Here is a 263,881-nt window from a genome sequence, read left to right as displayed (position 1 = left end):
TCCAGAAGTAAGACTCTTGTGGTGCTAGGTTTGTTTCCCTTATCAACTCGGAGAAAGGAGTGAAGGCTTATGCTTCATAGTACTCCCAGCAGGATGCAGCAGCTGTTGGTCTTGGCTCTGAAATGGCAGCAGTAGGACCAGGTGAAGTGATTTTTCTAATTGGCACCTGGTTGCAGAGCACCTTGGGATTGCTGATCAATCTGCTGCAGAAGTGCTGATGGGTACACAGTGATCGACTCATTGAGATGATTCTGGAAGGCAAGCTGAGAAGCAGGCATTTCAGCTCTATCAGTTCTCCTCAGCAGGTGAGTATTAAGGTTAATCTTTTAGGGATATGCAGGGAAATCTCATCAGATCGGTCAGAGTTCCCTTTGTCTCCTATTTACATAGGCAATGGACTGTGAACATTTCTCCAAGCTCAGTGTTGTAGGCAGTCATTTGGCTGTGCTGCTTCCTACAATCCCTTGTTGTCTTCTGGTGGTTGTTTCAAATGGCTTTTCCAGCTAAGAAAGGGATTAAAATACTGTCTCTGAATCCTGTAACTTGAGATGCTGAGTTGGTTTTTAGCTTTACTCTTGGTTTCTTTAAGCGTGTACAAAATCTCTGAAAACCTTGTGCTGTTAATAGTCACTGCAGTTGGTCTACTTTTAGACTCTGTGAGATGCTGCAGCGTTAACCAGATCCATGCTTTCCCAGTAAGGTCCGATGGGGTGCCTGCCTCTTGGGACACAACTACACTCCTAAGAGCCAGGCACGCTTTCCTGTGCTTGCTGGGCTTTGTAGTTGCACAGAAGAGCAACTCGGGGGTGGAACTGACTTCTTTCTTACTGCCTGCAAACTGTGACCTGAGGGAAGATTTTCCTGGGATGAGGGACAGCAGTCTGTTCCCTACCATCTGTAAGGACAGAGAGAGTACTGTGTCTCCCCTGGAAACTCCCCAGCATGGGAGAGACTCTTGCTGAGGAAAGGAACAGGAAGGCATTGCTCACATGCTTGGGGAACAGGTTAGGAGGGAGTAGCTGGGACTGGGCCAGGTGGGCAGTAATTCAAGGAAGAGTTGGGCAAGGCACATGAGATGGAGATAAACGTTTTTGCATGAGAATGAAAAATGGCTGCTGCTGGTGGTCTTGCCCTTTGTGCCTGCCTGTGAGGGAGGACAGGAAAATCTCAAAGGTTCCTGAGAGCTGCAGAAGTAATGAGGAGCAGCTGTGCACCAGCTGCTTCTGAGATCAAAGGGCTGAGTGCTTGCTAAGAAGTTTTGCCTCTGGGGAGTGTTTTATCTACCATGGGGAAGGAGAGCCAAATATCTGAATGCAGAGACAAGCCTGGGGCAAGCTGGTTGCATGAGAAGTAGAGGTTGTTGTCCTGGTATTCGGACAGCCAGTGATAAGATACTTCTTGAGATCTAGGGAACTGCTCTGCTTTTACCTCAGCCCTTCTACTGAGCTGTGCGTTCTCTCTGCTGCCTCTCAGCTGGTGTATGGAAAGGGAATTTTGTTGGGAGGTAGCAGAACCAGCTGGGAATGGGCCACAAAGATCGTGTGCATTTGCAGTCGTGTTTTGAGTAAGTGGTTAAGTGTATTCAGAAATTGGTGGGTGTGGAACAAATAGAGAACAAACCTTTGTGTTAACAACGGGGAGATAAAAGCTGAGGCAGTTGGATAGCGCATGTTATGCAAAATCCCTCTAAATAGAACATATTTGCAAATGCTGACTGAGTCGGGAACCTGTCTGGAGAAATAAAGGTATGTGTCCCATAATGCCAAGAACAGGAACCTAACGGTGGTGGTGGTGGTAGTTTGTGTTTACTAGTGTCTGTTAGCATGGGGGACTCCGAGAAAGTTAGAGATAAGGATGTGAAAAAGAACTTTCACTATCAGGATAGATTCTAGAGATGCTGTGGATGCAGAGGGAAAGCAGCAATATTTGGCACAGCATAGATCTGGGGAATGCAGGAGAGACAAGAATGAGTGCTAATAATCTAAGGCTACTTGAGGTGATGGGGCTTAATGGAAGGAGAAGCATAAACTTTGGTTGCATCATGCTGTCATTTACTGGGGAGTATCCGTTTTGGAGAGGCTAGCCAAGATGTAAAGTTGGATGTCTGGAAAGAAGCCAGCAAGAAAACAGGTTCATATGTCATCAGCCTGGGGATTGCATAGCAATCGTGGGAGTGAGGGAGATTGCTCCAAGATGGGGTATAATGTTTTTGTTGGAAATAATTTGTATGCTTTCGTTATTCCATGCCACAAGCTGCCTCCTTTTGGTTTATCTGTAAGGTTTCTGAGAGCATTACAGAAACACCAAAGATTTAAGGCTGCCTTGAGATAGGTCAGATGATGTTGATATTGCTGTTAATTGCAATTAGCACTTGGGCTGCTTACCCAGTGCTGCAGAGCGAGCGTGGGGTTTTGCACATGCAGAGAGTGCCCCTGCTACAACTACTGCAAAAGTAAATGGTAAGGCAGACAAAAGGTAAAAAGGAAAATGAGAACTTACAGGAGTATTTCTTTTCCTCCTGTCGTGGGAGGTGCATAAGAAATCAGTGGCTCATCTGGGATTAGAATGAAGGCTTTTTGTAGCTAGTCCAGACTCTACCTACTAGATTATAGTTCCTCTGATGCTGTTAATCAAAGATTAATGCATGCAATTGACTCTTGTCTTTAGTATTTCTTGATGTGGTAGCTATACTAGAACATGCTTGAAGTGTTTTTCTTAATCATTTTTATTCATAGAATAGAGCTTAAAGAGCAAAACCAGGGACTAATTAAATTAGTGGGCTGTTAAATAACTGCCTTTTAAATATTAACAAGAATTTCAGAATTATCTACTACAAACTAAGGCAGCTCTTCGTAAATGAGCAGCCTCTGTTTCATCCTTGGAAATAGCTTCCAGCACTGCTTAAAAAAAATGTGTTTTAATGCAGCCACATACAGGAGCGAAAAGAGGGAGCGCAAGTGACCTGTAGCAGTTTTCAGCTTTCCAGAGAGCCAGGTGCAGGGTGCCTTGGCTATGCCAAGTTTCTTTTAGCTAGCTTTGTTAGGACAGTTTAGTAGGCTTTAGTTATTAAAATATGGGTATGTTTTACTTGGGTAATTGAGGAATAGCCTAAGCAGTGGTATGTGCTGTCCTGTCCACCCACTGTAAAATACAGAGAACCATCGATACTAATATTGTTGTTGTTAATGTCTAAGCCAGATGTCCAGCTTCACTAGATACCACCAATCTTTCTGCCAGTAGGGTTGCAGAGAATGCCAAGGGACTGAGGTTTATTATGTGATTGCTGATGAAAAATAGCATATTTATTGATCTGTCATGAAGACAGGTATTTCTAATACTTGTCACTGTTGAAGTTTGTACCTTTCTTCAGTGCTACCAAATCGGGGATGCGTTTTTAAAAGGACATGGCTTAAGGCTCTTGAGGAAGCTAGTGCTATTACACAGTAATTTTCAAAAGTTTTTGTAATTTGGCACTGAAATAAAAGCCTTATGGAACTAGGCACTGCTCTGCCATTAGGACAACTCCAATTTCAATTTATGAAGAGGTTTCTTCTTTGCTATTGAAGCAAATTAAGAGTTTAAATGGTCAGCTTTTGAAGTGCAGGCACAAAACCAAGCAGTGGTACATTGGTTCTTGAGTCTGATTTTCAGTTAGATACTAAATTCAACTTTAGAGCTCCTGGTGTCTGAACAAGATGTTGTAGTCCCATAAACTTATTGAAATGTTCTCAAATATTTTGATAAGCTTTATGACAGTTGGGTATCATTTGTTTTCCCGTAGTTGGCATAAATACCATATCGTGTACTTGTGGCTGGTTTGACAGAAAGGTGGTGGTGTGTTCCAGATGTCGCCGAAATTCGTGCTACTGTAGAGGATGCCATGACTTTCATCTCTCAAGTTAAATAGTGTGGAATCAGAATCTGAGATACATGGAACCTCTGTACCTGCACTGATCGTAAAGGCCAGGAGGAATAGTGGGCATTTAGCAGTGCAGAGTCATGGATGCCTTGTCCAGATGATTAAAAGTATCCATATGACCAGCATGGGTTTGCAAGGTCCGTGAATTAAGTCTTCAAAATTACGTAGCCACCCTCAGGTTAGCTCTGTAAAAGCAGTGATACCTACATAATTTTGAAGACTTGTAAAAGACTTTTGAAGATCTGTAAGAGCAGAGAGAGTCCAGCGCAGGGCCACAAAGATGATTAAGGAAGTAGAGCATCTCCCTTATGAGGAAAGGCTGAGGGAGCTGGGTCTCTTTAGCTTGGAGAAGAGGAGACTGAGGGGGGACCTCATTAATGTTTATAAATATGGAAAGGGTGACTGTCATGAGGATGGAGCCAGGTTCTTCTCACTGGCATCCAATGATAGGACAAGGGGAAATGGATATAAGCTGGAACACAGGAGGTTCTGCTTAAACATGAGGAAGAACTTCTTCCCGGTAAGGGTAACAGAACACACTGGAACAGGCTGCCCAGAGAGGTTGTGGAGTCTCCTTCTCTGGAGATGTTCCAAACCCGCCTGGACGCGTTCTTGTGTGATCTGATCTAGGTGGTCCTGCTCTGGCAGTGGGATTGGACTAGATGATCCTTTGAGGTCCCTTCCAATCCCTAACATTCTGTGATTCTGTGTGGTTCTGTGATTGTGGTGCCTACTTGTAGGTGCTCAATTCCCCAATGGCATTAGGGACCTTCAGGCTGGATACCTGGTCCTGCAAAGGGCATTTACTCTTGTGCTCAGAACAGACATCCAGAAAAGTCAGCATGCTGAGTAGTGAGCTACCTACACATTGACAGTGTGATGGACTACAGGTGCCTGAAGAACCGTGGTAGAGACATCTGGGTTTTAGTTGTAACTGGTAACAAATTGCTGGGTGACCTTCTACGAATAACTTTGCGGTTGCGTACTGCTCTGATGCCTTCCTATTCAATGCAACAGACTGAGGGGTGCTACTTGCTTTGTAGAGCACTTTGAGAGAGCCATAAGTTGTCTTTTAGTGTTCACAGAGTTTACTTCAGAACCTAGAATCAGCTCTTGCCACGTCCATTTTTCTCTGAAGGCTGCCGATCAGAGAGGGGTGGTTTTGACCAGGGCTCCAGGGCAAAACAAAGCCTATATTTCCTCTACCTGCCTGGAGGATGATTGAAGTGAAGGAAGTGGTATGGAGTTTAGTGTGCTCAAGGCAAGACTGTAATGTGCTGGAAAACACGACTCCGTTTAGTCTGCAGCTTTGTAGAGAACGGAGGGATGAAGGGTAACTAAGCGTGAAGCGTTTGGGATATTTATAAAAACGTGAAATGGCTTTTCTTGTTAAAAGATTGGTGGTGCATCATTAAAGGCTACAAAAGCGAAGTGGGAACATGCTTTCCAAATCGAGAGGAGAGCAATCCTTAGCAGTTGCTAATCTATTTATGTTCCAGTCATGCTCTGAGTGTGGCTTTCAGGTCTGAAGCTCTTGTAATTGCCTGGAATATGTCGCCCTGCAGCAAGATTCATTGTTCTGCTCTCCCCGAGAGGAAGACTGAGATTTTTAGCTGTAGGACTTTCCTTTCAATCGAGCAGAGAGATGTGGCTAAATTCCCATGTATTGTGTTGTTGAAACACTATTAATTATGGCTTCCATTATAAGCATGTCAGTTCAATGTGATCTAGGCAGAAATTGGTGGGAAGCAGCCAGAGCTTTATTTTGGGGATTATACATGAGTTCTGGGAGCCAGGTTTTGATCCCTGTTGACAGAAGTCCCTTAAACTTTGCAGGATCAGTAGGATGCTTGTTTGGTGTCCTGATTTCTCAAAGGGTCAGAGACTTAATTATTTTCTTTCCTTTTTCTCAGCTTCTTGCTGCCAGGTTTCCTTTGCTATTCCCCAAGCAATGCTCAAAACATTTAGACATTAAGCTCAATTAAATGAGAGTGAAGTCAAAGCTTCATGCCTTGCGTGAAGAGTTGGAGGGGCAAGATTCAGCAGGGATTGAACACAGTTTCAGGAAGCTATGTAAGATGTGGCTTCAAAAGGGCTTCCAGCCCAACCTCACTTTGCATGGGAATCTCTCTCCTTTATGTGTTCACTTGAAGAGAAGTGAGTGCATGTTTAAATAGTGAAGAATTCCTGTAGTTTCCTTTCAAGTCCCCAAGGTATTGTTGGCCGTGGGAACCTCTCTATGTAGCTCCTATGGAACCGACAGCTTGGAGTGCAGCCATGACACTTCCATGGAAAGCACATATGCAAAACTCTTCACTGGTGTTGATAGACTGGGTGGAAAAGCCAATTTTTATTCTGTAAATTCGTTTCTTTTGTGAATAACCGTCTATGCTGACTTTTCCTCCCTGGGAGCTAAAAGTGGAGTTGCTGCTAAGTTTCAACTAAATATGAGACTTCTTTAGATCCAGGTGCTATTCTCCCTGCTCCTGCTTTCATGAGTGGCTCAATCAAATGAATTATATGCTGAGGACCCCTGGGAGGAGAGCTGTGAAGAAAACATCTTTCTTCATGCCTGTCAGATGGTAGGTGGGTCTGCCCCCTCCGGGACTACTTTGTAGCCTGGAGCAGCTCACTCTTTCTTCTTAGTTCAGTATGCATTGGTGGGTTGGTTCAGAAAGTTCAAGTACTCCAGGATTTACAGGCATCTGTTTCTAAAATGGTGCACTGTGCTGAAACTGAGAAATCAACCAGGGAGATGGGGCCTGCTCAGTGTCCTGCTTGTCCAGCCTGACCCTGCCCTTGACCAGCAGTTGCCTGTGTAGATGGGCAAGCAGGATTTGCTTCCACGAAATATGAACTCTGGAATTCTTGGCCTCTCTTCTAGAAGAGTAGTCTGACAGCCATCATCCGCACAGAAAGGCTTCAGCACTGAGAGCTCACTCTCCTCTTTTAACTCATAAATGGTATATGTCCAAGATGGTGGTGTGGTTTGGTTTGTTTTTTTTTCCCTCAGAGATCCGTCCGTCATTTCAGAAATACCTGCCGTTTTCTGAAAGACTCAAAAAATGTGGTTTGGAAACAAGTTAAGGGGTCAAAAACTGCAGTGGTAAAAGGGACAAACGTTTGGCTGAGGCTTTTTCAATAGCGTAGGAATTGCCTAACGAACAGGTTTTGTCCAAAATGTCATAGGTGCTTGTCGCCGTAAATTGTGAGGACGTGGTAGAAACACCTCGGGTTCTTAAAACAGTGTGCCAGCTCATTCGGTTCCTGCTCTAAAATGGCTGTGGTGCCTCCCTTCTTCCCCTGAATTCAATTTCAAATAAAAAAAGCCCAAGTGGGTTGTGCTGGTTTTGGCTGGGATAGAGTTGTCTTCACAGTAGCTACTATGGGGCTGTGTTTTGGATTTGTGCTGGCAGCACAGGGATGGTTTCGTTACTGCTGAGCAGTGCTTACACACAGTCAAGGTCTTTTCTGCTTCTCACCCCACCAGCAGTAGGCTGGTGGGGCACAAGGAGTTGGGAGGGGGCACAGCTGGGACAGCTGACCCCAACTGACCAAAGGGATATTCCACACCATATGACGTCATGCTCAGCTTATAAAGCTGGGGGAAGACATTCGGAGTGAAGGTGTTTGTCTTCCCAAGTGCTGTTAGGCATGATGGAGCCCGGCTTTGCTGGAGATGACTGAACATCCGCCTGCTGATGGGAAGTAGTGAAGGAATTCCTTGTTTTGTCTTGCCTGGGTGCATGGCGCTTGCTTTCCCTATTAAACTGTCTTTATCTCAACCTGTGAGTTTTCTTGCTTTTACCCTTCCAATTCTCTCCCCCATCCTACGGAGGGGGAGTGAGTGAGCGGCTGTCTGGGGCTGAGTTGCCATCTGGGGTTAAAACTGGACATGGAGAAAGAAGAAAACTAGAATTGAGAAATGGGTCTTGGACTGAGACTGAACACAAGAAATGTTGCCTTGGATCTTTTAGATAGTAATATAGGAAAAGATACAGTATTTTAACACCAAATTGAGACTCCGATGGTTTTCTCCAAACTCAGTAAGAGTCTTGAGGGCCAAAAGAGGACAGAATGTGTTAAGATGGTTGATTTTGATGCAAATAGAGAACTCCCAGGTTCTTCCATAGTGTCCCGAATTTGGTAAAAACATGTTTTTTCTTCTTCCTGATGAGCAAATGACTTACTAAGCCAAATACCTCTGAGCGTGTTTAGATTTCTTCCATTCGCACTCAAACAAGATGAAATACCGCCCTGTTCTAAGAGCAGATCTACAAATACCAGAATCTGTGCAAAAATCAAGGTGGTGATTGGCATTGTCAATAAACCCTCTTGGTTTCTTGCCCGTGTGCAACTATGGCAAGGAAAAACCTGTCTTGATAAATGCCTCTGAAAGGCATTTACATTTTTTCGTTGAACTGCCTGCAAGTATGCTGGCTTGTAAGTGACTACTGTTGTGAACATGTAACCGACTACATCATCTGGTGATGGTGGCCTCTAGAGCTGTGTCCTCTGAGCTGTTCTGTGTGACCCCGAGTCGGGGTGTAATGAGTCAGATTTTTCAAAAAATCCTGTTTCCCTTTAGAAGTAGAAATAAGTAGCAGCCGCCTTGTGGACTTGTTTCTCTTGACTTCGCTGATCTTTAGCGTGCTTTTTTTATTATTATTTTTTATTTAAACCACAAACATGTTTCACTGTGTCTGTAATTTGAAGATTATTGCAGTCAGTTTTATTACGGAGGGGATACACTTGATTCTTGCTGTCTCAAACCTTCCTGCATGAACTTCCTGGATGTTCTCAGTGAAGGACTCACGCACAGTAGTAGCAGTTTAGAAGGAAGCAGTGCAAGGCCTGGGTACTTCACTGAGCTTCTAACCAGTCTCATACTGAACATGAAATGCTGCAGCCTCCTAGCAGCATTATGTCAAGGGCTGTACTAATGAGGAAAAGAGATGTCTCTGCCTTCCAGTGCTTCCAGTCTGTTTTTTTTTGTGTGTGTTTTTTTGTTGTTTTTTTTTTTTTTTTTTTTTTAAATATGGAGAACAGTGGTTAAGTTGCACAAAAAGATTTTGCTGTTACTAGAGAAGAGGGAAATGCACTTTGGAGTGTTTCACCCAAGCCAATGCTTTCAAACTGAGCTGGTTGTTCTTAAACAAGGTTCAGAAAGTTTGTCCTTGCCTCATGGTACTGTGGTTAGATGTGTAGCCTGTGGAGTTGTGTCCCTCTAGCTGTTCTGAGGGTGTTACTGCCAGCAGAATAATGTCCTATTTATCAGGTTTAAGAGATACTGGGGAATTACCAAAAGGATCTGTCTCACCTTGTTTTTTCTTCTCTCCCGATAGCATCTGGCTTGCCTTCATGATGGAAAAGGTTGGTACATGGAAAATCCCGAGACAGACTGTAAGAACAGTAACAGTTTGAGATAGTGAAAACCAGTTTCAAGATATTGTAAAGAGCTAGGGGAAACTTTCTGGGAAGAGAATTGAAGCCAACCAAAGAGCAGTCTGGACTATTAAATTAATTATCCTGTCATGAGGTTTTTGAAAGCAAAGACAGAGCCCTATTAGCATGTTGGCTTCATGGCAAGTGAAAGCTGGCTGGAGCCTCCTCATCTGTGTGTAGTTTTGGGATGAATTAAAGTCTTAAAGCCTGTGGGTTTTGTTGAAAAATGACATTTTGAAAGAGGCAACTTGGCTGCTAGGAGTCGGAATCCCAACAGAGCCAAAATAAGCTTCATAATTCTTAACCCCCGTGTCACTGTGAAGCCCAGATTTTCCCAGATGATGTGCGAATGCACAAGGACCGAGCATTGCGAGCTGCCAGGTTTTAGTGAGAGGGTGGGAAAAGGAAAACAAACTACAGTTGTCCATTATGTAAATACGTGGCAGGTATGAAAAAGACTGAGTTATTCAAACCTGATAATGTTTGAAGAAAGGGAGGAGGCAGCTCTAGAATAGGAAAAAGAGCCAGGGATGTGATTAAACTGAGAACTGAGACTGTGACTTCAGTGTTTGGCACAAGTCGGGAGAATAAATAAAGCACTGAGATGGCAGGGGGCAGGGAAGAGAGAAGTGTCAAGAGCAGCGTAAACAGCGAGTCTTGGGCCAGCGTGCTGTGCATTGTGTTGGTAGGCATCAAGTTGGATTTGTGGGAAAGATGGATAACAACAAGAGACTAAAGTTTGAATGAAGGCAATCAAAAGATTGCTGTGCTCCAGTCATTTTTGTACTCTGGTATGAATTGGATGCAGCTCCATGGGACTTCAAAAGGGAGTACTGACATAATGCTAGAAGAGAAATGGGCTTTCTTTTTATTAGAAAAGATGCAGATTAGATGAAATTGCGATTTATGTGATTCCGAGTATGTGGGGAGGATACAGGCATCCCTTGTGGCATCAAGGGCTGAGAAACTGGCAAGTTAAAAAGGTCCAAGGAGAAATAAACTGGATCCCATGGGACTACTTGTTCTCTCCTGATACAGAATTATCATGAAGAAAGATAAACTTCTTAAAATTAGGTAGTAAATGTAATTTTGGGCAGATTGTAGCTGACAGTGCTCATGGCCTAATTCATGTATGTGTGAACAGGAGATCAGGAGCCTACATGCCTTAGGATCTTTAACGCTGCGTAGTAGCAGCTCCGGGTAGGTCAAGCTAGAAGGGAGCCAGGCTTTCAGCAGCACCCCTGCGTTCCTTTGCAGGCATTGCTGGCCTCTTCAGATGGCGAATGGTTTTACATGTCCCTGTCAAAAGCTGTTCTGAGCGTCGATAAAGTTCTGCTTCAAGGTTGCTGTTGGATAAAGGCAGCACAGCAGAGAGGGATGAAGGATGTTCAGTATGTGGCTGGATACAGTAATGATCCAGAAGACAGGGCAGGATATAGTGCGCAGCTTTTCAGGGGCTCCTGTTTCACGCGGCTCCTGTCCCATGCCTCAGGAAACCTGAGGGACACCGTTTTTTATAATTTTGTATTTCCATACAATTTGATCAGGGGATGCATAATTCCTGCTAAAAAAAGAGAACTGCTATTCAGACTAACCCTTTCTAGGCAGGAAAAGCCTATGGAGATCAAATAGCAGTGCAAAATCGTTGCTGTGTTCCATCTTCTGTTTAAAAAAAATAATTTTTTTTTTTTTACAACAGAGGACATCAAGGATGATGACTGATATTTACCTCCAGAGTTCTTAGAATTGCTCGTGAAAGTTTTCCCCATCGTATACAGTGTTGGACTGAGAATCTTTAAAGTGAAGCTCCTGAAGCCGTGCCAGCAGGCCCTGTTTGAAGTTTTATGAGCACTTCTGATCGTTTCAAGTGTTGAATTCAGAAATTCTGCTGGAACAATATTAGGTCAGTGTGACAAGGGGATAAAATTGAGTTTAAAGTCTTGATACAAAAGTAATTTTGACTTATTAGTAAAACATATTTAAAAACAGAAGAAGAAAAGGTGCTGAAAAAATGTTACAACTCTGACAATGGGTAAAATCTTGTTTAAAACTTATTGGGTAAATTGTCCATGCAGAATACACATGTGAAGACTGTGCATTATGCACTGTGGGCGTACAATCAACTGTTTATGTATCGTAAATATATTTTAAATAAGGGATTTTTAAAAATTTAGATCTAAGCAAAACTTATTTCCCATTTGCTTTTCCTGACAGCTATGTGTCTAAACCTTGTGGTTACTGTCAGAAATATCAAACTTCACTACTATCTTGGAGCGTAGGTTTATTAATTTACACAAATAAAAAAGCAGGGAAAAGGGAAAATCTATAGCTAAGATTTTTGAAAAGTTGGAGGTCATTTTTTTTTTTTGCTTCAGGGACATGCAAACTGTAATATGCTTGTCAGTTAAACTGGTTTGGGGTTGTTTACCCATTCTGGGCACCTAGCCAGCCTAACTTACAAAACTGCAATTATCATGATTGTTAGGAATAGTTCCACTTCTTCCCTCGGATTTCTTCTGCCTTGCTTCTTTTCTTCTTCGAGGAAGTCTTAAATTTCCCTGTCAGTTCTGAGAAGACCCTAATTTTCTCCTTAGGGGTTCCCACAGATACATTGAGTCACAGAGGCTCTCTGACAAATGTAGTCCTTCCAAAGGCAGCAACAAGCAAGAGTGTCGCCCCTCGGGATCAAATCCCTGTTGGCCCCAACCAACAAAGCAAGGTCTTGCTGCCAGGAGATCCACAGTGTTGGAGGTTTTTTAATTTCATGTTTTAACACAGAATTTCTAAATATATGTCTGTAACTTGAAGGCTGCAAGGCATTGGCGTTTGCACCGCTCCTCGTTTACGGCCACACCGTTTCTGTGGCAGTTGCCAGTGGTTGGTCAGTGAATGCTTTGGAATATTTTGATGCCCCTCCACAAAACATGAATCAAAAAGAAAGAACTGGTACGAGGCGTTGGCCAGCTGGCAGCTTTGGGATTTCAAGTACCGTGAGGTACCCATGGTTTGAAAGCCCTCAGGTAGTACAGTGTTCACTGTTCCAGGAGGAATAAGCCACTGCTTCCGGCGGGCTCCTAGATAACTCCTTTCCACCTCTTCCCAGTCTGCTGCTTTGGCCAGACATAAACGTGGATGGCTTTAGTTATCAGGGAGAGCAGGCTGGAAGGTGCAGTTTCATGTTGCTGGTGTGAGCTGGGATGGCAGGTAGCTTCCTTCGTGAGAAAGCCTGCAACGTGGTGCTAGTGTGTTGATCCAGTGGGGAAACTGGGCAAGTCTGTAACCTTAGCAACATTGTACTCTGCTGTTAAGTCATCAGTGATTTGCAGGGTTGAGTGTGGCAGCAGTCCAGGCACGGCGCATGGACACTTTTGCACAGCCCTTGGAACAGAGCTCCTGCTGTGCACGATAGGAAAAACAGATGCAAACGATACTTAATCTCCGCTGCCGTCCTCGCAGAGGAGCTGCGCCTCTCCCGCGTTTCATGTCGGTTCCGGGTGGGATGCTCCGAGTCTCCTTTGTGCAGGCCGCTCCAGTTTGTGATGAGGCAGTGGTCTGAGAGGGACAATCCAGCACTTATCTCGCTTGCGCCTTGTGCCGCTGGGACTGCGGTGATAACCCGTGTCCGGGGAACGTGCCGTGGGTCCTCACTGTTAGCGCTGCAGCTCTTCTCAGGTTACCGTTGCTCTTCATCAGGGTGAACTCAGAGGAGCACCAGGAACATCAGAGACAGGGAAATAATGATGACGTGTCAGGTTATTGTGAATTGCTGGCCAGAAATTTTCCATCAGGGAATTTCCTGGATTCAAAAACTTTGTGGGGTACAAAACTCTGCTGAGGATTTCTGAAGTCTCTGAATGGGAAGTCAGGGACTCTCTGCGTGTCTTTTTCTAGCCACTGGCAAAATTACCTTTATTTTCAGCCAACCAACCTGATTTTTTTATACGGTTGATTTGTATAATTATAAAATACATACATATATATATTAGTGCTACAGAGTACTGTATGTATGAGTTGTTCATTTGGCTGTGAAAGTTCCATATTCAAAACCAATTTACCAAAGGGAGAACTGAAAAGGAGAGACCTTGAGTAACCTGCTGAGGGTCAGTGATAACCGGTTTGTTGGAAAACTTCCAGTTTTAATGCCTCTGTATCAAGAACTGTCTAGAGGCAGATGTGCCACAGCTCTTGTTCAGCAAGTTTTGCCCCCGAAGGGTTAACTATCCACGTGAGCATTGGATGGATCTATTCTGCTCTTAGGCAGCATAGTGGGGGACCTGAGTGGCAGATAATATAGGCTAACCAGAGATTTCCAGAAACTCCTCACGTATTTTCAGGTTTTGAGGTATCTCATTAATAGCGCTCTTGTGTGCTTACCACTGTTGTTTTTTCATTGAAAACTACATTTTCAACCAATTGTGTTTAAACTGTTTAATGTCTGGGAAAAATCTATTTGCTGAGCCAGAATGCCTAAATCTGTAGCAGAATATAAAAGAATTGAGTAAATACGAAAAACTAAGGTTGCTCTCATCCGAGTGGTTGGCAGAGATGCTGGGGGTATCCCTTGTAGGGGCACCTGAACTGTAGTCCTTAGGGCTGCATCTTCTTAAGGATTAAGTGCAATAGCCTATCTTTTTATACCAGGACCTTTCAGAAGCACCAAGGATCTGAATTATTTTTTAAGTGTTTATACTACTTCAGAGCTGTTACGTAAGGTCTCCAAATATCCTGCTTTACATCATTAGGACTAACGATTTGCAGAGATCTTCTGTTGAAGGAATTAGAAATAATTCTTCTGCTCCACAGACTGATATAAATAATTTCAGATGCTTACAATTCTAGGGGAAAATAAATCTGTTTTCATGAGCTGAAATAAGTTGTCCAAAACATCTAAAAGATTGTGGAGTTGTTACCCCTGATTTCTCCATCTGACTGACTGTTGTGGTTTATTTTGCTTCAAGAAAATTGATGTCAAGACCTGACTTTTTTCTCTCCCTTCTCTTGGATGCACGGACTTGTTTCATTTCTATCCAGAATACAATTTTCTGTCAGCGTGAAGGAACATGTAATTCCTTCAGGAACATTAAAAAATGAAAGTGTGACTTCAATTATTCTTAGACGCAATATAATGCTGGCTTCACAGATACTTCTGTGGGTGCTACAGCCCAGCTCTTGAGATCACAAAGTTAAGTTTGCAGACTCCTGTTTTGTCAGGATTGGTCTTGAGAAGCCTACCAAGAAGCAAGCAGCAAGACTTTTGGTGGAAGAAAAAGATGGCTTCCCTTTGCTTTCTTATTTTGATCCCTTTGATTCAAGGGATCATCCAGTTTAAAAACTCCTAGCTTTGCATTGTTTTAATTTTATTAACTGTTGTTTAGCATCGCAAATAATTCTTCCAGCATATAATTTTAGGATTTATTACGTTTCCCCACCACTCTTTCTGAGCATAAAGTTTAGGGGGTGGGGGAGCAGGGGCATGGTGGAGAGGAGAAAGGGAAGGAAGATGGGATGTGTCTGTCTCTTACCATTTGAATATGGAAAGAAAATGATGTTATTTAGTCATTTTTACTTCATGTAGAGCAATCCTGATTTCTATACATGTGTGCGTCTCAGTTATTCCTGGTTTAGCAGGTGGTTTTGGGTTTTAGTTTAATACCGTTTGACCAAAGATCCCAGCCCAACCTGACAAGCTCAGTGGATTCCAAAACCATTATATTTGTAAAGAGCATCATCTGCATTTCACAAAAGTTGCTGTTGGCAGCAGCCAGTTTGCCCAGCACGTGACTGGGGTGATTTGAACGGTGGTCTCAGTGAATGCCTTTTCCTACTAAAAGAGAGATGGTACAGTGAATTCAGTGAAAATTGATAAGGAGGAGGAAATACATAGGAAATACTGGTTTATTACTGCCTTATGAGTTGACTTCTCACTCTGCAGAGTTACATAGTTGCTCTATAGTGTATGTTTTTAGTAAGTTATCTTTACTGTGTCCTCTGGATACGTTGTGTTGGACCTAAAGGCTCCTGCTATGTGCTGTCTTCTTGAGTAGCCCATGTGGTTACACTTCAGTATGACTGCCAGTGGCTGAATTACTGCTTAGCTTGATTATTGAGGCAGACCTTGGAAAAACTGAAAAATTTCAAGGAGCTGCTGAGGCCGAAGTAGTGTTTCAGGTACTGTAAAAGGCGTGTATTTGTATTTACATGTATCTTTCTCTTTGAATAAAGAGCTTTTTCTTTATGCTGTTTAACAGATGGGGTAAAGGACGATTCCTGTCTTACCTGAAACATGCAAGTTGATCTGTACTTCTCTCTGTCCTTGGTCATTTGGTATCATCCAGCACAAGACATTGGGTTCTCAAAGACTAAAGCACGTTGTGTTGCAGGGCCTAATGAGCCTGCAGCTCTGGCCATAGCGGTTGTTTGGTGGATGAGGACTGGACAGTTGGAAAGCGAACACAAGTGATTGTCTTGACAGAATGTTAGTAGCTGGAAGGGACGTCTGGATATCATCTGGTCCTTCATCTGTCCCCCTTGTGTCTGTGTGTGTCCTGCTGCTCCCCCCCCTGTCCCCAGCTCAAGCAGGGCTGCCTAGAGCTGGTTGCCCATGGACCATGTTCTGAAGTTTTTTGACAGTCTCCAAGGATGGAGACTCTGCAGCCTTCCCGGGCAACCTGTTCCAGTGCTTGGTCACCCTTGCAGTAAGGGAGTATTTCCTGATGTTCAGAGGAAACCTCTGTGTTTCTCTTTGTGGCCACTGCCTCTGGTCCTGTCACTGGGCACTGCAGAAAACTGCCTAGCTCTGTTCTCTTTGTGCCCTTCCTCCAGGTATTTATGTATGTTGATGAGATCCTCCCAAGCCTATCTGTTATCCCTCCAGGAGATATCAGGGTGCTTCAAGTCCCCCATGAGGACTACGCAAAGATGAAGCTCGTAGTCTGCCTGAGTTTAGGTGTAGCTGCTGATAATGCATTGTATGGAACAGGTATATATCCACCTGGTGTTCTGTCAATTGTATCTCTTCCAATAGAGGGTGATAAGAATGAAGATTTAAGGGAGAAGAACTGCTATTTCTTTATTTCCTCCCCAGCTCCTTTACCTGCTGTTTCTTGATGGTTTCTAATTTCCCTTATTTGCTGTATTTTCCCCTATGCAGGAGAGATGAGGAGGACCAAAAGAATTCCATCGCCATCTTCTCATTTTGTATTGCACTTCAAAATCTTTGCGCACCAAACCACTCTTCATCCTGTGAGTACCTTATGATATAATTAATTTGTTTTTTGTTTGTTAGTAAGTCTAGTGCATGACTTAATGTGCCAGTTGTGTCTCCACCAAGAAACCTAGGTAGAGTGTAGGCTCCACTTGCTGAAGGAAGCCTCTCCTGTTCACTTGGCCAGGAATGTTTTGCTTCTTGCCTCATTCCCTAGACATTTGCAGTCCTGTTTTAGCCACTGTTTGGGTAAAGTATGAAATACAGCAGTGTAAAGTTAAGCAGTTTATAGCTGAGCATTATGTGTTTTTTCTATTCTTTTCAAATATGCTTGACTTCAAGAGTTGAATTTCACCAAAAAGATGACTGACTTAATTCCCCGGAACCTTGTTCTCCAAATGATAATGGTGCAGCTTCTGAAGCACAGAGAAGCAATGTCAGCAATCCAGTGGAGGACTCACTGAAGGAAACTGCTTCTAATCCTGGATTCATGCAAAGTAGGAAGTTTGAATAAGGGAAAAGACCTATAGGTGAGTTCAGATCTTCAGATTACCCTAAAATACCTTTTGTGGTAGATTACCTTACCCAGAGCTAAAAACCTTGCTCTGCTTCCCATTTTTCTTCAAAGTAACATATCAGCAGAAAGTGTGGGTAAGTGTACACAGGAGGCTTTCAAACAGCTCCAAGTACATTCAACCCGTGGCTCTTTGGTAGTTTCCTGACTAGGAGGAAAGTTCTCTTACTTCCAAAACCAAACTTGAACATGATGGAACTTTTGTGGGGTAATAGTACTCTATGGCCTCAATGCAGTCCAGTTTGCTGTTGCTTGTCAGTTTGCTGTTTGCCATGCCTGAGATGTTACCTATTTCAGGAGAATTATTATGTCGTACAGCGATCCCTACACTGCATTATCAAGGCTCTTGTACTACTTTAAGTTCGGCACCAACATATGGTGTGTCCTTATGCTCCGTAAGGAATTGAGCAGTGCATGTAGTACAGTGATGCATCAAGATAGCAGAGAGTCTTGACAGCAGACCTGGGGCTAAAGCTAGCTGGAATTTATATTCCGATACCATTATTCCTAATTCTACTAGCCACTGACTAGACTTCTGACACTCAAACGAGTGTTGTGATTTGCCTTCATGCTTGAAGGAGGAAAAACTTAAGGAAAACTTATTCCTTGTTTGAAAAAAAAAAAAAAAACAAAAAACAAAGCCACATGGAAGTTCTCTCGGGCATCATTCAGAAAGGTACCGTATCTGTGTTCGTACATTGCAGCACCTGGGTCCAACAACTTGTGATGCTCCAGAATTCTCCAAGTACAATCGTTCATACATCAGGACTAGATTTTTCTAGATGTAGAAAAGCCATTTTGAAGTACCAGTGGTTCTGTGAGGCTGTGAATCCAAAGGAGGTGCCTTAGAAGTAATGCTGTCTTCAGCAGCCTCCCCATTTTGTTAATAAATGTAGTTTACTGCTTTTAATACACAGGTGGGGCAATTGCACAGTGACACTGACAACGTATTTGAACTGGTTTGACCTAATGACTTTTCCAGTCAAGGACAGGAATGTACATGGTCACCAACTTGTTCACATCTTAATATGCAAACTGCAGGCAGCACAAGAGCCTGACTGATAATAACACAAAAATGAAGCAATTAGAATTATTTTCCATTTGAATTGCCTGCACCTTCAACTCATTTAATTCTTCCTAAATATCTCTAGATACAGTAAATTCTTTGTTTGAGGAAAGCATAAATAATCCTGCAGCTGAAACAGATGCAATGCATGCCCAGATGCTTCTGATAGTTGCCAAAAAAATGGATCTTCATATAAACTTGAGTCAAATCCAAAAGGTTTAACATTATGGAACTGCAGGTAAGGTGTCTTTTTCCCTTTCAATCAAATGAAATTCAACTAAGGAATTCTCACTTTACCACAGAATAATATGGAAAATGGCCCATTTTGAGAGATTGCAAAGAAACATTTACTGAATGTTCTTTTAGAACTGTAACAAAATAATGAAGAGTAGAATGACTTCCTACATGTCTTCTTCCCCCATCCACATCCTCCAAGAGAAAACTTCAGTATAATTTACAACAATAAATTGATTTCAACTTTTTGTTTGAGGGAAACGAAGAGCTTATATGTTTAACAAAATAAAACATAAATTAAAGACTTCAATATTTGAAAGATTTGCTTCAGCAACTCTTACTTTAAAATGGGAACTGAAATGTCTTTGAAAAAGACAACTTTATGAGAGAGCCACATTTAAAATGTGTTAAGAAATATTAGTTTATTTAACCAGTTTTCACAGCTGAATATTTATTCTATAAAAACTTTACAGATTGTACAGTTTATATATAGTTCAAACTACTAGAACAAAAAAGTAGGGTCCCACAGATGCAAAAATACTGTACCAATCCAGGTAAAGGCAGATTTACACACTGTACAGCTCTCCACTGGGAAGGGGAGGTGGGTCAGTTCCAAGTAAAAACTTCAAAACTGTACAAAAATAAGGTTTGATTTCTTTTCATTCTTCATAATACATTCAATAAGATTGCAAGCACAGATACCCAAGTAATAATAGATATCTGCAGTCAGGAATCATAACCACTCCTGAAAGGAATGCAAAATAGGTCTATTTACACAGGGCACTCTTTTACACCATACTGTATATAGTGTATATTTAAAATAATAAAAAGCATAGACAAAGAACATTAAACATCTAATATAGGTAGTTGTTTTTTTTTTTAAAGGAGTTTTTTTTGTACTTAATAGTGTGCCAAAAGAATTTAACTTATTAAATAATATATTCTAAGTGAACCTAAAATTTATGACATAAAATGCATTTTTGGTGTAATACATCAATTAAACCAGCAAATAGGAAAAAAAAGGAACCAAAAACAAACCCCAAACTGTATATAAAGTAGTATTCTCACCAGCAACAGAAGCACTTATGTAGTTATTTAAAAATAAAACAAACCAAAACAAACAAAAAAAACAAACCCAGAGACACTATTTAAAAACCCACTAAAACTAACTTATAACTTAGGATATTCATACAGAAGATATTCAGTGATTCACTCAATACTGCAAAACAAGCTTTTTTTGTTGTTTTCTTTTTTCTTCTCCCTTTCCTTTTCCCTCCCACTTCCCCTCATTCCTCTTCCCCAAGAGACAGTGGTTTTCTTCATACTATCTGGGTAAGAATTAAACATATTCCTGCCCCTTCCTCCCACGCCTCTATAAGCCTCCCCCCAAAAAAAGACAGAGTGTTTTCTTAGCATTAATCCTGAGCACACTCTCTTTTTGGGGATATACGTGATTTAATCTTAACAGGGTTTAATTCCCCAAATTTTTAGAATGTTCAGTTATTTGAGGTATTTTAACCTTCTTCTGAGAACAACGCCTTGGATGGTAGCTGACTCGTTGGGCAGTGAAAGTAAGGGCTGGCTAATACCCGTTTCGACTCTGTACTCCAATGAGAAAGAAAAGCATTATTCCAGACTTCCTGCCACAGAAAATTATGCAACACCACTCACTTTTTAATCCGTTCTCTATTTGATACAGTACTAGCCAAGATAACAAAAACTAGAGCCTTTAAAGAGATGTTTGGTAGTGCACTCTATCATTTTTTTAGCTTGTGTGTGTGTGTCTACATACACACACTCACACACATATTACATTTTTTATATATATATTTATATATAAAAACCAGACATATACACACACACACGTGTATGTCTGTGCATATATATCTATATGTAACAATCAGGGAGAAGGAGTTTTGTTCAAATTTAAGTGATACAGTACTTATAACCCCCCTGACAATAAAAGGGGAAGGGGGTGTCCCACTCCTGTTCCCAAGCTGAGCAAGGGGTGAGTTTATATAGTTTTTTAAAGGCTTTTTTTTTTTTTGCCCTCATGTCCAAGAAATACAATTCCAGTGTCAATGGGTATCTCATCAGAACTCATCAATTTTCTTTCTGCAGATATTTTAACATTGAGTCCAGCCCTTGTGCTGAGCCCCAGATTTTCTTCAAAACTTCACACTCCTTTTCATTTGCTTGTTCCAAGTCCACCTTCATGATAATTACGTACTAAAGCTTTGGATTCTTCAAGTACCTAAGGCCAAAAAAAAAAAAAAAAAAGGGAGTTGGGTTAGAGAACTGAGTGACATGCACTACAGGTTCATATGGATGAATCCTGAAGCTCATTATGAACTTAAGCTTATCAAGTCAAGGACATACCATGGCCCTAAGAAACATCTCTGCTCTAATAACCAGGCAGACCTTGACTCTCTTGAGCATTTAAAATAGACTGAGAAGTCGCATTTGCTTGTCTGTTTAGAAAACACTTAATCTGTTTCAAAATCCAAACTTCCTATTCCCAGAACAGTTAACTCCTACTGCATCACTCTCTTTTGTAAGAAAGCATCAAATATTGGTAGTTCTAGCTGTCTCGTGCGACTGCCAGTAAGCACACACAACCACAAACGCACCAAGTGTTACTCGTAAAACTCCAAGTTCAACATAACATCAAAGACTGCCTTTGTTTTCCTTGGTAATTTAATTACAACTCAAGACATTAATTACAATCAGATAATTCAAGATTTCTGTGTTTCTGCGCAGTTCTTTGGGCAACTGTTTACACTGTTAATTAGAATAAGTTGGACTTATGCAACTATGTTAAAACCAAAATATATTGTAAAGAGTCCAATGCTGTTTTAATGTTCTTAACCACAATGTTTTATGGCTTATGATAAAGGAGGAGTCAGATGCAAACTTAAAAAAAAAAAAAAAAAAAAAAATCCTCAAAGCCCCAGAAACAAAAAAAAGATACAGAAGAATGCGTTAAAAGACATTACTAAATACAGCCCTTGTTTCATGAAAATGGTCTTTTTAGAAGGACATAATGATGTGGGCTAATATACTTTGATTAATTCTTCTTAATCTAATCATAAAAATATGTTGTAAGAAAAATAAAGGAAACTTACAACTGAATTACATGTGACAAGTTCCTTAATTCGAACCATTACTTCTTGTGTGAATGTTCCCGGCCAAAACACTTGCGAGACGAGTCCTTTGGCACAAGCTTCCTGCGCAGTCAACTTCCTTCCACTGAACAACATTTCATTGGCCTGAAGGGATAAAAAGTTACTTCTGGTATGAAATGTAATGAGACAAAACTCATTAAAGGAAAAAATGTTCAAAACAAATAAGGAAAATGCCTGCGCTATTTGAAATAGTTTTATTGCAGCTCTTCCAACATTTGATTATTAACAAAAAGACTTGCCTAGAGATAGCTGGTCCGGTCATTGGCTATGCTACATCCATAGGTATAAAAATATGGATGTCTAGGATTACAGGTTAGATGTGAAAACACCTTCTGCCATTTCCCAGTCACAAGTGTTCCTTAGCTCTAGATTTCTTCCACTATTGCTGACTTGATTAACTGGCTATGTGGCAATAGGTTATAAGGCCTGACAGAGCTGTAAACAGCAAGGAAGACATCAGCTTGCCTGTGGCGATACTGTTAGTTGCAGCAAAATCTTCGCTAAAAATCTACGTTATCTGTAAATTATGAAGATAATCCAGTTTGGTAGCAGACCTCCTGGGAACTGCCAGTCTTGGTCGAAAAGCACAACTAAAAATGTTTTTTTAGTACTGAAAAGTGTTTGAAATCTAAATATATGGTTAATTTTCAGCACATCTCAAAAGTCTTCAGCAGTATAGTATTTCATTTATGATGCAACACTTAAAATAGCTAGATAACTCGGAGTTTGACCTCCCAAACCCCTGAAGTGAACAGGATATATTCCGATTTCTGATGGGATTAATAGAAAATAAACATTCCCATTTTATTCAGAAGTTCAATATTGAACGGATAAATCCTTTCAAAAGCTGATTTAGCAGTCTTATTTAAAACCCCCAACCCACTCTTTAAAAGATCTCGTACATAATTTAAAAATATGAATTAATGAAGGTACAGACCAGAGTACTGCAGTCTATGCAATAAGGCGATCTCTAGTTCCGTAATATTTCGGATTTGTAATTATCATACACTTCACTATTTATCAGCTTCCCCATTAAACTTCATCCTCCAACTGTTTACGATTATGCTTTAACTCTACCTTTACTGGAGTTTCTTGCATAGCTAAACGTTTTGTTTGCAGTGCCACTGGCACAGAAACAGCCAGTGAATATTAAAAAGTCAGAGTACTTGTTAACCTCAAAAATTCCCCATTTTAACTGTTTCTTAGTGACTATCTACAGTGAAAATACGACAAAGGCACCACCGAACTCTTGGAACGTGGGGAATTAAGGGCTGTTACAAAAAATTTTAAACGGAACTCAAACCTGACAGGTGTAGCATTCTGAGGACAAAGTTCTGAGTTTTTAATGTTTCTAATGCTGGAAATTTTGGCACTTATGGCAGTAACTTTCAGTTAAGGATCTAATTACTGTAGGTAGCGTTCCTAGTGTTGCCATTTTACACGTGAAGAATTTGAAAACTCAGAGGTGTATTAATTGTCCCCTTTGTAATGAATACAAAGTCTGGGGTCTACTGGCAGTTTTGGTTTGCTGACTCCCAGTCCATTAGAGGCATGGAAAAGAGAGATGTTCCTAGGATCTTTTACATAAAATTTATCATCAGCACATCTCTCATAAGTTAATATGGAAAGTTGTGATTCACATGTTATTAGTTTAAAATAACCAACCATCCACCAACTCAACTAAAGGTACAAATTAGATACCCCTATAGTTCTACCTTTTGTGAAAGCAATATCAAATATACAAGGTTCTTAACTATCACGACTAGACATTCTAATTTTGTAGATTAACGTGAATGATGCTAACCTGAAACACTAGCCAAAAATCAGTGATATATACAATTTGACTAAAACAGGAAATAATTTTCCTAAGGAGCTATGGAAAAAAAATATTATTCCAAAATAATTAAAAAAAAGATACTTAACTTTGATATCAAAGATCAAAACATGAAGTCAGTCTAGCTGGGAAAGTCAGGAATTAAGTCAGTCAGTTGGTCGGGTCTACATATCTTCGTGTGTATCTTTGATTATGGGAATCAAAACAAATGCTAGAAAACCTCAGCTTTTTATCTCAAACTCAGTAGTAACTGCTGAGTTCTGAACGTGAAAAACCCAAAACAATAACGTGCAGAGAAAACACTCGCTTGAAATGAGCTCTCCCATTAGTGGTGTCAGGTTCGAAGGGGAACGTTTTGCTCTGGCACCTTCACTTTGGATCTGTGCACAACATCTGCTGGAGACCCACTGCTAAACGAGTTTGATCATGTCATCACGCCTGTAATCTGCTGTGAGCTATGATACAGTCTAGAAATGAAGATGATAAAAAGATTTCATTAATACCAGATTCTTAGTAACGGCTCATTTTCAGCTTGCTCTGTCTTTCTCCTCCACAGAGGAACTTCACCTTGGCTCTCCTGCACTATGACCAGAAGGCAGCTGGTGTCTGTGACACCCGAGAACCTGCCTGTGAATGCGGACCACAGGCACTACGGAACACGTGTCCCTCGTGACCTGACAGAAAAGCGTACGGAGCACTGCCGAGGCGTGCTGGAGGCTGAACAGGGAAACCCAGCGTGGTGCGCTCGACCGTGTGGCCCCTATGCTTGATATCCAGGACCAGAAAACTCCATGGCAGGCACACAAGAACAGATCTTCCCAAACAGACATCGGCCTTAATCTCTATTACAGATTATTTCAAAACTCAAAATCCTTTCTAAAATTCTTGGTATTGCCAATAGAGTTTCAAATCCTAAGGACTGTGCTTCAGATGTTCCTCTAATAATGAACTCAGTTTGAAACATGTTCTGTGAAAAAAAAAAAAAACAAACACCAAAACACCTCCATGACAGACCTGCTCACCAGCCAAGACTGACCCATTAGGGAAGATATTCAAACAATCTTGTGATTGAAGATTTTTACCCTAAAAAGAACGCACTGAATCTGACTTACAAGAGTTGAGAGTGGGAGCTAATATTGCTGATTAATACACTTGGTAGCAAATTTTATGATGCGTACAGAGGCCTCATTCTTTCTTTTGTATGGTATTATATGTTTTCCCCCCTGAATGTTTCTCATCTCCGCAATAACCTCTCTTCTTTCTAGCTGACTTCTCTCTCGCTTTATAGACAGCAAGCGTGCTACTTCATCAAAATCTCAGCATGTATTCTGATAAATCTGCTGATTAAAGTCCAAGCTTGTCCCATGCAGCATTGACATTGCTACACTGCAGTGGGGTCGAGGATAGCATGAAAACAATGGACTTTTTTTTCCCTTTGCACTGAATATTATGGAGTTGTTATCACTGGAAGCTTTCACTTGAAAATCTTTGTATTTAAAAATGTGAGCATTCACAACACACATGAAGAGTATACTAGCGGAAGAGCTTCTGTGTTTTTTTGTACACTTCTAAAGAAAGGAAAGTACAATCACAAGTCTCTAAAGGAGGGGGAGGTGGATGGATGGATTGAATGGATGGATGGCCAAATAAAAAGGGAAAGGAACATCAGTAGTTTGAAACATGCTAAGATATTAAAAATACTCTTATAATTGTTAATCTTTTCAGTTACCTTTCTGTTCTCTTCTATAACTAATCCAGACATCACACAATTAGTCTTAGATCTGTTCAAACTGATGCTTTTAAAATAGCAAAATCTGTATTTTTAAAATCAACAAATACCTACAGGGAAAAATTGGCTTTTATAATAAACAGTAATTTAGGAAAAATGAGTGTAGCTACAAGCACTGGTTTCATACTGTTACTATTCAACTTCAAATTGGAACAGGACGTAGGTCTAAGTTTTCGAAGAACACAGCATAAAAAATAGTAAGCAACATGAAACTAATGCAGGTAAGAGATTTTTAAATAGCTTTTTGTTACATTTGATTTTTTCACCTAACTGGAAAGCAAGAAAAGGGATACTAAGTAACATGTGGCTTATGTTTTCAGCAACAACTCAAAGCATTACTTTTTTTTTTTTTTTTTCCTCTCTCCAATCCAGCAATACTGCAAATAGAGCGCAAGACTGAAGAAAGACACATCCTTCATAAAGGTCATTTGGACCAAGCATTTCTTGCGCAACACACTGGTGTTAAACACCAGTGGAGATCTACAAAGCAAAGAAGTTCGACATGACTTCTCGAGAACGAGTGCATGAAAGCTGAATTACTTCTGGTGCGTACCAGCAGGAGTGCTCATCGCTAGTGACACAGTGCTCTGCTGTGCAATGCCACCGGTGAAGACCAGCCCATTCTCTGCCACGCTCTGATGCTGTGCTGAACACCAGACACTGGTGGCTGGTCCTCACCAGGCAGCAGGGACGGTGTGTCCTGGGATGCAGGACATGACCCTTCTGCCACCGTCAGGGTTAAGGGTGCCCGTGACATGGGATTAGGTCCCGTGCCTGCTTTCTGTTTCACACACGCAGGTGAAGACTAGGTCGTCACAGCATGGAGCAGAGAAGCAATAAATACTAGTTTCTCACGAAAGGCTTTCATGAGAGAAAAAATAATAATAAAAAAAAAGACAACACAGCAAAGGTAAAAAAATCTTGAAATCACTCTGGATAAATTATCACAACTGCATTGTGAAGCTATCAGCCCCTACACCCTGCAAGCTACTTACAGAAGCCAGGCCCATTATCCGGGGGAATGTAAGGGATGAACATCCATCTGGACTTTGTCCAAAAGTAGTGTATGGTGTCTGAAACCAAGCCTTCTCGTTAGCCCAGACCACGTCACACAGAGGCAGTATAGATGCTCCAAGTCCAATGGCTGGGCCATTTACTGCTACAATGATAGGCTTCTTAAACTGAATAAAAGTATTCACAAAATTCCTGAAGAGAAACAGAAACATGCACTCACTACATATATAGAGAGTAAAACATACCAGGCCTTGAAAACTCAGTAATAATTCATGTCCACAGTAACATCACTTTGAAAACCAACTTGATAACCTTCCACGATGAGGTGGTTAGCTTGGTGGATGAGGGGAGAGCGGCGGATATTGTCTACTTAAACTTCAGAGTGAGTCTTCCAGCACTGTGTCGTGTAAGACTCACAGACAAGCTGTTAATGTATGAGCTGGATGAGCAGATAGTGAGGTGGACTGACAAATGTTTGAATGGCTGGCCCAGTCGGTGATGATCAGTGGCACAAAGTCTAGTCAGAGGCCAGTTAATTAGTGTCGCACCCCAGTCCGGATGATGGGGCAGTGTCCCCTCAGGAAGTTTGCTGATGATACAAAACTCAGCTGATACGCCAGAGGGCCGTGCTGCCATCCAGAGGGCCCTCGACAGACTGGAGAAATAGACTGACAGGAACCTCATGAAGTTCAACAAGGGGAAGTGCAAAAGTGCTGTACCTGGGGAAGAACCACTCCAGGCACCAATATGTGCTGGAAGCCAACTAGCTGGAAAGCAGATTGAGAGAAATGGCCCTAGGAGTCCTGGTGGACACCAAGTTGAACTTGAGCCAGCAACATGCTCTTGTGGCAAAGAAAGTTAATGGTATCTTGGGCTGTGTTAGGAGGAGTGTTGCCAGCAGGTTGTGGAGGTGATCTTTCCCCTCTGCTCAGCACTGGTGTCCAGTTATGGGCTCCCCAGTAAAAGAGAGATGTGGAGCTACTGTAGATGGTCTAGCAAAGGGCCACCAAGATGACTAAGAGATTGGAGCATCTCCCATATAAAGAAAGGCTGAGAGAGCTGGGACTATTCAGCCTAGAGAAGAGAAGGCTCAAGTGGGATCTCATGAATGTGTATAAATACCTGAAGGAGGAGCATGGACCCAGGCTCTTTTCAGTGGTGTCCAATGACAAGACCGGAGGCAGTGGGCGCAAACTGAAACACTGGAGATTCCCTCTGAACATCAGGAAACATTTTCTTACTGGCAGGGTGACTGAACAGGCAGCCAGCAAGGTTGTGGACTCTCCATCCTTGGAGATATTAAAAGCCTTGCCTGGACATAGTCCTGGGCAGCCTCCTTTAGGTGACCGTGCTTGAGGAGAGGCAGGTTGAACAAGATGCCCTCCAAAGGTCCCTTCCAGCTTCAACCATTCTGTGATTCTGTGAAAGCCTAGCATTTCTCCCAGCCCAACAGAGCGCAATAATTGGGCAGATGCAGATTTAGCACCCCTCCTACAAGCACCCACTGGTCCTTGTGGCATATTCACATGCCTCACAGCCCTCTCAGAGGAAGCTGTAGTCACACCTCACCTCTGGGCACCAAAACCATGCTTACAGCCCTGCTTGGTCTTCACTGGGTTGTGTATGACACTGGTATAAGGTACCTATCCACCTACATTTTTAAGTGAAGGCATATAGGTATTAGTGAAGATGGGCAAAGCATTAATGAGTTTCTTTAAAGAGGATTTCTGGACTTCTGGGAGACATCTGCTCTTAATAAACAAACCTGCCTTTTAAAGTGATGAACAAGCCGTAAATATTAGGGCTCCGGTATCACATATCACACACCTGTAAACTTCCTCTCCTCACCTCCCTCTCTGGGTTGGTCATGATGCTGTGGGTGCTGTGCTAGTAAGTTACAAACGTATGTTCTCATCCTCATTATCAACACAAATGACAATTCATCCCAGTACCCACACAGCGTGGATGCTTACGTGCTTCTCTGTTCTCAAACATTAAGTGCCTTCAAGAGCTTCTTAGGAAAAAGTCAGTGCGTACACATGCATTAGAACAAGTAGAGACTTCTACAACCTCAAAGTGGAGGTGCAGACGTTCCTCAGTTAACAGCCACCTCATATAATAAAGAAATTGTCCATATTTACTTCAACTACATGACAAATTCTGATTAGAATACAATGCACAACATCCAGCTGTCAGCACCTGTAAAGCACTCCTTTGCTCTGACAGATGATTTTTCATTTCAGTATGATAAATGAATACAAGATTTGTCAAAATTTTAAAAAGGAGATTTAGTGTAATTTTGAAGTTTGCTCTTTATCTGTGTTACGTGTTTTTGTGTTTCTGTGAAACAGAACATTTTTACTATATTGCATCCATCACTAGAAGTTATCATGCTGTTCTTAACTCATTCTACTGAGCAGAAATAGATGAATGCAAAAAAAAATTTCTACTGAACCATCTTATGAAAGCCATCATACAACATCCCATCCAGAGACTTAAGATAAATTTTAATCATGTCTCCAAGATAAGAAGGACATGAAGCTGGAACGAGTCCAGAGGAGGCCACGAAGATGATCAGAGGCTGGAGCACCTCTGCTATGAAGACAGGCTGAGAGAGTTGGGGGCTGTCAGCCTGGAGAAGAGAAGGCTCCAGGGAGATTTATTGCAGCCTTCCAGTACTAAAGGGGGCTTTACAGAAAGTGGAGAGGGACTTTTTCCAAGGGCTGTAGTGATAGGACAAGGGGCAATGGATTTAAACTGAAACGAGGGGAGAGTTAGATTAGATAAGGAAGAAAAATTCTCACTCTGAGGGTGATGAAGCATGGCACAGGTTGCCCAGAGAAGTTGTGGCTGCCCCATCCCTGGAAGTGTTCAAGGCCAAGTTGGATGAGGCTTGAGCAACCTGGTGTAGTGGAGGTTTCCCTGCCCATGGCGGGGGGTTGGAACCAGACTGTCATGAGGATGGAGCCAGGCTCTTCTCAGTGGCATCCATAATAGGACAAGGGGAAATGGATATAAGCTGGAACCAGGAGGTTCCACTAAACATGAGGAAGAACTTCTTCCCAGTAAGGGTAACAGAACACACTGGACAGGCTGCCCAAGAGGTTGCGGAGTCTCCTTCTCTGGAGATGTTCCAAACCCGCCTGGACGCGTTCTTCTGTGATGTGATCTAGGTGGTCCTGCTCAGCAGGGGATTGGACTAGATGATCCTTTGAGGTCCCTTCCAATCCTAACATTCTGTGATTCTGTGATCTTTAAGGTCCCTTCCAACCCTAACCATTCTATGATTCATATGATTGTATGAATATTCCAGACAGGACCATCTCTAGCATATGGTGCATATAACCATATACATTCTATGATTCTATATATATAAAATACGTACATTGCGGGGGCGGGGAGTTCATAGGCGTTTTAACTTACCTTTATCCATTTAATTAACAATGAATAATAGATGAGAAATCAGGCTTCTGGAAGGGCCTGAACTGAACTAATGGCAGAAGCTCAGTGTTAAGAGCCTCTGTCCCCTGGCCATCGAAGTCACTGCATGAGCAACTTTACATGGAATGATCAAAATTTTCCTTTGTAAAAAACAAAACTATTATCATCTCCATGATCCAACTGTGCCTCCAATGAAAGAGGCTTCACATGTTACAAGTCTTTTTTAGGGACGTGAATATTGATAACAACAACAGAACACAGGCCCTGAAGGAGATAGATATCTGGAGCATACGGCAGCTAATCCAGAGCCCAAGCCCTCAAACCAGTGTTCAAATGGTAAGCTACTTGTTCGTACTGTTAAAATATGTCTCTCTAAGATCCATACTTTTTTCCATACATTTCTTCTAGTTTAGTAGTTCAGCTCATTTTGTTTAAAGTTAGTGTTGGTACCTAGCCTTGGGATGATGTTCGCTAGTGTAATCTGCTCCTCTAAAAATCCATCATTTCACTGCTCTGAATGTGCTATACTGTTGCTCATTCAATGCGCATCTTGTATTTGTGTGCGTTAAATTTCTTTTCCTGAAACCCTATGACTGCTTAAAGTCTTTTAAAATTGGTTTCAACCGGAGCAGTATTACCACATTACCAGTTTTTCACAGTTAAATTTTAGTAGTGAATAGTGCTGCACACTGTATCACGTAACAGGTGAATGCCTGACACCTTGAATTAGAGGATTTTGATATAAAACAGATAAAACAAGCCAGACCACATATGAAGAACACCACTCAGATGACTGAAGATAATCTTACTTACCTATAAGCTTCTGCCATCTTAGTGCTTTCCTTTTTTCTATCGTCTGTTAAACGTCGTATAAAATAAATAAAATCAAGCCCACAGCAGAATGCTACAACTGCACTGAACAACACGAGTTTACTGTCGTCTGCCGCCGCTGTGTTCAGTGCACTCTGGACTTCCTTCATTACCTGAAAAATCAAAAATGCATTAGAATCTTTTTGTTACATCATTAAAAAGTAGCGTGATGTTCTCCTCCCTCCTCCCCCCAAGAGATCTTCAACATCTTTAATTTTTCTCTCAACCATCATATTAGAAAAGTTTACTTTTTCATTAGCCAAAATTAAGAAATTTTAAAAAAGGATTAGAGGCTTTGCATTAAAAAAAAAAGTTAATTAGACCAATGTAATGAAATCATTAAGAAAGACCTTTAGATATTATCTGTAACGAAAGCACTCATTCAGCATTTCTGTAATTCGGACAGCAGATGGCATATGCAACCAGTCTGGGCAAAAAAAAACCTTAATTCCGGCTAAAGCTTGTTTCAAGTAGCACTTGGTAAATCGCCACGTCTTATAAAAGACAGTACATCTACATGTTCAGATAACAGTTCTTGAAGTCAATTGTACGTGTAGCATCTTGCAAGCAAGAACCTGAGTCTTGTTTTATGCAAGTTTGTGCCTGAATAACAGACAAATGAGGCAAGGACTTAGATTTCCTTCCCCCAACGCCCTTCCCTCCCCCCAAAATCAGAATTGTGCCGACCTCTGGATTTAGTGAATTATTTTCCGATGATTTTGTTGACAGCAAAATGTGTGTGAATCCATCTTGTTTCCTGACAACAATGTCTCGTACCGGTACGCGTCTCCGTCTGTCTCACGCTGAAACGTAGCCTTTTATCAAAAGGTTGATCCCTCTGTCGTCAATAAACCTCCGCTTGTTGGCTGGCATCCTGTACAGACGTCTGTATGTTGGTTGTACCATTGGCTGCTAATGCTTCCATAAAGGTGGATGTACCTGGAAACGGTTTGTTTAAATAAACAATGTCGTTTAATTGCATTTTATTGGCTTGGCAGTTTCAAAATCCCTGTTGGCATGAAGACACGCTAGTCATGTCAAGAACGCACTGAATATGAAACTCAGTCTCCTAGAAGTTACTGAATTTTACAGAAACAGACCCTGTGTCACAGAGCCAAGTTAAGGATAAAGGGATCCAACAAATTCATTTTACAGTTGTGAGAAAACACATTTTAACAAGCCAACAGACCAATCATCGTATAATTATTTTCAGAAGGGAAAGGTTTATTAACATCCTAATACTGATCCACTTCAGCAGGTTCATGCTCTGCTTGCTCACTTTCCAACATCTTTAAGTTTGTCTAACAGCATCAAGATTGCAAAGAGAAAGCACAGTCTTTTGTTTCAGTGCCACGAGACAGTTAATATACGGGAAGAAAATGACACCTACAATAAGCCAAATAAAGAACTTGATGACAACATCATATAAAGCATAAAGTCTTAAAGGAAAATGGAATGAAGAAATACCTACTTCTGTGAGAGGGAAACAAGACCCATGCAGTGATGGATATTTTGATGGATTCATAGACATGAAATATTTTCTCAAGTCTAACAATTTTTGCTATTAGATCGCAAATAGAAGATTATGTCCTCTGGTCTTTCCCCAGTCACTTAAATAGCAGAATTTTGAAGCATGCAAGTGAGCAGACCATTCCTCACGACACAGAGGGGACCAGTTTTCCTGTACTCAACATTAGAAACATAATACCAAATAATTCATAACAGGAAATAAATTCTGCATGTTTAATTCTCCATATAAAATCTCTGTAAAATTTGTCAGATTAAAATAACAGAGGTATGTGGGGCGGAGGGGACAGTAGGGTTAAAAATGTTGGGAAAATGTTTACAGGCCAAGATAGGAAAGTTTGAAAGCCTTTTTCTGAAAACTGAAGTCTGAGTCTTTGCTAAATGTACTGGAAACCCACAAACCTTATCTCACAAACAGGTACTTCAGAACATCACGCTTATGACGTATTAAAAAGTACAGTTAAACGTGTAAAATAAGTTGTTAATTAAATGCCATTAATGGATCTTGCTTAATTCATCATTATCCTGAAGAAGTTGTATTTTTACATTCTAATAATATGCAATTTTTTTTTCACTATCAAACATACTCGAGTCCAGTGAAGACATTAAACAGGCTCACCTAAATAACTGGAATATCCTATATATCTCACATTTTACCTCTATTGAACATTGCTACTTTGCCTATATGAAGTATGAAAGAGGTATTAAGAGCAAGACTAATGAAATTAAAATTTAGAACATTATACATTTTTCTATTTGTATTGCAGAAACTGCCTTCGGATAATAAATTAAGTCTTTGTATCAAATGTTTTATTAAAATAATTTTTATTAGAAATTGATTATTATATGATAATTAGGACAAGTTGTCTGTCAAAGGAGCTATACAATAATAAGGTTTTATTTTACTTTTTAAAGTCTTTCTTGTTGTATTAGTGATTTAATTGCTCTTTACCATGTCACTTTTGTGAGTTTAAACAACTGAAAAATCTGGAGTTGTCTTTAAGTGTAGATAAGAAACTGAATTCAGTTTGTGATCAGTCTCAGAGAAAACAGAGGTGAGGAAAATGAAATGAAAAATTAATGTTTTGTTTTGTCATAGACGTTCACACTTATTCCTTTCCACGTTTATTATCAAATTCCTTTTTTCTTTAATTTCAGTAGAATAAATCAAAATTTGATGCATACCAAATACAAAATGAATGAGGGATGCTTTCGATACTTTTCCCTTGTAAACACCATGTTGATTACATCCCTTTAAAAGAATTCCCTTCAAAGGGAATTTGCGGGGAACAACCCACTGTTGCCCCGTAATTTCATTAGGAACACAAGATGAAATGGTATCACTGACCGCAATGGTTTGGTTTTCCCATAGGAAATTAAAACAACAGAAATCACCTCTTATTTCTAAACCCTAATGTAAGATTTTTATGGCTTCTGTCCTAGCCATAGTGAAAAGGTGGAGAACGAGGAAAAGCACAATAGACTAGATGAAGCCAAAGAAGTCAGGAAACTTGTGTAAGAGCTTTGAGTAGATCTTTCCCACGACTCATACTTCCACAGACATACTCAAATACCAGAAAATTGCTTTTGAGATGTAAGAGGCAATGATTACACACTTTGAGAGACAAAACTTTTGGCAAGACCCACCAAGATTGTAAACACCACACACCACTTTTCCTGCTTATTGAATTGGCAAGAGACCTTCTGAGATTTTATATAAACTCTGTCTGCACTTGTCAAAATTGCAGTTTCAAACCACAAACAAGGGACAGCTGCAGTTCAGTGAAGAAGACTCCTACATCCCATCTTGTAAACACACTCTTAGGATACTTAGACTGGAATCAAAAACCGGTCGGCTTTAGAGACCGCGCTTCTTCACCGGAGATTTGGCCAGTTGGTATGGATTAGAAATGGCATGGACAGAGTTAAAATTTGCTCATTAGTGTTTGTCATTATCACTGTAAGCTTGTGACCTTCCACATCTTAAAGTGTAGAGGGCTTCTTTGGCATTTGGACATCAAAAACGAAGAGACACCACAGATGTAATGCAGGTACTTCATGCTATAGATAAACAGGCAAGGTGGCATCATACGGGACAGTCTTGGACACGTGTGGCAGCAAACGAGGATGAAAGGAAAAAAAAAGGTGCCAGACAGAGGTAACTGTATTGCCATAGATTTCCTCACATGAAAATTTTGCATTGAGGTTACTTATTTTCAGGTTAATTACAACTATATTTTACAATTTTAAAACATAGATTCCAGAACAAACCAAAAGCAGTTCTGCATTTGAATACGTAAACGGAGATAGCGTATCAAAAATATAAAAAAAACACCATAGCCCTCTCCTTCAAACTGAGCCTTCGGAAAAAGGTAAGGCTTTGCAAAAAAAAAAAAAAAAAAAAACCATTTACCCTAGAGATCGTCTACTAATGCAGAACTATGTTTAGGAGGTAAACCAACAGCTCTACAGTTACAAAAAAAACCAAACTTCCAAGTGTTAATTATGTAATGTGATCTTCTTGAAGGTGAAGACATACTACTGGGAAAAGCTTCACTGTACAGATGCAAAATGAAATTAAGAGGACTACCTGGTTTTGCAGCTGCTGATCAAAACCTGATAACAGTCACCATTTTCATGCAGCTGCTCTTAGAGAAAAAAAAAGAGCTATGGGCAACAGATAAGAAAGGAATCTGTCTTATTCAGAAGGAAGAAAGATGCATATATAGAAGTTGGAAAAAGAGGCAAAACCGCACAGGTATCGTCATGCGTTCCACTGGCAGAGGCAGAAAAAAAGCCATCTCTCCAAAATACAAGGGGGATACCAATTAAAATGCTCAATGTCAGGCATCTAGATAAACTGAGCTAAAACCAAAACAAATAACTCACTAGTTCACAACAATCCAAAAGTTGCAATCCCGAACTCCCCTCTAAGCTATTTGTGCCTCCCTCTTACAGTCTCCCAAGTTCTTGAGAAGTTCAGTTTAGCTTACATAGCCAGCCTCGAGCACAAACCCTCCCCTCTCTGCAGCAATACTGGGGACACATCCAAACGGGTGTTCCAACAACAGCCAAGCCTCTTTCACACGTGTCTTTTTGAGTCCACGTGCACTAGTGCCCGTACTCCGAATCCAAAGGTTTGTCTGGCACAGGACGCTGTCCTCTGACAGGCTTCGCACAGACGTCTCAGAACGAGCATTAGAAGATGCAGGCATGAACGATGCTGTCTGAGTCTATTCCCCAACTCCAGCCACCAGAAATTTAGTGATTCTTAAAATTTGCATGCCCAGAACCACAGGCTGCACCCAAACCCATGTAGTTAAATCCTTATTCCCCATGGGATTGTCCAATTTACTTTTGGAACCACTACGATTTTGTCTTTCAAAGTATCTTTGGGCAGTAAGTTCTGCAACCACACATCTCTGCTTTCTTCATCGCTTCTCCAGATGGATTAGTCCCAATCTTATTTACCCTTTTCTCTTCCACAAGCCCGTCCAAACCTGTCATTCCTCTCCAAGCCTCTTGCTTTCTACTAAACTTCGGAACAGGGTCTAAAACGGCATACAATATTCAAGATGGGGATTTCTACTGTGGCATACATATTCAAGCCTTCTCTTCTGCCCTCTACTCCTTTTCCATAATAATTTCTAACAACTTATATGTTGTCTTTTTAAAAACAAACAAACAAACAAAAAAACCCACTTGTACCAAGCAGGCGTTTACGGAAAACTACCCAAAACAAACCCAATGCCCTTTCAGTGAGCAGTAATGCAGTCAGGAACAGGTCATTGTCCAGGCAGGGTTTATGTTTTGCTGTAGGCAGTTTTGCACAGAAGTCTGGTTTGTGCCCTCCTCATCACGTGGCCTTCATCCGCACGGCAAGTAGCCTCTCCTTCGAATGACGAAATCACTCGGTATTTTCAGATGTCTGCAGTGCTCTCAAGGAGCCTCAGGGAGCCTCGTGCCTTCCCTGCACCCTCATGCACCCACCTCATCCTCTCCTGCCCTAAGTGACAAAGCGGGCAATAAGCAGCGTCCCACTTGAATAAGCAAATGAACAAACACCAGCACCAACAATTTCCCAATGTGTTAACTGCAAAAGTAACACTGTAATTGTAACTGAGAGGGAAAAATACCATCTGCAAATGACACATGCCCTTGGTAATATTTCTCCACTAAATTAAAAAGTTTTTCTATTCTACACCAGTTTTCATCTTGGTTGCCATGTCACATTTAGAATAATCTGGTTTATAGTAATCATTTTTTTCCTTTTTCTAGATAGTTTTCTCCATTTCTTGATTACTTACAGCATCAAACATATTCATATGTTACACTTATACTGTTAGGAACAGGGCAGCATTACTGGTCATATGGGACTTTAGTAGGTTATAGGCTATTTAATTATTTTTGCTTCTGAATGTCTTTCCTTCTCAAAGCATAAGCCTTTGTGTAAAGGTGAATTTGTAATGACAACCAAAAACGCAACTAATCAGAACACAAAATCCCACTACTGAAAGTGGATAATCAATACAAGATAAAATGACATTTCCCCACCCTCAAGTTAAATAGGTTTACTTAGTATGACTATTTCAAGTCATGTAAGTAGAAATAAAAGTTTACATACTAAAAAAAAAAAAGGGAAAAAATAAAACAAAATACTAGACCTAACACTTGTTAAGACCATGCCCATAAAAACAAGAAGGATAACATTAATAACACGTAATTTGGCAACAAATGTCTTTAAAAGTCTGATTAAGTTCTACTGCCTTCAAAAAGGAACCGTGCATTTTTATGCATAAGGTACTAAGTAAACTTTCCACAGTCTTACAGTGGAAAAAGAGTCCACCTCCTAACGACTGCAAAAGGCTTTCCAAATACATCTCCATTCTTCTTATTTCACCAGAAATATGTAAACAAACACTCCTCAGAGGAGCAAATTCTTTTTCTCCTTCATCATGGCATCAGGATAAATTAGGATTGCTCTCTTCTCCCCTTTCACTGCAGTTTTAGGCTCATTTGGAGTGATTTTTCTTCCATTGAATCTATAGTCAGGATGCTACTGACAAGAGTACATGATCATTCTCATCATTTAGCTGTATTCAAGGTGGGTGTACAGAGGAAAAAAAAAATTCCTAAGCACCTCTGATACTACTCCAGTAAAAAAAATCCCAGCCATGTTTCACAGTAAAATGCATGAAAGTTTTGATGGTGGAAGCAAAGAGTTTGTTGCGTTTCTTTCTCACAAATAAGTACAAAATAGAAAAACCTTCCCTGGGCTACAGACTCCTTTTTGAGGCCTTTTAATACTGGGAACATTGCATAAGGAGGAGCCCTCCTATCTTGATATTCTTGGAGCTGCAGGTCATGATACCGCAGGGTTCTTTGGAAATGCTCTCAAATTTGAGAGTTAAGTAAGGACATCTCTCGGGGCTCATCTGCAGAGGAAAGCTATTGCAAAATAGGCTGAGGTTTAAGCTTGAAGTACACCCAGCTATTCCACAGTAACTGCTAAGGTGAACACGTTCGACATTAATAGCACTTCATTGCAATTTAATCCAATCCCCAAAGTAATCTAAAAAATGATTCTTTCTGTGGAATAAGAGTGCCCTAATGTAAGGCTAGCCTAGAACAGATACTGCCAAGAGACATCCCAGGCAGTTTCCTGGATAGACATGAACATATACGTGCCACGTACACAACATAATTCTTGTAAGGACATCAAAATTTTCTAAAACATTTTAGCCAAATTATTAACGAGGCTTAGATAGATGCGTATAGCACCACTATGCCGGCAGAGTACTTTCATTTACCTTCTTTTTGAAAACAACATGTCAATAAGTATTTGAGCAACCTGGTGTAGTGGAAGGTGTCCCTGCCCACGGCAAGGGGGTTGCAACTAGATGATCTTTGAGGTCCCTTCCAACCCAAACCGTTCTATGATTCACATTTCATTCTTATGACATAGACCAACGGGATACCAGAGTGTGCAAGAGCTCCATCCACAATTGCCCACAAAACCATGTGGCATTTCAATGCAGAAAAGTAGTAGACAAAGAGGGCTAGAGGACTTTCAGAGGTCAGGACACTGATGCGTATGTCTTAGGCTTTACAGAAGAACCCAAGCTCTGAGTATTCAGAGTATCTGGAGTGAGCATCCCTGCTGGGGAGCACCACCTCTGTTTTTATATATCTTCCTCAAGATGTGTCTTTCCAGCTACTTTCTAATGTTGGCTATTAATAGAAGATGTCTCAACCTCCTGTGGGATATTCACAGATTCGTTAAGAGGTGGCCAATGAACAGACTACCTGAAGCCATGCTACCTTGCAGCTGAGAAGCCATCTTCCAGTACTCAAGTGCACACAGCTGTGCCTTAACACGGCCAGCCATACCCTACACTTCGGTAACCTCCAAGATATAGTGTTGCTGGCTGCTACCAACACTGGCAATCTGTTCTGCAGCAGCACCCTCTCAGCAGAAATTACTGACCTTGACAGAAATAACTGGCTGGAGTGGGAAAAGGAAGTATAAAAGAGGAGTCTCTTGAGTCTTCACTTGAGGCTTTTGGGTACCTCTTAGAAAAACCTAAATAATACAGTACTGGGTGTGTAGTTCTGAGCCTTGCCCTTCAGCAAGAAGGCTGCTAGCTCTTTGGGTACTTCTGCTTCCTGAAGGGCTGTGAAGCAAGAAATCAGCAGAACTGGACATTGACACCATGGGGGGAAAGCACGGGTGAAAAGAACATTAGAGGTCTTGGGGAAGTGTAAGCACAGGTCTAGAGTCCTCTGATGAAGGGCACATTCAGAAATGCATGTGCCAAGCAGGTTCTTACTTTTGATTCAGAGGTACTCAGTGGAAAGTAGTCTCTGCTAGAGAGACAAGGATTTGAGCCAGGAAGAGTTCTGAAAGACCCTGCTTTTAGGCAAGGCACACAACTGCTATTTACACCATGTCTGAAGAGGCATTCACGAATTGTTCTTGAGGAAGTCTCTCCACCAGTTTTCCCAATATTCTGGGAAAATAATCCCCCATTGATAGCAGGATGATGAAAAGTATCTTTGGGTATCCCATTATAAGGCACTGGACAGTTACGTGATCTGAAAAGTAATTCAGAACAGTGTATCACCTTGCCAATTTTGTCTTTTTATATTGTTGGAGAGCAATAAATCCCAAATATGATCTACTGGCAACATTTGAAATGAGGGATGATATAAAGGAGTAAGTAAATACAACCTGTGTTCCCAGGCTGAATCTGATCTCTCCTGTTTGGGTTTTTTGGCATTACTAGCTAAGGTCAGGGAGTATGTGAGGACATGACTGAATTGGAGAACTCACAGAGAATATCCAGAATTCTTTACTCTTCTTATATTAAATAATTAAAAAAACCCACAAACAAATCCCAGAAAAAGTCCTGAAGGCCACAGCAGGAGACGACTGAGAGTAAAAGACTTGGATCAGGTGCTATATATGAGGAAGACTTATATAATATCCTCTCTCAATTAGGCTTTGTCCTGTATCACTCCAGGCAACTGCTAGAAAACACAGGAGGCATTTATCTTCACATCATCTTGCCCCACAGCTTGACCCCAGTACAAATGGTATCCCACGTTGTGGGAGTCGCAGAGGTAGCAAAGATCTTGAACATGGCCATGAGTCTTGGGAAAGCACCCATCCTAAGAACAAGTTTTCCTCAAATTTTGAAATCAAGAATATAGTGGTAAAGAAGCAAATCAAAAAACCATGCCCAGGGTAAATCACAATAAAATAACCACAGCCAAAAATCAATGAACAGAGTAGGCAACGCCCCAATCTCAGCCAGCAGCTGGGAGGAACTGGGAGCAGCGAGCTGCCCTTGGATGGCAGGATGGGTTGCACATGCAGGGGTAGTGTTGGGGTGCGTCCTCTTCATACTGCTGAGAAAAGCAGTCAGGCTCTCTTTAATAATCATAGAATCATAGAATGGTTAGGGCTGGAAGGGACCTTCAAAGGTCATCTAGTCCAACCCCCCTGCAAGGAACAGGGATATCTCCAACTAGATCAGGTTGCTCAGGGCCTCGTCCAACCAGGCCTTGAACGTCTCCAGGGATGGAGCATCCACCACCTCTCTGGGCAACCTGTTCCAGTGTTCTACAACTCTCATGGTAAAAAATTTTTCCCTAATATCCAATCTGAATCTACCTCCCTCTATTTTAAAACCATTACCCCTTGTCCTATCACAACTGGCCCTCCTGAACAGCCTCTCCCCATCTTTCCTGTAGGCCCCCTTGAGGTACTGGAAGACCGCTATAAGGTCACCCCGGAGCCTCCTCTTCTCCAGGCTGAAGAGCCCCAACTCTTTCAGCCTGTCCTCATAGGAAAGGTGCTCCAGCCCTCTTATCATCTTCGTGGCCCTCCTCTGGACCCTCTCCAACTGGTCCATGTCCTTCTTATGTTGGGGGCTCCAGAACTGGACGCAGTACTCCAAGTGAGGTCTCACGAGGGCAGAGTAGAGGGGAAGAATCACCTCTCTCGACCTGCTGGCCACGCTCCTCTTGATGCAGCCCAGGACGCGGTTGGCCTTCTGGGCCGCAAGAGCACATTGCCGGCTCATATTGAGCTTCTCGTCCACCAGTACTCCCAAGTCCTTCTCCTCAGGGCTGCTCTTGATCCATTCACCACCCAGTCTGTATTTGTGCCTGGGATTGCCACGACCCAGATGTAGGACCTTGCATTTGGCCTGGTTGAACTTCATGAGGTTGACACGGGCCCACCTCTCCAGCCTGTCGAGGTCCCTCTGGATGGCATCCCTCCCTTCCAGTGTGTCGACAGCACCACACAGCATGGTGTCATCGGCGAACTTGCTGAGGGTGCACTCCATGCCACTGTCCACGTCACCGACAAAGATGTTGAAGAGGGCTGGGCCCAACACGGACCCCTGAGGGACGCCACTCGTGACCAGTCTCCACTTGGACATTGAGCCGTTGACCACTACTCTCTGAGTGCGGCCATTGAGCCAATTCCTTATCCACCGAGTGGTCCATCCATCAAACCCATGCCTCTCTAGTTTAGAGAGAAGAATGTCGTGCGGGACAGTGAATAAATAAAGACCTTAGGCTTTCTGCTTCATTGACTGTTGTCATATTTATGAACAGTCTTATCAAAGGGAAAACCTCTCAGACAAAACCCCGAAACTGGTAACTTCATAAAGCCCTAATTAAGTAGTTAACACATGATGCTATACGAAGAAAATGGTGCAGGGCTGTGAGAATGGCTTCCCTCAGGCTACAGAGCAAGTCAGTATAGCAGCCTGGATTATTAGTTACAGGTGGTCCCAATCCCCAAAAGCTACTTTCCTCTGTAAATATCTGCTTTCATAAAGTACTGTTTTTTTTTTTTTCTTTACAGAAATTATATGTACCTAGATTAAAGCACAAGTAGTAATATTGATCCTACTGCTAGACAGAAGAGACAGCTAAGGAAGGAACAGAATAAGCACTGTGATATGTAAGTGGGACATACTGTTTCAGCAGCAACAATATATTAATATGAAACCACAGCCTCTAAAAGATTACAAAGACTAATACAAGGAGGCTGAAATTTTGTGGAAAAAAAAAATAAAATTAGGACGTTATAGATGTGGCAGAGAAAAAAAAAAAAAACCAACCAACAGAAAAACCAATGTGGTTTAAAGCAAATTTCAGAACAAGTTTAAAAAAGACAAACAAGTTAAGGTCTATCTCAGAGAGTAGGACTTAACAACTACTATCAACCACACCAAAAACAAGGGAGGCTTAGTTAGGTACCATGATGCCTGTTGCTACACAAAACCAAGAATAAAATGTATCATATCTGATACTATAAATCAAAATGCGCAATGGCCTCAGAGAGAATTTCATAGCTTGTGTAGCTGGAAACAGGAAAGTAAGGTTTATTTGACTATTTGGAGATGGAGGTAGGAGCACATCTTTTCACAGGAGTCATACTGGTGTGATTGTAGTTTAAGAGTCAATTTGTAGATTTTTAAAAATATTATCATAGAATCACAGAATGGTTTGGGTTGGAAGGGACCTCAAAGATCATCCAGCTCCAACCCCCCTGCCATGGGCAGGGACACCCTCCACCACACCAGGTTGCCCAAAGCCTCATCCAACCTGTCCTTGAACAGCTCCAGAGATGGGGCATCCACAACTTCTCTGGGAAAACAGTTCCAGCGCCTCACCACCCTCAGAGTGAAGAATTTCTTCCTTATATCCAATCAAAATCTCCCCTCTCTCAGTTTAAATCCATTGCCCCTTGTCCTGTCACTACACACCCTTGTCAAAAGTCCCTCTCCAGCTTTCCTGTAGGCCCCCTTTAGGTACTGGAAGACTGCTTCAGGGTGCCCCCAGAGCCTTCTCTTCTCACTCTCTCAGCCTGTCTGCATAGGCGAGGTGCTGCAGCCCTTCGATCATCTGTGTAGCCCACCTCCAGACCTACTCCAACAGGTCTATGTCCTTCTTTTATTGGGGGCTCAATCAATGCAAGTGTATAGAAGGACTTGGGTCCACAACCTGGTAACTTAAGAAAGTGGGAGGGCGAATAATAAAAACAAAAAAATCCACCTCCATTTAAATTTCAGCTTGGGAATTGTTGTAACTCCAATTTCTGCAATTCCAAAGTCCCTCACTGGAGCCTCGGATGTTCAGCAGGAAGTTCACAAAGCTGTGTTCGGACTTATATTTACTAAGAGGTGGTTCATGGGTGGCAGGCTCTGAGCATCTTTAGACACTAAATCTGAGCATCTTTAGATGCCTAAAATCCTGAATCTTGCCTTAAGAAACAATTCATTAAGAAACACAGAGAAACCAAAAATATCAGTGGAAGTGACTACATAAGAGACAGAAGAATTACTTTTAAGTAAAGCAAAGATTGTGTACACAAAAATAATGGCTCTGGTATGTAACTAGTCAGCTGTGAGCTCAATTTTAATTTGGAAACCATTTAAAACATGTCATAGATGAGACAAAATGATAGATGAACTATATGACTGGTTGTTTCCTGAAACTTGCCAGAGACCCACCTGTTCAAAGTCAGATTCCAATCACTAAACAAAGAGAATAAAGAAAATAGAAACAGGAGAGTATCAGCAAATGGAACTGAAATTTAATTTCTACCAAGATGAATGCTGTGCAATTTTAGATAAATGTGTTATGTAAAAAGATATTGCATTAAATACTTTTTAGACGAATAGCAAGATACCCCAGTCATAAGGAGAGGGTGTATAAATGGAACTAAACTTATACAGTAATTGAGTTATTTTCTTCAGGAGTGAGATGTAGCTTCAATTAACTCCACATGGTTAAACAGGTCAATAGGAACTGAGGGGAAAAATAGAATATGCTATACTTACAAGAAAATAGGAAGTAAAGAACACTGGGAAGAATACAGGGAGATGCTAAAACAGATAAAGAACGGGTATTAGAAATGCAAAGTAAAACTCTAAAGTTCTCATAGTTACAGATGTTAAACACAAATTATTTTTCCAGTGACGAAAAAAAAAAATGAGAGGAGAATTAGACCAAAAATAAGAGTGAAATGTAGTGTAAGTTACAAAGTCAATTAAAATATTAGTGGGGAAACCAGCATGCCATAAGAAACCAGAAAAGATTTATGAGTATGAATATATTGTACATATAACAAATGACAGACTAAAAGGCTTCAACATGGCAAGATTGCTGACTGACAGTAAAAAAAAAAAAAGAGAAACAGACATGTGATAACCTATATATCATAGTAAGTGAAATACCTCTGAGACTTGCTTAAAGACTAGCAAATTTGGAAGGTACCTTGAGTTATAAAATTTGTATTGATGTAGTTTCAGATTAATTTTTTTTTCCAACTCTAAAAAAAAAAAAAAGCCTTAAACCTCTGCAGTTTATTTCTGTTTATAAAAAAGACTGCTCTCAAAGTCATGTTTCAAAAGTGTCTTTGCAATTAAAATCTGCTGGACATCCAAAGCAATACTCAGGAGAGCCATACTGGATACTGCAGAGAAATTTCATCTTCTTACAAGAGTTCACTCATTACTTGCCATATATTTTACCAATATTTTGCAGTTTCATACCATTACAAAACATGCCTTAGAAGCCTCTCTATCATATAGACTTACATCTAATGTAAATGTCAGGATTTTAATAATAATATCTTGACGCAGGAGCTCAGCATTTTGCTCAGCATTGAAGCTGTATACGTAGAATTATTCATAGTGATATAAAGCTGGACATACATTGAAAAGTAAAAATTTATCTGAAGTTAATTTGACTTTATAAGATCCTAAGCCATGAAAGTTTCTATTGGTGCCAGAAAGTAGATGTTAGTAGCAACAAAGATTTCAGAGTTATTGTACGGCAAGAATGGGAACATTCTCTGTCTTTGGGAGTTTGATATACAGAGTCATAATAAACTCTGCATCTCCATTTGATCTCAGAATATGTTGCCACACTAGTATATCACCGTAAGGTCAACAGTTAACTGAAACAAAGGCATCACTTATAGTTTTCTATTCTGTTGTTATCTATACATCAACATGTTGGTGATTTACAATACCTTGTCCATTTTTAATTACTACAGTAGATGACTCTTCCAATACGGCTACATCACAGAAGATACCACACTAGCAGATATTTCCCCTCGCAGCTCAGTTAAAATACTATTGATATCTCAAAGTAATTTATCTTCAAGCTGTTCTTTTGAATCATTATCATTAACAGAAATGTTGCAGTGGGATCATCTTATTTTTTCATCGATTTTTATACAAAATTATATGCTTACTGGAATTTCTAGGAGAATGAATGTGTTTTGTTTAAAACAACCAAAAAAAAAGGATTACTTTTTCCTCCCCTCCCCTTTTTCCCCCTCCTTTCTTTCAAATGAGATAAGAGATTATGAGCAAGAAGTAGCATGATCATATCGAATCATAGAATCATCTGGTTGGAAAAGACCCTCAAGATCATCGAGTCCAACCACTCACTCTGCACTGTCAGGGTCCCTAAACCATGTTCCTCAACACCAATTCCACACGGTTTTTAAACACCTCCAGGACTCCACCACCTCCCTGGGCAGTCTGTTCCAATACCTCACAACCCTCTCTGTAAAGAAATTCTTCCTGATATCTAACCTAAATTTCCCCTGGCGTAACTTGAGGCCATTCCCTCTCGTCCTGTCATTCATAATGTGGGAGAAGAGACTGACCTCCATCTCCCTACAACTTCTTACAATTGTAGAGAGTGATAAGGTCCCACCTGAGCCTTCTCTTCTCCAGACTGAACAGTCCCAGCTCCCTCAGCCGCTCCTCATAGGAAAAGTTCTCTAAACCCTTCATATATATGAAGAGTTTCTGATATGCTGGCTCGTATCAGACCAACACTGCAAAGTGAACACCAAGTTCATCCCTGCTACAAGGAGGGAGGAGTCTGTCGCACATCTGTCCTTGGGCTCAGACATTCTTGCCAGCAGACTGGCACTCCATTTAATCGGCAAGTTCAGGAAAATCAGCCAAGGACCTTCCATGAGCCTCACCGTACCCCTGTGATCTGGGCAAGCATCATACACTGAATTACTTATCAGTACTTAAGTACTAATCTAGTTTACATAACATGAAAATTAAGATTTGTGTCCCTTCACTGCTCTGTTTCTTCCCTGTGTAATCTGCCAGACCAGAAACAAGTTGTTCATCACAGGTACTTCTGCCCAACCCAGAAACAAGGCAGCTGGGTTCCTTAATCACTTCCCTCCCTCCACTGGCACATCTGCTGAACAATTCCATGAGAGCTTCTAATGGTAAACCAAATTCCAGTTTAAAATTATTTCCTTACCCAGTCTTAAATAAAACCACCTGAATCCTAAACCAAATTAACAAAAAACATTAAATACAGTTCAACTATAGCAGAATATCCAGGCAAAAGTATTAGTGTTTTCCTACTCCGGGCTCATTATCTGGACAGAAATATCAACTTATGACTAAGTAGCAATAAATGAGCGATAAACTGACATAAACAAACAAAAACATGCCAAAACCCCCACAAAACCTGATAAAATTAATTTAACAGCAGGAACAAGCCAAACATTTTTGCAGGGTGCATTGGGTTAGCTTTCAGCTTGATCAGTTCCCGAGTGCTGCTGCTGACCAAGCAGGCAGCGAGAATGTGTGGGAAGGGGGTGGTGGAAAGGGAGGACAGAATAACTGAGAGTAACATGAAAAGCACGTCTAAAGAGAACAGCAACATATTTCTCTCCAGTTTAAAAAAAAATATACTGAGTAGCAGATAACAATTATAGAAAAGAGCAGGTATTTCCTCATGTGAACCATTAAATTACGCGATCAACTCCCAGTATTGCAAAATAAACTCCAACTCTACTGATTTATCCAAATAGGAAACTGGCAGAACTGAAATCATCAGAGAACAGGTATCACTGTAGTGCTATGTACCCTTTCATGTTCCACAATCTAAAGCCTTTAAAAAAAAAAAAAAAATCAACCAACCACCTGCTGTGAATCTATCTGCTAATATCTCACTAAACATCAGGATTATGAACTCATTTTGCAAGCATAAGGTGCCTTGTAGTTCAGAACGGATCTGTGGACTAGTTTGTTTATACTGTAGAAAGCAGCCTGTGATGAAAACTCTCCAAACCTTCCCAAACAGAAAAATCCTGAGAAGAAACGGCTGCAGGTAGCTGCGAGGGGAATACCTCACACTTCATTGCTACTATCAATTTGTAGTTTATCAATGCTTACCCAGAAAGCAAAGAAACGAGAAAAGTTGTCACAGAACAGAAAACGGCACCAGGAGCGGACAGGACATCCCGCACTGGAGCGGGAGGTGAAGCCACACATCCACCCAGGCTGCCGCAGCCGCGGCGGGATTAAGCACAAACAGGGACAGGCAGAGAAGCGCGACCACGCGTCGCCTCCTCTTCACAAACAGGGACTTCCCTGCCTGCTAGGTCCGGGACTGTCCCTGCAGCACGGCTTTTGACTGCAATAAATCCCAGAGTGAACTGCATGGAATAGGAAAGGAGACTGATGTTCAAGCCGAGGCTCCACAAATCACTAACAGCTCCAGTAAGCCCCCGGAAAAGATTGTTAGAGGGTGCCCTGACATCTCTGAGAGTTTTATTAGCATGTTATGTACTCAAAAAGTTGATTTGGGATGGTACAGTTGCTGACTTTGTCAGCCTTTTGAAGGACACAAAACCAGTGCAACTGATACAGCCTCTAAAGCTGTTGGGAAAGTTGTTTTTTCTAAACTAGTGGCTATGGTAAATAGTAGACTTCGTGTCAAAACACATTCCTTTTATGTGCCATGACGCGTTGCTCATCATTACCAGCCCACGAAACAGCTTTGTTTTCAGAGAGACTCACACCATGCCGCTCTGGGTGGTTCTCTCACAACTGCTCCTTCCAAAGACGAGTCCTTCACCATGCATCACTCTGTGTACACCAGCCAGCAAGCAAAGCCTTTCCCTTTCTTCTAGGCTGCTTAAGGTTTAAAACATTCAAGTTTACAGTTTAGAATTTCCCCTTGCCTTTCATCTATCATACATGTTCCCTGTAACATATGAAAAACTAATATGATGATGATCATGAAGTAGGAAAAAATCAAGAGCAGAAGTGGGTAAATAATAGCTTTTGGCTCAGAAGGTGAACTGGAGACACACTGGTTCTTTTGTTTTCAGATCTACGTAACATCTTTCAAACTGTTCTGAACAGAAATAAAAATGCTGCTTCAAAACAAAGTCAGATGTGTATTTACTAAATTGGATTTACTTGTAAATAGCATTCTACTCTTCCCTGTTCTAAGCTCTGCTTCTGTTACAATTCCTATTGTTAAAAAAACCCAAAACCAAAAACAACCCCCAAAACCCCCCCAAAAAACGTTGCCCATATCCATTCAGGAGTAATATAAATACAGCATTTATTACTAGATTTAATGCAGTATTTTTAATTCTTTTGCTGTATGAACCTGAATACATATTTTTCACTGTTACAGCAAAGATAAATAAGAAACATAATAAAGTTTGCAAACACTAATACAGCTTTTAACTCATTAGATCTCCTGGAGTAAGGTTAAAATTGAAGCAGCACAAACCCAGCACTGTACCCTACACGTCGATTTAAAATTAATCATAACTTTAGTCCCACATGTGTTTAGCTGAAAGCCAGAAAGGATTTAGTATTAAATTCTAAGGTTGGAAAGATGCTTCCCTTATGTGGTAAAGGGAAACCAACAGCTTGAATTCACGCCTGTGCTGTTTCAAGCTCACTCTTTGAAAGGGTCCGTCAGTGATCTCACTCTGCTTTGGCACCTTAACACACCTACGCGTGTCAGCGGTCACAAGGCAACTGGAAACAACAACTTCTCACAATTATTTTCCTTCCAAAAGCATTGGACAACAACTCCTCTCCCAGCCAGGGTTCCTCTACAAAACCCAAAGCACTTGCCCCACACAGGCTCACTTGGGAGGTGGTGCTGATCCCCTGTACAGTCATACCACACAACCAGGACTCGTCAGCCAAAAAGGTGAAGTATGGTCCATTTAGAGTAACACACACCCACTACTCTGTGTTGCAGTTTCCCTTTGTCACATGCCCAAGGGGTGTCTTTTAATGATCTGATGCAACTAAATACTTCAACGACACATAAACTCAAGCCAGACTCCCCCATTTTGTAGTCCTCACAGGCAAAAATAGCTCAACAGAAACCCAAGCATCTCCAGAGACATGCAAGTTATTCTCACTGAACATTTCCTTTATTAAAGCTCTTTTTCCCTGCATCCTTGACTAGCTGGAATTATCAATAATTCCGATATCTGAAGGGCACCTACAAAAGCAGATGTCATTCTAGCTTTATCACACCACCTGAAACACCTTCTGCTCCACCAAACAACCCTCAGAGAGAACCTACCTTCATCCTGCAGTTCCTTGCTTTTATCTCTGCATGGTTACACAACAGCTACTAGCCTTTTTACTAGCTGGCACATTCTTTAACCACCGAGCTACAGGTGTTTCCCAGTGACCCTGATGGATCCCCCTGCATGTGAAAACCATTTGGCTGAATTAACAGCAGCATCTGCAGAGCAGCCTGGGGGGAGGAGGACAGATTAGACGACAAAGGTCTCTCCCAGCCCTATTTCCTTGTATTCTGTGATCACACCATGTAGTATTTCTGCCTTTTTGTCCTGACCTAAAGGCAGTTGCTTTTCAACAAGCTAGAATATAAGGAAAGGGTACCTGGACTGATGGTAATGGGTGTGGATTAGCAAACCATGGACAATGACTAACTGCTGCTTTCAGTCCTGGTGGGGAGCGCTCTGCCTGTGTCCTTGAATGAACACTGGGGGAGAGAAAAATCCTCTTCTGTGGACGTGCCTGAGTATTTGTCTGGGAAACCACAGCCACAGCTCTAATGTGTATCTGTACTCTTGCTATAAAATTTAGGATTTCATCCTATGTAAGGTCTTTGTATGTTCCTATGGATCAAAGTCTCAATTCTGAACTGATTATTTCTGTGATGACCTCATTGATGTGAATATTACTCATTTTATGCATTATTTGTAAAATACTTCCAAATGAGGAGACTGTACTCTACGACTGGGTACAAGAAATGATAACCTTCTAACAGTTCAAAAATAATGATGAGAAAAATAGCCTGTGGTAAGAGGAAACTTCTAAATGATCAGATTAAAACTGACAATTCCCTTTTCTCCAAGGGTAAGGAACAGTCATTTATCAAGGGAAACTGCTAATCTCCTTGGTTTCAGCACAGCCAAAATACTATCTAAATTAAATATGGGTGCTGTTATTGGATAAACTTTGTGCAATACCTTTTGGACTGCCCAAGGGAGTTTATGGCCAGCTCTAGGAGCAATTCTCTGAGATGACCTTCCGTGATGCTTGGTGTTAAGCTTGAATTTGTCAGGGTTGCAGCAAGAGAAGTACAGCCAGCCTGATTCCTCTGCTATTGTTGTCATTTTGGTGCAGACCACAGTAAAATCACCTTTCCCCTGATGTGGGGGAGCCAGGAATATCTGATAAAACAATAGCAAGAGGAATATCTGATAAAACAATAGCAAGAATGGACCTAAAAAGTTCCAGAGTACCACGTTTCCTCAGCTTACTGCATTTACTGAGGAGAGATGAGAAGTTACTTTTTGAGGGTCTTTGTTCCCCTTTCTTGGACTTATGGTGGTTCTGCAACTGCCTGTTTTGCCCAGCGTTGCCCACTGTTACTATAGGACTCCTGAATGTTGAGGTTACTTGATCATCCAAAGCATATTAGAAGGGGGAAGGGGAAATCAGGTTTTCCATATGTCTCAGCCAGTTCCAGTTCCTTCTTGAGGGACTTCAGGTTCCTTCTTTTTTAGCCCCCTAAATCAAGCAATACTTTGTCAGGGAAACACCCCCACGAGCTGAAACAGCATTCAGAAGCGGAGCAAGGAGCACGAGGGTCTTCCACCCTGGCAGTGCTGTTGACCCTCCACCAGTTTGCAGCTGCTGTCCCAGGCTGGCGGGCAGGAGGTGGGCTGCCCACCGGGCAGGCACAGAAAGGATGCAGCAAGGGCATGGAGTCACTTCTACAGCGAAGCACAGGATTACGTTAAAGAAAGATCAGAAAGGCTGATGAAATTCGTCAAGCAGAAAGGGGGTGGGAGGAAAAGGAGCTGAAGCAGAAAGAGCCTGTAGCTCCGTGCCAGCAGAAGCAGCCACAGCTGGTTGCAATTTGGTGAGCAGCCCCTTCCCCACCTGGCCTGCTCTCAGAGAGCCCCAGCTGTCCCTGCTCCAGCTGGCACAGCCCTCTCACCACAAAAGGAGCCGGTTACAAAACTCATTCCCCTCAAAAAAAAAAATTAAAAAAAAAAAAAAAAAAAAGATGTCACATATAGCAACATATTAGTAGGAAATATTTGCAGGCACTGCTACATTCGATCCCAAGCCAGACCACGTTCAGCGTAGGCCATCTTCAGGTCACGTAACAGATAAAGAACCAAGGTGGGTTTTCGGTCAAACGTTTTCAGAAGGACTTAAGAGGTGGCCAAGTCTTAGCGGGTTTTAACATGACAGCAAACACACATCCCTGTGTTGAACTGCAAATCGTTGCACAAAGGCTCGTGTGAGGAGCAGATGATCGCTCGCCGCCTTTGACAGAGAGGATATTCAGAACGTGAACTGCTGAGCAATGTATGACATTCTCCGGATATGGGAATTCCTGACATCCCATTCATTTCTTTCATATAATTCCTTCTGATGCAAGACCAATATTCACCACAGAACTTTCTGCTATTGACTTTTTCCTTTCCTCTTCCTTTCCTTTATTCTTCTGGTAACATATCTAACTTCAGACAACAGGTGAGGAGCCCTAGGATTTTGCCCATCTTCTTCCCAAAAGGCTGAAATCTCAAAATAAAGTTTCAGCACTGTCCCAAAGTTTAAATACTCCTAGAAGATGCCTAAAACCAAATCCAGCCTCCCACGATCATGGCATATAACAATGACTCCCTGTTACATTTTCAATGGAAAGCTATCCATTAGACACTGCAGTCCTCTGAAAGTTACCTTCTGTGAACGTACTCACTAAATATTCTGTGTAAACTGGTTTTTTTTTTATTCTAAAATTTCTTCCTGGAAAGGACGTTCCTTTATCTATCATAGTAAAAGCAGTTAATCATAGAATCATAGAATCATTTGCACTGAAAGTTGCTCCTTCTCATCTGCTTAGCAAAGCTGCATTTATGATTCAGGAGAATCAATTATTGTTTAACTCAGTTTCTGTGATTATTTTTGCCAGTGTAATTGATTCTTTTACTGTGTGGATTTAGCATTAAACTGCATTAAAATAATTTAACATTGGCTTATCGAATTTACATCTATAACCTACATTTCAGAAATTGGTTTTGTTATCTCTTGGCAAAGACTCGTTTCTTGGTTAATGTAACAACATGACCACACTAAGACATATTTTCTTTTACAAAATATGATGCAGTACCTACTCTTAAGTATTACTATAAAACAGCAAAAGTGAAATACAATCAGATGTAAACAATCAGAAGCACATAGACATTTCTCTGCATTTATGCTAAACTTGATATATTGTGAAAATCTGTCATTCAAACCAAGTATTCACATCCCTACTGCAAGTTCTAAGTGCTGAAGTTTCATAAGTAAATAAAATAATTAAAAAAGATCCAACATAATAGTCCATAAACATCAACGGGAGATTTAGAGCAAAGAAGGCCAATGAAAATTGGAACACACTAGCCAGAGTGTAACCTTATGAGAGGAGAAATTTCAGAATATCGGCGTTATGGCAGCGCTAGCCACTACAGTAGTGGAGCACAGATGGAATATTACTTCTCTTGTGCTTGTAACAACTGCAATAAAATTAATGTAACAGAATTGTGGGTATTTCGGACAAATACATTGGGTCAAACACAGTGTTTGTCTATGGAATTCCTTTGGTTTATAACAATGTACAATGTTTTGAGAGAAAGATACATAGACAAAGAAAACAAATACCCTCTAAACTTTAAAATATTTGTCTTTTAGCTGTTAATGTTTCACAATTTAAAATGTCTAACAATAGTTGTAAAAGAAAAAAAGAAAAAAAAAAAAAAACAAAACCAAAACAAATATAGTCCCTAAACTGACCACAAATACTGACATCCTAGAGAAATCTAAATATTTTAAAGACGGAACCAAGACCAAACAAGCAAAGGAAAGAACATCCTTCTGTAGGACTTCATGCTAAAATTAACAGGCAAAAGAAGAAAAAAAAAGAAGGCTGTGGAACAGCAATCATCAGATGAAGCCCCAGTATTTTCTGCTCAGGAAACTTGGGTAGATCTGGGGGAATAAGCTTTCAAGGTAGGAGGTGTTCCCTGTAATTTTTACTCAATGAAGCCTGTAGCTCTCTTAGTAAATGTTTCTTGTAGTTTTACATATTTTATGGTTTAAACCCTTTCAAGTAAGCTAGAAATTAGAGTAACATGTTTCTGCAAGTTTCATTTCCATCCCGATACTTTTCCCTGTGCCTTTTCGCCTCACAGAAACTGAAAAACTGTTACAGTGAGGGCAAAAACCAGACAACCAACCAACCAGCAAGCTAAGAAATCTATTAATATCAAAAATCAAAACCTTACTATGGAGATTGACCTGAAAAACTAAAACAAGAGGACAGAATGAGTAAAGGTAACATGCAGGGAAATAAAAAGTATAAATCTGAACTTAGTGTTGAGGTATCAGGTAAGGGCTTTTTTGGTTTAGTAGCCACAGTATAGACAGTATCAAAGTATCTGCCTCTACTGTAAAAGAATAAACTGATTGTGAAGAAGAAAACATCCCAAAAAGCCCCTAAAACACATGTGCATGACTTGATATGATGAGCTATGTGATACCAAAAGAACACTATGTCCTTGGCGTTTGCTTATTTTAAGCCAAAAATCTAAATCTCAGAAACGCTACAATTAATTACCCATTATTGCAGGTTACTGGAAGAAGCTTATAAAATTACTGACTTTGTATTCCATAACGCAAAACAAAACAGCTCTACCTCCCAGCTGGAACCATCTATTTTATTTATATTACGTACTGAAATTAAGTCCAGAAAAGTCATTTCGGATGTGTCAAGGGAAAGCACAGATGAGATGCTCTCAAAAAATAATGGTCAGAATCCCGTTTTAAAACACTCTACGTTTTGTAGGCCACAAATCAATCAACGATTTGCTACTGAGCCTTTTCTCCACCAGACTGAATTTTGCAAGAATCACATGAGAAAACCAGGAAGACTAAAATAAATGAAAAAGACAGCAAGAACCTTCAATGTCCACGAATGAAATTACTCTTCACAGAATATAATTGTCTTCATAAAACTCCAGGATTTAGATCAGCCTGATACTTTTGCAGCATTTCCTACCAGCCTAAAGAGTTGTTTTAATGACTTCACACTGAGCTCAGGTCTTTGGCATGACCAGACAGCAGAATAGTTGAGGAGCAGAGATTTTCCATGTACTTACAGACGCAATCTCAAGGGATCTTATTATCCTGACCCTTAATAACATGCCAAAAAAATGAATTGACAAATTCATCAAATTTTGTAGAATCTTAAATTTAAGGTAGAGATATGGAGATTATTACTGTTTGGATTTAATCATGTTATTAATTCAGAACAGCAGACTCAGACAATGACTTGTGAATTCTCCCTAATTTAGGAAAAAAACAAACCAAAACAAAAAAAACACCTTGATCCTAGAATCTGACCGGTACATTTTGTAGGCAAAAGCCTGTTACTCTGACAATAAAAACCAGAAAAATGTGGCTAAAAGAGGATTTAATCTAATTCAAATACAGTAACAAACACACCTCCAGTTATTATTTATTACCTATAGACCACAAAAATTCCAAGCTAGTTTGGATATGTTACATCTGTAGCAATGCTGATGTATGAATTTACAAGGCAGGAGTCTCCGAAGCGCAGGAATGATTACAGACCTGGGGATCGGTGCTGGGAGTTCTGTGGGGCAGGTAATATCAGACACATTTAATGTTAGACACACTGAAGTTTGTTAACGTCATCTGAAACACACTTTGTACACACCACCACGAATTAAATCATCAAATAAATGTACAAAGGTTTCACCTTAGCAAATCCACATTTAAGAACCGTATCATGCCACTTCCCTCACAGGTGCACTAGGAGGAAGCCATCCCACTACAGCCTTCACACACCAGTAGTTATAATTTGCCACTGATAAAAGCAAAAGCAAAGCCACAACCGCACGCAGCCAAAAAAGGCCCGAAATTAAGTATTTCTGGCCAGCCTATAAACTAGGACGAGTTTCTCATTTGCACGGTGAGTCGGGATACCATTCCCGTCACCGTCCACAGTCAAAAAATCACTCTACACTCCAAACTTTTCCAGACTACAGAAACCACTATCCCTTAGAAAGGTATATTGCCTCTTTCTTTTGGAAAAACATTACCTCTTACAGAGCTACAAAGATCCCTGCAAACACGCTGCGATAGCCCACGAGCTGCAGACTGTGTTTAAATTTAGAGAGGTGCTTTTTTATTTGTCAAACTGTTGCACAAACGCGTGAAATTGGGTGGTCTTTATTGGGGTCCTGTACCCTTCCCTGTTCACCAAAAGGACTGCCTTTTGGAGGCCACTGGTAGCTTTTATGGCTCCTGGGCTTCGGAACGACACCAAATACATACAGTTGTCTTGAAGCAGTAGAAATACTTGAGAAAATGGGAGTGATGAAAAGAAAATAAAAAGTACAGGACAAAAATTACTTTTTTTTTTTTTTCTAAAACACAGAGAGAAAATTTGTCATTAAATTTCACCATAAAATATTCTAATCCTTCTGAGTGGTGGCTACGTGAAGTTGCTTCTTAAAAAGCTTGAGGTCGTATTTACCTTGCAAACCAGAAAAACCCAATATGGGCTACATCTGTCAACTTTCTAGAACATGTCTAAAACCAGTAAGAGTCAAAGGTTTTCAAGAAGGTCTCAGAGTAATGCTTCATTGCTTATGGCATTACACAGGTATACAAAAACTGTTATAACTTTAGAAGTGAAAAGCATGTAGCACAAAAAGACAAGTGGGTTTTTAGGATACGCATGCTGTTTCTTTAAGCCTGCAACAGGAAACCAGAGCCTGGACAGGAAAAGTTCTTAAAGTTCTTAGCAGAAATTCACTTAAGTGAAGCTCTGCCAATTTATAATTAGGGATTTCACCCATTACGTTTGCTCTTTTTTTTTTCTCTTTTTTTTTTTTTTTAATCCTAACCAGGTATTTTGTTTGAGTACACAAAAATTATTCTGTACAGCTAGGAAACCATATGGAACTAGATGCTGACTTTCTTGTATTATTTCAAGTTAGGAGTGATAAAATGAAATAAATGCTGAAAGTAATACTTTCAGTACATATTTTAGTATTATATAGATTTGTGGGATACTTTGAGCATGAGTATTTCCCCCAACCCTCTGAATCACAAACCTTTATTTCAATGAGCTGAAGCCCAGTAACAAGGCTACTAAAATTCATGTACTTAGAGTCTAAGTGATTTATAAATCATTTACCTTCACAGAAAAAAAAAGAGATTAAAATAACTGTGGTACCATTTTAACAAAAGGATGAAGGTCATTACCTGAAACAACAAACATAAACTGCCTGTTTTTACCTACAAAGTCACAGCCCAAAGAGTGGAAAATATGTGGCGAAATATAGCATTGTGACTCTGATATGAGCAGGAACAAGCATAAACCCCAAATTATTCAGACAAGTGGTGCATAACTTTTTGGAAAGTCTAGAGCTAAAAATGAAACAGAAAGTGCAACTGATTCAGCAGTGTTGACTAGTGAAACTGCAAGTCACTGTGCAATAAAAGAGATGGTGCACTATAAACGTTGGGAAGGATTTCCATGGAAAAGAGATGCACTGCAAATCACCCCTCCTCCAAAATCAGTACTTAAAATAACTGTAACTACAGCGTTCCTTGGACAAAACAGGTAGTTAATGCTACCAAAAGGAAATCACATGAGTAAAGTCCAACACTCCAAAAAAAAAAAAAAAAAGTATGTGTGGAGAAAAAAAATAAAAATAAAAAAGAAAGAAGCAAATTTGCTGTGTGTTGCAAATATATGCAAACAAAATCACTTGAGCAGAATGAGCAAGCGACACATTGTAAAGACACATCTGACCACAACTTTTAAATCTTTGAGCACTACTCATGCCAGAAGAGGAAGGTAAGACGGTGAGTGTAGCCCAATCCTGCACCAAGGCAGTGAAATGCTGAGCCTTTCTGATGCCAGTCAGAAAAAAACAAAACCACAATCTAGCAATCTCACTGAGGAGAAAATGAAGGGAAAAAAAAAAGGAAATACATTTTTATATATTGATGCAGTAGATGCAAATAGAGTATTTTGCTTCGCTGTGAACTGTGTGACTTGTCTGTAGCAGCTTCTTAGCTTCACAAGGATAAAATGAAGAAGCCTGCAGAATAAAGTCTCACAAGTGCCAACATCACCGCCAAGTTTGAGAAACAGCAAAATAAGGTTAGGACATCTCAGAAGGTTCTCCATAGCTGCTGGACTAGGCAAGCAGAAAAAGGTATGCTGTGAGAGATGATGAGCGTTACTGGGGCTTTAGGTTATAGAAATATATATATGGTTATAGGAATAGATGGAGGGGGCTGATGCAAAAAGACACAATCTAAGTATTACACATTTTTAAAATAAAATTTTGGCTCCAGCTCTTGGCCACCCAATTTTGAACACCCCTTCCCTCAAAAAAAAAATCCCACAAACCCACCACAACCACCCCACAGGCCTGCAACCAACCACTACAGGTTACTCGAAATCAAGTAAATGACCTAGTGATAAGGAGGGAAAAAAAAAAAAAAGAAAAAGATGGAGTAGATGCTTTTGGCACTGGTGGCATAACAAGAAATTATTGTCTAAGGGTAATAACCGTTGGGAGGTGAGAGAAGCAAGGTATATGCATAGCTGAAAAAAATATACACAGAAACATTATTATTCATACACTATCAAACTAAAACTCCTTATCAAGTACAAAGGTCTGCCTTGGGCCCAATTCTAGTCAATATGTTTTATTCAAGACTTGGATAATGGAAGAGAAACTATACTTATGAAACAAAGAGATTACATCAAACTGAAAGGACTGTAAACTTTCAGAAGGAGAGTTCTAGATTGTATTTCCAGATTATATGGCTGAATTTGGAAGACAGCTTCAAAAATGAATTTTTAGTTGTATAGAAGAAAAATAAAATGTGCTAAAAATGTGGAATAACAGACTATGAAGCAGAACACAGAAAGGTTTATTGGGTTATAATTAATCATAAAGTGTACACCAGTTACCAGTGTGGTATAAAAATGAAGGGTAGAGCACAATCGTGAAGCACATTGGTAAGGAAACTTCACATGTGCAAGGACATGAAATGTTCTACTGAGTACTTATGAAGTATCTTCTGAAACAATCCAGTTTTGGGTACCACACCTAAAGAGAGACACTTTGGACTGTCCATGGTTGATCCACAACGATAAGAGATTTGAAAACAAGCCACATGAGGAAAGATGAAAGGCATTTGGTCTTTTTAGTCCATAAGAAGTAGTAAGTATGGACAGCTGACAGCTGTTCTACAGCATGTGCAAATCAAATACGAATCGTTCATTGAAACAATCACTACTGAATGGCATTGGCTAAACCTGTATCAGTTAGAATATATTGGGGAAAGAAAAGGAAGAAGACTTTTCTAATCAAAGCAGTATGAAAGGTGAGTTAGAGATGGTTTAAGCCCCATTACGGACGTATTTTAAGATGAGGTTATAAAACAGCTGTCAGGGAAAACAAACACTTGCTCAATTCTGCCTCAGTGCAAGGATGAACTAAGCTGACCAACATCTCCTCTAGTCCAAGCTGCAGCTCTAACAATATCCCTGAGGTTTAAAAAAAAAGCTGCTTTCCACGTGCGTAGTCCCATTTTCAATGCTATCATATTTTAAACAAAGGCCAATATTTATTGCTTCAGTGACATGTTGTCCTACACAGCTCTTAAGCTTAAGATGGTAGGTATTTCTAAATGGAGAAAAACTGTTCAAGTAACAGGCTTACTGTAAACATATACCATCTTGCTAGTTTGAAGCTGTTGGTAGAAATCCATACCACTACAGACAGAGCCAATGGGGGCCTTAACTCTCTAAGAGAGTGAAATCAGCTCCAGAACACACACTATAGAATTCCCATCTGATAACAGCATCTACTTGAGCCCTATCGATTTCTCAAATTCTTCGAATTTGTAACAAAGACTTTGAGGCTGCATGTCCAAATAATTCAGACATGACTAATACTGAACAATGACAAGGTCTGAATACAGTTTACAAGCTTAACTTGACTATTCGATGAGGTAGGTGAGAGATTTTTCAGAACTCAAAGTCCCTCTTTTCCCCTCAAAATTGGACTTCCAATACTGAAAGTTAACAAAAAAAAACTGTTCAGACTTTGGTTCCCGCAGTCTAGGTAGGATGGCATGACAAAGTAGAAAGAAGCACCTAACAAGAGCTGATGATCTTACTCATGTTGTATTTAACTACCTAACGTGCGGCGTTGCAGAAGCATAACCAGATTATTCTTGGAGGTGTGCATTAAAGGATGAGGGAAAACGGAAACAAGTTGTAGCCAGGGAAATTCCAATATTCTGATATTAGGTTTAAAAAAAAGTTCACAAAGAGGTAGTCGAACACTGGAACAAGCATCCCCAAGAGGTGTGGAATCTCCAAGTGTTCAAGGCCAGGTTGGATGAGGCTTTGGGCAACCTGGTGTAGTGGAGGGTTTCCCTGCCCATGGCAGGGGGTTTGGAACTAGATGATCTTTAAGGTCCCTTCCAACCCTAACCATTCTATGATTCTATTCTATGATTCTATGATTCCATCCTTACAGATACTTTAAAAAAGCCCTGACCAGCCTTCTTGAGGATGTTCAATTGTCTTTCTTCATAGATTTCACAGATTTTCTAGGTTGGAAAAGACCTTAGAGATTATCCAGTCCAGCCGTCCCTAATCCCCATTAAACCATGTCCCTAAGTAGATCATCCACCCTATTCTTAAACACATCCAGGGATGGGGACTCAACCACCTCCCTGGGCAGCCTATTCCAGTGGCTGACAACCCTTTCAGAGAAGAAATACTTTCTAACATCCAACCTGAATCTCCCCTGACTAAGCTTATACCCATTTCCTCTTGTTCTATCACCCAACACTAATGTAAAGAGCCCTTCCCCTACCTCCCCACCATCCCTTCTCAAGTATTTGTAGGCCGTAATCAGGTCTCCCCTCAGCCTCCTCTTCTCCAGGCTAAACAGCCCCAACTCCCTCAGCCGCTCCTCGTAAGTTTTATTTTCCAGCCCCTTGACCAGTTTAGTCGCCCTTCTTTGGACTCGCTCCAGGAGCTCAATATCTCTCTTAAAGCGAGGGGCCCAAAACTGGGAACAATATTCCAGGTGCAGCCTCACCAGTGCCGAGTACAGGGGCAGGATCACTTCCCTGCTCCTGCTGGTCACACTATTCTTGATACATGCCAGTATCCCATTGGCCTTTTTGGCCACCTGGGCACACTGCTGGCTCATATCAAGCCGGTAGTCAACCAACACCCCCAGGTCCTTCTCCGCCAGGCAGCTCTCCAGCCGCTCTTCCCCGAGCCTATAGCGATGCTTGGGGTTTTTATACCCCAAGTGAAGGACTCTGCACTTGGCCTTATTGCTTAACACTTCTTGTTTCAAAACAAGAAAACATGACCTTAAGTACAAGATGAATAACCAAATAGAACCCAATACATTCTGCTCATTAGACTACCTGCTTGATTTTGGTAATTATTCCCATTATAGAGCTGAGTAAAGAATGGGGACACTTTTGTCTGTTAAATACTACCTTTTAAAATTTGTTTAGCTTCTATCTTGCTGTGACCTGCTAATCACATTAGTCTAATGAAGTCAAAAGGCATCTTCCTTCATCGGGCAGTTCCAAATAGTCATATTGACTAATGGTCCAGGCCACATTGTGCTGGCTCCGAGTGATAAACTTTTTTGGCTGAAGTGAAGTTCCAAGTCAGTTACTTCCATTCCTCTCATCCACAGGCAGACAGCTGCCAATGCGAAGAGTGGAGATGGTTAAGGGAAATAGCCACTAAAAAAGACTCTGTATTAGCTTAGTTGAGATATAAAGCAATCTTTCCACTGCTGTAAAACTCAGTTCAGAGGGTTTTATGGTCATGGATTACGTCCTGTCTGTATTTGAAGCTGCTGCTTGGTGACACTGCTTGCTTCTATGAGGGGGGTAGCAGGCTGGTGTATTGTGTCAGGGTTATAAGCATCTAAGAGATTGCTAATTAGGGGAACTCAAGAGTTATCTCTGCATCTCTACTCATTGTAATAAGGGCTTTTGCTCAGTGAAGAAACCAGCTTTTTACTACTCTCAACTGCTTTACCAGATATTTTTAGCATGGGGGGAAAAAAAAAAGAAAGAAAGAAAAAAAAAAAAAGTCTTTTCAAAATATATCTAGGGCATGCTTCTGTAAGCAGCAGTGCCAGTTTCAAGATCCTCCTCTGCCCACTGCCTGCTGGTTTCAGCCTCTGCTCAGCCCCTTTAAACGAGCTGGCATAAATCAAAGGATATAGACAGCAACAAGCAGTCAAAACCATGGAGTGATAAGAAGGATAGATAGAAGGAAAAAGGACATTGTGCAAGCAGGTGTAGGAAGCACTTCTACTTAATGTTTAACCACAGAACTAAATGGGGGGGAAAGTGTAACTTGGTTGGGCTAGGTTGCTTAATAGAAATCCATCGCTGCATTTCTCCTTTCCCTCAAGGAAGCTGTGCAGACTGAGGATTTTGAAGAAGCTGCATTCAACAGATGGAATGAAACCGGAGAAGATGCTTTAGCAAGGCACAGGAAACACAACCCAAAGACTGTTTAGAGAGAAAAAATCTGTTCTTTTTGCCAGGACCTTTCCCACCTTGAAGAGGGCTCAGTACTGGGAACCTGAGGATATTCCTGAAACCAACTTCTAATAATTTGACGTCTAAAATATTTTCCTTACTTTAGCAGAACTTTATAGCCTAGATGATGCAAGAAGGTGTGTTTATGAGACCTTCTATCTTAGAATTTATTCGCATTGGATCTCCCTGGCTTGGAGCTCCTACAGGGATCTTTCCGGGCTACAGCTCAGCTTGACACACATAAAATTCAAAAATCTCCCAGGTTATATTTTACTCTATAGGCAACTACAACAAAACCAAACAAAAAATCCACAAAACTAACCCCACAACAAAGCAAAACAACCCCAACTCTTTTTTTTGTTACAAAGAGAAACAACAAAAAAAATCCTGAATACTTTTACATTCATAAAGCCAACTCAGCTTTCACATGCAAGACAAAGTTCAGAGTTTATGCTACAGAGGTTTAGCAAGGAACCATCTGAGCCCAGCCGAGAAGGACACTGAAGGAAGAAAATGCTAGTAGTGAAAGCAAGCCCCTCAGCAGAATGACCTCAACAGAAGTTTTAATAACCTGCCCACATTGTTTTTCATAGTCAGCATACTGAGGCATCCAGGGAGGCATAACAATCTGCATGGATCTTGGCGGGAAGAGCAGAGGTTGCCAGAAGGAAGTGTTTGGAGGGCACATTACCAGGGCCAGGCTATGTGTACATGGCTGAAACATAAGCTGCTTTTCTGCAAGCAAGCTCTTTTATAGGAATCCAGTTTATTTATTTATTCAGAAGCAGATGGCATCCTCTCAAGACGTTATGCAGAACATGACACACAATATAAGTATTTTCATCTGAGCATATTTTTTCTAATCAACTCCCTGCTATTCAGCATTAAATGACAAACAAAAATTTGGTCTCCAGAGTCTGGTAATACTCTAGGCTGACTCAAGCTAACTCAGGATATAGCAGTAAGTGATGACATGAAATGTAATGGCTTATAATACACTGGAGCGCAGACTACATGACCTCAACGTCTTTTGACTTAAATGTTACATAAAAAAAACCCCAACATTCCAATTGTGGGGAAAAATATTACAAATTGCAGTCTCTGTGCTGATGAGCACATTTGATGGACAAACCCCGTGACCTAAGGTTAGTCAGAAGTGCCCAATGCAACTTTTTTTTTTGTATTTATGCAAAGGAAAACAAGGGGCAAAAAGTACTGTCATGAAGTGTTAGTAATACTGCTGTGTAATCACTACCTTGTAGGGTTCTGTATTACATTGCTCATAGCTTTCATATTCTGTTTTTATGTAATTCCTCCTGAATCAGGACCTTTAATCTCCATTGATTGCTAAGCCTAAGCAACCACTACACAGACTTGTGGAAGGGTATCACATTAAAGAAAACATTACCACTACGTAGAGACAAAACATAATCTAGAAGGAAGCCTAATACTCCCCTCTCCTGACCCTTCCTGCTCTACACCTCAACTCTGAGACCACTGTGCTCCACCTTTAATAGATACTACATGGTTTCCTCTTAATAAATAAGTCTGAGTCATCCTCTCACTACAGCTTCATACCACACATAATTAAAATGTAAGGAACTCCCACAAACTAAAGTGATTTTAGAATTTTCTGCATGAAGAACGTGGACAGTCTTAATATTTTCCAATAATGTGACAATTTATCAGTTTTGTTTTTAAATAAGAGCATGCTGAAAGAATACTTGTACTAACTCAAGGAATTTATACATTATGTGCTGTACCAGAGCGGTCCAAATTCAGCAGCTGTTGCATTCACATCCAACTTTTAAGGTTCCTTTCCTCTCCTGCCAGTGTTTCCAGCTTTTCAATGTCTCCTCTGCACCCTCAACCCAAGATGATCACCTTCCGTACTCTGCATAAGGAGGTCCTTCCTCCTCCTCTCTCTCTCATATAAATAGCCTTGCTTTCCACTTCTTCCATCGGCAACAGTTGCTCCTGCACACGCCATTCCAAGACTGCTAAACCATTGCTCAAGATGGGACGGGACAGGACTGGAAGAGCTGCTGCTTCCAGGCAGGGAACACTGCTGCTGCAGGAAGAATGGGGCAGCTGCTGCTGCTAGCAGCTTCCCTCCCACAAGCAGGAGATGCAAGCCTGGATCCCGGGGAGGCAGGGGAAGGGAAGGACTTCAGGACTTGGACCACACTAGCTGTTCAAACCGTTCTCCAACTCCTTTGGGAGGGGCAGCAGACTCCAAACATGGATGGATTCTCTAGGCCCAACTCCATCCATGACCCGCCTGTTGGGATCAACTGCTACGTGCTAGGTGTTAGAAGAAAAAAATTGTATCTTTTGCCAAATTAAATGCATCTCAAGGAAACTTGTACCAAGTTCTCATGATCAAGAATGATAAAACTTTACAAAATCATAGCTGTATTAATAAGAAATTTTAACATACTCTTTCTTGTCTTATATTTATGAAGGTAAATTGATGAGATAAATATTGGACAGTTTTAGTGTGAATACTCCATTTCTTACCATTGGCTTACTCTCACTTTATTTTGTTGTGCCTGAACATGGGTAAGGGTAAAAAAGTAAAATTTAGGTTTTGTTTAAATGTGTAATTCTTATTTTTAGAACAGTCTGGGGCATTATTATTTGGATTATTTTGCCCGATTAAGTGCCCATGAGAAGATAAGCCTGCATCACTACTTTTTGCCTCTCTGCTACATCCAGAACGCTGGAAACACTTAACGGCTAGGCAAATATCACTGGGGGTTGCCAAGGAAAGTTAAAACTTGAATTTTTCATATCTGTGAAGTTTTTCTTCATTAGTTTTTCCTGTCAAAGTGGATGCCCAGACAATTTCCAAGCATTGCCAGCCAGTCTGATTTTGTGTTCTCTCCCCTTTTGGGAATACGTCACCGAGACAATGACCGAGAACCCTAAACTCTAACAACTCCTTATGAAGGAGCTGCCAAGCTTCAATCTTCCTCTTTGGTCTGGCTCTTCCACAATTAACCCTATAGAAAGCCAGCCAACTAGCATCTCAACACTACTGAAAACTTAGCAAACTAGCTGGTAAGAAAGAGCTAGTCAGACCTATCTGCATCTCTCTTTTTCATAAAAACCCGCAAACTCTCAATGTGCATCTCACGAGATACTAAGATTTTTTTTTTTTTTTTTTTAAATAACTTACCCCCTCACTAACTGAGAAATACTGAAATCAAGGTAACCACTTTTTGGCTTTAGTCTTTAATTGCTTCCTGATAAGAATAACAGCTCCCTGTACAAAGTGGGGAGTTTGCAATTCGCCATCGTTATGAAAATACAGAAGTAACGGCGGGTATTACTTCCCCCATTAAGAGAAGAACAGAGCAGGCTCCCACTCTCACCTCTTTCTCTGATGGGCTTCACCTTGACCAACTCTAGATAAAAGTTTCTTTCCATGAATTTAGATATACCGTGAACAGAATTTCAACTGTATATTTTTCTTCAAAATTCTTCATCTTATTACATCATTGTTGAAATATATGATCTTATTTTAAACCAGTCAATTAAATGCCTCAGCATAAAAAGCTTTGTCAGTGAAACGGTACTGTATTTAATTTGTTGATTTGATCAAAACAGCCATTTCACTGTATCCAACTGATGTAAAAGAGACTGATTTGAGGTACAACAAACATCGGGCAGAGCAATTCTAGGGTCTCACAGCAATTGCTTCAAAAGCTAAATGTAAAAAAAAAAAAAACCAAAACACCAAACAGATTTACCTTCCTAACCTCCCCTTACGATAAGTTTTTACTCCTTCTAAGTGAAGCCACAGTACAACTAGAGCAGAATTATGAGAACACCTGTGAAAACTGGACACATACCAAGGACCTTACTGACCTATAAACAAGGTCTTTAAAAGCACACAACAATTACATAAATATCACTCTGCAACCAACAGAAATCCTCTGTAACTGCCAATGATTGCCAGGGATGCTGGAGTATCCCAGTTTTCATTCAAAGGCTTCAACAGCCTTTCCAAGGGCATTCCTTAACCCTGGCACAGTGCTGCCAACCTCACTCCTGTGCTGATCCCTCCTCCCTGGGCAGGGGGAGAGCGGGTACAGCGCCTTAGCAAGGGGGCTGGGATCATAGCAGGGCTCAGTCCAGGGGACAGGGAAACCAGTAAGTACATAAAATTAGGGAGGGAGGTGGGAAACATGCTTTAGAGATAGAAATACATAGTCAAACTGTATTTGAAACCCATCAAAAATTGCCGCAGTGTAACAGATTTTTCTTTTTGGAGACTTCAAAGAATATAAGGACTATCCAAAGAATATATTGACTATCCAAAAAATATATGAAGCACAGTAGGAAGATAGGCTAATATCTGAGTATATTAAAAATACATTTTAAAAAAGTATAACATAAAACACAAACATTTGACAATGTGATCATGAAGTTTAACTGAGCTGTTGGAAGATCATATCACTGCTCATTCTTATGCTGACTAAATATTAAAGTATTAGACAAAATTACAGCAAAAGTATAGAAATGTCAATGCTAAGTCAACTTCAGACCCACTGAGTGACTTTTATACAGGTTTATCCTGAAATAAATTTTAGGTAGTATTGCCACACCCTTTTTAACCTGAACACATGGAAGTATATGGCCTATTTGTATAAGGTTACCCTATAGATTTGTAATTTATAATACACAACAGTGCAGTAATAATGTTACACTCTAACTGAAAAGAATCTAGAGAGATGTATTACTTTCACTGGGACCTAAATTTCACCTGCCACATTCTAAAACAAATATGATATAAATTAATTTGGTATCAGACTTCATACTAGGACTTTGAAAATAGAAAACAAAATAATTTCTAAAAAGCTGGGAATAAATCCACCTCTATTATAAGAATTCGCCGTCTTTTCACAAAGAAAGCTCACAGAATTGCAGTTATGTCTTTTATTATTTTGTTAAACAAATTTGTGTGTTATTGATACACATAAAACATTTAATAGAGCATAGAGTGCTCCTCAACAGTTCATGCATCAATCACTAATCTACTCATATATCTTATTCAACTAAAAGATGACGTTTCAAACTGGACTACGCCAACAAAATAGTAACCCTTAATTATTATATGATAATAAAAAGAGGAATAACGATTTTTTTTGGAAGATGACCACTGTGTCAGAGTAAAATTTAATACTAAAATAAAAGGGATTTAAGATTAAAGCAAAGTACCTTAATATTCCATTGTAACAAGTTAATTTTCTTCCTCAAAGTGTCACAGCAAGCCAAAAAATAATGACCAGTTAGCGATACTGATTGTTTTGGCTGGTATTAGTTTACCAGAACACTTGGAGCTCAACCTGTAATGTTAGCTAGCTACATCTCTGCTTGGAAATGGAAATAAAAGGAAATCCTATTTCCAAAAATGCAGAGCATCAGCACTTCCCCATAAAGTCAATAAACACAATAGGTATCTAAATCGTCAACTGAAAAACAAACAAACAAAAAACTAAAAAAAACCCCGTAACATTGATTTGTCATGTGTCTTAAAAGGCACTCAAGCTTGAATAACTTTACCTATGGCTTTCAAAGCTCATTGCACATAATCTGCTTGTTACCTTTTCCTTTTAATTTACAACATCTAAAGTGTTGCTGAATCTAGCATTTCAGAAAGAGAAAGAAAAGCTTTGAAATAAACATTTCCTCTGATTCTTAAGAGCAGAAACATCAAGTAGAACTAAATCGAGTTCAGAAAACCATCATTTCAGACTACTTATTCTGGAATAGGTCCTGGATACTGATTCATAGTTTCGGCAGCCACTCCATTTACTATCATCACTATCTTATATTACATGATCATTTAAGAAAACCCATTCTCTCATTGTATAGATATTACGAAATACACACTTTTAAGATTAATTATAAGGTTTTTTGTTGTCGTTATTTATGTTTGCTTTTTTATTTAAATGGAAAACTTTCCACTTCCTACAAGGACATAAGATAAGCAATATGTCTAAATTTTGTTGTTTTCTGTTGTTGTTTTTGTTCCTCTCACATGTTTAAAAAGTATTTTTTTGCTGCTCCATTGTTTGTGCTCAGAAAGGTCATTTCTAAAAACACCTCTCAACCTAACTGACTGTACAGGACCCAATAAAGCTGATGGAACAAAAAGCACTGTCAATATGCAAAGCAAAGAAACACGAAAACAAAATGTCTCAGTGGCTTTCAATAATGGTAATCAAAGATGTAACTTGTGTTTTGTATAAACTTTTAAATATTTGAAACAGGTTTTCAAGCTAATTGCCTACACGTGCACAGAAAGTAAAACCAGATGATTCTCTAAACTATAGAACACAGAATAATCTGTCATCCTTTGTATGCAGAAATTAAAACAAAAAAAATCACGAAACACACAGTAAATTGTTTGAAATAGCCATTATTACCATATTAAGTGTTCCTACTTTACAGTTGGTTTCAACTCATTCTTGTATTTCTCAAAAGTGCCCAAAACAGTTCTCTAAGCATTTTTTTAAAGGATGTCATATATGGATCTAGAGTAGAGAAAGGTTCTTCACAGTAAGGATCTCAGTAGGAACAAGACCAGAGATCTACCTTCTTGCTGCTTTTCCAGTGCCTATCCTAATATCCTTACAGGGCAACGATTAGAATCTCTGCACATCTGCACAGTATGAAAGTAATTTCATAAATAATAGTTGAGTGAATTATTTAATAAATAATAACGGTTAACAATGCAGAAAGAGGTACAAAAATCCCAGAATAACAATTTTCAGGTACGTCACAAAAAGTTTCCTTACTTCTAAAGCAAGAGAACTTACATTCCTCGTAAAACTATACAATTCCTATAAATATAGTTTATTCTCATTATCCTTATAAATGCCTACGATTCTTTCAAATGGTCATTATTTCTTCATCTCTTGCTATGTTTTAGCAAACGGTTCTCAGGACTACATGGAAGCTGTATCAAAAGCTATTATTTTTCTGTTTTAAATTTGACACCCTTTGATTTCTTCAGATGTTCCCTTGTCTTACTCATTGAATTCCAGAATAGAAATTTCCAACTGCATCAGTCACTCTTTCATTGTGTCTATAATTTGTTTCTTCCTAAAATAACCATGTGCAATTTTTTCAATATTCCCTTCAGATACACGATTTTTTTCAGATATTCTTTTATATCCTCTTTGTTCCTGTTGTACCAGTTTTCGTCAACAGTTTGGCCTAGATTCTCCAAATACACATACACTGTAAGTTCACCCGGAGAATTCTCACAGGGAACTTGCCAGCCAGTTTTCCCACTCCTCATTCTAGTCCATATTATTCACTGATCCATTATACACCGAGCTTGACTGAAGAGCGGTGGCACACGGGTGTGACGGAAACCCTGAGAACTTCCTAAGTTCAATATTAAGCCAAATCTTCTCAGAGTTGTCCGCAGCAGTGTTTAGTGATTCCTGTCTGCATCCCAGGCTAAAACACTCCATGCAGGAACCATCAAGGAAAACGATCAGTATCTTCCTGCTGCTCATCACTTTCCTTAGCCTACTGCTTTAGATGTGACCCTCTAAAGTTTCTATTTTCTTAAGGAATAAATAACCAAGCGTTTCTCGGCAATTTTTGTACCTTTGCTGCTCACTGCAGTTTAGTTTTTTTTAAAGATCACTAATGAATATAAATAAGCACAGATCCTAATATAAAATATTATGCCATCCCACTGTTAACCTTCTGACACAACTAAAACGAAACATTAAGACTGCTCTGTTTTCCATCTTCCCAGCCAGTTTCTTAGCAGCCTTTTGAAGCACAACTACTTACTTTCTTTAGTTGTCTCTTTCAAGGAATATTTCCAAAGAAAATAAATGACAATCTGTACTTCTTTATGCACTGTTTCACTGAGATGTTCACAGAACTCTTAATACAATAGTAAGATGCTCTCTGTCCTCCTTTTTCCCCACTGAATCTTAGAATTCCCCAGTTTTCAGATGTGTTTAAACATAGAATATTCTAGTTCAAAGCACTAGTCTTTATGATTTACCTTTGTTTGTTAAAGGCATCTAAAATATAATGAACTTTAAAGCATTTTAAATTAAAAAGACAATGAAAACCAAGATTGCAAAATGACGAAAACAATTACTAGATCAGGATTAACTGTTTGATAGTTTGTGGCCTAATGCATTTCAGTGTGTGCTTTTAAATACGTTTACAACATAAATGGTATGTACAGCAGCTAATTTAGATATTTTTGTTTGATTTGAAAAATTGCATATAGTATCACAAATATACACTTTCTGTATCTATTTTCTTCTGAATACAAGAATAATACTTCGCTGCACCATTATCAATAACTCACAGCAGCAGTTTTGGATCATTATTATGCCAGTTTGAATACTGCAACTTTTCTGGCTGGGTAGGAAGTACAGCTATCCCAGGGCAATACCTATATTGAAATCTGACTATTTCATTAGGTCTCATTATGAAAAAAGATATTTTTGTGATCACCTGTAAAATGCAAAGCTATTTCCAGCTGTTATTCAAGCAGCTAGCTTTAAAATACTTATTTTAACTCTCAGTTTTGCATCTCCTTGAATCTAACAATTTTCTCTCTTTCATAAGCATCGATGGAAAAAAACTGTAATTCTTTATTTACTAATTCTTTCTATGGTATTTTATCCCACCTATAACAGTCTTCCTATGAGGATGCTTTCTTGACTAAAGATTTAACTGTACTCTCATCATATCCCCTTTTTATTTTAAATAGATAGATAACATGATCTAGGCAAATCTTCCCTGAACCATATTATGACCGGTTCGGTCCGTTTTATAAGGTTTTTATATCAGCCTATTAAGATTAATCTTCTTTTCAAGAGAACACAGATTCATAATGACGGTTTCCATAGCAAACAAACATTCCATTCAATTCACAGTCTCAACAGAAACTGAAGACGTAACTTTTTTAAAAAATTGAAACTGTTAAGAGACAAAAGAAGTTGCTGGCTATTCTGCCAGGCACAACTGCAAAAGGCACTGCATGAGGATTTCTGATTGCTCTTCACATTTCTGCCCTATTATCAAAAGCTGTCCTGAAGTTCTGCAATTTTGACAATGGTGGAAGAAAAAAAAAATCTAGCTCAACACTTTTGTTCTATCATTCAGTCTGATTTTCACCACGTTTTCTCTGCATAGATGTATGCAAAGTAGGTTGAAAGTGAGCCTTGTAAACAGCCTTTGCTTCATTGTGCTTCATCTTTCCTAAGTTTTGACACAGCTGGCATGACAAACGTGCCCTCAGAAATGACTTTTGTCTCATATTGGTACGAGTACTGCAGGAGGACGTAACGTAACTGCTGAGTAGCCAAGAGAGATTTAAACTCCACATCCTCAGAACATGTAAACTGATGCAACATCAGAAGAACTGCACACCTAAGAGCATTATATTTACCAGTGGGCCTGCAGGTGTAATACAAATGTCAGTGATAATAACACGAGTTTTCCTGTCAACTTAGGTCAAGGATTTTATGTCCGAACCGAGTATTTCTTGAGAACTTTCTTTCTTTTTTTCTTTTTTTTTTTTTTAATTTAAAAATACATTATATCCAGAGTTCACATTAAAAGTTTTTCAGGGAGAGAATTAAAACAAGGAGAGGCATATCTCTGTCTCCCTCCCCAGGGACACATCCTCTCCCTCACTGTCACTTCCAGAAAGCTGATAAAAATCAGCCTGTCCTTAAAGGAGCAGTTGGTTAGTCCATATTATAACCTGGGGTTGGGTAGAGGGAAAGGAATGTGACCACTCTATTCAAAGCAGCTACCTTTTACATCAGCTTAGCTGCATCAAAACCCTGCACTAATGTAGCATCCAGCTGGGGCACCTCTGTTCTAAGTAGTGGAGGATGGAAGAGGGCAGAAAAAACAAGAAACCAATCACTTAGGCTTTAGGTTCTCAGGAGGACAGCCTTAAAACTCGAGCAAACCGCACTTAAATCTTGCATCAAATCTTAAATCAATAGATTATTAAAATAATCTATTGACATATAGCAATATGGTCTGGAAAATGAGAGATTTTCACAAGAAGCTCTCAACCCTGGAGCACCACGTAAAGTCACCTTAATCTGTACCAGAAACTGCACAAGCAATGGGAGGGGTGGGGGGGGGGCTCACAAAAAAACAGAATAGTATGGGGTAACAGATCAATTTTCCATGTAATACAGACCATCCGGTCTACTGTGTTACTTAACACTTTTGCATTTACATTAAGTCAGAAAATAAAGATAAACAAGAAATTGGCAACAATTCAGAATATTATTTTAGTTAAGCGTAAAGAAGCTGTAGATCTTGAAAATGTTTTAACAGTAATACAGATGGAAAATTTGATGGCAGGTTGAAATGCTGCAATGCAATACATAAAGGAAGTAAAAATGTGAACTCTTAGAGTATAGAATCTAAATGAAATGTAACTTCTGAAGAAAAAAACCCAAAGATGTCTTTAAGGTTGATTTAAATGAGAACTGTTTTACGTTTTACTCTTAGTGATTTGCTAAATGCACACACAATAGAAAAGGTACAAAATTACACACTGCTACATTTGACAAAGCAGTTTAACCAGTAATTTCAGAAGTTAGGCAGGCTTTACAAAGGACTTTAACCCATTTCATAGGCTTTTGTTTGGACTAATAAAATACTTGGTTGCTTCCCAGATCACTCAGCAGAGATCAAGCCACCATCCAAGTGTAACATACAAACACACTGAAAAAGGAAGTTCCTGTCCTAGGACTTTTTTTGGGATCACATTTTACTACTTAAGCAAAACAAAAACAAACAAAAGGAGGGCTCAAACCTGCCTCTGTCCTTCCAGGATGCTAAAAAGAAATCTGACAAACTGTAACATGTCACCCTGACTTTCCTTTAGTTGTACTGTCTGCCGTAATTCACACAGCAATGAGCTGCTGCAACTCTCACTTTCGCTTTTTGAGAGGGTTTTGTGCATAACTTGTGGTCCTCCTGGACAATTAACGTGGTTCACACCAACACACCTTTGTCCACTGCCACACTCGTCCCATGGGGCTCCTGAGGGTGGCCTAACAAGCCGCACTGGTGACGGTGGACTGTTTCTCATGCAGCGCCCAACACCCCGGCGCAGACAGGGAGAGGGAAGAAAGTAACTGGGAGATAGCTGGGAGGGAAGTGGGTGAGCTCCCCCCACCCTGAGGAACAGGGAGCAGCTGAACTGCTTTCAGCTTGGCTTGGTATTGTATGGAGAGTGTACCTTTCTCCCCGGTCCAGCTGCCTCATAAGCACTTCTACGCTTGCTTGGTTCCTGTTGAGACTAAAGCTATCAGACATTTAACCAAACAACAGACACTATTTTCCTTGGGTGTTAAGAGTGGGATTTTGGTTTTCCGAATGTGTCGTTTTTAATCCCATAAGCCGCTTTGTGTAAGAGAGAAAACAGGTAACAAACAGAACTTCAGTTCAATCCTTTTTCTCCTGATGCCTGGCTTTTCTTTTGGTGCTAATAGCACAGTTTTGAAATAAAAGCAGCACCATTATCCAACTGAAAAATCAGCAGACACCCTTGCTCCGTGTAGGGTGAAATACTCCAATCACCTTCACGTTGTCAGACAGCCTACTGCTCCTGTAAGTTATTTGTCTGAGCTAATCCATGCGAGGAGGGAGATGCTAATGCCACCGTGCACGCTGGTGGTGTTTGTCTGTCTAACAAGGGATGTAATTCACCGTATTCCTCGTATTTCTTCTCTTCCCATGCGCCAGCCAGCAGCCTGCCTCATTCTAATTACAACAATGTATGCAGCTAGATGTGCTTTTCTTGCTCATTTTGTACTTTGAGCTTTGCATGCCTTTCTGCCCAAAAATCCCCCTTCTTGTAGCATTTATTCTCAATTACATCCACACGTTGGACATCGTTAGCTGAATAAAAACTGGAGCAACTATAGAGTGACCCAGAAAAAAAAAAATACAGCAAGGCAACCAGAATTTGCCAAGCAATGGTATTCACCTGGATTATGGTCAAGTTTTGCAGAAGGTGAACAATCAATCCAGTTTTTTAGTCCTTTCCAAAATTGCAAGACAACTCTTTAGCCTTGTGTGACTGACATACTGGATTCCCTTTACAGTTTCACTTCTTGTGTACTCTATTAAATACGGATATTTATGAGTGTACTATGCCTAAAATATTTGCAACAAAATCTCAAAGTTATTTTTTTATTCCATATTGTTAGGCGTCAGGCCACTTTTTGTCTTGCCTAGTTTTGAGTAGTATGTATTGTTTGTAGGTTTCATCAACGTCTTTTCTGCATTTCAGTTCTTTGGTGGTGTTTCTGTTTCATTCATTCATTTAAGGATTACCACTGTTAAATTTTAGTAACAGCTGATGATCACCACATATTTAAAAAAAAACAGAGCCACAGTAACGCTCATTCAGTGACCCATTCCCACTTCTTCCATATAGCACCCCTCTTAGACTTGTATGCAGTATATTACTCCGTCGACTCCGTTTTCAAGGCCAAGCCTTTAAAATGTGAATATTCAATATAACGGTTTTCTTTGTTAAAAAATATACTTTGGATAGCAGCTAGATTTTAGTGTGCCGAAACCACCAACTCCCAGAGCAAACATTACTGTTATTTTATTCCCCTGGTACCTCTGCATATTTGTATAAATATTTGCTGGTTGCCTTTTCTGAGACTGTAGGAACTTTGGAACAAGAACAGTATCATGGCAGTTTGTCTCATGAAAAGCAGGACTAGGTGCTACAATAATACTAGTATTTCTGCATACAAGTTCTTTTTTTTTCTAGTGTGTACTTTTATTATAAATGAAATTTAAAAAAAAAAATCAAGGCTGGGGAAAACAAATAAACTAAATGCTGAAGTGTTTCACTCTTCTGAACTAGGACTAAAAAAATCAATGAGTCACACAATACAAAAGCAGTCATAGCAATAATATCGAAATCAAGAACACTGTTTGCATATTAAAATTTTGAATTATTTTTCTAATACTACTTTAAAAAATAAAAATCGAAATCAGCTTTAATTTAAAAAGTTGTCTAAAATTTTTTTGAAGTGTTATATGCATTTTTCTAAAATTTTTCAAAATTATGCTTTTCAATTAGTGATTTCTGTTTTGACTTACTGGGTTCTTCCAACAAAAACATTTTGATAAAAAAAATTCCTAAACCAGCTCAAGTAAAGAGTTATTTTTCAAAACACGCTTTTGTCTTCCTGACAGCATCCTCCATGTGGAAGTAGGAACTCTTAAAATTAACAGAAGGTGTATGTGGAGGAGGTGGGAAGTTTGGAAAGAATGCTCCAAATGCCAGATCTATCATCTGTATTATTAATATGTCAGATCTGGCGCATATGAAGACGAGGGTACAGATTTGATGGCAATGAATACCTCTCATGATGTATGATTCCCAAGGTAGTGTTGAAAATGTGATGAGGTGTCCATTTAAGACAGAAGGAATGTCCTGATTAAGGAGTGAAACAGGATCCTGAACCGCGACAGCCTCGCGCAGGGGAGGGAGGGAAGCATCGATTACTCCATTTTAATGAATAGCAGTGTGAAGTTAAAAATAAAAACAGCAAGGAGAAGAGAAACAGCTTTAATGAAGAGAAAGAGAATGTGTCAGCTCAGAAAGCTCCAAGGCCAGGCTAGCTCTCGGAGACAGGGCTGCCTTTCTTGGCTTCTCTCAATGTAAAGGTGTACTCTGGCCATGCAGAATGGCTGAGTTGGAGCCTGGGCTTCAGTGAGAAAGGTACCTGTCCAAGAAATCCTAGAAAGCTAGGAAAGGAGGCTGATGTCAGATATAAATGCAAAGTATTTTTCTTTTGCAACTTTATTTCCAAGTTTTATAATCGGAGAATTACCGCACGATCTGGATGTTACCCCCAGAAGTGTTGCAGATGAGCATAACTGCCTGCAAAGCCATAATAAATTGGAGTATTTGGCATCGAATTCCCAGCTGACTGCACAGCTCAGCTTGGACATTGGCAGCGGTGCATCAGGACAGAGAGGGAAAGCCTCAGTTAATGGGCTTGAACTAATATCCCTCCTGCAGCAGATAGAAGGTGGAAACATACTGCGTGTTTTTGGGCAAAGACATATTGTGACTATTTCCTTGGCTCTCCTTTTTTTGATCTACATCTTCAGATCGCATGAAAACGTGAGACAAGCCTCGTATTGCCATCACCCCCAGGGTCAGTTGATAGCTTTCCATGTTAGGTGCCCACAGAAACGCCGATGAAGAGCTGAAGGAGGTAGTAGCAGTTGAGGAAATTGTCACATCTCAGTGAAACAGATAAATCACCTCAGCTAGGATTTCATGTGTCACTACCATTTCTTTGCAGGCCTTTCCACTCCCACTTGATGCCCTGTCACTGGGCCTTTGCTGTACCACTATTGCAAGAGTGAAAGGTTGGTGGGAACGATTTAATCATTTGTGGTTACTGATCTACCCAAGAAAGTCCTTTTTGTCCCATTTTTTTTCCCCCCGAATGTCATGAGGCAAAAAAAAAATAGGATGCTGAAGGCAGTGCTCATCAATCACTTCACTAGGACCACCACCATACTCCAAAAGGCATGTTAGTTATCACAAAACCATCACACGCACAAACACACTCCTCTACCTCACCTACTCGGGAAACTCACACACCAGCATCTCTTGCATTTTCCCCTCCAGCTTTGTTTACATCCTCTGAGATTTATATTCCTTCTTTAGCCCATGCAAAGGAAGAGATATTCCTGGCATCTGTGTGTGCATTACCATGGTTACCTAGTTCATCTGCAGTAAAATGGGCTGGTCCGTGACCTGACACCGCAGCTCCGGGAGCATGCTCCTCCCCTGTCCACTGCTTTTCAACCTCTCCTGCTGCAGATGTCTTTTCAGAAAATCTGAACGTGAGCAACAGTGGGGCACCCAACACAAACGCTCCCAAAGTCTTCGACACATTTTTTTGCCTATATAGTTCATCTCTAAGTGTGGGTTTTTTGGCAGGCCCAGTCCTTGGTTTTCAAGCAATGGTTCCAACAAGCCATCATCAACAGCATATCTGCAGATTTTACCTGCTGCATTTTACTGGAGGGTGCAGTGTTACACTTGAAAATTGAGCCTCAAAAGCATGCCTACGAGAACACCTGTGGCTGCACAACAACCTGGGGCTGCCAGGGAAGAACAAAACTTTGGACCACAACTATGAGGACCGTGAAGTCTTAAAAAAAAGGTCTCAGTTGGGTGGGGGGAACAAACATCTTCCTCCCAGAAAAGCTGTTTGGGTTTCATTGGTGTCACAAATTTTACAGTACAACTTGAAGACACTGTCATCTACTGAGATATTAACAAGCCAGGCGTCAAACCTAATTAAGCTCTCAATATCAAATGAGGTATAAACAACAAAATATTGATAAAATATAATGCAGATAGAATGCAATCCAGGCAGAAGGCAAAAGTATCTCCACAACTGGCTCAAATTTTCACTAAAACAAAACTTATCAAATTTGTTTTCTAAGCAATGTCATTCTCACAGGTTTTTTTCCAGGCAATATTTATAACAAAACAGATATGTAAACTGTTATGAAGAATCCCTGCTCATGTCATTCATCTATTCCCGTAATTTGTGTTTCTAATATTAATAACAAATTTGAGCTACTTAAAGAAACTTAAAGCAATAATGTAATCTCTGGAAGCGGTACACGGAATACGCGTACCACACAATGTCAAGGCAAACACAGATGTATCTCATGGTGATTCTGAAAACACAAATACCAATGAATCTCTGTGAGGAAAGCAAAAGCTGGCAAAATTCGAAATGGCTTTGTAGTCATATAGTTATGTAAAATAAAGTCGTGAGGTTCTCCAGACTTGATTTAACATGGCTGAAACAAAGCGAGTAATTTGTTTGTATCTGAACGGCAAAAAAGATCAGTCAAATGAAAAACGTACACAAAAACGACCGGCTCGTACACGTACCTTTTCCATTTATTGTTAATGCTGATGCAATGGTGGCTGTTACTGGCACTGACAATTGTGGCACTAGTGGATGTATCCTTGGTCGGCTCCCCATCCTAGCACGCTCTGCACCAGGTCCTAATAAAGCTCCCACTGGTTTTTCTGCTGCTACTTCTGGTGCTACAGAGTCTTCTTGATCCTGTTCTATATGGTCCATTTTATCCGGGCTATCACTCTGGAAGCCATCAATTGTTGTCCGGCTCTTAATTGGACTTTTGGGCACTAGGATTTTAATACCTGATTTTGCAAGGTCCATATTTTTCCTTCCAGAAAGGGATGGTGAATTGTTTTTCCGGAACTTCTGGGTGGCAGAAAAGAGTTGATTATTTTTTGACTCATGGTCTTTACCCATAACTAAAGATTTAGTGGATGTCTTTGAAAAAGAACTATTGGTAGATCTAGAAATTTGTTTTCTGGCATTATTTGGAGAGGTCCTGTTTGTCCTGGTTAATGTGCTTTCTTTCTGCTTTTCATTGTGGCGTCTGTTAAATTCATGTATATATTCCTCACAATTAACAAGGTGCTGTTCTGGCTCCCAAGTGTCATCTTCACTGTCGTATCCTTTCCATCGCACCAAATACTCCGTTTTCCCCTTCTTGTTTTTCCTCTTGTCAACAATCCTCTCTACCTGTTAAAAAGGAAAATTAAATATTAGACACAAGCAGATATACAACTCAAGTGAGCAACTAGCATGCAAATAACTTGTTAAGTGTAGATAGATTTTAAAATACTCTTGTAGTTCTGTAATTATATGTTGTAGCTCTATAGCTTACTGTCTTTCACTGCTCACTGGAAATTCCTCTCTTTAAACTTCCTAAAATTGTTCTTCAGTAAGTATTTTGTATGTGCAAGAATCGGAATATGACACATTACAGCTGACAATCAGCACTGGTCCCAGCGAAGTTTTGACACCAACTTCAACCTAGATAGGATTTCCCTTTCTGAATATTGACATCAGGTTTAAATAAGCTGTATAAACACAGTGTGTTTACCTTACAAAACTTATCAATTTGGTATTGTTTGAATAATTTGCTTGCTTAGCATAAGACATATGCGAGAATCTCTTACTTACAGTGAGCTATCCTTTAGCTACCAGGGACAATATGGTACAGCTCTGAAATTGGGGCAAATACGGATTTTTTTTTTTTTTTTTTTTTTAGAGGCTGTTCTTTTTGTGAAAACAGAGAACTTGTTCAAGTATGCGTATCAAAGACTCTGGCCAAAACAAATTACCATGCCTCACTTATCTGCAAATAGAGATGATATTTATGTCACAAGTATTAAGTGTGCACATGCTACAACTGCAGGCGGGACCCGCAGGCTTGAGGAATTCAGGCAGTGGGGTAAAGCAGACGGGGCAGACAGCAGCAGCTGCAGGGACAGAGGCTCATGCCTCGTACCAAAACTCATGCCAGTCATGCTAGTCCTGCAGAAAGGAAATTCTTTTACAGAAAAAGAAATGTACGTGCAAGGCTAGTCTGAGGATTTCCCTTTTTTATTTCATTTTTCCTACCCAGGCTGATCCTTCTGGTAAATCCTCCAGCCCACTTCATTTCAGTTACAGGACCAACACAGCCTTCTTCCCCATTCTATCTTCCTTTTGGTCATTTAAAAAGGCAGGGGGAAGGGGAAGAATAGGACTATCGATTAATTTAACTCCTAGTGCCTCATGAACAAAGACCATGAACAAAGACCATCATAAGCTAAGATCACACATGCCTAGGAGAACTTCTGAAGACCAGTAACATTTGCTTTTTTCCCGTTAACCGAATGGAATGTCTGCAGAACAGTTTGGAAGGATGGAGGGAGAAGACGGGTACATATTGCATACATACATAGGGCATACATATATTGTATAAGATTCACTAATGAATCATGTGACTGTTGACAACAGATTGTCTTAAGTGTGCACCTCAGTTTTGTATGTGGCATGTTACCATATTATACTACCTGGTTACTGGACTTCAAAAAACCATGCAGCTAGAAAAACTAAACTATTGTTTTTCCTTGAAACCGTATTTAAGAACAACTTAACAAAAATGCTACCCCGAATAAGAAAGCCATTATGGGCAAACATGCCTTCAAATGTTTTTTAGTAGAGACTGAGTAAAAATACCTTGCAGTTTTAAGTCAGAAATGTTAAATTAAAAAATAAAAACAAACCCATGAATCAAACTTGTTATATTGTCAAAAAAAGCAGTTACTGCTATAGACTTGCTTAGCCTCTCTCCCCCTCTGGACCTTCTAAAACAGGTTTTAAAAACATGATTCTCAGAGAAAGATCTCTACTACTAGCAAAGTATTTTTATTTTCTAGCAGGAAATCTTTGTAACCAACAGCATTGATTACGGGGCACAAAGTTCTACTAATGTCTTTCAACACTGAAAGGCCACCCATTAAGGACATGCCTTTTTCAAGTAGAAAGCCATCCCTCTCATCCAAAAAACCAGACACCTTGCAGAGATAACAGATGAAATCTAGAACAGGAGATGCGAAAATCCATTCCCAACCCGATGATTTATAGAGCAAACAGAAATGCACAAAGAACACCGTTATATTTAGCTGCATTGTCCAAGTTTGCAACGAAGCCTACTTGGACATCTCTCTTTGATTAAAAGGAGACTTTTTTCCTAACCCTTTAATTCTCCTTAAAGACATCTTATTTCTATTTTATTTACAACACAAAAATTATAGCAATTAACCTGTGATACACAATTTATCATGCAGCTTCAGAGCTTTAGTGAGGGACTTTTTGGATTGCCCCAGCTTGATTGGTCTAACTCCCCTAGGACTGCTTGAAAAACGGCTCAGGAATATTTTGCTCCAATACTTTTGCTGATTATAACAGCTACATACGTGTTTCTCATCCAGATTTGGGAAGAGGAAACTGGAATGCTTCCACAACGTACAGAGGATTTAGGTATAGAACAGAAATAGGAATATTCATCTTGAACTAGCAGCACATTTAAACTCAATTTCATGGCAAAAATAGAGACCGCAAACTTGTCCTTTTCCTCTTCCTACTGAACTATAAAGCTTGCCCAAGTTACTCATTTCTCCTTTGACGTACAGCAGTGACATGACATGAAATATAATGCAAGACATCTCGAAGTCTTGTGTTAGAAGATACTAATGACTTACATCCAAATATTAAAATGGAAAAAAAAAAAAAAAAAAAAAGAACATGGCTGGGTAGGGCAAAAAGTCTGCGTTCCCATTTCCTGCCACGTCCGTTACGGTGCTGTTTAATGACCAGCTAGGTAACACCCACACAGGCAGTATTGCTTCTCCCCCCGCTATTGTTACCCTGGAGCTGAGCTGCCGTTTCTCTGATCTTACACCGAGTTAGTTCGGAGAGTTAAAAGCTGGCAAAGTGCCACTAGGCACCAGGGTAGGAGCTGGACCACATCCTTAACCACGACCACGCCAGAAACGCTGGCGACAACTAGCTGGTGCCACCTACCATTTCTGCAGCGTCCAATGCCTTCTGCCACAGGGTCATCTTTATTTTTAGTAATTAAAAGGTTCTGTACTGTTGGGTTTTAATGCTAATTGTTAGTTTTCAAGTGTTGTGGAAGAATCACAACAAAAAGGAAAATTATATAAAAAGGAAAGATGGAACAAGCATAGGGGAAAGTTACCAGGCAAGCTATCAGGGTGGCACGAGATAACATCTCCCAGTTTATTTTAGCATGCTAAGTTATCACTTTCCCCACATGGGATACTACTGATCAATGACACTCAAAACCTCAGCCCGCAGTAAAACTGCTCAGAGGCACAATCCAACGGTGGAGCGCCCAAATTACAATCCTACACATCATAATTATATCTGAGATTTCCCATCTGTAAAATGGTAAATTTCTCTTCTTTCCATGAATTCCACAGTGGGAATTGGTTCATGTTTGCTTTCTCTCCCTGAAGACGGAGACCCTTTGATTTTAATTGCTTTTATTAACAAAACACACCATATTTATACTTAAAAAAAAACGGACAAGAAGATGGTAAGGTTGCAGGCCAAAGTGCTCTTCAGCTGCAGCTGCACCAGGTGGACACGGCAACACTGCGACTCCCCATCCTGTGCTCAGAGACAACGGTTCCTCCTCCTCTGTCAGCACAATTTCTTGTGTAATTATTCCCTAGCGCAGTTCTGTCAAAGTGACCTGGTTTAGATATTAAGAAACCTGAGCTAATAGAGGCATCCTTAAATAACTGGTTTGGAGAGCAGCCACATACGCTGCGTTTTCTGACACATCTAAAAGGACTGCAACTTCTGGCAGAGGCCAACAAACACCTATGGGCAGGACCAGGTGGAGTAACCTCTTCCTTCTGCTACAGTCAGAAAAAGGACACACAATCTTAATCCATGATGAAAGATCTTTAGATCAGGTCCATCAAAGTAAGGATGGCATTCAAGAGGATGCTCTCAGTTTAAAGCATTGTAATTTGGGTACATTTGTAAGCTTTATACAAGGCATACTATATGAGAGCATGTAGGTATATTTATATACGTTTTTTTAAATATATATATAAAGATCATACTTTAATTTATCAAGAGATTTGAAGAGATTAAACTAAAGGTACAGCTGTCAAGGGGGGAAAAAAAACCAGAATGAGCAAAATAAACATATAAGTAGGCATGTAAATATTCAATGAGCACTGCCTTGTTTATCATAAATCCTTTTTCCATTCCTATGATGTTCCTCTCTGTCCTCACATTCATGTCAGGCTAAATTAATTTAAAGTTAACAGAATGGAATCTATTTGACTTCATACTCATGTCTGTTGTCTGTAAAATATAGGAGAAGGCCTTGTTCTGCTAGCTAAAGGCTATGTTTACATTAGTGTTTTGGTTCAGGGCAGTAGTGCCATTTAGAAGCAAATCCTTCTCCCCTCCACAATATTCCTGCTTACTGTGCAACAGTTCTGTTGACAGGCCAGTTTTTATAGGTGATGGGGATTCTTTATGGAGAAATATAAACTGGAAACAGAAATGTACCAATGGAATGGTGATATGTGTCACGCTTCAGCCTCTAAGGGGCACACAGGTCCAAGTGAATAACAGGTCTGAACAGTTTCACCGCACATTGTGCCATGGATATTAGATCCTGAGATCTCCACTAAATCTAGTCCAAAATAAAAGTGCTGCAAAGCAGAATATGGGGGGGGGGGGGGGGGGGGGGGGGGGGGGCTCACAGCTCCAACTGCTTCACTCTACTGATTGTTACCAATTGAGCCAAATTACTGTAGTCTTTCCCCAATTCAGAGGCTGAAGCTAGAATAAATGCAAGACTTGCACACATGTATGCATTACACATGAACAGTCAGTTTTGTTTAAATTGGAAGCAGTTCCATGTACAAATAAGACCTAAACGATCATCCATAAGCAATCAGCAATGTTTATAAGTTACTATATCCTCTATTTATTACAATCTTGAAGAAGTCAATGATAAACAGTATTCAAGTACTTATTGAAAATAAGTGCATTTCACATTAAAAATGCAACTAATATATAGCAGCATACAACACAAGAAAACAGTTAAGTGCCAAGTTTTGCCTAAAGTAAAAGGATAAAGTAGTTTTGAGAAGACAGTTATTCAAGAATTTGGTAAGCATGTCAAAATACACCTGAAGGTCTACAAAATGTGCATGAAAATCTTCAATATACACATTTTTTTGGAAAATACATTATTTCCAATACTATGACTTAATGCCAGTCTGGAGCATTGTTCACTGCAGTTGGCACCAGCAGGTACATTTTAAATAAAAACAGCTTAACACACCTACACTCAGAATACAAAACCCACAGTACTGTATGGTTTAAGTTTAAATAACATCGTTAAAAAATTACACTAGGGTACCATATAAATTCTAGAGTTCATCTTCACTGCAGCTCCAAGTTACTCTGTCTGTGCCAGCCTGGGAGTGAACTTAAGCCTGCTGCCACATGTTCCTGAAGCTGGCTGATTTGATTAGCAGGACAGAGCAATTGGATTAACAGTCGATGAACTGCTGTAAACTGAGCCGCTGCATCCTTACGGCATAACTGGCCAGGGTGTCCATACAGTACGGGACACTCTGGCTATGGTGATGACTGTATCATACATATATTGTTCAGGAAGCCAGAGCTGTCCAAAATAAGTATGGATCAGCTGTGGGCAGAATATTGCCTTTCTGTCAAATTAGCTGCAGCAGATGATAGAGCTTTTGTGTTACTTTTGTGACAGCTCTGGGATGAGGGATGATGCCTGATCTGGCCCACGGCCTGCCAATACAGAGTTCATCCGCTCAACTGTCTTCTGGAGATCAGGACCAGCAGGATCAGCTCATACAGGATCATCGCTCCACACCCCACAGCCATTCCCAACCTCCTTTTGAGGAAGCAGTGAGCACAGTGAAGCTGGAACACATTCAAGTCTAAGAACAGGAGTCACGTAAAGGACTAATACACTTCTGGTGGTCCTTCATACTGGCAGTGCAATAAGGAGAACTGTATATCCCAACCCTCCTTCCAAAAATTAAATAACTGTGCTAAAACAAATGTTAAGATTTCTCTTCTTCCCAAGTTTTATTTCAATCAAAGACTGTGCATTCTTTTAGGATTCCTGGACACAAGTCATGCAAGAGCTGACTTTGTGGCTATCCACAACATTCAATTAATATACTGGCCTGTGGGTCATAATTAAAGTTTTAACTCACCCTCTGTATAAATTTCTAATCAAGTTGCCTATAAAAATACAATTAACTCAGTCAAGCTCATAATTTATCATCAACTTTATGACTTGCATCCTTCCATAGTCTTAACAAAGACAATAGACAAAATTTAACTGCCACCTTCTCATCACCACCAATGGTTCCAGGGAATCACAGCTGTGGCACATGCCACGCCTGGCTGCACAGCCACCTCCTGAAAAGGCACTTTAGAAAGTTTTATGCCTTATACTTACATTCAACAAACTGAATATCACTGTACCTGCAACTCCTTTATGATCTATTGAAAAATTACAGCTTGCAATCAGAAAAAAAAAAGGTCTTACTGAGAAGCCTTTTCCATAGAGGACACCAGGGAAACAGCTGGGGAGGGAGTGCCCATGACACAGTCACTTTGCTTTAGAGAATTAACCTACTGGAGAAACAGTTTGCCTGAGATTTATTTCCTCACCTGTCACCACTGGTGATTGATGCTAAAATATCAGCACCACAGATCTTTCCAGGTACCATTTGCATAGCAATAATCACAGCAAGCTGTGGTGCAAGTTACAGCCTACTGCAGAATTTATCAACTGCTTTACTCTAATTATAGTTATCGAGATGTTGAAAAAATGGTTAGAAAAATCTTAACTCTCATCATCTCACTGTTCATAACTGGTCTAACCTTTTATTTACAAAGAGATGACCGACTTCCACATTTTCTATTTCGTACAAAAGCTGAATGAAAATACATGAAAAGCTGTTAATATCTGTACAAATACTGAATATAAACAAACACTTGCAATCACGTATTCTTACCAAACATGCACAGCTTTCCTCCTTTTGGAATAAGAACAAGTAGCATCAAATAGGCTTATCTTCTTAAGTGGAAATGGCCCGAATCAGAACAAAGTCTTCAAAACTACTAGCATTCGATTTAAGATGTGTAACATCTTTGCCCTAAATGCATAAGTATTACTGTGTTATTATTAATTTTTCTCATCACTGGTTACTAGAGATCTCAGCATCACTCACACATAGAATTCCAAAGGAAATTCTTTCCATCATCATTTGTAAGAGCTATATCCCAGGAAGAAAATCCTGGATTTTTTTTTTTTTTTTCCAGAGGTAAATATTCCATCTGCACTTGCCAAATTCTGTTGCTGATATCTTTCCAATGCAGTCATGAAAAGTGCAGGTCCCAAACTCTGTAGAACCAACACTAACCAAAAGAAAAGATACAGAAAACCGAAACATTATTTTTATTGGCACTCTGGCAACATAAAAGACAATACTCTTGCCCAAAGATGATTACGTTTTGGGATGTGATTATTTGGGAAAAGGTAGTAACAAATTAAAGCTACCTCACAGTAAGAGCTTCAACAGCTTGACTACCATTTACTTAAAGGATAAGGCCACTAGAAATAGTCACTGTATCGTTCAGCTGGAATAATACAGAGCAGCAGATGAAGAATTCATCAACATTAAGCATCAAGGCTACTGGCATTTGCTTTCGAAGCAGGAGAAATGGAACCTTCAACAGTGCTCAATTACAAAGACTCTATAAAGACAAGTTACTGATAAAGATTCAATGTATTTTATCTAAAAAGGGTGTCTTAAGGATAGAGTAGGTCACAGCAGAGCCACACTCCAAATATGTAGGGAACACTATCATAGCTAAGCAAACTTCAGAAGTGGGAGCTGTAACAAGAAAGAGGAGTAAGAAAAAGAAAAAAAAAAAAATCACAGAACAGTTGAAGAGTGAACTTGGTATGCTGTACTTAATTTATCAAATTCCACTTAGTTCTACAATAATACTTTTATCTTCCAACACCAAACAAGGCTTTTCAGCAGCCTACTGCTTGCAGAAGGGACAGTGTATCGAGTCTGCTACGGTACATCACTTGACCAAATCTCAGTAAGATGGGACACAGACCTCATAAAAGCTCTTAGAAGCTTATTCAGTAGCAGTCTCTTCTTCCTGAGATGCTTGTCCTAAATAAAGATAGTAGCGACAGCTTTCTTTGGAATCCCTGCTTCCAAGAAGGCCCAATATGCACTTGTGGTCTCCTACCACGCTCCTCTCACACTTGGACCAAAAGCTTATTTCAGCAAGACAAAATTCTGGATACAAGACCATGATCACATTTATGTTTTCAAATACAGGAAAAAAAAAAAACACTAAACAATTCCAGGTCGTAGTTAAGAACAACATTATTTACTGTCTCTGTCTTGTATTCCTTACCTCAACTCCAATACATCCAAGAATAACGTGCACAGGTCCGCAGTAACTCTGCCTGCAATATGATTTCTCTCAACACTTGACCTAATCTCATCTAGAAAAGCTGGTGAAATGGAAATTTCCCCTAATTAATCGACCTCAGTGCTGGACAGCTGCCTCTTAGTTCTCACATTCTATTTCTCTATGGGATTTATTAGTAGAGGAACCATTTTTCCTGTTGGAAAAAGGCATTTTTCTGTTCTCAATCCCTCGGTCTCCCCAGCTTTTGAACCTAAGTTCTTGCCGCTTATTTAGTACCACTGGAGCTTCCATGACTCCACTCTCCCATTTTCTTTTTGAACCAGGCCGTGTGGTACAAATGAAGCTGTGGGATCACTGGTAACTCTGCTTGGCAAAGATTCTTCCAGTTTGCAAGGTTTTAAAGTTTATGAATAAAAACAGGGAAGTTTCACAGTGTTCTTCCCTCTTCCTAACAAAAAAAAAAAAAATATTCAGAGTACATACAAATAAGTTTGTGATCTTTGGCACATAATCAACTTTTTACTGGGCCTGCACATGGCACATCAGTAGTACAAATTTTGCAATAAGGTATGCATTTGAATTACTTCCTTATTTCACCAGTATTTGTAATTCAAGATGTTCCTAAGCCTCTTCCTTTCCTCCTTCAAACATATCAATCAGAAATAAAACTACCTTACATTGTATCACTGTTTTTAACATAAATATACCTTCTGCTGGCATAATCTGTATGAAAACATATTTCCAATAATTATGATTTTCCCAAAACTTATCTAATGCTTTAGGCATGATACATTAGATAACATCAAATCACTAATCATTCAACCTAACACATTACATTGATATTACAAGTCCGAGTCAAAGGGACTGATGCCTACAAGATGATCAGTGCATAGTGCATAGTAAAAGTAACAGACACTAAATATTAAACTGATTACCCTGATGGTAGTTGATAAAACATGTTGTCCCATCTCGGAATCCCTCATGCTTTGGCAATGACAAGAAACAGCATGAAAAGCTGGAAAGCTTGGAAAACGGCAGCTTCAGTAGCTTGCGTTGAGGTAATTCAACTAATTTTTCAAGCATTCAGACTTTTTTTTAAAAAAAGCTGGATAGCAGCAATTTCTCTATTACATGGTTAACAAGAATTTCTGAAGTAATATACGTATAAAAACCTTCTTCAGAAGAATCTTCTATTTGCTGTCCTCTGGAATGAAGTAACATAAGGAAAAATACACATAGTCTTCAGAATCAGGTAATAAAACAAAAAAAAAAAGTTATTTGTTACTTCAAACACTTCTGGCCCACGATTTTTGTCCAGAAAATATTGCCTCAAAATTGACTATAACATGAAGTCCCCATTGCACCCTTGATAAAACACTTAAAAACTGTACCCTTTAAGGTCACAACTCAGATACTGAAGAAACCTAAACTATTTGTTCTGCAGATTTTGCCAGTGCTCTTTAAAGCTTTAAAGACTGTGGAAAGCCAGAGCTTTTTCCTACAAAGAACCATGCCAGAAATCTTCATTTAGGCAGAAATGGCATGGCACTACGACTTGTTAAAGTCTGTCCTCGAGAACAAAGGAACCAAGAATTACCTTCAACAAGCACAAATTTCCTTCTCTACTTGCATTCAAGTCTCTTCCTCTGCAGAGATGTCACATAAAATAATCTGTCAACTTTCTGTTATTACTACAAAAATACTGTAAGTAAACTACCACATGTTGTTTTGCAGAGGAAGAACATGTTTTTCTGTATTTTCCACCAGATATGGATACTGTCTTAGCTTTTGGTGCATCCTCACCCACCCGCTGTACCCACTTTTAAACAGATGAAGTGTTATCTTAGAAGAGGAGTTCTTGGAAAAGAGAAAAAACCACAACATCTCATGCCATCTCCTTTAGTCTCAGTTCCTTTTTATGCCTTTACTTGTGTTTGTCCCTGTCTGAATCTGACACTGCAATTTGCAGTGCTTTTCCTAATCCTACACCATAGCTTGCTCTCCAAACGCCTTGAGGATTAATTTCCTCATCATTTTATACTATAACAGCACATTAAACCCTTACTCACTTCTCTAGTTTCAACACTGAATTTGTAAAATACTCTGCAAAATAACACTGTTTTCATTTTTTAAAAAATTAAAGTGAACACAATGATTTTTAGTCTATGCAGTTGTTTGTGCTACAGTCGCTGATCACAAACAGGTTTTTTATTATATAGAAAGCATTTTAAGCCCAAACCTTTCTTTTTGCTTTAGTTATGTGCATCATTTCACCAACAGATCTCAAATTATTATTTCTATGCTGTATAGGATGTAGAGAATAAATGGCTGTCTCACCTGTTTATGAAATAGAAAAGTTCTCTAATGTGAGCATGGAGAATCAAGACTCGAGCATGTAATACACTGGCATCTGTTTTCCCCTTCACTATGTCTTTTCATATTTAAAGACAGTTTAAATACATTCTGTAAGTGTGAACACTTTTTTTTACTTAAGAGCTGTTTTTCATACATAATTTCTTAGTATTATTGCCCCTTCTCCTTAGAAAAAGGCTGATAGCCAAACTAACGCCATAAAAAGAACACAAGAATTCACACAAAACTATCTTCACATCACATAAGCATTATTTATGGATTGCCTGCACTGAGAAATGATCATCACAGGCCAGTGTCAACAGTTCTTAGGACAGATGAGAGTTCCTTTCTCCCTACACGTTTGTATTTGTATTATATCTAGCATTATTACTGCATACCTACACTGCATCCAAAGAATTTATGCTGCAAATTCCTTGCCAAGAGTCCATCTGCTTCTAGAAACAGTCACATTTTTTGAAAATCTTTTGAATTCAGGATCTTCTTTAAAAACAGTTTCCCTTTTTTCAGGTGCTGGTAATTAATCTAGTCATCTGTTGGCAATGTCCAGTATCACCTGTAAATTCAAAATAGCTAGTGGTTAACTTGAATATGTTTTAAAACACACCTTTAAAAAAATATGTTTGCATAGTAAAAGTATTTTTAGATAGATTTTGATAGCATTTTGAATACTTTAGCACCATAAATACAACTAGTGCTACTCAGCACAGGATGTTAGTCTATCTCTACAGTTACTCAAAAATTAAACTAAATTAATTGATACTGTTACCATTACAGTGGTGCTACCAAGAACGGAATTGAATCTCTAAAACAAATGCACAAATTTTGATGTAATCCAAAGCACTAATGATTTTATAACAAGATTTCCTGGAAACTGTGTCCAAACTGCTGTACTTTGTTGTGTAGTTCATCAGCCTGCATCTTCCAGACCTTGCCACTTGAGTAACACAAAGGTTTAGCAATTCCCTTGCTGTTCTTATTATTACCAATCAGCCACCAAGATATATATTGCTCATTAATTTAGACTTTTTATGCTTTTCATTATATTGAGTGAGATTAGCCATGCCTCAATGCGAAAAAAAAGTCTTTTTTATCTGAAATCACTCAGTTAAGCATTAGATAAAGTTAAATATCCCTTAATAATTCCTTCAACTTTTTTTTCTTTTAAAAAGTGCTTTCCTATTAAAAATCTTTTGGTGTTTGTTTTTTTTAATGGCACATTAGTAATGCATGTACTACATTTCTGGGGAAATGTTAAGGTTTATTTTTTTTTTCTTTTCCCCTCAAAAGAGGAGGTCTTAAAAAAAAAAAACAACAAACATCTTCCATGTTCTCATAATTATAATCCATGAAACAAACATCTTTGTTTAATATTCTCTTGAATCTGGAAAAACTTGACTGTTACTGTAAAGAACACAGCTGACTCCTTGCTTTTCCAAAAAGTAGCAACATCATGAATTAAACTGGTGAATGGATCTGCCTAAAAATAAATACATCCAAAGATGTTTTGGTTTTCAGCTGGTTTATTGTGTAATCATAAGCTAACATGATGGAAGTGGGACAGAGCAGGAAAAAAAAAAGGTAAGTGGAGATACAGCAGTGGTGAGTTTTTCTGGAATAACAAGAACATGGAATTATGGTGAAAATTGCTGTGGTTCGGAAGCAGCATGGATTATACGGATTGTCATGAACACAAAGGAAACTTAACCCAGATCCCCTCAACCTGAAAAAAAATAAATCAGAGATGAGAAGTTACCTGAAGTAATGTGTTATTTTTGGAGAGTACTTTGAAGACTGAATACCGAGCTCATACACATGAAAATAATGTGTATTAATAACTTTAATATTTAAGTATTAAAGATAATTAATTGCATAATCAAGAATTCTTAAAGACTAATTAATTTCATAGAATACTGGAAAGGATATGTATTTCACTCCTTCTTTATGACCTGTCTTGTCTTCAATTACACAAGGATGATGTCTAAGTTTTGACAAGACTGTCTCCGTCAAAAACTTTTCTACCCAAAGTCTTCAGTCATTTGTTTTAGGACATGAATGTTTTTGCAGTGTGGTGTCAAAACTTAGGATTAGGACTTTGTCTCCTCTTCTATGTACTCCTTACCCTGACTGTATAAAGAAGTCTTGCTTCCTAACAACTAGAACAGAGGATAAGTAAAAACGAAGCCATTCCAACCCAGAAAACAAAATAAACAAAGTTTTGAAGGGAATCTGTATTAGTACTCTCCGTGAACACAAGAAGGGTTACGTAAAAGTTTTGATTTTAAAATAAAAGCAAGCGACAGCAAGTGTCACATTCAAAAAGAAATCTGGGGGAAATGATTTATTTCTTCTAAAGGATTTTGCATGTGTCTGTGTGCATGCACCTTAGAGACACCCTGCTAGCAGAACCTTAACTTATAACGGGATGCTTTTTTCCCTACCTACCAGTCTACAACAGGATACGAAAGAGATAGATACACTTTTGCAGGTCAGTTACTGCTGGAGAACATATTTATTTTTTACCATGAGAGTTGTAGAACACTGGAACAGGTTGCCCAGAGAGGTGGTGGATGCTCCATCCCTGGAGACGTTCAAGGCCAGGTTGGATGAGGCCCTGAGCAACCTGATCGAGTTGGAGATATCCCTGTTCCTTGCAGGGGGGTTGGACTAGATGACCTTTGAAGGTCCCTTCCAGCCCTAACCATTCTATGATTCTATTTTGCCTTTTTATTTTTTTAGCTTAACATTATGAGAGCAACAGCCCTTTCGTTGAGAGTAATGAGTTTATTAAAAGCAGTGTAAGATTCCTTCTGCTTCCATCTGCCTCCTTACACCCTAAAACAATGCTGCATAAGACACGCTGGTTCTCTCTTACACCTTCATAGCAAAAAAAAAAAAAAGATTCCCCAGTGTTTCCTTTTCCCTCAGAGGGTTTTTCCAAGGCAGCATATCTTTACAGCGGAATGCTTACTATTACTGGTTTAGATGTGACCCCCAGTTTGGATAAGGGGGTATTTGGATACCATGATGGATAATCCGTTCACATTATCAGATTGACTTACTAATTCCTAGATCTAGCAACCATAAACAGACTGTATTTTGAAGAAGGGTGATATGTGTATTTAAGTAAAAAGGGAGGGAAACCGAGAATTCAAAACACTGTCACAAATTAGGGAAGTTGTTAGAACAAAGTGGAGTTAAAAAAAATATTAAGACTAAAAAGACCAGAAATCTTATCAAAAGTTGCTACCAAATCTAGCTAAATTCAGTTTGACTGATAAAATTAGGAGAAATAAGATAGAAACAACTGCCTATGGAAGTATGCTTTGCAGTGTTATTTTAATAATGTTAATGAAAAATACTTTAAACTGTTACTGATTATTGGGAGAGAGGATTTACTTTGTACTACACAGCAGAAATACAAATATTAAATTAAATTGCTGTGAGTCTCTCTATCAAAAAGTCTGGAGCCAGTTCTGAAGAATGAAAGTGGCAATATCCAGAATTAAAGAGAAGTCCTTCAAGACTTTCCTAAACTAACAGCTGAAATTAAGGTTCTGCTTACTGTATTTAAGTATCTATGGGATGGAAGTGATCATGTTTGATATGGGTGGGGGTGGACGAATAAGACAAATAACGTTACAACCCAACTTCCTAGAACAGATGGCACCCTTGAGGGGCTGCTTTTTTCAACTCCTGATATTTGCAAGGATTGGTAAATTAAGCTACACTACTCTGTGTAAAACTGAATCCTCTGCTGAAACAGCCTCTAGACAGACCTTTATGAGGACCAGTGGCCTTCTGAGTCTTATCCTTCTTTTGTCTTATCCTTTTTCCAACTATTTTAGCTCACCTCACCTATCTCCTTTTTTTTTTGTACTTTCCAGTGCCACTGGGCTCTTCTTAAGTAACTCATCACAAACATGATAATGTTGAACTCTGGGGACCAGATCTTTTTTACAAACTGGAGAACCCCCAAAATGCAATCAATTAACTTTTTGAAGTCTGTTTGAATTCCTCAAGTACTGCATGGTATAAACCTGAATACTATCCACATCACATGTGCAGTTGTTTCTCCATCTTTTTTTGGATATGAGATGACCTCAAGTGACAAGAACTATTGGAAGTTTGTAACTGTTTCCAAAGAATGAAAACCTAAAGACTGAAGAGTCAGTCTGAGGAAGAGATTAAGAAAGTTAAGAGATATATGAAATTATATGGGAAGAATAGGAAACGTTTCCTATAACAACAACAAGCACAGGATATTTAGCAGGAAAAAAAAAAATTATAATTGCATTTAAAAATAACACCAAGTTGCAGAACATATTGCCACATCACATAGCGGAGGGACTAGATGAATGTATGAACTATAGATCCATTACAGATTATCAAGTACTGAGTTCAAACAGTAGCTCAGGAAGCTCTTAAATTGCAGTTTCCCAGTAACAAGAAGGGCATGCCAAAGAAAGGGTCACTCTGTGCTGTCTTGTTATTCTTTATGCATTCACTTCTGTCATTTCATGACAGAACACTACCTAGGTGGATCTTTGGGCTAGTCCAGTAAACCATATAGAATCATAGAATAGTTTGGGTTGGAAGGAACCTCAAAGATCATCTAGTTCCAACCCCCCTGCCATGGGCAGGGACACCCTCCACTACACCAGGTTGCCCAAAGCCTCATCCAACCTGGCCTTGAACACCTCCAGGGATGGGGCAGCCACAACTTCTCTGGGCAACCATCTTACATCAAAAGCCATTCAGTAATTTTAAGAAGTAGAAAGATGAAGATTAATACTTCATTGATAGCAAGGTAAAGCAGCTTTATGGAAAATGCAAAGCCACCAGCAGATCTAGTGCTTGAACTGGAGCAGTAGCCCTTATGTTCTGTTTCATTCAGACCAGCGACACTTTAGAGACAGTTACAGAGGCAGTTTGGAAAGTACAGGCAACATAATTACCTATTAAATTTAAAGGTTGTCAGGAATTTTTCAAATTAAGTATTTTCTTACCAGTAAGGCAGTTTTCATTAAATCAATATTTCCATGGGGAATTTCAATTCTCCTGAAAGCTTTATTTTCTCAAGTCAACAAAATCATAGGGTACTTTTCATTCTTCGATCTGAATTGGAACATTTCAACATGATATTCAAAGCAGTTCAATGCACTCCACTTTAATGTAATTCAGAATCAATTCAACTTCCTTTTCCTACAAAAGTGGACATGATGGCCTCTCCTCTGAGCTCCCAAAGCGCCCACTCTTTTCAGAGGATCACCAGCGCTTCCTCAGAAGACGATGCAATTCCTCACATTATGCAGCCTGTCTGTGCAAAATGCACAGGGGAAGACACACATTCTCAGCTCGTTCTGGGAGAAGTGACTTGGCCAAAGATCCTGGTTCATTTGATTAAATAACACACTGAAGTTCCTAAATGACAACACCCTGAAGACGACATGCCACAGTGACAAAATGCAAGTTGAAGTATCAAAAGTCAGCTCAACTTCAACATCCCCAAGAAAAGATAAGATGAAAGTTTCTACTGTCAAAGAGTTAATTTCAATTGACTTCCACCAAGAAAAAGCCCTGCCATCCTCTGTTGTTCCCCCTTAATCCAAACAAATCCTGCTGTCAGAATTTCCATATGTTGGAAATTCTTTTAATTCTCAGCAATCTCTTCACAGAAATATTTTCAGTGAGGACTCTGATGTTTGAAGGTTAATTAGCTTCCAAACGGGCAAAGCAGAGACTCTTGCAAACATGTAACACTTTCAGAGCAGAAAGCCATCACACAGGTAAGATCCAGCTTACCCCAGACACCAAAAGTGAATTGTTCCATACGTACACTGCCTGCTACAGTCTCCGGATTCAACATCCTCAATGGAATTCAACCATACCCTAGAGCAAGGTGACATTCAGGCCATCCCATAGCTAAGATACCAATGCCAGAGAGGTGTGGTAATGCAAAAGCCACACCTGCTAAATTAAACCAAACCAAACCACACAAACCCTCCCCATTTGCATAAGAATACATTAGAAATACCAGCATAACTGAGAGCGGTGTCTCACACAATGACAGGAGGTACTTTTCTTTTGGTATGGGCACTGGTGCCAATTTAAGCAGTCTCCGCTCCTTGGACCCTTCCCCCAACATCAGCACAGGGTTTTTTAGCTACACAATGAACCAGCCTGGGAAATGAATCCAACTTTACAATGTCCCAATAAAGAAAAATATATTTTAAACTCGTATAGGCTTCCAGTATCATGTTGCACCACTATTGCTCAAAAGCTTTGCCATGCACAGGGGCAGGAAGGAGGAACCAGGCACAGGAAAAGAACTTCTCTACTTTTTGCAGCACTAATGCTGATTTATGCCACCATAATATTAATTTGAGCTGTGGTCTGATGAAACAGAATGAAGGTCTACAGAAGCTTACAGGCAAGGCTTATGTTGCAGGTAAATTATAAACTATCACTGAAATAGATAGTCATAATTTCACCATTACTCTTCCCCATCCCTTATATCAACCACAGGGATATTGCATCTCCTTGAAGAATCAGTTTAATTAGTTTAATCACTGAAAAGCTAGTCATTCCAGGGAATAACCGGGTTATTTTTCTTTTTATTCTTTGTTGTTTTTTATCAGCTAACAGACATCAGAAAGGCTTCTTGAATTACTTTGAAACCAAGAACTTTGATAGTAACTAGATGATGAAACCAAACAGAGAAAAGTCTTTAAAAAAAGATAGCTGGGTCCAGCTCAGAGACCCTGTTGGGCTTGATGGCCTTGCAGGCATCAGATATAGCTCCCACCGAAGACAACTCTTCCCTGGAATTACAAGCTCTCCTGCTTGAGGTGATTTGACAAACTCAATGACCGTAAGAAGAAACGGCACCACTCAGTGAGAATCAATCACAACTGGTTTTGTGCAGATACCAAAGCGTCCAAAGACTTCTTGTAGTGGGTCATGGAACATTTTGTCCCACTGTCACCATGTATTCTGCCTTACAGCCTGGTTTTATCTTCCCTCTTCTCCTTTCCTTTCTTCCTCCCCATAAGCAACTGCCTCCTAATAAGGGAGCCCATTGAAGATTAACTAAATGATTAAGTACTACAATGTTCCTACCCGTTCAGCAAACAAAGCCAAAGCCTTAGAAAGGTCCTTTCATCCCATCACCCAGCCATTTCTCTGGCTTTCCCACAAGGGAAGTTTCATGACAACAACTAAAGCATTCCTGCTGCAGTCCCGCACTTCCCGCTCCCAAGATGTCCCAGACCTTTCCCGCGGGAACAGCACCGGAGTTCATCTGACCTCCGAGAGAGGGAATTCAGGAACCTTTTACCCCCTGTACCCTCAAACGGCATAAAACTCACCAGCTTTCCGAATGGCCTCACCAGCACATCAGCAGCGTTCCTACAAGGCAGGAAACTGGAGTTCGGGATGGGTCAAAAAGGAAATCACAGGATGCTCCCGCTCAGCTCGTCTTAAAAGCTGCGGTGGAAACGCACCTCGAAGCTGCTCATCTCCATCTCCTATTGTTTGGGTTCGCGGGTCCAGCCCCCGGTGATTGAGGTCCCTTTCAAACCAGGAGTCTCCTGACTCTGAGTCATCCCACACTTAGCTGGGAAGTTAACGCCACACTCAGCTGATGGAGTTTGGTGGGTTTTAGTGGTGATGATCAGAAAAAAACCTAACAACTGCCTACGGAGAATAAGAAACCAAACCCCGGCAAACAGAAAGCCAAATTTAAAGGAGAAAATAAAAGAATGTTTCAGGTACTACAAATGGGTTAGAACAAAGTTCAGCCAGCTCTTGCTCAACCTGCTTTTTAAATTTACTTTTCCCACTCTATCCTTCTCTTCATCTAACCACTAATCAAATTTACTTTAACTCAAATTTGCTCCCACCTTCTTTCCTGCTCTTTTAAACTCCCCTGGACATAGACACGAAATGGAAATGAATCAGATCAATTTAGCAAGTGTTGCTTTCTCCAGCCCAGTTCAATGGTCTTTTCATTCCTTCTCTTCAACCATATCTGCAGCTTCCAAAGATTCGAGGTCCAGTTTTGTTTCTCTCTTTCATTACGTTTTGGGAACAAATTCTTTATGATTCAGTTTGTTCAGTTCATCTTTCCGGGTACACTGGAACAATTCCCTGTTGCACTAGATAGGTGCTTTAACAAGAATGGCTAAACTTGGAGACATGGGAGCAGCAGAATGGATTTACTGGAAGAAAAACAATGAACAAATAAACAAACAATACTAAGATCACCACAGATTTTAATCCTGGTTTAAATCAAGATTTTCCATTTGCTGGTATCTCACATTTTAACAGCAGCTGCATCCTACATTTTAAGGAAAGACCCATTTTCGTTGGTTGGTATCGTTAAGTCACAATTATAAATACCATCTTTTAACCAAAGTTAGCAGGTTTTCCTGAACAGAACAATACATCGCTCGCATTTATCAGGGTGATGACAAAGGTGTAAAAAGATTTAACTGTTTTTTTTATTCAGCCTAGAAGAAAGGCACCATTCTTAATCCTAAAAAAATTAAGAAAGCCCTGAATTATTTTTTTTTATAATTTATGTGAATTTTTATTTGGATGTAAACTAAAATTCATCTGCAGTGCATGAAGCTTACCTTTCTGATTGTTTATTTTAGTATTATTTAACTAAAAGTAGGTTATGCACTTAAATGCTTGGTTGTTATTTGCCTTTTTCTTTTTTTTTACTTAACATGATTTTATTATTAATTGTTTTGAGAAACTAATCAGTAGCAGGGAGCTAAACTTGGGTTTGTGTTTATGCTTCAGTCTTTAACAGATGTATCATATTTTTGAATAAAGATAAATACTTATTTAAAAATACACCTAGTTATATCATCATCATACATTCAGACTTTTATATTATTTGCTTATCTAGCATAATATTGCTACTTTCATTTTCTGTCAAGAAGAGGTTTTTTTAATTCCTCAGATTCAGCTTTCTTATAGCTACCCGAGAGTTACGGTATCTGTTAAATGTCATTACTTCATTGCCTAAGCCTCTCTCTCCAGAGAAAGAGCAGTTGTAGTAGTAAACATTGGCTAAATTAAACTCACACCAAATTCTAAATTTAAAAAAGAATTACAGCCAATTTTTTAGACTAGCAGTGGGGATCTGCTAATGCACAACAGCTGGAGACAGCTATTTAAATCTAGGAAACGAACAGCTTAATTAGGGAAGTATGTTAAGGAACAAGAGGAGCCCCAAGTACAGTATATGAAGATTCATTCAGACAACCATTTTCAGATCTGGGAATCATCATATGCTCCTTTCCTGTATTATTACGAAGTTTATCTAATACGTGTACACTGCTGTAACTGCTTCTGGACTAAAAATCTACATACATACGTGTTTCAGACATGAAAAAAACAAAAAATTTTTTTAATATATCTTAAAATTGTTTGGAAAAAAAATAATTCGGTCTAAAGGACGGTTTGCCTGAGTTTGCATTTTCTACAGAAGTAAAAGTCGAAGGATTGGCTTTGCATTCTTTTAGAAAACAGAAGTGGATATCCTACTACTTAACAAGGCATCAGCATTTACCTTATTCTGAATTGTTTAGGAAAAACTCTCCTTAATGGTGGATCCACGTACAATGGATCTAACGACAATAGCATGTGCTTTTGTATTTGAAGATTAGTATGAGAACAAAGAGTCAAAGACAAAAATATTCAATTTTAACAACTGAGTTTTACGTTTAGTGGTGTGGTTCAATCACGCCAACGCAGTTTGGGAGATATTTTGCTGACTACCAACAATGCTAATGCATCAAAACCAGCAGAAACAGATCATACTGTAACACCAGAGGAAATCTAAAAAAATGCTCAGCTTGGCACCTGCCAAACAACTTGAAATCCTGCTGGTAAGCACTTAGTTACATAGTTGATCCAAAAAGACTTAAAACACAGTAAGAGAAGGAAAAAAAGTAGAGAGGACAAGAAGGTCAACAGAAAGGAACAATGAAGAGTACACTCTGAAAAGGAACATTATTTAAAAGACAACTCCGCATCCCTTGCTGTGTTCAGTTCTCAAGGTGGAAGAATAGATGGCATTTTTTTTAATATGGGCTTGAGGAAATAATGTTTGAGAATAAGGATTCAAGCAGAAGGGAAGAAGGAACACTGCCTGTGAAAGAAGCCAAGTAAAAAGAAGGTGAGGATTAGGATAGAACAAAGGATACAAAGGTTGCGTGTAGGAAGTACTGTACAACAGTAGCTTCATCGAAAGGACAAGCAGGTGGCTGTTTAGCACGATACGCAAGAATAAATTTGAAAGTGACTTGGAGTAGAAAGTGGGAGTAAAATGGCCAATTAGAGAAGCAGGAAGAGCACTGTGGATGAAGAAATGGGCTACAGCACTCCAAGCATAGCTGTTAAGAGAGTTGCCCAGCTGATGTTCAGTAGCACCGTGGTTTGAGAACTCCTGGCTAAACTCAGTCAGGACTCACAAAGGACCAAGGATGTGCCTAAGCCCCAGTGAATATTGTGGTCTAGTAGATACACTCAGGCTACAAGTAACACTCAGGTTTCACTCAAGTCTATGCAAAACTCAACTACTCACGTAAAAATAATTTAAGGAATTCTGAAAAAAATTAAATGAGGAAAAGGGCCATTTTGAGAAACAGTACCACACCATCACTTCGTTTTGCTCTCAAGGCTAAACAAGAATTATTCCTACAGTGGAACTGGACAGCACTGACATTATCATCTTCTTTAAGCAGTTCCTTCCAGAAAGCTGTTGTTTTTCTCAAGGAAAGCGGTTGGATATTTTGAAGTATCTTTATGACAGTGCAATATATTCTTCTGAACACCTTCTCCTCCCAGCAACTGGTCTAATGTCTGAACTTGAGTTCTCAACTAAAAGAATGTTTTTCATTATTTGTCTTTGTTCTGTGTTTATGTGATGGGGTTTTGATAGCACTGGAGGGGCTGCAGTGATAGCCCCTGTAAGAAGCTGCGAGAAGCTTCCTGGGCTCCAAAAAAAACAGTTGGACTGGCCTCTGGCCAGACCAGACCTTCCTTGGCAGGCCAGGGCCGAGCAATCAGCGCCTCTGTGAATGCTCTATTTAAGAAGGGGATAAAGGATCCTGAACCAGGCTGGACCTCTAGTGAAGAAGCAGGGGGGACAGAGGGCTGGCCCCCCAGTGCAGCTGCCATCCATGCTGGGCCACCACCACTTGACTGGAGCCAGCCACGGTGGTGCAGCTTGGAGAGCTCCAAAACATCCCACTCCGGGGCGCCCGCTGGGTAGAGTTTGTCCTGCCGGGACTGCTGAGGTTAGTCAGGCCCAACACGGCTGCAGCGGAGGGAGGACTGAGACCTGGGACAAACGGCCACGCAGACACCAAGGTTAGCGAGGAAGGAGTGGGAGGAGGTGTGCCAGAGCTGAGATTCCACTGCAGCCCCTGGTGAGATGCAGGCGGCCCCTCTGCCACCCGTGGAGGTTAACAGTAGAGCAGCGGTCCACTCGCAGCCCATGGAGAACCCCATGCTGGAGCAGAGATGCCTGTGCCTGAAGGAGGTTGTAGAGAATGGTCTCCATGGAAAGAACCCACACACATACACTGCTGGAGACTGATGACAAAGCAGAGGTGTATCTGAAGTCTGTGGAGGATCCCATACCAGAGCGGGTGGCTGTACCCTAAGAAGCTGTGACTCTGTGGGAAAAGCCCACCCTGGAGCAATCTGATGGGTAAGGATTGCATCCTGTGGGAAGGACTCAATTTGGAAAAGTCTGTGGACTATTTCTCATGAGGAGGGGATCAATTGGAGCAGGGGAAAGAGCATAAGGAGTCCTCTTCCTTTAAGGAAGGAGCAGCAGAAACAAAATGTGATGAACTGAACTGCAACCCCCCATTCCCTGTTCCCCTTCGCCACTGCGGGAGGAGATAGAGCCGGGAAGAAGGGAGGGGAGGGTCAAAGTTGTTTTAAGATCTGGCTTTGTTTCTCCTTATCCTCTCTGAACGAACTGTTAATGAATTCAATTGATTTGTCCCCAAGCCGAGTCTGTTTTGCCTGAGGCCATGGTCTGTTAGTGATCCCTCCCTGTTTCTTATCTCGACCCTCAGGCCCTTTGTTACATTTTCCTCCTCTCCACCCCACCAAGGGGGAGGAATGAGCAAGGGACCACCTGGTAGTTTAACTGCTGGGCGAGATAAACCATGACAGTCTTGCAGCACAATCCCTACCGTGATTCCCAGCTTAAGGATGTAATGCAGGTATAAACAGGTAGATGGACAAATAAATTTCATCAAACTTTCCCATCATCTGGCACTGACGAAGATTTGGTTCCCTTCCAGTAATCTCTAGTGCCTTCTTTATTTTAGTATGAAGATTATGAAGCCTTTTTGAGCAATATTCCTCCACAACCCTGCGTGCATTTTGGGAACACAGTATTCTTGAGAGGGTTTCTCTGGTTCCAAGACACTTTGGAAGATTATAAACAAATTCTTAAAGACAAAACAACTACATGAACAAAGGAAGTTTCCTTGGAAAGGAAATGGAGGAGTAAGATTCAGAAGCCTTATAAAGCATCTGACTGAACCTCCAGGACAAAACAAAGTTTTGTACCACTGGAAAAATGAGAGCCTTGCAAGCAATCTTTTGCCACCTCTCCATGGACATCTGCTACTACTGAGACCTTGATTGTCTGTCTTTGAGAGAAGGTCTAAACTCAAGGGCAGAATTTAAGGAGGTACTTAGTGCTAGCAGTGAAACAGTAATCTAGGACTCTGATTTCCTCCTAGAGGAGGTCGCTGACCTGCCTTGGACAGCACCACAATTACAAAGCATTTAGAGGCCAATTTATTCCTTTTGAAAACTGAATGGGAGAGTGTGAAAGAGCTTCTTCACCACTTTGGTTTGTTTCCTAAGAAAAAAATAGCAAAATATGGGAGAAGAGGACAACACAAAGACCAGTTCCAGCCAGACGTTCAAGCTGAAAATTCATCTTACTGAGAATGAACTGAAGCCCTTTACTAGCAACTTGTAGGAAAGTGCTACCCATTGGGTGACCTGCTACCTGCTCCATCCTTGCTTCCTTCCTTTTAAGAATCCTTTTAAAACTTAAGGAAAAAAAAAAAAAAGGACATTTTTTTCTTGAAGTTCCCTTCTGTTTCTCTCACACCTCTGTGCTGGTATAGTTGTGCAGATGCACATTGTACCCATCTGGAGAACTAATGCTGCTGAGAAGCAGACCAGCATAATATTTATATTTTAGCTGAATTTCTGGACCTCGTTCATGTTCAGCCATAAAAACAGATGAGCCAGTACAATGGAAGCAAGAACACTGGAAAAATATTCCTCAAAACCAAATGTCACCTCTCTCCACACCATTCCAGCTGCAGTACTGACTTAATACATATGAAAACTACAGCTTAAAACTCAGATAGGGAAACACTAGTTTTATACCAAGGGAGTAGAGAAATATAGGGAGATTAAAGGCAGATACCACCCCTGCCCCTATATAAACCCCAGAAGAATCTGATCCTCATCATCCCCTGCCATTTTTCAAAGAGCAGTAAAGCAGAAAGCGAGTCAAAAGACCACCTGGGCTCTTTTCAGGACTAGCAGCTCGTCCCCCACATAGACAGCAACGGACACCACGAGAAGACGGGACTCTCCAACAAGGAACTCCCGTGCCACAGCGTTCCTCATTCCTCTGCTTTAGAACAAAGTATCCTAACCGTCAGCCAGCAGGCTGTTGTGCTGGACATCGTCCACAGAGATACCCCCAGGCACACTTCAAATGCAGGATTAGACTGCTGTAAAATGGTATCAAACAGGTAAACTGATGGGGAGCTGCCTTCAGCTTATCGTTTCTAAGCATCAACTTGACCTTGCTCATGCTGGAGCAGTCCAAAATCAGTTGTGTTGCTTTTTTTAGCATACCTGGGAAGTTTTAAAACATACGTTGGCTGACAACAAAGAATGAGAAAAACGTGTGTCCAAATCATTAACCAGTATTCCTCTAGAACTGTATTTCTAAACAATTGCTTTGGGTATTTTTAAAGCAGGTTGATTTCTGGAAATACCAACGTGCAGGACTCAGGACTGAGTCATACACATCACTTGTGGTTGGTTGAGAGCTGCCTGCTGATATCAGGAGTTGGCCAGGTATTCTCAAAGTCAGCAAGGTACAACCAACCAAAAGGTACCAAGTCCAGAATGCATGGAGTTCTTTCGATGTATGGCATAACAGAGATATTTCTAAGAAAAAACATTTCTTCTGTGTGTTCTTGGGAATATGAATGGAAAAATTTACACTTAGATAGCTGTGAACTGTAAGACTGATTATGTAAAACATGGTTCTCCGAAGGGGGCAGAGGCCCTGAGGTGGAAGATGATTTAAATGAAAAATTCCTCCCTCAGTGATGACATCAGATTTTAGCATTTTGTTGGGGACATGTGTGATGGTGTGCTCCTATCAATGTTCTGATGTCTAAACCTTTCCATCAGCGGGGTAAGGGCTTTAAATGAGATCTTGATCATCGCAATTTGAAATCCATCAAGGCAGAAAACTTATAGTTGTATAAGAAAGACCAATTTCGGTGCGGTCAAGTAATTTCCAAAATGAGCAGCTAAGAGGAATTGGTAAGGAAGTGAAAAAGATGAGAAACTGACAAAAAATCTCTAGTTTTATTTCCATATATCTACTAATAAATATACCTCCCAAATAGAAGATTTTACTGTTGGAGGAGGTGCAGAGGACAAGCACTGCTGCCACTGACAGTGAACACACAGTTCTGAATTTAAGTGTAGATTAGCACTATGTACCATGAGAAAAAAAGTGGTCTACTCTCCAGCATTACTGTCAGCACTCTCAGAACTGTTATTACCAGGACAACAAAGAGACCTTCCTCTTTTCACACGGTTGGTTTGCTATTGCTCAGCCCAATTATAAAATCTTGTGCTTTTACAAAGTAGGCACCAGAGGGAGACCTGCACTTTAGTTCAACTATGAAATAACGCCAGCAGGAGTCATTAAAAAGTGGACAATCAAAGCCTCTTGGCCAATAGACCCTAGGTGGTTCCAGGTGAAATTGTGGCTAATGGGAGCACTCAGAGAGGGACTGGTGTTAGGCAGTCTCCTCTTTCTGAACAGCAGGTTCCCAAATGTCAGGCTGTAGATGAGCATACCTCAACCAGTTTGGTCATATCTGGGAAAGACCTGCTCTTTGCCACCCATGCTCCCAGCTCATCATCACATCCTGCTGATGGCTACCATTTCTCAAATCTTCTGGCTGAGCTGCGGGTATAAGAACTCCCTAAACATGTCAGTCAAAATAAGCTAGATCAGCTTAAGTAATTTAAATAACAAATCTTTCCTATCGTGGCTCAATTTGACCAAATTGGATTAGGGAGAGCTCCCATGAGCAGCTCAGCTAGCAGACCCAGAGAGGGCAGTAACCCCAGGTAGAGGGCCGCGGTGAATGCTTTGGGGTGGACTTGCTCTTCCATTGACAAAGCTACTGCCGAAGGGGAACTGTAAATACATATATTGGAAGCAAGTTGCTATTGTTTTTAAGCCTGCTAAGAGACAGTAAGAAAAGCTACATGTGCAGGAAATCTATTATTCTCTTAAAAATAGGTATTCTTAAGTTCAAGTGAGAAAAGGCAATGGGCAATGGCTTCTAGGAAGCAGGCAAGAGCCCAGAAAATTGATCCCGTGCGCATGGAGTCGAATGCACTAACTGGAATCCATGTAAACAAAGAAAAATAAAATTGTTATTATGAATGATAGGTCTGTTGGTATGGAAAAAACTATTGACTCCTTACCTATGCAGCTGGATACAATGTTTAGACTGACGACAATTGGAAGAGTTATTGATGGGAACAGAGAAATGCTCATGAGAAATAATCCTCCTAACCCATCATTTTCCTAATTTTCCAAAGGGGAAAAAAAAATCAGCAAAATGATCAGCTCCTCACATGCGTTCCAAGTTAAGAAAATTATTAAACGAAAAAGAATAGGGAGCAAATTTTACATGGAAACCAAAATTTGACTCTGCTCTCATTTGTGAAAAAAAAACAGGCAGTCTTAGACAATAAATTTCTAGAAAGTTTGGTTTTTAACTTCCAGAGTAATAATTTGTGCTCTGCATTTTTGTTTTAAGCAGATACAACTTAAGTTTTTAGTGAACAAATTCATTTTGGGTGCTTCCAACTACAGGTACAAAATCATTGGTATTTCAATTACAAAGTTATTATACCTTTAATATAATTTTGTATGCTACTTTAAAGGTATTTAATTATCAGACAGTTGGTAGTGAAATAATGCTTGTTTAAAGTTTCCTTACAATGGCGGTCTTTTTGAGAAGTTATAACACCTCCAAAGTTGCCAGCATCTTCTGAAACTCAACAGATTGAACTGTCCGAGGATGCTTTTCCACAGCTGCTTAAAGCAATCTTCATGAGGTTGCCAAAATTTAAACTGAACCTGGTTATGAAGCAAATCTAGCCTCAAACTAACCCTATTAAGAGAATAGGAGGAAAAAAAAAAAAAGGGGAGGGGGGGAGGTTGGGAAGGAGAAGAATTTTTGATGAATATACTCCCTGAACTGACTCCATTTAATCCTGAGTGCCAGTGTTGGTAGAGGGAACATCCAGCTGACGAGGTGGGCGGAAGACAGGATATCAACGTATATTGCCTTGGAAATATGTGGGAATCTCTAGTCCTTGAGAATAAGGGCAAACAGGAGAACCTCACCATGTCAATACCACGGATTTCACTCACGGCTTATGCTCACCTCCCGGGAGCACCAAAGGGGAAGTGCCCCTTCTCACCAAATTCACTGGAAAGGGTAGACTAGCTGTGCACATTCTAGTTCTCTTTTAATTATGACTGCCAATAGGTTTCTTCCCTGACCACAGGACCTACGATCTAGTCTGCACAGAATCAAAGAACTCACAGACAATGACGAATCTGGCATTTCCTCAATCTAGAGTGTTTGAATTTGTGACGTGAATAACAGTCTTTTTACGACGTGGTATAAAAATCTATAAAGAAAAAAAAAAAAAAAGATGCTCAGACATAGCCCTTGCCCTAGAGAGCTCACAATCCTCCTTCTTGCAGAGATGCAAGAGTTTTATCAGGTTTATCAAGTACATATGAACAAGGGCCTAGACTAAATGTTGTTTGTATATATGCATGTCTGTATCATGCAAGCAAAAGTAATTATCTCGTAATTTGGTGGGAACTGAATTTGAAATATCTTTTTTTGTGGTAACACATATGCACTGCGAGTTAACTGTACCACAGAGCGTACTGAGTATAGTTTCAATTATATTGTATCACTTTTTTTTCTTTTTTGCATCAGTCAAATAGTCTTTCTAAAAAGTGTCAAATAAGTTATTTTAAAAATTACGGCAAACTACCAAAATGTGCCCTAATATAAGGAACGTTCATGTGCTTGACTACGCTTTGTAGTTTATTTCCATGAATAATACTCAAAGGTGGTCTGGTCTGTTCTCAGCCTGCCACCAAATCATCAAGCAAGTTATCACAAAATTTAGTACATCGTGCCTGCCTCCCATTTTTCCACAAACCCATTGGCATGGGTGTAGGGAAGTGGTGGGAAGAAGGAGGACAAGAGCAGGCCTGACCAAATTTCATCATTTAGATAGATACAGAGACTATACTCACTCATTGCAGAAGTGGAAAAGAAAGCAAATGCATGGAGCTTGGCACTCTGGGCAACTCATAGTTGTTTCTCCTGCTGGCATCATGCTTTCCTAAAAAGCGTGAGAAGCTAAAGCCACGCTACAAGGAAGGGCATGGTCATTAGAGGGGTAAGATGCTGATTTGGTTCCCAAAGGATGCAGTACAGCTTATGTACGTACACAGAGTAAGCATAAACTCTGTAGTATGTCCCAAAGAAATCATAAAAAATTTAGATAAACAATGCACAATCTCGAGGCGTATCACGAAATAACATTCAGAGACTGCAACAAAGAACTAGCTAGATACATAAGCCTGTGTGCTAATTGGTGCCCGTTTGTAAAGATAAAATAAATTTTCCTTGATATATTATTTTCCATCATACAATCTTTGAAAACTGAGATATTTTAAATCTAAGATAAGCGTAGGTCTTGAAAACAGCATTTAATTCCTGCAAATATTTTTCAATCAGATCTTAATTGCGTCACTAACACACCTTGTGAATGGAAGAATCTTAACTTGCAAGACATGAAGTAGGCACAACTTTACTCTTCAAAAGCACTAAAGTAATTCCCAGACCTTTATCCCAGTAAACAAAATCACCATTCGAACCAGAAAACCCTGGAATTCAGGAAATCAGATTAAAGATTTTCTGATATCGATTTTAGATGCTCAAGTGCACCATCTGAAAGAATCCAGACAAGCCGAAAAGCTACATATTGAACTCGAATTCCACTGTAAAACTGCCATTAAACTGGGATAAAATTTTTTAAACCACAGAAGTGTTCAAGAACAAACTTCTGGAAAACTGTATCTGTGCCATTCACAGAAAGTAGGATTTCATATAGAGCCTTAATTTTTTTTTCCCCTTGATCCTAACAGCCTTCATTCCACATGTAACTCCAGCTTTTGCCCTCAGTTACTCCGATGCAACAGTGCTTCTGGAGTTTAACAAAACAGAACGTGGCAGATAGTGACAACGAGAGACAAAAATCTACATCTGAAATGTTAAAACCAATATAGAAATTGCACAAAATAGACAAAAACTGCAACAAAAAGGGATTCCGACATATTCACCTCTGTATTCATCAAAGCAAAAGACCTTCTTCGTCTTTTTTACACTGTTTATGAAGTAAGTTGAAGACTAAGCTCAGTAGCTGTGACGTGGTTAAAAATAGCTGTTAGGCTCGAGCACGGCAACTCATACTGCTCCACAGGAAGAATTATTCTCCTGGTCAAAATATTTGCCTTTTCAATGAGCTGAACTTTCAGGTCATCTGTTAACAATGTCGATTCTTTCCTGTCTAGAAGAACTTCATTGTCTCTCCTTTAACAAATAGCAGGGTATTGTTCCCAGCTGGTTGCTAATTCGCACAATTATAATGTAAAAATCTTTCAAAATGCTCTATAGAAGATGTAGGTATTGCTTGGACGATTACATATCTTGATTTACTACAGCTCATACTTAATTCCCCTGTACGTGTAAAATAAAATTAAAGTCTTCTTTATTATATCCTCATCCCACATCCCCAACACTCCCTTTCCTTTCTCTTTTCCCTTCGAAAATACAGATGCACATTACAACGGAGTACAGGGTCATTATCTATAACAGATAATTTCACTCCAAAATTCCTGCATCAAGCCATCAAGTTGTGCTTGAGCTAGAGGCATCTTTTTGGAAAAAACGCACAGCTTTTTATTGCTGACATATCCAGAACATCCTGAAATAAACTGTTCCGATAGTAACTGTCTTCAGTTTTAAATTTGTTATGTTTCTAGAAGAAAGACACCCAAGATTGGCTTTCAGCTCCTGTATTTTGTCATGCAATTGCCTACTATACCTAAATCACAGAATCATAGAATGGTTTGGGTTGGAAGGGACCTCAAAGATCATATAGTTCCAACCTCCCTGACATGGGCAGGGACACCCTCCACTACACCAGGTTGCTCAAAGCTTCATCTAACCTGGCCTTGAACACTTCCAGGGATGGGGCAGCCACAACTTCTCTGGGCAACACATTCCACTGCCTCACCACCCTCAGTAAAAAAAAATTTCTTCCTTATATCCAATCTAAATCTCTACTCTTTCAGTTTAAATCCATTGCCCCTTGTCCTATCACTACACGCCCTTGGAAAAAGTCCCTCTCCAGCTTTCCTGTAGGCCCCTTTAAGTACTGGAAGGCTGCAATAAGATCACCCTGGAGCCTTCTCTTCTCCAGGCTGAACAGCCCCAACTCTCTCAGCTTGTCTTCATAGCAGAGGTGCTCCAGCCCTCGAATCATCTTCGTGGCCCTCCTCTGGACTCGCTCCAGTAGCTCCATGTCCTTCTTGTGTTGGGGACTCCAGAGTTGAACACAGTATTCCAGGTGGGGTCTCACGAGAGCTGAGTAGAGGGGCAGAATCCCGTCCCTCGACCTGCTGGCCACGCTGCTTTTGATACAGCCCAGGATACAGTTGGCTTTCTGGGCTGCCAGCGCACATTGCCGGCTCATGGTGAGCTTCTCATCCACCAGCACTCCCAAGTCCTTTTCCTCAGCGCTGCTCTCAATCCATTCTCCGCCCAGCCTGTGCTTGTGCTTGGGATTGCCACAACCCATGTGCAGGACCTTGCACTTGGCCTTGTTGAACTTCATGAGGTTCTCACGGGCCCACCTCTCCAGCATGTCAAGGACCCTCTGGATGGCATCCCTTCCCTCCAGCATGTCCACAACACCACACAGCTTGGTGTCATCTGCAAACTTGCTGAGGGTGCACTTGATCCCACTGTCCATGTCGCAAACAAAGATGTTAAATAGCACCGGCCCCAGTACTGACCCCTGAGGAACACCACTCGTCACTGGCCTTCACGTGGACATTGAACCATTGACCACAACTCTTTGAGTGCGACCATCCAGCAAATTCCTTATCCACCGAGTGGTCCATCCATCAAAACCATGTCTTTCCAGTTTAGAGATAAGGATGTCGTGTGGGACAGTATCAAATGCTTTGGATAAGTCCAGGTAGATGATGTCAGTTGCTCTTCCCCTATCCATCAATGCTGTAACCTCATCATAGAAGGCCACCAAATTAGTCAGGCAGGAGTTGCCCTTAGTGAAGCCATGTTGGCTGTCACCAATCACCTCCTTATTTTCCATGTGCCTTAGCATAGTCGCCAGGAGGATCTGCTCCATGATCTTGCTGGGCACGGGGGTGAGACTGACTGGCCTGTAATTCCCTGGGTCTTCTTTTTTCCCCTTTTTAAAGATGGCGGCTATGTTTCCCCTTTTCCAGTCATTGGGAACTTCACCAGATTGCCACGACCTCTGAAATATGATGGATAGTGGCCTAGCAACTTCATCAGCCAGTTCCCTCAGGACCCGCGGATGCACCTCATGAGGTCCCATGGACTTGTCTACCTTCAGGTTCTTAAGATGGTCTCGGACCTGATCTTCTCCTACAGTGGGCAGTTCTTCATTCTCCCAGTCCCTGCCTTTGCCTTCTGTGACTTGGTGCTGCTAGAGCTCTTGCCAGTGAAGACTGAGGCAAAGAAGTCGTTGAGAACCTCAGTCTTCTACATATCCCGGGTAGCCAGGTCCACCGTTTCCTTCCGGAGAGGGCCTACATCTTCCCTAGACCTCTTTTTATTGCTGACATATCTACAGAAGTTTTTCTTGTTGCCCTTGATGTCCCTGGCCAGATTTAACTCTATCAGGGCTTTAGCTTTCCTAACCTGATCTCTGGTTGCTCGGACAATCGCTCTGTATTCTTCCCAGGGTACCTGTCCTTGCTTCCACCCCCTATAGGCCTTCTTTTTGTGTCCGAGTTGGTCCAGGAGTTCCTTATTCATCCATGCAGGCCTCCTGGTGTTCCTACCTGACTTTGTCTTTGTTGGGATGCACCGCTCCTGAGCTTCGAGGAGGTGATCCTTGAATATTAACCAGCTTTCTTGGGCCCCTCTTCCCTCCAGGGCCGCGTCCCATTGTATTCTAGCAAGGAGATCCCTGAAGAGGCCAAAGTCTGCTCTCCTGAAATCCAGGGTAGTGAGCCTGCTATGCACCCTCCTTGCTTCTCTAAGGACTGCTCCGTCCGAAATCTTTGCCTGTATAATGGCTTACAGGCCATCAGTCACTTCTCAAACTTCCCGTTGCTAAACTAAATAGTCTGAGCTTCTCCAGGCTCTTGCTAGACACCATGGACTGTTCACTTCCTTCTTCTAAGGTTTTCAGTTGTCCTTGACATGTTTTTTCCCAATCTTTTTAAGTTTACCAGGTTTTAGGTATTCTTCCATCTTAAGCTCAAAGAGGATATAATTTTCTAACTTTATCTCACTAGAGCTATACAGCAAAATAAAAGCAGACCTAATTCCACCTGAGATCCCCTGTATCCACATCAAGGGACTGCACTGCACATTTTAGCTACTGTATCCTGTCTCCGAACTACCTCTTTCCCAAGTAGTACTTTCCATCCTACATGTATGATCTTACTTTCTAGGCAGATATTTTTAGCTATATTAACATATGTTGAAATGATCCCCATTAATGAAGTACAGACCATCCCTCACAGTTATCAACCCATCCATTTTTTGCATGTATGCATTTTACCAGAGATGATATTCTGTTTTCCTCCAGATCATTATCCAAATCCTCAAAGCAATGGGCTGTGAAAAACCTGTATAAAATCCAACATGAACATCCTTCACCTATTACTGCTTTATGATCTGTCAATTAACAAGTTGGAAATGTATTTAATATGGCCATGTTGACTTAGCAAAGAGCTAGGTTTTAAAAATCAGAATTCCATGCAGTACTGCATCACGTTCCTTACGAAAGCTTACTCTACCTAGCTGAGTATCTTTGTCAACCAAAAACTTTCAGCCTCAGAATAAAGAAATAAACACAAACAAGTTCTAATCATCACAAACAGTCAGGCAAGCAGTGACTCTGCTTTCTTCAATTTTCTGCTAGGCAATGCTCATTTCTGCCTTTTCACTGTTCTTTCTGTGATCCTTATCAACCTGTCCAGTCTAGTACTTATGTTATATCCTGGCCTATCCTATCCCTTTTGCACTTCCACAACCATTAAAATTAGTACAAAACACAACATAAACCCCAATGCCTTAGATATCTTCAGGTGGTTGTGTGTGTTTGTTTCTTTTAAATCTTGACTCCTAGACTAAAAAAAAGAAAATGAAATTTGTTTGTTCCTACCAGAATAAAGAAATATTTGTTGTAAGTCACTGTAAATTGTGAGCACAATATTCAGATTTTGGCCATAGAAAAATGGTATTTTGACTCACAGCATGTTTTTTAAAGAATCATAGTACAATATTTTTACAATATTTCTGTCTCTTTTCAGCTAATATTGTCCCTATCTAGTAGACACGTCATTACAGTATTTTTTCCTCTCAATAAATAAGATAATTTTCATACTGCTCTTAACCCCATTGATAGAAGGTTTATGATTAATGTCTATGTAATTTACTATGAATGGTCTTTTCGCTGTGACAGCTAATAGCCACTACTGCTTACGGCATTTTCTCTGAATTTTCATTCATTTGAGTCTTCGCCTCTGCCTGACTATGCTAGGAGAGTTTCACACCTATCCCTAATGTATTTTCGTTGTAACAATTACAAAACCCCTGAGTAACTTTTCTTTTTAAATAATATAACTTTGAGACAAAATTGTTTTCTTTATATTTTCAGTAAAACCTGTACTACATTGTTTTTAGGAAATCATTCTTTTAGAAAATGTGATTATATATTATTGGCAAGGCCTGTACTGGATAAAGCAGATTCAAATAAGCAACAATAACTACCAGTATTGATTGTTTTCACAGAAATGATCTTATATTTCGTTTCATTTTTGTCAGAAGAGTGAAACTGAACAGAACAGAATTTCTTATTCTCAGAAAAGTACGATGAATGACCGGCACATATTAGAAATTCCAGGAAAAAAAAAACTATTAATGATCACCTAATGTAATCACGCTGAAATAACAATGCATGGTTTCTTTGCATCTAGACATTTAAAGAAGAAATCCTCTGTCACATAAATCCCAGGAAAACGTGCCTTTATCTCTACAAAAAGAAAGTTCAGACCTTACAGAACTTCCTGGGGTAACCTTCTATCTTTAAGTGTACACTTTGTTTAGTTGTTTTTATCTTTCAAATAACCAAAAATAGAATGCAATGTTTTAATCCTTGCTTTCTAAGTGTAAAAAAAAAAAACAAACCAAAAACCAAAAACAGTGCCTGGGCCAGGCTGGCTGTTAATGTCAGAGTTGAACCACAAAGGAAAAATGGTAATAATAATGGTCTGATTTTATAATTTGATTCTACTCTTAATAAAGTATGGCACTCAATAAAAACTGGCTTAGTGGAAGCCTGTTTGACTTTGTAATATTCACATAAGTAGTCTAAAGTGTATGCTGGTTGGTTTTGGTTTAAATACTTTGTTGGCAAGTAAATAAATTTAAATATATTTTTAAATACTTTGTTGGCAAGTAAATACATTTGAATATATTGGCTTGAGCATCCAGACGATGATCAACAGATTTTTTTTTATTTTTTAAACTGAGTGTAATCTCGTTTTGTAGTTTAAAATAATTTATTTAATAACTTATTCTTTTTAAAAAAACTAAATGAAGGACCAATGCCAGTGGCATTGTACTGGTTTAGAAACAAAGTATAGCTTTTAAACTTATTGCTACATGCACCTGTTAAAACAATGAGTCATCTGAACATACATTTATGCAATCTTCATTTTTGTGTGCTACACCCCTGAAATAACCAATATTTTAATCTATTTTATGTTTTCAAATTGGCTACAAATGCAGACTACATTTGTAATAAATATGTGAAATCTTTTCAATTAATCTTTATTAGTCTTTAAAATGCTGAATAAATAATCTAGTCTTTTTATCATCATATTTAACATTTAGAAATAATACATTTCTTAGTTAAATATTAGCTACATCTAAATAATTGACAGAATATTTTTGCTTAATATAAGCAAAATAAGGAGCCTACACACACAGGACTGAGAACATTGGATTAAGGGCACTTAAACTACTTGGCTGCTTCCTAAATTCTCACTCAGTTGCTATCTCGATGTTCCCAAATCCTTCCGTAATACAGCACTAGCCTCGTAGTCTTTAGTGTTAGCAGATCTTACTCTTTCCTGACCAGTTCTTTCCAGTATATTGGAAGGAGTTAAAGAGCAACACAGTTTACTTTCCTTATCAATTTTCCCACCTTCACATAAACACATTCAAAGTGAAAATAATGTGTTCTCGCCTGTGAAAGTGAAACCAAAAGTGATTAAAGCGTAAGTTTTTCTACCCAAAAGATATTGACAGCACTTATGCTTTGAACTTTAATTCCATTGGAGAGGCTACAAGTAATCTTTATGGATATCAGCGTTTTCAATGAAATGCAGCTTAGAGCGAGCTCAGCTACAAGGAGACATCCTGCCCCATCCCACTCCCTACTCAGTGAATAACCAGAATCCTTAGAAATAAATGATATTTTTAACTACGCTTGTAAGTCACTCCCATCTTCAGACAGAGTTTGCACAACAGCATCAGAGCGCAATTGTAACGTAACAGAGTCGGACAGGGGAAAGACAACCTTAGACGGACGCAGAATGGCACACCCACAGTAACAAAAAGTTTCAGCAAGCTTTGTAACTGCTGTGCTGAAAGTAAAATCAGAGAATTGTTAACAAGTAGCAGTTATGCAGCGCTGAGAGGTAAGCAGAATCCCAAATAGTTGCAAGCAGGAGTTTTCCATTTCCAAGTTAAAATGGCACTAAATGGCCACTAAAACTCTACAGCACAGGGTCTTCTGCTCCGAACGTCATCGCCCCATCGCTCGGCGCAGCCCGTTCCTCAGGGGTGCTGCTCCTCACCCTGTCCCTGTCCCTGTCCCTGTCCCCATCCCTGTCCGGGGCTGCAGGACCTCCAGGTGCAGCCCAGGGACACGGGCTCTGTGAGTCACCACAAGCCAAGGGCAAGAAGCTGTGCAGCCACGCTGCGAGTCAGTCCGGTGAGTTGACCCAGCTGGAAATTAAACAAGCAGCAAGCAGTTTGACAGAATCTTTTTTTTCCTTTTTTTTTTTTTTTTTTTTTTTTTTTAAGCAGAGCCAAGTCACTACTGCAACCATCCCCCCACACCTACCCAGTTTTTTTCTCCCGTCTCCCTTCGACCATGCCACATATCCCTACTCCTTCACTTGCAGTGGCACCCCTTGGATTTCAACCCAAGTCAGTCAGAAAACTGCCAGAAGACTATTTCTGCAAAAGCAATGGACAGCCCGCAGCTAGACAGGCTTCCTTGAACAGCATTCACCCGACCCAGCCTCACAAACCAGTGCTGGTGCCAAGGAAGGGGGAAGAATGAGTGGCTTGTTGGGGGCAGTGGTGGCCAGCAAGGCCCACAGCACTCCAATTTGCTTTAGCTGAAGAGAAGAGAGCCCTCAGATTCCCAGTTGGAAGTGGACAAGGAATAGGTAGTCTCCAACCTTAATATTTAGGTCTCCAACCTTAATATTTAGAATGTTTCAAAACTAACTTTTAAACATCACGCCACTCAAAGAAACGTTCAGGGAAAGAGAGGAAAACTGACCCAAACGCTGTCAGGACACATGGATTTCTTGCCCCAGTCTCAGGGCTCACTCACTGAGGCTGCTCTGCTGTGGACATCACCTGGTGGCTCAACAGCTCCAATGACCTTCCACGCCTGCTTCATCATCCTGGCAACTATGTGCACGGCCAGGTACTGAACCAGCCGAGGAACTAATTCAACCAAATAAACATTTTTGGAGCAAGGGATTGTTGTTTGGTTGCTTTCAATTATGCCAGATAAAAGCAATTAATAAATAAAAGCAATGGCTTTAAACTGAAAGAGGGGAGATTTAGATTGGATATAAGGAAGCAATTTTTCACTCTGAGGGTGGTGAGGCACTGGAACAAGTTGCCCAGAGAAGTTGTAGATGCCCCATCCCTGGAAGTGTTCAAGGCCAGGCTGGATGAGACTTTGGGCAACCTGGTGTAGTGGAGGGTTTCCCTGCCCATGGCAAGGGGATTGGAACTAGATGATCTTTGAGGTCCCTTCCAACCCAAACCATTCTATGATTCTATGATTTTCCAATCCTCTTAACACGTGGCCAAGCTGCCACTGTGGCTCAAAGGAAGGAACAGCCGAGTGGCCGGAGGAAGGACCTGCTGAAGTCAATCACAAAGCACTGCCACCCAAACACCTTCTGAGATTTAATGTAAAATGAAGTGAAACACAACAATTACGGTTTAAAACTGTAACTTGATCAGGTACTGTCACTCAGACAGCAAACCTGAACTTACACTCCAGTAGCTCAGTGCAATGCCTAAACACTTCATACGTCAACAGCACAATCCCTTAACAACATTCACCTACTAACACAATTTACTGTCCCAAGGGAAGGCCTGTAATGAATGAAAACCTGGGTATTATCCTGCATTAGGTTTAGAATACAGTAGAAAAAGCAAAAAAAACCCCTCGGTGCTTAGGAGGTCACATTTAAGTATATTTTCCTTAACCGACTAAATCAACCCAACCAGCCTTTCTACACCTCTCTGCAGAGAAAGGGGATGAAGTCTGATGACCTTCTAGAGGAATTTCACTTAGATGGTCTGAATGGCCTTCTGTATGGCTCTCATCACTGATTACAGAGGATATCAAAGATAACACTGCATGCCAGTTAAATACCTCCCTGCAGTCGGCCCCACCAAACCCAAACCAAATCAAAACACAACATATAAGAGAGACGGATCTGTTTGTGGCTTGCACTTGTAGCAATCTTCTCTCTATAAGACACAATCAGACTGCTCTACTTTATTCTGTGATGTTCTGACAATATTTACTTGGCGGGGGAGGGATTTATTCTGCTTGTGCTTTGGCTCACGGACTCAAATTTTTCAGGGAGATGAGCACATGATTAGCAATCACATCTGAAATATTCCATCTGAGTGATATGCTCAGTACCAGACTATGACAGAGGAAAGAGCGAATTACATTTTTCAAGACAGCTTTTCAGGTGTCCTAATCATGAGATCCTCCATTTTCCCCCAACAAGCCCTACCTACCCATCTTCATACAAAAGATAAGGCAGTTCTAGCAGGATATGCCTTTCTTCCACTAAATAACAAAGTTCCAGTTTCTTGCTCAGAAAAATAAAAATAATCCTTACTTTACAATCAATAGACAACTGATTCCACACTAAAAGTGTCCATTTCTGAACAAGTCGGATGGAAAAAGGTTTTTCTGGTGGTTTGGAAAATGAGAGAGACAGGTATTGGGAAGATGCTGGGAAGGTAGAGCTCAAAGATTTGACAAAAGGGACGAATGAAGAGGGAGCATTCATTTACCAAAAAGCAGAACATACAATTACCGCATGGTTCCACAGTTCAATCATTACTTTTTTCTTCCCCTCCTCATAATTTACTGTGTGTCAGTATACTCTAAGACTTTATCTTAAATATCTAAAATCCCTTCCCTCAAATTAATTGCTTCTATTCACATCTTAGTTCAAGCTTCATAAATACACACAAGTGTATAGAAGAAAAACAAACAAAAAGGGCCAAATAAAGCATTATTTTACTAATGGAAAGAATAAAACCAAATACATATATATATCTAGGTTAGAATGATGACTCTTGTTCATTCCCATTATTTATGAAAATGGATTTATTTATCATGGACATTAGCTGTCAAATCAACGACTGCTTGATGCACTGGCTTCCATGTTTTAACACTCTTACAATGTTACATCTCAAAGAAGCATCCTTAAATACAATAATTTCTATCTTCTCATTCAGAACCTAATATTTTATTCTTGGGCAGTTCAAACAAATGAGCACAAATCTCCGGAGATCTGATGAGTACAATGTGGGAGAGAGGAAAAACAAATCAATTAAGGAACTGCCCTGATGCAAGAGAGATGCCTCTAACATGAGTGAGATAGAATCTGAAACAGTGATGAATCTTTTGAAACAAGATGCTACCTTATTTGCCATTGGCATCTGGGAAAAAAATCTTTTTTTTGTTATTGATCATCATTCCTTGATGACCTGGGTAAAAATACAACTTTTTCCAATGTTAATTCTCCGGAATTCATGCCTCTAAAAAGTCACAAGACAATAAACTCATCCTAGAGTTCTGTATTACATTGTCTTATGGATGTTTTTCCAAATTAAAATGAAATAGAGATCAGGTGTCCTTTACTCTCCCACTCAACACACACCCTTTTCTACAATCAAATCAAAACATGAAGTACACAACACTAAGCCTACAAACCAGACAAAGGAAAGAAACAGATTGTAAGCTGGGCTTTAACCTTCTCTAGCTATGTGCATACACTAGAAACAACCCAGTGTGCACTGACAGTTTAAATTTTAACTTGGAGACTTCTAACCTTGCTATATCATAAGTGAAAATTGATTGACTCCTCTGAAACTGCACTAATTTAAAACTTCCGTTGCCCTTGGGAATGTTTGGATATCTAGTTATTCCTTCAGCTGCAAAGGACGGTGGTAGAGCTGTTCCTACGGATGCCTTGGTGTTCCAGGAAAAGAGGCTTTACAGCATGGCTTTCAGGAAGCATTAGAAACCGTTTAGCTGGAAATGCTCACTCAACTGAACACATCTATTTGGAATAACTATGTTTATGATCTAATTCCACAGAAAAGCACACTAAGAACAAAAGCTCAAGATTCTCAGTCTGATGTAAACATCACTGCTTTTACTTTCTTTGTGTTTCTTTGTTCTTAGAAAGCACTGTTAATCAAAGATCAAGTTTGGTCCTTATCTGTGACCCAAACAAGCGAGGAAAAACGTGCCAGGCTTGAAAACATGAGGGGCCATCTCGGAGTTGCAGTATAGAGTTACTGTATGGCAAAAAGCCTACCTGGCAAAAAAATCTCTGATTTTTTTTCTCTTTAAGGGAAAGTTTTCCATCCATCTTCCTAATTTTAGAAAGATTATAGTCCAGTACAATCTACCCTGGTTTATACTTAACTCACAAAATAGTATTAATTTCAAATAATAAGATTAATTCCTAGAATTTGATATGATAATTTTTTTTATTCTGTGGCCATACTCCTCTCTGTTTAGTTTTCTAGACCAGGATTCTACTCACATAAAGTAGTTTGCTAGATCTTATTTTGGGATACAGGCCTTAAGCATACGGAGTTTCCACCAAAGACTTTGAAAGTATCCAGAGCGTACACGCTGGTAACTTTAGATTTTACTCCGAGTTGGTGTTTTGAAAATTAAAGTCCAAGTTAATACTTTCCTGCGCCCAGTAACAGCGATCTTTTTGTGGTTATGACTCAGAGGAGTCTTGTACAAATACCTTAAACTACACCATTAGAAGGGGAACCTTGCGAGTGTTCGGGAACAACATCCGAAGAGAAATGAGAAAAGTTTAGCACAACTCTGCTAACACAAGTGAGCAACCTGGCAATCGTATCGTACTCCTGCTTACACCGTGCCCCACCAGGATCAACAGAAACACACACGGCATCGCTCTTCCTGCAGACATGCACGCCGTTGCCCCAGCCTGCAGCCGTGATGCTCCAGCAAACGCGTGCGGAATGAAGGTGGGCTCTGAACATCTGGGGAGCTCAGGCCGTGCTGCTGGCATTTTATAACCAAGGCTGGAACCTGTCCCCAACAAAACCGGCCCCGAAAGCTCCCAATGATTATCACTGTGCCATTTTTTTTTATTTTTTTCCTTTTGCAGTAAGACCTGCGGTAGGAATTGGGATGCTAAATTGGAAGGCACCTTTGTGTCAGTAGGTATAGTCTTACATTCTCATTATTTCCTAGAGACACAATCCCAGGTCTGTTAGTTTTAACCTCACAAGTGACCCAGCCACTAAAATACGACGGAAGAGTCACACTGCGCTAGCACCAGTGGGAAAAATCAGGTGCATTTCCCAAAATACAACAAACAAGCCTGATTTAGCAAACTGTAATCCAGCTAACACAGAACCACAGAATGTTAGGGATTGGAAGGGACCTCAAAGGATCATCTAGTCCAATCCCCTGCCAGAGCAGGACCACCTAGATCAGATCACACAAGAACGCGTCCAGGCAGGTTTGGAACATCTCCAGAGAAGGAGACTCCACAACCTCTCTGGGCAGCCTGTTCCAGTGTTCTGGTACCCTTACTGGGAAGAAGTTCTTCCTCATGTTGAAGCAGAACCTCCTATGTTCCAGCTTATATCCATTTCCCCTTGTCCTATTATTGGGTGCCACTGAGAAGAGCCTGGCTCCATCTTCATGACAGTCATCCTTTCCATATTTATAAACATTAATGAGGTCCCCCCTCAGTCTCCTCTTCTCCAAGCTAAAGAGACCCAGCTCCCTCAGCCTTTCCTCATAAGGGAGATGCTCCACTCCCTTCATCATCTTTGTGGCCCTGCGCTGGACTCTCTCAAGCAGTTCCTTGTCCTTCTTGAACTGAGGGGCCCAGAACTGGACCTTCCCAAAGTTACTTTGAATTGTTTTGTGCTCTCAATATAGCTACATTGTTACTGATAACAAAAATATTGTTATCAAACAGATGATGTTTTATTGATGAGCTGTGTTTTATGGAAAGAAATTTAAAAAACTGTAGACTTTTTGAATACCCACTGAATACAAAATTCAACACATCGGTGTCAGGGAAATATTTCAGAGTTAAGATATCTTAATTTCAACAGTCTTAAGAATGTAAACAGCTCCCCTATATATAAAATGTACATACAACATTGTTCTGTGATAAATACATCCCAACACATTTCCTATAACTTGCTTTAAACTCTGACACCTTCAGACTAAAGCCAAATTTTTTATTATTCCCTAAACCAAGCAAATTTCCATAAACCAGTGTTTTACAGGAAGTAGTGATGCTTAGGGAAGTATTTAAAAGTCTTTGCAAAATAAAAGTCACAACATCACTTAAAAAAAAAAAAAAGAAAAAAGAAAAAAGTACGTCTCCTCCCTCCTCTGTGAAACTTTCAGAAACTGTGGGTGCAGAAGAGTCACAGAGGCACAACTACAAATGTGGTTAGGCCACTTAAAACACATACCTTATCTTTCCTCACCAAAAAAAAAGAAAAAAGAAACAAACCATCAGACATAATATGGCCAAGAAGGAAGATTTGATCAGAGCTGTACTAATTTATTTTATGCAACTAATTTATTTTTATTTATTATAAAATGCAAAGTGTCACTAAAGAATTGAAACAAAACTGATAATTACAGTAGTGACTCCGTTTCATCATTCAATAAAACAAATATATAGTTAAAAGATACATAATAAATAGTTGCTTTATTTTGCATTTTATGCTAGCAAAATGGCTTCAAAATCATTTAAAAATGGAAATCTATGATTAAAAAATGGGTTTTACCCATATTCATCTAAGCATTCAAAAACATTCATAGATTCCTTGAAAAAGATCTACAGCAGGTCACCATTAAGGGACACATGTAAATCTTCTGAGGATGTTTATGAAAACAGTAAATATTCTTGTCTTTATAGTGTACTGAACAGGTAACATGCCAATTTTCTTTTCCTCTAAGTGATATGGAGAGAAGTTCAAAGAAATTATTTCAAAGAACAGAAAATTCTTGTGTGTAAGTATTAAAAGACCATCGAAAATTAGAAAAATAAAAGCTCTTCTTAGAAAGATATTATGGCTTTGGAGAACACATTTGATAGTGAAAAATACAGAACCTTCATTTTTAAGATATTTTTTGGACTAACAATATACTGTCAGAGAAAGCACACGGTACACTTAATATTAAAATTATTAATGTTTTACTCAAAAAAAAAAAAAAAACGACCAACAATTCTGTATTTATTGACAAATCCCATATGCCATCCAGCCACCCAAAACCTCAAAGGCACAGAAGAAGTTAACAGAGACTTGTGCATCCCTTTTCACCTTGCAAAATGTCTCTGGAGCTCATGCTTCCAACAAATACCCCAAAATAATACATTGTCCAGTATCACCAGATTTGGAGTCTATTACGGAAGAATAAGAGTGGCATTATAGGCCTGCCTTTCAGTTATATCCAACAGACCTGCACATCCAGTTGTCACATATTTGAGAAGTCATCCTGGTTGTCAAAGTTTGGTATCAAAGACAGTCTTTGAAAGCGTGGAGTATTTATCAGAGAGAGAGGAAACCGTAACTCTTAGTAACTTGTTTTTTCCATCGCTTGGGCACAGGTCAGACACACTGCAGCAGTCAGGAAGAAATGAAGCTGCACCTGCTGAGATGTCGAAGAGGGACACGGCGTCATTGATGCTGCTCCAGCTACACCAGCCTTCCTGAGGAACAAGGGGCTGTGGCATGTCTCATTAGGTCCTTTGCATCTCGTAATTTATCCTCATTCAGGAGGTACTAAATGTTGGCATAGTGGAAGCAACCTTCTGCCATAGCATGGCCTTGCAAGGTGGAAGTTATTATTCCGTAACTCCAGACGTGACTGGCACCACATTAGCCAGTCTTCGATTCACCAAAACACTCAAGAAACAAAATCAGAGTCTGCTGTGAAAGACAGAGACTGTGAAGGTCAGAATTATCGGAGATGCCCCAGAGAGGATGGGGGATCTCGCCTCATTTCCCGCTTCCTCTCCCTCCCATCCTTTTTTTCCCTGATGGACACGGGCAATTCAAAGCAGATTAAAACCAAATCTATTTTCTTAATACACCTATTACGTATACGTGTATGTACGAAACAGCTTTGTGCATTAAAACTGCTGAAACATCTCCTTATCGGTGAACCATTGGTGATCCTACACGGGACCCAGGCAGATTTTCACTCCTTTGGCAGCAGGTGTTTGACCTCCGGGAGCAGCCACCAGAGCCTCTCCAGGCCAGCGGTACCGCAGAGGGCAGGGCACGCCACGGGCTCCCGTATTTCCCTGGTGGCGGTGGCAGATGATGGGGCACCGGGCCTCCTCGGTTCTGTCCAGAGCTCTGGGGCAGGAGATGAGAGATAACTCAAGCTGGTGAAAAGCAGCGTGGTGAGGGACACGTCAAAGAGCTGAGTTTCTTGCACTAAACATGGTGGCTCCATTCCTGCAGCGCTCAGGTTTAAAGAAGTGAAAGTCACCAAGGAGGGATGAACAGCTAATCATCAGCTCTGTTTTAAGTCAGATGCACAGTTCCTGAGGGGTGGAAGCAACACAAAGAGGTCTGATGTAAACTCCTGGGCTTGTTTCCTTGGCTAGGGTCAGTCAAGCAAGTCTTAGTCTTTCGCCTCTTCTGAAACAAGCAATCACATTTGCACCACTTGTAGTCAAAATAAAAGCCGAAAGATTCAGGTGTTAGAGCTCAACGACTGTAAGGTCCTCTTCATGAACAAGTGTCACTGATGTTTAACCGAAATTTAGGAATCAAAACATCAGAAACAAGAAGCCGAAGATAGATCCCAAGATATTTTGGACTTTCTGCAAGACAGGTTGAATAAAACCAACCCGTTTCAAAGGGGAAAAATGGCTATTGCCCAAAAGGGCAATTCTAATTTGTTGTTAATAGCAATTTTTCATCAAATAGCCATAAGAAATTACAACAAACTCCAAGCTGTGTACTGTAGATAATGGATTTACCCTTTCAGTTAACTTAAGTAAAACAAATGTTTAAGCTTTCCAGTAAACACAGACAAAACATGATGAAGATCCGATCGCTGCGGCGTAACGAGGGCTGTGATCCAAACTTTGGTTTTAAGTGGGTAATTCCCATGTAGTATCAAATTTTCAGCTAAATGACAGCATTTCTCCTTCAGTTTTCTATACTCTATCATTTTAAAAAAACTAGCACAGTAGCTGAAGAACAGCCCACAGTATCAGAAACATTTTTTTTTTTTTGATTTGTGGCCACTACTGTATACACAAAGTTTAAACTTCCACAGGATATATGTCTTTGGGCCTTACTTATAAGGTGATCAAACTTGACATATAGTCTAATGCGAGGCCACAGAATTTCAGCGAGTTGGTCCTGAAATTAGTTTCGGTTTGTAATTTCACTGTATCTGTATAATTTAATGTCAGAGGCTTTAGTTCTAAAAATAAACCCAAAAATACCGAATCATCACTGGAAGTGAAGTATCACCTTGAGAATACTAGACAACAGGATGAAAAAAAACACATATATATTTTGCAAGACACTTGGAGAATTAGGGAAAAAAAAGGCATTTTCTATTCTATAAAACATACAAAAATGTATAATTTCAGGCTACAAGACTTTAAATATGTTAACTTGTAATACTTGAATGGCAATCGATTAAGCCATCTTAAACCACTCGGTTTACAAGCAATGTCAAGGTGAAACACTGAGTGAAGAAGAGACACTGATGCACAAGGGCACTTGGAAATTTCACACAAAGTGTTTTGCTTACTTCTTGTTACAACCCATTGAGAATGTTTTGATACGAGTAGCAATCGCAGCCCAAGCTTAGCTACAGTTAGCCAAATGGATCCAGCAGGCCATGTACACCATCAGCTGTACCAGGAATTCTCAGAGGAAAGATGGAAACACTTGGTCATTTCGTAAGATACAATCTCCAACAGGCAGGGAACTTCAGTATATTTCCACCAGGTGTAGTAAAAAAAAAAAAGTTATTAAATTTTAGAAGAAAGAGTCTGTTCTAAACTCAGTACAGCTTTGGCATCTGTCTGCCAACCACCGTTTGGTACTTCTGACCTGCTGGCTAACACACAGCTGTCCTGGGGAGTACTTTTATGGGATCACTTCCACATTTCATCACATTTGTCATGCCGACCACAGTTCAGGATGACTTCAGTACCAGACATCACTGCAAGCGTCTGCCAGAGGAGGTCGAGTGATTTGATTGCAAACAGAGCAAACATAGTTTGCTTCCAAATGAACCTCCCAAACGAGTTGAGTACCCTACTTCTAATGACCCCAGTGAAGACGATGAGAATAAGCAACAATCTTCCACCAGGTAGGAATGAGTCAGTAAAGAAAAGCGAGCTTGTCACAGTGTAAAAGAAAGTAGCCCAACTGTTTGCTCAAGTAGCTGTACAAAGGACTTTCCAAAAGCCACAGTAACGCAGATGACAGCAGACACCCACAAAGAAAGATGTCATAAGATGTCAACACCTATCGAAACAGATTTTGGGGAAAAAAAACCCGATGGCACCTTTTCTTATGTTTTCCTTTACCTGCCTTGTTCACCAAGTCCTCCAAGTCTACTTCTCTAACATGTTGTCATTGAAGAATCAAAGTTACAAACAGAAAAACTATGTTACTCGCCTCACCCGTAGAGGTTGCCAACATGACTGCTTGTTTCACTCTGCATCTAGAAAAAAGTCTCCTCGAAGTTTTTCAACCAAAGTTTCAACTTTTCTTCAGATCTTCTCCCCCCTCAGAAAAAGCACGTAATCATTACCACAACCTCTAAAATGCTTGGGAACAAACGACATGACGTACAGGATATAGAGCCAGCCCAACAAAGTCATCCTTCCAGCCCGTTGGTGTATTTCAAGGTTTCAATCTTTGAATTCCAAATCACTCGCTTACAGCTCAACTCCCTCTCTCCAGAAATGATATTGAGAGTAGAAATAAAAATCATCCCACAAACAACAAGTGACTCCATAAAGATTTTTTTCCTTAAAAAAAAAAAAAAAAGGAACTTACCTTCCTTTTTATTGTTTATAAGAGGATTTCTCATTTGTATTTTGGAGGAACCATGACACATATCAGCAGGAGTAGTTAGCATTCATACTTAGTCTAACAATCTCAAACAGATTATACATTTTTTTCAATCAAGACACGAGATCAAGATTCAGAAGGAAAAATGGAGGTATAAAAAATGGCACTGGATTTCAACCACCAGATTCAAAGAATATTGTATGGCATGAATTACAAAGAAAATATCCATGAAACAGAAGTAAACATCCAGTCAGTAACACAGACAGTTCATAGAAGGGTTTAAATTGCCTAATATTCAACATTTCAGGTCAACTTGCAGTTATGTACTTCCCAAATTAGACTTCACTTGTATTTAAATTATTTATTATTTTATGATTTTTCAGACATGGTTATAAATTTCATTACAAGACAAAACTTGTCTAAAATGAACAGCAATTTACTAAAAAAAAAAAAAAAAAAAAAATTGCAAAAGAGACAACTTGACCGCATCAGAGTCCAAAAGTATTAACAATTTTGGCATCTCACATAAACTTTGCACTTATACAATTGAAGAACGTGTCTGATTTGTAAAACATAAAAGTCAATTATCACTTCAGTTGGTTTGCAAAAGAGGCTTTCACCCGACCAACAGAACACCTCTCCCGCCCAGTGAGGACAGCCACACTCAACAGACTACTGAACCTCTTGCACAAGTCAACATTTCAAACACAACACAACCAAGAAGACTAATGAGCAGCAGCCACTCTAAACCACAGCTGAACATCCAGCAAACAGAATTTTTCTGGTCACTTCTTGTGGCTATTGAAACCGATACCCCGTTGCCCATCTTTGATCAAACACGGCGACACACAAAGAGCAAGTATTGGCCACAGCACAGTCTACGGGCCCGACTCTGCAAACCCAACAGAACTTTTTCAGAAGTCAAAGCAAGTTTTTTGGCAATCCTTTCACATGCAGAGTGGTCCCTAAATTTCTCTCCTACTTCCAGGGATGATCCGTTCAAGATTGGCTTAAGCCACATTATGAGGATGGGGAAACTTGCCAAAGCAATTAACCATGATTTATCTGTCTTGGGAACACAGGCCTTCAGTCTTCTAGTCTACCAGTTCAGCACCTCTGCTCGGCAGCCAACTTGCTTAAAATATAAGCCCACCTGGGGCACCTTTCACTGGCTTCTACAGGTCTGTCCACCCACGGCAGTGCGGATGTAACTGGGAGAAACACATGCGCCAACAGTACAGTGAGACATCTTGTTCTGTCAAGTGTCCTGAAGGCTGTCTGTCTCCCTTTGACCTTAGCCTTCCAGTCTCTAGATAGAAATATTTTTTTTTTTTTTATAGAACACTGTCTCGATGCATATTAAGCATGAGATAAAAGCATTTTGTGTTTTGGGTGGCCACTTCTTTACCCAGAAGACAAGAATGGCTCCAAAACAACAACGGCTTTTCACTCTCAAGGATGACTTCTTGTAAAAATAAAAACAAGGAAGTTAAATCCAAGAGAACCATAATGCTTTTCAATTAAGGGCAAGGATGCGAAATTGCCACACATGAGACAGGAAATTCAAAGTTAGGCTGTCACCTCATTCCCTGTTTCACTCCAAAACCTTCCTCTCCCGTCAGCACCCCCTTCGACCACCTCCCGAGCCCCGCGTGAAGGATGGCGTGTCACAGCCTTAACTTTCAATCTTTTTGGCTTCCCTCGCAACCTTCACCGTGTCGTCAGAGCACGGAGAGCCGAGGAGTTGAAATTTTAATATTTTGCATCACCGCAGCTCGCTGCATGGCCAAGGCACAGGATGGTGGCACGGGACTTCGGTACAGACACAAATCCAGGAGGAATGCCCCTCTTCCCCCTCGCCCCCCCCCCCCGCTCCGGACACATGCAATAACTCGGCTTTGCACACATTTTTGCACACCGCCGGGCTCGCACTTCGCCGTGCTCACTCCCGGAGCAAGTCGGCGGCTGTCAGCGCCGCTCCCCACCATCCAGCACCCCCCTCTCCTTCTCCTTCTGGAGTCAAAGTGTAGTGTGAACGGGGTGGGGGGGGGGGGGGCGGGAAGCGCAGGCCACGGGTAACACTTTGCCGTCTCCTCCTTTCAGTCACATTTCCGTCCTCCTCCAGCAAAACTGGGGAGGGAAGGGGGGGCGGGGGGGCCAAGCTGGGCGAGGGGAAGGAGGGGAGACACACACGCAGGCGCTGGGCCCAGCGGGAAGGGGCAGCCGCAGCAAGTGTGGGTGACAAGACCGCCGGCTCTCCCGAGAGCAACAAAAAGGCGGGTGGGGTGGGGTGGGGTGGCCGGCGGGGCCGGGGGCAGGGCCGGCGCTCGGGGGCTGTTACCTCGTAGAGTTCCTCGGAAGCCATGCTGGGGAGCCTCACAAGGTGGAGTTGGGTGCTGGTTTGGAAATACTTTGTTTCAGTTGGTGTCCGTGTGGCCTCCTCGTCTTCTTCTCTCTCCTCCTCGTCTTCTTCTTCTTCTTCTTCTTCGTCTTCTTCTTCTCCTCCTCCTCCTCCCTCTCCCTCCTCCTCCTCCTCCTCTTCCCCTCCTCCTTCTTCTCCTCCTCCTCCTCCTCCTCTTCTTCTTCCTCCTCCCTGCGCGTCTCTCTCCAGCGCAACTAGCAGCTCCGCTCGCTAAATGCCAGTGAGGTGCTGCCGCTGCCGCTGCTGCTGCTGCTGCTGCTGCTGGTCGCGGCGGCGGCGGCGGCGGCGGCGGCGGGGCTGCGCGCACGGGGCTGCGCGCACGGCAGCTGCGCAACTCGCTCGCTCCCCGCTCGCGCTCGCTCCCTCGCCCTCGCGCTGCCGCTCGCACGCCCCGGCGGGCACGCACACGCGCACACACTCACACTTACACACACACTCACTCACACACTCACACTCACTCACACTCACTCACACACGCGCGTTCGCGCACGGCGGCGGCGGCGGCGGCGCCCCGCACCCCCGCCCCTCCGTCCCCGGCTCGCTCGCTCGCTCCCCAGGAACACTAATCGAGCGCAGAGAGAACGCCACACGCAACCACTCCGCCTCGGCTCCAGCCGCCCCCGGCACCATCCTCCTCCTCCTCCTCCTCCTCCTCCTCCTTCCCCCCCCCCCCCCCCCCCCCGCTTTGATCTCCCATTGTCTGCTCAGCTGAGCCCGGCGGCGCGCGGGGGGCGGCGGGGCGCGCGCCCGGCCGCGCGGAGCGGGAGGGGCCGCTCCCGGGGGACCGGGGGGCCGCGGGACGGCGGCGGAGTTGGGAGAGGCGGGCGCGGAGGGGAGCGATGGCGGGACGCGGGGCCCACGCACGCCGTGCGGCCCCACGGGGCTCCCGTCGCTTCCCTGAGCGCCCCCCCCCCCCCGCCCCGCGCTTGTGGCCCCGCAGCCCCCGTGCTGGTCTCTCTCTGCGCCCCACCACGCCGTGTCCCGACCCCACGGCCCTCTGAGCCCCGCTCCTCCGCGGGCTCCGGCCAGTGCTGGCCCACCGCCGTACTGGCCCACCACCCCATGTGGAAGCAACACTGGATCACGTCTGCGTACATTGTTTCCGTCCAAACTTCCTTGGTTGGGTGCCTTCCTCCTAAGAGAGTGAAGGACATGGGCAAATCCACACGGGAGCTAAGCAGCTCTCAATGATCATTGCCAACTTCACCTACGTGGCTTACATCTCCCAACTGACCCTGTTTGAGAACTCGGGAAGGCCCCACCAAGGCCTCCCTGGGATGATGGGTCAACAGAAAGTAGTCGAGTTGTTGACTTTCTTACAAGTCCCGTAGCAGTTACACCACGGGACCTGTTCTTGTCACCTCGTATGTCATCTGGAGGTGCTTCGTCGGTGATTGTGCAAACAAGGTGCCATGTGGTAAACCATTAACTTGATGAATTGAAGGTATCGTTGTGCAAAGGTAGATGTGATGAATTACTCCTTCAAGAGCGAATTCTGCAAGACACGTTTCTGATCTCGAAAGGGCTGAAGGGTGGGACAAAACCAGTGTCAGGACAGGAGTGCCTCACCGTGCGTTCTGTTGTACCAAGGCACTTGTTCCAGTGACTGTTTCTGATTCCGTACCACACCAGGAAGCCATATGCTACCACAGAGCAGCACAAGTTAAACCGGAATTCATCACGTTTGTGTGAACAGTCAACCCATTGACTCAACTAATTCTTGATCCAGTTACCTCTTTTTTTTTTTTTTCCCCAAAATCTTTCTAAAATGTTTCTGGAAAGCCAAGAAACTCCTCAACATTCTACTGTGATAAACAAGTTTTGGACCATTGTCCAACAGGTACCCAGGCTGTTCAGCCTGGAGAAGAGAAGGCTCTGGGGTGATCTTCTAGCAGCCTTCCAATACCTTAAGGGGGCCTACAGAAAAGCTGGAGAGGGACTTTTTACAAGGGCATGTAGTGATAGGATAAGGGGCAATGGCTTGAAATTGAAAGAGGGGAGATTTAGATTGGAGATAAGGAAGAAATTTTTCACTCAGAGGGTGGTGAGGCACTGGAACAGGTTGCCCAGAGAAGTTGTAGATGCCCCATCCCTGGAAGTGTTCAAGGCCAGGTTGGATGAGGCTTTGGGCAACCTGGTGTAGTGGAGGGTTTCCCTGCCCATGGCAGGGGGCTTGGAACTAGATGATCTTTGAGGTCCCTTCCAACTCAGACCATTCTATGATTCTATGATTCTGTGATTCTATGATTCTATGATTTGTGGGCTTTGGATGATTTATGTAGAAAGAGCTGGACATTCCTTTCTCAGATTTGGCTAACCTGCCCATTCTTTGTGACAAACACATTATGTCTCCCAGGTCAACATCCTTCCTCTGGGCAACTGAAATTCTGGTACTGGGTTGCTAGAAGGACATAATTTGTGCAGGTAAAACATCTAACAACTTTCATACTTTCCTAATTTCCTAACTAGTGTATGAAAAGGTCAGAACCGATCTGTACTTGCCCACTTCTTGAGATCTTCAAGAGCTAGGCTTAATCCAAGTGGTGAAGAAGGGGGTCATTCAGTGACAGCAACAGGATCATTGCCAGAAGGATAGGCCTATGTATGAAACAGAGATGCTCAAGATCTAGGAACTCTGTTACTGCTTTCTGGAACTGAGCATTTAATCATAGTTCCTAAGATGTGGTAGGAATCCTTTTTGAGCTGTACTCGGCATACCATCATTGTTGTGGCCACTCTTTGAAGGACAACCTTTTAAAGTAATTGGTAGGTGTGTTTTAGCAAAGACACGGCAGCAGTGGTTGCTGAAGATGTTACTTTGCTTGCAAGGCATAAAAATAGAACATCTTAATTTGTACTAAAGGTCTTACCACTGCAGGAAACAAGGTCTAAGGTGTTTTGATCTTCTGGATGACTAAAAAGAAACACAGTTCATCAGTACCGCTCTATTTTCAGTACTTCAAGGAAACAAAACGAAAAAAAAAGTTATTACTAATTTTTAATGTTTCAATGACATCTCGTCTTCAGTGTAAGAAGTTCTTCTACACATACTTGCATTGCCATTAATTCTTCTTTGCCTTTTATTCTAACCTTTGGCCCTTGTTGCTTTATAAGACTTTTCAGGAGAATCAACCATACTGTTGAACGATACCACGCGACAGTGCTATGGTTCGAGCGTTTGAGAAGTGCCAGGTTTTGGGACTGGTTCCCAGATTTCGCAGTTGGATTTTGCTACACTAAGTTTCGTGATGACTTGCTCTCATCTTGCTTCCTCTAGAAAAAAATCCAGTTGTCCCAAAGTTATATGGTAAGTTGTCTAGAACACCATTTCCTTCTTATCTCTGAAGGTGTTTCACACTTTCCTCATTGAGGCAGGATGTGACAATTTTTAACTATGTTTTGGTTGTTGAACCCAATCTTCTTGCCAACTTCCTAAATGGCTTTACTAACATTGCGCATAAACGTTTCTAGCAGAGAAGTTGTATGGAATACAGTAATGGAGTAGTCCAGGAAGAGTGGAAAGCCAGGCCAGTTTGAGTTCTGACAGTGGTGGCAAATGTTTTTAGAGGTGTTTGAAACAGCCACAGTCAATCCAGCTTTGGAAATTGTTGGACAATGTTCAGTGAGCCAGGAAGTTTTACCACATGCATACAGTGCTTCCAGTTTGAAGTGGTAAACTGCCTATAGTGGCAGTCCTGGTAAAGTCAGGAGGACAGTCATTCTGCTGTTCAGCAGAACAAAGAATGTTTGGGCAAGGCATAGATCATGGAATCATGTTCATTTGAAAGGTCAGCTCCATTTTGACCTCACTGTTTGCCATTTTAATGTCTGTAAAGATCTTCATAGATGGTGGAATAGCTGAATTTGAAATAGTTATTGTGGTAGGCCACAGCTGGCAGAAAGTTTACAGAACTGAAAATATCGTAGAGATCTGTATTAGGGAATGGGTCTACATCTCCAGGATTTGCTCCAACCAAGGGATCATGGCCATGTTTGGTATGCAGATGTTTATTCACAAGGTCATAACTCTTGATAATAAAGTAACTACCAGTAACTTGTAATCAGTTATATTAAGGTGATTATCTGCCTTTAATATTTGGGAGTAGGTGTTGGAAATGAAGCATTTAGTGGATGAGATACAGTCAGTGATTAGCTAAAGGATTTCAAAAGTATTTCAAAGGGCTTGGTATGGCCCAACGTGATGGTCTACATTGTAGATATTAACATCGGCCCTGTGAGAACCTCATGAAGTTCAACAAGGCCAAGTGCAAGGTCCTGCACGTGGGTCGGGGAAATCCCAAGCACAAGTACGGGCTGGGCGGTGAATGGATTGACAGCAGCCCTGAGGAAAAGGACTTGGGAGTGCTGGTGGATGAGAAACTCAACATGAGCCGGCAATGTGCGCTGGCAGCCCAGAAAGCCAACTGTATCCTGGGCTGTATCAAAAGCAGCGTGGCCAGCAGGTTGAGGGAGGGGATTCTGCCCCTCTGCTCTGCTCTCGTGAGACCCCACCTGAAATACTGCGTTCAGCTCTGGAATCCCCAACACAAGAAGGATATGGAGCTGCTGGAGCGGGTCCCGAGGACGGCCACGAAGATTATCAGAGGGCTGGAGCACCTCTGCTATGGAGACAGGCTGAGAGAGTCGGGGCTATTCAGCCTGGAGAAGAGAAGGCTCTGGGAAGACCTTCTAGCAGCCTTCCAGTACCTTAAGGGGGCCTACAGGAAAGCTGGAGAGGGACTTTTTACAAGGGCATGTAGTGATAGGACAAGGGGACAATGGCTTTAAACTGAAAGAGGGAGAATTTAGATTGGATATAAGGAAGAGAATTTTTCACTCAAGGGTGGTGAGGCACTGGAACAGGTTGCCTAGAGAAGTTGTAGATGCCCCATCCCTGGAAGTGTTCAAGGCCGGGTTGGATGAGGCTTTGGGCAACCTGGTGTAGTGGAGGGTTTCCCTGCCCATGGCAGGGGGTTTGGCACTAGATGATCTTTGAGGTCCCTTCCAACCCAAACCATTCCATGATTCTATGATTCTATCTGATCAAATCATCCCATGCTAATTTTCACAGTTAATGGAATTCAGGGCATGCTTCATCTCATCCTAAAGTAGATGCCTGTGTCTGGTTGGATGAATTGAAGTCTAAATTTGATTTACTTTGTTGGCTGGATTTTTACCGATTGGAAGTATGGCACCTATTCTGCAACTGCCTAAACAAAGGTGAGATTAATCCTATTCATGTTTATATAATCCAGGCTTTCTTGATCTAAGACAACTGGGTAACTAAAAACTCCGTACCGGCCCAACTACGTGGGCAGATTAGATACGAAATACATAATATCCCTTTGCACCTAATATTTTTTCTTTCCTGTTTTGAACCTATACTCACTTGTCCTCATCTTAACACCTAGGACACAGTTCATTTTTGCAGTCCGATCTTCTCTGTAATTTCTGTCCCTCTTCCTTTCCTCACCTCTTCCTCATCTCCATCTCAGTCTCTCATCTTCTAGGTGGCCTGAGACGCTTAAGCTAAAATGAATAAATAAAAATGCTGGAAAAAAGCATTTCTTGCAATCTGTATCTGTACTTCCAATACAGAGCTGAGGACCATGTTTCCCATCTTGTGGTGGGGACAGTTTAAACAGAGGTTGTTTCAGGCAGAGCAAGGGGTTTAGTTCTGTGACACATTGAGGAAAATGGGACAACCTGAAGGAACAACTATTAAACAAGGTTTGTTAAATGAAAGCCTAGAAGACAGAGCCTCCGAATTCTCTAAACTACCAAGACATGACTTTTGTTGATCTGCAAAACACTGACTTTGAGATTAGATTATCACAGTAACATAATCGGATTCAAATAACTGAAGAAAAGAATGGTCATTATGCTTATAGTAATAGATTCTTGGTAATTTTTGTGGACTGACATCATCATATTGAGCCCTTTATTGATAGAGATGTAGTTTCTTTCCCCAAATTCTGGCTTTCAAAGAATGCTGGCAGATAGTCCACTGCTTCCTTGTGGACTTCAATGATAGACTCAGTGTAATAATTTTTTAACAACAATTACTTTTTCTTCACAATCTGCCTGTTAAATCAGTTTATATTGTTATCCATCCTCTACCCATATAGAACTGAGATATAAAATTAAAGCAAATAGTGTCAGAGACATCCGTTGATTTCTGCTGTTCAATTAGAGAGGCCTAGATTTAAGTACCTAAGAGAATATAGTACCTTTTATTTTAAAAATAGCATTCTTATTGATATTTGTTACAGTTGTAAATACTAGCTGCTTCTCTAACTCCAGCTGGGTACCCAACATCTTGAATTGAGTCTCCGAAGATATATATATATATGGAAGCCATCTGTGACTACTACGTTTTAAATTACTTTCTTAGTATCAAATGGAAGCTTTGTGACAGGAGTAGGGCTAAATTATAATCTCGTGGGGCAAAATGTATGTTTTTTCTATAGCACTTGCTTTTCTCTTCCTGCATTCTCCGGCCTCTTTCACCACCCACCTTTCTAGTCCTGCAACACATGAAACTGGAATCTTAAATACAACAGCTTCCATTAGTACACAGAAACAGACACAGATAGCCCTGACAGTGTGAGCCATGCAGTCAACGGTAACAGAGATGAGATTAATGTCTCTTCATATCCCTGGTAAATCTGTCTGCTGCCCACCCCCGATTTATTCCCAGAAAATGCTCTGTGCCTTGAATGAGACAAAAGCTCCTTGGAAGAGGCAATGCAAATAGCTGATTGGAGAACATATAGACAGTGAAGGTGTACAAGTATCACCTAACTTTAAAAAAGTTTATGGTTAAAAGCCCCAAACTGGAAATCTAAAATAAAAATAATCTTGTTCAATAATATTGCTCCCCCTTTCAGCTCACCATATCTCTCACCAGTAGAGTCTAGATGTTTACATCCACATCAGAGAGAAAAAATTTTAACTACTTCCACGAACTCCTTGGCTCTATTCAAAGTAGTGCTGTCTTACCACTGGAATGTAGCTTCCCTTCCCTTGGTGAGGATGAGAACTGGTTTATAAAACAAATAAGAAAACAAAATCCTAGCTTAATAGTTGGGTTGTGATGGGAGCATGGAGTCAAGCTGAAGGATGATTTTATTCTTATAGAACACTATAAATGGCTGATCAGCCATAACAGTTCGCTCATTCTTATAGTCAATGGAATGATCATGATGAAGGGTGCATTGCCTTAAAATTAAATCAGGGAATGTCCTCTTCACTTTTTTGAAAGGAGGTATTATAAGCTAAGAAAGAAGTAGATTGAGAACTGGTGTAAATGTAGGTACCATGTCTGAAAGATAACCATGCTTTGCTTTTCTCTGGAATCTGTAGCTCACCTTCTCATGACTATAAACAGTTTTAGAGTGAGTAAGTCTGTGGAGAATAGAGACAGTTGAAATTCTGTGCTTTTATAGAGAATACAGAGAGCCCTACAGATTTTTAGTGAAGTAGATATTCCAACATAGCTCATGAAGTATATTTGTTCTTAGAGAATTTTTTTTTTCTCTTGGTTGTGATTGTGGTATTCACGGGTTGACTTTTCCACAGTTTAAAAATCTCCAGCACTTTTTTTCTCAACATGACGTATCAAGCCTTTTGAAAATCCTATAACCAGTGTTATCAAGTGAAGAGAATGTTAGTCTGGGTGGTAAACTGTTAGCTGTTTTCCGTGATAAGGACATTTGCAGATAGTGAGAAAGAACAGAGTATTCCTTCTCATAATCGTAGAAGACTAAACCCCATCATTTTTAGGCAAAACTGAAAAATGCAGAGGAAGCTATCTTCTACAGCAATAGAAGATATGCATTATTATTAATAAATAATAGAATCTCCTCAATCTAACGGTTGAGTTTTTGCAGATCAGAAAAGAGTCAAAGATCTATGTTTTTCTTTCAGTTTCAAGATTCCATCCTGTATTTTTCTGTGACTGGAAGAGTAATTTTACTTTAACATGATGATGTCAGAATATCAAATGCTGTTGTGAAGTCTCAACCATGGTTGCTGGCAGAATGTTAACAGGTTGCGATCCTTTCTTTCATAGAATCATAGAATCATGGAATGGTTAGGGTTGGAAGGGACCTCAAAGATCATCTAGTTCCAAGCCCCCTGCCATGGGCAGGGAAACCCTCCACTACACCAGGTTGCCCAAAGCCTCATCCAACCTGGCCGTGAACACTTCCAGGGATGGGGCATCAACAACTTCTCTGGGCAACCTGTTCCAGTGCCTCACCACCCTCTGAGTGAACAATCTCTTCCTTAGATGTAATCTAAATTTCCCCTCTTTCAGTTTAAAGCCATTGTCCCTTGTCCTATCACTACATGCCCATGTAAAAAGTCCCTCTCCAGCTTTTCTGTAGGCCCCCTTTAGGTACTGGAAGGCTGTCATAAGATCACCCCGGAGCCTTCTCTTCTCCAGGCTGAACAGTCCCAACTCTCTCAGCTTGTCTTCATAGCAGAGGTGCTCCAGCCCTCTGATAATCTTCGTGGCCTCCTCTTTACCTGCTCCAGCAGCTCCATGTCCTTCTTGTGTTGGGGATTGCAGAGCTGAACGCAGTATTCAAGGTGGGGTCTCACGAGGGCAGAGTAGAGGGGCAGAATCCCCTCCCTCGACCTGCTGGCCATGCTGCTTTGGATGCAGCACAGGATACAGTTGGCTTTCTGGGCTGCCTGTGCACATTGCCGGCTCATGTTGAGCTTCTTATCCACCAGCACTCCCAAGTCCTTTTCCTCAGGGCTGCTCTCAAGCCATTCTCTACCCAGCCTGTACTTGTGCTTGGGATTGCCCCGACCCACGTGCAGGACCTTGCACTTGGCCTTGTTGAACTTCATGAGGTTCTCACGGGCCCACCTCTCCAGCCTGTCAAGGACCCTCTGGATGGCATCACTTCCCTCCAGTGTGTCCACATCACCTCACAGCTTGGTGTCATCTGCAAACTTGCTGAGGGTGCACTCGATCCCACTGTCCATGTCACCAACAAAGATGTTAAATAGCACCGGTCCCAGTACTGACACCTGAGGAACACCACTCGTCACCGGCCTCCAGGTGGACATTGAACCGTCGACCACAACTCTTTGAGTGCAACCATCCAGCAAATTCCTTATCCACCGAGTGGTCCATCCATCAAATCCATGTCTCTCCAGTTTAGAGACAAGGATGTCGTGTGGGACAGTATCAAATCCTTTGGATAAGTCCAGGTAGACGATGTCAGTTTCTCTTCCCCTATCCATCAATGCTGTAACCTCATCATAGAAGGCCACCAAATTAGTCAGGCAGGAGTTGCCCTTAGTGAAGCCATGTTGGCTGTCACCAATCACCTCCTTATTTTCCATGTACCTTAGCATAGTTGCCAGGAGGATCTGCTCCATGATCTTGCTGGGCACGGGCGTGAGACTGACTGGCCTGTAGTTCCCTGGGTTTTCTTTTTTTCCCTTTTTTAAAGATGGGGAATATATTTCCCCTTTTCCAGTCAGTAGGAACTTCACCAGACTGCCATGACTTCTGAAATATGATGGATAGTGGCTTAGCAACTTCGTCAGCCAGTTCCCTCAGGACCCGTGGATGCACCTCATGAGGTCCCATGGACTTGTGCACCTTCAGGTTCCTTAGATGGTCTCAAACCTGATCTTCTCCTACAGTGGGCAGTTTTTCATTCTCCCAGTTCCTGTCTTTGCCTTCTGTGGCTTGGGCTGTGCAGCTGGAGCTCTTGCCAGTGAAGACTGGGACAAAGAAGTCATTGAGAACCCCAGCCTTCTCCATATCCCAGGTAGCCAGGTCCCCTGTTTCCTTCCGGAGAGGGCCTACTTTTTCCTAGACCTCTTTTTATCCCTGACATGTCTATAGAAGTTTTTCTTGTTGCCCTTGATGTCCCTGGCCAGATTTAACTCTAACATGGCTTTAGCTTTTTATTTTTTTTCTTTCTTCCAGTGCATAGGACTGCAACATATCTTCTGAAGAAGATGATGAAGAAACAAACATCCATGGGATCATCTGCTTAGGTCTGATCACCTCGTTCTGTGTCTGCCTCTTGGAATTCAGTAGGCCCTGCAGCTTCCCTCAGTACCGGGAATATAGATGTAGATATGTGTGATCCGGTGCTTGATTTCCCTTGGTTATCCAGAGGAAGGTTTTCTATGCAGTGGATTAAATTTAAACTTTCTGTAATCATCATAAAGTAGGTTTATCTAGTCCACTGCAGTGTAGCCTAGTTCTGCCTGTTCCTCTTACCAGAAGTTTTACTCACATATAAGAATATTCTTCTAATCAGTTAGGCTTGGTGCTTGAAAAACTTTTCACAAAACCGTGCAAGCCGCCTTTCAGCATAGGGAATGGAAAGTACAATGTCTGCCTGATTCATCATTAGACTGCAGATTGGACTGTGGATTCGATATGGCCTGAAAAAAACCCAATGTCATCTTCTGTAAAGGAAAGGGTGCAAATGGTAAGGAATCTTTAGTGAGAGAATTGATGTCTTTTCTTGTAGGTGGTTCGTGAACAGTCTCTTTTTGGAGAAGTGTGCTCATGTCAGTATTTAGCTTAGTAAAAGCGTGACAAAGTTGAAGAGGAAGTGGTCTGAATGCCTTTCATTTTGTTTCCTCGTCTTTCTCTGAAGTTGCTTGTAGGCCTTACTGATTTGACTGGTAGTCCTCCGATGAATTAATGACCTTTTGCAATAACTGTGGTGATACAAAAGATCAAAACTATGACATGGCTTCTTGAGAATTATTCAGCATCACCATTGGAAAGAAATGTATTTCCTAGGGATAGACCATGACAGGCTGATCCTTTAACACAGAAGCTGAAGTCAACATGACCACTGCTCCTAGGTCAGTTGACAGATGGAGGTTTTGCAGCTGAGAATTAATGGATCTGAAATTGCAGATTCATGCAATTTTCGTCTTTTCAGGTAGCCCCCACTGACAAAGGCTGGCACATGCAGTCAATAGCCTTGTTGTTTAGACTGGCGGAACTGGAACAAAAGGCCTTGTTCCAGAAGTTTGCCTGTATTAGGATAGGCTGAATTCTACTGGATTTGCTCTGTTGAATTTTAGCAGCTGCTAGCTGGTGATCTTTTGGTATCGTTATTCAACTTTTGCTGTTGATAGACAAGGGTAATTCACTAGTAAACACTTTACTAGGTTTTGCCATCAAGCCTCTATGTCATCTTGAACTGTGTTCATTGTCCTCACACAAGGAGGCTGGGGATTAGCAGGGCATGGCTATGTTTCTGTCAGTCTTTCTATAGCAATGCAACGGGGAGTGACTTTTCCTCCAGAAGGTTAAGCATCAACATAGACACAATGCCTATCTTTTATTTTGGCATTAATAGCTTTATGTTGCAGCGCAATATTCATTATGCTTAAAAACAACAAAAAAAGTTAACAAACCAAAATGGTCTAAAGTCATGCCTAATCAAACTGAATATCTAACTAAATGCCAACCATGTTGGTGTATTCACATCAACTTGGCTCACAAATCATCAGTTTGAAAGGAACTCTTGCCTTCAAAAGTTCCCTATATCAGCCTTTTGTAGTCTTACCCTTAGATCACTATGCAGCTGTAAGGAAAAGAAGTGAGCAAAGGAGATATGAGGACACTCCAGTGAGTACTTCCTCAAGGAGTCAAGCAGCTGTCAAGTTGTGTTGTTGGCACATCCCAATAATGAGAAACTACAAAAGCTATTCAATGTAGAACATGTTTTTCCTGAACATTGTTCTGCGGAAAAAAAAATAAAAAGCCACAAACTGAATCTTTTCAGGTGAAATACTCTTTTAAAGAATACATCAAGAGGCATATATTGAAAAATTGTAATCCAAATGGTTTAAAGTCACCAAAGATAACAATGTAGGAGTGTGTTATACTAGAAAGTGTTGAGCAATGTTAACTGTAGGCATTGCTATCTGCATTGGCTTTAGTAAAAACAGTGTAACGCAGCATGTAATTCACTCGCCAAAGATACAATCTTGGATCAGCACAGGCATGCATAAACACTACACAGTATAAAGATTTTAGAGAATAAATATGGAACAATTCTATTACTTGCAAATAGCAGTTATAAATTAGTCATACAGGTCATCCCAAACGAATGCAGAAGACAACATCTTTATATATCATATCCTGGTGTTACATTTTTTCAATATAATACATATATCAGGGAGGAACAATTTGAAGAATATTTTTGAAAAGTTAAAAATAAAACAGTATTGCAATTGTTGTCTGTATATTTTGAATTTATAAAGGCTGCTCTAGTTGACTGCAAAAGCTCAAGGTTCAGACAAGATGAAGACTTAAGAGTAGCATCTGCAAAAGACCTCAGAACTACTTAAAATTGTTTCTGCATACGGAAGAGGTTTTAAAGTGCCACAAAGAATTTTCTACACCTACAAGGGATGGAACACTGGCACTTCCCAAGGAATAGACTTTTTACTCAAAGCTCTGCAGAACGGCAAGGAAAAAAACCCTGTCAGCCATCAAAAGTATATCACGAATCAGTTACATATCTATTAAAAGTGCCTAAGCCCAGAGCAGAGAACAGTGACTGTTCATCTTCCTGGCTCTATTCAAAGAATCTGTCATGTGGAACATGTCAAGAAAACCAGACAGGGCATCACAGAAGAAATTTCCCTGCTTCTGCATGAAACAGCAAAAGCCAAGGTCTCAGGGCCTACTTCAAATCCTGTTCTTTACATGAGTTGTTCTTGAGTATACTTGAAACATGTCAAAGAAAGTCATCAGTAAGTTGCATACAGGACAACAAGACAGATTTTTGTGCTTTATGGACATATTCCATTAGTCTGCTGATAAAACTTTCATCAACTTCAAAGGGTCAAAGCTTTATAAAGCAGCTTCTAAGAGTCAGCAAACATAATTTTGCTAAAGAGAAATATTCATTCTTGGGCAGAGAATGTATATGCATTCAAGAGGTAATAAACTCGAAAGATGGGTGTTTTTTCAGAGGGTTTTAAGTGTAAGAGTAGACAGCGGAGTCAGTATCAGCTTTTACTAGAACCCTAACAGGTCGTTTTCAATGTTACAGGAGTGAATTTACTTCTGGCTTCTCTCTGACTCGTCTGATCCTGGGCTTGTATTTGTGTGCAATCTTGCTTTTCTTCTATTTTCAGTCAGGAGGCAAGTGCTATCTTGTATATACCAGTGTCTATCGTTCTGCAGATCTGGTTGGTTTCAGGCACCTGTTTCTCTTCTGATATTGACAAACATCTCCCTTAAAAGAAGGCATCTTTATTTAACAGTTGGAATAAAGCATGAGAGAAAAGGGGATTTTAGAAACACCAAAGAGCCTAAGCACGTATTTAGTTCAGTTTTGGTTAAGGTCCAGCTGGAACCAATCCACTTCATAGGGATATGCAGGAATAACAGTCATGCTGATAGTCATCAAAAGGCTTCTCACAATTCTCCCCCACCCCCAAGGACAGACAACCTCTAACAACCGACATCATCAGCTCTGGAAGAGTATCTCAGCTCAAATAACCTGACTTACAGAAGCGAGTTTGAAAACCAGAGGGGATATTAAGGGAAGTACTACTCCATTGTGGGAACACTCTCATCCACAGAAGTTTAACTCGGATGTTCCGATCTATGTGCCCGTCACCTGGCTGGAAGTGAAGATGCACTTCAAGACCTGAAAGTCACGTGTCCGGTGCCTTACGTATAGTACAGAAACTTCATATTAAGGAGAGATCCAAATACAGCACGAAAAATGACTCAAAGGCACACCCGCATTTGTCACAGTCACATTCCTATTGCATTGTGTAAGAAGAAAACAATATCTGGCAAAAATAAAATAAACAGAGGCACATGAATGAAAGAGAAATGGTTACAATCCTTTCACATTTATCTGATATTCTAAGGTCAGTTAAAATATGTGTTCGGTGTTATCACGGAAATGTCACATAAGGAGATATCATGCTAGTTTACTTAAAGAAAGTTGAAGACGAGAACGGCTGTACGTCCTCAACAGAGGAGAAATAATGCCATAGTTATTGGAGACCAATATACATATTTTCAAAGTCTGCTTTTCACCTTCTTTATTCTGTTCCACAGAAGTCTTCGCTAGCTTTCATCATGGGCTTTTTCTCGGTAGCATGAAACACAATTACATTCCTGATGATGGAAATATAGAAGTGAACAAGGTAAGTAGGTTTATTTTCTGACCAACCGGTTGAGGAGAATTTTCAAACCTGTCAGCTAATTTGAAATCTTGGGGGCTGGAGGGAATATATCAAGGTGAAGATTAGTAGCTGTCCTCTATGCTATTCCTCACACACTCAAAAATATTTAAAACAGTGTTTGCAAAGCTGTTAGGATCCTGGGGTTTTGAAGAGCAGCCCAAGGTAAGAATTAGTTTCTCATTTTAGGATATTAAAGAAATGAATTTTTGTTTTCAGCAGACCATAAACCTTAAAGCAAGACACCTATGCACATACACAAGCTTTTCCCTCCACTATAAATAGTCTTCAACATGTAAACTAATGCCCTGCTGATTCAGGCTTCCTGAAGAAATGCAATTTCTATTTAAATCTTGTTAGGGAATTATAAATGGGGTTTTGGGAAGTAAAAGCAAAAAATAAGTCCCCACATGGATATTATTTCAGAAAACAAACTCATTCCTGAAGAGAGGGATAATAGTTCTATTCCTCCAGGGAATTTAGAGTTCTGGCTTGTAAGTGTCCACTAAGGTAAAGATTGGTAAGAAATTTGCATTTTTGGGTTGTTGTCAGTTGGTAATCAAGCAACAACATAATTTATTTCTGTGTATTCAACTAACATGCAGAATCTGAAAGATCAGCAGCTCTGCTTAATGATAATTCTTGTCATTTCTTGCGGTCTTCTCTTCTCTTCTCTTCTCTTCTCTTCTCTTCTCTTCTCTTCTCTTCTCTTCTCTTCTCTTCTCTTCTCTTCTCTTCTCTTCTCTTCTCTTCTCTTCTCTTCTCTTCTCTTCTCTTCTCTTCTCTTCTCTTCTCTTCTCCTCTCTTCTCCTCTCCTCTCCTCTCCTCTCCTCTCCTCTCCTCTCCTCTCCTCTCCTCTCCTCTCCTCTCCTCTCCTCTCCTCTCCTCTCCTCTCCTCTCCTCTCCTCTCCTCTCCTCTCCTCTCCTCTCCTCTCCTCTCCTCTCCTCTCCTCTCCCTCTCCCTCTTCTCCTCTCTCTTCTCTCCTTTCTTCTCTCCTCTCTTCTCTCCTCTCTTCTCTTCTCCTCTCTTCTCCTCTCCTCTCCTCTCTTCTCTCCTCTCTTCTCCTCTCTTCTCCTCCTCACCTTACTTCCTTAGTACTGATCCTGATTCCTGCTATGTGTGAAACAAATCCTGTAATCTAGATGCATGTTGGTTTTGTTTAAATTTTTTCTCTTTTCTCTTTCATGCAATAGGATCAAGTGAACGGATCCCTACAGTTTTTCAGTTAGTGAGAGCAGTAACTAGAAGTGTAAAAAAGACTAAAATTGGTCAGCTTTGAATTCCATTCAGAGACCAACAGCCCCAGTCAGATTTCATTGCAAATACAGTTTTCAGGCACTTCCAAATTTTCAGGACCTCACTGGCTTCTTAAAACTCCATTTTTGTTTCCTGGCTTTTGCATTTGGCTGTTAGTTTTCTTTAAATGGCATGAAATTCACTTTATTTTTTCAATCCAAATAGAATTTTTTGTTTTCTTTTTGATTCTACACAGAACAAAAGTTTTTTTTTCCCAACTATGATTTGAGGGATAAAAGTTTCAGATGCTTTCTTCTTGCTCACTTTAATCATAGAATACCAGGTTGGAAGAGACCTCAAGGATCGTCTGGTTGAAGCTTTCTTGGCAAAAGCACAGTCTAGACAGAACAGCTCAGCATCCTGTCCAGCCGAATCTCAAGAGTGTCGAATGTTGGGGAATCCACCACTTCCCTGGGGAGATTATTCCAATGGCTAATTGTTCTCATTGTAAAAAATTTTCCTCTTGTGTCCAATTGGAATATCCCCAGGAATAACTTGTACCCATTACCCCTCATGTTTTCCATGTGACTCCTTGTAAAAGGGGAGTCTCCATCATCTTTGTTGCCATCCTTTAAATACTGGAACATGGTGATAAGGTCTTCCCTAAGCCTTCTTTTCTCAAGGCTGAACAAACCCAGTTCTCTCAGCCTTTCCTCATATGGCAGGCTTCCCAGTCCTTTTATTGTCTTTGTGGCCCTTCTCTGGACCATCTCCAGCCTGTCCACATCTTTTTTGTATAGCGGGGACCAAAACAACCCAGTATTCCAGGTGTGGCCTGACAAGCTCTGAGTAGAGTGGGGTAATGACATTTTTATCTCTGCTGGTGATGCCCTTGTTGATACAACCCAGCATCCTGTCAGCTTGCTTTGCTGCAGCAGCACACCATTCGCTCATACTGAGCTGCTTGTCCGCCAGTACCCACAGGTCTCTTTCCAGAGAACTTCTGTCCAGCTGAGTAGATGCCAGCCTGTGCTGCACTCCTGGATTATGTTTTCCCAGGTCCAAGACCGTATATTTGTCCTTGTCAAACTTCATAAGGTTCTTGTTAGGCCACTTTTCCTGCCTATCCAGGTCTTCCTGCAAGGTAGCTCTCCCTTCCAAAGTGTCCACTTCCCCACTCAGTTTGGTGTCATCGTCAAACTTCATCAGGGCACACTTGATCCCATCATCCAGATCACTTATGAAGATATTAAAGAGTACTGGGCCCAATAGTGATCCCCGGGGGACCTCACTTGTGACAGGTTGCCAGTTTGAAAAGGAGCTATTTACCACCACCCTCTGGGTATGGCCTGTCAGCCAGTTCCCCACCCACCACACAGACCTCTTGTCTAGGCCATAATGCATCTGTTTCTCCAGGAGGCTGTGGGAAACCATGTCAAAAGCCTTGGAGAAATCCAGGTAGACAATGTCCACTGCTTGCCTCACACCAACTGAGCAGGTTATGTTGTCATAGAAGGTGATCATATTTGTCAAGCACAATTTGCCCTTGGTAAGTCCATGCTGGCTTTTCCCTATCACGTGCTTCATCTGACTTATGATAGCCTCCAGAAGGAATCATTCCATAACTTTCCCAGAGACTGAATCCTGGATCCTCCTTCTTATAGATGGGGTTGACATTAGCCTCCTTCCAGTCTTCTGAGAAGTCCTCTGATCTCCAAGACTTCTCAAAGATTGTGGAGAGCAGCCTCACAATGACATCAGCCAGCTCTCTTAACACCCTTGGGTGGATAACCTCAGGGCCCATCGATTTGCAGGGGTCAAGCCCCTGTAACAGTTCCCATCCCAACTCTTCCTTCACTGGTGGTGGGTCTGTGTTTGCATCGACCTGGATTTTTGTTCCCAAGGCCTGGAGCCCAACAGTGCTGGTAAAGATGGAGGTGAAGAAAGTGTTGAGAACCTCTGCCTTTTCAGCACTGTTGGTGACTAGTTCACCTCTCCTTTTTAACAGTGGGCCAATATTTTATTTCTGTTTCTGCTTGTGTACCGAATTTTATTTCTGTTTCTGCTTATGTACCCGAAGAATCTTGTCTTGTAGTTTTTGACTTTTAGACTGTGGCATCTTAAATAGGAGGTGATAATTGTTTTGATCTCAGGAACATAGTCCATTAAATTCTGGAGCAATTCAGTTACACTTCAGGATTCACTAACAATGTAGTGGAATCTCACACAGATAACATATTACATGATTTTGCCGAGAAGGCATATTTTAATTTAGTTACTAAATTTAATTTCTAACTGCAGGTGGGTTAGAGGACATATCTGTTGTTCTTTTTACAAATCTAACCAAAGAATTAATTGTTAAAAAATCCCTTTCAAATCCAGCCTGTTATAGATCATTTGCTACTAAGAAACCTTTCACACTTTTATACTTTTGCTATGTATACATTGACTCGAGAGATATGTAGTAGAGATTTCCATCACTGTCCATACTACCGAACTGCTATACACTATGCCAAATAGCCTTGGCATTTCTGAGTTGCAAAGTATGACTAATGTCAAATTTGCTCTTTAGAAATTTTCTGTTGATCTTTTTTTTTCTCTTCAGATGTAATCTCCAAGTGCAGGTGGGCATGACGTGTTTGGTGACACATTCAAATTATTTCACCAGATAACGCAATGCATTCAAAGAAAATAATGACACTTGGCAAAAATGCCTGTACAGTTTTTTTCCTGATACTTTCCCTGGAGCCTTTGTTAACTCATTTTGTGATACAGTAGTACCCACAAAATATGCTCTTGAGTTAGAGCTCAACAAGTCTTTCACTTATGTCAAAGTCAAGCTTTTTTCTTCCAGTTAAGTGGCCATTTATCCTCTTGGAGCAGCTAATGTAGTGGTGGAAAGCATCTTCTAAAACTTTCTAATATTCACAGGTATTTTCACTATCAATTCAGAGAACCTCCAGTAATGCTGACAAACTTTGCAGATTGATGTAAATATTTTCCTTCTTACCCACAGGTAAGTCCACCTCTTGCCCAAGCACTTTACAACTTCTGCAAAATTGTTTTGGCTGTGTTTTTGTTGTAAGCTTCTGTAGTAACGAGTTAAAGGGTGTTCTTTTGATCAATACCCACTCAGTTTCCGTAAAACATAAATTGTTTATATCACGTATATCATATCAGCTTCAAAACCACAACAAAACAGGCATTTGCCCAATTAACACACTGACAGAAGGCTCTGATGGAAAGAGATTCCAACTCACAATCCTGACTAAGTCCTAAGTTATGCCTCTTCTGCTAGCCACAAAGTGCCGAAGTGAATCAACCCTGTCTGACTTAAAACCAAAACATCATTAACACCCGGAGCCTTCCCCCTCCAGTTCATACAGTTATTTTTTGGCTCTGGAAATTGAAACTAAACCTTCTTAGTTATCATCACAAATGATCTCTTACCATCTGCAGTATCCTTTGAGAACATGAATACAACTACCTTTTATTTGGAGCAATGCGGGGAAAATAAATCATACAAACAGCTGAAAATCATTCCATCATATCTATGATCAACCTCACCGGTGCAAGTAGAAGTCATCTTACACATCAATCTGCTTGGCTTCAGTGATATCAAGAGTAGTAAAGGAAGAGCCTCTTGTTGTCTATTCTAGTCTAAATAAAATCGTCTGTGTAGAGACCAACTTATTTGTGCAACTATCTGGTTTAGTACTTTGCTGTGATCAACGTGACAGCACTGCCATCACCTATCAGTCTCCTTGGTGAAATCAGGTCTGGTTTACCAGTGCTACCAGACTGATAAGATAATCCTCAGAAGCTGACTCTGCAAATACAGCTGTCAGTCTCCTCCAGTCAAACTCATTTTATGCAGGTACACAATCTCCAAGTAGATACGCCTGTACAAAGGAAAAGTTTCCTGTCTGAGTTTGTTCATTTGGAATTTAATTACCAAATCAAAGTCCACTTTCTATAAAGGGAGAGTGATTCTGTGACTTGGGGTCATCTTTTGCAAGCCTTATGCATTTTCCTTATCATTTATTAAAAATCTATTAACATTTATACAATTCAAACAAATTCTAAGCCCAGCTACGTGAACTCTGTATACAGAATTTCAGGTAATTGATATTATAGTTATTTAAATAAGCTGGCTAGCACTGACTTTTCCCATTCTCCCTCAGCCTGAAAAAGAAAGTACTATTGCATTACTCATAGTGGTACAGAGACATTATAATTAATACAATACAAAGAGTTCTTTTTGCTTTGCAGGTGCCAATAAGCAACCTCAAGGGAATATTCAAGAATCCTTGGTGTGTTTAGAGTTTTATTGCAGGAAAACTGTATGATGTAAGTGCCTTTAATTTCACTCTCTTTCAGCTATGGTGCCTCTAGTTGGCCTGCTTATATATATAAAACACACATGCCTCTTTCTCCTCTTTCCTCAGCCTTTCTAAAATACTTAAGCAGAGATCCAAAGCAGCTTGTATACTACTAGAAATGCACAGAAAACCTTAAAAGAACATTAAGAAAGTTGCAAAGTCAAGAACTCTAAGTTGCCTTAATGGAACTCTGTTTTGATAGGCATTATGGTATTGCCTTTAGTTATATAATTACGTACCTTTTTTTTTTTTCACGAGGCAACTTTAATTCTTTATCTCAGAATGCTTATTTTACAAGTTTCATAATCTGTTAACAGAGATTTTTGTCTTTTTCATTTTCTAGAGAATTGAAGAAGCAAAACCCCAAGATCTCCCTGCGTAGCATCCTACAGATTGCAGTATTATAGATCATTAGCAGCGATAAAATTTTTAGTTACAGAAAGGAGGTTTCTACCATTTCAGTTAGTGAGTAACAGTTAGTATCAGTAAGCTATCCACCTCCATATGGTCCACCAACAGAGAGGAAAAAGGGCATCATTCAGGGTTGATGTATGTGGATGTAGAACCAGAGAGTCAAAAAAAATTTGGGAGTGGAAGTGTTCCCTGCGTTCCCATCTGTCCCTGCTGCAGCTTCCACCATTTAAATTTTTGTTGGCATGAGTAGTCATGTAGCAACAGTAAATCAGACCAGCTTGCTAATCTTACTGAAATCTATCTCTGCAAAATAGTATCTAGTGTCTGATCAGATCTGCGAGCTGTGTCAGCTCTTACTGTAGGTCCATGCTCCTTGGTGCTGAGGCAAGAAAAGGGCAGCCAGAGGCAAGACAGAATGAACGTTCATCCTTTTCAGTGGCAGTGTGGTCTTAAACCCACTTAAGACCACATACGGAGATACTCAAACGTTAGTGAGTTCCACAAGTACTTGCTGACAGAAGAAGAATGTTAATGGTCAAGGAACTTGGGTTCAGGTCTAGGTGCTGCCAGGGTGTGCTATAGTAGGCAGAGGATTTTCCTCTGATCTCCACAGCTGGATGTCTACTGTCCTCATCCAGTCAAATCTGTCTTGCAGACCCTCTTTCTTTTCTTTATAATTTTAGTACAGTCTCTCTGTCATTGACTTCTTTCCAAACTGATCCATGTCTTCAGTTTCAGGATTCTCCTTGCTGCTCCAGCCCCTCTCTCCCATTCTAAATTTTTGACTGTGGCCCACAACCAGTTTCCTGCTCTGGTCAGCGTGCTTAGCCATTCCCAGGCTGCCCTTGCTCCTCACTCCCAGTTCCGTTTAATTCTCTTCGAACACACACATGATCACAGCCTATTGTCCCAGTCCCACTATCAATTTCCACCAGCTTTTTGCCCGCTTCATTGTCCTCCTTGCCAGCTCCCATGTCCCAGTCTTCCATTCCTCCAACCCAGACTTCTTGCTTCAGTTTCTTTATTTAGTTAGTCTTAGGATCCTCTTCAGCTTCCCATTCTGTTTCAGTCTTCCCGTCCCCGAGATATCTTAGTCCCAAATCTCCCTTTCCTGAAACCGATTTCCTTTTCTCAGTTTGCCAAAACCAACAACTGGTTGCCTGGTCCCCAACATCCACCCAAACTCCCCCAGTCCAAGCTTTTGCTACGTTTCAGCATTTCAGACAGATTGTTTTTCCTTTTCTTTCTGTGTTTCATCCAGGTTCTTTCTCTTGTACTGAATTCGCCGTGTAAGAGCACCAAGACCACAGAGAAGAGTCTTCCCGTTTTCAGCTCCGACGCCTGGCTCCTGCAGCACTCTACAGCAATCCCAGCAGCAGCAGGGATTGTCCAGCTCAGCACCGCGGTGCGGAAAGTCTCTTACGAGACTGTAGCTGACAAGACGAATTGTGGCTGGGCACTGCCGAGCATGTGCAAAGCCTGGGTCTCGTAAAAGGCTTATTATCATCGTGGCAGTTCGTCAGGGAGATTACAAAAGGCTCATCCCTCACACAGAAGCTGTTTTCCTGCCAAATTTTAAGTCCTTCACCCACACTAGAAATACACTCGAGCATCTCGGTGAAATGATTTTAGTATTTTAAGCAGGATCACGACAACTTAAAATAAATGCGTTGAAAAGAAGGCATCACTTAACAACTGGTAATCTATTTATTAAATCCCTCCGAGGAAAGTTAAGAATACATAATATATTTTTTCCAGTGAGGTTTAGAAAAAAGCTGCTTCATAGTCATCTGACATTTGTCACTATAATGGTGAGAGGGAGACATTCCATTAGTCACTAATAAGTAGTTATTTTACTTTGGAAATACTATATAACTGTTTGTCACAACAGTTTTATTTCTATTTTAAGAAAGCTACATGCTAACTAATTTTATTTACATTTGCATAGCTGAGAATACACAAACTGTCAGTTACTGCATTTTAACTGAGAGATGGTTTCTTAAGAAGCATTCGTGCATTGAGCCTTGTTACCTGACTATATCCTAAATGTGTGTCTACATGGGAGAAAATTTCCCTTTATATGAATTATGTCAGTTGTATGGCTACGTATTATAAGGCACCCTCTTATAAGGAAATTCCTCATTTTGGAAATGAAAGAGTGCTTATATTTGGTAGCCTGATAAATTAAAACTTATGTGACATCTTTTATTAGAATCTCTCTAATGACCTATGAGCCTGTTAAATAATTTCAAGCAGATTTAACAGAAGGTTAGAGATCTCAGAGTTCCCTAAAATGAAGCGGAAATCAGCAGCAAGGTTATTATTTTGAAAAAACTTAAAAGCCCTCTGGACTTAAATTTGGACTTACCCTTTTCCAGAAGGTCCATTTCAGTTTGAGCTTCTGGGGGAAGTTTCTTCTGAGACAAAATATAAAATGTTTGTGGGGTTTTTAACCCTGCGTTAGAATAAAACTAACTAACTAGCTGTAACATTCCAGTAATTTGGGGCAAAGAATTAAATTTGGCAAGGTTATTACTCTTACTTGGGAAATTCACCCAGTAATTATCAGGCCAAATGACGTTCTTTGGAAAAGTCTAGAGAGGGTTCCTAGCCAAATATGATGACACCCTTCTGTTTCACAGATCCTTTGTGTGACTTCCCCTCCAAAGGGTCTTGACACATTCCTGCCCAAAGTTTTAGGAGAATCTAAATACTAAATGAAACTACTGCTGCTTGTTGTGGTCTGTATTATGTATGTCTACATATAGAAATACCGATAACAGGAAAACGTTCCTTTGCTGTCAGTGTTTCCCTAGCACTAACTTCAATCCTGTATTTTTTGATCCCTCCAAATTTAAGGGCTTTATTAGTATTATCAATTTTCAGTGTTTTAAGTATAGATGCAGCTCACATTCAAGAATAACGTAAAGAACCACGGTTTAGGCTGAACTTCCGTAGCTAACTTTCGTGGCAGTCGTTTTCCTTTCTTTTCCGTAGTCTTGCCAATGAGGATACACAACTGGGACTTACATATGGGATGTCACATTGCAGCTCCCTGATAGATAATGGATGATTGAGGTTGGTTGGTAACTGAGACCATCTGAGACATCAGCATTTGAATCAGACAGCTGTGTAAACTGACTGAGTAAACTTATTGTATGTGATAACGTTTCTACCTGAGCAACTCTTGGAAAGCTGGCCCCATGAAAAGAGAGTTGGCCCAATGACAACTGGATGCCTCAACACTAGTTTTACTTGTACATCTGCTATACTGCTGTTATCTACATGAGGTCAGTCAGCTTTGACGTAGTTTAAGATATATACCTATTTTATTGCCATTTTTAGACAAAACTATAGTATCTATAGAGCTGAGGAATGACAAAGAAACAAAGCCCATAACCATGCATCTAATTGATCAAAGGCGAAATGCATAATTCTCAAGGTTCAGAAGATGTATGTGCCAGCACAACACCACTTCAGAACATAAATTCAGGTTCTGGGGTTCAGATCTCAAATAATATTGGAGCTCTGCTTGTTGCCAGAAAATTGAATTAGGGTAAAAACCCACAGATTCGTTTTTAACCTCAGACCATGTTGCTGGTCCTGGTTATAACGCAGCCTCGAAGAGAGGCACAATAACACATCCTAACTGGGCAACGAACTCTTATGCAAAAGCAGGAATGAATGGCCCAGGGCAGGGAAGGATGAAAATACTTTAAGCTGGTTTTGCCACCATGAGAAACGTTTGTGTAGTAAAGCCTAAGACGGACTACAGGAAAGAGCATTGTAACTGACGGGCCGTGAGGCAAACATCTTTTGATCATTGCAGTATTCTCTTACTGCATGGGAGAGACCTAGATCCTTTCCTTGATTTTAAATGGATAGTATTTAAGAAAGGGACCTCAGCCCCTTTGGAGTAAATACAAAATAGCTCATACATATCAATAGGAGAAGCATTGAGAGGAGCCAATAGAAATGAACAGAGATTTTCACATTAGTTCTTGGGTGTTGAGACAACCTGTCCACCACGGTGTGTGTTCACCTGTCCTCCTTCAAAGTCTATCCGTTTTCCAAACAATTTCGCTATCAACATGGAATTTAAAGCACTCTCAATAATACAATCAGCTGTTTCCTGAGGAGAGCTGTGTCTGAGGAATGCCTGAACTAAATGTCTCGAAATTTTCCCACAAAAGAAAATGACTCATTGTCTGGAGACACCAGTATTCAGTTATGTACATAGACTTCAGAACACATTTAAAGTTGAAAGGTGGTGCACGATGGGCATTTTATAATGGAAGTGCCTTAGTCAAATGATCTGAATTTTTTACCACTAATTCTGCTTCAGTCCCTACTATTGCAATTTTCAAGACAACGCACTTATGTACGTAAATCAAGCATCTTGACTGTGAAAATAAGTTCCTTTGAGCAGAAAGGTAACTGAAGCAAATTATCTTAAACTTGCACTTTTAATTCTTCCCTTCTCTAGGCACGTCAATTTTCAGAATAATCTGGATATGCACATTGGTTATAAAGCATTTTGAAATTTTTTCTCTTAAATCTGAATCATTGTTTTCAGGGTAAATGTTCCCAAAGGAGCTCCTGCAGAATGCAAACAACATGTATAAAAATTATTGAAAATGGCAAAACTCAAATCCACGCTATCGAAGTGCTGTTTGGGTTTGATGGCTTCAGCATTTTACCCATTTATTCTGCTACTAGCCTGTCTGCAAACACTTTGGCTTGTAACAGGCAGTCCACTGCTATTATACAAATTATTTTTTGGGTCATTACCTGGACTTGACCCTCCTCTTATCTCTTCTCAGGATCTTTTAACACACTGCTTTACGTATGGAGTTTGGAGTGCTGTGGCCAGATTTGAAACATATAATTATTCTAAGAAGGATCAGCATTAAAATTTGGTCCAAAATGTACAAATAAAAAATTAAAATAACTATGGCAGTTTGATGTCACACGAGATTTTTAGAGGAAGAGTGTTTTTAGAGTGTCCTGTTCAAACACTGTCAGATTTTTATCATAAACTTCAGCTGGATCCTTAGTAGGTCAGAGCTGTAGTATCGCAGCGCAGAATGCAACAGATACAGGTAATCGCCACGATCCAGCTTTGGTAGATGTGCTCACTGGAAACAATTACATTGGGTACTTATGTAATTTGTATTCTTACATTACATATGTGACTTGTATAACATAATGTGACATGAGAACGGGGGTCAGGAGAAACTTACTGTTGTCCAGTAGGACGGTCCCCACTGACATGCTCCCTTACACTCTTCTTTTCCAGGGGAATAATATGATATTCTACACTGCTTGTGATACAACAATGAGATCCAAGCTCAGGTCTGTAAATGCAGCACCATTTTATTCCAGTATACTAATATCTTATACTAAGTATCTTTCAGTTATAAAGAAAATTATCTATCTTCAGATGGATTCTTGGTCTTAGCAGGCTTTAGCAGCCATTTGAATGACCTTCCTTCAGTTTCTCAGCCTATTCCCATGATGCTGTCTCATGTCTAGAGAATATCCCTGAATGCCAGCAGCACCTTTGCAGCGTATCACACCTCCCTGCAATGGACTTCCATTGCAGAAGTAGTGAGATGCCTCTATCTCTGAATATACAGGTAGGAGACTCTGCGAGTCTTTGTCCCTTGGATCCAGAACAATTGTGGATAAGATAGATCAAGAATCAATGAGGGGAAAAGATTCTTCAGAGATTTGGGCTGCCCAGAAGAATGTGCATTTGGAAAGAGAATATGCTACATAAGAGCACACAAACTGGCTAGAGCATGCAGGTGACTCTTTAAATGTGTTACGTCAAACTGAGTGGCATGAATGGCTCTTTTTGCCTGTTTATGCCTTTCATCGGATGAGCACAAACACTAAAGCTAATGATGAGCCTTTTGCCCTTGGCTAGCAGTTTTCCCAGAGTAGCATCATAACACGTGCAGCCTCCAGACCAGCCACATGATTTATTTGGAACAATTACATTTACATTCTCTCCTGAGTAATAAGTGGCTGTAGCCACTGTAGTTACCTTCTCTATACGACCCACAATTTTGACAAAGTGGTAATCTGTTTGTTCTTAAACCGCATCATGTTTCTGTACTGATATTTCTTAAGTGTCACAACTTCTAATCCGTATTTACCTCTCCATGTCCATCACTCAAAACTTAAAGGTACTCAAAAAAAGCCTGGCATGGAATGATCTGTGTTTACAGTAAAGCAGGATTATTTTGAAATAATACTAGCATTTCAGTAAGCATCCCTCTTCAAATTTCCCGATGATGACACATCTGGGAGGACAAAGCAGAAGTTAAGGCTTAAGCCTGGGATAGTCGCCAACACACACATGAGTATCAGTGTCATGGTTTGATGGGGGTGGTGGTGGTTCTAGTGGCAGGAGAGGGGATTTGCTCCCTGTGACCCGTGACCTCCCTGGTTCTGGAACCAGGTCAGACCCGGTTCTGGCCACCAGATCGGACTCCCATCCCCCTCGGGGCTGAGCCAATCGGGCGGCTCTGCGAAGTGCCCTATTTAAGTCGGGACAAAGGAACCGGAAAAGGTGCTTTGCCCAGGAGTGAGAAGCGAAGGGCGGAGGGGGACACTGCCGCCGCTCCCTGGCTCCCTGCGTCGGGCCGGCACCACCCACTGAGGATGGCGGCGGCACAGCCGACTGGGGAACTCGGGGGCACCCCACTCCTGGGGTGCCCACTGGGCTGAGTTCACCTGAAGAGGACTGAGATCTGAGAGAAACAGCTGCATCGACAGCAGGTCAGTGAGGATGGAGCGGGAGGAGGTGTGCCGGAGCTGAGTTTCCCCTGCAGCTGGTGGTGAGATGGCAGGCGGCCCCCCTGCAACCAGGACAGCCTCGGTGGAGCAGAGACCCACTCGCAGCCCGTGGAGAGGAGATGCCTGAGCCTGAGGACGGTCGTGTTGGGACGCACGACAAGGCAGAGAGGCATCTGGAGTCTGCATGATGACCCACGCCGGAGCAAGTGGCTACAACTCCCTAAGTATTCGAGACTGTGGTAAAGCCCACACCGGAGCAATCCAATGGGGAAGGATTGCATCCTGCAGGTAGGACTCACGCTGGAGAAGCTTGTGGATTTTTCCTCGTGAGTAGGGGATCCACTGGAGCAAGGGAAAATGGTGTAAGGACTCCTCCTTTGAGAAAAGGAGCGGCAGTAACAGCATGGGATGAACTGACCTGCACTCCCCCAGTCCCTGCCCCTCTGTGTCGCTGGGGGAGGAGGTAGAGCCGGGAGGAAAAGGAAAGAGGGGGGGAGGGGAAGGTGTCAGTTTTAAGATCTGGCTTTGTTACTTTTTACCCTCTCAAGTAACCGGTTTTGTTTCCCTTTGTCTTTTTAAGAAACCGTTAATAAATTGTTTTGTTTTGAGAAAGCCGAGTCTGTTTTGCCCAGGACTATGGTTGGTGGGTGCTCCCTCTGTTCCTGTCTTGACCCTCAGTCCCTTTATTACATTTTTTTTTCTCCTCTCTACTTTACTGAAGAAGGAGTGAGAGAGTGGCTGTGTGGAGTTTAGTTGCCGGATCGGCCTAAACCACGACAATCAGGTATGCATCATAAGTAGTTGCCATGTTCACTGAGTCAGCTTCTATACCCTCCGGAGCAGGTGCCTGTGTCTCTAGGATGTTACGTAAGTCATCCACAGGTTCCAGGGCTATGGGCAGCATGCAATTTAATAGAAAACTTCCTTATTCTTATGCTAAAAATATTTATCATTAGAATGTCGGTATCATTCATTACATATCACAGGGAGACCTTTGGAAACAAATAGACGACAGAAGAAGTTGGAGTGTACTGACTGACCGCTGCAGCCTATTTATTCTAAGCGATTGATTATCGATTCTAAGTGCAGCCATAACCCTAGAAGCACTGAAGAAGTGTGAGTCCTTTATGTCACAGGCATGATGTCATCATAAAAAAAAAAAATAGGAAGAAGAAATAAAAAGTGTTGAAGTCAAGTGAGGACTGATGAGTTTGTGTCTATGTGTTCCAATTTGCCCTGACATAGTGAAGACTCTACTACAGAACTACAGGTGTAATCTTTGGGATATATTCTTCAACTTCCTTTTCTTCCTGTCTCCTCCCATTTTCTCCTCTATCTCTCACCTTTTGAATCACAAACAGAATCTGCCTGTCTTCCTCCACAGTCTCTTCACTCCCTTTGCTACCGATAAATACCCTGCTCCCCAACCTATCCTAACTACTTTATTTCCTTTGCTCCACTTATTTGCTATCTACACTTTCCTAATACTCTAGTCTTAGAAGAATAACTGTTCATTAGCACATTTCCTTGGCCAGTTAACCTAATGATTCATTTGTATATCTATGTGTTTGCCCCTACCTGTGAGTTACTTTAAAGGTTTGGTGGAATTTCTGGTCAAATAAAATACTTTTTCTGTAAGTGAATGAAAAGTACAATAATCTTCATTTGACTGCAACAGTAATGTCCTGATTTCATTTAACAACCACACATGAAATTTAAAATTTCGTAGATGGGGGTAGACGTCTTCTGACTTGTCAACATAAGCGACCCAATTATGTAGCTCCTTTGGCACCTGGTTCAGCTAAGCAAAAAATACCGTGTATTTCTCCTTCCTTCCCTTCTTCAGAGAAAAAATCAGAAGTGGGAAGGGAGGGTAAAGAACCATACAAAACCAAAGTGCTAACTCTGGGGGAGATCCTACCTGCTTCATTAGTCCACATGGCTCTTGGATACCTGCCAGTTTAGGGTATTAGGGTATAGTTTTAGTACTCCTAACCTGTCCAGTAGGGACTAAGTCTAGAAATTAATTAGGAGGATATTCTTGGTGCTGGTCAGTATCCTATTCACTACAGGGAGAAAAGGAGAGAAGCAGGGTGAGAACTTGGCAGTAAGTAGACTTCACTGATTAAACAGAGCTTGTTTCTTATGATCTACTTGTTCAGCAGCCTGCTCGAGGTCACAGAGCTTTAAAAGTGACTGCTTTACAGCCCTAATTTTTTAAGCTCATCTGGTGGGTCGATTCTTGATAACACATGAAGGTCCATTAACATCAACAGGATTTCGTGCAGGTGTAAGAAACCTCCCTAGAGAATCAGCCCCGTAGTCAGCAGTAAAGCTCATTGTTGAAGCAAATTATTTCTCAGTAACCAAGTATGTAATTATCCTACATGTAATAAAATTTTCTGTACGTCCTTTGGAGAATTCCTATCCATCCACTGGAACATGTTGATTCCTAATGCCAGTTATAAAAGCTAAAACACTGACATCACAAACAATTATAGAAGATGAACTGAAACACGGTTGCAAAAAAAGCTAATGGGTCATGGGTGTGCCATTTCAGTAGTGCTGGTAGATAAAATGCATTTGTACTATTTCAATCTTTAATTAGGGGGAACACAATTTTCCTAAGCGCTAGATTCATTGTGTGGGTTGAGTTCTATTCTCAGTCTTTTCACTTTCCAGAGGGAGCCGAGACTGCTTTTGAAAGTGGGTAGGAGGGAGCCTCCTCCCCTCCCCCTCAGCTTAGTCATTTTCTCTGACTTTGCAGAATTGTGACTTACGCAAAGTCACAGAGAGCCAACGTCAGAGCTGCAAATAGTTCTCCCGTGCCTCTGTTCTGACTGTGAGATCACTGTTCTAACAGTGCACTGGATCAAAGGTAGGTGTGTTTTGAGGAACCTTCCTTATCAGACATTTAATATCCTTTAATATCATGTTGCAACTAAATTGGCACGCTCATAGAGTACGACTCCTTTGAGAAGGCTCTAACATGCAAGCCAAGGGAAAGTTACTTATTAAAAATGCACTAAATGGATCACCAGTGTTTTTCTTATCGTTCCCTAGTACTTTAGATAAAGGATTTCCAGCCAAAGACAGCAGGGAATGTTTCAAAAATTCCCAAAGTTTTTTTCTTCCAAAAACAGGATTTAAGATTAATGCATGATGATCATACTCTCCGTTTTCGGCTTCATACAAATGAATTCAAGATACTTTATAGGTTGCTCTGTCAAATTTTCTTTACATTTTGCACAATAAGAGTGGTGAATTGATAAGTCTACGAAGATTTCTCCAACATTCAGATGGCTGTTGTAATTTGATTTTTTGAAACACTACCAAAATATTCTCATCATATTTATCCTTGGCCAAGGGCTGGTAGCCATTACAAGTCACAGTTAATACATGAGTAAGATAAAATTTGATCTGGCTTAATTTCTTCTCATGCTAGACATCTAAAAGTTATTTATTTACTTTGAGCTCGTCATACAGATCTCCCTTACAAATCAATGGATAGAATTAGGAACTTCAGAAAGAGCTCAGCTGATGTCCTTCAGACATTCATTCTCCATTTCGATTAATCATTGTTGGGAAGTGCCAGTCTCTGTCTGTTGACTATAGAGGGAGCCTTGACAACTCACTTAGACAGGTAGAGTTTAACTTTTATATGATTAATATTAGTGAGCTGAATGCCATCCTTACGGAAATCAGACAGGATTCTATTGCTTCTTAATGCTTTCCCTTTTAATCCTTTCGTGGATATCGCACAAGGATTTATTCCAGCTGTGTTCATGCTTGTAACTTTAAAAAATAAAAATAGCATAAAAGTATCCACAATCAGAAACCTTGCTACTTTCACAGATGTATTTTGCAAGACAACCAAAATCCTTATCCTATTTGTTTTAGTCCTCAACATTCTCAATCCTTTCCAGTTCATTTTGAATTCTTTAAAAAGAGCTTTTGTAAGGATTTCAAATGATGGAGATGATTCCAGTTTTGCCTCCAAGAGCTGTGTTTGAAGAATACTACCTGTGCATGTGCACAATATATAGAACAGACCATTTCGAATCTCTGTGAATGTTAACCAAAGTATCTATTTTTCTTAACCATTCTGTACATCCGAAAACTATCAAACACAGCTGATCCACTCATCTCAAAAAACGATGACACAGATGTCAAAACTTTGGGTTAGGCACCCTATCAAGGGATGCTTTATTATTCCATGCAGTTATATATATAGGATATATATTGCTGAACAGGAACACATAAAGGGTCCAATAAATTATATACCAATATAAATTATATTTATACCAGTATAAATTATACCAATAAATTGTACTTGGACCTAATATGTTACAGAGCGACTTTTGAGTTTTGTCACCGATGTCTCTGTAAAAGTACAAATGGAACCAGAGGTAGGATTTGTCTGACCAGAAGTAGATGTCAACAGTGTCTAACTTGGAGCTTTTTGTCTAGACCTTTTTTATAATCGGTGAGAGAGAAAATGACACTCCTAGACATGATTTACTTAAGCATAAGGTAGATATCTGAAGTAGGTCAAGTGAATTGTTCTCTACAAATTCTTTCTTTTTTGACTAGAGAGAGCCCGCTATGACTAGCTCAGATACAAAAGCTTGTATTGTAGAATCAGATGAGACTGATCACAAGCCTTGCTGAAGCATTAGAGTTTCATTATTAAAGGTGGGATTTTGAGAGAAGCTGATCTGCATTAAGGCAATGGGAGAAACATGAAGTTTTGTTAGCACCTGACAAGCTAAGTCAATCACTCAGCACTGAAGGGGGAGACTTCTGGAACACAGAACCAGTGTTAGAAGATTTTGATGAGATACTGGCATGTAGAAAGGCCAGATTTCTGGACGGAAAAACATCTACCAAATTGTTTGCTCTATTCAGCTTCTGAGTAGACATTTTTATTTTTTCCATCTTTCATATTCTTTATATGCCCCTCAATATACCTCTAAAGGACTGCCAGTTATTGACAAAGAAGGAGCCTGTCACGGAATGGATGATAGTAGTGAGTCAGGAAACACAGAACAGGATGTGAATGAACAGATTTTGTCATGTTTACACAGACAGCCATGGAAGTATTGGTCAGTAAAGGCAGATTTAACGTTATTTTATTGCATTAACATTATTTATTTATCTGCATCATTTCATCTCAGGCTTAACACGCCAGAGAAGTTGCAAAGAGAATGAGTTTGGTCCGTTTTGGTGACACTGAGCTTTAGTGAAGTGTGCATATGAGATTGCATATCAAGAAAGAAAAACAATAAGGAAACTGGTCATAATTATTTTGAAATATATTTGAAATAATTCACATTGAAAGTAAATCCATTAAGAAAACTTCCTTGAAGTATCAGTAAAATTAAAAGTACTTAATAATAATAAAGGAGTAACTTGAAATATATTTAGTCCATCTTTGAAAAGCAACTGGAATTTTTCCTACATTATGTTAAAATTTGGACAGTATGTATGAAAACATCAGTACCAATGCCTGTGTTACTGATATTACTTAGACCATAATACAAGTGTATTGGGTTTGCATGGCAAGGTTTTCGTAGCGGGATGCTGCTGGGGTGGCTTCTGTGAGAAGCTGCTAGAAGCTTCCCCCATGTCCAATAGGGCCAACGCCAGCCGGCTCCAAGACAGACCTGCTGCTGGCCAGGGCTGAGCCCACCAGCGACAGAGGTAGTGCCTCTGGGATAACATATTTAAGAAGGGGAAATAACTGCTGTGCAACAGCAGCTGGGAGAGAGGAGTGAGAATATGTGAGAGAAACAACTTGGCAGACATCAAGGTGAGTGAAGGAGGAGGAAGAGGTGCTCCAGGTGCCTGAGCAGATTCCACTGCAGCCCATGGAGGATGCCACGCCAGAGCAGGTGGATGTGCCTGAAGGAGGCTGTGACCCTGTGGGAAGCCTGCACTGGACCAGGTTCCTGGCAGGACCTGTGGACCTGTGGAGAGAGAAGCCGACCCTGGAGCAGGTTTGCTGGCAGGACTTGTGACCCCGTGGGGGACCAACATTGAAGCAGTCTGTTCCTGAAGGACTGCACCCTGTGGAAAAGACCCCCACCGGAACAGTTCATGAACTGCAGCTTGTGGGACGGATTCATGTTGGAGAAGTTCATGGAGGACTGTCTCCTGTGGGAGGCACCCCACATTGAAGCAGGGGAAGAGTGTGAGGAGTCCTCCCCATGCAGAGGAAGAAGAGGCAGAAATACCATGTGATCAGCTGACCACAACCCCCATTCCTCATACCCCTGTGCTGCTCGGGGGGAGGAGGTAGAGAATTCAGGAGTGAGGTTGAGCCCAGGAAGAAGGCACAGGGGGAGGAAGGTGTTTTAAGATTTGTTTTTATTTCTCATTATCCTACTCTGACTTTTGATTGGCAATAAATTGAATTCATTTCCCTGAGGTGAGTCTGTTTTGCCCATGATGGTAATTGCTGAGTGATCTCCCTATACCTAGCACATCCACTAGGGCAGGTGTGGTGGTCATTTGCAGGGATATCCTTTCAAACCTCTGAAGCGATGAAATAAAACTCAAGAAAACTGATGTAGGTAATTTTATTTAGCAGACACGGAAGAAAAGGTTGGAATAATTGTTCAGTTGCAGACAGGAACTGACATTCTGAGAATGAATGAAATGGATTGAAAAGCGGGAATATGCCTGCAAGGCATTCTTTTGAAAAAATGTACTTATTCTTGATGAGATAGCAAAGAAGGAGTCAGTGGAGAGAGTAAAAAAGAAAGGAAGCCTAGAAAAATGGTCTTTACAGCAGTAGTTAGAATATTGTTTCTGTTCAGAGCAGCAGAAACAGGTTGTAATGTAATGAGAATTTGGAAAAGAGTTATAACTTTGTAGCTATCTACAGGCTCCAGAAATAATACACAAGATAGAAACTTAATCTGATTTTTGGACCTAAAAAGCTGTCTGCATCACCTGCCTGTTAGATGAACCTGGTGATCACATTATTCACAGCAGTTCTAAATGAGGGAAGTTGTAAGGACTGGCTAGGAAAGAGAAGAGTGTGTGATGTGTTTTAGTCATACTGCTTTTGAGCCGATAGCTATCAGAAGATGCTGAAGTTGAGAGACAAGCCAAGATGTATGGATAAAGTAGAGGTACAAATTTGTATCTCCACATGGAGATGGTAGCTGAACTTGTGCTTGTGGATGAAACTACTGAGGCACAGGCAGACAAAAAAAAAAAAAAAAAAAAAAGAGAAAGGAGCCAAAGTCAGAACTCCTTGCAATCATCCATGAAGGCAGAGGGTCCTTGAAAGTACAGATGAACAGAGTGATTGGTAAGAGAACCAAGAAAGGACAAAGTTAATGAAGTCACTGAAGCTAAGGAAGGAGAAGAATGCAAGAGAAGAGTATTGCTATCGTGTTAAGGGCAAGAGACAAGTGAGGGTACTGATTTTGAGCCTTAAGCAGATGTAGGTCAACGTAGTAAAACTGACTGTAGCTTCAATCAAATGAAAAGGTGAACAGAAAGGTTCTGAAAGGTTTCAGCTGAACTGAAAAGAGGATGGAATCGGGGCATGAGACTCCTGAAAGCAACTGAAGTGTGAACTTAGAGCGGAAAGAGGAGAGAAAGACTGGATTTTTTAAAATGGGAGAAAATAAAACATAATCTTTATTGTGAAAGGAAAGATCAAGAAGATGGAGAAGTGATGAGAAAAGCAGGGAGGCAATATGAATGGAAAGAATGCATCCTGATCTGCAAGGAATCACAAACAAGGTCAGAGAAGGTCAGCAGGTTAGAAGTCTTAGTATGAGGAAGATACTTTTAGAAGTAAAAGAAGAACAAACTAGCCAGAATGACGGAAAGTGTACCTCATAGTTTGTCAACTTTCTCTTGGACTAAACGAGTGACTTCTGTAACAGCGAAACAAGTAAAACCAGAACTGAAGAAAGGCTTAAGAAGCAAGCTACAGATAAAAAGAACATATCTAGAATATGAGTGGAAATCTGATGAACTGGAGAAGCAGAATTTTTCCATTTGAAGACAGCAAAATCGAAAAGGAGAAAATACATTTGTAGCACAGGAAGTCAGACTGTTCACAGGACTTTCCACTGAAGATACCATACGGTACAAACAGAGGATGCAGATCATGAGTTGCATGCTGCAGCAGCTCATGTCTTCTGCAACACTTTTAGGAGAAAGATTTCATATTTTCTTCAGATCTTTATCAAAAATATTGATCATCATGGGGTGCAGTGTAGCTCCTTGATGAACACACAAGCAACCTGCACACTAGGGTGACGGCTCACCATTGATTACGTACTCTTATCGTGTTTTTAACCCACTTCATGTAAGCTGCTTGGATTTTTTATTTTGAGCACGAATTACTTCAATGAGAGTGCTCCAGAAGACTAAGTTAAATTCCCTGCAGAAATCTCGATATATGATGTCATCATATTATCATTGTCAGCAGAGTTTATAATCCTTAACAAAGTTACCTTTTTTTAAACAAGACACATGTTCTACAACTCATGGTCTTTTTGGATTGGTAAATGTAGCAACTTCTAAAAACTGTTAGAACAGACTCTTCTCACAGTCTTATTTCCACTGACTTGCCTATGGACACAGGATTTTGAAGTGCCTTCTGAAGACTAATAGGTCAAACGCTTGATCTCCTCTGGAGTGTGGGTGTGGAACTGCAGATACCTGTCTGTAATACTCGCTCTGGCTTTGCTGGAATGTGAAGAGGTTGGTTTTCTAACACGCTTTTTTTTCCCCCTCCTTTTTGCTAATTCTACTCTTACCTCTTTCTAAAGGAATAGAATAGCACAGCAGGTGGGAACATTATGTGGAATGTGCCTGTCATCCTGCTGGGAAACTGGGCGATGCCTAGACACTATGAAGGCAAACCCAATGAAAATAGTTTGTCTTTCTATTAAAATAAGTAATCAGATGCGATTTTTTTTTGGAAGACAGCAGGTAGCCTGTGTCTTAATTATGGATGCAGTTATGAAGGAGGCAGGTAACAGTTTTTTCCTGTTAGCTCTCTTGTTCATTTTTATAAAAATAAGCAGTCAATCGTGTTTACAACACCTCTTCAACTCTAAGCACCAATTGTCAGCCAATAGCAAATCAAGGAAGGACATCTAACGCGTTAATTGACAACCATGAACAAGTTTTTATAGCTGAAGAAACCACAGTGGCTGATTCTGCTCATTTGAGTCCTTATTTTAAGATTTGCCTCTTCCACAAAAACCACAAAGCTTGAGTCATTTTTTTTTTGAAAAACACAACACTCACAGCTGTTAACTGAGTTATCAAGTTCCCTAAATGCTTGAACAGAGTAACCAGGTGACGTTATTGCTATAATCCTTGAACCACATCCTCTCCATTCCATTTGGTACAGTTCCTTCATGTAGTTGGAACTTGACGTGTACGGGTACAGCAGACTGCCATTTGCAACTGGCCATTCACAAGAACAGAGTCCTAGATTATGAAACCATGAGACTGGTGTAGGATCTGAGCACAAGAAAATGTAAACAGGGTAGTTTCACTGACTGCTGTTTAGGTTATCTTCCTATCATAGTAATACGTGTGGTGTCATCAGCCAGATTTTGAACCCTTCCTGCAAAATTAGAAATGACTAATGCTTCACAAAATCATAGAATCATAGGATCATGGAATGGTTTGGGTTGGAAGGGACCTCAAAGATCATATAGTTCCAACCCCCCTGCCATGGGCAGGGACACCCTCTACTACACCAGGTTGCCCAAAGCCTCATCCAGCCTGGCCTTGAACACTTCCAGGGGTGGGGCAGCCACAACTTCTCTGGGCAACCTGTGCCAGTGCCTCACCACCCTCAGAGTGAAGAATTTCTTCCTTAGACCTAATCTAAATCTCTCCTCTTTCAGTTTAGATCCATTGCCCCTTGTCCTATCACTACACGCCCTTGTAAAAAGCCCCTCTCCAGCTTTCCTGTAGGCCCCCTTTAGGTACTGGAAGGCTGCAATAAGATCACCCCGGAGCCTTCTCTTCTCCAGGCTGAACAGCCCCAACTCTCTCAGCCTGTCTTCATAGCAGAGGTGCTCCAGCCCTCAGATCATCTTCGTGGCCCTCCTCTGGACTCGCTCCAGCAGCTCCATGTCCTTCTTGTGTTGGGGACTCCAGAGCTGAATGCAGTATTCCAGGTGGGGTCTCAAAACAGCCATCAAGTCTTCTAGGTTGATCTTCGCATGTACTCGGCATTGTATAGTCCCATAAATTCTCCCTCACTGAGTAACGTTTGCAGGATGTTTTCATTTAGGCTCTTGTGTGCGTTCCTCCAGCTGCTCAGTGACAAGTATGCTATGTCACATGCTTTGGCCTCATTCTTAACATGTGCCTCAAATATTTATATTTTCCTTTTGCATAATTTTAGAAAGATGGGTCTGCTAAACTTTGAGATGGATGTGGGCATGTAATACCTAGTACTTCAGTCAGGTATTTGATTTCGAAGATGCTTAAGAGATTTGTTTTTATCCTTTTTGGCTTTCTAGCTTTCACGTACATATATAGTGGTGGAATAAATTTTGAACTGGAAACTGATAGCTAGTTCCTTAAGCTCCAGGTTCTTGATAATCAAATCTTGTTTAAGCTTGTAAATATAGATGATAACACTTTAAAACATCCTTTTGGATGTTTTCTTGGCTTGCATGGGTATGTTAGCTCAATATTTAATTAGAGTCAAAAAAGTAAATTGAATATTATGAATTGTTAGGAAAATACTAGAGAATACAACAGAGAACATTGTATGTTTCCATGTTGAACTTGTTTCTAGGATAATGTGTGAGGACCTGCTGACCCCTTCTGCCAGTACCCCTTCCCCCAAAAAGGAGAGAATAAAACTGGAACAGGTTTACAAGAGAGCTAAACGAACATGGAAACAACTTCTGTACAAGCAGAAAATAGGTAGGTTAGCACTCTTCATCCTGGAAAAGATGTTTGAGGAGGAAATGTTAGATTCTGATAAAATACTGAATGTCATGAAGAAGGTAGGAAATTACTAATTATTCACTGTCTTTTCTGATACAAGAATTAGAAGGTAACAAAAGAAGGCAGCCGACTCAAACTGAAGAAGAAGCGATTCTTCACAAAGCATGTAGTTAAGCTGCAGAGCTGTGAAACAGTGAGAATTATTGATACATTAAAACTGTCTCGGCCTCAGGGTGTCCCTAAACTGCAAATTAGAAATGCAGAATCACATGGGTTGGAAGTGATGACCTTCTAGTCCAATCCTCTGCTCAAAGCAAGCCTAGGTAGAGAAGCTTGTCCAGGACTATATCCAGACAGGTCTCACATGCCTCCAAGGAGGAGATATTCCACAACGGTTCTGGACATCTGCTTCAGTGTCTGACCACCTTCATAGTAAAAATTCTTTTCCCTGTATGGAGTGAGAATTTCCCAGGTTTCATGCTGTATCTGTTGCCTCTTGTCCTTCCACTGTGCACGTCCAAGAAGAGAGTCGCTGCCTGAGCTATCTTGTAGATGAGCTGGTCTCCAGTTGCTCATCAGTTGGCCCCCAGACTGTACCGCTGTGTGGGGTTATTTCATTCTGGGTGCAGGACTTAGCCCTTGCCTTTGCCGTTATTGAACTTCACGAGGTTCCTCTCAAGCCATTTCTCTAGCTTATCTAGCTATAAAAACACACAGGAGGCAGGCTTCTTAGTCACTATCCCCTAGTTTGCTATCATCTGCAAGCTTTCTGAGTGCATTCTAGCAGGTCATCCAGCTTGTGAATAAAGGTGTTGAATGGTCTTGCCACTGGCATTGACCCATGAGGGATGATCACTAGTAACTGGATGTCTGTTGAGACTTCTTACTGCTGATCACTGAACTTCAAGCCTCAGGGTCCAGCCAAATTTTTACCTGCCTTATTACACACTTATCTAGTCCATATCTTTGCTGATAAGGATACTACAGAAGACCATGTCAAAGACCTGATAAAGTCAAGGCGCACAACATTTACTGCTGTCCCATTATTCGCACAGCTAGCCACCTCATCGTAGAAAACCAGCTGGTTAGACGTGATTTGCCCTTGGTAAAGACATTCTGGCTATTCCAGTCATCACCTTCTCCTTCCTGTGGCTGGAAATAGCTCTCAAGAGGATTTGCTTCTTGACCTTCCCAGGGACTGAGGTGAGACTGACCAGTCTGTACTTCCCCGTACCTCTTGCCCTTCTTAAAGATGGTTATGATGTCTGCCTTTTCTCAGTATCCTTAGATTCACCTAATCTGGTCCCATGGACTTGTACATGCTCGATTGGCTTAAGAGCTCCTTAGTCGTACCTCCCTCTACATTCCCACCGACTCAGTTAGTAGGCAGTGGGAACTGGGTAGTCTGAAGGCAGACTTCACCAGTGAAAACAAAAGCAAAAAAACTTTTAATATCTCAGCCTCTTCCATATCCTTTATCACTGGGTCTCCTGCTCCATTAAGCATCAGGCCCACATTTGCTTCGCTCTTGTGTTTGCTCCCAGTGTAGTTGTGGAAGTCCTTCCTCTTGCCCTTCATATCTCTTGCTAGTTTCAACTCCAGATGAGCTTTGGTTTTCCTCATTCCTTCCTCTGTACTCAAGAAATGTCTCTATAATCTTTCTGGGTAGCCTTCCTTCTTTGTACTTCCTTTTTGCATTTGAGTTCAGTCAGGAGTTCTCCAATCACCCAAGCTACCTTCTGCCATACTTTGCCAACTTTCTGCTCATTGGAATGGATTTTTCTCTCTTTTTGAGAAAGTTCTACTAAAAGATCAACTGGTTGTCTTGGGTTCCTTTGCCCTCTGGGGTAGTCTCCTATGGGATTCTACTGAGCAGATCCCTGAATAACTTGAAACTTGCTCTTCTGAAGCCCAGGGTTGTGATTCTACTGTTTGTTTATCTCCTCTTAGGATTTTTAACTCCATGATCTAATGGTCACAGCAGCTAAGAAGGCTCATCTTTACATCAGTGGCTTGCTAGCTACTATGAGATCCAGGAGACCACCTTCTCTAAGTAGCTCCATTAGAGCCTGTGTCAAGAAATTGTCATTGACATATTCCAGAAACCTCCTGGATTGCTTGCCACAGCCCCTTTGTCCTTCCAGCAGATATTAGGGTGGTTGAGTACCTAGATGTGCAATCATGAGGCTTCTGGATGCCTAAAGAAAGCTTCGTTTACTTCCTCTTCTAGATCAGGCAATCTGTAGCTCATGTTTACCACAATATCACCAGTGTTGGTCTGTCCTCTGGTTCTTAGCCTTAAGGTCTCAGCTGGTTTTTCACCTATTCCAAGGCAAAGCTCCATGCACTCTAGCCACTCCTTTGCATAGAGTGTAAGCCCTCCTCCTTGACTTCGCAGCCTGTCTTTCCTGAAAAGCTTATATCAGTCTACTGCAGCACTCCCATCCTATGAGCTAGCCCACCATGTCTCTGTAATCCCAACGAGGTCACAGGTCCACAACTGCATGGACTGCTAACTCTTCTTGCTTGCTCCCAGGCAGTGTGCATTTGTGTGCAGGCACTTGAGATGGGCCCCTAGCCCTGCTGCTTTCACAAGGTGAGTGTGATAGCCTCCCCACTGATGTTGTCTACCAGACACTTCCTCAAATTGCAGGCTGCTGGGAGAGTATTTGGAAAAGTATCATCATATGCTTGTTCCATTTTTGTACTTTTCCCCAGACATCTGCTTTTGATCACCGCTCTTGTTGTGTACCTGAAGAACTGCCACCAGTAGGAGGGATTATGTCTGTTAAGTTCTGATGTCAAGAGTAGGACATGAACCCAAGTCTCCACAAGAAAGGCAGAAAATACTCTGCAGGAAAACTTATAGCTTTGAGCCTAGTACCTCCACCTCCACTTGGCAACCATCTGAAATAGGATACTGGACAACACAGACCCAGTACAGCCATGCTCATATTCTTGGGCTGCTGCCCAGAGCAGATATGCAAACTGAATCACTTCTTTTGTTCCTTTGCCTTTTAAGATAACACTTGATTGGAACTACTGAAATTCTTGCTAGATTTTTTTCATAATTGTTTTTTAACTCAATCTTTCGGATGCTGAGTAGTCCTTCAATCTTTGCTTGCATGCTAATTGAACTATCTCTTAGGAAAACTGTGTTGTCAGCAAAATCCAAGTCTCCTAATGTGCTGTTGTTGAACTAGGCAGTGTGTGTGTTACAGCAAACCTTATCTTTTTTATCTTGAGGAATCAATGACAATACCAACGGAAAACATGAAAGAACACTTCCCTCTTTGACAGAGTCCATGTTAAACTTTTCGACATGCGCTCACCTTGGTCCTACCTTAGGCCGAACCTTACATGAACATTCATTGATATGATTTTTTTTTGGCATATACAAGATTTAAATATGCTCCAGAATGATTCACAGTGATGTTGTCAAATAATTTCTGGAAATTTATGATGTTTATAGCAACTTTTTTTTTTTTTTTTCAGCTCCGTGCTCAATTTCATGACTGCTTTTAGGCATGACTTTCAGAATCAATGCTTGATTGATCATTGTTTTCTTCCTTTCTTCCATTCAAGATGATATTGCAGGAGATTTAGTATTGCTTACAAAAGCATAATACACAACAGATGCTGCAAAAGTATAGACATTTTTTTTGTATTATTTTGATTACGATGCTGTTTTCTTATCGTTCTGCAAACCAGTAAGGTTGTTGAGGCAAACCAAAAGCAAGAGTCAGAACCTCTCCAAACAGGTGTCGATTAAGATATTATGTGATGAAAGTGCTAACAACATGTCATAAAGTGCAGACTTGTAAATATTTACTAGGGCATGGGAAAAATAACACAAAAGATTGGATCTATTTTTAAATTTCTTTACAATTTAAAATGTATGGACTCTGGTTGTCAAAGTAATGGTTTTCAGAGACGATCCAAATGTCTGCATTATTTATAGAAGATGTCCTCAGGTCTGTCTCATTAATTCTTACTCTTTCTTTTATTATTTTGGGCATAGAATACTGGCCTGCAAACCCATCCAGTTCATCAGGTTTTGGTCCTCTTAAAACTTCTGCTCAGAAGAACAAAACAAAGGCTCATTTTATTCCTAAATTTCACACTGATGAACTTATACTAAGCATGGGACTCTGCAGAAAGGATGGTGGAAACACCCCATCTGATAATGAAGAAGCCGCCCTGAGCATCTTCTGCACATCGTGCCTAGGCAGGCCTTTCTAGCAGTCGTACCTCATAGACAATGAGTGGAATGAAGAAGACTGCAGAAGTGAGTACAGAAACATCAGAGCTACGTTGCCCTGCTTACATCATGAGCTACGAACCCTGAAATGTGTACGACGCAGGTACTGTGTTCTCAGCTCTAACTCTTCCACTCTACATAGATTCATAGAACTGTTGATGTTGGAAAAGACCTTTAAGATCACGACATGTCCACACTTCTTGCTAGTGTAGACACAGCGTCCGTAGTCCCCCTTTTGCATGAACCACCTCATTCCCTGCCTCTTGAAATTGGCAGCTCCACATACTCTGCTTCTTCCTCTGTGTGACTGAGACAGAGAAAATATCTACTGTACTTGAAAAGATGTTCTCTCATCTCCCCTTGATCATGGCTTTGGAAGTGTCTTAAAACTCAAGCTCTGTATTTAGAATCATTTAAAGACTGTTAAAAACATCTGAGTACTACAGGAATAGGATTAATTTTTGGGAAGGGGCAAAAAAGCCAAGGCATTAAAAGACAGAAAAAAATTAAATCAAACCAGTTTTAGTTAATAGAGATAATTCAAGGTAACATGGTGAAAACTCAGATGTCACTTATTTTTGGAAGATATACAAATCAACACAAACAAATAATCTCCATAAAAATCACGGAGCCAGTGGGTAAGTCATGCACTAAGGACATGAGGAATACTTTGACTTAATCATTTTGCAGCTCAATAGCAGACTGAGCCTCCTCAAGTGTGTCTTCCTCTGCTCCACACTGTTTGTATGACGAGAACAACGTCTGAGAGCAGGTATTTCAGTTTCAGCTCCTTTTCCACAGTTTCCAGCCTCTTGACAAATATAAATTGCGTACTTTTTCTGTGACAGGGAAAATATCATATAAGGAATTGTGACCTGGTTATTTATCCAATATTTATTCAACTTTCAATATTTTCACCTCTGAGAATCAAAGAGGTTGATATTCCTCAGAGTCTAGGAAATAGATTTTTAATTAGATACCCAGAGAATGACTCCAGATGATGGATGTGAAGGTGATTTTAATATTCTGCGTGACTCCTTGCCAATGATTTTTGCACTGTATTTTACGCCAGGGCTTAAGCTCAGGTACAGCCAGTCCAGTGAACGGTCCCTGCTGTGTCTAGTCTGACACTGGTCACAGGGGAGAGGACAAGGGAGGGCGAGGTGTGGGACAGTAGTTTCCATGACCACACTAAGGTCATATGAGAGCTTGCTTGAGCAGTTATCTTTTTGCTTTCTGGGAGGCCACCAGGACTGAAAGAACTATTAGGTGCTGCTAACTGGCTAGCATTGAGGAATTTTTTCCACAATGGAGAGAGACAGAGAACTCTAGTGCTAAAGGAAGTTTTCTTTTATTCAGTTCCTACTTTTCCTGGCAGCTGAGCAGCATTGGTTGCAACCATTACTAGGAGGATTCTGAGAAGAAGCATGGGGAGAGGGAGAACTGTATGTGAGTCTCAACATCTATTTCTCCCCACCTTGCCTAGGGAGGCAGGACCCTGGAATGGCCAGACAACACTGCCACTCAACTGATGGAGGAAGCTGGGATGGAGGAAAGAGAAGTTCCTTTGGTTCCCATAACCTTTTACATCCATCCATCCATTCCCAAAAGATATGTACTTGTCACATATAAGTCTGAACCCTAACTTATGCCACTGAATGGCCCTTTATGTGTTGGCAAGTTTGGGGGGTGAGCTAGGGAACAGTCCATCTTGGATTTATGTTTAATAATGTAAATGTAAATTAGGTTAGATTTGGATTAGAGAACTGATTCAAAAGTAGAAGGTAATGAAAATATGTTCAGTGAATTGATACCTACACCAAAGGAAGAGCATCCTCTTAATCCTGTTGGGATAAGACTGCACAAGTCTCGCTTACAGCCAGAGCTAACCAGCTGTGGGTTGGATGTTGGGTAGCTGTGGTTACTGCAATTCTGTGCTTGATCTAAGATGTTCTGCTGAACAGCAGGATATAGCAAACTGGGCTTAGCACTATGCTTACAACACCATACAGTATTTCCAGCCTAAAGGATAGGTATACGAGGCATGTGCATCCGAAAAGTACTATGTTGCTATGCCATTAGTCCAACAACCTTATGGAGGTCAAAAGCAGTAACATGGAGGAGTTAGAACAGATTAGAACTTGGATATCACAAGCCCCAGAAACCAAGACAGCTGAAATCTATATTTACAAAAACAAAGCCGAAGACTATTGGTCATGTAACATCTCTTAGGTCATGTAACATCTTGGCATGGTTTAACCCCAGCCAGCAACTCAGCCCCACACAGCCGCTCGCTCACTCCCCCCTGGTGGGATGAAGGAGAGAATCAGAAGGGTGAAAGTGAGAAAACTCATGGGTTGAGATAAAGACAGTTTAATAGGGAAAGCAAAAGTCGTGCACACAAGCAAAGTAAAACAAAGAATTCTATCACTACTTCCCATTAGCAGTGTAGCCATCTCCAGGGAAGCAGGGCTCCATTACATGCAACGGTTATTTGGGAAGACAAACATCATCACTATGAATGTCCTCTCCTTTCTTCTTCTTCTCCCAGCTTTATATGTTGAACATATTGTTGAACCATTACCCCTTGTCCTATCACAACAGGCCCTCCTGAACACCCTCTCCCCTTCTTTCTTGTAGGCCCCCCAGTACCTCAAGGGGGCCTACAAGAAAGATGGGGAGAGGCTGTTCAGGAGGGCCTGTTGTGATAGAACAAGGGGTAATGGTTTTAAAATAGAGGGAGGTAGGTTCAGGTTGGATATTAGGAAAAAATTTTTTACCATGAGAGTTGTAGAACACTGGAACAGGTTGCCCAGAGAGGTGGTGGATGCTCCATCCCTGGAGACGTTCAAGGCCAGGTTGGACGAGTCCCTGAGCAACCTGATCTAGTTGGAGATATCCCTGTTCCTTGCAGGGGGGTTGGACTAGATGACCTTTGAAGGTCCCTTCCAGCCCTAACCATTCTATGATTCTATGATTCTATGAACATGATATCATATGGTGTGGAATATCCCTTTGGTCAGCTGGGGTCAGCTGTCCCAGCTGTGTCCCCTCCCAACTCCTTGTGCCCCCCCAGCCTACTCGCTGGTGGGGTGGGGTGAGAAGCAGGAAAGACCTTGACTGTGTGTAAGCACTGCCCAGCAGTAACAAACCATCCCTGTGCTGTCAGCGCTGTTTCCAGCACAAATCCAAAACACAGCCCCATAGTAGCTGCTGTGAAGAAAATGAACTCTATCCCAGCCAAAGCCAGCAGACATCTACACTGATGTTTTGAAGAAAAAATATGTAATATTAACACTTGCAAATAATGATGTGGAAGATTATGTAAATACAGGAAAGAACAAGTAAATATTACAAATTATCCTTGAGGGAAGGAGAAACGAAGAGGAAAGGAATCAGAAACCTTCATTCCTTTGTGTGCTTATATGAGACAACGCTTTGCTGAAGAATGGACCATAAATCCGTGAGGAGGTTGCAGTGCAAAGTACAGTCCCATGAGAAAGTTACTACAGAAGAAACAATGGTATGAACTTCAAGTGTTTCTACTACTGCATGTTAATTGCCAGGGTGCCCACTTGCATTATTTAGCAAATGTGAGGCAGTCCGTGCCATTTTCACTGTCAAAAAGTAAGTTGTCACCCTTGCTTGTCTCGTGGTAACTTATTCATGTAACAAAACTCTGAAAAACATTAAAGCAAATTATTGGAATTTGGATTCTATATATTAAGATGTTACCGAAATGGAAAATAAGTGTTTTTCCTCTAAAATTTTGGCAAGTTCTAGGCTAGTGTGCCAGTCACCCTCAAAGCGTGTTATTCCGGGCTTTTCATTGCCAGAAAGATGAAGACAAACCAAATCTTTAACTGTTGCTTAGTATTTTAATGTTTACACTTTTTTTTTTCTTTTTTTTTTTTTCATCCTATCACCTGGAAAGGCAAGGATCTCATTGCTATTACTGTCTTCCAGACTGTATACAGATCAAAAAGAATGAAATTTTTTTGTGACTGGGCAAAATTTGCTATATACAAAGTCAGCGTAACCTTAATGATTTCAGTGGTATTATTTCTGTACTACACCAGCAAAAGTTGGATGAAATTTTGCAACAGCACTTCTCTGTACCACTAAAAATGACCTAAAAAACCGTTTTAGATAAAACCCATATGTATCAGTCTTAAAGGGATACCTATCTTCACAGCTGCCATAAGAGTGTCCTTTCTTTTCAGCTGAAGCTGTCTATTCCTCCGCAAGCTAGCTGGAAATATTTCTTTTCCAGAGAGGTGTATGGTCTGGCTTTGTGAATGATAAACCTCATGGGGTAGCTCCTCACTGGTTAAAAGGTTTTCAGAATATTAATCCTGAGAATCTGAACATAAGAGAGAGATATGGGAACTATAAACTGAATTTTCATTCACTTTTTGAAGTTTCTATCTTCTATCTGCTTGAGGGGGCTGTGTTTTCAGAAAGCAGGAGACATTGGCCATTTGAAAACTGAAACTGTTTTAAGATGTCAGAAACATGATAATAAAGTTTACTGGTCATTAAAAAAATCCAAACCGTAAACAAGTATACTTAAAAATATTTCTGAACCTCAGATACATTTAAACTAACCTGTCATCCTTATCTTTAGAAACTGAATTTAATACTGCACATTTTACTTTGGTACCATTAAACTACAAACAAGTAGTTTCCAAACGGTGACACGTTATGAAGCAGTCAGTTTATCTGGTTTTAGAGGTAGGAAGGACTAAAGAGATGATAAACAAATAATTTTGTGGAACTTCATCTATTTAGTATGTCTTTCTGTACAAGCATTATGAATATTTGTTCTAAGAGATTCTAGCTCTCTCTACCTACTCAAAGTTAATATTTCTCCACTGAATTGTGTGTCACATCTTGCATTCCAAATGCCTTCCTGAAAACTCAGTGCCACACAACTACGGTAAAATATCTGTTTCCTGTACTCTGGCAAAAGAAAATAGTTGGGAGCAGACCACTGTGGGTTTGGCTTTTTTGGCTTGTAATTTAGTACGTCGTCCACTTTGATCTGAAGTGTCCTTCGTGTCTAACAGTGCTACAAAGAGCACAGGTGGCATTTAGGGCTCACTCCTGTTCAGATTAAATCGATGTTAAAACTCACTAAATTTCCGAAACATAGGATAAAACTTTTAGACAGGCATGGTTTGAATCTAAGACTTATCTAAATCAGAACAGTATAGACGTGTTGGTTGAAGTAACTGTTTAAAAAATATACTGAAAATCATCTGTGGGTCATTCTTTTAAGGGACAACACACTGTTGACTAGAACACATATGCAGAGACACCCACACCTTTGAATTTACTAAAGGAATTCGGGCACAGTCCTAGTGTCTTATGACTGTGAAATGAAAAAGTGTTTTCAATGCTGGCAGCAAAACAGGGAACGCAGGTATATCTGGGTATTGTGCTGCTTTGACTTTGATTTCTGTCTGAAACATTTATGCACTTGTTTTGATAGCCTTCGTTCAGAGGTTTATCTCTTGAGTCCCTTGCTTGGTTTTTACCCCATAGCCCTGAATGCAAAAATGTGCACCTTTTCTTGCAGGGCTGCATCTTCTGCTCTATGCTCCCGGGGGTTACAAGGACATAATCTCCTTCTTCTTACAAAAGTGACTATATTAACAGTGTCTCATCTGCCTAGCAAAGGCCATTGTCTGCCATGAAAAAGCAGTCTTGGGATTTTCAATAATAATATTACTACTACATAATTAGGAATTCTTTCTTATTTGGCATCACCTGCAGCTCAGTGCTGTTGCCATTAGAGCAACCCACAGGGTCAATGCTGCTGATAAGAGAAAAGCTGCCACTGAAGAAAAGTGAAAGCGTTGTTCCTTGTTACTCTTAGAGTAGTTCTGTCCTAGCTGGACTCTGCTTACTTTGTAAGAGCTGATGAGATCTCAGACCTAAGTGGTGTGGCCACAGGCAAATAAAAGAAAACCCAAGTATAAATCTGGGAGATTTCTGTTTGAAAAGGTAATGCTTTAAGCAGAAGCCCTAAGTTGCACTTATCCCATTTGAATTCCGCTTTTCCAGTCTCTCCTAATAAGGATCACTTATATGAGCTAAGTATTTCCCTCAGTAACCATCCTTGCATTATTAATAACCAACTCAATTTTGCCTACTAGAATAAGAGCCCTCCTTTAATATGTAAGGTTAGGTCCAGGTAACAGCCTTTCAAGAATGCATATACTATCGGTCTTTTCCACTAATTGGTCTCAAAGTATGCCATCAATCTTAGCACCAAATCCACGCGGTTTGGAAGCTGTTCTCCTACTCAGATGCTAACATTCAGCAAAAGGCCTGGACAGACAAGCAGGAGAAAAAGCTGAGGCAAATGAATTGCGTGTTAGCCATGGTCCACAGCCAAAACAGCAAGAATGAAGAGACATGAAGGTATCTAATGGTCTTAGAAGAACAAACATTCTACATGTAAAAGAACAGCAGAAGCAGAAATCAGTGACGAAGGCTCATGACTCTGGACCTAATCCTTCAGCTCCTAATCCATTTTGATGCAAACAGGTCTATCAGTCTATCACCGGACCTAATCTCTGAAGAATGTGTGTTTCTCTTAAACAGTTCTGCTAATCGTTAGATTATCAAAAAATAGACACATAATTAGGTATTTCTGATTATAAGAGAAACAATTTGGTAGTTGGGACTACAGTAAGTTTACTTTTTTGCATCTAACAGACCTAGTCATAGTCACGATCTCTGAAGAGAAACTATATAGGCAATGATAGAAAGAACAGGTTGCAGAAAGTCTCTGCTTACCTTGGACTGATTTATTTATGCTGGCTCTTAATCATTCTCAGCTCTGTTATCCACATGGAAGATGTGACTCTAAATGAAAGCATTGGAGATATTTTTTTTCTGTACGATAATCGTTTTTTTATGACATCAAAGTTGATCTCAATTCTGATGGACAGCATAAAGGGAGGCATGAGGCTATCAAGCTATGGTTACCCACTTGTGTCAGAGAAATTTTCTTCTCATGAAATTCATTTCCCTCACTGCACAGAGCTGACGTTTCATGTGTCAGGGAGACATGATGCATTGGCACACCCTTGGGACAGAGTTTTCTCAGCACAGAACATAGCACAAATGTTCTGTTAAAGGCTTTAACATATAGGACCTGTGTATATTTTCTACAGGCATACTTATTGGTTGCCACTTCCTCATTGACAAGAGAAGGGTCGTCTAAGGCTTTAACCCAAGATTAAGCAACATATAACACCTTCATTCAGGACCACTTCCTGCTCCATGGGCACCATTTGCTCTATGGGCATCCACTGGCTCTACCAAAGTGAGAGGCATCAGTTAGATCTCCTCCTGCTGAGTTGAATTGGGCTACTGACTTGTGGGCTTCCAGATCCTTCAGGAACCAGGTCCTAACGTCTTTGGCATATAGCTGGACCCTGCAGGACAGTTCCAGGGTCTCCGTCCCTTAGGCATGTTGACCACTTTGGGCAGCCGGACTTAACTCATCGGCCTTGAAGAGCCGCGCTAGCAGCTGAGGCATAGGAGGCTGAAAACCCTGGGCCAGACTGACTCTTCCCCTCCCAGCCATGAGGAGGACTAGCTTCTGCCGAACCACGTGTGAGCCCAGCCTGCCCTGGCAGGGGAGGCAGGGAGGGTGCCTGCGGGGTGGGTGGGATGAAGTCCATGAGGTGCAGTCCCGGAAGGGGTGGCCAAGGGCTGCTTCCCTCCGGAAGCCTCTGGCAGCTGGGAGCACAGGTGCTTCAGCTGCACAAGCAGCAACATGTGAGGGAGCAGCCTAGAGAGCTTCATTTTCAGCTGACTAACGTCTTTTCTTGGCAAGAAGTGACATTTCCTTGTATTTTTAAAAAAAACAGAGGGAGTGAGAGAGAGTGCACGAGAGAGAGAGCTATTTTCCTCCTCAGCCTACCTACTCCAGAGCCCAGGAGAAGGCTTTGAAACCTATATGCATGTGTAATGGCCTGTTAAGATGAGAGTATTTTCTCTTGTGGCGGAAACAAGGAGCTTCAGGCTTTTGATCAGGCATTTAAGCAGTGGCATTTCACCACATTTTTGCCACTTTTCTGGAGGAGATGCATAACAAGAATGTCTGCCCTACTGCTTCCTGCTCCTTCTAGCTCATCTTCAGTCTCTGGGAAACACTTAGATCAGCAGTCCCATCAACCGTCCCACTGTCTTTGCCTATCTAGGACGATCAGTGACAGCTTTTGTTTAAAACTGCAGGATTTAAGATTCTTTTTTCAGCAAATGAGAGGCATTTTGTAATTTGTGTCCTTCCAAATCCTCAGTCCTCCAAGTTTTTTCACCTAGCATGAGAAGAATTTTGCAGGTTTTCCGCTCTCTCTTAATCAAACGCATTGAACAAATTCAACGCTGCTTCTCAGAGAGTAAAACTGGATTTGTCCAGATGGACACTGTTACAGGCTTCCTTTATAGGTGGGATTAATTTTATTAAAATATAATCCTCCCATGCTCACATTATCCCCTTTAGACATTCTCTTTTAATCTTTTGCAAAGTAGCATTAAAACAGTTTCTGGCATTCATTAAGAATTATACTAAAATGCAGACACACCTTTTCAGGCTACAAATGCTGAGGAAAAGCAAACTCGGGATTTCCTTTTCTTGGAGCCCCTTTCTGAGCCAATTGGATAGGAACGAGCAAGTCGTATAAACAGCACAACCACAGGGACACAAAGTAATCCCGTGACCACTCAACCGCTTTCCTTCTGGGACAGAGGTGCAGTTTATTTTCTGCTTCCTAGTCCTGGAAATCAACACGTGTTGCTCCGTAGCCTTGCTTTGAAGGAAGGTCTGCAGAGGCTTCTGTGATTTTCCATTTCACTCCCATGCAGCACAAGGCCTATGCACCACTTAAATCTCCATCAAAATAGGGCTTAGGTAATACTCTTGGCAGAAGGGTGAGTTCCACCCACATTCCTCTGTGCTCATCTGGGCTGGAGAACCAGAACTGGAAAGCTGTGCATGTGTTTGGTTTTGGTTTTTTTTTCATGGCTTGGAATGAAATACTTACTGTGCACCTATTTCACTTTGTTTCTGTCCCTGCTTTCTGTAAAGCCAAAAACTATCCAAGTAAAAGCTGTTTATGTTATAAATTTAGAATTCCAAGATCAAGTTGAAAGAAGAAAAATGAGAAATCTTTGCCGTTCATTAATCTTGTACTGGGAATAAGCAGAGAGACTTCTCAAGTACATTACTCGCCTCAAAAGAGATTCTCAAGTTTCCAAACCCCTGTCAGTCAGTTACGAAACATACGCGTGTTGCAAAAAAGTAAATAAATCTCCTTTGACCAGTTTCCTGATTTCTGGCAAAGCCCTACAGTAGACATAGTTTACTATTAATGGTAGCATGTTAAAGTCCACTTACAAGTGAGAAGTAAAGAAGAACTAAATATATTTAGTACAATAAAAGGCAAAGGCCTGCTGAAAAGCCCAATAGAGAACAGCACAAGAGCAAAGAGAAAAGCAGTGTTTGAAATTATTTCATTTTTAACACAAAATTATTCATTTAAAACACAAAACCTTGGCAATAATAATATACATTTCAACATATAATACGCGCTGAAGAAAATAAGATCCTCAATCAGTTTTTGTAAAAATTGTATTGCTTAATGTTGCAGTACCTCTGATACTGATAGACCTTTAACGATCCGTGGGAAACAGAAGTACATTTTTGGTACATGTTGTTACACAGCCATAGAATGAACCCACCCTATCTAAAAAAAAGGTAGCCACAGGTACCTAGGAGATCTGAGGAAGAGCTGGAAAAACAGATACTGGAAAGAGGAAATGTGAAAAAGGAGAGGATGCAGAAGCAGTGTCTGAACACAGAGATAAAAGGGTTCATGAAATGGGTGCTCTGTTTTTCTCCTGTCACTGACAAAGGCAAGTTTTCAAAATTCTTGCAATGTGGCATTATCAGTGCAATTAAACCATAGTAAGTTCTCACTTAGTTTTAATAAAATTACTTTACACTTTGTCACTTAGTTTTAACAAAATTACTTTACACTTTGTAGTGGTTGTTTAAGAGCTCAGTTCTGAAACTGGAAAGCTCTTCAGTTAGTTCACTTTCTTAAATCTGTCATTTTGGAGTGATGGAATTCATATGGGTCTCCTAAATTATCTTATCTACCAGTACTTGCTTACCTAAGTTTTCAGCTGTCTTGTGTGAATTCAGACTCAGGCCTCGACATGCTACAAGGAACACATGAGCAGTTTTGGTCTTGGATGGGTCCATGCTAACGTTGGAAAGGAATCTCTGCTCCATCTTCCTCCCATAAATATCACGTCTGTAAAACAAGAGCAGGAATCTCTATGACAATTTTAACCACTCTTCTCGATAGAAGCATAAACACACTCCTTTTCTCTAGTGTCAGCTGTGGAGCTGAAGAAATCTGTCCAGCCACCTGCTCATCATTCTTCATCAAGGAGATCATCCAAACCGAAACTACTACTGCATTGGATCAGCCCATCCAGCTTCCACTTACATCACATAACACAGTTGCAGCCATGTAGTTATTCAGCCTCACTTGGATGAGGGCCACAGTGTTCTGGTAGGTGCATTACATGGTATCGTCTTGGCAGGACGCAACTGAAACCCCTTAGCATGCCCAGCGCCTGGCATCTATAGCCACCAGTATCTTGGATTGCCACAGCTACACTCTTACCAGAATCTCAGCTAATTAGTTTAAAATCAGCCCTAGAATTTCCCAACTCCTTTGCTTTATCACTTCACGTTCTAAAGATAATAGCAAATCTCTAATACAGCAGAAAGCATGGTCTACCTGTCCTCTCTGATGGTTGGGTTATATCTGCACTGCTACACTGAATTCCCTGTGCACTGTTCTCATTAAGCCACATTGTCACCATATGAGGGCACCTGGATATCTTTGTAAGGCACTATATTGTGCCCTGTAGATATAGTCACAACTCCAAGTCAGTGGTTTAGCAACTGAAGGGCAAGTGTTTCCAGGTCAGATGGTGTGACAAAGGTCTTGCAGGTAGGCTCTGTCAAATCTTGTAGTAGAGTTTGAAAAGTTATGGTTTTTATTTCTCTACTCCCATGTCTTTCTTGGATGTTACTATGCCTGTGCAAGCAAAACCAGAATGGAACAGGGTAGAGCCACTGCATTTCAGAATTTTGGCACAGATTTTAGGTGGTGCTCCTTTGTATACTCATGTGCTGGCTTGTTTTTGATATGTCAAGAATGCTCAGCAAATTTCTTATAATGCATGCTAGTCCATATCATCAAAAGGTCCAAAAAAGCTTCCTTTTGTTCCAGCAAATGCCGCTGTTAAAAACGTTTCATCCTGATAGCAAAAATCTACTTTATCTTATTGTCTGTCGCAAATATTTGCCAGTTTGCTTTATTTCACCTGCTTGTATTAGGAAATCACTGTCATGATAGGGGAAATATATTCCCATTGTGATATGTATGTATGACATATACACTTTTTTTCTCAACTGCGAGGTATATGTGTATGTATGTAAGTGTATATATATCCGTATGAGTATCTTTCTTACAAAATATGTACCTAAACAATCTGATAACCTGGAAGAAAATTCTCTCTTATGTTACTTTACACTCCCACTGCAAAACTGCTACCTCCCATAAACCCCCAGCAGTATTTTCCATTTGTCCTACACAGTTCCCTACACACAGCACTTCCACGAATACTAACCCACCAGCTTGGCAAGGAGATGAACGTGCTGTGGCGAGCTCCAAGCTATGCGCATGCAGACTGTCAAAAATGATTGACTTTGGACAACAAGTTCTAAAGTTACTGGAGGGAGAAGGGGAGGAAGAAAATAAGGATTGATAGGTGGTGTAATTGCATATGGTTAGAAAACCAAAAAAACAAGGCTATAAACAAGGCTAAGGGAATGAAATATAAACTATTCAGCGAAAGCTGTAGGAGAGAGGTAACAGAACCTACTTAAAATAAGAACAGCCAATAGTCAGAGACGTCGAGGAAAATTATAAGATCTTAAACATTATCATAAATGGAGAACTTTTACTGCAGGTTAATCTGCTGGTGTTTAACTCTTAGCTATTAAGAGGATAAGGGATGAACAGATAAGGCTTTATTTTCACGTCTCTGCTGGTGAGGACATGGGTGGTATTTCTGGACTGCTGTTATGTTTTTAAAGGTAAGCAAGTTGTGGTACTCAAGGTAGTGATTTCTAGATATCCTGTTGATCAGAGTAACTAAAAGAAGTTGGAAAAAAGCAAACCCCCAGAAACAACGCTGTTCACACTGCAATTTGAAGGAAATTTGAGAAAAAAGCAATTGAAATAATTAGATTTAATTACTAAATCTTATAAAAAGCTGTTAAACAAAAACAAACTTTAAAAATAAATTAGAGTTTCAAAGTATATCTTTCTCCCATTTTTCATGATTTCCACAACCAGCTTTAGATATTGTTATTATTGGTACTAAGCAAGAGATGCACTGCATCTGCAGGAACAGAATAGTCCCAGACTATCCGTAGGTGTCTGTTTGCATTTAAGGCTCTGCTTCCCAACGAAGGATGATGATGTCAGGCCAACCCTATGGGGCTGAAAGGTACTCTGGAGGCATATCCCAAGAAAAGGTCATTGACCTTTGTCTCCTCTCCTCTTCTCCCCTCTCTTTCCTCGGATTGCCATGTGAAGTGTGCAACATTTACTCCGAGTCAATGAGAGGGAGCCAAAGGCTGTGGCTTTAGCTCCAGTGTGTCGGTGGTGGATGGCTGACTCTTTGTTTCCATCCTTCCCTGTCCCTTGATATGACGGTGAGTTGTACTGCATTTGGGGGATGCACCACCGTGATAGAACCAGCATCCACAAAGAGAGATGTACCTCCTGTGGGAGCAGCGACTGGCTGCCTAGAGGCAGCTAAAGGGCTTGGCTGTTAATAGTTGTGAGACTTCCTCAGACTTTTTCTATTGAGTTGGAGTACCAGGCAGGAATACTGATGGGACGCATCAGGAAACACCTGGGTTTTTGGTGGGCTCAACTAAAAGCAGAGAAAACTCCAAAGCAGACTAAAAGTAGGGGAATGAAAAAGTATTTTGCTGGAAGCTGAGGTGCAGGATTTGAAGAAAAGGTTTGCACTGGGGAGTTTTACTGGAAGCTGAGGTGCAAGCACTTTTTAAGAACGGGGAGCAGGTAGCATAGTTTATTTGGCTGCCACAGACCTTCAAGACTGGACTGCAAGGAAAGACAGTCCTGATCTAAAAAGATTGAGAGGAACATGTTTGAATAGCCATTTCCTCACTGGTATCACATGTTTGGGTTTTACTTACTTCGGGGAAGTAACAACTGGACTAACGTAAGCAGTATCATCTCATCTTGCAAATAAAGTTCAGGTGAAGACACAAGGTGGTTTGGTTGATTCATTCTTGACATCAGAGTCTGACTGCAGATGTGAAGAGAGGAAGAGTTTCTGAGTAAAGGGACTAGCTGACAATGAGAATGGTTTGGATTTGATTCTTCCACCTTCATTCGCCAGTTTTGGCCTTTTGCCCTGTTCTGCCATAGCCTGTGGGAGACCTAAAGTGTCTCATTGTGTTTCATTTCTCTAGGTCTTCTAGCAACAGAACAACAAGATTCCACACAATTCCTCTAGATTTTCATTCTTGATGCAACATAATAACGCTATAGTGAAAATAACTGCTTCATTCATGTTGTGAGGTGATGAGAAAGATCAATAAAACATGGAATGCAAATTCCAAGGGAAAAGTTGACTAACTGGCATGAAACCACATAAACCTCTAAACAGCTTCATTTATGACTGGCCTGGTACTGAATATTTACTAGCTTACAATAATAAATTAATTCTAAAAAATTGCTACATTCAAGTACTATTGCATTGTGACACAACTTGGAAAATCTCTTTGTCAGATAATGCAATCGAAAGGTTATTTCACTGCCATCAGATTAAGATGTAGTTGAAATGTCTCTCTCGTTAAATTTTTTTGCTTGGATTCCTGCTGAAATATAAAGAAATGGACTCCTGTCTTGAAGTTGTTAGATTTTTTCCAATCCTTTAGTGTATTTACAGACCATTTTAAAATAATTTCCAACAGCCAAACATTATCTGTAAAATCCTTAAACTATTATTGTGAAATATAAAAGGCTGTAAAAATAAGAATACTCATGGAATTTTAAAAATAAAAACAGGGCTGGAGAAAAAGACTATAAAGAAAATCGGAGATATCAATACTAAAATAACACCTCTCCACTGGAATTAACGAACAAACTGAGCTGTAACAAGGTGTGTCTTTGGCGTTGGATCTCTTCTACACCCCCTCTCTCGTTTAAAGACCAGCAAATACCTCTTTTGCAGGTCATTAGCTTTTCCTTTTCAAGGGGGACAAATTTAGGCAAGGTACTTTGTTTAGTTTACTGCTAGAAAATCCTCGGTATCTGTGTACATTAGAAAGCTTCACTACTTATATCAGGTCAGTTTAAAACCAATTTAATCGAGTGCAAAACACTACAGGGACACTTTACTTCAGTCAGGTATATGCCAGTTCCAAGTGGTTTAAAATCAACTGGAACAACAGGAGATCAAGCTAGTATTTACACAAATGTTGCATTACCTTAATTTAAACTGGAGTCACTTTCTTGGCAGGTTCTCCTCAAAACATTGCTTTTTTTCTCAGGGTAAGCCTGACGACATTAAGTAATAGAACTATGTAATTTAATGAATTGCCAGCCTTCAACTGGAGGTTACTGCCTGCTTCGTTGAAATATGATAACTGGAGTGAATGCCCTACCACAAACATGGAATAGAAAAGATTAAATGGAAACACATCTTTGATAGGGACATGACTTCTACCTGAAGGCTTTCATCTAGTGCTACTATATAGGAGCAAGGGAACGTAACGAAATTGATTCTCAGTTTAAAGCTATGGAGAACAGATTTAGATTAGATCTTAGGAAGAAATTCTTCAGTACGAGGGTGGTAAGACTTTGGAATAGATTGCCCAGAGAAGTTGTGGATGCCCCCTCTCTGGAGGTGTTCAAGGCCAAGTTGGACAGAGCCTTGAGCAGCCTGGTCTAGTTGAGAGGCGGCCCTGCCCATGACAGGGAGGTTGGATCTCTAAGGTCCCTTCCAGCCTATGCCATTCTATGATTCTATGATAGATCATGATCGATCACTAATCATAAGCTATTCCATAAGCAGAGGAACCAGTGAAGCCTGCTTTCTTACGCAGTTGCGTCCCATGTGCCCTTTAAGAAATAAGGACAGAAATCCCATTTCCCTTATATGACTCTCCTGAGTTCTCCCCCTGCATCCTACAGTATCCATAGCTTTCTCCTATGTCCCTCTACAGGATGAGAAGAAACAGCATATGCAGTGGCTGAGTTGCAGCTCCATATGTGTAGGTAGGTCAGACGTGATGTACACAACAGTTGCAGAGTCAGAAGGACAAGCAGAACAAGTATCTGTTGGGATCACACTGTGGCATTTCCCTGAAGGTGCAATGAGGAGAGAATGAGAGTGCCAATTTGGCTCTATCTCTGCTTATTTCATAATTTTGGGGAAATTTCAGTAACTTAATAACCACAAATGCTCTTAGTCTCCATCTAATTTAGTTTATAGCTGCTAGAGTAAAAAAATAAGTGTGAAATGAAAGGCATCTCAGCCATATAAGCTTTACTTCCTTAGGCAAAGGACTACTTCACACCGGTTTCACATATATGTTTAGTTATTTCAGACACTTCAGCATATATGGATATCCTGAAGTCTTTGCAGGTAGGTACATTGAGGAATGGACACACCTTGCCTCTTGCCAAGTACTGCTCACTTAGCTGAGGCAGGCCTATGAAGACAAAATGTAGTTCCACTTCCAGCCTTGCACCCTAACCACTGGATAACGCTATTCTTTGGCATTCACTTCCATGGAGACATCGACAAGCTCATTTTCACTGGGGAGATGGAAAGACTGGTCATAGTAGCTTCCTTGTATTTTTATTCTAGTAAGCAACTTAACATGATGAATGGGTTTCCAATTTCCAGTTGTCTTAGCTCCAGCAACAATGGAAGCACTGACCCGAGGACAAGATGTCAACAAAATGCCCAGTCACAGAACAAGGCCCTTCTGGGAGACCGAACTTTACATCAACATTTGAATTTATCCGACGCTGAAAATCTGCTTTTATTAGAAATTTCAAAACATTTCTGTTCTTGGTTTGAAAATATTCGAAATGGACTTATTTCACATTTTGCAGTTTTCTAAGCATTTTTAATTAAAAATCATGGAAAGACTTATCAAAAGCTTTCAAGTCTTGTAAACTCTAATGAACTATTATGTTTCCAGAATGGTTTAGGAATTAAATTAAAAATGCCTTTGTGAGAGACTGATTTGTTTTGCCAGTATTGATAAGAGGAACTTGAAAAGTCAATTTTTGACAAATCTTTTCCTTATTCCATTAGAGGCTCTAATGAGCATTTTGATGCAATGGGAGCCACACAGGGACTTTCCTACTGCTGTCATTAATTCAGTCAGAATCGTCACACTGATAATACTCAACATCTTTGCTGCTTTTGATGCCCTTGAATAGGGAGGAGGTTTTGCAGACCTGGCTGTGAGACCTCACCAGGATGAACAGTTATACTTTAAGATGGCTTTGATCATCCCTGGCAGACCTGCAGCTACTCTTTTTATTCATGACCTTTCACCATTCCTAATCAAGAGCACTTCAGCAAGACTTCTGGGAAAGAATGTGCAGTGCCCTGAGCTACAATGCCAGCAATACACTGACAGCACCCAGCTCTGCGCCTCCAGGCTGGCTTGTTCCCAGCTGTTCTACTGTCTGTAGGAAATTGGAAGCCTGCTGAATGAAAGGCAGATGGTGTGATGGACAATCTCTGATCCCTATCGACAAGTTACACAATGGTAAGGTCTTTTCAATACACGATAAAACGAATTGTGCTTTCACTGTCACCAGATTAATTCTTGGTTTTAGTGCTTGCGGATCATGGAAACCGAAGATGGCTTGCTGGTCCTATCTAAAATATTGGAAAAAAATCATGCTGTCAGTCTGATTTTACACCCTCTTCCTTCATTTTTGCATAAGAACATTATTGGCTCAAGGAAAAAGGGCTCTAATAAGTATGGTAAAGAATACAGAGGGATTTATTTTCATAGTCTAACATTAGGTTAGAGAGATGTAAAAAAAGGAAAATGGAAATTAACTTTAAAAATAAAGCCAAAATAAATTTTCTGAAAGCAACAACACATAAGTTTATTACTCAGTAAGCTAAATAAAAATAGTTTCTTAAATAAGACAAACCCAGAACCGTTGTCTATGAGATGAGTGGAACTGTAAGCTAAGACACTAGTTATTCTGAACAATGTGATCAAAATGTATTCCCATGTACATAAAGCAGTTTATCGTCTACTCCAAATATTAGTCTTACTGAAGTGAGAAACCCTCAGCATCAGATCTGCTGACTTATATACATCGAATGATAGAATCATAGAAAGGTTTGGGTTGGAAGGGACCTCAAAGATCATCTAGTTCCTACCCCCTTGCCATGGGCAGGGAAACCCTCCGCTACACCAGGTTGCCCAAAGCCTCATCCAGCCTGGCCTTGAACACTTCCAGGGATGGGGCATCTACAGCTTCTCTGGGCAACCTGTTCCAGTGCCTCACCACCCTCTGAGTGAAGAATTTCTTCCTTAGACCTAATCTAAATCTCCCCTCTTTCAGTTTAAAACCATTGTCCCTTGTTCTATCACTACATGCCCTTGTAAAAAGTCCCTCTCCAGCTTTCCTGTAGGCCCCCTTTAGGTACTGGAAGGCTGCTAGAAGATCACCCCGGAGCCTTCTCTTCTCCAGGCTGAACAACCTCAACTCTCTCAGCCTGTCTTTAGTTTAGTTGCATCTTTAATCTGTACTTTAGTACACTCTCTAGATGAACCTAAGGCTTTGCTTTTATTACCTGAAAAAAAGCTCTTTACCTTTTATTTCCTTTATGAGAATTTGTAGAAGCTCCATCTTCCCAATTTGCACGTTTTGAGAATAAATAAAGTGCTGGGCGATTAGACCTCATACTCGATGATACACTTGAGCAGACTGAGGTGTTTTTAATAGGGAATTTGGAGGGAATGCATTTCCCCTCTCTCACCAAAACCATCTAATGAAATGCCTGTTGCCTCATCTTCGGTTACCAGTGCCCAAGTTGCACGCAGCCTAGATTTTTGACATACCACAAGTGGGGTGCATTTGTACAGACACGTGCTTGCAATGAGACAAGGTTGTAGCTAACAGTCCTGGATCGTGCCGTAACAGAAGTACAAGCTGCTCTGTGGACACAGAGGCAGACTCTGTTTCTCATTAGCATGGAGAGCTGACGTCATTTTTCAGAGTTGCAGGAGCTGTGATGGCATTTGTTTACCTAACAGATTCCTGCTGGGTGTCTCTGGTTTCCGGATGGGATGTGCCTTCAACTGCTGTTTCTCTGGTTGCCAGGAGGAACAGAGAAGACAAATGAAATGGCAGAGCATTCTAAGCCCTCATTCAGGCTACAGTTGCTAAGTGGTTTTGGTTCCCAGACTGGGTGTCTCCTCTGTTTCTGCGGCTCCCAGGAGGGGCAATGAAGGTGCTTTATAGCTTTCATTCAGGCTCCAGTGTCTTCCTCATACTGGTACAAGATTCCTCAATATCTAAGGAAAAGGAGGAAAGTGCTTAGTGTGTCAAACTTCTGTGTATGAAAGATGATATGAAGGTAAGATTCTTGTAAACATTGGGTTTTTTCCATATGCAGTGACATACTTGCATGTCATCAGACTCCAAGAGTTGGTCTCAAAATACTGTTGTTTAGATAAAGGGTTTAAGTATCTCTCATCAACAGCTTTCCTGGACTAGAGAAGGGAATTAGCTTAGAAAGGAGAGGTTTAGATGTGAAGAATATTTAGCTCTGCTACGGCCAGCTGAGGAGGGAAGGTAGGGAGGCAGGCTGGATCATAAGTAGGAAATCCTACTGAGCGGCAGCAGTGGGAGCAGCAAGCCTAAGAAGATGAGGAGGAGATAGAAAGATCTGTTGCTGTGGGAAGAGGTCACCAGGGTAGCTGCTTCCTGGACATTCCAATCTTCTCAGCAGCAGCAGAGAACTCAGCTTTCCAAAGGCACTTGACTATAGGTGACGCAGGTCGTGGAGCCGTGGCTGAAGTCTTTGGGAACAGACTAATTTGCTTGCGCCTAAAGCCAGCCGCAGGGAAGACAACCAACACTTTAAGTTTCTCCATGTTCCTTTTCCCCATTCCTGGTATAAGACACTCAAGGGCACTAGGAAACAGTAGAGTGTGGCTGTGAAGCTTCCTTGCATTGTAGACCTTCAAAGTAATCAGTAGAGAACAGCTAATAGCTAAGAATTAGACTACTGCCTGTTACAAGGAGATAAGTATTTCTTTATTTTATGTGTATGTATGTTTGTACGTAGACTTACACACATGCGTACACTGTGGGGTTAACACTGGTTTGTTTAGTCACAGATTTATTCTTTCTCTATTTTGCACTTGTAAAAAATGGTCATATCTGATTGTCGGTTTTAACTAAAGACACAGTGGGCTGAAGTCTGAGGACTAGGTATTCTGCTTTAATTCACAGGCAGTTAGTTTTAGGGGATGGCATCAGAGGACTCGACTTTTCTTCAGCACACTCACTTGTATTGATACCACTTTTGGTGGGGCTACATGATGCCACCTGGCAAAAAAAAAAAAAAAAAAAAAAAAGGAGAAGAAAGAATGCTATTTTTTGCTGGAGTAAATGTCAACTCTAGATCACCTTGCAGCTCCAGAAACAGTTATAGGGGCACAACTGAGAAGGAACAGGAGCTGCTCAAGATGGCTTCAGTGGCCCAAACAAACACAACGTGCAGTCAACCTCAACAGCCTTCACTGTGCCAAAGTAGGTGTGAGCATACTCCCGTTGTTTGACTCTGGCATCTTAGTTTACAAGTGTCTCAGTGATGGTCCCGAAAGAGGAAGAAGGAACGGCCAGGAAGGGGATTTCCCCATTTTGGCAGCGGTAGTCACCACATTGGTTCAAGATGTACTGTCTTGAAACTCACCCTTCAACGTTAAAGAGTGGGTAAAGGGAATTTTTCTGTCAGGGCAGGGTTTATCTTGTTCATGTCTTTGTGAAATACCTGGCACAGGAAGGGTGGGGTTTTCCTCCTGTAGAAATGGCAAGAAGAATAGAGCGCTTCAGGAAATCTCACACTCAGCAAGAGGAGCTTAATCTCATTAAAGGGACATGAGGATGATACACTCTATAAGCTGATTAACATTTACGCAGAGAACATTACTACTTCTGAAAGATTTTGAAAGAGGATGCCTATTTATAGTGTGAGGAAGCTGAAAAAAAATACCAAATAGCTTCTATTAAAAAAAAACCCTAACCCAACAATAATAGATGCAATAAAAACCTTGTTTACACTAGTGCAAAAACATTCTCCAGTAATTCAAAATAGAGCTCCCTGTTTGCCTTCACATGCTGAATTTTTCTTTCTATGTGTTTCTCATAGATGGAGTGGTTTAATAGAGCAGAAAACAAAAAGATAAACAGCCAAATGACTTCAGACATACTTAATTGAAACTTAATTTAAAGCTTCTGAAAGGCACTGGATTATCAACATTGGAAATTGAATTATTCATCCACAGAACAAGAACTTTCTTTTCAGTACTGATGACAACTTTTCATCTGATCCCATGAACAGGCCTCCACAAGGAACAGCAGAAAATGTTCCGATGAGAAATACAGGTTTTTTTTCTCTGATACAATAGCAGCTGGCATTTTTTTGTTTATTTGAGGCTGAATGAAAGGAGCTGGTGCTGTTAATAGCTACTTACTAGGATCTGAATTGAAATGACTAGCTTATTTCATATTGGGTTATGGAACATCATCAGACCAACTGGAGTTCCTAAGGGCTCCTTTTAGTGACTTACGGTGGGATTCAGTTGGTGACCTATAACGCAAAGGACCCAGTTCCCACTACCAGTTCTCTTAGCAGTTTGCAGACTATTTTTTCTGCCAAATTAGCATTTGTTTCTGATATATAAAACTACCCACATTTCGGATACACAAATGCATAATCATATAATCAACCTGGCTCAGCTTCTAAAGGTATCTTCAAAGACTTCTTAATGGGCAGTGCTGGCTCTTCTTAGGCTGGTTGTGCACTTGAAAAAGGGGGAGTTAGGGCATGGTCAGACAAGCTCTAGCAAATCTGGCTTTTGCTTTTGCCAGTTAAGAAATTATTGCCCCCAGCTCTCTGTTCAGCCTCTCTCCTCAAAGTTAACAAGGCTACACCAGGTTTTGCAGGGAATTGGGTGAGATGTGCATATCCATTTCCTTTTGCTGACTTTATTACGTGCACACTAACCTCCAGGAGACGTCTGATGTAGCTTCAACCAAAGATGCCATTTCTGCTATGAACACAGAGAAATGTGAGGCTTGGACACTGTAAACAGTGGAGAAAGTCAAATCAATTAGGACACAACAGGAGCCTGAGGAACCTTTGTCAGCATGAGCAAAGGTCATGTCTCCGTTGGCTTCTGTATGTCTACCCCTTTTGCCATCAACACCTACGCCTATAGACTGTATTTAATTTATTTTTTCTAGTAGATTCTCTGGTAGAAAACAGTCTGCAGTTCCCGTCCTTTGGCTGTTTCTGCCACGTGGGGGTCTTTGTTGCTCTCACTCACATCCCTTCTAACCCCGGGTGGTACAGGCAAGTCACCTCTGACAGTGTCCTACTTTGACAAAACTCAAAGGCCAAAGCTGATACCACCTTTATGATTGTGCTTTGAGGTCCTCAGGAAAACATCCAAGCAAGAAGGATCTCTAAAATAACCCCAAACTGTGGGCATATAAATGTAGAATTTAGGGACAAACTCAGAGATTATTCCCTAATTTATGGACAGGGATAATTTGCACATAAATGACTGAGCTTTTGCTCATAATGAGTTCGAAACAGCACATGATCTAGGTCAGATGGACAGGTAAAGTAGTCTGTGAGTGACCAGGAGTCACTAGTCCTAAAATAGGAGCGAGAACTGTCGCTCAGCCTACTGAAACACGCGAACAATGTAGATAGGTAATTAAATTGCTTACCTTAATTAGGAAAAGGTTTGTGAGGCTTTGAAAATCTCCTTCTATTTCGTAGACAAGATATAAAATGTTCTCTAATGGAAGTGAAGTTTATGAGGAGAAAAATATTTCCTTTGTGTAAAGATACTTGTGAGAGGAATTTCAATTGAGGGCACATCATTAACAGCAGGATCTCTAAGCATCCCTTTCTGTTGTGCTTTACCACGTCTGAAGGTACTTTTAAATAAAAATAACTGAAAATAGTAATAGGTATATATGATGATCAATTTGCTGAAATATGTAAGTGAAACTTCAAACGTGCTTAATGCTCATGCTTCAAGCTTGCCTGCTTTCAAGTGTTCCACAGAGTCAAATTAACTACTGTGGTTTCCTGTCAATGGTTGGCAGCAGGCATATTGCTCAGTAGATCCAAATATGACATTTCAAATTGTTATTTAATCCATAAGGAAAAGAATGATTGTCACATCTTGATATATTTAGTATTGGGAGATTGATAAAGGTTCACTCTGCAGCTCTTGGAAATAATAGAATACTATTGAATCAAGTGAGGCTCATGCAGGGTGTGCTATTGCTGCTGTAAATTAGAATTACAACCCATACGGTGACAGGTCCGCGGTGGAATTGTCTCTCTAATCTCGAGTTGTCTTTACTAAGCTGCTTGCCTGGAAAGGTATGCGTGTTATGAAATATATCTGTTCCTTCCACTTAATGTATGGGTAGATTACGTGCTAGCTCTCTCTGTGAGGCTCTAAGACCCATAAGGCGTAAAATACATGTTGGATTGTAGTTTTAATAGTTTGGTCAACACATTTTGAATAATGATTTATAAAACGGTAATATTTTTTCTTTTCCAATGCTAATATTTTAGTGATTTTTAAAAAAATTCCAATTAAAAAAAATGGAAAATTAATTATGTGTCACTTTTTTTCCTTCTCCTTCTAAGAAAATATATTCTATGCTATTGCACTTTCTACCTCAGTCTGTGCAAGTGCTTCTTGTCCTATAATAACTTAGATCCTGTTGGCCAATTTCCGTCGAGTTTTGCAGTACGATGGACATTTGACAGATACCAAGTTCTGGCAAAGTTTATAAAAAGATTTGATCAAGCAGAAAAGATAGACTCTTGTGACAGAGATCCTCATAAATCCCTGCTTTGAAGGAAAGGTGCAATGTGAGCTCAGACCTTGGTAGACTAGGCAGAACACACATGCAAGATCAATCTCGAGATGCAAACGCAAAGAAAACCCGATCTGTATCTGCTGTGCACAGAGCCACCTGGTTGATGAGCCTTTGCTCTCCCTCTTCTCACTAAATGCCTCCCTCTTTCATGGTGCCTCAAAACAAATAGTCCAGTAATACGTCTGGGCAAATCTAACTTCTCATTGCTATGGAAAGGGACAGTCCTACTCCTTGCTCCTCCCTTCCCGTGACCCTGCTTCTGGCCATCCTGTCACCTCCTCTCCCTTGAGCTGGGCTAGTTCAGTAGCCTTAAAAAAAAAACATTTGCTTTTCTATTTTTTTTTTCCCCAGTTAGTGAGTGGAATTAGTTTGGTGCCAGGGCTCTCACAAGGGAGTGGCAAGCGTGTGTTAACGGGGTAGCAGCAGTGGGCTGCTAGATTGACTGTTTCACGACAAATTTTATTTTAAGGCCCCTCTACCTCTGCCAAAGATCATCCACACACGAATTTTGTAAGGTTTAATTTCTGATCATTGCAGTTGTGTCTTTAGCTAATTTGACTTAGCTGTCCTAGGAATTCCTGTTTCAACATGAGACCTTTGCAGCCGATAAAAGAGCACACCACAGGTGTGGCAAAGAGAAGAGAGGCTTTGTCTGTATAAAAGGGAGAACACTGGAAATTCAGGAGGTGAAAAATCATAGCACTTCCACTTGCTACAGGCTTTGACAGAGAGGGTGTTCTGGTGCATTTATCCACATCAGAGAGGCAGCCAGTGTCACCTCTCTTACCTACCCATGCCACTCACCTGCTAGAAATCATTGCACCCAAAGATGCATTCACCGACCGCGCCGGCAGTCAGTGTTTTAACACGGGCCAAACTGCAGCCCTGCTTAAGACAAGTGAACTGGCACAAGCCCACGTCCTGCCTTGCTGCTCCTGGAGCAGGGATGGCAGCAGGAGTGCTGCCGTTCCCGCCGTCAGAGCAGGAAGGTGGCACAGCTGCCATTTGTTACTCAGGATCATGACTCTGGCAGGCAATTAGATCCAGGCCTGTTCCAAGAGAGTAATTACCCTGGAGATGTGTCTGTTTCGATTCTGGAAGTGATCCTATTGTGAATGAAAAGCTGGGAATACTATTAATGGCAGGACATTTCTTAGAATTTGAAAGAAAAGAATAAATGAAGATGAAACACCTCCCGCAGTTAAAAGTACAGTGATCACAATTGCAAAGGCATAATTAAGAAGCCACAGAGTTCTAGCTAATATTTAAACTGATGGCAACAGCTGAAAATGATAAAGATTCTTCTACAAGAGAACGAAATATTTCCAGTACTGGTAAAAATATTTCTATGTGGAACACTTCAGGCATTGACATGTTAGACACTCGTAGATCATGCTGGATATTTAGTTAATGCTGGGCTTTAACTTGTGATGGCAATCATTTGCTGTCTTGAACAAACTGGACTTTCAGTAGAACTGAGGGTTCATTACTATTTTTAGCCTAGTTTTTTAAATAAAGAGGTTCACAGATCCCACATGTGTGCATAGAATCATAGAATCATAGAATCGTTAGGGCTGGAAGGGACCTTCAAAGGTCATCTAGTCCAACCCCCCTGCAAGGAACAGGGATATCTCCAACTAGATCAGGTTGCTCAGGGCCTCATGTATGTGTCCATCTCCTCCTCTCCCTGTACACCTTGAGTCTCTTGATTAATTGCAACCAAAGTCATCAGAAGGGTGATCTCACAGAAATTAAGACCTCCTTTTCAAGAAAACAGCAAAATAGAAGAAGCACTTGCTAAGTGAAAGTATACAAGACGACTTCAGCCATTACTACATCCTTATCCAGAATCCACGTATTGGGGAGAAATAGGATTACTTCACCCTTAGGTAATTAGAGGTCACACCTTCTTAGACACCAGAAACTCCAACCATGATGCACAAATCTGTAGGAAACAAGGCTTCTACCATCCATCCAATCAGTTGCTGTATTACCATAAAGACACTAATCCAGATACTTTGCTTTTCATGCAGTGGCTTCTGGAGCAGTTGTGTGTAACTGTGCGTTGTGGGTTAACCTCGACAGGCAGCTAAGTCAGACCCAGTACACTGTACCAACAATATTTTGTTTCCAATTTAGTAATGAAAACGACCATTCCTGTCACAGCTGTTTTCGTAGCTGAAGACTATGGTGGCCTAAGTGAAGCAGCATACAAGACAGCCTCATGACACTGCAGAGGAACACATGAGCATAAATGCCCTATAAAAATACAATTAATACAGAACAAAGGAATCTTTTCAGGCTACAAAGCATGATATGAAAATTGGAGCCACATCAGCTGCCTTTGAATTCCAGCACTGCAAATTGTCTAAACTGCACTTTGTAATTACGCAGGTACCAAGCTAGTATTAAAGAAGATGCATTGATGGCCAGAAGCAAACAAACTGCAGCAGCACGGAGCTCCTGAAGGCTAAATTTCTCTGCTGAGAAGCAGTTTGAATTGACCTGTATCACCACGACCAAAATTACTGCCATATTCAAACCAGCTGATTTACCTCTACTTTGGGTATATAAAAAAGCTAATAGGGTGGTACAACCTATTCCAGATATCAGCTCAGTATCTTAACCTACTTGGAGGTTCTGTGCATTAGAAGGGCTGGAACAGAAATCTAGTAAAGACCTCTGGTCTCCAGCAAATCAAGAACTGTCAACATGTTATGGTACTCTGGACAAAAAAAGACAAGTATGTTCATTTTAATCCGTAAGGCTCCTCTTTTCACCTAGGTGAAATTTTCCTCCAGGAATCTTATCAAAATTTCCCATTGTGTATGCCTATAAAAAATATAGATGCACTGATTTCTTTTTTAGGTTTAGAAAAAGTAGCGGTATCTAAAAAAAGGCTTCTTTTTATTTGTTGTTCACAACTAGATATAGTTCAATACGTTTAAAACGTACAAACTGCGGACTTACCCACATACATTTATTGGTGATGGCTACTATAAAAAGCATGTATTGAATTCAATATTGCCTCAATTAAGTATTTGCATTTCCTCCATAACTTTTCATTTACAGTAATGCATCTGCCAATGAAAGTATTTTACTGTGGATATGCAAAGCAATTGAAAGCATTTTGTTGCTGTGAAACCAACACAAAATGTATTTAGCAGCAGTCAGGATTTACAGGACAGGACGGTATAACACAGCCAGGTTTAAATATTCTCTAGTACCTAAGTCTTGCCTGAAACCCCAGCCTCTCCTGACAGCTGACAGAGGGTTCACATCTCATTTCTGCCCCATCAAGAGAAGCGTCTAGTCCTGCTGGGAACTGGCATCAGTTCAGCTCATTCTAACGAACCTTCATTGGCACAGAAGAAAGAATATCCCAGTGGTTAGCGTGGTAGCCACAGGCTACTTCTATGATCTCGAGCAGTCACTGAGAGGCAGAATTGTTAAAGAACGCAGTAAGGAGTCAGTAGGATTTCCAGAGGCACTTAGGGCCTGTTTGCCATGGAGAACAATAGAAATGAGGCACCTGGTGCTTTCAAAATCCTGTCCAGGTGCCCGTGGCCCTGTCTAGACTGCAGAGCAGTTGCTCTGCTCAGCAATTGCACTTTGACACAGCTGACGCACTGGGAAGCAGTTCTGCAGCCCTTCCTACACCTTGAAGTATCTAAACAGTTTTAAGCTGCTAAACAAAGGGTCAAAGTGCGTTAAAAATCAAGCTCTTTATTGCTCGGGGACTTTTTTCCCCATTAATAAGACAGAGATAATAATTCCTTTCTCACATGGCCATTATAAAGACAAATAAGTCAACGACTTTGCAGCGCTCGGGAGCCATACAAACACCAACCAAGCAGCACGGGACACCTAGTCTACGCAGGGGCTGTGTTTTCAGCAGGGGAAGAGGGGTGAAGGTGGTACCAGCCCTCGTTTCAACAGGGCTTTGTGCAGCAGGTCACTCCCCATGCACCATGCAGTAGCATTCCTCCCTGTGATGTGAGCGACAGACACAGCCCTCCCAGAACGAAATGGTGTCACCAACAGCCTGCCTCTGCACGTCTTTTCCATCTCCAACAGCTACATAAATCCTCACCGACAATTGCACACAAACATTTGATCTGCCTTGGATTTCCATTTCTCCAAAATAACATCCAACTTATGCCCAGTAAGTTCTACGGCTGAGGTCCACTTTTGCACTGAGCTGTGGGAGTTATTTATAGCTATAAATGAAGATGATTTTCGAGAACACTGTCTCTATAGAAACTGGTGGTGGACTAGACCAAAGAGGTTTCTTGAAGGAAATTCCCTGCTCTTTTCCCTTCGTAGATGATGCCAGAAAGAGCTTGAACTCCTTGTTGGCTTGTTGGGAAGGATGTATTTGGCATATTGGTATGATTAATTTCTCTTCATTGAGTGAGAATGCAAACATCTACAACTGGCAGTATTTACTTACATAAAAATCTTTTTTCAATTGTATTTCAGCTGGGACCATGTGTTCGCTTCACTTACATTCCAAAAAACCCAGGGAAATTCCAGTACACACACACAAAATTGCATTAAGATGGTGTTAAGGTTGCTGACTCTCATTCCTAAACAACACAAAACCTAAAAGTACAGGAAATCCTGAGTTAAGGCTCTTTCACACACTTTAGACATAATTTCCTTTTTCATACACAATACTTCCTTCAGTGCTGGTGGAATCAATTTGTGGCTGGCTGTTCTGGCATTGGGACAATGATGTGGCAGCGGAATACAGCAAATCTGCGTGGACTCATTTTGTTTCCACTTATACGTGTGGTATTACCATAAGGCCAAAGCTTCCAAAAGCAAGTAATGATTTTGAGTACTTAAAGCTGAGACGTCTGAAGTGCAACAATTTTTGGAGATTATTGCCAGAAGGAAAACTGAAAATCAATTTAAAAAATTGGAAAATCCTACACAGAGCAGGAATCCCGGTAAGAGATGCACTTTCAGGTAATTGTCAGTCATGGTCAAATTGCTTGCTGTATAGAGATTTTAACATCTTTCCAATCCCTGATAATCCACTTTTTTCAAGGCTTCTCATGAAATCCAAGTATTACAATAAACATCAGTCTTTCCCTGAAGGGAGCTCCTGCTGTGGAAGATAATAGTAAATTGCATTAGCACGTTTCCTGTAACCAAAAGGGTCTGTGTTACGGGTGCAATCATGAAAAGCCCTTCCCCTACTGAGGTGCTATCAGTTTCAGGGGCAGGTTCCATCCTTTGAGGCTTGCCAGTGAGCTGCGCTTGCTGCTGGGGAAGGAAGCAATAAATGTTTAGATGCTGATAGCAACATTCCTCGCTATTTTAGAACAGTAAGTTAACGAGCAACATGCAGCTGGAACTGCAAGGAATGTCCCACTAATCACTCTGAATTTGGTTACTGCTTGGAACATGCCCAGCACAGCAAAGGCAGTGCTGCAACTCATCTGAGAACCACCATCTTGTGGTTTTCACTCTCATTTGATACAAAAACAAACAAACAAACAAAAAGCAGCACACTTTGGCACTGCTATGGCATCAAATAACCAGACAGCAGAGCTGTAAATGAGACCCACCTCTTCAGCATCCTGAAATGTTTTGAAACATATTCAACTCAATCTTCCAACCTCAAATAGCACAAGGTTTTCAAGGCTTTCCTTAACAATATAAACTCATTTATAGGATGGCAAAACCAAACTTGATTAACTAGATACCACCTAATAGCTGCCTTCCAATACCTGAAGGGAACTTACAGGAAGGCTGGGGAGGGTCTTTTTACAAGAGTGTCCACTGATAGGACAAGGGGAAATGGGTTTAAGTTGAAGGAGAACAGATTTAGATTAGATCTTAGGAAGCAATTCTTCAGTACGAGGGTGGTAAGACTTTGGAATAAATTGCCCAGAGAAGTTGTGGATGCCCCCTCCCTGGAGGTGTTCAAGGCCAGGTTGGACGGAGCCTTGAGTAGCCTGGTCTAGTTGAGAGGCGTCCCTGCCCATGACAGGGAGGTTGGATTAGATGATCTCTGAGTTCCCTTCCAGCCTATGCCATTCTATGATTCTATGATTATGTACCCTGAAAGCCTCTGTTCACACGGAATAATAACTGCCTTGATCAACAGTCCATAGTGAAGTTATTTCCATTTAATATTGCAGCTAAGACGACGCAGCAATGCAGCTGAAAGGGTGGAAGAAGTCCTGTACCCCAGCCAGTCCGTGGCCATCTACTCCCTCTGCTTCCTGCATTGCATACCTAACAAAAGCGTAGCTGCAAGGTGAGTCAGTTCAACTGGCTGATCCGGTGGAAAACTAACTCTGGGAAAACAAAGAATTCCTCACCGGGTCAGTCAGCTGCATCAGGTCACGCTGAGGGTACGTGAATTAGATCTGGTAACAACGGCTGGGGGAGAGAAGGGCACAGCAAGACCATGCTTTCCAGCAGCTGCTGTCCATAGAATCCCTTAGCTATAGCATGAAAGTTCACCCTCAGACTAAGTGGAGAGGATGGCACAATTTGGTGTAAGGACAGCTGGCACCCTCCTCTCTATGCACCATGGAAAGCAGTGGAGCACAAGGCAAACAGAACCCAGGGCCGGTACATCCCCACCTGGCATGCTGAAAGCAGGCTATGGCAGACTGCTGAGAAGATCTAGTCTCAGGCTGGGGAACCGTAATTAAGTCAGCAGCAGGACACAGCTACAACGAGGTCTAAGCACCTGAGGAGTTTAAAAATAGGCATTGTCACTTCGCGTTGTCACAAGAAGCAGGCTTGAAATTAGGATGGAATTTAGAAAAGCAGTGTCAGGAGCCTGCCTGTCCCGGCCCGTTCAGGAGTTGAGCAACTATATTTTGCAGAAGCTCCAAAATGCCTGTCTAGTGTAGTTCCATTCATCATAGACCTTTTCAGCAGTTTGGCTTATATGTGACAAAGAAACCTGTGGTCATACCCTGCGTGGCCAAAACGAGGAAGCCATTTCACCTAATTACATCATCCCAGGTTAGCTACTTATCCTAGGTAGCTATTATAGGCCACACCAAGAAATATTCACCTCAAGTGTCATTCTTTTGCCTTACTTGGGACACCTACATTAGATGAAATGGATTGTGCTCCACAAGAGGTTTACTTCTTGTAAGCATCTAAGTAAAGGGAACTGAGGGCGATTAGCTCAGGTGTGGCTGTCTGAAGTTGAGTGAGATGCATCTCATCTGAGGAGCTGTCACTTTATGTCCGGCTGTAGATGACGAATTGCATGGTACTATGATCCAAATATTCAGGCGAAAATGTAGCGAGACGCAGAATTATTTGGTTGTGTTACTTCTGTCACCACATTCCCTTAGAGGTTTTCCCTACCTATTTAACCTCGTATCAATCTCAACGTGTCAGGGCAAAGCCACAGACAGTTCACATCTATCTTAACTAAGCACTGTAAAGGAAGAGAAGGAGTACGTTTTCTGGATTTCAATAAAAAAATTTTGGTAATTAAGGATCAGAGTGATTCATTTTGGTATCATCTCTGCAACTGCCTTGCGTGTTGCTTTGTTCAATCTAGTTCTAGAAGTTCAAAGAAGATGAATGTTTCCGAGGCATCTTCATGAATCTCATCAGGGAAATGTTGCCCTAACGTTTACATGTAGTAGTCTCTCATTTAACTTAAACCTGCTCATTCTTGCTATATTTTTATTTTCAGCAGTCAACAACCTCTCCCCTCTCTTGGTACTTAAATGCTCAAGAGATTTTACGCCATTACTATGCAATGCTTGGTATTTGGTCATTCAGACGTATCTGTGTGTATCTCTTAACATTTCCTTGTGAGCCAAGCCAGATTTTCACACAATTACTACCTTGAAAAAGCTCTCCTGAAAAAATTATCTTAAATTAATCCAGTTCAAAAAAATTCATCTTTTTTTTTTTTTTTTAATTTACAGTCACAGACTCTTTGACCTGTATGAAATTTATCAGTAACTCTTGGAGCTTTTACTGTCTGTCTGGGTTCAGAATCCTTTCTTGGTACCAGCCACTGATATACTCTTACTGTCAAAGGAGAAGAACACAGATGCTGCCTCAGGTTTGTCCTGTGCTGAGCCTTAAACACCCTTCCTTCCTTTTCAAGTGTAAGCAATATGCACTGTAACTGTCTTAAAAATTTTTAAGGGAAAGGACCTCATGCTGCTGAAAGAAATGGTGGAGCAGGAATGTATCTACAGTTCTTGAAGGACTCCATGCCAGGGCAGGTGGCTGCACCTTAAGAAGCTGTGACTCCGTGGGAAAGGCCCTAAGAAGCAGTCCTCTACAAACTCCTTCAGGCACAGGCATCTCTGCTCCAGGCTATAGCTCCTCCCCTGCTACCAAAACCCCACTACACAAACTCAGCACAACGTAGTATAGATACTATAGAGAGAAGTGAATTGCCTTTACAATTACAGAAAAGGACTTGATTATATTGCAAAAACACCTCCGAAGCTTGGGAACTGGAAGAGAAACCACCGCTTTCCCTCAACCTTCTTTTGATCTCACAAATTTTGAATAACTTCCTTGATTTCATGAGACTTGATTTCATGAGATTCAGGATCTCTGAATGGCTGGAGTTATCCATATGGCAACAATTGCAGCTATTTAGTGTAAATAAACTAATGTCCTTACTAATGAAAACAAAGCTTTCAAAGGAGCTTTGTGGTATTCTCCTACAACAGCTTTGGTATGAAACTTGATGCTGTGATGACAGCAAGGCCAGAAGATGATTTTTTCTTTGGTGACCACGAAAAGAATATTCGCTCCAAATTTTAATGGACACTGTATTGTAGACAGGCCTGGATGCACACATGTCTAGCAAGGTTGTCCAGCATTTCCCATTATGAGACTCTGTTTTCAGTTATTTGTAACTTTGCCAAAGTTTAATTATTTGCACTGAAAATTTTCCACACTGAGCATCTGCCTCAGGCTGAATTTGTTTTTTTTGGAAACAAATAACTCAGCCATTTCTGAGATCAAGGCTAAGGGAAAATACGTCATTTTCTTCATTAAAAAAACCCAACGAAGTTCTGCTGTAATTTTTTTGGGCTATCACGACTTGTAGAATGGTCTTAAAATTTGACAGAGGCTTGCCTTTATTTCAAGGATGCAGCTCTCTCCATCTCTTCAGAGAATTTGTCAAATTTGGCTAAGCTCAAGTCCTTCAGAAAAAAAAAAAGCAGTTCACACATGCTCAGTACAGAAGTCTCAGGTGTCAGCAGTTGCATTTTTCAATGATGCTGTAATTATAGAACGTGTTCCAGACTGAGGCTGAGCAGGATTTTCCTTGCAACTAGAGCTCTACGTCATACTGGGCTGCAGTCCAAGACAGAGCACAGAAGCTCTGTTTCTCCCACCTACTCCAAACAGGAAGCGAGAAGGAGGAAGCTGGACTATTTAAAAGCAGAGCTTGCAAAAAGCTGATCTGCCTGGAGATGAGGAGCAGACAGGAACGCAGAGACAGACTGAAAGAAGAGGGAACTGGGACAGTTATGGTGATAAAGATGGCAAACCACACGTGGAAAAGGAGGTGAAGAGATTCAGAGCCAGCAGGAAAGAAAAAAAAAAAATAAGAAGAGTTGCTGAAGTGTTGGCAACTATGAGAAAGACTGAAGGATTCATACAGTCTAGGTGAGGGGTTGGTGTTGGACATCAGTCTACAGACAAATCTATGGTGGAGAAGGAAAAGGGACTGGGAGAGACAGAACAGTTTAAAAACCAGACAGGAAAGGAACTAGTGGAAGGAATCAAAATGTGCTGAGAAATAGAAATGGAAATAAAACTGAGGTAGTTTCTGGTAGAACCAGAAGTGGTCATGCTTTACAGGAATAAATTCAAACACGTGTGTCCTGTGGATGTGCATTCGATCTGGACCTTGCAGTGGAGCCCAAGAACCCTGACTTCAACAACCCAGCCATTGTCAGAAAATTGGTTGGAAACTGTCTATCAAAATGTTCTATCATTATTTGTGGTCCACAGAGAGGACAGAAAATATTATTCCTAGTTATTCTGTTAGCTTGAATGCCAGGAGACTATGTGAGGCAACTACATTTTCCTAACCCGTTGATAAAACATGCACATTTAGGTGTGACAGCTGGAACATGTGGGAGATTTTGTGGGTTTTTTTTCTAGTTTGGAACAAAAAAGAGAAACTTATCTACACACAGAAAAGTATGATGGAACATTTTTAAGACTCCAAGCGTCCAGAAGTTACAAAATGGAAAAACTAAAGCTATACAATCATGGAGACTGTATATTGTCTCCTTTGTGTTGAGGTGACACATTTCTTAGCTGCATGATTACTTCTCTGTTTAATTTATTTTACAACAGCACTATACACCTTCTCTCCCAAAATCCCTGTGTAATTCTTAGCAAGTCATCCATACTAAAAGCTTCTTGTATGTAGTGCCTCTTTTTCTGGTGCCTCACCTGCGTTCCCATGATCTCGCTTACAGAACTGTTGCACACTTGAGAAGTCAACAGGAATTACAGCTTGAATAAATAAATTGCTATATTAAGGCTTAAGATCACGCACTTTGAACCGAGCACCCCAAACTACTGGATAGTTGCAAAAAGCAGGAGTAGCAATATCACTTTAACTGTTAGAGGTGTACCATGAAAGTAAACATACTCGTATTTTTGAGATACTCAGAGAGTACAGTGTGAGAACCACTGAAAAGATCAATAGGAGATTAATCATTCTGTTGTCAGATAAGATTTTAATCCTGTGAAATAAACAAGTCTGAGGGACTTACACTGAACAAGGACAAGAAAACAAAACATCAGAGATCATCTGAAAACTACCTGTCACCCCAGAATGCTGATTGAGGCTTGGATCTTGAAGAAAAAAACCTATGTGAATATGTAACTAAAGGCTCTAGCACAGGGGAGATGAGTAAAGTTTGCATACAACCTGACTTCTGGCATTTCCTACCTTTTGATTACTTGGCTTTGCAGCTTTAATGACATTCTTAAAGCCCATCATTTAATATGTTTTATACAAACATACAGAGCCTTTGGAATCCTGCATATTATAATCGCCAGTATCACCAAAACCCCAAGATGGCATTATAGTTTTGTTTTACAAAGCTGTTTTAAAGCAAACACACTTTTGTTTTTAATGCTATATGTACTTCAAATGTTTCAAAACCTCATCTTTTTGTCTTCTTTCTGTTTCTATCTCCCTCCTTCATTCTTTACAAATGCCTTCTTTCTTCAAAAACTGCAGGACGAGCTCTGGCTCAAACAGCTGCAGAAACAGCTTGGCTTCAGACATTTACCACAGCAGATTTGCTTAATCAAACAACCATCAGAGCAGCTTTGTTCCAAGCAGTTGCCAAAAGCCTGTCATGCTACAACTTCAAAAAGCTGCTCCAGCAGCTCTGCTGCACACCAGAGATGCTCGTCATGCGTGGACCTGACATCATACATTTCTAAGTAGGAAACCCAATTATATTAATGTTCTGTATATTTCCGTGGTACGCTTTTATCAATCTAATTAAGGTATTTGTAGTAATGAATGTCACCCTTTACAGCCCATGGCCACTTCATTTAGTTTATATCTTTTACAAAAAAGGTGTTACTTTGTCCTAGATACTTACCATGGTTGGTCTCTGTCCAAACATGAATGATTTCAGGCAGTTTGAAGAAAACTCAACAGCTTTGAATAGGCAATTGAAACCCTAAAAACAACAGAGAGACATCAGAATCAAAGACTAGGAAGTATGCGGTATGGTTGTCAAGTTCCAGCCATCACCAACAACTGCTGCATTTCTGTGGTTTCGATAGTTTGTTTGTTTGACCTGCATTAAAGCCTTCGGTGAGAGCAACTCCACCAGCTCCTGAGGCAAATCCACCCCAGAGCATCAGCACCTCTACATTCAGCATGTTGTTCCCACCAGCTAACTTGACTCTTTCTTCCTGTAATTTAATTCCATTACTTCTTGTCACACAAGAAGTCTTGTCTCCATGGGCCAGGAGTACAATGTATACCCTTCTCTCCATAAGTCTTCTCTCCTTTAGGGTACACAACAAGAGTTCCTTCAGTCTTAGATCACTGAATGTGTTTTTTTGGCTCATAATTATTTTCACAGCTGTTCCATGGATTGACTCGTGGAGTCCACTCCTTTCTTGAAGAGCAATGCCCAGAGCTGGACACTGTAGTCCAGCTGAGGCTTTGCCAGCTGTGAGAAGAGTGGAAGGATTACTCTCTCTGATTTGTAGGTTGTGCTCTTCTTAAGAGAACTCTGCACACAGTTAATGCCACAGAGGATAAATACCATATCCTAAATGTCACAGGCGCTTAGATCTCACTTGGGAATACTCAATCAGCATGCAGGAGATATATTAGGTCAGCTAATAAGCTTAGATTTTGAACATACAAAAAGTTCTGGTAAGTATAAATATTTGTAGCTTTAAAAAATGTATGAATCAATTTCTCACAGTGGCGTAACTAGCTTAGAAGTGAAGCACTGATCTGTTCTTGTGAAACTACATTTTTTTTTGGAAGTTTAGAAATAATGGCTACACCAATAGCAGTTAAATGTTCACGTTTAATTCAAACAGATCTGTGTAAACTTTGTTAGATCTCTTGTGGTTTCTCAGCAATTTTTATGCCATGCTTTTTGCAAATTGCATACATTAGATGCCTTATCTTTCATGGCAGCCCTCGTGTGTGGGCATATCCATCATGCTGGGCTTTTTCTGTCATGCTTCTCTCTTCTAGACAGTCTTTAGTGCACAGGCTTAGCTGTTTCAACTCATGCTTTGAGTTACAGGGTGCAGCATCACTATCTATTACATTCAGTGGAAGATACAATTTTATACTTATAGCATTAATTTATACTTATAGCTTATACTGCTATAAGCTTGTCTTATAAGCTTTTTCTTATGGCCATTCAACCAGAGCAACTTGCCAAAGCTCTTTTGGTAGTACCACTTCATGAGTATGAAATGCCTCCAGAAATGGACAGTGCTTCTGTTCTGCTTATTTCAAACTTTCCTTCTGCTTGCTCCTTCCTTTCATTACTCAGAATATGTTCTTAGCAGAAAATCACCTTCAAGTCTCTATTTTTCAGTTAATGTGTGGATGATCACATCTCTGTGGGTTTTGTGTTTCACTTAGGAACTTTAATCATTTTGGGATGAGAGATGTTATGTAAATGTAAGGTATTGGTACAGTATTATTATCATTAGTGCTGCACATTAACAACTGTCATGCAAATCTATTCCTCACTTGTTGCTGAGTATTTGTAGCCTTATAAATTAAGTGGCATGAAAATTTTGCTACTCTCATGACAGCGCTCTTTATCCAAGTAGCATAGAATAAACAATAGGATTTTAAGCGTTACAGTGAATCATGCTGATGGTGGGAAATATAAAATCCACACGTTATCATTAGTACTTATGTACTACAGTAGCAGTCAGGGTGCCATTGGGGAAAGGACTGTGCAAGCCCACAGTAAAAGACAAACCTTATTCTGAAGAATAACAGCATAGTTGGATAGTCTTTCTTTCCTTCTTCCTATCGCTATCTCCATTTCAACAGAGAAGGAAGTCACAGCATGAAAACGAGTTACTTGTGGATCAGAGAAATGTGGAAGAGGCAGAGACTGAATCGTGAATCACTGAGTCAAGTCCAGTTCTTTAACTGCAATTCACCTGCCCTATGTACAGCACCAGCAAAACAAAATCTAAAAACCTAAGACCCTCCATTTTGACCACTTTATAACTGCTCTACCAAAGATCATCCCTAAACTAAGGAGAAGAGTAAAGAGCAAAGATAGAATAAGAGTACAATGGAGTAGAGTCTCATTATACTAAGGTCCTACCAGTTCATCCAGATTGGGGAAACGTCTTCTCAGAACAATGAGTTATAAACAAAGCTTCGAACCAATAGACAAATGAATCTTTCTATGACATCAAATCTGCAGGAATCACCTTCAGTGACCGTGTTTGGTAACCTTCATATCAGCAGTACTGAGTAATTTGAACAGAAATAAAACAAGTTAACAGCTTTTCAGAGTTTAACAGAGAAACAATTATGGAAATGGGATTGTATGGCAACAGACTGGGGTCTGAAACTTGCTAAAGCACATTTAAGTTCAGCTACTACAGAACAGTTAGGTGGGTAGGAGCCTGCCCCGTCTGCAGCTGATGGGCTCTAGCCCATGTTGTCAGCCAAAGTCAGTGTTTTGATCTTCTGCAGTTTTTCCACATCAATTCATTCACAGAAGACACATTCCTTGCCAAAATATCACACCTGGAGCTCAGCCAGTTATGAAAGAGCTGTGTCAAGTTGACATCCGAGAATACTGAAAAATGATGGGTATCCTCCAAGTGAAGTGCCTTCTTTTGACAAGCTGCCTTTTAGCTGCCTTTTGGTCTTTGAGAATTTGAAGATTAGTGTTTAGGCTCAGGTACAGATGTTTTTAGTTTCCCTGAGAAAAACTCAAGTCTGTAAGCTGGATGCAGATCTCAAAGGACAATCAGCTGGGGACTGCAGGAGACAAATAAGCACTGGACAAACTGGAAGGCAATAGGAGCGTTACTAGCAAACATCTCTACGCAAAATTACTCTTACTGAGAAGATCCTGTGGATTTTCTGGCCCTTATATATCCTGTATGGTCTTTTTGAAGGAGTGTGGATCCTAGGAACTAGATCCCTGAGGGACAGAGGCAGCCCCACATGGCATGTCCTAGTATCTTTCTTTCATATAAGGGTTATATACCAGCCCTGAGTTAGATGCCTGCGATGTAGATCTCGAAGACCCAGGACACCCCGAGCAGGAAACAAAGTCAACAAAAAATAGTAAGAATATGGAGAATAAGCTCTCTGAAGGATTTAAGTGTTTAATCTCAGGCTATAGCAAGAAACTTCTTTTCTCTTGGTGTTTACTACCTTGAACGCACAATTGGGCTCACATATTCCAAAGAGGGGCATAGCCAGAAGCTCAGTTTTATCCAATAGCTCAGTGGTTAGTTTGAGGACAGAAAAAGAGCCATAATTCCTCTCATTGAAGCTGCTTTACTTCACTGAGAGTAATTAAATATTCATTAGGCAAAAGAGAGAGCAATACTTTATTGCCTAGCATTCGAGGCACTCAGCTACAAGAGAAGAGGCCTCAGAGCCTGCATCAATGAAATTTTAAGTATCCCATATTAAGTAATCATGAGAGCAGGGACTGGGATTCAGTCCTCTCTTTACTTAGGTGAGGGAGCTAACCACTGAGCTATATTATCACACTAGTTTTTATATTCCTTCACTTCCCTGCACTCTTTCAGTTCTAACAAACATTTTGCTACTCTGTGCACACTGGAAAAGCGTAGAAAGAAAGGATGTTGAATGCCTTTGCTCTCCAAAGCAGACAATGCCTAAAGTCAAAACAATCTTGGAAGGTGGAAAATACCGATTCAAAAGACAGAGGCAAGAACAAAACAAACAGTGCCTTCCATGTCTCAGCTGAACTCTTTAGCTGATGAGTGAAAGGGCAGGAAGAGTGACGAGACATCCCCGGAGATGTTTCCTATACGGCCCGATCCAACATGTCTGTACTCAGGGTGTTTTCTGGACTGTATTTTGGATGCGAGCTAAGGGATGGAATATCTTCCTTGAGAAATAGAAAGCTCAACCCTCCCAGTTTCATTCATTTAGCCATTTAGTAAATATCACCTATGAGAACTTGGGGACTTAGAGATTTTATATGCCTCCAGGCAAAGAAGCATCTAAGTGAGGACTTTGAATGCCTATATTTGGGATTCAAACACCTAAATATTTCTGGAGATCCACTATATACGCGATGTTTAACCTTAGATGTCTAGCAGGTAGACATGAGAATTTCCTTTGCTTGACTTCAATATAATTTATCTTTTAAAACTATCCATTTTTTTGTGGATTATTTCTGGGAGTCAAAGACTGAGCAGCTGTTTTTAATTCAGTGACTAGTTAAGAAAATAGCTTGAGGAAAACGGTACATTGTCCTTCTTAGCACTTGGAATATTGACTTAACAACAGCCATGTGATTTAACTCATTGCTATTATTGTTTTGACGTTGCTTCCTAAGCTTTAGTAAAGTGTGTTATCACCTTCTGTAATGGTCTCCTATTCTGTGAATTTTGAGTTGGTACTTTGTTTTGTTAAAAAAAACAACACAAGTGTTTTTAACTTGAACGGGGTGATTGTACAAGGTTGGAAGCACTGTAGAAAATCAGTGTACTTCTAATTTCATCGACGCTATTTTCACTGGGCTTTGAAAAAATGGATACTTTATTTTAAGGATGAGCTAGCACGTATCTAGTGAGTCTGTACCCTAACTCTGTTTTGATTAGAAATAGATTTGGACAGTGCATAGCATTATCATTCAACTGTCCTTGGTTTTGTATCAATCAGCTCAGTTCTCTTATGAAGAACCCATCATCTGAGAGAGAAAATAGGTTAGCAGGGAAAATCACAGATACAAAATAAGCTGAAATAACTGTTTTTACATGAATATAAGGATCTGCCCGCATGGTTAAGTGGAACCAAAATAACAAAATGTCTCATATATTATGCTTAGTTATGGTAGTTCAGGTCTTTGTGAGTGCTGTAATTTTAGAACAACAGTGGTCGATTGTGAAATAACATAATTTAAAAAGTACATTATTTAGAAATAGGGCAACCGACAGTCCAAATCCTGCATTAAGACAAGGCCAAATTCCTTTCTTGGAGATTTGGCATGAGCTGTATATAGGATGTATAACAGCCATATTGAGTACAGTAATCAAAAAAGGCTGCTCCTGAAAGCCCACTGGCAGTCCTCTGCCTTTGGACTGTCAGTGTCTACACTCTGAGGTCCAAAGTGTTCCTCTAACTGGAATGTCTGGAAAGTGAAATGGACATAAGAGGAAAGTTCAGATAACACTAAAAATACCACTTGTGGCAAAGTGGGGAGATCCAAGCAGGTCTTTAATAACAGAATATGGTTTGTTGATGGGTAAGCAGAAAAATGGAAACATATATTTGAGCTATTTTTCATTTTGGTATTAAATAAAAGCTTTACAAGTATCTGTAAAAAACATTTTATTTCTGCTTGCTGTGTACTCAGAGATCTCAAATAAATCTTTTATGTTTTTGAAAGATTTCTTAGATGGCTTAGATGAATGGGTGTGGATAGGAAGATTTTGGCCATTAATCATAGGGTTCAATTTTTCACCAGAGAATCTTTTAACACAAATATTTGAGCTGAATAAGCATTTGAAGCAAAAAGAATTTGAAGCTGACTAAAATTGTTTCCTCTTTCAATTAAGTACATTTCGCTTTCCTGGTTACTTGTTTTACAAATGAATCACAAAATTTTTTAAGGCAATCAAGATCAGACTTTCTTCTTTAAATATACAGAAAATAAGTGTCTCAAATCTTCTTTAAAATGTCTTTTTCTGGAGAAGAAAATTTTCATCCTGTATATGCCACAGAGCAGCAACAGAGAGACACAACCCATCTTCTCAAGCCTCAGCAAACACCTTCTTGCCTAAGCTCACACCTGCAGCCAGATCAAGTTACACTTTGAGATCCTCAGGAAAGTAAGTGCTCAAATTTAAGAATGTGCATATTTTTTATTGTCTTCTGCAGAACTTAAGCATATGTTAATGAGCTTCTTTGCACAGGGGCGATTTCCTGAAACGGGACCAAAGTTTGCTATCAGATATTACAAGTTCCACAAGTTCCAACTTCCCACAACCTCCATTATGAAAATGTTGCAAGAGGCACCTGTGGCAATCCTCAGGCAGCACCTTCTCTTCTGAATCAGATACACCCGATAGCCCAGAACAGTGAGGAGACTCTACAGCTGGAGGAACTACCTTCTGGAGAGGAGGGAAGGGGCTGAACACTTCAGGTAATTCAGCGTACGACAGCATTTGTTGCAAAAACGGTGCGTGCACTTAATATTGTTTGCCAAATTCCAGTGTAGTCAATTACAAGCATCGCGTAGTCAAGGCTCAACCAGTAATTTGTAAGCTGTGCTTGGGTTTGGATGCATTTGTGTCATCTTCTGAGTTAAGTGAGTACAGTCTTACTTAGAGCAATGACTGTTTTTAATCATTCAGATCCAAGAGCCTTTGTAGCCAATCAACTGTGTAAGGAATATCTCCAAGGAAACAATGTGTTTGCTTCCTATTTGCACAGTATAAGTCAGAGCCGAGTCTGTTTGGTGGCTGATTAAGGTTATCACAACTATCAGCTGTAGAGGGGGATTGCAACATCCTTTCTGCTCAATTTAACAGCTCAAGAGAATCTTGATGTTCCTGGGCCGCACCGCCAGTCGTGGGGAGAACCATCGACAACATGCTCATTACTTGACAAGCAACTGTAATTACATACCTGCTGGAAGTCCTGCTTGCTGAAAAGTCAGAGTGACCATTTAACTTGTAGTATAATGAATAAATAAAGACTCTTTGCAGTAATCTGCAGGCTCTGCCTGTAGACGTGGAGAAGATGAAGCCCTTGGTAGTACTCTCACTTTCCTATCAAATGGTGCAAGAACACTACAGAGGCATCTGCATGGGCTGTGCAAGCAAAGGTACCACTTGCTGACGTATGAGGCAACTGTGTTCCTAAGTTAAAACTTGACAAAACATTTTATCACACACAAAATCCCTACACAGAACCTGGTATATAAAAGGAGCACGTGGAAATATCACTGAACTGACACAGTTGCTTCCATAGCAAGCATATTCTTTTTGAATTGTGCTTCTTTTCACCTGTATCTTCCTTGGCACGTTTTCAAACTGTACATAAACAAGCTTTAAATGCAACACCAACATACACTAATAAGCTAAATATTGTTTTCAGGTAACTTTATAATAGCTATTGCTATCTGCCAGCTTTAAATTTTCTCTTCTTTTAGTAAATGTTGAGGGAGTTCTTTATACTGTCATGCTGATTTCCATTTTGGAGAGCTGAAAGTTGTGGTTCTTAGTAACATTTTGGCACTTTCAATTAGATTTTCAGATACAGCCAGGCCTAGGGGTCAACTCAGGAAAAGGCATGTTTAAAAGTCCTTCTCACTCCAGGATTAAAATACATTGTGATAATTCAGATTAAAAAAAAAAAAAAAAAAGACAAAAGAAAACCAACAAAATAGACCTAAATGTATCTAATACACTAGAGAGCTAAGTAGCACTAAGTGCTGCCAGCTGAGAGACTCAAGTATAAAAGTGATTTGAGACTGCAGGCCCTAAGCCAGTGGAAGCTGAAAAGCTTTGCAGATGTGATGTGGTCATTCTCTGTTGACGTTGGTGGTCATGCTGTTATCACAGCGCTGCTCCCACAGCTGTCGCTGGAGTGATGTTGGCAGAGCCTCTGCTGGGAGACATCTGCCTTGCTCTTCTAACTGGAATTGAAATGCTATGATGACAGCTGCACAGAAAGTGAAGAAAAAGGGAAGACAATAGAAATCTGAAAGAAATATTGAAGATATAAATGGAAGCAACCCTGCTAACCACTGTCAAGATTTGGACCAGAATTTCACAGAAGTTAGAAAATGCAGCTACAAGGGTGTCATTTTAATTTCAGTTACAGTGCTGTAAATCTGGGATGGGGTTAAGTGACTCTATATTTACACCAATACAACCAGAATCTGCCTTGGATCCCGATCGTAATTTTAATTCACCTCCCCTGTCTATTTATGCTGCCGTGGCTCTTCGCAGCAGCACAATATGATCACACAACACATGACATCTCATGGCAAAGCCATAAAAGAAGTTGACCACAGAACATAACAGCTTGCAGTCAACTTCTATGAAGGTCGAGAGAGGAGAGGTTGCTTTCAGTGTACCCCGATCCGTTGTTTTTCATTGGAAGGATAGCAATGATGCGTCAATTTTTATCTCTAAGTAACATCCACTGTTCTGGCAGTTAAAAAAAAAAAACTATTACAACATACACAAAATGGTATTTTTGTTGAGAACACCATGTCTATTTTTTTTTCTATTGTCCTGTATATTAAGTCTTACCCCCGCTTGTGTATAACTTAGTCCCAGTGGAAAAGCTATTGTAACTGGTACATATTTGTTATAAAGACTTGGCACATAACAAATACTTTAAGAGCTCATACATAAACTAGATGAGCTCAGAGAAGCACAGACCATTCTGTTAGGCTGCCTAAATCACGAATGGGCTGAAGCATTGTTCAAATACAAGAAGTGAACGCCTCGCATACTAAATTGAACACGCTTTTCAAGGGCAAAAGGTTAAACTGTAGCCCAAAGCCTGGCTCTCTGCTGTGAGTCCATCGAGCCCTGATGCAAAGAAGCCCACCTCATTCCACCGTGCTTACAGCTCAAGCATTAGAGAATCCGTACGCTGGGGCATCCCTGCCTCTGTGTTTGCTACAGACTGGATGGTGCTGGAAAAGTGGACTTTGAGGGACACACGACTTCAACCTGCATGACTTAGAACAGATGGAGGATAAGAACAGCCTGCTGTGCATGCGACATTACCTTACCTAACTGCATGCGGCAACGTGCCAAATGTGTGGGTGTCCTGGCCCTCAAACACACCAGGAGAATGAGTGTTACCTTTGCAGCAGTCATACTACCTTGCTGCATTTTTATGTAGTGAAAGCATTTGGTTTCCTTCTTTTTTTTTAGGGCTAGGGCTTAGAAATATACACACTGGTACATGTGCCATCCAGTAGCACTGCTCCACAAAGTACAGTTTTTTTCTAGGATGCTGAAGTACCTGTGGCTGAATACTTCCAGGTGACAAGACTGTTTAGTCACCAAGTGAATGTACATAAAAGTACGCAAAAGCCCAGGGGAGACAATGAGAGGGGTTGCACAGACTTCCCTCTGTGCTAAAAAAGTGTTTAGAGAGAGATTTCCTGCAACAAACATGAGTAATAAATAAATAATATAGGGAAAGAAAATAATAAAACTGTCTATAATCATATCCACATTACCAAATTATGCAATTCTCAGGACTTATGGTTACCCTATTTTGGGGGCAAACATCTGCTAATGGTTCTTTTTTTCTGTTTCTGAGCATCCACGTCTTCCTACTGAGATCTGGCTTGGATTATTTCCAGAAGCTCCTTTATAGTTTCTGTTCCCTAAACACAGTGGTTTTGTTGTGGTGGTGTTTCTCTGTTTTGTGAGGGTGAAGAGGGCCATCTCTGTGTGTTCTATCCCAGTTTCTTTCTTCACATCCAGCAGTTCGCTCCAAAGAGCCACGATAACCAAACTCAGGTGACAGAAGAACAGGATGCTGTTCCCTAGATATGAAAGTTCTTGCTGTTCTCTGGGTGCTCTCCAGAGAGAGTCCTAATCTTCTGTGTCAGCAAACGTAACAATGAAGATGCTTTTATTTCCTCAAGATAATGTAACTTACTTTGGGGCCTTAAAGGTGGTTTATGCTTTTTTTCAGTTACAGAATTTGTGCACAGGTTCCCACAATAACTCCTTTGCATTCACCTACACATTCCCCAAGAACAGAGCCTCTGGGCTTCAGATTAGGCCATGGACCAGCTCGTGTCTGCCTTCAGTTCATTTATCACCACAGAACAGCAACAACAGCAGCAATATCAGACAAGGAAAAAAGTGAAAGTCCTCAGCAAAGCTGAGAAGTCTTGGCAGTATTAACTGAGAAAAGGTGAATTAAATAAGAAATATTATATTATAGCAGTGACTGAACATCAGAGACTAATTCAAGACCCTTGAATGCAATGACAGAGGTGTTAGGAGACTGCTCAGATGCAGGGTCAGCCTTACGTAGAAAAGAAGAAACAAAGGAGTTAACTTGAGAGCAAAATGCTTGTGAGCAATGAGACCTTTTCTGTTTCAAAGGAAAATTCCGTGCCTTCCCTTCTGGTTGGCCTGCCGTAGCGGATATGCTTTTGGAGTACAGCATGTACAGTGCCTAAGCAACTATTGGCATTCATGATTGGCTTTCAAATCGGCAGTGCTTAAAAATATGAAGAGCAAACTTGGCTCTCTATTCTATCCTGGGTTTTGTTATTGTTGTTTTTGTTGTTCTTGTTGTTGCTTTGAAACAGTGTTTGCTCACTTTTTAAAAAAAAAAAAATCTAATTTTAACTCTGTGGATATATTTCTCCTTTAGTCAATCAAAATGCTCTTCCTTTCCTTCTGATGTCAGTGGCAGACAGTTGGCAGTTTCCCGTGAAGAAACAGTGCTGTAGCTGACTGTGTGAATCAGCACTTCTCCTGAAGACATCAAATATCATCTCAGACCACCCCTGGAGCAATACCAGAAGGAATACCTCCACTAGCACAAATACAGCAAATATTCTGCCCAGGTACTGGAGGCTCTGTGTGAAACCTGCTTTAGAAAATGCAACTAAACTGAGTCACAAGCATGGATCAGCTTGAGAGCTTCAGGTTCATGAGAATCTTCTCTCCTAGTTAGCTAAATACTTACTGTTATCCACCCTCTCTTCCCAGAACAGTGTATCTCACTGGAATTAAAAGACATGTCTCTAGGTATTGTTTGCCCTATTTCAATATCTACATGTGCTGGTGGCAGAGTGAGGCACTCAAGATGACTAGCACTAAAAACCTCCAGTGTGAACGAAGGTGATTGCTGCTCAGAGCCAAGCAGCAGGTCAGTATGTCCTTGGACACAGATAATGTCAACAGCGTGGAAATGTTCAAGAATGGGTTGGTCAGAGCAGCTGTGCAAGTGTGAGGAAATTGCTCTCACCAGAGCTGTAGCAAGAAGAAAACAGAGACAAGATGACAGCAGGGAATAAAGCTCAAGGAAGGGACTTTTTCACATTCAAAACCACCTTCTCTAAGTTTAGGCAAGTTATACATAACCAAACAAGGAGACCAAGGTTCTTCATCCTTTATGCCTATGTATAATTATAAATACTTCTCTCTACAGTAGTATTCTGGATTGTTTTAGTTATTCAGTATTTGAAAAGAAGTATAGGAGAATCAAAACAGGTATAAACCCCCAAATATATCAGGAGAAAATGTGTGTGTCAAACTTTCTTCATGAGCACATCAGAAAACATATGGTCTCCTATTAGCAACAAAGACAGAAAGTCCCCAGGCAGTTATTTCTTCAGATTGACCTCCATTTAACTTCAGGGCACCTGTCCAATGACGCAGTTCCTCAACCGGTATTCTTGCAGAGATGACCTCTCGCTAGTCAAAATGACTACATCATTGAAACTAAACCTCTCCTAGTATCTTCCCTTATGCAATTAAGAAGGGTTAGGTGGACAGTCAAGGTTTTCATAGAACTCCTCTGCTTTGTCCTAAGGCTTTAGAAGAAAAAAAATTATAGGACGTGTTGGTACAGATCACCGACAAAAAGCTAGCTCGTACCACCCGGCCTTCGCTTCAGGGAGACCAGTGGAGACTTGCCAATGAAAGCCCTCTTGCCTTCTTTTGTTTGGGAAAATGCATTACAAGAGGAAATGTGTCAACTAACACCACGTTAAATACAGTTTTGCTCATATTGCAAGAACGAACAGTGATGTTTAAAACTGTGTCTGCTGGTTAGAATTAGCCTGTGAACTCGTCGAAGAGAAACATGAATAAAGTACTGTTCCCCTTTCTGTTCCTACTTGAAACTTCACTGTAGCACGGATGAAAACACAAATGCTCTTTCTCACAGTGGGGAAGAGCCTAAAATGCCTCATGTCTGAAATGTTCTGACAACAGCCTCTTGTCTGTTCAGTACTTACTAGCTGCTTGACTCTAATAAGGTTGTTTTTAAAACAAACCAGTTTAGTGTCTATCATGTTGTATTGACTTCATGTCAAATAATGTTTATATAAATAATCTTTGAGCCATGGGAAACTTACAGGATGTTTTGTCAAAGTCCTTGTAGTGTTTGTCTCAGGTACTGTTAAAGACATATGAAGACTATAAGAAATTCTAAATAGAATGTAAATTCATGAAAAAGTTTTTTCCTTTAGAAATGTTTTGCACTTTGTTTATAACTGGATTTAAACACACTTTGTCCATTCCCACCTTTAATCAGAGATCCTGTGCTCTTGGATACCAGGGTTTCTTCAGTTTTCCAATCTTAACAACTCTACCCACTAGAGATTTTCCAATTTTCTTCAGAGTTTCTCCTTTTCCTTCCTCTCCAAAGTCCTTGTTGAAAGCCTTCAACAAATCAAATACTCGACAGCAACTTCTTTTATCTTCATTTAAAAAACCTGTCACCTACGTTTCTGTAGAATGATATTTTAAAGTAGCCTAGCAGAGTGATTTATAAGCTTAGAGACTGCTTTATTTGACCTCCTTCACCTTGAAAGGACAAGTACAAGGAAACAGAGATTCATCTTCTGCGATTCCATGGGCTCCCAAGCTCCTCTTCATTGAGAACAGGAGACATTAATTTATCCTGAGTAGAATATTGCAGGATACATGCCCTTTACTATCTCTGTAATATATCGTGTTTTAACTTACATTTTTCTCACGATGTGTTAATGTTAGATGCTGTAACTGATAAAAAAACCCAGTGCCTTCATTTTTTCCTTCACTGATGACTTGACAAAACATCAATATTTCGTTCTGCCTTCACGACATTTTACTTTGAGACTCACATGATCAAACAAGCTAAAAATAAAAGAACCTGAGTTTTTCTTTCTACTTGATAATCTAGATGGAAATTACACAGTGGTGCAAAGGAGGTTCAGAAGTTTTGAACAAATGAATCTTTAATAAAGCTTGGCATCAGTAGAAACAGCAGTCAGATACAACCAGTCACATTGTGTTAGTTTCAACGGAATAATCGAGACTTCAGTCACGGGTGCGAATGTGATCTCACCAATGTAAAGTGTTAAACCACCAACATGGGCTGTGGGTTTAAGTACGGAGAGCTCAGCCTGCTCAGTCCCATGGTAGCTGCACTAGAAATTCATGCCAAAGCTGGGAAGTATATTGATTAGTATGTACCAAAACGAAACGCAAAGCATTTGAAAATTGAAACCAAGCGGTTAAACAAGACTAACTTAATTGAAATCTGTCAGAGTCCCTTTGCTAGACACAGGTTATTCATTTAGAATCCATTATGCCGTGCAGAGTTCCTTCTTAGCACAACAAGGAAGGTTTAACTCTCTTATTCGTCTTTCGGTTCCTGACTGTAGGAGTAAAGATTGATTTCCTGCTTTTGATAATAAATACAGACAGGGAAAGGGGAAAGGATAAGACAGTGGAAAGCAGGGGAGGTGTAGCTGTTACTGGGCTCTTCAGGTTACAAGACAACTGAGTAGTCGTGGAAAATAGTTTGGAGGAGCCAGTCACCCCTGGTAATTGCTGGCCTGGAGCCCAATTCCCTTGCCTGCATGGGATATCCTCTGCCTGGCCAAGGCAGGTCTCCTTCTTTCCACTCATCATCTTGCATTTGGTAGAGCAGCACAGGCCAACTCAAAAGGAGGTTAAAAGCTGAGTGACAGAAAGAGAGAGACCAAAAAAGAGAAAACAAGGGCAAAGAAAGAGACTCGGAGAACACGGAAAAGCAAGGCAGGGTGTCACTTTTGTCAGGTTGGTGGTTTGTTGGGAACAGCCAGATACTCTCTTGTGTTTGACGGCCTGGGTCTGGTGGAAGCTGCCCATTGAAGGAAAGAATCAACCGGTGGCCCTTCTTCACAAAGTCCTTCAGAAACATCTCTACTCTATTGATCCTCACTATTTTGCTTTTTAAAGGTTAAGTAGGTGACATGAGATCAAACAGGCTATCCCTTCTTTATTTCTTTCACCTACTCTGGTCTACTCATTTCTCACTTCACCCTTTCCTTCTCTGTCACATATTATCTTCATACTATCCTTGATTGGATCAGGAAGACCTCTCTGAACAAGTCATTGTTGCCTCAATTTCTTAACCTTTCTGCCATCTTTAACTCTTACAGCTAATTGCAGCACTTTATGAACTCTTACCAATTTCTCAGAGATTTTTTCACAATTACAATAGACCTTCAGTCTCCTATCACAAAGGTAGGGAGAAGCCAACCAGTAAGTAACAAATTCTGTTTCATTTCAGCCGGGGATGCTTACTGGACTATGAGGTTTCACCAGAGCAATTAAATCACTTAAAAAGGCAGGCAGGAAACTAAAGATCCTGATCTAGCTCTCATGGCTAAATCTGTTTTACGTTTCCAAGAACAGACTTCAAGATTTTCACTAACCACTATAAAGTTCAAAACAATCCATCCAACCCTTTAGGCTGGTGAGTCTTTCTCCATGGTAAACGTGCCCAATGTTTCACAACACGTTCTCTCAGAGATGGCGGTGAGCCACCTGGCAGTCAGTCTTACGAAAGGTTTTCTTCCTTTTAATTATAAAAATATCCACACGAATGCCTCCCTTGCCTGTCATGCTGTTTCCACAATACAGTTCAAGGTGATTTATGAAGGAGTAAATTAACACATTCTTACTATGGCCATTATAGCTATAGCTGATTGGGCAGTATCCAGTGCCACATTTTTGCAGTCGAGGTACCAGAATCATTCCTTTCATCTGATTTACAGTGACGACATTCAGTGCTGTCACTCTTATGATACAGCGACTTGCCAACGGCAGCTATTTAATTTTGTAAAGCCATTACCCCAAATTTGTTAGTGATGGGCCTTAAATGGCAATTCAGACCTGAAGAGTCTTATATTTAGGGGGCAGTGAACATCCTTGAAACAGGCTCACATTAATGTCTTGGATCTTGCAATTCTGCAGACTAGGAACACACACAGAGAGCCATAGCTGCTCAGCTGAGCTTTGCAGCTGCTCCCTTCTGCTACAGCCAACAGAATGAAATATTTGGACCGTCATAATATAAAAAACCCGAAAAGGACTGGATCTAGAACGAAGGCTCAGTTTTCCTCTTGCTTCAATGCATGGTTATACAGAGACACAGATCAGTGCCTGCTGTTGCCTGCATGAATTTCACTGTTGACTTCAGTAGCTGTACGGCTGGTCCTCTCTACACTAGGGGGTGATTGACGAGTTATTTAATTAACTAGTTTAAGCAGCATTAACAATAATCTCAGCAGTACCCAATGGATTTTCTGCTTTAAATATACTGTGCTCTTCCCTATTTATAGTAAACACCAGCAGTGGGATTCAACTGTCCAAATATAGATTCTGCATTGTAGGTGTCTGTATCTGAGTGAACTGTCTAGGCTCCCTTTATAGTCAAGGGAACAGGCCTTCTGAGGGCAGAGCTCCACTCATCCCATTTCCAATGTCTAAAATGGATTAAATGAATCACCTTCATTTAGGAGATAGAGTAGGAAGGCCTATTTCTGTGCATTCACTGCGAAGGGAGCCTGGACAAGTGGCAACAATATAGATGCCTACACTGTAGAGGCTACAACACAGAGAGATACTTCCTGCCCTGAAGTGCTACCAAGAAGGCTGTGGCCGTCAAACAGCCCCTACGTTTCCTCAGATGAACAATTTACCACGTTGCTGCCTCGCAATAACATTAGCCTCTGACTCCTACTCTTTTCATTTGGAAGCAGGGCATGTTCAAGAATGCTATTTCAGACCCACCCTTCTCACTGGCTTTCACTCTTCTCCCCATAGTTTCAACTCCATGGTCTCACTTTACCGGCCAAGGCAGCAAGGAGCTATTGAAATGAGACTGTGCTGCTGTGTAGCTGGTTGAGGAGATCGTTGTTGAGCAATGTCACATTCTCTTATCCTTTGTCCCCAGAGGACTGAGCAAACGTTTTGTGAGGCAATCCCATTTACTGCTGATGCCAATGCCAGGAAATGAACAATCTATGTTAGCTTTTGACTTTTAAAAACAATGGGCTGGATGTAATGCCCTCTGAAGTTACCAGGAGTCTTGTTCTTCCTTTGTTTTCAAAGGGCATAGGGTCATGCTCAACGATAGGAGTTTATTTTGCTTTGTTTATACACTTAATGAGAAATAAAAGTTAAAAGCAGGTGTAGTTGTGATTATGAGCAGTTGATCTATATGGTGAAAGCAGAACGTGATTTTTAAACAAACAACAATCAACTTTCCTAGTTCAAATGTTTTTGTACTAATTGCAGATGGAATTTTTTATCACATGTCCTAGTTTAAGGTCTATATAGGAGATTGTTGGCCTCTGCATTACAAAATCTAGACACACAACAATTTTGTTACAAAGTTCTTGTTTTGCTTTTAAAGAGGAATTTCCCAAGGAATACATGTATTGCTGACAATTCATTTGTGTAGCAGTTCTTCCCTAGTTTGACAATCTTTTATATAAGTATTGATAAGGCTTCTATCACTCACATTTCCCTTTTCTCTGTTTTCCCTCTCCATGTGAAACCTCTCTTTGAGGACCATGCATGACCCACTGTATATGTATGTATGGGGTATAATGCACAGGCTTCTGATCACACTTAGAATCTGAAGAAAATACTGCAGTCCAAAACCAATTACCAACATGTCTGAAATATTATTTACCCTCAGAAAATGTTTATGTAGTACAGTGACGTTATTATCTTTACTTCAGAGGTAAGAAATTGAATCACAAAAGAAAATAGTTGACTTATTTATGATCGCATGGACCCAAGAGTAGAGTCTTTCTGGAGGCCATGCCCCATTCCCTTAGGAAGAGAACTATACACCCTCAGTCCTACACTATGCATACACGTATCGATTTATGGTTACGTGCATTGGCTGCATTCCCTATCTGCGATACAGCTGGTTTGCAGGAAGGACTGGTTTGTAGGCACGAGAACTGCTTCAGCTATTTAGATGATCATGGCACTACTGAGGCTGAGCACAAAGCTGCAGCTGTACACTTTCTGTGCATATGGCACAACTGCCTACTAGGACTTGGACTGTGCCTGCCACACAACTCATGCTCATCACCAAACATCATCTACTTAGGTTACAGGCAAGAGGATGGGTGTAACTGGCAGTAAGTTCTCTTTCAAAAGGCTTTCTTGTGTATGGAAACATATATAACACCTTCATAATGTGACATCTTTCTTAGTATCTTTTAACACCTTTATTGTAACCTTGAGGGGTGATGGAGTAAATTCTCATCAAGTTTGCAGATGACACCAAACAGGGGGAACCAGTTGATGCACTTGAGGGCAGGTCTGCCATCCACAGTGACTGAGATAGGCTGGAGGAACAGGTCAACCACAACCTTATGAAATTTAGCAAGGGGAAGTGAAAGGTCCTGCACCTGAGAAGGAATAACCCTGGCAATGACACAGTCCAGGGACTGACTAGCTAGGGAGCAGTTCTGTTGAGAAGGACCTCGGAATCATGGTAGACAGTCAGCTGGGCATGAGCCAGCAAGCTGCCTGGCAGCAAGGAAAGCCAACAGCATCCTGGAACCTTTCAGCAGTAGCACAGCTAGGAAAGTGGCAATCTGTCTTTACTCAGTGCTTGTTAGACCACATCTAAAATATTCTGTACAGTTTCAATTCCCCAGTACAAGAAAGCCACTTTCTTGTGTTCAGCAGGGGGCTACCAAGAGGCTGAAGGGGCTAGAGCACTTGTCCTGGAGGGAGAAGCTATGGAAATGGTGCTTCTTCAGCCTGGAGAAGAGACAGCTTTTGAGGGACCTAACTAGCAGCCTGCCAGTATGTACTGGTGGCACCAGGGTCTTCATTGCAGGGCATGGTGGGGGAATGACAGACAATGCACATAAACTGAAACGAGAGAGGTTCAGAGTGGATATAAATAAAAACTTTTCCCCATGTCAAGCAGAAAAACAGGTTAGCAGAGAGGCAGTGCAGTTCCCATCCTTCGAGCTTTTCAAGACCTGACTGGATAAATTCCTGGTCTGATCTCACAGGTAACCTGCCTGAGAAAGGGGTAGGCCTAGAGACCTCCTGAGGTTCCTTCCAACTTGAATTATCCTACAATCCTATGAAAGAGAGCTGCCAGCAAAAGATTTTGTCTGGAAAGCACCAAATAATATTCTCAAGCTACAAACCTCAGGAAGGAGCGTAAACACATACTAAAATATTCCATCAGACACATTACACATTCTGTGCAGAGCAGTTACTTCCCCTATATAACAACCTTTGGATTGTTCCTATTTTTAATCCCTTTATTATCACCAATCACCAGCACTGCAAGGAGTGAGACAGAAGGAGTGTGGATTGCCATATTCCTTACGATGGCTTGTGGACGCACGGTAGAGTGCGCACAAAATTGCTTATGTTTACGGAGCGACATTCTGGCCTCTGCCTCACTACAAAAACATAATTAAAACCAAAAAGGAATTCCAGTTGCTGTACTTCTGTCCAACGTTTCACAGTCAGAAGGGTGTGAGCGTGCACTATGTGACACACCACAGTGAGTCTGACACACTGGAGAGGTATCCGAGCTGCAACTGGGTTATTGTGCAAGCATGTGCCATCCGTGCAACGAAAGGGATGGCCTGAATATGGCTAGTTATCCATGCTCTACTATCCAGGTCAGAGCCTGGAAATCTTGGCCAAATGGCCATATTCATCTTTTTCCCCATAGACAATACAATAGAATAATTGACAAAAAAAAAAGAGGATGGGGCAGTGCAGATGTAGGATATCCCTAGAACAACTGTGTGTGGTCTTCTCTTTCCTTGCTAGATCTTAACATTTTAAGACACGTCTTTTGCTTCCCATGCTGAAGAAGTGTCACTTGTCCCTTTCTTGTCCAAGGATAAAAGTAAGTCACAGAACTACAGTTTTCATTTTCTGTTCTTTTCACTCCTGGGATGGAATGACAGCGTGAAGAAATAAATCCCACATTGACGGGAAGCGCCAATTTAAAACACAGTCTCTGCACTATTTCCTGCACTGGCTTTGCTGCCTGCTGCCAGGCATCTTCTTCTGTGTGAGGGCAGCTGTTCTTCAGGGCTGGTGGGAAGGGTCCCTGTGGAGCAGACTGATTTCCAGGTCCCAGAGCAGACCCGATGTCTGATGCTGACAAGACACCCAGGCTCCTCTTGGGTTTTCAGCACAGCTTTCTCCCACAGGGTCAGTACTCTGTCCGAAAAGTGAAAAGGGCAGTGATAAAGCTGATGAGTGGTTTCCAGCTTGTTTCCACAAGTGGTCCAGCTTGTGACCAGTTGTGAACTAGCAGCCTCGTCTGGCCAGAAGAACCAATGAAATGAAACTGGAGCAAAATGTGAAGGCGAGAAAGTTTTCACTGAGTTCTCTAAAGTGCTTTGGGCTTGTCTATGCACGGGCTTTCGTGCTGATCTAACAAAACTGAACTGGGGTTGCATCAGTTTAATTAAGCCACTGTAAAGGTGTGTAACCTAATCCTTTGTTTTGGTTAACACCTATGCAACTGAAACCTCTGAGCAATAGCTACCAAAAGAGCTCAAAGGCACGAAAAAGACCCAAGCTCCAGCCCACCAGTCTGTGACAATTAGAGGCTGACAAAGCATGCACTGCATGTCCTGTACTTCACTGCAAAGCAGGGAGAAACAGAGAAAGTAGATGTTCCTAAATTAAAGAAACTCACACCTGGTAGGGACAGGCTAAACCAAATCAAGTGACTTGCAGGTCGTCTTCCTCCTTCATAAAACTAGCACTAAACGCCAAAAGCTGCCGCTTTTTTTTTTTTTTTAATATTGCAAGTCACCTTTAAGAACAGAGGGAAAGAGTCTCCTTGACAATAATGTCCGCGTCCCTCGAGGCTTTTCCGACACTTCATTTTGGTCATCTGGAACAACTTATTGATACACAGTCATCCCTTTCAGAAATTTCCAGAGAAATTAACCCACTATTACTCACACTGTAAATCCCTAGGGAGCAGTCTGCTCGATGCTTTTGTGTATAGTGACTCCTGCCATGCACAACAGTGCCAGACTCATGGAGACCATCAGAGCTTTCTGAATAATCAGCGAAAACGGATCTCTTTCCGACTTTGCCAGTTGGCAGCTGACAGCATCTCTAATGGTAAGCTGGCCACTCCTCCCCCTTCCATTTGCCTTCGTGGATCCTGAAAGGGAAACCTCAGGGAACCCAGGGGGCATTAAATCAGCTGCTGTGGGGGTTACCTGCTGATTTCGGATTGCAGTGGAAGCAGACTGAAAATCAGCAGGGTTAACCCACTGAAAGCCAACAAGTGATGGCTTCTGTCGCACTGCTGGGTAAACGAGGAGGGGGCTCAGGAGTCTTTCCCTCTTACGCTCTTAAATACAGATTAACCAGAAACCGTCTTTGTGCTCCTTTGAGAATAAAACTGGGGCTGGGAATCACAGAATCTGGGACTGGCTCCAGCAGGAATACATTCTGCTGTTCTTTATGGTTACGTAGCTGCTGCCTTTTCTACAAAAGCCCCTGCAGGGCTCCCTGGAGGCACGCTGACCACCTCTTCTCACTGAAAGCTGATCATTGCTGTGGTTGTGGGCATCCTTCCTTAGCTTGCCACTGCCTTCTGCTGCTGCAGTTTAGGTTCAAGGAAGCCAGCAATCTGATGAGACAGCTTTGCATTGCGCTCACTAAATGCACCGCTGGTCAGCTAGCTAGGCTGTGGATGAATACCCTCCTCCCGGCCCAGCTGTGCTCCCAGTGTTCCACCAACTAAAAACAGGGGCATCAACTACAACAGTAATGAATGAACTCCTCCACAACATGCAGTGCCTTCACCAATAACCCAGTAGTTTGGAAGATAACACAGAATTCTTCTAAGTCTTTTCTAAAAATCTTTATCATCATCAATTTCATCGCTCCCAAGTTCACAAAAAAAATTTTTTTTCTTCTTCCATTATGTCCAAATTTTTTGCTTGGTTACATCTGTGATATCCTTTTTGGCATGATAGAGTTATTCAGGGATAAGTGTAGTCAGAACTGGCCTGTGTTCTCATTATTTTGTTGTGACATATGTCAGTTAAAAGACAGAGTTTTGTGCAGTTTCCTGACCCAGAAGTCTTCTTCTGGTCTTGTTTTTGTTATTGCTGTGAGACACAATGTATGTATCAAAGTATCCTTGTTTCTACCAGAACCTTTACATTTTTTCTCTTGCCAAATAAGTCTCTCTTCAGTGTACACCACCAATAATGCTTCAGCAGCTTTAATTACTTGCACATTACAAGCACAAACACTTTTTGTTCTCTGGCGAACACATACGCCTCCCCTTAAAGCCTTGCGCACATACGTGCAAGCAGGCACACATGCAGGCCTGCACTGCCCTTCCAGTGGAAAGAAACCGTCTCTGTTCAGAGAAATTTTCTGTGTTTACAGAACAGGCATCTTTAGGCTCGGTTATTACAACGCTCCATTATTTCTTTTGTTGCAGAATGGTAAGGCTGGCAGGGACTTAGGTAAGGCTCATTAAGCAACTCTTGCACTATGCATAATCATTGTGATGGAAGTTATAGGAGTGTTTATGATATTCTTACATGAATCAATTAAATATGGGACTTTAAATGACTCATCATGATTCTGCAGCATTCACTTCCCATCTGTCTGACCTTTGTTCCCTACACAGGCATGCTGGATCTTCTTCCCACAAAAATCTGAACCTGGTATATAACTGACAAGAATGCTGTATGACTTACATCCATCATAGAATGTGAGCGTGCCTTAGGCTGCAAGGTTTGTTACTCTGCTTTCAAAAACATACTCACAAATCATCTCTCCAAATGGTACAGAATAGCAGCTCTGGAAGTACTAGCGTTAGTTATTCACCGACACAGCTACTGAAAGGTTATGTGTCTTCACAGCTCACTGGCTTTATCTACTCATAGAGGAATATCTCATACAAAGCTTCACTGCCATCCTGCCCATCAGCGTATGTAACACTGCACACAATAACGTGCACAAACACTCCTCACTATGTGGAGTTGTCATCTTTGTTTGTCTTTGGATGAACCATGTCGCTTTCTTAGTCGCAACTGTAGAGATAGTAGTAGGGGCAGTGCTGCCAGCTCGTTATGAATGCCCCAAATCCCTCATTGACCATCAAGGAAAATATTACTCACAGCCTATGCAAGAGGTATGGCATACTCTATTTTCATAGCAGTTAACTGCAGGAACATTAATTCATTTCCTTTTCCTTCACTATCTGGAATGTGAAAAGTGGTGATCCACTGGGAAGACAAATAAAGCCAGATTTGGCTGAGCAAGGTCAAATGAAAACACTTTGGGCTATGACTAAAGGCTTGAAGAACCAGCAGAAATGCGCTGCTGACTGCACTTGCACAACACAGCAGGTTCGTGGCAGGAAGCTCTAAAGAGAATCTGTGTGCTGCCAATTCAACAATTAATTCCCTAAACTGCACTGCACTTCAGAGGCTGTTGGTTAAGCATCTTAATATTTCCTATTCAAAGGGGGGCCAAATGTCCTAAAAACTTCTAGGAGAACTTTTCCCACTTCCAGTAGTTTTAAGGTACAAAAAAACCCAAATATCATCAAAGTGTGGTGGAAAAAAACCCACATGAGAACATTTTATATCACCATAGCACTGGTAATTATCACTACTTCTTTGATAATCCACAGTGCTACATTTAATAACACCATTTGCCTTATAAACTAGTTAAAAATCCATAGAGAATAACCTACCACTACTATAGAAAAAAACCACTTTTAAATAGAAGGGACTGGTAACTTCAGTGATGACTACAAACCCTCCATAATTCTCTGTCATTGCTTTGAGAGTGCATGAGCATCGTATTTTTATTATCGCCTCTTCACGTTCTGACACTCACACTCTCTACACAGTAGTAACAGTGAGGACATTACAGACCTACCTCCACTTCAGGAGAAACAGAGGATACTCAGACTCCATGCTGCTAAGATGGAAGCACCACATTTGACAACAATATTGGCTAAAAATAAAAAATCACTCAGAAAGAGCGCAAAGGGGCTTTCAGTTGCATGAGTTCTCTCATCTGGTTCATAGCACAGACCTCATATGCAGTTGTTCCAGCATAAAATAGGGATTAGCAAGGGGATGGAAAAGAGGCCAGTGATAGAGATATGGAAGCTGTTTATACAAGCACTGCTGCTGGGAAAATGCATGTGCAACCGCAGATAAATTCATTTTTTATTATTTATATATGAACTCGAGTTCTGGAAATGAAGCACATTGCCCGTCTCTTCTCCCACCATTATAACACCAATACTTATTTCACAGTCCCACCATTATAACACCAATACTTATTTCACAGACAGCAACTCCACGTTAAGACAGACGGCATCTTGGGCACTGCTCACAAACGGAAGGAGAAATTGATTTGAAGGTCGTACACTTTTGTCTACACCAATTCTTGAATGAGAAAGTCAATAGCAATGCAACATATCTCCCATAGGCTGAACATTTCCTGGCTCCCTAAGAAAGAAGCACTCTGAAAACATGTGCAATACTCTCAGTGATGGTACATGTTGTAGCTACCAACCAAGGAAGAAACTGCCTGCACGCTCTGCTATCAGTATGTTGTCTGTACGGGTGTGCAGCAGGTCGTTGCTGCTTCCTTATTGCTGCTCCTGCAGATTTCATCATTGCTTTCAAGCATACGATTAAAAATGCATTATATTGAGGCTGCAAATTAATCATTAAATTTAAACTGCAGTCAGACGACCCCTCCTTGTTTACCGTCTCCCAAAAGTTCATCTTACTTTATTTAATATGTGGCTGAAGCTGTCTTTCAATGTCATCTAGGAATGCCTTCAGAAAAAAGTGGTAAGTATGCAGGGTCACTTGGAACTGCAGTGCTGTGAAGACATCATGAATGACAGTGTTTTGGCAGAGAAGCAGCCTAGACCACTTTTCCCAGAGGAAGCACACATTGAAAACATGCACTTTGCCTGGCCTCCCTATGTGTAAGTCAACAGCTTCCTATGATGATTCACTCAGACTTACATCATCATCACTGTTGTTATTTATACTGAGAGCCCTTCAGAGAAAAAACTCTCTCTTGCTATGTATGTTCACAGCATCTGCCATGGCTAGCACCTCAGAACATGAAATTGCATTAATTCTTAGTTAATACACCTTTCCTATGAAGGATTTCTGTGCTCATATGGAAAAAAACAAGGGATAAGAGAACAGGCACATGAGTTCCATCAACAGCTTTTGAGAAACCTGTGAAAATATTTCAATTGCTTCTTCAGCACACTATAATTTCCATGGATGCTTGCATATCAGCAGGTCAGGAACTGCCTGATGCTGAAGTACCATTGGTGAGACTGGCCAAAGTCTATTGGGAATCAGCCAGAGATTAGTGATCTTGTCTTGGAGGTCGGGTCTGATAACAAAAATGTCTCCTTCTTCTTCCCAGGGAGAACATTCCCTGTGTAACTCATGACTTGAAAACATGCCTGTCTGATCAGTCAATGCTTTGAACCAGGCCAAAAAGCCACAGATGTCACAATTCTACACAACCGTACAGATTGGGCTATTTGTGAGCTGAGCTCACATGGGTCTAGGTGAATGCTTCCAGAACGCCCTACACCAGTTTGATGTTCCAGCTGACAGTACAGAAACTCCAGCAGACACTTCTTGTTCCTCACCAAGCAGAGAGTAAAAGAAGAACATTTTCCCTGGCCTCCGTTATAAGAAAAGTCGGCGATGGTTGATGAAAATTTTCCTAGCAGCTCAGCAGGATATAATCTTTCCTCTCACTGTTCCACAAGGCTCCGAAGGGCCCTTCAAAATTTGCTATAGCTTCAGAGAGAAGTGCTCAGGGAGCAAAATGCTGCAGTTCTGTGAGGCGCAGTGAAGTGAAACAGTTCGAGTGGACATGCTGCATCATTAGCACTCACGCACGCGTTTTCCTGATCAGTCAATTCCACAGAGCACAGAGATCAAGTGGATCATTAATTCTCCACAGCAGAATTAGAGGTCACCTGCATTTTAAAGTGCCATTTTAGTGAGAGATGCCTAACAATAGGAGAGCAAAATAAATAGCATATTAGTAGTGAGGGCACTCTGCATTAGATTAATCCATTTAGTCATCTACTGAAGCATTCTCCCATCCTTTCCTACTATATGTAGGAAAGAGTTGCAGATATAAATACTCAGACAGGGAGATATTGTAGATAAAATACAACTTACTGGTACTGTACTTAGAGAATAATATCATACAATAAATACAGCCTCATGTATGTTATCACTGGCAACAGAAATTTGTAACTGTGGAAAATGTTCTGATTTCACAAATTTATGACATCTGTGTACCATAAAGTAGACTATGCCACACTCTACCATTTTATCAGTTCACATTTTTTTCTGTTAAGACAGCCTAATCTTATACAGCTTTGCTTCTACAGCAAGTTGCAGAAATTAGGTTTCCAACCTGCTCGCGAGTTCAGAGCAGAGACACTTCCTTGGTACCAAAGGGAATCAGAACTACCCCGTTCATCTCAGAGGTGTGCTAACTTACCCAAGTACGTCCATTTTAACGTTTAATTTGCTGACATGCTGGTCTATAGTAAGACAACACAGCATGTATGAATAAAGAAAACAGACATAAAATACAATATTTTGCTAGCTGCCTAAAAACATTAAATATATGTGAAAATTACAATTAAGCAGAGAAAAAATGCCATCCTCACAACGTGTCACGATTGTCTTTTTGTTTTGGGCAGACTTTTACACACTGTAGCATGTTTTGTGCCAGGGAGCCCGAGTCTCTTAAGATGGGAAGGTGTTTGATGATTCCTTTCTTTGTATAAAGAAAAAAAAGTTTTCTAAGGCTCCAGGGTGATCTTATCGCAGCCTTCCAGTACTTAAAGGGGGCTACAGGAAAGCTGGAGAGGGACTTTTTACAAGGGCGTGTAGTGATAGGACAAGGGGCAATGGCTTTAAACTGAAAGAGGGGAGATTTCGATTAGAGATAAAGAAGAAATTCTTGACTCTGCAGGTGGTGAGGCACTGGAACAGGTTGCCCAGAGAAGTTGTGGCTGCCCCATCCCTGGAAGTGTTCAAGGCCAGGTTGGATGAGGCTTTGGGCAACCTGGTGTAGTGGAGAGTTTCCCTGCCCATGGCAGGGGGGTTGGAATTGGGTGATCTTTGAGGTCCCTTCCAACCCTAATCATTCTATGATTCTATGATTCTATTAATAACCATTATAGGCTTTCCTACTAGACAGTGGATAAGGTTGTACAAGGTGCTCAGCGCTTCACTCTCATCTATGATCAGTCTTTCACACAGGCTGGATCTAATGTACCTCAGACCAACAGCCACCTGTTGATTTTTGGATGACAACTTCCTCTAAAATTTGAAAGACAGAGAGAGGATGCATAGATAGGAAAGAAGAGTTCAAGTGCCAGAGGAAGGAATCAAGGATAACGTGATAACTCAGATATGAGAAAAACGCTTTAGTGAGGAATGGAGCATGTAAACCTGCGGGTTGTCTGGGGGAAGGTGCTGGTGGAGGCTGCAGAGTGGCTGCTGTGAGGAGAGGACGGGGCTGCCCCGTGCCGATTCCAGCTGGTTTGAGTTGGATCCAGTGGCCCCACCACCGGGCACAGCTGAGTCCCTCAGCCACAGGCGGGCACCTCAGGGAAAGGCTGGGTAAGAAAGAGTGAAACACTGCCTGGCAGCCAGGGCTGGGGAAACAGTGGGAGAAACAGCCCTGGGAGTCCTGAAGGGAGAGCAGGAGGAGGGTGAGGAGGTGCTCCAGGCACCAGAGTGGAGATTCCCTTGCAGGCCCTGGAGGACACCAGGATGGAGCAGGTGTTTCTACACCAGAGCAGATATCCACACTGTGGCCCACAGAGAACCCCACACTGGAGCAGGTGTTTCTACACCAGAGCGGATATCCACACTGTGGCCACAGAGAACCCCACACTGGAGCAGGTGGATATGCCCTAAAGGAAACTCCAGCCCATGGAAAGCCCGCATTGGAGCAGGCTCCTAGCATGCCCTGCAGCTCATGGAGAGGAGTCCACTCAGGAGCAGGTCTATCCTGAAGGACTACAGCATGCAGAGAGCCCACACTGGAGCAGGGGACTGGTGTGAGAAGGAAGGAGAGGCAGAGAGGAGCTTTTATGGACTGACCACAGCTCCCCATTCCTCATTGCCCTGTGCTGCTCGGGGCGCAGGAGGCAGAGGAGTCGGGACTGAGGGAGTGAAGTGGAGCCTGGGAAGAAGAAGGGTGAGGGTAAAGTGCTTTAGTTTTTGGTTTTGTTTCTTACCTACTCTATTTGTAATTGGCAGTAAATTAAATCAATTTCCCCCAAGTTGAGTGTGTTTTGTCTGACAGTAACTGGTAGGTGATGTCCCTGTCTTTATCTCGACCCATGAGTTTTTCCATCTTATTTTCTCCTTCTGTTCCATTAAGGAGAGGACTAAGCAAGCAGCTGGGTGGGCATCTGGCAGCTGGCCTAGGTCAACCCACCACAATGAATAAGAACTTTACGGTCCTGGAAGATACGATGTAGATAAACATAAAGAAAGACAAGTGGGAAATACAGTGCAAGTACATTGAACTCAGTGCTGAGCAAGAGAAAGACGACCTTCTTTCTCCTAAGTCATATGAGGAGCTTGTCTCTTCACACCAGTCTTGTCATCATCCTGTACTGTAAAAATCCACTGATAGAGCATCCATTGAGCATTTCCAATGGTTAATTTCTGCCAGCTTTACTTATGCGGAGTATTCCCACTGACTACTGGTCATGAAGTTGGCAGAATCTGGACTTGTTCTAAAACCCACTACTTCTAGGGTTTAGCCATTGAGATTGGTAACTAATGGAATATTTTCCAGCAAAGTTTCTTGTGTTGAATGTAAAAAGTTAACCTACGACACGGCAAAACAACATTTGAAATTGCAAAACAACATTTGAAATTGTTCTACAGAAAAAACTTCTTGGTAGCAGGTGCTTCGATGTTGGTTGAAAAGTGAACCCACAGAACAAAGCTGAGGAAAACAAATACAAGTGAAGTTTAGGTGTATGGCAAAATATACTTATTATGACAGAAGATAGAAGATGGTATGTAATTCATGCCAAAAATAACTTTTGGTGCAGTTGTCACAGACTACATTTTGATTAGGTATAGTCAAAGACTTATGATTAATATTTGTTCTTACCTGTAATACTTCAAGGACTATCAAAAAATGACCAATCATTGTCACAAAAAGCAAAGCAAACTTTCATCCATTTTAAAATTTAAACTCAAGATGTTTAAGCTAGTCTCATGATCTTTCACTAGCACAAACCTTCACAAGAAATCAGTTTCAAAATGTTGAATCCAATGTAATCTTGGGAGTGGAATTTTAAACACAGGCACAAGTATTATTGCTGAAATACTTCCATATTTATGAAATTGGAGAAAGGAAACAATGGCATGGGATTTTTTTAGTCAATCTGTACTCAGATATGAAAAAAAGTCCCTGGAGGACTGTTTACACTTTAGCCACAGAGTCAGACATCTGCACTAATATTCATCAAATACTCTAGAATAATGGGAACAAGCAGAGAAATCAGTCTATTCACTGACAGCCATCAAGCAGAAAGAAAGGCTAAATTTCTTGTCATTGCTGGTGAGCGCCAGCAAAACACATTTGGATAGCAAGGAAAAAATCTCCCGTGACGCAATTGATCATGAATGTTAAAGACAAAAAGACATATTTAAGGGTTAGAGAAGTAAAGGCAGCTATCACAGTCCCAACTTCAGCATCATAGCTTGCAACACGTCCGTATGACATTTATAGTAATGACAGAGCAAGCGTAGCATGACCTTTACTCATCAGCCACGAGTAGAATAATAAACCCTGCTAAGGACAGCAGAGTTATAACTCAGTTATGTCCAGATCAAAAGTAAGATACTTATAACATAACAGGTCATTTATTTCAAAGGAAGAGTTGTGAATTTATTCCTGTTGTTTTCCGTCCTTAACCTGTATTTTGAAATTGAAACGTTGTCATTACACAATAAAACCATGAAATTTCCATTGGATAAAGCAGAAAGGCAATTCAGTCAGAAATAATTTTCTGTTTATGCAATGGCCCTTTCTATTAATTGTCTATGGTTGATTGTATTATCAATGTAAGGGTTATAAAAATACTGAGGAAATGTAAGGGGGTGGTAAAAATCCTTGTCCAGTCCTAAGGGATCTGTTGTCTTTAGTATTATAACTTCTTTCTCTATGACTTCCTTCTGCTGGTATTTTGAAGAGCCTGAATATTCCAGTGGCTCTGCAACCAATGGAAACTGGTGTCATTGGAAAAATCAAACACTACACTCCTACGATTTCAGTAGAGCTGCAACAGTGCAAAACTGGAAGCAAAAAAAGTGATGAATAACCATTTGCATTTTATTTAGGAGAATTTTAGGCAGCTACTCTAATTCCCTCCTGGTATCACTAAGGTAGAGCTCAGAGGATGCATGAGAGAAGCAAACAGTCAATTATGCTGGAGGCCCACTGTTGCTGCATTAATACTGCAGTAATTATGGATGCTTTCCTTCCAAACTCAGATACATATGCAGCCTACAGGCCTGAATTATTCCTTATCTCCAGAAATGACTGTAGAATTTCCCTCAACGGTATGACCGGAGTGCTAAACACCACCTTTTCACTGCTATGGTTTCTGATTTATTCTTTCACTCCCAGCATTACCTCCACTGGATGCCTTAGGTTAACAAGTGAACCATGTAACTGTACTAAAGGATTCTAAAAGAAATAGCAGGAGACAACTGTCACCATGGTATCAAATAGTACCTTCTTTTTCTTGAAGAGAAACATTAATAAGACTGTATAGAAGAGGTGGAAGGGGTAGAGTTCCCAACGGTAGCAACGCATTGTCTAACATCCTGAACTTAAATGAAGGAAATTTTTTGAGAACCCAAGACTTAAAGAAGCCTCTAACAACCTATTCCCACTTGCGTTCACGTATCGTCCACAAAGTCTTGAACACATCTACTGAAAAGAGAACAATTGAGCAGGTAAGATAAGCCACTCAGTTGTGACCTGCAGTAAAAAGCAAGGAACAAATACACTCGATTCATGCAGTCATATATTTCCCTGTCCCACTATCAGTCTCCATGCTCTCTTTTGGAACTTAAATGAGTCTATCCTGCTGTGTCTTAGCTCTAAAAAGGTGTAATGTTCTTCCAGAGAAGATACTCATTTGCTCAGGGAATCGAACTCCTGCCTTCAATCTCATGCTGAACAATGGGCTCTGAACGAGTCAACTACTAGCCGAATGTGGAAGTGCTTGATAACTTTCTCAAAACAAACACCACAACTGCGAGGGAGACATCCAACATTGCCTTCTTTGTTAACAGCTATTGACTAAAAGCAAGCCTCTAACAGTAAAGATTCCCTAGCCGTAAGATATTTAAAATCTGAAAGAACATCTGGTTCATATACTCCCATTTTTTCTGTCTTTAACATATATAGAGTATCACCCTTTATGAGAGTGGTGAATACCATACGAATGTACAAGTAGCCTATTTAGGTCTTACTCACGTTGTCTGTCACCGTGGTATGTCAGGCAGCAATCCTGTCTAGAGAGTGAGGCAGAGACTCCTGCAGAATTGAGCCCATAAGTAGAAAAAACCCAAAAATAGACAAAAGGGGATAATTCTGTAAATATTATCTACTCAGCATATTCAGTCCTGCAGAATTTGCAGAACAGCTGCAGATATACTGCAAGTTGCAATGATCAGTGTTTTTTACTCTACAAAGTCATGAACTGAGAGCACTTTGATATATGATATTTGGAACTGACTTCTCACACGGCATTTTTCATGGGGCTTGATAAGATAAACACAAACTTTACAATTAGTTGGGATAACTGAGGTTTTCTTACGTTGACATGGCAAAGTAGTGAGAAAAATGGGGAAAGGAGCATCTCTCAGAAAGAGGCAGCAAAACGCTTTCTCTTGAAAACTTTTATAATGGAAATAGAAATTGACTTCATCTCTGAACTTGCTGCTGAAGATGTATATGTGGGGAAAACTGATTTCTAAAAGGAGAAAATTCAAACCTTCAAAATTTCTGATTTTTATTTTCAGTGATGCTTAGGACAGATTTATCTGAAAATACAAAAAAAAAAAAAACAACAGACCATTTCATAATGACCAGAGGTAACACTCTCAGTTCAGTCACTGCTGATTTCCTTTATGCCCCACCTATGGTTGGCAGTAGGTGATAGGTATCAACCTGCCTGAAACTCATGCACTAGGGTGGGTCAGGTTGGACTTTGAAGATACTTATCTGTGAAGGGAGCTTAAATGACTAGGTCAGACTAGATGCCTTCCTTTTTGACTACCAAAACTGGAGAAAACAGTTCTGCTGGTGAAAATCCTCTCCCATTCAACCACTCGGAGAATGCTACAGCTCTAAGAGACAACCCTTGTGCTTAAAAAAAAAATAATCTTGCTCTGATGATCTGTTAAATCATCTCTGATGATAAGGTGATTTAAAGATGTGATGTTCATATGATCATTGTCTTTTAGGTCTCTCTCATCTCATTCATGTATTTCTAAACAAACTGGCTTGGTAAGAGCAAACATAAATACACAAAAGCTGAAATCAAGCTAAATGTTCTCAAAAGGCAATGTTTCACCTTGGCCACTCAATCTTTTGAAAATTATTCATATTTTTAATTTTCAAATCAGATCTATGTAAGTCACAAGACTGTGTAATAAAACCATTTACTTTTGCTGCTTTTTTTCCAGAGTATTTTCTTCTGCTTCAGTACTCTGGAAGAGCTGCTGGTGCTTTGAAGATCTTTGTATACCTGATTTCCACAAATGTTTAATTTTAATCATGATTGCTGGTTTAATATTAAATTAAAACTGTTTTCTGTAGTGCAAAAAGGACAGTTTTGAGAACACCTTCTATTCCCACCAGCGTCAGTGATGCAAGTTCTAGCGTTTGAAGTGCCTGAGTCTCAGTGCAGCTTAACAGCTGTTTTCATAGGCCCCTTGTTTCAATGGTCCTTTCCATCATGGAAAGATGGTAGAGCTCCCACATCTGTCAAGTGGTGTTTCAAGTGAGTTGTGTGTCGTTTCAAAGCAAAGTTCTGGATGTCCTACAGAGGAGCCATTTGTTTTCAGTGCCATGAATTTTAGTGTTTTCCTTTGAACTTACAGTAAATGAGGTTTATGTTATTGAACTCCTACTGGACTTTTCACTTCAGGAAACAATGGAGCTGTCATACAGCTTCAGGATTTGGTATTAGTCCACAGCCTCTGGCAGTACAGTCCTGCAAAGGAGCACAGACCTCCCTCTACCTATCCTCAGGTTACAAATTAGCTCCCTGATCAGATCACCCAGACAAATGCATAGAAGAGCAAAGGACCTGACTGGTGTACTGGAAATTTTACCAAACCAGCAGTTAAAAGGTTCTATAACAGGACCACCCAAATGACACAGACACTGTGAACAAGCATCTGGAATATGTTGTATTTAAAAAATGTTCCTGAGAAAAGAATAGATCTCCAATCCAGACAATTATACAGATATTGTCAGTACCAGGAAAAGGCATCAATTCCATAAATTTTGCCTGAATCTAGATCTCAGGAATTTGATGTCTCCAGTATTCCTGTATTTCTCAGTCTTCCTCTGACTGCTTGCGAAGCAGGTGCACAGTGCTTCTGCAGACTTCCTGACTACACGGTGCTGGAAGTGGCTTCCTGGACCTCAGAAAAACTATGTGGTGGATCCTGTGTGGGGACATGGAATAGGGCAGCCGTGTTCTAGAAGAACAGCCCTTTGGTGGTTCCTGGACAAAGGGTCTTTGAGGAAGAAGGTCTTCATGACCAGTTGCCAAACGGCTGCTTTATGAGATGAGAGATATCCATTGTCTCCCAACTTCTGACTTCAACTTTAGGTAGTGCGGCAACCTCCAAACATCCTGTTTTTATCTCATGCGGAATTCTGTCAACCTCTATGCAGCTCTTGCAGCTGAAGTATGTGCTCTGTTAATCTCATCCTTGAGAATCGGCTCTCGCCAAGGTTACTAGGTGTGTATAGAAGATCCTGTTTTATGAGATTATCCCCGCTCCATTTCAACACTTAATGTATTCTCCCTTTTGCTAAAGACAACCATTTCATCTTCTAAGCATTTATTGTGAATCCAAGGCAACTACACCAATTTTCTAAGACAGCCAAGAACCTCTCATCAATTCAAGTGTGCCTGCCAATTATATGACATCATCTACACGAGCTAGGAAACTTAACTCTCTATCAGAGAGCCTCAAACAGCAAAGAGTTTTGTGGACCAGATCCAGGCTGTCAGAACAATTTTAATCTGGGCGTTCATTGTCTGCTACTCACTTATCATAGGTCCTTCAAACACAATTTGGGTGAAAAATAGAGGCTAGGTGTCTTGAGTTTGTGACTCTCTAACCTCTTCTCTCAAATTCTTTCGAGACTCAAGTGACTGGACTGTACCTGTTGCATAGCAAGAGTGTAAGCTTTTTTTCATCACATAATGTGCATAAACTGTGACAAAAGCACACATTAGTTTTGGGGAAAATGACAGGAACTGCTTGTATGACCGGCCATGCAACCAGAGACCTCTAGGGACCAGAGCCACAGGGACATCTCCATTTTAGTCACGTCATAGACACACTCGCAGAACAGAGGAGGCATGAGGTATGCAGTCCTGATAAGATGGAAGAAAACCTTTTCCAATGGAATGTTTGAAGAACACTGCTCATCCAGTGTCACACACTGGACTTTGTCATGGCTAGCTAAAGAGAGTGATGAAGAGGAGCAGCAGCTCTGTGGCCCATCCTGTTATACCAGCCTTTGAAATGAATCCATTGCTCAGTTTCCTATCAGTTCTTATGAGACTGCGAGAGTCATTATACACACCTTTAGCATTGTTGTCAGCTTATCTAGAGCCCTGATTTGTCTGTTTGAGTCACTTTCATAGTGCTCCCTTTTGAGCTGGACCTAATGTCATTATAAAATCAATGAAAAAAAAAGAATTGGATTTCTTTTTAATAAGGCTTTAAACTCTATTCTTACTTTTTTTTCCAGTCCCCTGTTAAAACATGAATATTCAATCAATAACAGAATTGGCCAGGCCATGCTGCACTGTTCTTCATCTACTCTTTCTTTTAAAAGTGGCCTTAATCTGTTCACAAGTACTTTAAAAATTACTTTTCCTAGTATTGGTGATAAATTTTATCTATATAATTATTTGTATTGGCAAGACATTCTTTCCTCATGAATGCTTGTTAAAGACAGTCCATTCCAGATGCTTGTTCCAGATGCTTCTGCCACTTTAGTGGTCATGTCATACGTTCCAGCAACTTTTGCACTTTTATTTGCCTCAGTGTTGGCTGTGTTTCTTCTGTGGGTGAAGATTCAGTGATGAGATCCTTTGTTGTTCTGAGAGCCATACCATCTTGCCTTGCAAGCTGTCCTCTCCCTACTACATGCCCAGAATGCACATGTCATAATCTACAAGGAATACCTGTTTTCAGAACAACCTCCTTTACCTGCAGCACCTCTCTATGACTTGTCAAGTTACTCTTGGCCATCCTAGCACAAGTAGCATTGGCTCAGTTTCTTTTCCTGTACTATTTAACCACCAAGTAAATCGTTTTCTAGCTAGTCTGAGGCATTGTCTAATTGCTGAGCTTCTTTCTCCCAAATCTTTGCTTGTGCTGTCTTTGTGACCTCTTCACTGCTTTGACCATGCTCTTGCTTTGCCAGCAGACTTGGTCTGTTTATGCTTTTCTGGTAACATTCAATTTTATTGCTTGTCCAGCTTGTCTTTGTTTGTTTATGACTTCCAGTAACTTCCTCTGAAGTATTTGGTATCACTTTCTCAAATATTTCCCATACAAGCTACAGTGAGATTTCTTCATCATCCCAAAGTATTGGCCTGAAATGCTCTCTCAGCTTCACCTTGCATGTCTCCTTTGCCAAGCTATCTTTGCAGTTACAAAGGATCAGAGAGACAGCAACACCAAATCATCTTCCTGGGCTGTATCTTATTCTTTCCCAGAACAGAACAGTTCATGCTCACAACCCCCCTCTTTACTTCTGTAGACGGTAGCATCCCACCATGACTGCCCATATCTTTGACTGAAAATAATGTGTTTAATGTGGTTTTTGGTCTGATCATTCAGGGAACATCATATGACTTCATATATATGTATGTGACAGAGCCAAAGAGACATTATGCGCGACTTAGCTATTCACTAACTTCTCATTTTTTAGTTCAGCTCTCACATTCATTGCATCAATTATCAGATTCTACAAGCTTGTCTAGAGTGTGCTTTCACCCATCCTTCTTCTCTGCATCTTCTCCTGCTTCGGTTGGTGTCTGCACCCACATATCCTATCTATGAGCAGTTCAGCGTACCAGTTGTAAACATGAAGTATTAATTGGCCTAAGTAGTGCTTTCCACTGGCTCGCTGAGGAAATTGTAGTGCTGCCTTCTGCTGTAGCAATGTTATTGCCACGCTTTGCTTGCCCACTTGTGTATCTGAAGATTGAAAAGTGTAATTTCTTATCGTCACCTCTCCTGTGTTCTGTTCTGAGAATTACTGAATTCTCAAAGTTCTGATACATATTGATATGCTATTGTAATCTAAAGCAATGTTACACAACTGGATGCAAACGTTTCCAGCTTTCTTAAGCCATGTATTTTGACCCTCTCAAAAGTTGTTTTTTTTGTTTTTTTTTTTCTAAATTTCATTTTGCAAAGACTGTTCTGCTTCCACTCTGATTCACACCAGAGCAAATTAGGAAATGTCAGAATCTCCTGAGATAAATGAAATGCAAGGGTTCGACCAGATGTAGTAAGTCATTGACATAGACCAAAGTATATCCTTGTAGTTCATAAATTTATATGCAAGATATACCTTGATGGACTAGTGAAGCTGGGATAGTGCTGCTGACCCGCTATGATTCTAACTTTTACGCTCAAAAAACTGTTGGTGTATGCAACTCCCTGCAATGCCAGTTTGGTGACAGCAGTCTCAGTACTGCCAGATTTACCAAACAAGATGTCCCATGGATTTCCATGGGCTCACTCAAGTGAGTGTCTGAGGGAGAACAAAGCCATAAAGAATCTTCTCCCTTCGAGGAGCCACCACAAGATCTTCCTGACAAGATAATTCTACTTACTCTAATTTTTCCTTCCTCTTTAGAAGAGACAGGGAGGATATCATACTGCTACATCCAAAGAAGAGCAAGCTGAACCTCACAAATGAGTTTTTCAGGAGAAGCACTGCCTTTCTGTGCTAGCAAAATAAGCAGACATTTGACTGTGTGAAGACTAAGCAGCAGAAGTGTGTCAGAGCATGTGCTGGAGTCCTGATCCCCCTGTTTTCTGCCGTGGAGGCTTGACTGGATTGCAATGCTCCATTCTGGCCTATTACGTTCACATTCCCTTCCCACCGTCATCAGGAAATCACTGGTTGGAAGAGATGGTGTCTAAACAGACAGGTTACACTCTAAAGCAAGGCTGGGATGCAGCCAATGCACGTACCTGGACTTGAGATTTATCATGTGATCCAGCTCAGATTTTTCCCGAAAAAAGAAAGTGGCTAGAGCATTTTTGTTATCCTCAAAATGTGGAAAGACTCCTGTGTATATTGGTTCAGTCTGTATCTTGCAGCACTCCCTGGAGGGCAACGGGAAGATGGAGCTGTTTGTGCAAGACACCATCAACCAAGTGGGGCTCTTTGGGGAATAAGGTATCAAGCAGCCTGAAGGCAGAATTAACCTGACAGCAGGAGTGTTTGAAGAGTTGTTGCTGACTTAAATATCAGAGAGTAGAGAGTTATATATGAACCAGCAGAAGTTTGTGTTCAGTCTAAGGATTTGATTCTCCTCTCACCTCAGTGAAAGTGTAAAGAAACCACTAAGGAACCAACAGTGCATAAACAGTGGAAGATGAAAACCAGAGCAGGAGGTATTCTCTAGTTTGTGGGCCCTGATAATCAAATCCACAGTACTACTGCATGGCAGCTGCACTCAATTCATCAGACCAGCATGAACGCAACAGCAGAGAACCAGACCTAGTTAACAAAAAGACAGTGACCCTAAAACCATTCAGGGCCAAACTGTGTTCTCATTGACAGCAGTGAAAATCAAGCAGAACTGCCTGGATTTCAGAGCAGAACCTGGCCATGAGTTGCAGACACGAGAACTAGAAGATGGTGAGTCATTCTCATGTGCCAGATGCCACTCGCCAGGTACAGAAACGGCGCATGTGCTGGAGCTGTTCTTGCTGGAAAAGGACACAGTAGCTCCAGGTACTGAGACACAACAGCAACGTCTCTGCATCTGACATGGACAGCAGTATTAATACGAAGAGAGAAGGAAGCTGCTTTCTTCCAGGAAAACAGGTGAAACCGTTTTTATTTAAATCCAGATGAAACAGATGCAAAGCGTTCTTTAAAAAATCAGAGCGAGCTTAGCCATTGACGCTCTTCAAAAGTGAAGACATTTCATGTCATTTGCATCACAGATTTGCATTCTGTCATTTTTTTATACTGGGCCAAAGATGCTGGTTGAAAATCAATTTAAATAAACTTGACAAAGAATCCAAGACAATGCACCCTGGCCAGGGTTACCAGGACTTTACTGCTGATGGGTTTGCTGCTAGACAATTGGTGGCAGAAATGCTGCCTAGAAAAATGCTTGCCCTATGTCTGAAAGGAAATTCAAGGAGTAAAAATAGTCTGTCCTAAAATTGCTGTTGTTGCAGAAGAGTTTGACAACAAGTAGGTTTGCCCTAGAGATTACTCTATTATTCAAGCCCATAATGACAGGTCAGTACTACACACAGATTACCTCCAAGATAGAGCTGAAATAATTTCTCTGGTGAAAGATAGACCTGGCAATTCAAATCATTCAGTACCATTTACTTAGATTGGAAAATAATACAATTTAGGAACTTTTTCATGGTTACTGATGCCTCTGTATTGCTTGTTTTTGTAATTGCATGTAAAAACTAGATAACCCTCCATGCCTGCTATTATAATTGCATGTAAAAACTAGATACCACTCCAACCCCTTCCTATGAAAGGAAAAAGCAGGCTAGCTGTGTCCCACAGCGCCGGAGAGTAACACCAGCTGTGCTTCTGTGCTTAGCTGGTGGATCTCCCATCATAAGCATTTCCACTTAGGGAGCAAGATCAAGCTGTCACCTTGTTTTGTTCACAAGGTACACATGGGATGACCACAGCAGCGGGCAAACTAGAAGAGTGGTGCAAAACCATCCCATCGGGGTAACAGAGACTCTTTCTGACTGAGAACAGGCTGGAAAGCAAGAAGCAGTGCTGGGAGAGAAAGCACAGGACTTGCTCTGCACCATCCTCAAAAAGAAATTCCAGTAACTGGCATTCCTGCAGAGAAAGTCCTGCATTGTTCATTTTCTTGCTTTCTTCTGAACTGTATCTGTAACATGAACCAAGCCACTCCATTATTTATTAATTTTACACTTCTGTTTCAATACCTGTTGGGAACAGATCTTCCATCCCACATTTTACAATAGCCACTTGAAGTCTCCCTCGGTGCACTTTTCTGCAGTGATAAACAACAGTTTGTCTTCAGATCCAGGATAGAGGTATTATATAATATAGCTACAGAAGGAAAAAAATAGCTTCCATCCTTTTTTCAGGCATGCCTCCTGTGATGCCTGTACAACCCAGAGATTGAAAACAGGCTCTGAATTCGGGCTGTTCTCTCTAAGTACCACATGTAGGTGAAATTATTACAACTTAATCGATTTATCATGACAGCTAAGGGACTGGAAAAGAATAATACTTTTATTGTGGCCCTGCTGTCTGAAAATGTATGTAATAACAGAGTCTGAGAGGACTGGGAGATGTTTAGGATGATACATTTGTCCAAAGTGAATTTTGAAAAAAAATCTTGCCTGATAGTTTTCACCAAATCAACTTAATCTAATTTCACAACTATGTATCATTTTAATCCTTGAAAGACTGAGCCTCTTGGATTATGTTTCCCCATAAATAATTGTCCAGAATGTTTCCTGCCTTTCATGACCTTGGCAATGAATACAATGACAGGGAGAATTCCTCCACGACAGTTTTATGTTTTAGGATTCATAAGGCAGATTTTTGTAGTTAATCACATGAAAAGCAACGGATTGCACAGGCTGCAAATTCATACTACTTGGCAAAAGTCAGAACAAGGAGTTTAGTTTATTTCTGTACTGATCAACAATGAAAACATATCGATTTGGGGCACGAAAGGGTGAGAAGGTCTTTATTTTCTCTAATTTTGTGTTTTGTTTTTTTTTTTTCTCTAATTTGGAAATTAAGATCTCTGCTATCCTTACAACAAAATCAGTGACCCTTGCACCTAAAGATAACTGCTGATTCAAGGCAAGGCAATACTCCTGACAACTGTGAGAGGACTCCCAGCTGGATCTAGATTCAAGCTTTCCCTTTTTTTTGAGTGCTAAGATATGTTTTCCTTACAATAAGAGTTTATGAAGTACTTATTAACTTAAAAGTAATCCTGATTTTGACTGGCTTACCTAACAGGTCTGGTTTCTGTAAGAGGAAAAATGAATATTTCTACCGGGATATGACAACAAGTGAATAAATTCAGAAAGGATGCATCAATCTTCTTAATGGATCAGTAAGAATAATTGAATAATTTCCAAATTCCAAAAATTAAGTCATGTGGACATTTTAGCCTTGAGTGCCTTATACTTTAGTAGCAGTAACAATCTTTATTTTCCAAGTATTTGCAAAGTTAATCTTTAACACCACCATGACATATATATTAATTACCTATACTTTTAGAGGAGTTTTATCACCAGCTTTGTGGGAGGTGATGTTGGACTTCACCACAGCTAAGCAAAAAATACTCAGCTGGAATTTGAGATCTTGGACTTGACCCTTTGTTAAAATAGCCATTTTTGACATCTCACATGCTCTGCTAGGCTCTTGAATTAGGGTTATGCACTTCATTTATTAATGCTTATGTAAAACACTGGAAAGAATTGGAATTTTTAAGCATATTTGTGATATATGGAGCACTGAAGACCTATGTATCAATTCTGCATTGATATAAAATCTTGTTGCACCTTATTGAAATCAACTGGGATTACAAAGCTGTAAATTCTTACAGAATTTTTGTCAGTGAGTGTATTATATCTAATTATCCTGCCTTATCCTTATTATCTTTAATCTGTCCTGTTTGGAGCAGTAGTTAAGAGGCACTGCAAGTGGATTCCAAAGATGTTAAGTAAGAATTTACAGGGATACTTATGTGGCTTAAGGCCCAATTACAGTTTTTGTCAGAGCTTTTACACTGCATTGCTACTACTGTTAAGTTACAACATGTTTTAATTATATCTCACACTTCTTAAAAATTCCAGTGAGGAAAACGATTTTCTTGGACTAGGCTCATTGCAACTGTAGGCCCACCCTGGCTGGCACATCAGAAATAAATCCATCATGAAGTGGACAGGGAAGGGAGTTTAGCAGACAGGCTCACGCGTGGAAGAGAGGAAGGGAGAGCGTGCAGGTAGCTACAGCTGTCCACCTTGGCCCTGGTGGAGAGGACACCCAGATCTCGCTGCAGGGCAGGGGAACGTTTGGTTTCCTCCTTTTTCTGCTCTTCTGATCCACAGCAGTTGCAGCTGGCGCTCCCTCTCACGCAGTGCTGTTGGCCAAGGTCATCGCAGAAGAGCAGTGGGAGGTTGCCCAACCTGTGCATTTTACTGGCTGCTTCCCAGCACTGTTCTGTCTCATGTCTACCAGGTAGCTCCTTGCCTGGCACCTGGGGCAGAAACGCTCAGGCTGCAGGAGGGAAGGGTTTCCAACAGGTACAAAAATGGAACCTGCTGCCATGGCGAATGGTAGCGAAAAGCATTGTTCTTATGTCCTCTCTCTCCCAGGGAAAAAGTGAAATTTTTTAAACTGAAAGAGGGGAGATTTAGATTGGATATAAGGAAGAAATTCTTCACTCAGAGGGTGGTGAGGCACTGGAACAGGTTGCCCAGAGAAGTTGTAAATGCCCCATCCCTGGAAGTGTTCAAGGCCAGGTTGGATGAGGCTTTGAGCAACCTGGTGCAGTGGAGGGTGTCCCTGCCCATGGCAGGGGGGTTGGAACTGGATGATCTTTGAGGTCCCTTCCAACCCTAACCATTCTATGATTCATATGATTCTATTATTTCCTTCTAAAGCATGAAAAGATTCCATTATTACAGGAAAAGTATATGGGACACAAGTCCAGTTTATCTAAAAAATTGCTGCAGGGCAGAAATCAACAACAGCTGCCAGCTCAAGGCAAAAGAATGAAGGCAGCAGAAACAAACCGTCCAGGAAGGAAGACAACAATCCAGTCAACTTCTAATGGAAAGCAGTAGAGAAAGAAGACCAAAACATGCCTGGTGGCAAGGATGTTATGGATGTTGAAAACAAGATTTATTTCATATCCCAGTACTCTAGCCGATTAAAAAAAAAAAAAAAAAAGAATAAAAGAAGCAGTTCACACATGAAGTAGGAATGTACCTTGCTATGAAAAAGAGACTCTGCAATAAAAGTTTAAGTTTAAGAAACCAACATTTTCATACTGCAAACAGCATGCACTCAGCTGCTTTGTTTGCAACTGTGAGGTGAGATTAGTGACCCATGGGACTGTAGCAGAATTCCAGAGGCAGCTGTAACATGGCTGTAAGGCAATGGATAAGCTGTCCCCTCAACCCCTAGCAATGTTACTAGCTGTAGGTGAGGCGATATGGACACAAGGAAAGGGAGACAAAAGATAAAAAATGATTTAACCCAGATGACCAACTGTGCTCCCAAAAGGAAACAATAACCTACCAGAAGGCAATAAAACTTCATAACATTTATCAAGCAGTGCTGAGGAATTGCAAAATGCAGCAAAAAAAAAAAAAAAAAAGAGCTATTGAAAGTAAAAAGAATATATGAGAGACACGCTGCCTCTGAAGATTGATAGCCTTGGAAAGCTCTCAGGTCTCCAAGGAGATCCAGGGTCACATTATGCAAAGATAATGCCCAAATCAATTGTGAGTTTAACAGGGAAAGGGGAAGAGTGCCTGGCAGCAGCCACTGCCAGCTGCTTGTGGAAGGCTGAGAAAAAGAAGATGCTAAGGATGTAAAGAGTGATCTTCCCCTTGTGACAATGCATGCCTTCTGACTGCCAGCCACTTAGGAGCTTTCTGAGCCAAAGTCTGCATTCAGAGCACGGCACTTCACATGTTCCTTGCTCTGTGAAATTGTCTGATCCTTTTCGAATCCAGCTCCCCATTTGCCCGGGTTGTGCTCTGTGGAGTGAGATGATTTCATCAGTTTACCTTTGCGTGTGAGGCTGACGGGTACTGTAACCACAAGCAACTAGAAAGCATCAGGAACTGACTTCAGCTACAGCTCAAGATACTGAAACTACAGGATGGGGATGTGAGGCTGTTGTAGCATCTGTCTATGTTCAGAGATGATGACAGCCAGCAATTCATTCTTCTCATTCGAGTTGAATGAAAGCTCATAACCAAAATTAGCATGGAATTTTTCTCAGAAAGTTTGTGGGTTTTTTTCCAGAGACAACAACAAATGAGGATAAAGCCCTGTCTAGGAGAACAGCTACGTGTATTGGATTATTAGAGTAGGACATACTTAAGTATCCTTACTTACACAAGGATATCCTTCGATATCAGGAAAAATTTCTTCACAGAGAGGGTTGTGAAGTATTGGAACAGGCTGCCCAGTGAGGTGGTGGAGTCCCCACCCCTGGAAGTGTTTAAAAACTGTGTGGATTTGGTGTTGAGGAACATGGTTTAGGAATCCTGACAGTGCAGGGTGAATGGTTGGACTCGATGATCTTGAGGGTCTCTTCCAACCAGATGATTCTATGATTCTGTACTATTCGGAGGATAACGATGGTTCCCCAGAATCAATGGTAGACTCCATCCACGCATCATGGTGTGTTCATATTTGCAACGGAAAGCTTTGGCCTGGTCAGTGAAGCACTGACAAAGATGGGGTGCTCCACCACAGAAAATTGCTTCACCATCTTCTTCAAGGAAAAAATGACGGAGAAGGCTGCCTCCTGCTAACAGAGTGCAACATATCTGCAAGCTGAGATTTTGCTTCAAGACCACCAAGCTCTGATCCTGGCTAATCAAAGGACTACATCTACAGACCAGATGACTCTTAAGGACACATTTAGAAGGGTATTTAGCTGTTTAAAAATGCAAACAGGCACCTAGTTTATTCTGCAGAAGAACTTAAGCACCTGAAGCCCATTGGCTTTGGCATTTCCGGGAGGAGAAATTTCTTTGCTAGTCTAGTTCAAGAGGATAGTTCACATCATTCCCTTGGCAAACAGGATGCCTCCACCTCTCTGGTGAATACCAGTAAGACAGTTGCTTAGGCATAATAAATAGCTGGCCACGATACTGAACGTATTACAAAGAGGAGGCAAAACTCTAGGTGACCACAGGTAACCCAGGAGGAAGACTTACTCCTGTATACAGGCTTACACCTGCAGCGTATACTGAATGTCTAACTTTGAAATTAGGGCTGTTCAAAAGTAAATTTTTTTAACTTTTGGCTTCTAGCACAGTCCCATTTTTAACCTTGGCTGTTAGTTTGAGAAGGGCTTTCTGGATGGTACCATCTGTCTGTCACCAGTCACTGCTCAGTCATATGCAGTTGTGAGAATACATCCTAGAACAGCAGAATATTCTATTCCATCTAGTTTCCAACTTCGTGCTTCATAATACTGTAATATCTGATAATCTCTTCCCGTTTTCTCTGGTAGTTTAATAGCCATTTTGGCAAACTCTTTGATTTAAAACCACGCTTGTAATTCTTTACCTGTAAATTATGTCTTTTTTGCCAGTTTTTTATGTCTTCATCTGCTACAAACAACGTCATACATTCTATGTGACTGACTGCATTTTGAGTTTCGGTTGTCATGAGTGGTACAGTTTCAAAATACACTGAATAATAGTACACATAAATCCCTTTACTATGCCAACAGTCTATTTCTAGAATTACCCCTAGATGAACATCAGTAGTTCATAAATCCTGAGTACTTCTCTTCTCCTTGCAGAAGCATATGGGCGTCATAATACAAAGATAACAATTTTATGAAGACTGAGTGGGTTTACCTGCATACTGCTTTTTGTCTAGATGAACCCAGTTACTATGAACTTACTAGTGCTATAATTTGTGAAAATCCTTTGGTCAGATTTGTTAGCCTGGTCTCCCTGTCGTGTATAGTAACCCATTAAATCCAATGGCATGGCTATACCAGCACTTTACATACGTACTTTCAGACTCATTGCACGATTTTATGGTACTTGTTTAAATCTGCTGTTGCCCGTAGGTTTGATCTGAACTGAATCACATTTTTCAGTAAAGGAGTTTGCAAAAATACAGAGGAGAGCTAGGGGACTGACTGACTTCATGCTTTCCTACAGAAGTACACAGGCCTGGACTTCAGCACAGTTGTATTTTACTGAGGCTTGGACTCGGATCTACAACTGGCAGCTCAGGCTGATCAATAAATGAGAGCTTTTCCCTACATAAATGTTGCACCAACTGAACCACAATCAATGATTTAATTTAGTGACAGTGGTGCAAATTCCTTTGTGCACATGGCTGAAAACCTCAAACCCCTGCAAGGAAATGACTTAATTCTAATGAATTTAAGACAGATTGAAATCTAATCAAGAATATCCGCATGGGATTTTGTAAGAATTTAACTAACATATATCCAAAATATCCATATATTAAAAACATATATGCAAATAAACTTTATGTAAAAGTGGGCCTAATATTACAGAATTATACTGAAGTAATTTTTAAAGTCTTTCAGCCTCTTTTCAAGAACTGCAATTTTGTCCTAAAATTCACTGTAATTCTGATGAAATTCTTTTTGCTACATGGTGATCAGCTGTTTGCATCAGACAGAGTAGAGGAAGGAGCATGAATAAGATTTATAACAATTTAGAATCTATCAGCCATTATGCTTTTGGTTTCTCATAAGTTTTAATAATTAATGTCCTGACAATAGCAGATGGCCCCAATTCTTTTTAAATTACTGTATTTAAAAATACGTATTTTTTTAGTCCTCCAATATGGCACCAAATGTTACTGCTTCTGGCTCCAGCACTTCCTCCTGTCTGACTTACACACTCTGATTTATTTCTATTTCTCTGCTTCAGCTGAGAGACAAGTTGAATGCAATTGTCACTGCAGACGGAAGCACAGATATGTAATTTCTGTTTTGTTTTAAACATGCAGACAAAGGACTACTGGCTTCATTTTGAATCCATATATATCCTATAGTTTGGAAATTGCACTGATCCAAATTCCGCCAAGATATTGCCTACACAGGAAGACTTAAAGGTCTATCACTTCTTGCCAGTATATCAGTTCCTCTGGTTTTACTGTCTGTGTAAACGTTCTTGTTCCTAAATCAGAATTTCATCCAGAAACAAGAATTTAAGAGCCATCAGTCGCAGACACCTACAGTTGTCAGTAACCATACAGAACCTGCCTATTTTATAATATTCCACAGTAACAGAACTCCATTAACTACAACACACCACGAACTCTTCCCAAAACCTCATGACAAATGTAGAAGTTGGGGTAATCCACAGCTACGATGTGCTGCAGGACCAAAGTCAACACTATTATCACGGTGCTCTGACCCTGCAATAGCAGAGCAGTTCCTAAACAAAACTGTTTTAAGGGTGTGTTGGGAGGCAGAGAAGGGTCCTCACAAAACAGAATGGCAAGAGACCCAAAGCTAACGTCCCCTGCCAATCCATCCCGAGTGAATGATTTTGTTTTCACCCTAAATCTGACCACTGGTTTATCTCTGAGCACACGAGCAGAACACACAGCTTTCTGACCTCTGCAGGCAACTGGGAGATGCCATGAGACGTGAGATTTTTAGCGTGTAAAGATAGTGCAGACAAATAGTGAATCAGCCTCTCTCAGATCAGTGATTTCTGGAGATGCCAATACCTTGGGTACTCAAGGGATCTTAATTCTCCATCCCCCCAAATTTTCTCATTCTGTCATATAGTCCTGCATTTAAGTTTATAAAGTTCAATTTTCGAGGAATCATTGGCTTCTCACCCTCGTGCTCACTACTGTTGTTTGGAAGATCACTCCAAGTCATGCCCTAGAAAGCTGCTAGGACTTTATTTTTCTCATTATTTACCTAAAGTTGTTTGATTTTGTGATCATGTTATTCTTCAGTTTTTCTCTCTACTTAGTATCTACTATAATATCTTTTAATTCTCTTTTGGTCTTCCTTCTTCTGCAGCTATTCCATTTTAATCTCCTCTTCTTGAACATAGGGGAACCCTCGCATGTAATACTGCAAAACATATTTTATTGTACAATGCAGTTCCTGCATCCCCATCTCTGCTACGAGCACCTCAGCCAACGTGTCCTAATGCTGCATGTCACACCTGCTTCAGAACGGTCGTCAACTGTCACCCTCCAATAACCAATACACTGAGATCTTTCTCTTCCTCTTGGTTCCCTGTGATGGATGGTAATTTTAGCAGTTTGTGCTGGCATGTCATATTCCTTTGAGAAAGAAGGGACTGAGCCACGCTGGCCTTGTGGAGAACGGGAGACTGCTCTTTCCCTGGTGCAACTGCCTGGGGAAGAGATGCTTCCCCAACAGCGGAGTGGGGCTGGCAGAGGAGGAAGCAAAAACATCCTGCAGAGCTGCAGTGGGACTGCGAGGCTGCTCTCTAAGGAGCAGGGAGGAGAGCCACGGCTAGAGCTCTGTATCTTCTTCTTATGGTCCAAGAGAGGACCACACAGAGTTTCTGCAACCCAGGAAGCCACTCAGTGGACTGGAATCACAACTAGAATGAAAGATCCGTCCAACAAGTTACTGTGGGCAGGAGGGAAGTTGTGTATAAATCCCTTTTTATTTCTATTGCATCTCACCTAGCCACTGAGATGTCTTTGTGGAAAATACAAACTGTTCTAGTGTACATGCAAGTAAAACCTGATTTTCTGAGATTAAATGCCTGTTTTTTTCTACTTTCGAGAGCTCACTATAAGGAGGATGCCTAGGCAGATCCATTTCAAAGTTCTGGCTGACTTAATATCCCACGCGTGCATGACTTTGTGCTACTGAACCCACCACCATTTCTGTCACCTGTTCTTCAACTGAAAAATATTAAACAGGGTAGGACAAGTCCCAGGCCTGTTCTGTGAGGAAGCGTCAACAGATCTCCTTCTCCATCTTGAGAACTTCTCTTCTCATACCTGTCAGTCTCACACTAGTCAGCGCTTATGACCCTAACCAGTTCTTGAGGTAATCCCCATCATTTGCCTTCACACTACAACACGTGCTGCTCTAACATGTGTGAAAATTCAGGCTATCCCATTGTGCCTGTGTAAAAGGACAATTATCTCATCCAAAAAGGTTTTACTCTAACATTATCTACATTTGATAAAACCAGGATTATCCCATTCTGCATTTGCCTTCAGGGCTTTAATTATTCTTTCCTTCAAATATTTTCCAACACTTTATACAGTGTTGCATTCAAACTAAAAGACTCAGAGTTATCTGGGCGATTTCTCTTTTCCCGTTTTTCAGAATGTAAAACTGAGGGAGATAGAGAGTACATTGACAAGAGCACATTTATTCTGTCAATAAGGCCTGAGTTTGTATTCAGTTCGGAAGAGCTGACTTTTATCAAATTTTTGGCTTCTTTTATAGGTATAATACACTGTGATCAAGGTTTCCAAGGTTGCCAGATCTTCAGCTTTGCAAGAGCAGCCCGCCTACATGCCAGGTTCATAGCAAGTATAAAAGATTCTACAAAGAACCTCATTTCAGCAAAGCCTCATTTTTCAACAGAACACTTCGTCAAAAATATTAATCAGATCTAGCCATAGATTTCTTTTAACATATAGTCTTTTCCATCATCTCTGCGGTCCTTATGACAAGCTTAACTGGCTGAATTTATGTTGTTTGGGTTCTCATACTGTGACCATAACCTTGCTGTCTAAGCTATTGCTTAATCATTTAAGTTTTGGGTAAACATAGGCTAATGCCACTGGTGCATTATGTAAGTGCTTTTAAGGGGTAGTATTTCACTAGAAGACAAATATTTAAGAATCTTTTCTTGTATAAATTATCTTCATTTCAATAATATTTACAGTGATTGATGAGTAATTTAAGATGTATCGTCATAATTTTTAAAACATGTTTTCAAAGCACTTTTCAATATACTCAAGCTCATGGAGAATTAATGGTGAAAGCAGAAAAGTGGCTAGAGACCTCTTACTTTTTTATTTCGATGAATAGTTGGTGATGTATTTATCAGGCTATTCAAAATATTTATCACATTGTGAGTAGATCCATCTACAAGCAACACAGCTTCATAGATTTTAAACACAGAAGGGAATACTGTAAGACACAATATTGCACTGATGATTCCCTGTATCACAAAAGGCTACGAGTCTCATAATTAATTCCTACTTCAAATCCAAAAGCATTCTTGCTTTTGAAAATTTCTTACAGTTCTTGCTCAGATGTTCCGGTGCTGATTTTTATTATCCCAAGACATTTTCATTTTATTTCTAGCTGTGACTTTCAATGTCAGATCATCTTACATTTTGCTTATGAGGTATAAGAGCTGCCTTCTAGTGTATGTTTTTTACAGAGAGCAATCAAATCACCCCTGTACCTCTGCAGCAGTGAGCTTTTTGCATCTCTCACTGTAAGTCAGGCTTCTCTTTCTTTAATCATGTGCATCTCTTCCAAAGCAACTATCTAACGTTTTTCTCAAGAGCGTATTTCGGACAGACAGCATTTGGGGAGACAGTCTACCAATGGTTACATAGTGCTAATTCCAGTGACAACATATCCTTATTTTACTTGCTGTTTCCCCAAGGATCACAATTAGCCGCCACATCATACTACAGAGATTTGTTTGGTTTATTATTACTCACAACATTTAATTTTTCCAGTCATTACTTTCCATATTATTGTCCTACCATCTGTAAGGAGGGCCTATATACTTTAAGATGTCTGTGCTGAAATACATTTTGTTTGCTTGCAGCTGGCTTACCAAATAATTCATTTCACTGTCTTGGTGTTCTGTCTTTATTATAATTCAGCACTCCCCTCCAGTTTGTGAAACGTGCAGATTTTATCAGTAACTGCTTGATGATGATTGGCTTTTTATAGTAAATATTTTTAAATCAGTTTATAAGCTGTCATATTGAATCTTACTCAGGTCACTTTTGCAGCTGATGAGCAATGACAGTCCATACAATGAACCAACAAGACTGATCAGGAGAGCAGCCTGCATGAGAACGTGTTTTGAGTGAACTTGTATTTTGTGTAACAAAATTTGGCAGGCTGTGACCAAATCTTTCAGTGCACTGCTTTTTCTCTGTGACTCAAGGCTGAGTTTTTAAGTTGGAGAATAATATTATGCTTTAAAAATGTATCTGTATTTTCAGATAAAATAATCACTATGCTAAAAAAGATGAGGTCGTTTTGAGAACGTGAACATTCCTGCAGAGAGCAATAGTTGTCCAAATAATCCTTACTTTCCCAGTAATGGAGACCAGTGACTAGAAAGACCGAAATCCAGTGTTTTTGAAAATGTTTCAGCAGATAAAATCTCACCTGCTCTGTTTGCGTTTCAGAGGTGCAGGGAGCCTGGAATGGGTGTGGTGGAGGCATATGAGCTGAGAGTACCAGCCACAGGAACCAGTAGAACCTGTTCTTCTCGGCACAGCCTGGGAAATCCTGCCTTCAAAGACATGACTTGACTGTTTTTACTAAAATATCCAGCTCACATTCAGGTAAAATTCAGATTATAAATCACCGTCTACTGGAGCCTACCTGGATGTAGGCCATTTTCATCAGAGCACACATTCTCCTACCATATGACAGCAGAATTTGAGTGGCATGTTTTAGATATTTCTCCAAATGTGAAGACAAAGAGAGCCATGGCAAACTTTTTTTTTTCTTTTTCTTAAAACGGTAGGGTTCTTTTTTTTTTCTGGGAATCAGCTCCTGCCAACATGTATCACGTCCCAGTCACAATCTCATTTAAAATGCACTGCTTTAAAATGCACTGTCCAGGTCTTCCACTAACTGCAGATGTTGGAACCTCTGGCATTTATCCTGCTATTTAGGTACTTTCCATCTGTCCTTCAGAAGGAGAGTGATTTCACAATGTGTATGTTTTTTATAGACAAGGGAAGAAATGTTCTTTTTCAAAAATCAAATCTAATTAAATGATGCTTAATAACAATAACAAGCAGTACCTCATTTTAAATCTGTAGCATTTCAACTTTTAGAGTGCTAAACAAATCCAAATATGTGTTCTTCTCATTTGACTGGACTTCACAAGCCATAGCTATGTTCCTGTATTTGTTGCTGATGAAGGAAATGCAAAAAGAAATTGTGTCTAGCTTTGCAATTTGAATTTTAGTGACAAGTCTTTTCTTTGAAGAAATCTACATGTATAGATCAGTTTGATATTGATAACGTAGTCAACGCACAATTTATTTCATGTTTCTTTAGGATTACTATCTTTTCTCTGCATAACTCATGATAATAATTGCTATGATTCTATGAAGATTGTTGAAAGGCAAAGAAACGAAGTGTTGCGATTAAGACCAGTGATGATGTATAAAAGGAAGAGTCAGTAAGTCATTATATATGATACACAGGTCAAGATAGACTGACCTGAACAGCTAGCTACTTATTAATAATGTACTCATTTCCAACAAGCTTTGGATTGTTCATAGAACCTCTCTTCACATCTAAGTTTTCATATTTATGTATTATATTAATCCACAGAGATGACATTCGTTCAAGAATTGTCTCAATTTGAAGAGTATGGGTTTTCAGAGGAGTGAATCTATTCTACGCAAATGTCCTCCAGGGACTTCTTTAGATTGCTATGATGTTTAAAAAGGGACATTTTGGGTTAGATGGTGAAGATAGTTTGTCAGGGGAATCCCTAAGTACTGGGTGTTAAGGTAATTCACAAAGCAATCAAATTAATCCATCTGATCCTGTATTATAAGAAGGAAAAATTTACTAAAAGACTAAAGCTCAGATTGTAGGAAAACTTGGATATATTTAAGATTCTGAAAAAAAAAAAAAAAAGAAAAGATTCACTGAAGGAAAATATTCTTCATCTGAGATTAAAAAAGGAGAAATAGGTCAGCTATAGACTGTAGGTATGAAGCAGATGAGCTGCAAAAGAAATTCAGGACAAAAGGCTATTACATCAGACAATTAGAGGAAGGAACAAGGCAGTTGATAAGCAGAGACCGCAACTGCTCAGCAGAAGAATTAAGGACCATGAAAAAACCTTCGCTCTTTTTTCATCAGTTTGCTCCACTCTTATGTCAACTTTTACTTGCTGGCTGGGAGTGCAGGAGTGTGAGCTTATTTTGCTCTAAATTGTCAACAGACAAGAGATTTAAAGGATAAATCTGAGTCCTCCTTTAAGACACGTGAAAAACAGACCCATTATAGCTTGATTCATATGGAACAACTCACTAGGCTGACACCCACTCGTTTCCTTTCAATCACAATGCAGGGGAGTTTCCTGTTTAATCACTTCTCAGATGGTCATAATTTTGTTAGGTTCATCCTTTCATCTTCATGATGGCCATGAATTCGACATTAGAAAACACATGCTAATTAGGAGCTGCTGTACGGTGCATACAGTAAATAGCTGAGCTGGATCAACAAGAAGGTGGAAATTATAAACACACACTGAGAGAAGATGGGGGAACTGTTCAGGTAAAAGCAAACAAAAAAATCCCACCTTTATGGGATGAATGGAGATAGGAGGTAGCATATACACTATAAGAAGTTCGCACAGGAAATTTAAGAGCGAAGAAGATCTAGGGTAAAGAAACTCAATATAATCATCATCTGCTGTTGCTGATGCAATAAAGATATGTGGCCAACTGGGAAAACAAAAAAGTGTTGAAAATATCCAAAATTAGGCAACGGAGTAACACTTTGCCCTACTAGTCCCTATAATTCAGTAGCAGTTCTAGTTCCATGTAAGGATATATCCATTTATTTATAAACAAAATAAAGAAAAGCAGATGTATAGGCTTGTTTAAAATTATTTATGTCAATTATCACTAAATCATAGATGTGTCTAACACAGGTGGCAACATGTAGGATGACAGCTTTATCCATAACAAGGCACATCCTGTACAAGGCTCCTCACAGCACGAAATCGTTTTTCCAGACAGCTTTCTATTCCACATAGAAAATATTTTCCATGAGTCACTTTGTTTAAATGTAAAAGAGAATTAACTTCGATTGTTCTCATGTCCTTTTATGTTTGCTGTCTAAGAACATTTAGGTGATATGTCTGCAGAAAGTGAATTTTAAAGGCAGTCTCCTCGTGCTGTATTCTACGTTGTACTTTAAACTCTGCAGTATTCTCCATGCTCACCTAGTTATTGCGTCAAAGATTAACACGATGCTCAGGAATCACGTAGTAATTTGATAGAAAGCAGACAGTAATGGCAGAGCTCCTGAGCTCCTTTCTCTGCCTCCTAAAATCCATACAAATCTATACAGTTGAATTATATTCATCTTCCACCCATTAAATGCTTCTCTGCAGTCCTTTGCTTTTCTGTTAAGAGTATTAAGGGAGTTCCTTACTTGCCAGATTCACCACAAAAAAAAAAAGAAGGCTGTTATTCAGACCCTCCTAATGGAGATAGCCGACCAAGGAGCATCTGACCCTCTCATGTTACTGCATGACAAAAATGACTTTGAGAAAATATCTGAGGATGTTGCTGAGGTAAAAAAGTGTTAAATAAAGTGAGCACGCATGGTTGGTCATCGAGAACAAGGGGAGCTGAAAATAGAACCTCCTTGTGAAAAGTAGCATCACAGGCTTCAGAAACAGCACCAGAAAGGGTACTATAGAGAACAAATGAGACTGGGGGAAGATCAGGGAGAAACAGCTTGAGAAGTGTCATCTTTGAGAGGGGATGCAAAACAAGGAGCTCCGTGATGTCAGCTGGTGATTAGGGCAAGCTGAGTAACAGCGGTGCTGAATCTTGCTGTAACGAGTAGCCTGACAAACTCTAGTGGAAGGAGCCAGCGAGCGAGGGCAAGAGATCTTTATGCCTCTTTTAGTCAGGCTTCTCCTCAGCAAATGCTACCAGCAACTAGCTTCAACCAAAATGAGCCTTATGTTTCATCCCAAGCCTGTTAAAGGACCAATTGCTGACATGGAGAGAGGCCTGAAAGAGTTTTATCCACCTACAATGTTTACTGCTGCTTCCCACCAGAGCCTGGTGTGAAAGTTGCACCATACTGCTTGAGCAAATCGCATGGTTCATTGCATGCCCCTGTGCCATCTCTGGAGCTCTCCCTGGCTGTCTTCTGACCTTGTGCTCAGCTGATTCACTTCATTAAAACAGGAGAAAATGAAGCTAGCAAAAAAAAAAGAAACCAAAATGTTTGCTTTGTTTAGGAAGATGTATTGGTTCAGTCTACAGCTAGAGGAATGTTGGAGCCAGCGAAAAGGAGGGAATGGAACATGCAACTTAGAGTGTATTGGAGACAAAGGTGCAACTGATCCGTTTTGTGACAGCTGTACTGTGAAAATTCACCTTTAGAAAGGACTGTTCCTTTGCACTGAATATCTTGATTTTGTTTCAAGATTTTAAAAAGCAATAAGAGAATTTCGTCCTTTAAAAAAACTGGAAGATTCAATTATGACACAGAAAAGACAAGTGGTGGTGATTTTCCGTGATATGCTTTAAGAACATGATGGAAACCAGGATAAAATTCAACACATGAAACACATGGATTGAACACACAAAAAGCCATCACTGAAGTCAGGAACTGGCTTACCCTGTTTTCTTTCTTGAAACTTTTAAACTTAAAGAGGAGAACAGGACGCTCCGTTTTATGAAAAGGTTTGAAAGAGATCCAGTATTACCACAACAGATGACCTCTCCCTCCAAAGATGACGAAGAGAAGGTGACATGAAATTAAAAGACGAGTAACTATATTACACTAAAATTCAGTTTCGGTTCATCATCGAACATCATGGTAAAGGGCAAGCCCACCATTTTGTCTTCCTTTTTAACTCTCATTTTCCTTTCTTTAGGTCTCCGTGACTTTACCAGCAGAGGGAGCAGGTGGAAGAGCAAAGGGGTGGGGAAAAGGAACTGACTTTGATTAAACTTTGATCTTTGCTCTTTGTTCCAGACAGAGAAAACAAAGACTGGTTTCAGCAGCTGCTGCTAGATGGTCAGAGCATCCACAGCACGAGTGCACTTACTTGGCCCGAGTTCTCCCTTCTTTCTCTTACAGTTCCTGGCAGCAAAGCGGTATTAGAAAGTCTGACCGTTCCACTGGTCCTGCCCTATTTTCATCCCTGTGCACCGGCAATATTTAGTAGAAAACTGAGGGGGAATTATCTAGTTGATGCCATTTTAAATTCAGCTACACACTACTTGCAAGCCTTCCTTTAGCTTTGCTCACACAATTTCACTGTGTCTCACCCATTTCTCTAGCACTGAGCTTTACTGTAAATCTGGAAGCACGCAGCCTATTTGTGTAAAATGAAAACTCACAAGGAAATTCGTGTCTGCATAATGCAGCACGAGTATCGATCTATTGGAGAAGCTTTTGGTTCACCCACCTCTCACAAGGGCATTTGATAAGCTAAAGTCTTGTTCAAAACAATATTTATAAGCCATTAAATGTTTTCTCTGAGAATGTTAATGTCCTCTTAAAAACATCTGGTTTTCTTCCCGCCCCTCATTTCTACCTATTCACCCATAGCTTCCTCTGCATCATTCCTGAATATGTAAGAGACACAACACCTAATAATGAAATTAAGCCAATTACAATTCCTTATTGTGCATCAAAGATCCTGCTTTTTTTGTTGTTGTTTTTTTCAGAAAAACTCAGCATGTAAGTAGATGGAGACTAGCACTCTTTCTTTTTGAAACATAAACTTTTTGGCAGTATGGGCTTATTTTCCTTAAAACAAATGACAATGTATGGGACATGAGAAAATTGTTTACAGGGATCAGAAACTGCTCTGCCCTCGATAAAGAAGAGGCCCATCAGCGGGATGAGGTCAGAGATTTAGGAAAATTCTTGATACCAGACTTTTCAGACAGACATTCCCAATAAAATCTTACACAAGCAGTTTAGCACTATCATGAAGTAAATAGGCTTCTCTCAGTCCAACCTGAAGTTGCCTTTTTTTTTTTTTTAAACTCAATTATGTGGGGCTTTGAGCAAGACAAACTTATTCCTTATAGAGTGAAAGTGAGAACCCAATAGTCTGAAAACAATGTCATTTGCATTAGATCAAAAGTGACTAATAACTAACCAAAAAGTGATCACTGATCGGTTTCTGAAATCCTGACTAGCACTTTACAGAAATGATTCACCTCATAGCGCAGAGGAAACGGGTGGCTTTCTGACCACTGCAGACTTCCACAGCAGACCTATAGGTGTGGCTTATCTATCCTTCTCAACCAGAGGAGATATAACATGTCTTTGAAGGAAAAGTGCAGAGCCAAAGCCCTTAGCTTGTTGCTGTACATGGAGAAGTCCACCAAACCTTCGAGAAAACTCTCAGCTTTGAGCTGGCAAGCAGTTATTTAGGGAAGGTACAGAAAGATTACAACCAACTGGAAGAAAAGCCTTTAAATTTGTCCTCACAGTGGAAAAAGCTGTGCAGAACCAGGGCAGATGTTCACCTGTCTCCTTCATATAAAACTATTTCAGGCTCGATTTGATAAGAGGTTTGATAAGGTCATGAGTGATAGGTCTCAGGCTAATCAGGTTAGATTTATTTTCTAAAAAGTTCAGACAGCCATCAATTGATTAATAGTAGCATCCCATCCGCATTATAGAGTCCCTCTGCAGCCATTTTTCTCTGAACAGAAGATGGTTTCGATTGACTGACGTAGCTGCACACTGCGTATTACATGGACCAGTAGTTGGCAAGTTTTTTCCAGTTTTGGACTCATCAATATTTTCCCGTGGAAGTGCAGATCAAACTGACTGACAACAGCCTTGCAATTCTTAGTTGCCTTTCTTGGACCACTCAGAAACACCTGATCATGGGCTGAAAATCCCTGAGATATATATACAGTCATATTTGGCAATGTGTGAAACAGTTCCAAGTATAATACCCTGATAAACATTTCTTTCCCCCCCCTACCTTTTTTAGCCTCTTTCAAGGAATGATTCAGGAGCGTCTCTTTCCACCTCAGTCTGACAGGACTGTATTCTTAAGGGATAAGTGGCCTCAAGACAAGAATTTAGAAGATAAAAATCCTTTTACATGCAAATGATATCCTCTTGGTACAATCCCAGATCAGTCCGGTCTGTACTGTATTCTGTTTATAAAATAAATTAGAATAAATTGAAAGGACTGACCATCTCGAGTTGGAAGCACTCCCTCTAGAGGGCCATTCAGATGGGAACAAAGGAACTTCAAACACGTTGGCTTCCAGTTTCCAAAGGAAATTCACAGTCAAGGTTAACCCAGCCCTATTAATTATGCAGTTAGTAAGTGACTTAAATAGATGGTGAGTGCTACCTCTTCTCATACGTGGAAAAATAAACATAATCAAAATGAATGCTCTCCTTGGTATTTTGTTTATTTTCAGCTCTTTCTCTATCCATATTTCTGACATTTAACAAAACAAACATGTTGAGATTCTCCTTGTGGGACATTGATAACCAGACCAGAAATGCTCTACAAGCTCTATAGAGGGCATTAACCTCTGAGTGGGTGGTCACCAAGAGGCCACAGACAAAGCTGGAATTACTTGTACATCCTCTAAGCCACAGCCCAAGATCCTATCTAATTAGTCCGTACATTAGTATTGCATACATTTATACTTAAGAATGTATCTTGATGAGTAGATTAAAGAAAACACGCAAGGACTCAAAACCTGCTACCTCTGCAAGGCAATTCTGGAAATATCTCGGCCCTTGCACTCAGATCCAGATTGCTAAAGACGGCATGACCAGCCTGCAAAAACCAGGTAGCATCTATGCCACACAGGTAATTACCGTGCTGAAACATTGCTTATTGTTGGCTATAAAGCACGAGGATAGATCATCCTCCTGTCAACAATGTGCATCTTTCTCATTGCAGAGCTAGATGGTTTTCACTATAATCGTAGTATGTATCATCAAGGTCTTCCACTGACAGCCCTAATGAAAAAGGCAAAACACAGTATTGTCCTTCATCTGACTTCCACTTACAAACATGGCACTGCTCCCTGACTCTCTAGTGAAACTGCCTAAAATAGTTCATTTAAATCTGGGGCTTGTTTTTCCCACCACTGCTGAGAAGTCTTCATGAATGGCACTCAGCAAACCTCCACTCAAAGGACCACCTCTAGGCTCTGAAATAGTGCCAACACTTTTAAACACATATGTCGATGATCTGCTGGAAACTTGAGCTTGTAAATGATCTGGCTTCATGACATCTGTTTGGGCATTAATTCTTAGGACTTTTCTGACCTTGAAAATAACTTGAAACCTGATTCAGCAGTAATACTGTCCTAAGTGGCACCTGCAGTTGAATGTTTCGCTATTGTAATTTCTCCTGTAATTCAAGTTTAGTTTCTCAATTAATGGAATACAGTCCATATCTGGTCATAGATTCATAGATTCATAGATTTCTAGGTTGGAAAAGACCTTAGAGATCATCGAGTCCAACCATCCCTAATCCCCATTAAACCATATCCTCAAGTAGCTCATCCACCCTATTCTTAAACACATCCAGGGATGGGGACTCAACCACTTCCCTGGGCAGCTTATTCCAGTGGCTGACAACCCTTTCAGAGAAGAAATACTTCCTAACATCCAACCTGAATCTCCCCTGACTAAGCTTATGCCCATTTCCTCTTGTTCTATCTCCCATCACTAATGTAAAGAGCCCTTCCCCTACCTCCCCACCATCTTTTCTCAAGTATTTATAGGCTGTAATCAGGTCTCCCCTCAGCCTCCTCTTCTCCAGGCTAAACAGCCCCAACTCCCTCAGCCGCTCCTCATAAGTTTTATTTTCCAGCCCCTTGACCAGTTTAGTTGCCCTTCTTTGGACTCGCTCCAGGAGCTCAATATCTCTCTTAAAGCGAGGGGCCCAAAACTGGACACAATATTCCAGGTGCGGCCTCACCAGTGCCGAGTACAGGGGCAGGATCACTTCCCTGCTCCTGCTGGTCACACTATTCTTGATACATGCCAGTATCCCATTGGCCTTTTTGGCCACCTGGGCACACTGCTGGCTCATATCAAGCCGGTAGTCAACCAACACCCCCAGGTCCTTTTCCGCCAGGCAGCTCTCCAGCCACTCCTCCCCGAGCCTATAGCGATGCTTGGGGTTTTTATACCCCAAGTGAAGGACTCTGCACTTGGCCTTATTAAAGCTCATGCCATTGGCCTCAGCCCAATGATCCAGTCTGTTCAAATCCCTCTGAAGGGCCTCCCTACCCTCGAGCAGATCGACACAGCCTCCCAGCTTGGTGTCGTCCGCAAATTTACTGAGGGTACATTCAATCCCCTCATCCAGGTCATTGATAAAGATGTTAAACAGAACTGGACCCAGCACTGAGCCCTGGGGAACCCCACTGGTGACCG

The 263,881-nt window shown here is 40.8% G+C and overlaps 1 protein-coding gene across 1 annotated transcript; it reads right to left on the bottom strand.

Moving 5' to 3' along the window:
• Positions 1–20,498: 20,498 nt before the first annotated feature.
• On the bottom strand, positions 20,499–127,857 carry CDYL (chromodomain Y like). The gene is given in 10 exon segments (XM_086608974.1): positions 20,499–20,556; positions 20,558–20,665; positions 20,667–20,696; positions 21,568–21,711; positions 26,246–26,456; positions 30,519–30,688; positions 31,263–31,359; positions 31,361–31,514; positions 77,622–78,288; positions 127,708–127,857. Coding segments are annotated over 10 exon segments (1,626 nt in total). The 5' UTR covers positions 127,732–127,857; the 3' UTR covers positions 20,499–20,535.
• Positions 127,858–263,881: the final 136,024 nt, after the last annotated feature.

This window comes from Tauraco erythrolophus, chromosome 3 (assembly GCF_009769465.1).
Source record: "Tauraco erythrolophus isolate bTauEry1 chromosome 3, bTauEry1.pri, whole genome shotgun sequence".
Taxonomy (NCBI): Eukaryota; Metazoa; Chordata; class Aves; order Musophagiformes; family Musophagidae; genus Tauraco; species Tauraco erythrolophus.
The sequence above is the reverse complement of the archived record's forward strand: the minus strand, read 5'-3'. Positions and strand labels throughout refer to the sequence as shown.